General features: G+C 45.3%; 12 protein-coding genes and 2 non-coding genes across 18 annotated transcripts; 11 read left to right on the top strand and 3 right to left on the bottom strand.

Moving 5' to 3' along the window:
- Positions 1-1,530: 1,530 nt before the first annotated feature.
- LOC141473416 (apoptosis-inducing factor 3-like) lies at positions 1,531-8,202 on the bottom strand. The gene is made up of 18 exons (XM_074160889.1): positions 8,144-8,202; positions 7,851-7,960; positions 7,655-7,764; positions 7,157-7,201; positions 6,990-7,071; positions 6,758-6,870; positions 6,240-6,326; positions 5,677-5,768; positions 5,320-5,450; positions 4,641-4,756; positions 4,121-4,192; positions 3,715-3,778; positions 3,197-3,273; positions 2,998-3,115; positions 2,753-2,851; positions 2,233-2,308; positions 1,700-1,804; positions 1,531-1,573 (listed from the first exon to the last, which is right to left on the bottom strand). Exons 1-18 carry the CDS (start codon positions 8,200-8,202, stop codon positions 1,531-1,533), a joined length of 1,599 nt encoding a protein of 532 aa, XP_074016990.1.
- Positions 8,203-16,819: 8,617 nt separating this feature from the next.
- On the top strand, positions 16,820-21,546 carry TLCD2 (TLC domain containing 2). Its single transcript, XM_074160817.1, has 4 exons — positions 16,820-17,001; positions 17,492-17,574; positions 18,432-18,514; positions 20,096-21,546. The coding sequence occupies exons 1-4, from the start codon at positions 16,820-16,822 to the stop codon at positions 20,471-20,473; spliced, it is 726 nt and encodes a 241-aa protein (XP_074016918.1). The 3' UTR covers positions 20,474-21,546.
- Positions 21,547-24,006: 2,460 nt separating this feature from the next.
- PRPF8 (pre-mRNA processing factor 8) lies at positions 24,007-43,465 on the top strand. The gene is made up of 42 exons (XM_074160505.1): positions 24,007-24,106; positions 24,185-24,353; positions 24,953-25,117; positions 25,216-25,434; positions 26,014-26,226; positions 26,506-26,631; positions 26,709-26,814; positions 27,336-27,526; positions 27,699-27,818; positions 27,898-28,087; positions 28,269-28,388; positions 28,719-28,853; positions 28,964-29,093; positions 29,468-29,664; positions 29,763-29,969; positions 30,059-30,222; positions 30,586-30,712; positions 30,823-31,015; positions 31,375-31,562; positions 31,768-32,006; positions 32,492-32,638; positions 32,880-33,090; positions 33,397-33,513; positions 33,603-33,850; positions 34,033-34,212; positions 34,676-34,811; positions 35,392-35,561; positions 35,873-36,002; positions 36,185-36,331; positions 36,573-36,733; positions 37,398-37,589; positions 38,091-38,328; positions 38,577-38,705; positions 39,289-39,402; positions 39,546-39,719; positions 39,974-40,167; positions 40,504-40,743; positions 40,837-40,978; positions 41,320-41,460; positions 41,706-41,845; positions 41,965-42,167; positions 43,140-43,465. The coding sequence occupies exons 1-42, from the start codon at positions 24,007-24,009 to the stop codon at positions 43,292-43,294; spliced, it is 7,008 nt and encodes a 2,335-aa protein (XP_074016606.1). The 3' UTR covers positions 43,295-43,465.
- A 98-nt stretch (positions 43,466-43,563) lies between these two features.
- Positions 43,564-48,766, top strand: RILP (Rab interacting lysosomal protein). The gene is made up of 8 exons (XM_074160756.1): positions 43,564-43,818; positions 44,139-44,262; positions 44,697-44,818; positions 45,014-45,205; positions 45,666-45,835; positions 45,985-46,107; positions 47,398-47,481; positions 47,832-48,766. Exons 1-8 carry the CDS (start codon positions 43,564-43,566, stop codon positions 47,986-47,988), a joined length of 1,227 nt encoding a protein of 408 aa, XP_074016857.1. The 3' UTR covers positions 47,989-48,766.
- An 875-nt stretch (positions 48,767-49,641) lies between these two features.
- SCARF1 (scavenger receptor class F member 1) lies at positions 49,642-57,386 on the top strand. The gene is made up of 11 exons (XM_074160596.1): positions 49,642-49,736; positions 50,441-50,502; positions 50,819-50,920; positions 51,036-51,561; positions 51,982-52,200; positions 52,291-52,419; positions 52,495-52,598; positions 52,814-52,925; positions 53,004-53,128; positions 53,309-53,449; positions 53,801-57,386. The coding sequence occupies exons 1-11, from the start codon at positions 49,642-49,644 to the stop codon at positions 54,805-54,807; spliced, it is 2,622 nt and encodes an 873-aa protein (XP_074016697.1). The 3' UTR covers positions 54,808-57,386.
- Positions 57,387-60,709: 3,323 nt separating this feature from the next.
- Positions 60,710-92,580, top strand: SLC43A2 (solute carrier family 43 member 2). 2 transcript variants are annotated; one of them, XM_074160445.1, is made up of 13 exons: positions 60,710-60,906; positions 68,372-68,570; positions 69,603-69,658; positions 70,374-70,450; positions 76,747-76,839; positions 77,564-77,697; positions 78,139-78,341; positions 78,992-79,135; positions 82,682-82,820; positions 83,261-83,393; positions 84,333-84,406; positions 86,143-86,266; positions 87,129-92,580. In XM_074160445.1, exons 1-13 carry the CDS (start codon positions 60,747-60,749, stop codon positions 87,288-87,290), a joined length of 1,698 nt encoding a protein of 565 aa, XP_074016546.1. In that variant the 5' UTR covers positions 60,710-60,746; the 3' UTR covers positions 87,291-92,580. The 2 variants fall into 2 exon arrangements, with proteins under 2 accessions (XP_074016546.1, XP_074016547.1); XM_074160446.1 differs by having other exon boundaries at positions 60,747-60,906; positions 68,381-68,570.
- Positions 92,581-93,667: 1,087 nt separating this feature from the next.
- On the top strand, positions 93,668-119,062 carry PITPNA (phosphatidylinositol transfer protein alpha). Its single transcript, XM_074160532.1, has 12 exons — positions 93,668-93,718; positions 98,922-98,952; positions 104,222-104,367; positions 104,959-105,050; positions 108,916-108,923; positions 109,858-109,932; positions 110,314-110,397; positions 111,777-111,854; positions 112,855-112,965; positions 114,615-114,737; positions 115,482-115,551; positions 116,868-119,062. Exons 1-11 carry the CDS (start codon positions 93,699-93,701, stop codon positions 115,527-115,529), a joined length of 816 nt encoding a protein of 271 aa, XP_074016633.1. The 5' UTR covers positions 93,668-93,698; the 3' UTR covers positions 115,530-115,551; positions 116,868-119,062.
- A 1,284-nt stretch (positions 119,063-120,346) lies between these two features.
- INPP5K (inositol polyphosphate-5-phosphatase K) lies at positions 120,347-138,320 on the top strand. Its single transcript, XM_074160826.1, has 12 exons — positions 120,347-120,513; positions 123,098-123,205; positions 123,881-123,989; positions 126,684-126,800; positions 127,139-127,311; positions 128,846-128,957; positions 129,531-129,640; positions 131,976-132,168; positions 132,412-132,549; positions 133,065-133,148; positions 134,389-134,493; positions 135,583-138,320. The coding sequence occupies exons 1-12, from the start codon at positions 120,467-120,469 to the stop codon at positions 135,679-135,681; spliced, it is 1,395 nt and encodes a 464-aa protein (XP_074016927.1). The 5' UTR covers positions 120,347-120,466; the 3' UTR covers positions 135,682-138,320.
- On the top strand, positions 137,812-203,380 carry MYO1C (myosin IC). 3 transcript variants are annotated; one of them, XM_074160825.1, is made up of 33 exons: positions 137,812-137,842; positions 141,648-141,745; positions 179,310-179,465; positions 180,091-180,206; positions 184,133-184,331; positions 185,170-185,250; positions 186,018-186,197; positions 186,410-186,508; positions 186,741-186,854; positions 187,357-187,428; positions 187,734-187,853; positions 188,085-188,167; positions 188,876-188,981; positions 189,366-189,446; positions 190,233-190,324; positions 191,447-191,541; positions 191,763-191,809; positions 192,067-192,147; positions 192,328-192,433; positions 192,967-193,084; positions 193,258-193,371; positions 193,553-193,629; positions 193,798-193,866; positions 194,278-194,362; positions 194,566-194,725; positions 195,460-195,543; positions 197,178-197,271; positions 197,380-197,435; positions 197,915-198,050; positions 199,674-199,744; positions 200,150-200,247; positions 200,514-200,613; positions 201,608-203,380. In XM_074160825.1, the coding sequence occupies exons 2-33, from the start codon at positions 141,668-141,670 to the stop codon at positions 201,632-201,634; spliced, it is 3,195 nt and encodes a 1,064-aa protein (XP_074016926.1). In that variant the 5' UTR covers positions 137,812-137,842; positions 141,648-141,667; the 3' UTR covers positions 201,635-203,380. The 3 variants fall into 3 exon arrangements, with proteins under 3 accessions (XP_074016926.1, XP_074016924.1, XP_074016925.1); XM_074160823.1 differs by lacking the exons at positions 137,812-137,842; positions 141,648-141,745 and adding exons at positions 143,781-143,891; positions 178,694-178,708; XM_074160824.1 differs by lacking the exons at positions 137,812-137,842; positions 141,648-141,745 and adding an exon at positions 169,710-169,824.
- A 504-nt stretch (positions 203,381-203,884) lies between these two features.
- On the bottom strand, positions 203,885-227,702 carry YWHAE (tyrosine 3-monooxygenase/tryptophan 5-monooxygenase activation protein epsilon). Of its 2 annotated transcripts, XM_074160933.1 has the most exons (7): positions 227,505-227,694; positions 216,141-216,340; positions 210,357-210,463; positions 209,320-209,526; positions 208,350-208,486; positions 206,397-206,443; positions 203,891-204,829 (listed from the first exon to the last, which is right to left on the bottom strand). In XM_074160933.1, the coding sequence occupies exons 1-6, from the start codon at positions 227,566-227,568 to the stop codon at positions 206,436-206,438; spliced, it is 723 nt and encodes a 240-aa protein (XP_074017034.1). In that variant the 5' UTR covers positions 227,569-227,694; the 3' UTR covers positions 203,891-204,829; positions 206,397-206,435. The 2 variants fall into 2 exon arrangements, with proteins under 2 accessions (XP_074017033.1, XP_074017034.1); XM_074160932.1 differs by lacking the exon at positions 206,397-206,443 and having other exon boundaries at positions 203,885-204,829; positions 227,505-227,702.
- Positions 227,703-231,231: 3,529 nt separating this feature from the next.
- CRK (CRK proto-oncogene, adaptor protein) lies at positions 231,232-249,039 on the bottom strand. The gene is made up of 3 exons (XM_074160620.1): positions 248,750-249,039; positions 240,410-240,945; positions 231,232-234,604 (listed from the first exon to the last, which is right to left on the bottom strand). The coding sequence occupies exons 1-3, from the start codon at positions 248,991-248,993 to the stop codon at positions 234,467-234,469; spliced, it is 918 nt and encodes a 305-aa protein (XP_074016721.1). The 5' UTR covers positions 248,994-249,039; the 3' UTR covers positions 231,232-234,466.
- A 3,900-nt stretch (positions 249,040-252,939) lies between these two features.
- NCBP3 (nuclear cap binding subunit 3) lies at positions 252,940-270,401 on the top strand. Its single transcript, XM_074160581.1, has 13 exons — positions 252,940-253,132; positions 254,894-254,959; positions 256,612-256,717; positions 257,675-257,800; positions 260,110-260,238; positions 262,546-262,619; positions 263,566-263,674; positions 264,431-264,530; positions 264,856-264,962; positions 266,065-266,350; positions 267,181-267,338; positions 268,559-268,723; positions 269,242-270,401. The coding sequence occupies exons 1-13, from the start codon at positions 252,980-252,982 to the stop codon at positions 269,475-269,477; spliced, it is 1,815 nt and encodes a 604-aa protein (XP_074016682.1). The 5' UTR covers positions 252,940-252,979; the 3' UTR covers positions 269,478-270,401.
- A 3,986-nt stretch (positions 270,402-274,387) lies between these two features.
- On the top strand, positions 274,388-274,462 carry LOC141473462 (small nucleolar RNA SNORD49). The gene has a single exon (XR_012463559.1). It is a non-coding gene; the product is annotated as a small nucleolar RNA SNORD49 (small nucleolar RNA).
- A 768-nt stretch (positions 274,463-275,230) lies between these two features.
- On the top strand, positions 275,231-275,304 carry LOC141473466 (small nucleolar RNA SNORD65). The gene has a single exon (XR_012463563.1). It is a non-coding gene; the product is annotated as a small nucleolar RNA SNORD65 (small nucleolar RNA).
- Positions 275,305-279,201: the final 3,897 nt, after the last annotated feature.

Raw genomic sequence — 279,201 nt, 5'->3', positions numbered from 1 at the left:
CACCCGGAGAGAGCAGAGCTGCTGAACCGCCTTGGATTGCTCTCTGAGCAGAAAGGACCACGGATGAACACCTCCAGCTTGAGGCAGAGCCTGTCTCTTCTACCGCAGCTGCCCTGCTGCGAGTCCATACGAAATAGCTGGCGTTTGCTCAGCGCTCAGCAAGTCCTGGAGAGCACAGAGGGAGCAGAAAGTCATGGGTGTGTGTGTGTGTGTGCAGGATGCCCGAGGGCAAGGAGGAGCCCCGCTCCCCCTCCCATGCGTCGCAGCGAGGTGCTGTTGATGCTTGACATGGAGGGGAGCTGTGCGCTCTGGCCACCAGCGTCCCCGCCCTCGCACGCCTCGGCGTACGGGTAATGCTTAGATTTGCTGCTTCCTCCTGTCGTCGCAAAGGTCTGACCTGCTCTGCCAAAAACCTGCTCTTTTCCTGGTAAGATGGGGCTATTTCAAGGCAGAGAGTTGCCCCGAGCAGCAGCACCGAGCCCCTGGGGTCAGGAAATGTGAAACTCCCTATTTCGGGTCAAAGAGAAGGTGCCAGAGTGCAAGTTTGCGTGTTTACCCGCAAAAGCAGCATTGCAGCATCTCACCTGCTGAGCAAACAGGCTCGGGCTCTGGCTAGCCCGCATTTCATGTAAAAGCAGAGGGTTTCTAGGCTGACAAAGTAAGTGTCCCTGCGGGAAGTTGCCAGGCTCTCGGGGCTTACCCTTCCTCCTGCAAAGCCCCATGTGACCGGTGAGTAAGTGCAGTGTTTCCTGTAGAAAGCACGGCCTCGCTCGCTGTTGCCTTGCAAAAACCTAGTAACTCTTTTCCTCCAGCATCGAGGCTATGTTTCCTGCAGCATCTGGCCGCCTCCTCGAAGCATCCAACATGCAGGGACACAGCAGGAGAGGGGACACCGACCAGGGCTGGGATTTCTCTGCCGGAGGCTGGCTGCTGATGGGGGTGGGAAGCATTCTCTGTGGCAGCTAATGCAATATTCAAGGTGGCTGTAGTGATGCCGGCAGGTGCTGCTCACTCAGAGGTCAGGTGGCAGCCCTCTGTCCGTAGGGGTAGGGTATTTTGTGCAAGCTCGTGTACACGGACTATCTAGTTGCCAGCCGGGAGAGCAGCTTGCCTCGGTCACAGCTCCACTTGCTGGGAAAATGTGCTTTTTGCAAAGCAGAAGGTCAGCGTGACCGGTGTGTTGAATGAAAGCTCCCTGCCAACAGCCAGCAAGAGGAGCAGGAGGGGTTGGTGGATCTGTGAACATGTGGCTGCTTCTGCACGCTCAGACCCTCAGCTGAGTTTCAGGTCAAGGGCATCCTCCTCTTCTCCAGTCCAGCGGATCCCCGTCGAGAAGAGAGGGGAAAGCACTGCTTTGCTTTGGCCCAGCATGCAAGGGAGCAGCCGAGGGCTGTCTGCAAACACAAAATGCAGGCGCTGGGTTCAGCTTTGCTCATCGTGATTTTATTTCTCTTGTGCCAGGATGGGAGGATGTGGAGCTGTTAACACTTGGTTGACTCTGTGCCCCTCACAGCAGGGCACCTTCCGAGCTTAGGTTTCTGCCAGTGAGGGTATATTGTCGATGTCGCAGGCCCTGCAAGGGAGAGGTACGTTGGGGATTTGCAGTAAATCGTCTCGACTTTGTGTCTCTCAGCGGGCTCTGCTGGTGCGGGGAACACAGCGCAGAACCGCCCACCAGCTTGGTCAGGGTGTCACTTACTCTGCTTCTTCTTTAGAGATTTGTTTCCCTGAGCATAAAACTTCTGCAATTAGGGACACCATGGGGTCACAGTTCAGGCTGGCAGCTGCAGTCACCAAGCCATCCCTGAAAAGGAAAGCGGAAGAATGTGGATCTCTTCAAGTGCACATAACCCAGCGCGGCAGCATCCCTGTGGCACCCTGGCTGGGGTCCAGCTGTATTTTGGAGGGCTCAGGGCAGGGTGGCTGGTACTGCAAGAAGCTGGGCACCGAGCCTGGGAGCAGTGGGGCAGAGGGAGAGGAGATGTGTCCCAGGCTCCATGCCCAGCTGGTATCTTCATCGAAGCTCATCCTTTTCTCCTTCCCTGCCCTGCTTTGGTTTTCTCTGAAACCATCTCACTGCTGGTTCAGTGGCCAGCAGCTGCCTCTGGAGCGCAGCTAAGGGAGGTGATGTGGAGCCTCTGCGGGGGCTCTGCAGGCTGTAGGAGAGAGGACCCTGCCCTGTTCCCAGGGCACTGCTGGGTCAGGGCATGGACCATCCTCTCATTCACTCACCTGATGTAAAAGATCAGGAACTTCTGTTGCTCCAGGCTGCCCTTCACAACAGTGTCTGTGTATCCCTTACCGCAGCCTGCAAGAGAGAGAGAGAGCATCACAGCCTGTTTGGGGAGCTGCCACCCATCCTACCTCAGTGCCATCGCAGGGAGGGGCAGAGGGGACAGTGACTGGCTGGGACAGAGATGGGGAACAGGTATGGAAACCCTGGATAAGCAGAACTGATCCAGAGCTGTAGGACTACGTCATGACCCTGAGCCTCTCCTTGTCTTGGAGAGGGAAGTTCTTCCTCCTTCGTGACCTCTAAGCCACTGGAGATCAGCAAAGAATGAGAACTCTGGGTAACCTGCAGGCCCAGAGCTCAGGACCAGGGTTCAGGAACCTGCCATGGCAGCCAGTCCAAATCCTGAGCTGCTTCAGCTAAACCCTGCAACCACGGTGTGTCTACAAGCCCCAGACTTGGATGAGCAGACGGGCTGGGCAGTGGTTTGGCTGTTCTCATCTGTCTGCCCCTTCCTACCTGCGTAGCGGATGCTTTTCCCAAGCATCATGGTCCAGAAGAAGGGGACAGTGTGCAACGCCTTCTTTTTCTTCAGCATGTTTAAGGCAGCAATGTGACCTGTGATGAACCAGCAGAGGAAATATTTTTCTTGTAGCTCCTCAAAATGCCCCCTGCCTCTTGTTATCCTGCTGTCCCTTCTGCCCTGTTCCCTCGATGCCTGTCTCCGAGGGGAGCTGGAAAATGAGGTGTCTGCACTGTCTCACCGTGGGCCTCAGCCACCTGTTGGTGATGGATGCTGGACCGGTCCCCGTTGAGCAGCGCTACAGGAAAGGAGACCACATCGCCCGCAGCGAAGACGTTTGGGATGTTGGTTTGCATGTGCTAATGGGACAACAAGCAATTAGTGCAACGGTGGGAGGGACGGAACTGGGTACTGACCAGGGATACTCAGCTGGCACTTACCAGATCCACCAAGATGGCACCTTTGTCATCTCTGGTGATGGAGGTGCCCTTCAGAAACGCTGAGTTGGGGAACACACCTGCAGAGAGGAGCAAGGACAAATGCAGCAAAGCTCCGCAAAGGCAGGGAGGAAACTTGACCTCGGCCCTCCAGCAAGCACGTGCCCACGGTGCCTGTTCAGCCAGCTCACAGCAGTGACCAGTGCAGAGCTAATCCAGGGGCAATAAAACCAGGGCCCAGAACAAGTCATGCTCTGATAACGCGGCAGTGACCTACGGAGCTCAGCAAGCGCGTCAAAGTCATACCGAGAGCGTAAGTAGCTCGTTTCCTCCTGCCATTGCTCATGGGCTGCTGACTTTCTCCAGGTGTTTGGGGCCAAGCCATAGGATTGGATTACAACAGAGTGGGAAAGAGGCTGCAGGGAATGGTGTTCTAGGAATGCGCTGGGATGCTCTGGGCTTACTGGCTCTTCTCCCCGTTCCCAAAGGGCCACCTCCGTCCCCCCACTGGGGTCTCTTACCTATTCCCACCACTACCACATCTGCAGGCAGTTTCTCTCCACTAGCAAGAACAGCCTCTATGACCTAGGAAAGAAGCAAGAATCATTAACAGAGGGTTAAAAACTCTGTCCTAATTCCTGCAGCCTCCCTGCTGCCTCATTCTTTCCTGTCTTTTTCCTTCCCCAGGTTCAGATCACCTTGTCCAGCTAATGTGTGTTGCCAGAAATGCAAGAGAAAATCATGCTGTTATCCCTGAGATATGAACACACACTGGTGCCCTTTGAGCCCAGCATTGCGATCAATGAAAATAAATGTGAAGGTTTAGACGTGAGAGAGGAAAGCCTAGATATAGGCACTGGGTTATACCTCAGTCTGGGTTTTTTCCCCTAAAATTAGCAGTTCAGGGATCACAATGGCCTGACTGACCTTTCCATCCTTTCCTTTCAGCTCAGAGAGTTCTGTTTTCATGTAAAACTTCACCCCTTTATTTTGCAGCATCTGAAAAGGAAGAGGAAGCTGGTTTGAGTATTCACTAGGAAATTCCAGGCTGCGCTGCTGTAAAAACAGCCATACCCAGCCAAAACGCAGGCAGGCAGCTTAGCTGCTGCTCCAGCCTGCTGAGAGGTTTCATTTGTGTCCCTGGCTGCTGCAGGGTGCTGGGAAGACCAGCTTCGCTCTGCCGTCCTGGTCAGGACTGGTGCGTGAGGTGGGTCTAGGATGAAGCAGGGCTTGGGGATGAAGCTGAGCTGGGGAGCGAGACGTGCGTGTGAGGGAGGTTGGGACCAGCCAAGTGTGCAGAGCTCCTCCAGCGAGCTGTACGTGAGCAAGGTGGCTGGGCACGCGGGGTTATGACTCAGCGCAGGGGCTGGATCTCCTGGGCTGTTGCAGATCACAGGGCTGCTTGGACAGCATGTGTTCTCCATCCTAGAAATTAGGTTTTCCTAACCTTCATGGCGACACCTCCAACCTGAGGACCCAGCGCATTTTCGAAAGGCAAGTCCTTTTTTTCCACCACTGAGATGGTACCAGCCTTGTCTGAGAGGAAGGCAGCTATCTCCATTCCTGCAAGGGAAAGGCATGCCCAAGGTAAGCCCGCTGCAAGCATGAACCTGCACCCTCCTCCTTGGAAACCTTCTCCCCTTCCAGGTGAGGAGAACAAATCTGATGTAGTGCCAGTGCTCAACCGCTCTTCTATGCCTCTCTGGGCTGAGGTATTTAGCTCCCCTGGTTCTTTGTGTTCATGCATTACGGACCTGGATATTAGGAAATGCAAAGAGCAGCTCCTGGTTGTGCACAGAATAGTTACGTTTCCGTGCCTTACTCCCTCACTTTCCCAATGCTTCTGGGGAGTCCAGCTCGTCTGAAGGACAGTGACCTTTTCATAAGGCACATTTCCCTCTGTCCTTGTCCAGGAACTGTTTATAGCTCTCAAAGTTTCTGGGAATCAGAGGAAAGAGTGAGTGCATGCTGTGTAATGCATACCCCACCAGCTATAGGGCTCTGGGGAGGAACCCAGCCAGGCAGTGAACATCCCTTCCCCGAGGGCCTCTTGTTAATCTGCACACACAGCAGAAGTGGGTTTCAAGGCTATCACCGATGACTTGATACCCAGTCCAGCCTGGTACCTACGAATGAAGCTCCTACGATCACCAGATTCTTCCCAGTTGCCAGCTCTAAGATCTTGCTAGAGTCTTCTGGGGTTTCGAGAATGCACACATTCTGCAGGTCTGCACCTGGGACTTTGAGGGAGCTGGAACTGAAAGAGAGAGAATCCAGATATGTCTCATGATTAGAAATCAAACAGAAAGAAGGGAAGGGGTGGAGCACAAACCCATGCAATCTCTTGGCTGTGTCATCCCATCCTGTCCTGTTATCTCATCTCCTATTACCTCCTTCTCACTCGCCTCTAGAAGACCTCCAAGCTCACTTGTCTTCTTGTCCTGCCTAAAATTTTGTGTGTGGCAAATGCTTTATACACTCACTGGCTGCCTGTTGCAATGAGCAGCTGATTGTACTTCTGGGAGGACCCATCCATGAAGTGGACCTTCTGCTTCTGGAAATCCACCGACACTGCCTGCAGGAGAAAAGAAGCAAAGATTAGACATGTCCCTCTGGTCCACTGGTGTCCTGTCACATCAATTTGTTCTGCTTGCCTGTGACTGCATGCTCCATTTCTGGACATTCAGGTGAGATAAGAAATGCGAGGGTCCTCTCTCTCACTTCCTACAGGTGCTTTAGGAGCACTAAGTATGACAGCACCAAATCTAGGTTCCTCTAAGAGATGTGCAGAAGGCTAGTTTCAAGAGCCACCCTCTTTGCATGTGATGGACACATCTGTCCATGGGTAGCACAGATGAGTGTTACACCCATGGCACTCACACATCCCTAACACTGGCCTTAGAGCGCTGTCCCAGTAGATAACCTGTGTACTTAGGCAGAGCTCCAATTTCTATAAATGTAGTGCTATGCCTGCAGGTGTGGGCATCCCCTCCCCATGGCAGGAATGGGACCACCTATTGAGGACTGAGGTCAGCTGCTCTTGTACCTCTTTCTCTGTCCAGAGCTCTATGCCCTGAGCATCAAGGAATTCAGGCTTCCTCAAGTAGACATCCTCAGGTTTCAAGTTCATTTCCTGGAAAAAAACCAGAAATGTTAAAAAAAGCACTTCTTGCAGACAGCAATACTCTTGCAGTGTTTACTGGAAAGTAAGTTTGCATAAGAGGTCAATTTTGCATTAGTAAATCACAGCTCCCCACACTGCCCCATCCCCATCATCTTCTTGTTCCCCGTCAGAAAAACCCATCAACTCAAACTCCAGTGGGAAGAACTCGATGAAAGGGGATAAAATCATTAGCTTATGGTGGACTCTGATCAAAGACTTTCTGGGAGGAAGAAGTGAAATGTTAGCTGGAAATTATACCCCTTTTCTTTGTGGATGTCTCAACACTCCTTATAATTTGCCAGAGCAGCTCACTCAGTTGCTCAGTCTGGTCCTGAGTGTGGGCCATGTCCCTAATTCACACGTGGTACCCAGGCACAGTCCTGCCCTTCTCACATACAAACCTTGCTCAGTTTGGACTTGTCGTATGGAACATGTTTCTCTTTGGTGGCTATGATGATTCTGCCAGTAAAGCCCTCTTGGCGAAGTGTCTCTGCACACAGCAGGGCAGCCACACCTATGAGAGATGCTCATCTCAGCCCTCTTACACATCACTATAAAGTAGTCCTTCCCGGAGAAGAGAGTGGCAGCTCACAGCATCTGTGGGGAGGGCACAGTACAGACCACTTCACTGACCTCCCCCAAGAAGCAGCATCGTGTCCCGGTTGAGAAGGCATCGCTTGCTTGTGTCCTTCATCCTCACGCTGCTTTCAAGATCCTAGAAGAAAGTAAGTGAGAAATGCTGAAATCGTGCCTAGCCCAAGGTGTTGCTTGTGCTTAGTGACAGCAGGTAAGGTCAGTACCTTCTTTTTTGCTGTAACAAACACCTTTCCATCTTTCACCGTTACCTGCAGGAGTGAAAGAAGAGTGCATTTAAGTGCTACATTCATGAAGCTGTAGTAGGAGCTTTCCTGGGAGGGTCTGGTCCAGTGGGCCATCTGTCTCTGATACACTGAGAGTGACTTGTCTTGGATGTCAAATGATGCTGAGGAGCTCATGAGCTTTTCTCCTCACCCCAAGGGCACTCAGGAAGAGGTGCAAATCCTTTTTTCTTTCTGGAAGAGCTGTGCTGGTTGTGATGTGTACCAGGATGTACGGCATCACCTTTGATTGAAAGCAGCTTTAGGACTGGGAGGTAAATCATCCCAAGAAATCATCCTGTGTGACCTGGACCACAGAGCTGTGGCCAGGGCAGGACCCTTTCAGTTGGTGTCAGGAACACAGAGCTTATGGGAGTGAATGAATGCGAGTGGTATGGAGGACATGGCCCAAGCTGAGAGGAGGAAGAGACAAGAGGTCACCTTAAAGCAGGGAAGGCAGTCCAGAGAAGGGTATTCCTCGATGTCTCCGGTTTTGATGTTAAAGCAGGCGCCGTGCCAAGGGCAGCGCAGCCTCTCCCCTCTCAAGACCCCTGCAGTAGAAAAGCCCCCCCACAACCGAGCAGTGAGAGCTGACCTCCCTGATGTGGCTGCTCCCCCTTCCCAGCACCAGGCTTACCTTTGCTGAGCGGGGCACCATAGTGGGGACACTTGCTGCCCAGGGCGCTGAACTCCTTCTTGTTCCTCACCAGCAGCACCGGGTAGCCAGCCACCATCACTTCCTGGAGCCTGCAGGAGAGAGGGAGAGTTGGGTGCTCCAGGGAGCCGAGGCTCGGCGCCTCGCAGCCAACATGCTGCTCCCTCAACCACCAACATGGCGGCCACCAACATGGCGGCTGTTGCCATGGCAATGCTGCCTCTGCTGCCTACAGAACTCATGGCAGCAGCCTCCCCCCGGCACTAGATACTCACTGTCCGTCCCCAACATCAGCCTCCTTGCAGACCTCGGCGGTGATGATGTCGCAGTCCATGCCGGTGGCTGTGGGCGAGCAGAGGGAGGGGTTGTTTGCCACCGATGCTGTTGCCTGCTGAGGGGCGAAAGGCAGCGCCTATAGATGGTTGTCCCCACACACTCTTGTGCCGTCGCTGCAAAATCCCACCCCAAACCATGTGCTCAAGGGGTCCCGAACTCCCAGTACCGCAGGAAAAAAAAACCCACAACTAGTGGAAAACATGTATTTCCCCACTTTTTCAACTTTGTCTCCAAGCCCAAAGCCCATTCCTCTGCCCTTTTCTCCTCTGGCTTAACCTACATTTTTGCATTCAGCCCCATGTCTCGTTAAACTCAACTGCAAGGTGAGCAAACAAACATGATTTACGACAGCCATGTTGTAAATAAATACAATTATTTATGGCGAGGTGCTGCCGCCATAGCCTGCGGCTCCCCCAAACCGGGGTCTGAAGAGATGCTTCAGCCTTTCCAAAACCTCTCCAACATTTGTGCAGAGGTGTTATTTGCACTAATTCCCGTGAAAGCAGTAGTTCCTGTCCAAAATGCCTCTTGGGCTAGAAAAGAGCCAAAAGCCTCGGTGTTTGGAACTGACCCTGCCTTAGCAGTCAGCTGAGAGGCTGGTTAGAAATCTCCCTCTCTGTTTTGGAGGTAAAAAAGGCAAGAAATGGAGCAGAGGAGGGTGGTTTGAGGCAGGTTTCGGTGCAGGGTGGTGACTTGCTCCTGCAAATCCCCACCGCGTTCCCGGGTCCGTTGGCAGGTACTCACCCGGTCCTGCCGTGGGGGGCTCTGGTGCCTGTCCCCTGGATCGGAAAGCCGCCACCGCCGTCCGCAGGTTTCTCCTCCGCCTCTTACCGCAAGTGTTGTCCCCGTCGCCAGCCCACGTCTGGGTGATGCTCTCTCCGAGTTGCACAACATCCCCATCCGTCAGGAGACGCATCTCCTGGAAGCCAGCGCGTCTTATCTGATTTCTGCAACTGGTCTGCGCCTAGGTAAGTGTATTTTGCTGGGGCTTAGAATTGCAAAAGAATTAAGGGCACGTAGGAGTTATGGCGCAGGTGTGGTCTCAAGACCAGGTACGTCGTGTGCAATGTGAACAGAAACTTGAGTGGATGCAGTGACACCTCGCTGCATCTTCCCACTGCCCCTTTTCTTGATGATGCTCTACCTCAGTGCAATGTGTTTCTGCAGCACTTTGGAATGATATCACTACTTTTTTATCCAGTTCTACAACATTTAAAATTATTTAATTTTATCTTTTTGTAAGATCTCTCTCCATTGATTTTAAGGAACGTGAAGCATTCAGCACCTCTGCACATGGCTTATGTCATAGAATCATAGAATCATAGAATGGTTAGAGTTGGAAGGGACCTTAAAGATCATCGAGTTCCAACCCCCCTGCCATGGGCAGGGACACCTCCACTAGAGCAGGTTGCTCAAAGCCCCATCCAGCCTGGCCTTGAACACTTCCAGGGATGGGGCATCCACAACTTCCCTGGGCAACCTGTTCCAGTGCTTCACCACCCTCACAGTAAAGAATTTCCTCCTAACATCTAATCTAAATCTCCCCTCTTCCAATTTAAAACCATTATCCTGTCACTACATTTCCTGACAAAGAGTCCCTCTCCGGCTCCCCTGTAGGCTCCCTTCAGATATTGGAAGGCTGCTCTGAGGTCTCCCTGGAGCCTTCTCTTCTCCAGGCTGAACAACCCCAGCTCTCTCAGCCTCTCTTCATAGGAGAGGTGCTCCATCCCTCTGATCATCTTCGTGGCCCTCCGCTGGACCCATTCCAACAGGTCCATGTCCTTCCTGTGTTGAGGACTCCAAAGCTGGACACAGTATTCCAGGTGGGGTCTCACGAGCACAGAGTAGAGGGGTAGAATCATCTCCAGCGACCTGCTGGCCACACTTCTCTTGATGCAGCCCAGGATTCGGTCGGCTTTCTGGGCTGCCAATGCACATTGCACATGTCCCAGCCCTGCTTCTGGTCCAGTCCACCCATGTCCAGGCACATGGTCCCATCGTTGTTTGGTCCCTGCACAGAGCAGCGTGCTCCTTGCGGTACTATTTTTGCAACAGAGTGGGAGTTGCAAAAAAAATGGGAGTAATGCCTACGCTGTTTGTGTCTACTCCAGCTCTTATCTCTATTTCACAGTCAATATGTTTCACAACCTTAAAATGTGCCTCAGAATTTAGGGGGGGAAAAGTTACCAGCAGTGTGCTTGCATCGTGTCCCTTGCAGAATGGGAGCTTCGCGGGGACCAGCTTTCTGCCGCGCAGCACGTTCCCAAATCCAGCAGGGCGTGTGTGTGTGTGTGTGTGTGATAAAAATTCTTCCATGGGCATGGCCCGGAGATGAGGGCATGCACAGGGATGCTCGTTAACTGCAAGCCAGCTTTTTTGCGAAGCAGCTCATTCATCAGACCCACCAAGCCCTGAGCACACCTTACAGTGCCGGGGTGCTGGGGTGCTGCCATGTAAGGAGTGATCTCAGCCCACGGGCGATGCACGCCCATGATGGGCGCAGGTGCGGGGTATTTTCTCACCGTGCCAAAGAGCAGCTTTCAGGCTCTGCCTTCCTGGCCAGGTGCCTGAACGTGAAGCAATTTGGCTGCCGAAAGTCCCTGTTTAAACTCTTTGTAATTATTCCCCAGAAGCACGTTCCCACGTGGAGAAGCAGCAGCCTTCACGGAGGCATTCTCTGACTCAGCAGAAACTGCTGAAAAACGTTGTTTGCTCATGGATGAAAGCTTCAGCGCGCTGGCAAAGTGGGCAGGTACAAAGACGTGTAGCTGTGGGAGGCTTCGGGGTGAGCCAGGTGGAACCCCGTCCTGTGCGGGGCTGAGCAGCTAATTCGGCTGCTGGATGCAGATGGATGCTGCTGGATGCAGCCGAGCACCAGGGGAAAGGCTTTCATAAAACGCAAAGGGAGAAAGGTGAAGCGAAATCCCCACCTCTGATGAGGGCAAAGCTGATGGCAAAGGATAGAGTTGCAACGGGCGTTGGATGTAAGAGGGAAGGTTTGGGTTAGCTGCAGGGATGCCGAGTTACTGCGTCTCTGAGAGCCAGTATCTAGGAACACGCAATATGCCCTCAAGGGATCCAGGCAATGGGATGGTGTTGGAGGCAGATTTTTGGGAAGATCCTCTGTAAGCAACCTTTGGCCTTCTGTTAGGTCAGCCAGATACTCAGACTGGTTGGGACCTTAGCTGGTAACACACAGCAGGATTAAACTTAGGAAGGGAGCAAAAGGAAGCGGTGCCCTCAAGCGTGCACAGAACCCAGGTAGGCATTGGAAATCTCTGACCAGACCTGCCACCCACATTGGTGCTGACTCACACGGGCTGCTGAGCTGCCCTCATATTTTATTAGTTATCTTTACTTTTGCTGTGTCTCCTCGGTGTTGTCAACACTCCAGAAAATTCAAGTTTAGAGGCAAAGATGTAATGGAGGTAGCTCTCCTCCCTTCGAGTCCTTGCTACCATCAGCTCGTGTAGCACATTTTTTCATGCCATAGTGGAGCCGTGGCTGTATCCTTGTCCCACCTTTGCTTGCCCCCAGCTAGCTCAGGTCAGGGTCCTTCCCTGCCCGAGCAGACCTGCCGAATTTTAACCAAGCGTTAACCACAGAGTCGAATGTTATTGAAGATTGTTCAGGTGCAGGAAGAGGAAGCGAGGTGAAAACTGCAGCAGAGCTAAAATGATTAATGGGACACGGATCTCAGAACAGCTTGGTTTGTGATATTAATAACGAGAGAATTCAGGAGGGAACCTAACCTGTTCCAAGCTGTGGAGCTGGCAGCAGCAGGAGACGCAGTTAGGAAGCTCCTGTGCTGATATTCATAATGCAGGAGGAATCAAGTGGGCTCAGCAACGTGTGATGCTGCACGGAGTGGATGTAGGGGCTGAGACATGCTTCCACCTGGCACAGCCCATTCTGAACCTGTTTGAACTGCAAAAAAAGCATGTGGTCATAAATACATCATGATGCAACCAGAAAACACATAGATATCTGTCAAAAGATACTTAAGCTTGAGAATGGTGAACTAAATGTGGAAAAAAAACGTTTATCCCACAAGGGAAGAAGACATGGAAAAAGAAATATTTAGCGGGAATGAATTTGCTTATAAGGTAAAAATAATTATATGTGCTGGTTCACATTTTCTTCCTAAGCATTCATGTCTGGTGATGGTGAGAGATGGGACAGAGGCTGGGCAAAGACCTGGCCCCGTGTTTCACTGTTCACCACAAAGGAAGAAGGAACCTGAAACCTTAGTAATAGTAGCAGATAAACAATTCAGTAAGTGAACGGATTTGGGGCACGTCAGCTACTGAAAGCAGTGAAGAAATACAAGGAACTGCCCATGTTGCTGTGCTTGAAGGGGTTTTGCCAATCAGTGAGTCTGTCAATGGAATTTTTTTTTATCCCACAGCATACCTGTGCCACCAGAGTGAGGAGAGAGCACATCCTTTGCACAACCATATCATGGCAGCTGGTCCAGCCGAAGCCCTTGAGGGACAGCTGAGCCCACTGCATCCTTAGGGATGCTGTGCTGTTGTCACAGGTTTCTCCTACAGATCCCCTGTGCCAAATTCTGAGGAGGGGGAAAAAAAAAAAAAAAGACTTCTAGTCCAGGGAAAAAGGAAGAAAGCCAAAAGCAAGAGCATTCAGAGCAACCTGCCATGGGGTTGTTTATCTTGTGGGCTCCGCCTGGGTGACTCTGGCTCTCAGGGGAGGGGGAAATTCCTGTAGCCAGGCTGCAGAAGGCTGTGCCTGGCCAGGCAGTGGCTGGCACCAGAGCATCCTGGGCTCCCAGGAGACATGGTATTATCGGAGGAATGATCTCAGGAAGAGTGACCAACCTGGGCAGCAGAACACCTGCAGGGCTGGTCAATACACTGGAGGAGGGAAGGGAAGAATCTTCCCCTTGGGAGGCTGAGCCCGCAGGCTTGAGCAGGTGAATGGATGGGCTGCAGCGCAAATGATGAATTCCTCTGCCGGACAAGACCAACTCCTGAGGTCTGTGGTTAAGTGATGCACACTTTGGCCTTTCTTGCTTTAAATCCTGGAGCTGTGTGTGTGAAATAGAGCTAAGGGTTGGGGAAATAAGGTAGTAAAAACTCTCTGCACTGTCAGTGGTAGCGGAAACCCTTCTCCTGCTCACTGCGGTAGCAGAGACTGATGTGCCTGTCTGCTGTGGCTACCATGAGTATATCCCCAATTCCATGTGGAGAATATCCAGCTTCCACATCAGGAATGTGGTTCTGGCTGGAAGGGGTGGACACTTGAGTTTGCTTTGATTTCATCTCCCTTCACAGCTACCTCTGCAGTGTCCGGGCATGCTTTGCCACCAATGGCATGCGTTTTGCACAGTAGATCCTTTAATAAGTGTGGAGTTACAGAGTTTCTGAATGAAAATGCAGATATAGAGAGCAAAGCAGTCCTATATATCGTCTGACTTCCTATGGCCCAGCAGATAGAGTGGTGACACACTTTTGAGAGGGGTGGAGACGACGGCCAATTAAAGTTTGGAAGCCAAGCTGCTTGATTTGTTTTGAGATCTTGGACTCCTCAAATTATTTGAGGTGTGAGCCAGGTCTGGCATCAGATGAGCAGATGGGCTTTGTGCCTCCCTGGCTGGAGAGAGGCAGATCTTTCCAAAAACATGGGCATGACTTTCGCCAGAAGGACTTTGCCATGTCAGAAGCTCCCACATCTGTTGGCTGTGGCGAGCCCTGGGAGGTGTTTGGGAACAGAGTGGGCTCCTCCTTGTGTAAGGGATGGGGGAGTTGCGAAAGGACACCCAAACCCCCATCCAGGAGTGGTGGGGGGTGTCTGGGGGAGGACAGAGTTTATCTGACAGAACTCATATGGGAGATTATCAATGAACTGCCAGCTCTTTATTGTGGAAAATGGATTATGTCTCCCAGATGTGCTGCAGAGAAACTCCAGCCTGTGAGAGGGAGCCACTGTCCAGCTAGTGAAAAAACTGCTGTACCCTCCATTTACACCCCAGCTGCTGCTGTAAAGCCCCTGCTATGGGATTAGCTGTGGTCCCCACAGCGTTACGGGATGGACCTAGGCACGTTCTCTCTGACATCTGGAAGGAGTCCCCCTGCCCTGCTGGGAGCAGGCACCGGCAGCGACCCATCACCCGGCCGAGTAGCCGCCCTGCAGAAAATGAGGCCGTTTGGGGACTGTTGGAAAACTTCTCGAAATTTGGGTGAAAAAGGCAATATCTCCAAATAAGGTGTGAATGAAGAGTCCCATCGGATCGGGCTGCTCTGCCCAGCTCTCCAGCGAGCGTGCAGGGACCTCTTGTGGTAGCTGTGCCCGAGAGCTCCTGTCTCTGCTCTTCTGTACGGCTTCTCTGGGGACAAGCCTGGCCTCTGAGCCTGTGGGACGTGGCTGAATATTTGGCCTGCTCTGGTGTCAAGGGACTTGTTTGTAACTGGGCTTGGAAGCCTCCAGCTCCAAAACTGTCCTCAATTAATGCCGTCACTGCAGAGGAAAGGAAGACAAGGAGAAAAGGCTGGAAACAGGGCTTGCGAGAAAACACTGCCCAATGGCAAGTCCTGGTAAAATTAAGTAAAATCTGGGCTAAAATTATCCAAGAAGTAGTATATATGTAGCTGTTGCTAGTGCTCTAGCAGCAGGATCAAAGGCCCTGAACCAGGGGCTTAATTAATCATGGCTTAAATTCCTCCCATGTGGAAGTGGTAGGTAAAAGCTCTCCAGCATCCAGAAACATTTTAACTACTCCTGTCCTCAACCCGAGCCTGGCCAAACATTCATCTTTAGAAGAATAACACCACAAATGGATGGAGGAGTCCCTGCGATGAACACGGCCCGGCCCGCAGGCAGGTGAAGGGCAGATTGTCACCGCAGAAAGGGACAGTCGAGGCTGCCGAGGCTAAAACACTGCAAACGACTCCTCATTAGGAGTCAGCTCTCTGCGAGTTTATACTGCAATTAATTGTTAAATGATTTTTCTCCTCAGTGCCCTGAGGAGTCCGGCATGTCTCCAAGACATGTCGCCCGTTCCTAGGCACATCTTATGCTAAACAGAAACGTCTTTGCATTTGGCCTTCTCAGTAACAGATTAGCCCGTGTGATCCTTCAAGTCCTAATACACGAGATTATTTATAATCCCTTGAGCAGTCAGGTCTGCTGATTACTTCAGGCAGCGCCTCCCCACCCCTTAACCACTATGAAATTACATTGTCTAGTCCGACTTTTAAGCAAATTTCTGCAGCGTGAGCGGATGCTTTTTTACCGGTTGGGACTATCTCACCCCTCTCCTTCAGATCTGATTTAATCGCTCTCCTCCTCAGCGTCCCTTCCATCAGGGTATAACATGTCAATGTTTTAGTGTCCATCACCCCAGCCAGGGCAGCGACTCAGGCTCCACTCGCTTCTGTTTCAGCAAAGAGAAAGTAGAAAACTTCATCCAAAATTAATACCTCAAAGGAGAGGCAGAGTTTGACATTAATCAGTGTGTACACGGTGACTCATCCCGTCTGCAGAAGGTCTGTGCAGCAGCCACGCTTCTGGTGGAGACATCAAAAAGCACCAAGGGAGCGATCAAATTCCGGGGAGCTGGAAAAGCAGCATAGTTTTAGGATGGAACTAAAGAAATTTTAAGGGATCCTGAATTCCCACAAACCCGGACAGCAGAGCTGGGGTGTCCCAGGCATCGGGGTGATCCTCTTGGGATCAGGTATGGGACGGGTGGACGAAGCACAAGAGTACTGTGGGCAGAGTGGGTTTTTTTGGCAGGGCAATTGGACCTTCTTGCTTGCTTGACGTGCAATCGGGTCTGGCAGAGTGTGCGTCTGTGCGAGGGACGGCTCTCCAGCACGCTGATGCAGTTGATGGCATCAATGATGGCATCACACGTCAGGGATTCTTTGGGGCGGAGGACCACCGGCCACAGCACCTCACAGGTGAGGTGTTCACCCACCTGGTGCCACCGAGGTGCAGGAGGAACCTCAGGGGGGGGCAAGGAAGGTGTTCCCACCTCCGGCACAGTGATGGGACACCCGGGTCCCTGCTCCGTGGCACACTCACAGACGGATTTTGGGCTGGCCGTTTGGTCGTTTCTGCCATGCAATGCCCAGGGGAGGTTGACACACACCCCGGGGTGCCCATTTCCCCCCCCTTCACCCTGAGTCACATTCTCCCTGCGGAAGCGCTGCCCCTGCCTGTCTGCATCTCTGCGGGGGGGGGGGGGATGCAGGAAGTGTCAGCGCCCGGCAACGGGGCGGCCCCCGCAGCCCCCCCAGCCCTTTCCCACGGGGACGGTCCTCGGGGGTGGACGACGTTCCCCCCCCCCTCCGGGGCTGAGCATCCCGGGCCGGGGCAGGGAGGTGGCGGCGGTGGCGGGGAGGTGCCGGTGGCCGGGGCGGTGCCGGTGGCCGGGGCGGTGGCGGGGAGGTGCCAGTGCCCGGGGCGGTGCCGGTGCCTTGGGGCGGTGGCCGGGGTGGTGCCGGTGGCCGGGGCGGTGCCGGGGAGGTGCCAGTGCCCGGGGCGGTGCCGGTGCCCAGGGCGGCGGCAGGGAGGATCCCGGAGCCGGGCGAGGCGGAGCCGTCGAGCAGGGCGACCGGTGCCCATGGGAGCCCGGGGCCCGGTGGATGCCCATGGCTATCAGCCCGGGGCTGCTGTTGGTGGCCGGTTCCTTCGCAGCCTTCCGCTTGCTGAACCGGGGGCTGGAGCGGTTGGTGCCGCCGCCCCCCTCGGCCCGGCGCAACCGCTGGAAGTGGCGCAACATCTGGACGTCGCTGGCGCACAGCGTGCTCAGCGGCGGCGGGGCGCTGGCCGGGTGAGCGGCCCGGGCACCTCGGAGCTCCGGGGGGCATCGGGAGGCGGGGGGGGCGGGGGAGGACGGAACCGGACTGGCGGAGGGGATCGGAGGCACTAGCGGGGAATGTGGGCGTCGAGGGACCCCGACGGGAAGCCTATTGCCAGGGGGGCGCCGAGGGAGATTGAGCCCAGAGCGGGGAGGGGGGAGGGATGGAGGTGTTGGGGGACCCTGCAGAACATTGGGGAGAGTGTGGAACTGGAAACTGGGGGGCACTGAGAGATGGAGGAGGGATCGAGGGGTACAGGGGGACCGAGGGACAAGGAGACACCAAGGCAGCAGGGGATAGGGAGACTCTGGAGGAAACAGGAGGACGGGGGTGGCCGTGGGGGGACCAGGGGAACAGGAGGGCTCCAGGGGGGTCAGCAGCACCAGGTGGGCACCAAGGACACTGGAAGGGAATTGGGGAACCCTAGGCACTGCCCAGCACTCACGGTCCCTCTCCCTGCAGGTTCTGTCTCCACCCTGGGCTGTCCGAGGATCTGGTGGGCACGCACCCACCTGGGGCACACAGCCTGGTCGCTGTGTCTGTAGGTGAGGTGGGGGAGCGGGCTGTCCCCTGTTCTGATCCCTGGGGGGGTCCCCGGGGGCTTGTCGGTGCCTGACACCAGCCCCTCGAGCCACATCGCAGGCAGCGATGTCTCAGGATCCGGGACAATCGCCCTATTCTTGGCAAAGGACAGTGGCTCCTTTCTGTCCCACAGCACCCGCAGCCAGGAGGTACTGGGCACCAGGCTGCCGGCCACCATCCTCGCGGGGCAGCCAGGGCTTGGGGCATCCAAAAAGGGGTTGGTGCAGCTCCCCCTAAAGCCTTGATCTAAACCTGCTGGTGTGGAGGCCAGACACTTTGAATCCTCTGGCTGTGTGAAACCTTTCCTTCCCCTCCCCTTGTCACCTTCTTGCAGATGTGTCACCAGCCCTGTGGTTCATGCTAACAGGCTTCCTGGCATGGCTACAGCTCAGCAAGGAGGTTTGAGTACCTAAAATGCTGACATGGGGTTGGTTTGGTGGCAGCAAATCCTGCAGCTGTTAAGGGCTCCAGGCTGAAAGGACTTGGGGTGGGATCTGATCCCGGGATGTTAACATGGGTGAGGGTCCATGTGCTGCCTTCCCTCTCACCCTTCTCTGGGAAAAAATCCAAGTGATCAGTTAGTTAGTGCCTCTCCCTAGGGGCACAGACCCAACACACACCGATTTTCTTTCTCCTGCTGTGTGTGATCCTGCTCTGTGCGTGACTCACCACCCACCCAGGGTTTGCACTGAGCTGTGCCCATCACTTCGCTGGGGGTGCTGCCCAGCCCAGGCGGGTGCAGAGCTTCCTGAGGCGAGGGAGGGTCCCTTGGCATATCCCTTCCTGGTCCCATCTTTGCTCACAGCCTCTTTGTTCCCAGGTTATTTCCTTGAAGACTTTGTGGACATGTTGTGCAATCAGAAACTTCACCAGTCCTGGGAGCTGCTCTTCCATCACTCCGTGGTGAGTCCACTGGCCGCTCTCTGAGGGACAGACCCTGGCACTTGTGCCACCAGGGAGGCTGGGGCTGTGGGACCTGAGCAGGGTGACTGCTGTTGCTAGCGTGGGTGTTTGCTATCTGTTACAAAATCTGATTTTTCAGCATGGAGAGAGGAGCCCAGCAGCCCAGACAGCAGGGCTTGGGGCTCCTCTTGGTCCTGTGGGACTCATGTACTCTTTGAGGCTCTGCGAAAAGGTACCCAGAGGTGGGGTAGGAAAAAAACCCAAGTGTGCACAGAGTAGAGGGGCAGACAGCTGGGCTGGGAGGATGACACATAACAGTGGCGTGGACAGGCGGTGACCCAGGTGTCCCCACTGGCACAAGCGATCAGCTCAGCTCCTGCCAGCTCTCGGCCACTTGAGCTTTTGCCAGGAAGGGCTGCACATCGCCTCCTTCCACCTCCCACTCCCTGGGATGCTTTCCTCTCATTCAGATCAGAGCATTGGCCATGGGGTTGGGGTGGCTGGAGCAGCCGTGGTGCAGTAGCCCCACATCAGTGCCCTCTGCCTGTCTTGCTGCTGGCTGCTCCCAGCGTGGGTTTCTCTGGAGCGTTGTGGATGCTGCAGGACAGGGGGATGGCACAGCCCAGCCTGGAGCTGAGCAGCAGAGAGGCTGTAGGGTACGAGGGGAGGCACAGGGGTCTGCTGGGCCTGGGGGACAGGGACAGTGCTGGGACCTACCTGGGATGAAGTGGGGGAGGTGATGGTCAGTCCTGTTGTCTCGCAGAGCCCAGCGAGCCCCACAGCTCTGCCGGCCACTGCCAACGAGTCAAAAGGTCATTTTCACAATAGAGCTAATTCAGGCCAGGACAGTGACTTAACAAGCAGGGAGCAGATAATCTCATTAAAGACCCAATACAGAGAACAGCATTAATGGTATAAACTGAAGAAAAGACTGAGTGTGCTAAAGCGCGGGCAGGCAGAGCCTCTCCCCCCGCCTGGCAGGGAGGGTGTGGGGCAGGAATCACACCCGCTCTGCCCCCAGCAGCCCTGTCCTCTGCTGCAGCGTCCAGCAGCCCTGGGGTGCTTCATGCCATGCTCGGGGCATCCCATGGGACTTTGATGCACCAAAGTTTCATGCCTGTGCTGGGGAGAATCCCTGAGCCAGCAGCAACATGTCACCCTGGGCTACATGTCTCCCTTCCTGCCCCATTCAGCCATTCACTGTGTGTGGAAAAACCTGCTGGGCCACAACCAACTGCTTTCCCCAGGCCACAATAGCAGGGTTAGGTCTGGCTGCTCTGTCTCCTCTGCCAACCTGGAGTTTATAGAAATGTTTCCCTCTCCTCCCACAGGAAAAAATAAAAACCCGCTCAGGTTTCATGTGATGGTGGGGAGGCTTTATCTCATGCCTGAGGCTGCAGTGCTGGCTGGAGGCTGCCACGCTGCAGAGATATGTGTGGGGTGATGACCAGTGGTTTGGCCCTGGTGTGATAACCATTTCCATCTCTGCTCCACGCTGCGCCCAAGCGTGGAGGGCTCTGGCTTGCAGAAGCTGAGATCAACCAGCTCCTGGGCTCAGCCTCTCTTCTTTCTCCTTCCCAGGTGATTGTCTGCTTTGGTATTGCAGTGCTGCTCCATCAGTACGTCGGGTTTGCCCTCGTGGCTTTACTGGTGGAGATTAACTCCATCTTCCTCCACCTGCGGCAGATCCTGCTCATGGCCAACCTGGTGCACACCACCTGCTACCGCCTCAACAGCATCATCAACCTGGGCACCTACGTGGTGTTTCGCATCGCCACGCTGGCCTGGATGACCCGCTGGCTCTTCCTCAATCGGGAGAACGTGCCCCTGGCAACGTATGCTGTGGGCACGGTGGGCATGGCAATCATGACGCCCATGAACATCATCCTCTTCTACCGCCTGCTGCGTAGTGACTTCTTCAAGTCCAGCCGGGAAGTGCAGTGGGAAAAGGAGCAATAAGCACCCTTCCCCGCAAGGTCCAGGGGATGAGCAGCCCCGAGCCCGTGGAGGAGGGCAGCAAGGCACAGCAGAGAGTGAACGTGGCTGTTTCAGTACCTTGCATGGAGGATCCACACTAACAGAGCACCTGGGCTTTTCTTGTGGCTGCAGATCCTGGGCCCTGCACAGCAGAGAAGGTACTCACGGACCAGGCACTGGGGCTCTGCTTCCCCTGCACCTTTGGATGATGTGGTTGAACAACCAGGGGCTGCTCAGAGAAGCTTTGACAGCTCTCACAGCTCCCCGAGGCACCGCTGAGATGAGAAGGGAGCAGAAGAGCACTGTTTCCCCACTGCTCTTCCAGACATCCAAACACCACAGTGTGTTTCTAACCCCTTCGGTGCTGTAGCCCACAGCGTCCCATCAGCCAGGGGACACTGTGCTCAGCCCTGCATTCTCTGTGGCACTTCCCATGGGAGCACGACCAGGCAAGGGAGGCTCCAAGGCTTCACCCTCGAGGCCAGGGTCCATAAAAGCCAAATCCTGCACTCATGAGTCCTTCCCGAGGAGATTGTCCCAGGTGGGTGATGGAGGGAGGCTGAGACCTGGCTGGGTGGGGGTCCAGGTCAGGGGCAGAGCACTGGGCAGTGGGTGCTGCAGCGCTGTGCTGGGGGACAGTTGCCCAAGTTCTCCTGACAACTGGAGCTTTTCCCATGTTATTTTGTTCCCAGATATGTTAAGTGCCCATAAATGAGCATGGGAGAGTGTGAGTCGCTGGCCAGGATGATGCTGTGTGATGGTCACTTCCCACAGATGTGGAGTTTTCAGGCATAGGCATTTAATAGGATTTAGGCATCTATTAGGAATGAAAAGTTCTGCTGCAGAGCCCAGTGTAACGCTCTTAACCACCAGCAAGAGCTCTTACTAACACGAGCTTTTAATAAACAGCTGCAAATTAAGTGGCTTAAGGGGAAGGGGCTTAGACAAAAAAAGGGACTCAGCTTCCCAGCCTGCTGCAGGGGTGTCACTGCTTAGCACAGCACTTCTTGTCCCGTGTCTCCCCGCTGTGGAGTAAAAATACACTGTACACTGGCACAATCTACCTCTCTCAGGGTTTTTTCCCCCCCTCTCCTTTCTATGGAGGAAGATGAAGGTTTCTCCCGTTCCTGCTGATGCTCTCCTGCCCTCCTAGGCCAAGGGGAGGCTGCACTTTCCTTGCAGTTGGCAACTGGGAGGCTAAATGGCAGCAGGACAAGTGCCAGCTCCCGCTGTGGCTCTGCCCTTAGCCCTGCTGCACCGAGCCGCTTGCGACCTGCGGGGTCAGGAAAGCGCTGGCTGTGAAATAGGGCAGGCTGCAGGCAGAGCACCCAGCACGTGGCTTCGCTGCTCTCATTCCTGATGCTGGACGCCAGCTTGCAGCAAGGCTACGATCCTTGTGGTTGGCTCCGCCTGTTCCTGGAGGCCTCCTAGGACAAGGAATCGGAATTTTAAAACTTTTTTAACTCCACGTTTCCCTTTTCCCCCACCGATTCCCTCACACTGAACTGGTCCCCCGGCAGCCCAACACTGTGTATGAAACCAAGATCATCCCACTCGGGGTTAATGTGTACCGGTTTTGAGAAATCCACTGGATGTGTCGTGCTTTGTGTGGCAAACAACCTTTAACTCAAAATCTCTCCTTTGGTTTGAAAAGCTGGGGCACAGGCTGAAACTACACACTGCTCGGGGTGGGCGGTACTTGTTTCGAGGAGGAAAATCAGGGAGCAGACACATTTCTGCCTGGGCAGGGAAAGATGAGTGATACGTGTGGGCAGTGGGAGGCTAGAGACGACTTGTGGCCAAAGCCGCTTATGTTTCTATTTGTGGAGAGCGCAGGGAAGCTTGCAGGTGGTGGAGATACCTACTCCGTGTTTGGGTTTGTCACCTGAAGTGGTGTTTAGGTGCCCATGTGCCTCTCGACTGCAGAGCTGGCAGCCAGGGCTTTCTCTTCAGTTTGACCCATTTACACCCAGTTTTTGAGGAGCTGCTCCGCTGATCCCTGCCCTTGGCACAGCCTCTGTGCCCGCTCAGCGACGCTGGCTCCGTTCTCTGGCCTCTGCCCACTCCAGGGACGTTTCTCAAGGCCTGGATTGTGTTCCCGCATTCCTGCCATCACGTGGGTGTCGTGTACCCCCGGCACACGGGGCGGAGGGCCCAGGAAGCCTGTCTTGGGAGCTTCTAATCAGACGTGATTTTCCCACAGCGCTACAGTGGGATAAATGGTGACTTTGCAAGTTACTGTGGCTAAACACGGGTTTACCCTGTGCTTGTCCCTCCTGATGGAAAATGCCACAGCCTCGGCTTGGAGGGCTTTGGAAAGCGACCTGCCCCTCTGGTCACCCCATAAAGGGGTTCACAGGGCTAGAGGGAGCATCTCCCTCAGGGAGTTACTCTCCAGGGAGCTGTGCCCCAGCCTGGCACTCACCCACACCCCCTTCAGCCTCGTCCCACATCCCAAGAGCCCAGATCTCCTCCAGCACAGGCTCCTCTCCCCACGGGGATCCCCCGGGGAGCCCCCACCCTGCCGAAGCCCTAAGGCAGGCAACCCCCCGGCTGCAGGGTGGCCCGTGGTGAGGGGCTGAGCCCGTTTGGCCGACAGAGAGCTGGATGTTGTGTTCTCACAGGGTGCTGGGCGGGCACAGAGGGCCAGGGGGCATCTGTGCTCCCGGGGGGGAGGCTGAGGTCACTAAGGGGGGGTGGCTACTTGCTGAGGCATTAAGGGCCATAGTATGGCCATGAGGGAAGTGCTGAGGGGTGAAAGCTGTCGCTCCCGGGGTCTCTAGGATGCAGCGTCCTCCTGCAATGCCTGGGGCTGTGGGGTGGGCCTGGGTCCGTGGGGGGTCCAAGCCGGAAGTGGGTGGGGGGCAGGCCCTGGGGGCGCACGGGGGCGGCCGAGGCGGGCACTGTCCTCACGGAGGGGGCCCTCCAGGCCCTGCCCCAAAGGGGGATCCCCCCACACCGCCCCACCGAGGGTCCCCCCGGCCCCGCACGGGCGCCCCGCTGCGCCCCTTGCCCCACAGCGCCCCCTACAGGGAGCGTGGGGTAATCTGCGCCAGGCGTTGTCCAATCAGAGCCGGCGCCGAACTGTCACCGTTGCCTCTCTCCGCCAATCGAAAGCAGCGAAGGGCGGGACCGGGGAAGGCCGGGCATCCCGCCGGAAGTGTACTCCAGGCACAACTTCCTTTTCTCTTCCGCTTTTGGCCTCGCCTCCTGCCCCTCCTCCGCGTTCTGATAGGCTGCGCCTGCTGTCCCCGAGGCTGCCCGAAAGCTGATTGGACAGCCCTCCCGCCTGCACGCCCCGCCCACATCCGGGTCTCTGAGGCGCGGAGGCGACGGCGCTGGGCCGCCATTGTGGTGGGGAGGCGCGGGGCGTCGCGGCAGCCGGTGAGGGCGGATGGGGGGTGCTGGGGGCCCGGGGACGGGCGAGGGGGGGGCGCTGGGAATGGCGGGGAAGAGGTTGGGTTTGGCTCCGTCCCCTCCCTGAGCCCCTCTCCACTCCCCGCAGGTGCGTCGCCATGGCCGCCGTCTTCCCGTACCGCGGCGGTTGCGCCCCAGTGCCGACCCCGCTGGCGCCGCTGCCCGACTACATGTCTGAGGAGAAGCTGCAGGAGAAAGGTGAGTAGGACCAGCCCCTGCGCCCCCGTCCTCCCCAGCGGGAGCAGGCCTGACCCCGCCGTCTCTCTGTCCCTGCAGCCCGCAAGTGGCAGCAGCTGCAGGCCAAGCGCTATGCGGAGAAGAGGAAATTCGGCTTCGTGGACGCGCAGAAGGAGGACATGCCCCCCGAGCATGTCCGGAAGATCATCCGTGACCACGGTGACATGACCAATAGGAAGTTCCGTCACGACAAGCGTGTCTACCTGGGGTAAGGGACCCCCTTCTCCAAAGGGCTTTCCTTGTCAGTTGTGCATAGAAGGCAGCATAATAGCTCGAGGAGGGTGGGATAACCAGGTGGCACTAGACTACCAATACAGAAGAAGATAAGCAAAGGAAGTTGTTGCTTTGAATTTTTGAGAAAAGTATTACACTGGGTAGCACCTTATGAGAAGTTGGGGGAGAATACAAAGTAGCTAACATACATTTTTTTGCAAAATTAAGGAGCATCATGAGTGCTTCTTTGCTGTTTGGATTCAGAGAGCTGTTCTTATGCAGATCATGATCCATAGCACTAACTTACCGTTACCCATAAAAACTCCAGAAATTCACGTGGAAATTTTTGGTTTGTAATGTTCTTAATGTGTGACAATCTCTCGGAAACCAAACCAATAGAAAACTTTTCTGTAGTCTGATATATGAAGCACAAGGATAGAATAGGAAGTTCACGGATTTGTCACTGAAGACCTTTATGAACAGGTTAGATGAGCAGTTTTCGGGAGTGAAAAGTGTAGAGGTAATTGCAGCAGATTGATGGCTAATTTCTTGAGATCCCTTCCAACCCTGATTTTCCTTGATCTCTGATTATAGCGCTCTGAAGTACATGCCTCATGCTGTTCTGAAGCTCTTGGAGAACATGCCCATGCCCTGGGAGCAAATCAGAGATGTTCCAGTCTTGTACCATATCACAGGCGCCATCTCTTTTGTGAATGAGATTCCCTGGGTCATAGAGCCAGTGTACATTGCTCAGTGGGGGTAAGTGCCTTCTCCCCTTGCCCTGGTGGGAACTTGTGAGCAAACACTGGTGCGTCCTCAATAAAAGCAATGTTTAACGGTCACTGGGTTTCTGCCAGGTCCATGTGGATTATGATGAGGCGAGAGAAGAGGGATAGGCGTCACTTCAAGAGGATGAGATTCCCCCCGTTTGATGATGAAGAACCCCCTCTGGATTATGCTGATAACATCCTGGATGTGGAGCCCCTGGAAGCGATTCAGCTTGAGCTGGATCCAGAGGAGGATGCTCCCGTCCTGGATTGGTTCTACGACCACCAGCCGCTGAAAGACAACAGGAAGTACGTGCCACAATTCACTGGGGGGGGAAACAAATGCAGTACATAAATTACCTGTACATAGTAGTATACAGCCTTTGGTTGTGTTATGCTCGGCAATGTGTGATGTTGGTGGGGAGAGAAAAACCTTCCTTCAAGGATGGGAGGGAGAACCTGATTGTTGTAAGGCTATACCGCTTGTCGTCAGCATCCAGCGAGGGCAAACAAGGTGTCTCTGTCCAGGAGGGCTGCTGCCCAGTTGACTGCTAAAACTCTGGTCTTACCATACCATTAAGATGACAACCTGGATTGTCTAGTTGGAATTCCAGTTTATATTTGCTGGGAGTGCACAGATGTTGTGTATCAGTTTGGGTATGGAGGAGATGAACTGGAGCAGTCGGTATTTTCTGGGCAGATGTAGTCCATAGTGGCCTTTAGCAGTCCTGCAGCCTTTCTTTCTGTTTAGAGGGACCCATGTGTTAGCTGTCCTTAATATTTTCAGGAAATGATGGGAAGTGAGAGGTGTTCTGGTTATTTCTGGACCTTTGATAAAGGCCCAGTTGTCTTCTGGCTGTGTAGTGAGTGTGCTTTGTTCTTTTGCAGGTATGTAAATGGTTCAACGTACCAGCGTTGGCAGTTCACTCTCCCCATGATGTCCACGCTGTACCGGCTGGCCAACCAGCTGCTCACTGACCTCGTGGATGACAACTATTTCTATTTGTTTGACCTGAAAGCATTCTTTACCTCCAAGGCGCTCAACATGGCTATTCCTGGAGGTCCCAAGTTTGAGCCTCTTGTGAGAGACATCAATCTTCAGTAAGTGTTGGGTTTAGGAGGAAAGATAAGTTGTTATCTGGAAAAAGGGATGGGAAGGTTGATGTGTTATCAAATGTCTTGCCTTGGGTGAACAATTCCTGGGTGTTCGCTCCCTTTAGCATTAAATCTGTGACGCACTTGCTGCTTTGGATGCTGAATGGTTGCTCGTGTGAAGAGAAGGCTAAAGGAAAAGCACTGATACTGTCTTCAGACAAAAACGTTTGCCTTTCTGTTCCCCTGAATGTTCATATAACATTTTCTTTTTGTCTCTTTTTTGAGGGATGAAGACTGGAATGAATTTAATGATATCAACAAAATTATCATCAGGCAGCCGATTAGGACGGAGTACAAAATTGCTTTCCCTTACCTGTACAATAACCTGCCACACCATGTCCACCTGACCTGGTGAGTGCAGCAGCTTCAAGAGCAGGGAGAGGAGGGGAAAGCTGTCACGGTGCTCTAATACGTATTGTTTATTGTAGGTATCACACTCCAAATGTCGTCTTCATTAAAACAGAAGATCCTGATCTCCCGGCTTTTTACTTCGACCCACTGATCAACCCCATTTCACACAGACATTCTGTCAAGGTGAGTCTCTGTCCAAGAGAGCCTGTGATAAACCCCACCTGTGGAGGTGATGGGGCTTTAGTATCTTGTTTGTAACCTTGTTTCTAACAGTGGCACACACACATAGATATTTCATGAGAAAACAATAGCCCTTTCACACACCCCCCCCCCCCCCCCAGTTATCATTTGTAGACATTTTCTACTTCTGGAGTTGCACAGTTGGTCTCTGTAGGGTACAGCCCAATTAACTGTTATTTTAGAGTCTTCTGATAGGTTATTTATCTTTTTGGTTGCCTATTATGGAGCTGACATCTCCCTTGAGTTACCTCCATAACACCTAGCTCAGGGTTTAGTAGCCGAAGCTAGTTCTCAGGCCCACTGGCGTTGGTGTGCCTTTTGGGGTTGGTGTGCCTTTTGCTTCTCTGCTGCTCAGCACTGTCACACTTCTACCGTGAGAGCAGAGAAATGGTTTTTACTTGGTTCACTCTGAAAACTGAGCTGAAGCAACCAGAAAACTGATGTGTGGTATTTCTGCATTTCAGAGTCAGGAACCATTGCCTGATGATGATGAAGAGTTTGAGTTGCCAGAATTTGTGGAACCTTTCCTGAAGGATACCCCGCTCTACACAGATAACACAGCCAACGGCATTGCGCTCCTGTGGGCCCCACGGCCCTTCAACCTGAGGTCTGGGAGGACTCGAAGAGCTCTTGATATCCCACTGGTCAAGAACTGGTGAGTTCTTTTCTGGTGGAAGGGGTGTTCTAGTGATTGTGACATTATTATCTTGTTAGGATGAAAATAAAATAATGACATCCTGTGGTGTCTGGTTTCTAGAGATTTTAGGAGAGTTTCTGGAGTAAGGAGTGCGAGTTACTTGAAAAATTGAAGTATGGTTTATCCCTAGGTACCGTGAGCACTGCCCAGCAGGCCAGCCAGTGAAAGTACGGGTTTCCTATCAGAAGCTACTGAAATACTATGTTCTGAATGCGCTCAAGCACAGACCCCCCAAGGCCCAGAAGAAGAGGTAAGTGGGGGGTCTCTTCAGCGGGGAACTGCTGATCTTTGTAGGGGATTCAGCTGATCATATTCTCTGCTCTCTCCAGGTACCTGTTCCGATCCTTCAAGGCTACGAAGTTTTTCCAGTCAACGAAGCTGGACTGGGTGGAAGTTGGCCTGCAGGTGTGTCGCCAGGGCTACAATATGCTGAACTTGCTGATCCACAGAAAGAACCTGAACTACCTTCACTTGGATTACAATTTCAACCTGAAGCCCGTGAAGACTCTCACGACTAAGGTATTGGTCCATGCGCTATTTTACTCAAGGGTAAAGTTTAGCTGAAGATTGTTAAGCTTGTAGCATGGTAAGAGACCACAGCGCCTCAACTGTTCGGTTGTTGTTACAGACTGACCAAATTGGAGCTGTTTCACTCTTATATAATGCTGTTACATAAATCCTGGATTTTTGTCTCTTCCAGGAAAGGAAAAAATCTCGTTTCGGTAATGCTTTCCATCTGTGCCGAGAGGTTCTGCGGCTCACTAAGTTGGTGGTGGACAGCCACGTCCAATACAGACTTGGAAATGTGGATGCATTTCAGGTAGGCTCATCTTTTTTTTTTTATTTTTTTTAAAAGCAAGGAGGGGAAGTTGAGAGGAGGAGTGGAATATCTGGGCAGGCTTATATAAAATGCCCAGAATGCCTGAATGTTGCAGTGTTACACAGAAGAGAGGGAACAACGAAAATGTACAGCATTGCGTGAAATTCTGCTTTTACCCTAGTTTATAAGAATCGATCATTGTATGAATCAGTGTTAGGAGCTTTGTATGGCCTAATACACTCTGCTCCTGGCTGTGAAATAAACCTGCTTTCTTGAGGCAATGCCTTGCAGTGTTCATTGTTATCTCTGACTGTGCTGCCTGTGTTTCAGTTGGCAGATGGCTTGCAGTACATCTTTGCCCATGTGGGTCAGCTGACAGGAATGTACCGGTACAAGTACAAACTGATGAGGCAGATTCGGATGTGCAAGGACCTGAAACATCTAATCTACTACAGGTTTAACACAGTAAGTTCCACTTTTCCACATGATAGTGACCTGATGTAAACTGGGCAACAAGGGAGGAATTCTGGAGTGTCAATAAGTGACCTGCTCTTACCTCATCTCTCTTCTTCCAGGGGCCTGTGGGCAAAGGTCCTGGCTGTGGCTTCTGGGCTCCAGGCTGGAGAGTATGGCTGTTCTTCATGAGGGGCATCACGCCACTGCTGGAACGCTGGCTGGGGAATCTGCTGGCCAGGCAGTTTGAAGGTCAGCACACTGTGTAAATCTTGCACGTGGGAGGAGTGTGTGGTAAAGATTAATACTGTTTATTTGCCAGCTTGAACTCCAGTTTTCTCTTCCAAGCAGTGGTCTGTACCCATGCTCCATACCAATCCCAAGAGCTATTGACTGGTTTAGAGCTCTTAAGAGGCCAGTGCCCCCAGAGTAGGTTCCAAATGGAAGTGGGATTCCCCACTCCATAGCACTAGGGGGTCCACAGCCTCCTAATCCAAACTGATCAGAGATGTTGCGGCAGTGTAATTTCTTCAGACGTCCTGCACCTCCCTGCACTCCCGTATTGGGAAGAAGGAGGAGCGCTGCCCGATAATGTCAGACCTGCTGAAGTACTTTGCTTTTTCCAGGCCGTCACTCAAAGGGTGTAGCAAAGACTGTCACGAAGCAGCGTGTGGAGTCTCACTTTGACCTGGAGCTGAGGGCAGCAGTTATGCATGACATTCTGGACATGATGCCAGAAGGAATCAAACAGAACAAAGCCAGAACCATCCTGCAGCATCTGAGCGAGGCCTGGCGGTGCTGGAAGGCCAATATTCCCTGGAAGGTAAATCTCCCACTTGGCCTTTTGGTTCAATTTTAACATCTCCCAGGTAGAACTGCTCTTCTCGCTCCTGCTTCCCTCACATTACTGTCCCTCCCCAGGTGCCAGGGCTGCCAACTCCTATTGAGAACATGATCCTGAGGTATGTGAAGGCAAAAGCTGACTGGTGGACAAATACAGCTCACTACAACAGGGAGCGGATCCGTCGGGGTGCCACTGTGGACAAAACCGTCTGTAAGAAGAATCTGGGCCGGCTGACCAGGCTCTACTTAAAAGCTGAGCAGGAACGGCAGCATAATTACTTGAAGGTACTTCTGTCCAGCCTGAGGTTGCCCAAATTGGTGTTATTTTCATAGAGAAGCTTTCACTGACTAATGCTGGTGGTGTGGTTCTGCAGGATGGGCCTTACATCACTGCGGAAGAGGCTGTTGCTGTGTACACAACCACAGTGCACTGGCTGGAGAGCAGGAGGTTCTCACCCATTCCCTTCCCCCCGCTGTCCTACAAGCATGACACCAAGTTGCTCATATTAGCCCTGGAGAGGCTGAAGGAGGCTTACAGGTGAGCACTGGGAAGTGACTGTGTTCTGCCAATGGGCAGACATCTGCACTGGGAAGGGCTCCTGAAGCTATTTTGTTATCCATTATTCCTGGAATTTGGCGTGCTGTAAAAGTTACGCTGGTGGACTGGTAAAGGCCATAGGTTGTGATAGTGCCAAGGCCACCGGGGGTTCCTCATGGACTCTGCCACCTGGGGCAAAACCAATACCGTGCTTGTAAGGGTCATTGGGCATCTTTGGGATGTGGATTGTGAGGAGTTACTGATCTTGATCCCCTGGGTTGAACGGTGTCTTTCATCATTTTAATACAGTGGCCCTTGGTTTGTTCATACTTGGGTGCGTGAGCTGTTCTTTCTCACTTTCAGTGTGAAATCTCGCCTGAATCAGTCGCAGAGAGAGGAGCTGGGCTTGATTGAACAGGCTTATGATAATCCTCATGAAGCTCTGTCCAGAATCAAACGACACCTTTTAACTCAGAGAGCCTTCAAGGAGGTGAGCGTCCTGGTGAAAGCCAGACAGTACTAAAAATGGTGCTGCATTCAGGAGCTAAACGCTAAGACTTCGTGTTCTCTGTAAAAGAAGTTTTGCCTCTTCTTTTTTAGGTGGGAATTGAGTTCATGGATCTCTACAGCCACTTAGTTCCCGTTTACGATGTTGAGCCCTTGGAGAAAATCACAGATGCCTATCTGGATCAGTACTTGTGGTACGAGGCTGATAAGCGACGACTTTTCCCTCCGTGGATCAAACCTGCTGACACTGAACCTCCTCCGCTGTTGGTGTACAAGTGGTGCCAAGGTTCGTGAGATCTTGTATTCCGTGCAAAAAATGAGTTTTCTTATTGGGAACTTGCTTCCTACAAGTCCCCCTGGAAGCTGAGTTTTCATATTTGCAACTTGCAGTCAATAGTTGTTACAATAAGAGGCTGTATTTTGTAGGTTTATATATATATATATATGAGTATATACTGGAGGAGGAGAACTTCCATAGCATTTGTGGTTGGTTACATATTTCTGATCCCATTTCTGGGTAGCCTAGAAGGATCAGAGGCTGAAAAATCAGACATTACAGGAAATACGCCTATGCCCGGAAGGTGCTTCTGCACTCTGAGAAATGCGTTGTGGCAGGTAACACGACAAGCTTGTTTTTCTCCTCAGGCATCAATAATCTGCAAGATGTTTGGGAAACAAGTGAAGGCGAATGCAATGTGATGCTGGAATCTCGATTTGAGAAGATGTATGAGAAGATTGACCTGACGTTGCTCAACAGGCTGTTGCGTCTTATTGTTGATCACAACATCGCTGACTACATGACAGCCAAGAACAACGTGGTGATCAACTACAAGGTGATGACTGCTGTCAGGAAAGGGGCTGTGTGGACTGTAAGATGGAAAGGTTTTGGGCCCATGGGGGAGGAGGGAACACAAGACTTTCCAGAGAAAGAAGAGTAAGAAAACCTTTCTGGGTCCTGCTAAAGAGCAGCTGCTCAGGTAAAAGGCCTCTGGTCTATTGTGACAGTCAGGTTCTCACAATTTCCTTTAATTTCCTCAGGACATGAATCACACAAACTCCTATGGCATTATTCGTGGGCTGCAGTTTGCTTCCTTCATTGTCCAGTATTATGGGCTTGTGATGGACCTGCTGGTGCTGGGTCTGCACCGTGCCAGTGAAATGGCTGGGCCTCCCCAGATGCCAAATGACTTCCTCAGCTTCCAAGACATTGCCACCGAGGTGGCCCATCCCATTCGCCTCTTCTGCAGATACATCGACCGTATCCACATCTTCTTCAGGTGAGAGCTCGGCGGCCCTGCTTTCCTCAGCTGAACTTTTGTTCTGGCATCTTGCAGCAGATGCTGTGAAAGTGGGAATTAGTGCGCTCCTACTCCAGGCTTTTGTTCCCTTTGCTAAGGAAGATCAGGAATATTTGGATTGACAGACTTCCCAGAACAACTGGGTGTCCGTACGCCTCCTGTTGCTTTCTCAGGCTGCTTTTCTGCAGCTTCACTGGACCAGTAGAAAAGCAACAATATCACAAGCTAAATTGTTAAGAGATTTTCCGCTGGTAAAATAAGCCTTTTCTGGCTTCTTAGCAAGTGGACATAAAAATTTATGAAGCCTCCTTCAGTGGGAGGATACAGAAATCAGATGGTAACCTTCAAACATGCTATGGTGAACAGCAAGTTCGTATCCATAAGCAAGTCCTTATCTGTTTGGGCAGACTGATGTTCTGAGAAGTTGGTCGTGTAACTCTGGATCCTGTTCTGTGCGTTTCCAGGTTTACAGCAGATGAGGCAAGAGACTTGATCCAGCGGTACCTGACAGAGCATCCAGATCCCAACAATGAGAACATTGTAGGCTACAACAACAAGAAGTGCTGGCCCCGGGATGCTCGGATGCGCCTCATGAAACATGATGTGAACCTGTAAGTGCTACAACCTGGAAAAAACAAGTGAGGGCAAGGTGGGAAAATTAGTTGTAATAAATAACTGTTGGAGATTGATAGGCAAGTGCTCAGTAAGAAGAGAGATGAGGGATCTGTGTTGTAATGCTTGATGGTGAGTGATGGGTGTGAGAGACTGTAGTGCTAGGAAAGCACTGAGAACTTGCCCAGTTCCTGTTCCGCTTCAGTAACAGCCTGTCACTGTGCACATCTTGTTTTTCAGTGGTCGTGCTGTCTTCTGGGATATCAAGAACCGCTTGCCTCGGTCAGTCACCACAGTGCAGTGGGAGAACAGCTTCGTATCAGTTTACAGCAAGGATAACCCCAATTTGCTGTTTAACATGTGTGGCTTTGAGTGCCGCATCTTGCCCAAGTGCCGCACCAGCTACGAGGAGTTCACCCACAAGGACGGTGTCTGGAACCTGCAGAACGAGGTAGGGTGAGGGTTTGGCAGGGTGGGAGAGCAGTCCCTGCTTGGCCCGTACCTGGCATTGAAGCAGGGTTTGTACCTGCTGGGACCTCTAGCAGGTAGTTAAAATGAGCTGGGTATGAACTTTCCTTCCCAAGAGGGGTGGGAAATCCTTGGCTGAGGCTGAGCCGGGACCTGAAACTGTAGAGGGTGCTCTTCGGCCTCTTCTCTCCCCGTGTTTCATAAATGCCCAATGGCAAGAGCTCATCTTGCTCTCTTGTGTTGGAGAGAGGGCTCCCAGGAGGGAACTGATGTCCCCGTGCTCTTGTAGGTCACCAAGGAGCGCACAGCTCAGTGCTTCCTGCGTGTGGATGACGAGTCTATGCAGAGATTTCACAACAGAGTGAGGCAGATCCTCATGGCATCTGGCTCCACAACCTTCACTAAGGTAAGGTGGGAGGAGCTGTGTGACAGAGCTTTCTGTAGAAAGATGCTTGGAGAAGGGGCTGAGAACTGATCCTTTGGTTTCTTTTCTAGATTGTCAACAAATGGAATACAGCTCTGATTGGCTTGATGACATATTTCCGGGAAGCTGTTGTAAACACTCAGGAGTTGCTTGATTTGCTGGTGAAGTGTGAAAATAAAATCCAGACTCGAATCAAAATTGGTCTGAATTCCAAAATGCCCAGTCGTTTTCCACCGGTGGTGTTTTACACCCCGAAAGAGCTGGGGGGTTTGGGCATGCTCTCCATGGGCCACGTTCTCATCCCACAGTCTGACCTGAGGTGAGTTGTGCTGCTCTGTCCTAAATGCCTACATGAGTTGGGGGTTTTGTTAGATACTCTTTCCCATAAAAATATGTGAGAATGCTAAACCATGCCTTGTTATAGGGATATGTTGCCTTTATGGCAGTGTGACCTGTGAATTCCTGTCACTCCTACCTCACTCTTGTGCTTCTTTGCTACAGGTGGTCTAAGCAGACAGATGTTGGCATCACTCACTTCCGCTCAGGAATGAGTCACGAGGAGGACCAGCTCATACCAAATTTGTATCGTTACATCCAGCCCTGGGAGAGTGAATTCATTGACTCTCAGAGAGTGTGGGCAGAGTATGCCCTCAAGCGACAAGAGGCCATAGCCCAGAACAGGTGGGTTTCCATGTGCCATCAGATCTCTGTGTGTGTGTGGACGGGCAGTGAGGGGAAGTATCGCACTGTCTCAGGGTTCTGGAGACCTCTCTAGGCCACCCACAAAGCTGCTGTCTTACCTCTGGAGGAGGTACGGGCTCTGCAAGCAGCTATTACGCCTGTGGCACAGTTTGAGGGAAATGCTATGCCAGGTGGTGCCAGGAAAAGCTGACATCAGACCTGTTTGCAGTTAGTTCTGTGCACTTAGAAGGGCAAGGCTTTTCCTTTTGGCTGTTTGACATCAGCGTGATCATAGTGATGGCTATAGACACCTTGCTGAGCCTCTGAGTGCTTGGCATTTTAGAACATCTCCTGCCAGAGCCCTGAGGTCTGTATTATTTCTGTGATCTCATCACCTGAAATATTCATTAACGCATTGCTCTAAAATTGAGAGGTAACAAAGGATGGGGATTTTTTTCTTCAGGCGTCTGACTCTGGAGGATCTGGAGGACTCGTGGGACAGGGGAATTCCTCGTATTAACACCCTTTTCCAGAAGGACCGCCATACCTTAGCTTATGATAAAGGGTGGAGAGTCAGGACTGACTTCAAACAGTATCAGGTATTGATGGGGAATTTCTCTGGCTGAGCGTGGGGTTCAATGTCCTTTCACCTTGCGTTATTGCAGGTGCATTTCCTTGTCTGTCTGCTGCAGGAAGAACGTGGAGCCATGTGCTGGGACTAGTAGAGGCTGTTGAGAACCAAGTGCTTCAAAATCTGTAGCTAGCAGTTTTTGAAGCATTTCAATAGATTGCAGTGTCTTGGGGAACACCACGCTTAGTGCAACCAAGTGTAAAGAAATCGGTTCTGGAGAGGGAAAAAAAGGTCCCAAAACAAACATTCCAAAATCTTAAGTTTTAACAACAGTGGAAAGATTTATTATTTAAAGCCTCTATTAGTGGCTCTGTAGAAGGTCAGTCCCTGAAAGATAAAAACATCATCTTAAAATTTTGCAGTCTGAATTGCGTAGTAGTATTGACTGAACTCATGTTGTAGGGACTGAGGGAATGAGGCTTTTTGCTTGTTATCTGACATCATCATCATCATCATCATCATCATCATCATCTTGGTTCCTGCAATTAGTGCAGTTAGGTTAGACGATCTGAATACAAAACTGCTCACTAATGCACTGTTGTCTCCAGGTCCTGAAACAGAACCCGTTCTGGTGGACACATCAGCGCCATGATGGGAAACTCTGGAACCTGAACAACTACCGCACAGATATGATCCAGGCCCTTGGTGGGGTGGAAGGGATCCTGGAGCACACTCTCTTCAAGGGCACTTACTTCCCCACATGGGAGGGTCTCTTCTGGTAAGAGAAACCTTGGTGTCACCTTGTCTTGCAAACTGGAGCTTAGTGGTGCACCAGGAGGAGTCCTCAGCTCAAGCTGTACTGGTTCTGTTGAGCCCTTTCCATTTTTCAGTCCTCGAGTACACTGTGTAGTTCAGTTGTGAGGGCACCTGGAATTGGGCTGTAGCTGAACTTCAGCATGGAAATCCATGGAAATTTCTTTGCATGAAACAATCTTCCCTGCTCCCGGTGTGTGTGTTCCCTGTCTCTGTTATGTGTGGTACATGGCAGTCAGTGGAGATGAGGGGACGTCTTACACAATTGTCTTCTAGGGAGAAGGCCAGTGGCTTTGAGGAGTCCATGAAGTGGAAGAAGCTGACCAATGCCCAGAGATCGGGTTTGAACCAAATTCCAAACAGAAGATTCACCCTGTGGTGGTCTCCTACCATTAACAGAGCCAACGTAAGTACCTGGAGCTTTGTACCTGTAGAAACTTCCACTAATTGAGAGCAGTGAATTGATCTAACTAATTCTTTCAGAACATCTCTTACAAATGAGCTAAATCCCCTTACAAGTAGCTGCTTCGTTTCTAAACTTCACAACTTGTGCTGTTGGGTGTTCTCACAGCTCCTTTTCCTTTGCAGGTGTACGTTGGGTTTCAGGTGCAGCTGGATTTGACGGGCATCTTCATGCATGGCAAGATCCCCACCCTGAAGATTTCTCTCATTCAGATTTTCCGAGCTCACTTGTGGCAAAAGATCCATGAGAGCATCGTCATGGATTTGTGTCAGGTGAGGAGTATGTTGACTCGGTTTGTTTCTGCGCAATGCTCACGTGCTCCTTGTGTACCAGCGGCCTCCTGCAACAGAGATTGTCCTGGGGATTGTAGCAGGGCTACCCCTTCCTAAGCAATTTGACAGGGAAGAGGAGAAAATGGGATTTTCCTGGGTGCTTGTTTCAGCTCTCTGTTGGGGATAGATTCTTTAGCTGGGTTGCGTGAACACACCTCATCTTTGACTGCCTTTTTCCCAGGTGTTTGATCAAGAGCTGGATGCTCTGGAGATTGAGACAGTGCAGAAAGAGACAATCCATCCCAGGAAGTCATACAAGATGAACTCCTCGTGTGCAGATATCCTTCTCTTTGCTTCCTATAAGTGGAATGTGTCACGTCCATCATTGCTTGCAGATTCCAAGTGAGTGTTTCCTTTTTCCCTCTCCTTGATCTTGCTGCAGAGCAGAGCTGCTGAGCCAGACATCCTGAGCCAAAGCCCTATGTCTTGGGCACCTGGGGCTGGTTTTCTTTGGGGACACAGGAGGACATAATCATGCTTGGCAAAGTGCAGGGCTCGTTTGGGTAGATGGTTGCAGCACCACCTAGCACTTCCTTCTGCAAAACATGAAGACTGTCGTTGCTGCTGTTTTCTTCTCCAGTTGATCTTTCCCCTGAGCTCAGGAGCTCTGAAAGGTTCTTCAGGAAAGTCCATAAAGCTGGGCTGTCCTAGAGCCAGAGTCTGGAGTGAGTTGGACACTGTCTGCACTCGTGCTGTGTTCAGTTCGACTGAACCTTCACCAGACAGTCCCCGGGGGAGATGACCCTCGTTGACTGCACAGTAGAGGAGTAACTGCTGCTTTGTTTAAACCTGCAGCTGAACCCCGTTGGCTGAGGGTTTCTCTGAACAGCTTCTGCATTCAGCTGCTGTATGAAGAGAGCAGTAGAGTCCCTTTTCGGGCTGGTGCGCAGATAGTGGCTGGCTTCAGTGTTCATGCTTGGTGGCAGTTACTCTCTGTCATAGACACGCAGCAACTGCAGGAGGGTTTTGTGCAGGATTAAATTGTTCTGGCTTGCTTTCTCCTCAGAGATGTGATGGACAGCACCACCACTCAGAAGTACTGGATAGATATCCAGCTGCGCTGGGGAGATTACGATTCCCATGATATCGAGCGCTACGCAAGAGCCAAGTTCCTGGACTACACTACGGACAACATGAGCATCTACCCATCTCCCACTGGGGTGCTCATTGCCATCGATCTGGCCTATAACTTGCACAGGTGAGATCTGCATCTTCTGTATTTTAACTGGTAGTTTGTGGCTGTGTCTTAGTGTGTCTCCAAACTGGGTTGTGTCCTAGGCAGGAGGATGAGGGGAGAAGGCAGAAGCCGGCGGTGCGCAGGGAACGGGACAGGGCAGCTAGGCAGTGCTTTCAGGTTGCCCATGTTTGCTCATTCAATAGTAAAGGTTCTGTTCTCCCAGCTCACTAATCATTAGTTTTCTTAAGAGATTTCTGTCTGACTCTTCTTGGAGCTAAAGGACAGGCTTTGTTTAAAGGCCCCCTACAAGTGGGGACAGCTGTTCTTCACTGGAAAACTAAGGGGAAAGTCCCAGCAAGCAGGCCTCTGCTCCAGTGTACTTGTTAGAGAAAATGCAGCTTTTGTGGGAGTGCTGTGGCTTCCCACTGGGAAAAGTCATGGGAAGACTTGTGCATAGCTGTTGTCTCTTCGTCTCAGAGCTGATAGTAACAACTGGGTCTTCTGGTTTTTTTTCCTCTTCAGTGCTTATGGGAACTGGTTCCCTGGGAGCAAACCTCTGATCCAGCAGGCTATGGCCAAAATTATGAAAGCGAATCCTGCGCTGTATGTGTTGAGAGAACGAATCCGCAAGGGGTTGCAGCTGTACTCATCTGAGCCCACAGAACCGTACCTGTCCTCCCAGAACTACGGAGAGCTGTTCTCCAACCAAATCATCTGGTTTGTGGATGACACCAATGTCTACAGAGTGACCATTCACAAGGTGAGGCCAGAGGTGTATCTCGGGGAGAGGGAAAGGCCAGGGAGTGTCAGTGTCCTTTGCTCGGGGTGGTTGTGGAGACACGTGTGATGGAAAACTAGGAATCAACATGGACCCAAATTTTTGCAGTGTGCACGGAGCAGCTCTTGCGTTTCTGGTACGGTTCCTGCTCAGAGCACACAGCGAGTCGGGTGTACGTGGACAGGCTACATTCATCCCATTGTACTTTTCGCTTTTGCTTGTTTTCTCAGACTTTTGAAGGGAATTTGACCACAAAACCCATCAATGGAGCCATTTTCATCTTCAATCCCAGGACTGGACAGCTCTTCCTGAAGATCATCCACACGTCTGTGTGGGCAGGACAGAAGCGTCTGGGACAGGTAGGGCCTGGGCTCTGGGCTGTGAGCTGGGGGTGGGCTCCGACTGCTTGGGGATACTCACTTGAGCAGAAGACATCACGAGGATCTTCAGCTTCCTGCCTCTCGACGAGTTTAAAACTCCAATTTCCCATGTGTAACCTGTGCTCAGGAAGACATTAGCGTGGGATATAAAAGTAAGAGAGCGCAGGCGTTGATGTTGCAGGGCTTTTGAGGCTCTGAGGCGTAAAGAGTTTACATCTTCAAGCAGGACTTCAGAAACAGCGCTGTGCTCACTGGTACAGCAAATCACGTTGCACTTGGCCGTACATCCAGTGCAGTGAGGAGGCTCTCAGGTGGCAAAGCCAGGGAGGCGGTGTAGCCGGCTATTTTTTCTGAGCCAGTCAGGAGTAACTGAACTCCAGGAATGGGAACTGCCCTCTGTGATCGGTTAGAGGGAAATGCTGGGCCTTGTCACTGATCTGGAACAGGCCATAAATTTCAGTCGTATTTTTAGAATTTGGTTTGAGTCTCTCTAATTCCCAGAGTCATGGAGACGCTGCTGTTTGCAGGGAGATATTTCTCTAACCCTCCTGTCTTTCCGTAGCTGGCCAAGTGGAAGACTGCCGAAGAAGTGGCAGCCTTGATTCGATCACTTCCTGTGGAGGAGCAGCCCAAGCAGATCATAGTGACACGGAAGGGCATGTTGGACCCGCTTGAGGTACCGATGCAGATACTGCTCTGTGGGGACATTGTGGAATCTTTGGGAGGCTGCAGAACAGTCCTGTGTTCCTGTGAAGGACTTTATCTGGACCAATGTTCTACAGTAGTTGTGAGCTAATTCCTCTTCTCGATAACCTCCAGGTGCACTTGCTGGATTTCCCCAATATTGTGATCAAAGGCTCAGAGTTGCAGCTGCCCTTCCAGGCCTGTCTGAAAGTGGAAAAGTTCGGTGATCTCATCCTGAAGGCTACTGAACCCCAGATGGTTCTCTTCAATCTCTATGATGACTGGTTGAAAACCATCTCTTCCTACACGGTAAGCACAGCGGGCCCAGTCTGCATTTTGCTTTGCTGCTGATAAATGAGGCAGGAGCCAAGGCTTCAGAGATCCCTCACAGCTTGTTGCTGGGGAGCACTTCGCTCTGGGTCTGCCTGGATTTACCTTCAGATTGATTCCACTAGCACTTCCCATGTAATGTCGGTGTTCCCAAACAGAGGAGTGCAGTACTACGGCCATGTATATTTGGTTTCCTTCTTTCTGACTAACTGTGACTTTCTTTCTTCTCCAAGGCATTCTCTCGTCTGATCCTGATTCTCCGGGCACTGCATGTGAACAACGATCGAGCCAAAGTCATTCTGAAACCGGATAAGACAACCATAACGGAGCCTCACCACATCTGGCCAACCCTGACGGATGAGGAGTGGATCAAGGTGGAGGTGCAGCTGAAGGATCTCATCCTTGCTGACTATGGCAAGAAGAACAAGTAAGCAATAATCCCGCCAGCCTTTCCTTCCTGCTGTGTGGCCAGAGCGCACCTTGTGGAGAGTAGAACACTTTTCAAGGGCCTTTGGCAATGAACTGTCAGCTTTTTAGGGAAGCTGGTTATTATTATTAATTGCTTTGTAGTAAGGCAGATAAAAATGTCTGCTCCAGACTTTTTCTGATCTGCACATCGTGTGATTTGGTCCCTCCTCTTGTCTAAAAAGCTGGGGTTTCATTTTTCATAGCGCCCTGAGTGGATGTTCTGAGCTCGTGCTTTGATGAGAAGGGTCCAGAGTGTATTTTGAAATGCCTGACTTGGGTGGGTTTTCTCTTCCAGCGTGAATGTTGCATCCCTGACACAGTCAGAGATCCGAGACATCATCCTGGGCATGGAGATCTCTGCCCCCTCTCAGCAGAGACAGCAGATTGCAGAAATTGAGAAGCAAACCAAGGAGCAGTCGCAGCTGACGGCCACACAGACCCGCACTGTCAACAAACACGGGGACGAAATCATCACCTCTACAACCAGCAACTACGAAACCCAGACTTTCTCCTCCAAGACGGAGTGGCGAGTCAGGTAGGGAAGCAGACGGGGCTGTTGGGCAAGGAGGAGGTCAAAAGGCTCAGGAAGGGGTCTGTGCCCCCTCTAATAGTTGTCTTCTCTTCACAGAGCAATTTCTGCTGCCAACCTCCACCTGCGAACAAACCACATCTATGTTTCATCAGATGATATAAAGGAAACGGGTTATACCTACATTCTTCCCAAGAATGTGTTGAAGAAATTCATCTGCATCTCGGATCTGCGGGCCCAGGTGAGTGTACGACGAGTGTGTTACAGCTGTAGCCCACGCTGCTGGGCACACACCAGTCGGGACCCTAGTGGCCAAGGGCTGGGGCTTGTGAAGCCCTCTATGCTGGAGACAGACACTGGCAGTACAGCTCAGCACACAAGTTCTAGCCAGGTCCTGATGGCTCCTCATGGTCCAGACTTGGCAGGAAGCTCAGCATTGAACAGAACTACGATGTTCTCCTCTAGTGAGAACCTGCTGGCCAAGAGATACTCTCCTTATGAGTGCAGGGCAGGGCCCACCCACTCTCACACAGTTACAGGGAGGTCTGTTCTTGCTTCTGAGGCTGGTGTCTGTGTTCCTAGATTGCAGGTTACCTGTATGGAGTGAGCCCCCCCGATAACCCCCAAGTGAAGGAGATCCGATGCATTGTGATGGTGCCCCAGTGGGGAACACACCAGACTGTGCATCTCCCGGGGCAGCTGCCACAGCACGAATATCTCAAGGTGAGTTGAGCTTCTGCTCCCAGTGTGGGTGGAAGATCACCTTCTCCAGTCAAGGGGACTTAAGGTGGTGGGGCAGCTTCCCTTGGTCTGCTGTGGATGTGGGACTTGGGGGTCCAGCCTGGAGCCAGCCTGGTCTGGGACAGGGTGAAAGGGCAGCCTTTGGTCCCTGTGTGTTTTTTGCCGTGCTTGAAGCCGTCTTGTTTTAAACGTCTCTCCTTTCTCTGTAAAACACTTCTTTTTGTCAGGAAATGGAACCTCTGGGGTGGATTCACACCCAACCAAACGAGTCCCCTCAGCTCTCGCCGCAGGACGTCACCACCCATGCCAAGGTCATGGCTGACAACCCCTCCTGGGATGGGGAGAAGACTATCATCATCACCTGCAGGTGAGAGGCAGGGAGGCCTCTGTGTGCCCCCTCTGGCAGAAGAGGAGTGTTTGCTCGCTTCTGGTTTCCCTCCTCCGCCCCACATCGCTCTGACTGGCCCCATCTCTCCGTTCTCTCAGCTTTACGCCGGGCTCCTGCACGCTGACGGCCTACAAACTGACCCCGAGCGGCTACGAGTGGGGCAGGCAGAACACGGACAAAGGGAACAACCCCAAGGGCTACCTGCCATCCCATTACGAGAGGGTGCAGATGCTGCTGTCGGATCGTTTCCTCGGCTTCTTCATGGTCCCAGCACAAGGGTCCTGGAACTACAACTTCATGGGTGAGCTGCCCCGGGAAGGGGAGAGGAGAGGAGGCAAGGCCAACAGCTTGGGGAGGAGAAGGAAGTGGCTCCTCAGGAAGGCGTTCCTTACCCATTCCTCGGAGCTTGACCTTCCTTGGAGCGCTGGCAGGGACACCAGCGTTGTGGCCTGACCTTTCCTTGGTACCAGCACTGGGATGTTGGTTCTCAATGATTTTTCGGTGGCAAGAGAGCAAACTTGACAGAGGGGGGAAGTAGACATCTTGTCTGTCTGGACTGTGTCTGGTCTGTTGCCACCGAATAATTAATCCCTGTCAGGCAGAAGAGATAATAATGGAAAAATCAAGAGAAAAGCTGTGCCCAGTAGGGCTGAACCACAGACAGCTGCCGAGGGGAGAGGGGCAGACAACACTTGACTAGCAGAAGACCGTGGGGACATTGCGCTGTAAATCTCTAGGGGAAGGAACCCAAAGGGTGATGATTTTCATAGAATGGTTTAGGTTGGAAGGGACCTTAAGGACCATCGAGTTCTACACCTTGCCATGAGCAGGGACACCTCCCACCAGACCAGGTTGCTCAAAGCCCCATCCAGCCTGGTCTTGAACCCCTCCAGGGATGGGGCAGCCACAGCTTCTCTGGGCAACCTGGGCCCAGGGTCTCACCACCCTCACAGTGAAGAATTTCTTCCTAGTATCTAATCTAAGTCTCCCCTTTTTCAGTTTAAAACCGTTCCCCCTCGTCCTGTGGCTCCACTCCCTGATCAAGAGTCCCTCCCCAGCTTTCCTGGAGCCCCTTTAGGTGCTGGAAGGGGCTCGAAGGTCTCCCTGGAGCTTTCTCTTTTCCAAGCTGAACCCCCTCAACTCTCTCAGCCTGTCCTCATAGGAGATAACTCTCTCTTCAGGCATGGTCTGATTTCTCATGAGGGTAGAGGGCTTCATTAGGCTCCTGATCAATGGTGGAGACAGATGGGTGATGACGGACTCTCTTTTCCAGGTGTTCGCCACGACCCCAACATGAAGTACGAGCTGCAGCTCGCCAACCCCAAGGAGTTCTACCACGAGGTCCATCGTCCTTCTCACTTCCTCAACTTCGCCCTGCTGCAGGAGGGGGAGGTCTACTCCGCCGACCGGGAGGACCTTTACGCCTAGTCCTGCCCTGGCCCCCACTCTTAGTACTGTTGATATTCAACAGCCTGTGTGTGTCCCCCCAACTGCTCCCCACCCTCCCTCCCTCTCCCCCGCGTACCCCCCTGTGCCCCCGCCTTGTGTCTCGGGTTGTTGTACCCCATCCAGTCGCTCAATAAATTTTGTACCAACGGGAGCTCGTTCCCTGAGATCCCGCCTCGGCGGGGGCGGCCCCGGACGGGGCGGGACGGGGCGGAGCGTGTGCGGGGCTGCGGCGGCGGCGGCGGCGGGGGATGGCGGAGCCGCGGCGGGGAGCGGAGCCGCTCTGGCGGACGCCGCCGGGCCGCCTGGCCCCGCCGCACATCTACCGCATGGCGGAGGCGCTGGGCGCCGAGCTCCGCCGTCTCTCCGGCCGATTCGGGCCCGAGGCGGTGGCCGGGCTGGTGCCGCCCGTCGTGCGGCTCCTGGAGCTGCTGGAGGCGCTGGTGGCCCCGGCGGGCGCCGAGGGGGAGGCGGCGGCAGCGCCGGGCGGGCGGCAGGACGCGGAGGTGAGCGGGGCCGGGGGGGGGGGGGGGGGTCGCCTACGAGGTGGCACTGACCCACTCCTGTTCTCTCAGGGGTCCCCGTGGGGACAGCACTGACCCGGCTGTCCCCAGCCCCTGGGACGGCTCCCACCTAGCTGTCCCCATTCCCCTAGGACAGCACTGACCCGGCCGTCCCGGTCCCCCTGGGTGGCTCTGACCCGGCTGTCCCCGTCCCCCTCCCCGTGGTCGTTATGACCCAGCTGTCCCCAGCCCCTGGGACGGCTCCCACCTAGCTGTCCCCATTCCCCTAGGACAGGGCTGACCCGGCTGTCCCTGTCCCCCAGGACCCCGAGCAGAGGCTGTGGGAGGCCGAGCGCCGGGAGCGAGCCCTGCACGGCCGCCTGGCCCGTCTGGAGGAGCAGAACCGGCAGCTCCTGGGGCAGCTTGCCGAGAGCCAGTCCCAGGAAGGTGGGTGTCCCGGTGGGTTTGGGGTCCCCTGCTGCCATCGGGTGTTCCCATGGGGGGACGTTGGGCTGGCTACAGGGCTGAACGTGTTCTCTTTGTTGCCCAGCCCTGGAGACCCGTCCCACCAGGGTGCACAAGTGCTGTTTTGTTCTGCAAGCCATAGGGACCTCAAGCCCCCAGAGCACCCCCAAGTCCCCAGGAGGGTGGTGGGGGCAGACACAGGGTACGCGCTGCCGTTGCCAACACAAGGACGTGTCGGGCACAGCCTAAAACTCTCAGCTCCCCTCTTTCCTCGGTTCCTACTCTGCCATCTACCAGAAGCCGTGGTAGAACAAAGCCTTGCAGAAACATCAAGGAACCCCCCAGTGTTGTGGGGCTGGGGGATTCCTTGTGTCCCGGAGGCCACTCACGCCTGTCCCCCCCATGTCTGGGCTCAGACAGCACGGCGCGGAAGGAGCGGGAGGTGATGCTGCGGCTGAAGGAGGTGGTGGACAAGCAGCGGGATGAGCTTCGTGCCCAAGCCCACGAAATCGTCTGCAAGAGCCGAGACACGGAGGCGGTGAGCATGTGGGAGCTCGCGGGTGTGGTGTGTGAAGGGCCTGGGGACCTGCTTTCATGTCACCTCACCCTGGGGCTGTCGTGGTGGCTGGTGAGCCTGCCGGGGCAGATGCCTTTCCTTGTGGGACTGATGTCCCTGGGTGGGGGCCTGGAGTTGCTGCTGCGCCTCACCCTCGGCTGGCCCTGGGCCTTCCAGCTGCAGGAGCAACTGCATCGCTTCATGGCCATGAACGAGGACCTGCGTCACAAGGTGGCCATAGTGCAGGCTCAGCTCAAGAGCGCGCTGGAGAAGAAGTCAGACCTGGAGGCCGCGATGCAGCAAACCCAGAGGGAAATGAGCAGGAGGAGCAGGGCCACCCCTGAGACCCAGCAGCCAAACTCCAGTCTGGTGAGTCCGAGCCTGTGGCTCCGCTGCTGTAGGGTATGGCTAACACTGGCCCAACCTTCCCGTCCCTGCACGGGGCTCCTGTCTCGCCCAGACCTGCTGCCAGCAGGACACGGCCGCTGGAGTAAGTCCCACTGCTGGAAATTGAACAGTGCAGTGTCTGCGATGCCAGTAACACCTTGTAAATGTAAAAATTGGTAGAGGTGGAGGCAGGAGTGAGCGAGGCGAGGTGATGGGACAAAAAGCCGGGTGGGACTCGGAGGATGAGGAGGGTTTGCCACGTGTGGTGATGGGTGGCGGGTGCTGGCTGGGGAGCCACCGTGGTCCGTGGAAGGCTGCAGCGGCTCCGAACTAGCAAACTCATTCCTGAGGCTTTTCCATCTCTGCCTGCATGTGGCACCCTGCCTTGGGGTGAGGGCTTCAAGGTCTCCTCTTGCCTGCTGACTCTCTTTCTGCCCCCCAGGAGAGAGTGCCGTCACCCATGGAGGAGCCGCAGCACCAGGACGCGGACACGTGCAGGAGCCCTGCTCACTGCTGCTTCTCCAAGGAAGAGCTGCAGGAGATCCTGCAAGAGCGGAACGAGCTCAAGACCAACCTGTTCCTGGTGCAGGAGGAGCTGGCCTATTACCAGCGGTGAGCCCTGCTGTGCCGGCGTGGGGCAGAGAGCCGGGTCCTTCCTGTCCCTGCAGCCACCTGTGACCCACCAGAGGCCACTCCTGGTGCAGTCAGGGGGGGATTTCTTTGCCAGGTTCTCGGTTAACCGTCTGGCTGCTTTTTGCCAGGGAGCTGCTGAACGAAGAGCGAGTTCCCAGCTTCTTCTTGGACGCGATGAAGTCGACTATCAAAAGACAGAGAAAAAAAATCAGAGCCAAAATGCTGGGAACGGAGGAGGAGTCGGCGAGCAGGTGAGTCCTGCTCACCAGGAGGGAGGACGGGGAGCCTCCCATGCAGGGTGGATGTCAGCTGGTGGCACCGGAGTTTCCTTGTGGTTTTATGCCCTGGAAGGGAACTCCCCCAGGCCAAGAGCTGCCCTTCTCCTCCCTGCCTCCTTCCAGAGATCAAAGGTTTATTGTCAGCAGTGGATGTCTTGCTCTGGCTTAGCCCTGGGAGCGCCACAGGGGCTGGGCTCTTCTCTGCTACCGCTCGCGTGTCCCTGTCACCAGTCGCACACAGCCTGGCCAAATGCCACTCCTCCCTGTGTGGTAGTGGCAAAAAAGGGAGGTGAGGTGGTGGCACTGGGACCACTGGACGAGGCAGGCTGGTCCCTGCGCTGTGCGGTTGGAGGCTGTCCAACAGAGAGCCTTTGAAGATGGCAGTAGAGATGTTCCCTGGAGGCTCTGCAAGACGTTCGTGGGCAGCACTGGCTCCAAGAGACTTCTCACAATGGGGAGGGGAGGACCCCAGCGGTGTCTCTGCGTGTCTGCTGGCAGCGGGGGGGTGAAGCCTGCGCTAAAGCTGCTCTATGGCATGGGCAGAGCTGGATCTCACTGGCTTTTAGGGGCTTTAATAAAGGTCTGAAGGGGGGGCTGAGCTCTTCTGTGCTTCTGAAAGCTGCTGCTTGCTTGCGTCGGGGTCTCTGCTGGCAGCGGAGGGGGTCTGAGGGTGTTGGGTCCTGCGTGCTCACCTCTCTGCCTGGCGAGGATAGCCGCTGCCATGTGAATGCTGCCCTGCGGTCACCTCTTGTGTGTCCCCCTGCTCCTCGGTGAGACCTGGCTGTCACCTGCCTTAGCTCCAAGCCACAATCGGTGGTGCCAATTGTCAGGCTGTTGCCCCGTAGAGGCGTGTGCTTGCCATGGGGGTGTGTGATGCCTAAAGACTTCACTGCTGTGGCAACTGGGGATGCACTGTCTAAGTGTCCCTGCTGACCAAGTGTCAGGGGTTTGAAGCCGGTGCCTGAAGGGCCCTGTGGCTTGAGGTCACCGAGCCAGGCCTGGGCTTGCCATGAAACATGGCTCCATCTGGGACAGGAGCATCCATACAGCTGGCTGTGGCTTTGTGGCACATCACACCCCCGTGGTGCTTTGTGGGGACAGCAGCTCCGGTTCGTGTGCCCCTGGCTCTGCAGCCACCTCTGCACGTGTGGCTCTGCGGGGACACTGCTCAGCTTGGGAGGGAGTCCCAGGGTGGCTCTGGCACTCACTTGTGTCAAGCCCGTGACTTAGCGCAGGTTTTCCCCCCGCTCCTTTGTGCTGCAGCGATGAAGATGAGGGCTCCTGGCACCCAGCTACTGGCACAGACTGCGTGGATGCTCAGCCTCCCGAGTCCAAAATTAGGAGCTTGTAAGTTTGTTCCCATGCTCCGGTGCTGCTCAGCCGACGGAGAGGAGGTTTGGGGCTCTGCTGTGGAGCCATTGCCCGCTGGGCTTGGTGCCTGCCCTGCAGGGTACAACGGGGATGGAGCCGGGCTGCCTGGTGCAGGGCTGGCAGGGATGCTGATGCAGGAGGGTCACTCAGCTCAAGGGGGTCTGCTTTGCAGGCCTGGCTGACATCTCGGGGATGCTGCACGCTCCCAGGGGCTCACAGCTGGGCTGTGTCCTGCTGCTGCCACCAAACACAGAGGGAGGTTGGGATCTGGCCACTTCCCTGGGAAGGCTCTTCTCCCCCACAGCCGTTATCTGCTCTCTCTGCAGTTTCGGGCTGTGGTATCAGGGCAGCAGCAAAGACCCCCCCACATCCAGCTGCTCCGGAACATGGGAAATCATCGACTCGCTGGACACGCAGCTAGAGCCGGAGGGAGAGAGTGAGCCAGTGGCCGGCTCCCCCAACAGAGCCACGCTGCCCCTCTGACCCCACCTGATCAGGAGACGGATCTGGCCTTGCAGCAGTGTTTCCCGGCTCCTCTCCTGGCATCTTCAAGAGCGGCACAGCAGCCCTGACCATGTCCCCATGCCGTGGTGATGGTGAAGCTGCAGCGTGGGCAACCTTCCTCCAAACCCGCTGGGATGCTCGGCCGTGGGATGCCCCCTGGCATGGAACAGCTCAGCCCCTCCAGGCATCACTGCCCATCAGCCACCGTGCTTGTGCCCATGGCTTAGCTCCAGGGGTCCTGCACAGCCGTGGCTCTGCTCCCCACTTCTTCATGCTTGCAGCTCAGCGGGACAGGGGTCTGCACCCATTTGCCACTGCTGCACCCCAAAGGGGCTCTTTCTGCCAAACACTTCAACTCGCAGCCCAGGATCCCGCCACCGCGTCCTGCCCTGTGGGGGTATTTCACTTCACCCCTTTCTGTTTATACCTCCCCACATCCCTGCAATGTGAAGGTCGAGTTGGGACCAGCCGGGCACTGTCCTGGGGTCACGACACTGTGGGGAGGGGCTGATCACACAGCACTGGGTGTCCGGGTGCTCCCGTGTCTGGGAGCAGTCAGGATCAGCACCGCCAGTGCCACTCCTGCACTGGTCAGGCGTGGGGTGAATCAGTTTTGTACTGGAAGCTCTTCCTACTGGGAACCGGAAGACTGGAACAATCCTCATGTTCACGGGGCGAGTCGGTCCCCTCGGGTCAGGTACTTTCTAGCTCTAGAACTGGAGTTGGAAATAAATCAGTTTCATTTCTCCTCCAGGGTACCCACTGCAGCCTCTGCACTCTCCTGGCTGGGGAAGGGCTGGGTGATGCTGCCGGGCTTCGGTCGCAGTTTTCCAGCGTAGCCATCGCTCTTGTGTGCTGATGTAAAGAGCTGTGTCCGGCTGTGCCATGCCAGACCCCAGAGTCCTTTTCGGGGGGGTCAGCTGCCATGGGGAGCAGGGCTACAGGGGCTGCAGGGCTGGGCGCGATGGAGTTAAGTCCTGCATGACGGGGGGGGGAGCAGTGTGCTTCCAGCCCAGCCCCCCCCCCAGCCGAGCTGGCCTTGGGTAGGAAAAAGGTGTTTCCTGTGCATCTGCTGACACAAAGCTCCTGGGGAGACGGCGAGGTGGGACGGCAGCCAGCAGCCGTTCAAAGGCCAGCCTGGGGAAGGCCATGTCCCCATGGGGAATGTGGAGACCCCACCTCTCAGCCCCTGCCAGGGGTTGGCAGCGCCATGGGGCAGCTCATGAGGGTTGGGGCAGGAGGAGGCAGTGGAAACCTTATGTGAGTTGGGGGGATAGTGGCTAAAACAGCTTTGAGGGCAACGGAGGATGGCACAGGGGGAGCGGGACGACCACAGGTGAGATGTCCAGGCAGGCACCAGCCCATGCTTGGCTGTGCTGAGGCCCTGGACACCCATTTCTGCTGCTAGGGTGGTGGCAAGGGCCAAAAATAGCCCCTGTGGCAGCATTCCCTGCCTCCCCCTCCCCGCCGCACCCCTGACGTCTGGATCGGGGCGCCTCCTCCCACATTTCCTCAGGAAGAAACCCAAGGCTGGTGGGAGGAAGAGGCCGCACCACAGGAGGGACGGGACGGGACAGACACCGGTGCGGGGCTGCGGAGCTGCCGGGACTTGGGCTGTCGTGCTCCGCCGGGATGGGGAACGCCCGGCCCATCCTCTGCCTCCAGCTGTGGCTGTGGGTGCAGAGCTCTGCCCAGGAGCTCGACCCCGACGGCAGGAATGTCTGCAGGTAGGTGCCGTGGGGGTCCCCACTCGTGCCCCTCCATCTCCTGGGGCCTCTCAACAGCCCCAGGGGGTCATCTTCCATAGCTGGCGATCTGCAGCCTGGCATTGAGCGGGGGCAGAGACAGGGGTGATGCTGGGCAGAGTGGTTGGGACATGCATGGACATGTGGCACGCCCAAACCCCTTCTCCAGGGGTTATTTCTCATGTACCCCCAGTGCACAGGGCAACGGGGGGATGCGGGAGCGTTGGCAAAACTTCCACCGTGCACCAGGTGGGAAAAGTAGGCGTTGGAAACCCAAAAGGACTTTTGGAGCTGCCATCCCCTCCGCTTTGCTGCTACATTGCCTCTCCTGTTGATCTCGCCATCAATGGTGGTGTCTTTCGCTGCCTTTGCTCTCAGTTGCTGGCAAAGCTCTGAGCCGTTCCCAGACCATCGGGGACCTGGCACGGGCTCCGTATCGGCAGAGCCGGGCAGGCTTACCCCGCTGCCCAGCCCCATCACCCGCTCGGGCTGCAGCCTCTTAAATTTCCTTCTATTTTGTTGGCTTCCTTCCGGAGCAATGCCCCTGGGGCCACGCTGTTTCCCCGCCTGCCGGGCCCAGCCGCGGCAAAGTGCCCGCATTCACTTCGCTTTATCCGAAGTTGCGAAGCCGCACCAGCCCCGGCATCCCCCCGCCCCGGCTGACGGTCCCCGGGTCTCTCCCGCAGGCTCCCCGCCGGCCCGGCGTGTTGCCCCGGCTGGAAGCAGGAAGGGCAGGAGTGCACAGCTGGTGAGTGATGGATGGTGATGAAGCCCAGAGTTTGGTCAGGTGGCTCCTTGCAGTGCGGGGTGTTGGGGGAAGCCCTACAGCTCTCCTCGAGCGGTGGCAGTGGGGTGCTGCACCATGAGGACCCCCAAACGCCCACTGAGCAAGCTGCTAATGGTGCTGCGGCTCGGCCGGAGGGATGGAGCGGGAAGCGGGATGGAGGTTTCCCCGGGAAGGTTGCCTCAGTGGGAGGTGGCCGGGTGGCTAGGGGTCCGGCAGTGGGATGTGAGCTCGGGGCGGGGGCTATCGTGCGCTGACGTGCCTGTCCTGCCTCCGACAGCTCTCTGCGAGGGGGAGGATGCCTGCAGGGCAGACGAGATCTGCGTGAGACCTGGGGTTTGCCTTTGCAAACCCGGCTTCTTTGGAGCAGACTGCAGTTCTCGTGAGTATTTCCCCAGAGCTCAGCCCTCGCCATCCCCTTTGCTAGCCTGGATGCTCAAGGGGCTGTCGGGCTTCCCTGTCACCCCCCTGTCCTCACCGTCTCCTTCCCTTTGCAGGCTGCCCCGAGCAGTACTGGGGTCCCGACTGCAAGCGGAGCTGCCCGTGCCACCCCAATGGGCGCTGCGACCCTGTGAGCGGGCACTGCACCTGTGACCCCAACCACTGGGGAGGGCTCTGCCAGTTCCCCTGCCAGTGCGGCCCCCACGGCCGCTGCGACCCCCTCACCGGTGCCTGCCACTGCGAGCCGGGCTGGTGGGCACCCACCTGCAAGAAGCAATGTCAGTGCAACCCTGCCAGCTCCCACTGCGACCCCCTCACCGGCCACTGCCGCTGCCTGCCGGGCTGGTGGGGCAGGAGGTGCAGCTTCAAATGCTCCTGCAACTTCTCGCCCTGCGCCCAGGAGACGGGCAAGTGTGAATGCAAGGCTGGGTTTTGGGGGCCAGCGTGCCAGCGGCGCTGCGACTGCTTGCATGGCTCCTGCAGCACCCTCAGTGGGCACTGCAGCTGCAGCCCCGGCTACCAAGGCAGGAGCTGCCGGGACCCCTGTCCAGCAGGGAAATACGGGTCTCAGTGCGTGCACAGGTGAGCTGGGGGCAGTTGGGGGGTTCAGCGGGTACTCAGGGGTTGCAGTCAGACCTTGAGGGGGAAGTCATCATGGTCGTATCTGTCCCTTTGGCTGGACAAGGGCACTCGTCCTGGGGGGTTTGAGCATCCCTGGTTCGATGGAGCATCAGCATTGCCCTAAAAGAAACATCTTACTAATGTCAGCAGAAAGCATTGGCATCACCCCAAAATCTGGTCATCCTTGGTCTCACTCTCCAGGGTGATAAAGCAGCATCTCTCCCTGCTTGCCTCCTGCTCTCTTGCTACTACAGAGCATTACGCAGTACTGAGTATTTCCCTGTGGTCCAAACTGATGCTCAGTGCCGATGTGGGGTGAAACCTGCATTTTGGAGGGGTCGGGGTGGATGCCGAGGCCTCACTGCCCCTCTGCCTGTGCAGCTGCGGGAACTGCAAGCGCAGCCAGCCCTGCTCGCCCGTGGATGGCTTCTGCCTGGCCTGCCAGCCCGGCTGGAACGGGACCCTCTGCAAGGAGCCCTGTGCTCCTGGTTTCTACGGCGAGGACTGCCTCCAGCTGTGTCCCCACTGCCGGCAAGGGGAGGTCTGCGACCCAGAGACCGGGTCCTGCCAGCACTGTGAGCCCGGCTGGATGGGACCAAGGTATGCTCAGGATCAGGCCACCGGTCCTCACGGGGGGTTGTCCTTGCTCTGGAGCACAGCGGGGTGATGCTTTGCTCTCTGTCTTGGCAGCTGCAACAGCTCCTGCCCCACGGGCACCTTCGGCGATGGATGCCAGTTCCTCTGCCCCGAGTGCGTTGCGGGGAGCTGCGACCCCGAGTCAGGAGCTTGTATCTGCCAGGCCGGCTACTGGGGAGCCAGGTAACGCCGGGAGCAGGGCAGGGCCAGGGGCCTGTTCTCCCCATGGGCATTTCCCTCCTTTTCTCTCTCTTCCAGCTGCAACGACACCTGTCCGGAGGGGTATTTTGGAGTGAACTGTTCCTCGCCCTGCCAGTGCTCCCGGGGGACCTGCCACCCTGTGCGGGGTGACTGTGTGTTGAGTAAGAGCAACCTCAAATTTACTCCTCGGCACTGGGCAAGGGACTGGAATATCCTTGCTGGGGAAGGTGCTGGGAGGCTGCGATACAACGTGGTCCCACTTGGTGCCTCCTGGTCCCCAACATGAGTTGCCAGCTCCTGTGCTCTCTGTGAGGGGCAGCTCTACCGGCTTGGCAGGCAAAAGACATGCTGCACTCAACCCATCTTCTCTGCACAGGTTTGAAGGACCATGGGGCCCTTGCAGCTGCCATCCTTGTTCCTCTCCTGCTGCTGCTGCTCTGTGTCACCTGCTGTTGCTGTGGAGCCGGCCCAGCAGATTCTAGAGACAGGTATTTTTTTCATATTTTGCAATCCTCGATGCAAAACCCTGTCTCCCATGTCCCTTGACGTCCATCTCCGCTGTGCAGGGCGGCAGTGCCAGACAATGATGTTGTGGCCAGGATGAAGCATCATGTGCGGGGGGTGCTGGCGAACCTCAGTGCTATGATGCCTTGCTTTTCCCTGGGCGGCTACAAACTTCCCAAAGTCACAGGTAAAATAAGCAGAGCTGCCACCAGCCCTTCCAGGGTGTCACCTCCACCCCAAGCTCTCTGCATCGTCACCATTTGGGGGGGGGGGTCTGCAACCCCCCCTTGCCCCACTGCATGGCTCAGAGCAGGCGTTGCTCTCCCACCCTGGGGTGCCTGAACTCAGCTGGGTGTCTTCTCCCCAGTTTCCCACCACGACACGGAAATCCCCTTCAACCCAAGCTTCATCGAGCCGCCATCAGCTGCATGGGCTTCAGACAGCTCCTTCTCCTCCTCCTTTGACACCGACAACGAAGGACCCGAGTACTCTGTCCCTCCCAGAGAAGGTGACGTCCATGGCTGCTCCTCTTCTCCCCAGCCACCCACAGCCCTTCTGGGCTGCCCAGGGTGAATCCTGTCCCGTTACCAACCTTGGGCATCCCAGGCGTGGGTGCTGGGCACAGGCACATTTATTTTTATACCCTCGCTTTCCTGTCTGCAAGGACACACCGGAGCTATGCTTTGCCTCATGTGATGGGACATGCCTGGCATGGGAAGCCCCATTTCACAACCTCCTCATGGGGAAACAGTCCCAGGGACAATCCTATTGCATCAGCCCCTGTCCCAATGTCCCTGAGCGTGTCCCTGGGCACGGGATTAGTTCTGGCAGCCCTAAATCTCATCCTCTTCTCCCACAGGCATCCCACTGCTGGGGGGGGCTGAGCTGCAGGATGGGACATCCCCCCCTGCCGAGGCACTCCCAGACCCATCTGCCTTCGACTCTGAGGATGTCTCACAGCCCTTCGCCATCCCTCGCACCTCCAGCATCGCCAAGGCCAAGCGGCCCTCCGTGTCCTTTGCTGAGGGGACGAAATTCGGGGCAGCGGAGACCCCAAGCCCTGGGCGGAAGCCCAAGACCCCGTGGGGCCCATCCAAGCTGTCCCCAGCGCCGGGGGACACAGCAGCTGACCCCCGCACTGAACGACCAGCCAGCGATTGCTATGAGAGCCCCGAGCCCCTTGGCAAGGTGGAAGAAAGCCACCGGCCATCGCCCCGGGCCACCCCAGGGGGACGCCGGCGGGTGGTTTCTGGCACCAGGCATGTGGCCCAGAGGGTGGAGGCGCTTGAAGCGGCTGCAAAATCTGGCAGCTGGGAAGCAAAGGGGAAGGACCCTAATGTCACCACCATCTACATGATGGTGGGAACAGCTGGGCAGGACCCCAAGGCAGAAGGTGGTGGTGAGGGACCAGTCCAGGCTGTGCTCAAGCGGCTGGGCAGCTTGCAGAAGGGCAAGTGGGGTGTGAAGGAGGAGCCCAAGGTGAGGAGGAGCATTGAAGCCATCCAGAAACCACCCCGCCGGGCCCTGGCGCAGTGCAGAGACTCAGTGAATAGTTGCAAGCAGAGGGAAAGTGTCCCGGGGGCTCTCACTGAGTCATCCCCTGGCAAGAACCAGAATCTCCCTGGGAAGAGACGGTCCTTTCTTTTCGCATCTCCCTCGCCGAAAAGCACTGGGGCACAGGATGGGGCTGGCGATGCTGCATGTGCCACGGAGAGGAGCAAAAGTCCTGAGTTAGTCCTTAGCCTCGAAACAAAGGGGCAGGCTGACCCGGAGGAAGAGCCGAAATATGAGAACGTGACCAGTGGCAGTGCTGATTCGACCCCCAGCCCCGCCGATGAGCCACCGGTCACCCCTGTGGCCACCTGAGCCATCAGAGCCTTGGCTGGGGCAGCGGGAGCCCAGGAGGCCCCTCCGACCCCAGTGTCTGGGGAGCCAAGGTCCTCATCCGAGCTGTGAACTGGACACTCATTGAGCTTTCCCGTTCACCCCCTTTCTTCTGCACTGTGTTGCTGTCATGGACCCTCGCTGGCCAGCACAGCCGGCAGGACGGGTGATGCTGAGAGCCACAGCAGTGGCAGCCCCACGGGGTTGCAGTGCTTCAGGGCTGTTTTCTGCCCGCCCTGCCCTATGTGTCCCATTTCATGTCTGCCACAGTCTGGAGGGACAGCGATGCTATGGACGAAGTGGTGGCACCTTCTGGTCCCTGTTGGCTCAGGGACATACATCCTCCTCGTAAATGGAAGTAGGGCTGCTGGGGAGCTCAGTTGGGAAACACACAGGAAAAAAACCAATTTTACCCCATCGGCTTTCACCTTTCCCTGTCCCAGCTCCAGTAACACTGCTCGGAGCCTCTTGCTGTAAAGGTGCTTCTTGCTGGAGGGGATTATTTTGTGGAGCTGGGCTGGAGAGAGATAACAAGCAAGTTCAGTGAAAATTAATTTCAGCTGCTTATCTCGAAGGGCATCTGGGTCTGCAGGGGTTTATGTGTGTAGCTCTGGCTGCCTTTGTTTCTATGTACATGCACAGCACATGAAAAAGCTCGTGGCATGGCACAGGGTTTATCGATGGCCTTTTAAACTCCACACGATACCAAGCTGCAATTGTGCAAGAGCAAACGTGGCAGTTGGGCTGTGACCATCAACCTGTGCACCTGGTGCTGTTCTAGCCCTGATAAGGACGAAAGTTACACAGAAAATGGCATTTCCGTGGGTGCCTGAAGCTCCTACCATCTCCCATGCCTTGTTCCTGCTGCGGCAACACGTCGCTACGGGTGGCTGAGATGCGGTGAAGGTGCTGCAGCATCACCAGTGCAGCCAGAGGACCTCGGGCTGTCTGGGTGAGATGGGAACAAGGTCTCTGCCACCCAAGGCAGTCAAGATGCCAAAGAGGATTTGCAGCATGAACTGGCTGTAGATGTATCTAAGTGGTAGAAGTTTCTTGTATATTTTTCTCTTATTTCACACGGCATGGAAGCCTCTGAATGAAAATTAAATGTTACCAAAGCCCTTCAGGAGTTGGGTTTCCCAGCCGCCTTCCAAATCAAAGACATGGTGAGAAATATTCTCCAAAGTGTGGAAACTTGTCGGCAGCCTTAGGCTTTCAGGGTGGTTTTTCTTTTTTTTCATTTTCTAGTTCCGTTGAAGTAATTTTTGAACTCTCGCTTACAGAGCTGAGCCCAGAGCAGTGCCGGAGACTGGAGGGCAGTGGGAATGCGAGTGGGCTGTGAGTGTCCAGAGCGTCTACATTGCAGGCTGCGTCTCATGCAAAGCTCTGTGTGAATCCTTCTTCCGTTCTGGCACTGCTGAGCTGGGGTTTGGGGCATTTCAGAAAACAGAGTGGGTTTTACTTGTTCCTTTTTGGTTTTCGCGGGTGCTCCTCTGCGGTGCAAGGCACCGAATCCCCACAGTCCCATGTGGGTGAGGCTTCCAGTTTTGCAGACAGCATGCAGCACTCCTCCCTGCAGGGGTATCACCCACTGCCGTGATTATAACACCAAATATTCCGCTGTACAAATAAAAACGCTCATCCTGGCAAGACTCAAGCAGCAGCCTGGCCAGATCTCTGTTCTGCACAGGCTACTATTTGTATTGATGCTATTTTATTACAGTGGCAGGGACAGCCCCACATTTTATTTATAAGCAGCCATTTTTCCCTAATCGGTCGGTTATTTTCAGCCTGTGAGCCGAGCAGCGTTGTGCCAGAAGTGAATGTCACGTGAGCCAGTTCGCCCTGGGTACAGCATGTAAATAACTGACAACAACCCAGGATCCTTCCCTCACACTGAAACACACACCTGGCTTTGAGAAAACGCTGCCGCCGCTGCGAGAACCTTTCACGTTCACGGGCTGAGCAGCAAGGCAGGATGTTTTCCCCTGCTTGAAGGTGAAGCATCTTCACCCCGTCTGGGCGGCGCGAGGAAAACAAGCGGTGGATTTTCAGCGCGTGGCTGCCCGTGCGCACGCCTGCAGCGTGGTCGCGCTGGTGTCTTCTTCTCAGGGATGCTTCCATCCGGCTCTGCTGCAGTTTTAATTCTGGATGCGGGAGGTCTGTGAGCCAGAGCTGGCGGGTGAGGGAGGAGTTAACGTCTTCCCCTGCTGGATCTGTGACTTTCCAAATCCCGCTGCAGTGGTTTGAAGCCAGCCAGTGGGAAGCGGTTCCCCTGTGCAGGTCCTGTCTGTAGGCAAAGAGGTGTCAGTGCTCTCTGCTGGGGCAGATCTTGGCCTCCCGGAGGTAGGAACAGAGGCTCGAGCCACCCCCCATGGCCATGGGGGTCTGTCTCCCATCACCAGCAGCCTTCTCATCTTTACCAAATGGTCCAAGCTCTGCCTTTGAAGAGGACCACGTTGTTTACCCCAGTGGCTCCGTCTAAGCCTCCTGAAGACCTCCCTGCGTGGCCGGGTGGGAGCTGTCACCTCCCTTCCAGTCTAAACTCACTCCTGGCTAGTTTCTATAAATGTGACTCTGTGCCAGTGCTGTTCTTCAGCTTCACTTTATTTTTTTTCTCTCCATGATGTTTACTCAGTCCCTGGGTGTATTTATAGATGGCAGCAGATCACCTGATAGCTTCTTTTCTCCTTCTAGGATAGGAAAACTGAGCTCCCCCAGGCTCTCGCTGTTGCAAAGGGTTCCCGTGTCCCCAAACAGCCTCTGAGCCCTCCTTGTGCTCCTTCCCGTCACAGTTTGTGTTTCTTGGACACAACAACCAGTTCTGGGTGCTGAGGTCTCCCAGGGCCTCGTGCTATCTCAGCCTTCCTCTGCCTGTGCTAAAAACACCGCACTGATACAGCCTGGCTTGTTTTCTTTGGGGCTTTTTTTTGTTTGTTTGCCTTGGCCTAAATCCACTTTCCAGCTGTTGCAACGTTTGACCCTTATCCTCCAGTCGAGGAGTTTCCTCTTCCCACCCACCGTCGCCTGCCCCTTTCTCAGGGATGCAGCGGTGGGTGTACGTCCGTCCGTATGGTCCCTCAGCTTCTGCTGAGCGACTCGGAGATGTTTACCTGCCACAAACACTGTCTTCATCTCCTTTGGCTGGCAAAAAAGTCCCCTATCATGATTTCCAGGGGTTTACGGCCACCTTCTCCGGCCCAGGACCTCGCTGACGGGTGGTGGGTTTATGGCAGGACTAGAAACCTCGCAGAGGAATGCTCTGAAAAATAATTTAATATAAAAATTCTCGTGGCTCGCAGTGATTTTACTTTTATTTCATCCATCAGCAGATTGTGCTCATGGGCCGGGGTGTCCCCAGGGCTGGTTGCCCCGAGCTGTGTGCTGGGTGCCAGCCCCCAGAACGGCCTTTTAACTGGGGACAGCTTCTCTGCTCCCTCCTCGGGCAGGGGAGCGGGAGGGGTGGGCTTCACAGGACGGATCCGGTGCCCGTAACCGCAGCGGATGAGAAATAACGCGGCTCCCGTTACCGAAATGGCCCCGTGTGCCCGGCTGGGGCTGCTCTAGCAGACGCCGTTCCGTGGCGAGCGCGGCGCGGCTCTCCCGGCTGCCGCCCGGAGCCGGCGGAGACCGGCAGCCCCCGGTACCAGAACCCGCAGGGAATTCCCCGCCGCCGCTGCGGGACCGCGCCGCGCCGGGAGGTGGAGCGGGCGGGCCGGCGGGGCTTCATCCCGCTGCGCGCCCGGCATCACCGGCGGGCCCGTTTTCCTCCCTTTTCCCCTGGACGGCAGCGAGTCCCATCACCGCCCCGGGTGTCGTTATCCCCGGCAGTGCGGGCACCGTGCGGGGGGTGTGTGTGTGCGTGTACTTGTGTGTCTCACGGTCCCCGCGGAGGGTTCCCCCCCGCCGCGCCCCGGTTCTGGTCTCCAGCCGCGGAAACAACGGTTGTCGTGTCCGGGTGCGTGTGCCCGTCCCGGCCGGGAGACCCCTCCCCGGTGCGTTACCGGAGGGGGTACCGGGAGAAGGGGGGGGGGGGAGAAGGGGAGGAGTACCGGGGGGTACCGGGAGGGTGCGCGGCCCGGCACGTGCCCCGGCGGCAGCGCCGGCCGCGCTCATTGGCCCGGGCGGTGGCCAATGATCGGCGGCGCCTGTTTGCTCGGGAGGACGGATAAAAACCCCGGGTGGGATCGGCGGCGGAGCGGGGGCGCGGCGGAGGGTGAGCGGTGGGCGCGGCGGGGAGGGATGGTGGGGGCGCTCTGAGGGGGGGCCCGCGTGGGGAGGAGAGTGGGGTGAGGTTTGCGTAGGGTGGAAGAGCGGGGTGGGGTTTGTATGGGGAGGGGGGGGCAGCAGGGTGCGGGAGGGGGTGCGGTGGGGGAAAATGGGGAGGGGTGGTGTGGGGAGAGGGGGGTGTTCGTGCGTGGGAGTGGCATAGGTTGGAGGACGAGGGGGATTGATGGGGAAGAGCTGGGTGCGTGGGGAAGGGAGCAGGGTGCGGTGGGGGTGGGTCGGGGAAGGAGGGAGCGGGATGCAGTGGGGCTGTTTTGGGAGCGCTGGGTGCGTGGGGCATTGGCGAGGGGAGCCCAGCGTGCTTGGGGGAGAATGGGGTGCGGGGTGGGGGGGTGGCTGGTAAGGGGGGAGAGTGGGCTGCCCCTCTTGCCACAGAGAGGATGTCTGTGCTGGGGAGGGAGTGTGGGGGGTGCAGGGATGAGGAAGAGGGGGTGGAGGGGAGAGGGGGCACGGCTACAGGCTGGCTTCCTGGAGCTGGGGTCTCTGCACCAGTTTCTGTGGCTGGAGGGTGGCCCTGTCCTTCTTGCACACCCCCCACCCAAAGCGACTCAGGGCTGAGGCCTCTGCCCTATGGAAAGCCCTGAGAAACCATCTTGGGCTGTGGTGTGTAGCGTTTCGCCATAGTGCCTGGTAGGGGCATGCTCTGGGCTGGGAAAAGGCTCAGCTTGTCTAAAATGGCCACCTGCCTTATGACCCAGGGTTGGCCCCGGTGCTGTGCACCCTGGGGCTTCTCAGAGCAGCCCTTTGGCCAGCCAGGTCTTCTCCTGAAACTGCCGCTCACTCTTGTGGGCCCCAGGGACCCGGCCAGCGGAGCTGAAGACAGTTAATCTGGCCACAACATCTGTGGGGCAGCCCGGGGATGCCAGCATGCTGAGGTGGAGCAGCGTGTGCCACGGGCTGTCCCAGACAGAGAACCTGGCTGTCTGCACAGCTAGGACAGGGCAGGATGTGGCCACCTTGTCTCCCAGCTGGATGGTTAGCAAAAAGTGCTCCTTAATGAGCTATCTGTGGCATCAAGTGCATATATAGGACCCATGGCACATATAGGACCTGTGTTCACCTTCCAAAGCAGATCTGTGCTCCTATGTGGTGCAGAGCAGACCTGGTGGGTCACTAAAGCCACCATTAGGGCTGTGGAACTGCCTTCATGGTCCCAGCCTCTGCCTGCAAGCAGACGGGAGATTGGGGTGCTGGCTGAAGCCCCCCTGCTCTGGCATGTGTTTCCTCACTGCCTTACAAACAGGCTGCCTGCCCCATACAGGTGATGGGGCAGTGGGCTCCGGGCAGTTGATATTTGCTGCATTTTCATACCTGTTGCTCGGGAAGTGGAACGGAGTCCTTGAACGTTCCTCGGTCGCATGGTGTGTGTGCTGGAGGGGCTACTCCAAGGGCACTTGTGCTCCCCCACCCCTCCAGGTCACTTGGCAAGCTGGTACCTGCAAAAACAAGTTTTACACCTGAGTGACTTACATCCAGCAGGCAGGTTTGCTTACGTTCCAGTAGAGGGATCTCTTCTTAAACCATGATTTTTTTTGCAGTCTTTGAGCAGCATGTGCGGTGTTTGTGGACTCACCGGATGTTATTCTGGTCCCTGCAGGTTGAGAGTCTGAACGAGGCCATCTTCCCACGCAGCAATGGCGCCCACACTTGCGACCGCCCATCGCCGGCGCTGGTGGATGGCATTCACAGCCATCATCGAGAACCTGCTCTTCTCTGCTGTCCTGCTGGGCTGGGGGTCCCTCCTCATCATGCTGAAAGCAGAAGGGTTTTATTCCTACCTGTGCTATGATTTAGGTAAGGATGCTCTGGAGACTTGTGTGAATAAGTTGCTGGTGAGGTTTGCTGGTGTGGTTGCCTGTCTTAGAGTGGTGTGGAACTGGCTAGAGTAGGGCTGAGCTCCAGGTCAGTCCTGGGGTAGAAGAAAGGGATGTGCACTCCTTTCCAAAACCCGATGGCCTCCTTGTGATGGTGTAGTGTGCCTGTATTTGCTGTTGCTTTGTGCAGTGATTGGAAAAGAAGCCTTAAAGATTAGGTAAAGCTCTTCTGGACAGCCTTTTTCACTTGGCCATGAATTCTTCCTCTGCCTGGTGGCCTGGCTGATCTCTGCAAGGGAAGGCCCATTGGGTTCTGGAAGATGATGTTTTGTGGGAAGGATGGTCTGAGCTTGTAGGGGGGAAACTATGGGCACTCTTTCCTTAGTGATAAGGAAGAGAAAATCATGAGTGAAAATGAGATTGAGGGAGTCCAGTGCTGTTGCTGAAGAGAAGTTGCAGAAGTAAATGCTACTGGTGTTTTGTTCCTCTCCCTGTTCAACACCTAGGATGTGCTCAAACCAGGCTGTCTTTCTATAAGGGAAGTGGTTTTCCATGTTGCAGACACAGTCTTGCAGGGAAGAGGGCAATTTTGTGGTGTGGGAAGGATAACCCTGGGAAAAACAACGTGTAGGTGGACATATATCCCCAGCCTGGGCATGGAGAGGATTGTGGTCTGGGGAATCCCATGGTGTGGTAGGGTGGACAGTGGGGTTAAAAGGAACCTAAGGGGAAAGGTGCAGTGTGGATTTGGAAAGCTGCTTTAGTGACAGGTTTACATGTGCTCAGTGAAGGCAATGGCAGAGGGAAGAGAGGCAGAAGCTTGATGTCTGGGCTCTGTCCAGGAATGTGTGATGGTGGATGAGAAGAGAAGGTGGATCAGCCCAGTCAGGGCTGGTGAGCCTGGAGATGAAGCAGGAAGAAGTAGGGGAAGAAAGAGGTGGAAATTAGAGTGTGGACCCCAGAGCTCTCAGTGGGTAATGCCTGAGCACAGCCATTGGAAACAAAGTCTAAGTGAAAAGTGACTGAATAGTTATGATGATACTTTGTTTTTTTTCTCATTCATCAGCTGCTTCTTACGGCCTTCTCTTCTGGTTTGTGTGCCTGTGGGTGGCTGCCTCAGTCTTGCAGAGCCTGGGTTGGTGCACTTGGCAAACGTGCACATGTTTGAGTCTTCTACCGGCTGTAGTTTGGCTGCTTAATCTTCATCCTATGCTCTGTGCATAGTGTGATTCTTCCAAGCGTGTCTGTGTCACTTGGGTCCCCAGTAGCGCTCCAGATTGCATGAGGGAGGGAGAGCCCTCTGCAGTGGGAGACCTTTTAGGACTTCTGTTCGAGGCTTGCTGGTGCCAAGCCATGGTGACTTTCTCACAGGCCTGTGTAAGTGATGTCGTTAAACCTATCAGGTGGAGGCTTTCTGCCACTGAGATAAACTACATGAGAGTCGATAAGCAAATGCTGACTGTCTCCAAAAGCCGCCACCTTCCTATCTGCTTCCTGAGATGTGCCCTGCTGACAAAAGCCCTGCTTCACTTGGAGCCTGCCTTCTACTCTTTGCTTTGATTGCTTTCAATTCATCTGCCTTTGCTCCAAATCAGCGAGATTCACCTTGGATTCTCACCCATGTTTGCCAATCTGTGGTCTGTCTGGCTCTCCCCATGGGAGCGCCCATGCCACAGACCGCAGGGAAGATGCAAATGTTTGGACTGTGGTGAAATTGCTGTCCTAGAGGCAGTTTCTTCCTCCTAATGACCAACCTGTGCCTTGAGGCAGGAGAACTTAATCCCTGAAAAGAAATTTATGTAGTCAAATGTTCTCATTGTCCTCAAATATCTGGCCATCACGGCTGAACTGGTGGTGGCTTGTGATGAGCACGGAGGACCAGTTATGCTGGTTTCCTTGTTCACCCATGCTCACTCACTTTCCTTTGTCTGTTTTTTTTTTTTTTGTCCTCGTTGTAATAATCCCAGCGGTTTGGTAGGGAAGAGTTCTAGCTCAGTGTGGGGACAGCAGGCTCCCTTGCAGCGGTCACTGAATGAGCGGCACCAAGCGGAGCTTGACCTTTGCTGGGATTAAGATGGCTCGTTGGTTGCCTTTTTCAGCATAACCTATTGAATCCAGCAGCCCAAGTGGGTACTTGGCTGGAAGGTTGGTGCAAACAAATTATAACTAGTAGCCTTTGGGCACTTGTTGTTCCTAATGCTGCTGTGTGCATGTAAGTATTGCAAAAAAAAAAAAAAGTCTTTTTTCCTAATGAGCCAAAGGTTCTTGGCAGGGCTTTTCGTTTGTCAGCAAAAGCTCTTGCACTTTGTGATGCCCTCAACAAAAGAGGAAAGCTAGACCTTGTCCCTTCTGCAGGCTCTTCTCTGAAGGTAGCAGCAGCTGCCCAGAAAATGACTGCAATTCACGAAGAGCTTGTCGTCTTATTGAATCTCCCCCCCCTTTCCCTGCCTGCCCTTGGCTTCTGCTGTTGGATTTTACTCCGCCACTGGGCAAACATGTGGGGTCTGATGGACTCTTAACTCGGTTGCATAAGGTTAGAGGTGGACACCTAGAAAAAAAATCCACATCAAAATAACAAATATTTTTAAAGCAGTTGTGCAACAGGGTTTGAGTGGGGGGTTGTACCCGTTCTGGGCGGCAGGTTTGGCCACATCCTGAGAGGTATGCTTGAAATTTGCTGACAAGGAGTCTGGTACTAGCACTTTGTTCCCATTTTAATTTTACTACACTACTGCTTGGCCTTTAACCAACTGAAGCAGCATCTTTTACTTGGTGCAAGTGCTGATTCCGCAGTCTTTATCAGGATTTGGGCCTTATCAGCTGTTGGGGAACTTGATCTGTTCAGGGTCTTGCATTGCCGTGATGTCACTGGAATTGGGAAGCTCAAGGCTTGGGTCTTAGGGACACGCTTTAAAAAAAAAATAATTAAAAAATCTTGAACTTGATAATCTGCTCACAAAGAGCAGAGATAAGGAGCCAGCTGAACAGAGGGCCTTCCTCTAAGACAGGGCTGCAGAAAACCAAAGGCACGATAAGCTAATTCACTTATATCAGGTTAATGCGCCTTATCACAGGCACAGGAGGAAGGTGCTGCCTGACAGCTCTTTGCTCTTACTTATTTGGGGTCTGTGGTGGGGAACTTGCAGTCTGAGGGTCCCTTCCAAGCTGCTAACATTTGACAACAGCTTGTTGAAAGGCTGTGCACGTGACCCTGTAAACAGGAAAAGAGTAAACGTGGTAAATGTTCAGTTTCTACAGGAAACATGCTGTGTTGATTAGCAGCTGTCGGTGGTATCGGGGAGCTGCATGGGAAGGTGTCGGCCCTGGGTGAGAATTGCTGCAAAATGAAACCCCAGCTGGGGAGAGATCGGGATTTTAGCTGGAGACTGTGCCCCAGTTATATGAGGTTTTTCAGCTGGGCACTCAGAGCAGGGGTCCTGGAAGTTCAAGTGGATGGACAGGCAGTGAGGAAAACCCAAATAAATTGCATTTGCAGTGGTATAAAGCAAGAACATCTCCTCCCAGTTCCCAGAAGTATGACACCATCCTGAAAAGAGAAAACATGTTCTTATGTGGGCAGACTGCAGATCAGTTGTTTGCACATGTCTTTCACTGCAATTTTTTTTTCTTCAGTGCTCCCAGAGTCTTTGGCTATGATTTATTTTTTTTTTTTTATTCTCCCCCCCGCCTTTTTTTTTTTTTTTAAAAAAAAAAAAAAGAGGAGGAAGGTGAGGCTGTGCAGACTGTGTCCCACTGAGCTATTGCTGGGGTGGCTGGGGGTGTCTTGCCTGCTTGGCTCAGTCTGATCCATGAAAGAAGATGAAAGGAAACCTCCTCTCTGCCATCTGAGATGGCAGTCACTCTTGAAAAAGCCAGACTTGTTTCTCTGGTAACATGGTGTGTGCCTGGGATTTGAAGAGGTCAGCAAAGAGTAGTTAATGATTGACCCTCTCATGAAACCTACAGCACTTAATTTGGGAGAAAGGATGACTTTAAATGTTCCAGTAACAGCCCGAACAAATCCCAGCGATGAGCTTGACATAAATGATTACAGAGGCAGCCTTCCTCTCACCTAAGCTGTCATTCTTTAAATAGTAACTTGAACTACTAATTGGGCAGTAGAAATCCTGCTGCTTGTTGGGGGAGAGCTGTAAAAATAGGCAGTATGTTCTTGTAATTGCTGATAAAGACTTGCAGCTTCTTCTGGCTTGGCAGTGAGAGAGCAGTGAGCGTACAGGGACTGAGCCTGTGCTGCTGGCTTACCCGGGTGGCACTCTTGCATGTCGGGCCTGGCATGCTTGCATGCAGGTGGACTTGGCAGGAGAAATTAGGGAGGGCACCACTGTTGGCACAGAGTCAGCCCTCCCCCAAAGCACTGTTGCAGATGGAGCCAGGCACGTAGGAGACTTTCCCCAGCAGTGTGGGGTGTGCTGATCTGGAACAGGATCTGAGCTGTGATTGAGGGAAACGGCTGTTTGCTGTAACTAGGTGCATCAGGTAGGTGAGTAGCTAGGCAGGTTCTCTGCCCATTAATCTCCTCCTAGCTGTATGTCATATGCTGCCACATGCTCTCATATGCTGGTGACCTGCTGGCACATGAATCTCTGCTCCCCAATGAGATGGCTCCCGGCTGGACCCCATGCACATTGCACACATCTGCAGCCCCTCCAAAATGTTCTATTTATGGAGGTGGCTGGAAAAGGATCAGAGGATGTCAGGGTGCCAAGGGCTGCTTGAATCACTTCCACTACGCCTCAGTGGATCTTCTCTTGTTGCTCAGGGGCTGCTTCTATTTTCACAAACAATTTGTATTTCCACATAGCACTGTTGTCTGGCCCCTCCTTGGAGGTGGCGATGAGCAGCTGTAAACAAGGTGGTTGGTACAAGCAGGGACTGAAATTTGGTGCCCTGTTCCCAGCCTTCCTGGCTGCAGCAAGTCTTCAGAGAGGGCCGAGTTTCTTTGTCGTTTCTGAGCTGTGTCCTCTTTGCCTCCTAGTGTTGCTGCTCATCGTGCATGCCATCAGAGGGTCTACTAAACAGGCATTTGCTGTGGAAGCTCCTTGGGGTCATGTTGCAACTGTACACATCAATACATTAACAGTAATTCATCTACTCCAGCTTTAAATGCTGAATATTTCTGTTTTGAGACCACTTCGTGGGGAGAGTTGATGGACTCTTTAACACGTGCGGCCACAAGTTACAAGGTCACTGCACTGTCCATGTCCCTCCACCCTTCTTCCACTCCACAGCTGAGCTATCTCTGTAGAGTGCTGACACAGGGAAACCACTACTACTTTGTCACTCTTTTCATTCCCCTCCCCTTGTTTTCCCAACTTTAACCTCTCACCCACATCTGTTTCCTACGAATTTATCTCTGTGGAGAGCCCAGAAAGCCTTGATGTTGTGGGTGAAGCCATGTGCCTGTGCCTGCCTCATGGAGATGCTGTCAGAAGTCAGCATTTAAGACCCTGGGCCACACCAAGAGGAGACTGTGAGGGAAAGATTGATGGAAATGATTGAGATGTAGTATGAAAACTGCAGAGACCCAAGTCTGTCCAGGACTGATTTCTAAGGATGTTACTTGGGAGCCTCAGGCTGGAGTGTTGTTCTTCCTGCAGAGGGGATGCTAATGTGGCCTTTTGGGGATATCTCTGCTTACTCTGGTTATCCATGACTAGCAGGGCAAGAGAAGGGACAGATTAAGTTATCAATCTGGAGTACATGGCAAAGGGCAGGAACAAACAGTCATCACTACCCACAGGCAGTTTGAGACGCCTTAGTAAAGGTGTTGGTGAGAGCAATGTAAATGGAGAGAAATGCCATGCACCTTCCCTGGAGTGCTGGGAGGGGCAGAGGAAGGTTTGCAGGCAGCTCATAAGCTTCAGATATCGGCATCTGAATTCCTGCTAATACCTGATTTCTGGAAGGTGGAGTGTGATTTGTTTGCAGTGGACACAAAGCTGGGAGGGTTGTTTTGGCCAGCTCAGAGAACCAGGGTGAAACCAGTAACTGTAATGGTGCTGAGGCTTGGGTAGAAGGGAAGGAGTTGCAAGACGCGGCTGTGTGTTCTCCAGAGACACACTGAGGGCGAGAGCAGCCAAGAGGATCTCCTTCACAAGCTGCACCAAGCAGTGAATGTGAAATCACTTGTACGTGAGGGATTCCTGCTAATTAACTAACTAACCAGGGCTTGCTGGGGATCTCTAGTCTTGCTTCATGTGGATGGTTATGTAGGTGACTTCCCTCTCTCTTTCTCTTTTTAATATTGAACTCTGTCAGATCAATTATTAAATATGGAGGAGAGAATTTTATGTCACTGGCTTGCGGCAACAGTAAGAAAGCAAGTGCTTTGTCATACCAGCAAAGGTTACTTGTAAGTCAGATAAGCGTTGGGAGAATGAGAGGTGGAGTGCACTATACCCCTGGGTTAATGAAAGTCTAGAGGCACACGTGCTCATTTGAGGAGTTGTAAACCACCTTGGGATAGGCTTGTAACAGGAGCAGAGTTGACATGAGGCACTGAAACTGCTACTGCAAAGAAAAGTGAACTTCTTGTTTCCTTTCCTTTTTTTTTTTTAAACTGTCCTGTTTCTGTCTCTGTTACACAACGTGGGCTCTGTTCAGTGTGGGAGTTTGCATGAGGAGTTCCTCATGTAAGGACAAGAACAGAAAGCTGGAGATATAATTGATCTGTATGGCCTAAACCCGTTTGGAAAGAATAGAAATGCTAATTATGGGACAGAAGTTTAAGATGTGTCAATCCTTTAACAAACAGAGAAGGCAGGTGAGCTGCCAGCCCTCCTGGGAGCAGGGTAGTTAAATCCAGGAAGGATTTTTCAGAGCCAAGGCAGTCGGGAAGCAGAGTGACTACTGCAAATCCATTCCTCATCCTGATGCCCGCAGTGAGGATAGGAAGCTTTTCGTTTCAGCAGGCTGTTGCTCTGTGCCAGGCCTTGTCAGCCCAGTGTCTGGACCCGAAATAACTGATCTGGCTGTAGTTGTGACTCCCAGTTTAGTTAGAGAAAAGACCTGTGAGAACATGCCAGTTGTAGATAGGAGGACCTTATTTCTATATTAGTCCCGTCAGGTTCTGCTGGGTTTAGTCCCTTGTAATTGCCAGGTCCTTGCTGTATATAGCTGTTTTCATAAATTAATGAATCTGTCCTTAGGTTGGTACCCTGCTGCTGCTTGGAATACTTGTTCCCTGGGTGTCTGTGCATCCTTTTCCTGCTCCCAGCTGAGCTCATCAGGTTCCCCTTGTCCTTCTGCTTCTGCTTTTTTCCTTCTCCGTTTCTCACTGATTATCATAAAAAATGGAGTGTGGAGGGTGTATGCCCAGTGTGTTGTGGCACCCTGCGTGCAGGGCTTTTCTCTTCCCTCCTTCCTGCAATGCTGCAAGCCTCATCCTAACACAATGCAATGATGGTTCTCTATCACCATTGTAGATGGTGTAGAAAACATCACCAGCAGCCCTGAACACAAGAACAGCACAGATTCAGAGCACAAATGGCCTTCCTGCAACGCCCAGGATGAAATGCTGAACTTGGCCTTCACCATTGGGTCCTTCCTGCTCAGTGCGATCACGCTGCCCCTGGGGATTGTCATGGACAAGTACGGCCCTCGCAAGCTGCGGCTGCTTGGCAGGTTGGTGTCCTGGGCTCCCTGGGTGGGCTGAGGGGCAAATTCACCCATCATTTGGGGCATATGGGTGTTGTTTGGGTGCTGTGCCTGTTAAGGGGTCCCTGCAGCCTCAGGAACTGTATGAGGGATGGGGCTGGGATCTACTGGGAGCTGCTGGCCATGCACAAGGCACCAGAGCAGCTCTGGGATGGTTTCGGTCAGCACAGTGAATTGCTCCATAAGGGAAGGGCCTGGGACTCCGTGTCCACACTTCAGTTCTCCAGTGTTGCTCTGTGTACCCTGGCCAGATGGAGCCTGGAGGAAGAGCAGTGTCATTCATGAGTCATGGAGGGTAGCTTTTTCCTTGAGCTGGGAGCTATGTCCTGAGAGGCACAAAACCAAGATGTTACATCATCGTTTGCAGGCTGGGGAGTTAACTTGTGGATAAACACATCCTCCCTGCCTTTTCTAGGTCTCTTCTCTGCCATGTGGTGTGTGTTGCTTTCTGCTTCAACTAGCAAGTTCGTTAACTGCTTCCGTCATGGCATGTAGGGATTAGTGACTTGTTGGGCACAGTGGTCCCTCAGCACTGCTGAGTTTTAATACACTGAACTGTACCAGAAACCAAACTGGCCTGTAGGCAGAGTGGGGAAAACAGGGCAAGTGTCTGACTTGGACCCTACCAAAGAGGAGCAGGTAAAGGCTGTGAGTGCTGTGACCACCGCTGGGGTTCAGGACAAAGGCTGCTGCTGTCTTTGGTCACCTTGAGGTGAGGGCTGGTGAAGCTCTGTGCTGGAAAACAAGTAGGGAATTTAGGTCCAGCAAGAGCTGCGTCAGTACTGGGAGGAAAGGTTGCTGCCTCAGCTCTTGTGCAAGGCTTGTCTGCAATATTTGGGTATTTCCCTGGGTTCTTCTTTCCAAATCGCCAGCTTCCCTCCTTCTTACAGAGAAATTATACTATGCTTGCTTAATGAGGTGCTGAGGAGGTAGAAGCATATGTAATTTACTGCATGTAAGGCTGTTTGTAAGAAACTCATGGTTTTCATTCCCTTTCAGTGCCTGCTTTGCTGTGTCCTGTGTGCTGATCGCATATGGTGCCAGTAACCCAGACTGTAAGTAGGTGTCTCTCTGAGCTGGGAGGGCTTTGGGGCTGTGGCTTGGGTTGTTCTGGGGAAGCAGATAAGCGTGTGGCACTGCATGCTTTGACTGTCACACCTCCAGTGCTGTACTGGGGTCTTGCTGAGGACACAAACCAAGTATCTGCTGGCCTGTGGGAACTGAGTGGCTGTGGGGAGGGCTGGTGTTTCACAACCCTAAGCGGGGAGCATAGCAAGGGCCAAATGTCTGAGGTAGCCTAGTTTCTCAGCTCTGTGTTTGGGCAGGGCCAGGTCCTGTAAAGGAGCAATTCCAAACAAGTTCATGGCTTTTTCAGGTTGGGAAATAGGTAATAGCACATGATGTGTAATTGGTGTTCTCACCAGGGATAGGTGGAGTTTGCTCTTCAAGACCAGATACTGAGATGACACTTTGAATCCAGTTCTTTCAAGTAAATCTTCCTTTTTAAGACCTATTCAGACAAGCTGCACCAGCAAGTCTGCTTATTAGTGAAAAGAAACCCTTCCATCCTGGAGACAGATGATCCCATCATGAACTCTGTCTTGGGGACCCCTGGCCGTCCCGCTCTGTGTGGCTGGGGAGATGGGTGCTGGGTCAAGAACAGCATAGCATATCCTGAGGGTGTTGATCCACTGGGGTTTTTATGCTCTCTCTGTCTCTTTTCCATCTCCACCCCAGTAAAAGCTAAAGGTGTCTCTTTTATTGTTGCAGCCCTGTCTGTGCTGATATTCATTGCGCTGGCTCTGAATGGTTTTGGTGGGATGTGCATGACCTTCACATCACTTACGGTAAGTGAAGAGTTATCATCTGACTCTATTTAATTCCTTACTATGGCTGTGAGCTGGGCTAGCAGGGAAAAAAGAACAAAGTGGATCTTTTGCCTGTGGCTTGAATAGCACATGTTTTTGTTTAGTACAAAGGGTCAGTCACTCTCTTACCTGAAAGGCTGAGTACTAGGTGGTTATTCAAAGGCTTGTTTTTCCCATTCCTTTTTTTTTTTTTACCTGCCCCTTGCATCTCAGGTGAAGGTGGTTGTGGGGAAGGAGGTGTTTTTGTCAAGGACTCAAATTGTCATATGCCTGTACATGCAGTGCTCAGCTACCTGGCACTGGCTGGACATGTGTTTGCACTGAATTTAGCATTGACGTACTTCAGGAAGAATCAGCAGGGCACAAACCCTTGCAGCTGGGTACAACCAGCTTTTTGCAAGCGCAGTTTGCATCTCAGCCCAGGAAAATGGTTGTTCTTGAGCACAAAAGCTCTCAGGAGGATGAGAGTCCCTTCCAGGTTTCCTTAGAAATGCTGTGTTGCTGAATGCGCTCAGCTCCATCTCTGCAGCACACTTAGATCTGTTTAGTCCATGGGTTGTACTGCAAGTGTTGGTCAACAACTGTCAGCTGGATCTCTACAATTTGGAGTTCTTTTTGCCTGGAGACAGAAGCAGTATCATCCTCCACATAGTTGCTTTATTTTCTACCCCATTACCCTGATCCTTGTCAGTGTGGCTGAATCAGGGCTGGGTGGAAAGTCGCCCAAAAAACAGTCTGGGAAGCACTGATGTTTCTTGAGCTGTGGTTGAAAACTTTTCAGATTTGGACTGCATGACCTTGAACTTGCTGTTGATGTAAAACTTTCTGTTAAGGATGCCTCTAATTTAACAAGGCTTAGACACTGGCTGAACAAGGCTTAGACACTGGCTGAACTCCTGAGACCTAAATTTGGCAGAGGCTGGGTTTACAGATCACTGTGTGTACTGTGATGTTGCTGCTGCTGTTGCTTTCGTATATTCAGAGCTTTCAAAACTCTGTGCAGATGTCAGTCTTTCCTTCGTATGTAATGTTCTTCACTGGAAGCCTTGGCTGTTGTCCCAAAGAACCATGGGGCAAATGTTATCCTGCCACGCTTCAAATAAAAGCAAGGAAGAGAGGAGCACATCAGTACTGCTGTGGGAGAGGAGAGGATTCCCACCCTGCTGCTGCCAGCATTGGTTGTTGTCTCTCTGGGTGGTTATTAAGGGGTCACAGATTATTTTAGAGCCACTGGTGATGATAGGAGGAAGGGCAAGGATAGGGCAGAAGTATATTGGCTGTGCTGTACCGTGGCTTTTAGCACCAGAAGTAAGCAAAGCCACTTATTAGTGCCCTCATTAATGAGCCAGTTCCACAGCACTAAGGAAATACAGTGGCAGGAAAAAGGTCAGATCTTCCAAGAAGAGATCCAAGCCTCGAGGAGGTCTGAAGCAAGTAAGGATGCTGTGAGCTCAAACAGGGAGACCTCAGGTGGAGCCCATCCCCTCCAGACAGCAGGGTGTTTTGTAAAGAGCTGAGGTGGCTTCAGGCCTGACTTCTCAAATCCAGATTCAGATGTAGTTGCTTGTGCCTCCCTGCAGAGCTGCACAGTGGCATTTTGGTACCTGAGGCTTGTGAATGCAATTAAAAATAGTCTGAAGTGGGAGGGAAGCATTTCTTCACCTGCATCACAGCATAGCTGTCCTGGTGACTGTTAAAAGTAGGTGTATTTTGCTCATTGGCAGCTTACTACTTTTTTCTCTGTGTGGTACTGCCTGCAAGCTGGGGTGCTCACAGTTGGTGGGGTCAAGAGCTGTCTTCTGCAGTGACCTCTTGTGGGTCCCTTTCATCTGAGGCCCATGGAGACAGGGGAGGAACATGGGGATGACAGGTCCATAGCTTGCAGGCTCTGGGTGATGTGGCTTGCACACACTGTGCTCTGCCTTGTGCCCAGGAGAGGCTGAAGTGTGTGCTGAAAGGGGAGACTTGGAAGACCTCTTTAAGGAGGTTCATTACACAGAGGCAGTGAGCGCTAATCAACTTCTGGTGCCAAGTAAGTTTGTTCTGGCTGACACAGGCACCGACTGCTGAGTGCACACGTGCACTCACAAGTCAAAGCTAGGTGACTTCTCCTGCCAGCTGCAAGTGACCTGATGTGCTCCAGGAAATGGGTCAAACCCACTGGTGCATGAGCTGGTCCTCTGCCACCCCAGGCAGGTTACGGTTTCTCCTTCACAGCAGGGTGGCCATGAAGGGAGCCTCTGCAGCCTGTAGGGTTGGGGTGTTCCCCAGGTGCTGTGACTTGGGGTGCTTCATGGGGTGTTGAAACCTCCTGGGACACCTGCATGTGTGGGCGTGTTGTGATCTGATGGGAGGGTGGGAGATGGGGATCCTCAGTGCCTGTGCAAGGGATAAACGGGATCTCTGAGGATTACAGGCTGGGACAATATACCATGAAGCTTTGCCTCTTGGGTTTAAAGCCTTTTTCAGTAATAAGTCCCCAGGGTATCATGAAAGCAAGCTGCTGTTGTTCCTGGGTGCCTTGCCTTGTAGCTTGGGGAGGAGGGGGAGCGAGCGAGTGGTGCTGTTCCCAGTTCTGGGAACAAGGTCAGACTGTGCCTGTTGTTAAAATGCAGAGGGGAGATTTCTGCCTCGTGACTTGGTCTTAGCCAATATAAGTGAAGATTGGAAATGGAAACAGATCTGTGTTGGTGGCTCTGACAGCAACACAGGAATCTGGCGCTGCTTCTGCTCTGAAGCTATTTCATGCGAAGAAATAAACATGTGTGATAAATTACCACAAAGAGCCTTTTATAGATTGTTTTCTGTCCTGTTTTCCTTTCAAAGAACTACAGCTGCTTTGCTCTTATTTTCTGCTACAAACAGCGCCCTTTAATCGGAGCAGGGGGGCATCTCTGTGTAGGGAATCTTCTCTGCTCAGAAATATTAGGAAAACTTAGGGCTCTGTGATCTTTTGTTTGTTGGAGAATGGGAACAGGAATTTCCATACGCTTTGGACAAAGCGGGCAGTTTGAGGCTTTCCTGGAGAACATGTTTTTTAGAGTCTGTATATCTTCCAAATATACCCCTGACAGGGAAAACAAAGTTTAACTTGAACAAAAATACCATTCTCCGGTAGTCTAGTTCTCAGTCCCTTGACTTTTTCCACAGTTCTTTCAAACAGTCCTAGGGGAAACCGGGTTTGGTAATGCTACTGTGATATCTTTTGTGTATGGATTGTCTCCAGGAAAAAGCTGAAAAAAAACCTATAAATGATCAAAGGTCTTAAACTCACTATAGGGCAGATGAGAAAATAATCTGCAAGAGGAAATGGTTTTATCTGTTTAGGACTGCATACCTGTAATAAAGGAGTCCAGGAAAAAAACAGTTAGGTACAGCAAAATTAAGTTAGTGTCAGGTGAAGCATAAAGTTAATAATATGTTGAGTATTACTGACCTTTAAACAGAAGGTGTAAGTTTCTGTCATTGTAGATCTTGTGGACTTGTGGCTGTCATACCGGAATGGGCAGGAGTCAGTGGAGGAGTCCCTTCTGGCCTGCAGGGATAAAATGAAGAATGAGGATCAGATCTTTTTGGTGGCAGAAAAACAAAGAGCCCACTTGCTCTGTGGCTTGTTTTTTTCCCCCTCTATGGTTCATTTTTTCCAATGCTTGCTGCTAGAAAGACAGCATGAAAAATGGCTCAGTAAATATTGTGTGTTATTTTAGTAGCTGGTCTTTAGATGAGACCTGCACAGGCATTGCCAGTGCTGGCACTCGCAGTCTGAGAGGCTTTCTGTCTGGCTCTGGACTACTTTTCCCTTTGCCTCCCCTCAGCCCCTCCAGATTTTCTCAAATTTATTTTCCTCCCCAAGTGCTCAGTGTTTGCAATTTCTGCTTTGATTAGGTTGGATAAGACCTTAAATCTCCTATGTCCAATACTTTTTAATCTGGCTGCTTGTTTGGTGCCAAATAGGATTTTAGGAACTCTCTAGTCTTTCTAGGACTTCTGTCCCCATCGAGGCAGAAGCAGACCTGGGTTTTCCTGGACAGGACTACTTGCTTTCAGGCCTGCTCTGTGTCTCCAGTAGCCCTCAGAGCAGGAGGATCCACCTGGGAGTTGCTTGTCTGGTGTATGAAAAAGGCTTTTTGTGATCTCTGGGGCTCTGGGGAAAACCAGTTTGAGCCAAGAAGCAGCTGTGTTTGTGGAGCTCTTGCCCTGCTCTAAGCTCCCCAGCAGGAGCAGCTGTTTGTTGTAATTTCTGGAGATTATTTTCGGTTTGGGGTATTTGAGATTAAATGAATGCCCTCCCTGGTGACAGCGACTAGCCTTTTTGCAACCTGCAGATACTGTATTCTGCAGATGCTGTTTTCTGGGGTGTGTATTTAGGCCACTGCTTCCAAGGAGAGAGATTTTTGTGCCTGGTAACAGACCTTTGGATCCTTTGCCGTTTCCTGTCTGCAGCTCCTGAAAGCAGCCTGTTGGCAGCTCTCCCGCATGCAGGGATCTGGGGATGGGTGTGGGGATCCTCGCTGCAGAGGAGTGCAGCGTTTTCTGCCTCTGCTCTGTGTGTCTGCTCAGGGTTCACCAGCAGCATCAGGCTCGGCACATCATTGCTGCTGTTCCCTGGCTGGGGTTATCCGAGGACCTGGAGACTGCACTGCATAGGAAGCTCTGCAGTGAGACAGAGGGATGATAAACAGCCAGATGGATCCTGGAGTGTTCCTGCACAGGAATACTTGTGTTGTAAACACGCTGGTCCTGCCGTGACACAAGCCAGATTTGCTTGCCTTATATGCTACTCCTGGGAAAGATGAATTTGTTTTTCAGCAGTGGAAAGGGAATGTGATGACAGCATTTGCTTGCTCAGGCTAGGTCTAATGTTCTCTGAATCACTTTGTTCAGCAGCATCTTTAAACAGATAAAATGCTGGCTGTGCCCTCAGTCCTAGAAGGCACCCGGTGTCCTGTTTTGAGGCCCTCTGAAGCTGATGTGGTAGTGATGCCTGAGTGAATTTGGGGAGTAAGTGACCCAAAAAAGGAGGTGGGGAGGTGGGAGGGAAATCTGTCTGCCTGCAGCAGAATCTCTGCCTGTTGACTAGCTTCAGGAGGTATCAGCTGAGCCCTCTGTAGCCTACAACTTCAAAGCTTCTCCCTGTAATTTCCAGTTTGCAGGCCACTGTTAGTCAGTGATGGAAACTTGTTCACTTCTGGTTGTTTAGAAAAACAGGGAGTTCCTCCTTTCCCAGGAGAGTGGGAAGGTCTCGCAGCTCTTTCTGCCTGCTCCACTCTGCTTTTGGGTCCTGGGTGGAAGCAGGGGTTGGAGAGCCAGCCTGGGAGTGCTTTTTGCTGTTGAGGTGGCAGAAGTGGCTGCCGTGAACTGCTTCTAACTACGCTGGCTGAGAGCTTTGCTTTCCCCACAGGTTCTTGCAGAACCAGCCTGGTCTGCTCTCAGCAACGCCATCACACCTGATAGGAGCTCAGGCAGCAGAGTGGGGTGGGTGGCAGGAATGGAAATGCAAAGTGCTATTGCCCACGTCTTGCTGTGGAGTTCAGCAGCTTTGTGGCTGCACTGTGCAATAGAGCCTTGGAAATCTGGTGGTTGTGATTTACTTTCCTGCACCTAGCTATGAAAGCCCCTCTGCTTTCACAGAAGTAGCTAAGGACCTAGCTAGAAGTGGAAATGTGAACAGCAACACAGTTTGTGTTTGTCTCTGTTCCTTCCTGTTATAACAGGAATTTTCTGGTCCACTGCAAAGATTTGGGTGCTGACCCAAGGTGCGTAAACAAACCTGGCAGTTCAAGGTGTTGCAGGGTGTGTTAAAGCCTGTGCAGCTATCACAGCCTGTGTCTAACAACTCTTGACTAAGAAGAGGGTGATATGTAGAGAACTTGGGCATTTATTTCTTGGAGAGGAGAAGAGGTGGTGGCTACAGGCTAGGGGTAAGGAGCTCTTAAAGAAAGCACAAGGGCTGGAGCAAACACTCCTGTGTAACCAATGCAAAGTATGCTGTCGGTCTGGAAAGAAGCAGTGTCATTAAGCAAATAAATCTTGGATTATAGATGTTCCCTGTTGCTAGAGACACCAATGCAACCTGTGGAGCAATATCCTGAAGGGCTAAGTCAGTAAGTCATTTTTGAGTGAAACTGTCATCTTCAGATTGGTATTCAGATGTCTTAATCCTAAATGCCAGATTTATGTCTGCCATTAGCTATATGTCTTCTCAAGAAAGACTAGTTCCCTCTTCTGCCTTTCTCTTGGCAGCAGCCTGTTTCAACTAATTTTTCTTTCCCCAGCTGCCCAACATGTTTGGTGACCTTCGTTCCACGTTCATTGCTCTGATGATTGGCTCCTATGCTTCCTCTGCTGTGACTTTTCCAGGAATCAAGGTGAGGTCCTGGGATTGTGACTCATGACTGGTGGTGTTGTGCTGGAGTTTTGCACCATTTAGCAATAATGTGGCAAGAAAGAGGGACTATTTGTTAAAGCACTTGTTTAGAGATCTGCATCTGCAAGATTCAGTTCCTGTCTGTTAAAAGATTTCCCAAGTGGCTGCCTCAATATTTAAAGACTGCTTTTTTTTTTTAAGCTCTAAGGAGTGTGTATATATATGTATTTTTAGTACACATGTCTATATTTAATCTGTGTGATTGTCACTGATGGTTGGCAAACAGCATGGAAGGGACAGAAGAGATGGTCACTTGGGCTGCTTCGGTAAATCACTGGTGGTTCTGAACAAGAGATGTTTCATTGCAGAGTTAGCGTAAGGGGAATATAGTAAAGGCAAAGCAGTCTCAAGTATGCAGGGAAGTTTCTTCTGGCTTTCCAAGGAGAAGGTCCTAGATGAAAATGTTTGATGGCAGTCATCTGCAATACTGCTGCACGCTGTTCCAGCTGGAGGTCCTGTTGTTGCTATAGCTGCTGCTGATGTTAATATACATCTCTTTCCAAGCCTGCATGTCACAGAACTGTTCTTTGTTACCATTTGAGTTAAACCCATTTTAAATGCAGCATGTTTTTCTTTTCCACAGCTTCCTTTCAGACCTCATTCAAAGAATATTGAAGTATCTTTCTGCTCTTATAGCCAAAAACATATTCCCTTGTGATTTCCAGGTTATATATGACTTTGGGGTCTCCTTCATCCTTATTCTGCTTGTCTGGGCAAGCTGTGCAGGACTAGTTTTCCTCAATTGTTTCTTCAATTGGCCACTGGAGCCTTTCCCAGGACCAGAAGACATGGACTATTCGTAAGTGTCCTCTAAACTGGCCTTGAGGGCTAATCCCATTCTTAATCCTCTAGAAAGTGCTGCCACAGCTAATTTAGAGGAGTGGACAGGGAACTCCCTTGCATGTTGTTTATAGCTGCCATTCCTTCTTAGGTTGAGGATTTATGTCTGCCATTTGTGTTATGACTTGACTGGAGAATATCTGTGGAAAGTTGAACTTTCCAAAACGTAGGAATTATGAAGGAAAATGATCTGTCAGTAGTCATAAGTATTTCTATATTGACCTGTGCCAAATTGGCCCAGGGGAAGTATCTCTCTGTGCTCTGGATCCAGCCCATTTGTGGGTTTGTAGATGGAAACCAGTGCCTTAAATCCACACATAGTCTTTCTGACTCCTGCAACTTTGCTGCCTGTGATTCCCCACCCTATGTTGCAGCTCTCATGCTCTTTACTGCCCAACAGGGTGAAAATAAAGTTCAGCTGGCTGGGATTTGACCACAAAATCACTGGGAAGCAGTTTTACAAGCAAGTAACGACTGTGGGGCGCCGTCTGAGTGTGGGGAGCTCCATGAAGGGCCCCAAGGAGCCGGCAGCCTTGCAAGAGAACAACAAGCTCTGTCTATCTACAGTGGACCTAGAAGTGAAGTGCCAGCCTGACAACACAGGTGTGGTTCCATGAGTGCCCCAGGGATGCTTGTGCTGGCACAAGGCTGTCAGCCTCTCTGCTCTGCTCCAGACCTGTTTATGAGATAGCGATATGTGATCCATGTGTTGCCAGGGCCACATGCCAGCCACCATTATTTAAATACAAGTTCAGTTATATAAGGAATCCTGCCCTTGTATACTTGCCTAAATACACCATATGTTGTTGCCAGTGGTGAGGACAACAGCATAGGTCACTGCTATGGCTGCAGAAGGACAGTGCAGTTGGTCACTGCTGTCTCTTAGGTAGACTGTTGCCACCATGACCAAGCCTTCCTTTACTCAGGGGTATGGCAAAAGCAAATGGTTTGAAGCTTCCTTTTGCTCTAATCCAGAATTAGGTGAGTCTTCCTGCTGCCTTGCTCCAGTTACTGGTAGCCAAACTCCAAGTATCTATAGCTGTTCACTATGGAAGTTTGTAAGGCACCAGGCAGTTGCTAACTGTGAACTCCTTGGAGCTGCCACTGGCACACAGTGTTGGAATGCCTGGCTAGGAGAAGACCTGCTAACCCAGAGGTCAAAGAGCCCAAAGCATCTTTTGAAATTGTACATGTTTACATGTAACAACAATTGTACGTTGCTTTCTTCAGAGACTCTATTATTCCTTCTGCAGCTTCTCCCTCCTTCATGAAGAGTGTCTTCAGTCCTATCTTGTTGCTCAGCCTTATCACCATGTGTGTCACTCAGCTGAGGCTCATCTTCTACATGGGGGCCATGAATACCATCCTTGAGTTTCTATCTGGAGATGAAGATCAAGGTAGGGTAACCTAAAGACTTTTATCTGCTTCCTTGAAACTGGGATCTGACCCTGACCTGGACTTGGTCCTTGCAAGAGGCCAGTGAGCCTGATTACTCAGCAGATATACTGTGTATGGCAATTAGTGGTGTCAAAGTGTGGCTGACAGCTGCTGGTAGGGTCTAGCGGAGGGCTGGAACTAGCCCAGGACAGAGGGGCAGTGAGGTAGACACTTGAATGTCAAGCTAATTTTAGCCCAGTGTCTGTTAAATACTATTCCATGTTATTTCCCCAGATGGGTTGTTGAAAGTAGCCTCTCAGAATGGACTGTGATAATATTTTTTTTTTTTAATTGGAAAACCTATTTCATCAGGTATTTGCTTTGCTTATCCTAAGCAAGCACAAAGTACAGAGCAGCTGACTTCTCATGACTAGTGGTTAGACTAGGTGTCTCAGCCCAGCAGCCGGGGGTGGGAGAAGTGAAGTCATAGCTGTTTTGTGCAGCTTGGTGTGTGCCGGGGGAGGCTCAGGGGTGCTCACTGCACTGGACTCTGTATTTATATCTCTGATTCAGTACATGGAGCAAGCAGGAAAGAGTACATTAGTTTACTGTTGTTGAAAATACCCAGGATTGCAAAACAAGATTTAGCCTTTTTTTTTTTTTTGTCCTTTGTAGTAAGATCCAGTTTGAACTTGTTAAATCTGGATTGCATGAAGCTGATAAATCAAGAGGCACTCCTCTGAAAACAGGAGGGCTCTGGGGGAGGGAAGGAAACTCCAAGTGCCCTGGCATTCCCTGAATTGCTTTGTTTCTTGAGTCTTTGACAGCCTGCAGCATTCAGCTCTTTATCTCCTGGTTCAAGAGCCAATTTAGACATTAAACAGTAAACAGGACAAACTTCACACTGCCTACCTTTCCCAACACAGCTTAGTTTTCTGCTTACCTTGTAAGCCTCACAATGATTATTTTTCTTTCTTTCTTTTTTTACCTTAGCTTGCTCTAGATATTCCTCTTTCATTTTTTTTCTCCCCTCCCCTCCTTGGTATTTTAGAATTAATATTAACTATATATGCTGCCAATTCTGCTTAGATCACGCTCCATGATAAAAAAGGGATTGTGCCCCTTGGGTGTACTTGCATCTTTTTCTGTGCCACCTTTGAGATTTCTTCCCGTTTTCCCCCTCCTCCCCCTGAATGTAGCCTGGGTTCACAGTGCAATCCGCTGTCTTGGTGTTTCCATGGCATCAGCAAAACAGTGGTATTGTCTAGTCACAGCAGTGTCAGGCTGCAATAGCAGTTCCAAGACGCGTGCAGCTCTCTAGAAATGTAATCTGTGTGGATCAGGAGAGGATGGGATGCTGCTCCCTTGGATTCCTTGTTCTTCATGCAGTTATTTACTTGAATGTGATTTGTTTAGAAAGCTCCCTCCACCTGCAACTGCTCTCAGGAGCACTCAACACGGGAAGAAGAGAGTTGAAGTTAATCCTGCAAGTGTTATGGTCAAAGAAATATTGCTGGGAATAGAACAGGAGAAAAGGATGTGGGGAAAATAATTCAGATAAGGAGTAAAGTCTTCAAGTTGCAGTGAGTCACTGTGTCCTTGAAAGTCCTGCTTCCTGTACAGATTATGGCGACTCAGACCTGTCACGAAACCTACAGGTGGAAAAAGCAGACAGCCTGTGGCTACTTATTTTCTGACCCCATCTCAAAGATGGGAGAGAAGCTAAGGGGTTCAGTAGCTCTGTAAATGACTATAATTGTGTTATAGGAAGGCAGGAGAGAGTAGACGTGTGTCTAGAACTTGACATTTGGTTGCATCTTTCATACATTATCACCTTGCTTTCAAATCTGGTAGTACTCAGATACCTCGGGTTGAATCAGGGTGGGCTGGAAAACTTAGTAGTAGGAGGTATATGCTCAGGATAGTTTTGAGGGAAAGACGTGTAGAACGGTGGATGTAAAGGGTTGCGCCCGTATGTTCACCCTTTGTCTGTTTGCTCTATCCAAGCTTCTACTTCAGCCATATCTACTTCTGATGGTACTTTCTAGGTATTGTTCTCTCTTTTTCTCCTCAGGAAAGAATGGGTTTTTTTTAAGATGGTAGATAAATTGAGGAGGCCCTGTTCTGTAGCAGCTTCTGTCTCTCCTTCTCTTCCCTTGCCGATCCCGTAAATTTCATTCCCTGCTTCAAGTTGGCTTCTGCTCTTGCTGTTTAGAGCCCAAGATTAAGTGTTCAGAATAGCATGAAGAGGCAAAACATGACAGCGTGGCTTGCTTCTTACCCTCTATTAAAAAATAACCAGACAACAGCAAATCAGCTCCAGGAGTCTTTGTACAGGGTGATGCCACCTGTCTCTCTTGGATACAGCAGTTGCTATAATGAGATGGGATGTGGGGCCTCTTCAGGGCTTGCCTTTGCAGAGGTAATGGGGGCATGAATGTGAGGTTGGAGTTGGAAGTTCCTCTTGGTTCCCTTGCCAGCAACTGGAGCCAGGAAAAGTATCATCAGATGCCATGCCTGGGCACAGTAAGGCAGCCCTGCTGGGGTTTGCTACAGCTGTATAGGAGAAAAAGGCTTGTTGGAGATTTCTTTCCATTTCAAGTTGACTTTGGTGTAAGTCCTGGCTGTACTGCTTTGGCTAGATCTAGAAATGTATTGGGAGGGAAAAACTAAAATTCTTTTTAGTTTTGCTTACAGCGCTGTAACTTGTGAGCACTCTGTGCTGAGATGGGCAGTTTCAGAATTACATCCTTATTTCAGAGCTGTGGTACACCATGATTCACCAGCCCTTCTGGGTGATGCCTACAGATCCATCACGCGGGCTGCAGAGAGGAAGTGGAAAAAGCACTGCAGGATGGGGGAACTGTTCAGTAACAGGGGACAGTTTCTTCTAAGTCTGCTGGCATCAGCTTTCCCTCAGCAAGCCATGCAGACCCTTCTCCCATCTTTAACATATGGCGAATTTTCATCAGTTTGAGTTTTTAATGATTGCTCTCAGATGCTGTGTGTTTTGCTGCTAATTTCCCCTCCCCCTGCCTTCAGGCTTGTCTGTTCTGCACAAAATGGTTAGTCTTCACCTTCCCAGCCTGGCTTGTCCTTGCTGGAGCTTCCCAATTGGAGACGATGTAGCTGCAGCTCCCAGCAGGGCAGGGGAGGAGATGACTAAGGCAGGGTTGGCTGTGCAGGATTTATTGCTTGTAAAAACTTTCCTATTGGTCCTAGCCAGAAGAAACCTCACTGGCAATAAGCAGTTGCTGGGTGCCATTCCTGGAGCCCTAGTTGGTGTTTGGCTGATGTTGCTCAGAGAATACTGGTGCAGGATCAGAATGGTTGAGGCAAATGTGTGCAGTATGTCCACTCTAATGTCCTGCCTCTGGGAGGCTAAATGATGAAGTGGGGCTTTGGTGTCCCAGCTGCTTTAGCCCTGCCTGTGAGTACGTGGAGTCTGGGCTCTTAATGAGAAAGGTGTTTAATGGGAAGGAACAGTTTCTTTTCTGTCATCTCTTTCTGTTGCTGCTACAGTATCACTTGATCTGACAATTTCTTAATTATTTTTTTCCCTGCAGTGGCTCTCTACACTTCCATTTTTGGGGTATTGCAGCTGCTGTGCTTGCTGACAGCGCCTGTGATTGGGTACATCATGGACTGGCGAATGAAAGAATGCGATGATACCTCAGAAGAGAATGAGGAGAGCAACGCTGAGCAGTGCGTAGTGTGTGCCACACGGGACATGCAGCCACGTAGCAGGCCCCCTCTGCTCTGCCTTATATGTTTTATGATGAAAGACTGAAAAGAATACTGGTTCTTCAGTATAGAAAAGAAAGCCTGAAGGAAGACTTGATAATTGCAGAGGAAAGGACCAAACTATCTTCCATGTCCACTAAGATCAGACAAGAAGAGCAAATTTTAAATTGTAGAGGGGGAGGCTCAGACTTCCCTTCTAGCCTAACAGTAAGAGTAACGGCACTGAAATAATTGCCCAGATGTTCCTCAGCTTCCAGTGATGGAGATCCCACCACCTCCTTAGGCAGACCTCTAGCCAAACTGGTTTAGATAGAGTTGATGTGATATGTGGAGAATCTTGCTGTGAGTTCCAGTAGCTGCTGAACGTGCTTTTTGTAACATAGGTTTTGCTATCCTTCCAGAAGTGACAAGAAAAAGCCAAAACGTGATCGTCAGATCCAGAAAATCACCAATGCCACCAATGCCTTTGTATTCACAAATGTCCTGCTGGTTGGATTTGGAATCACCTGTCTTATTCCTAATCTACCACTGCAGGTGAATAGGTCAAACGGATGGGTGTGCTGGAGGGGCTGGCAGTGTGGGTCCTGGCAAAATGACAGGCAGGACAGTGCGGGAGGTCCTGTAAGTCAGCAGAACCAGTTTGTAGCCGGAGGGCTTTCTGGCACTGCTGGGAGACTTCTAGACTGCTTTGGGAACCCCAGTCTTAAGGCTGAAATGAGTAATACCATGCAGTTTGCATCTCTCGAGAGAACCTAAGGAAGCAGCTATAGTTAAAATGCCAGAGTTGATCCAAAATTTAGTCAAGCTTAAAAGTTTCTGCAGCTGAGTTCCGTAACAACAAATACTTCCATACTGAGATCCTCTCAGCAGTGCCTGCGCATTTAGCCTGGCCTTGATTTAAGCTGCTTACGGTCAGAAAATTTGCTGTAAGAAGCGTGACAGTGACATATACGGCAGGGTATTTCTGCATCAAATGCTATGCCCAATGGTACCTGTGGGATTATAAACCTTGTGGCACCACCTGGCTTTGGCAGAAGAGTTCAGTGATTTTTATGCTATATTTAAACATGCCTTGACGACGTGGGCAGAGTTTGCTCATACTTGCATATTGTCCACAATAACTTGTGGAAAATTAACTAACCTCAGTAAAAAAAAAAAAAAGCATTGTGACCCTGGCCATAGTTTGCTGGGGATGTGTCCTTGCAGCAGTGCCTTCTACAAATGAGATAGGTCTTGTGTGTGGTTAACCTCAGGGGGCACTGCATGTTAGCCTTTACAAAGTAAGGAAAAGCTGTGCTTTTAGACATGAGTACAAATTTCTTCCCTTGTGCTGATCTTTCAGATTTTGGTTCTGGTTTCCTCAAGGCCATCTTTGTATTAGAAAGGAGAACAGCTTTTGGGAATTGTTTTGTGTGGGGTCTGGCACACCTGGGTGGTATCTAGGATGTGACATTTTTCTGCTTCTCTTTCCAGATTCTTTCCTTCATTTTGCACACAATCGTGAGAGGATTCATCCATTCAGCTGTGGGAGGCCTCTATGCAGCTGTGTAAGTCTGCGCTTACCTATAATATGTGGCTGGCCAGATAAACTGGTTTGGGATGATAAGCTGAACAGATAAGAGGGAGATCAGGAAGTGAAGTCTTCATGGTCAGAAGGGAGAAATGATGCAACTTGTTTCCTCAGCCACCAGTGGATGTGACAGTAGCTGGACTGAAGTCCTAGCTGATGCTTTCCTTGTTTGGAAACAGCTAACCTCTTTGGTGTAGCTACTGCAGTGAGACAGGCACAGCTATATATGGGCCTCAGGTGAGACTAGGCTATTGACACTAGGGTTATATAGTTAAAACTCAAGGCTTTTTTTTTGTCTTATAATGAGTAGCCAGGTGCATGTGTCCAGGTAGAACATTAACATAATTGAATACATTTGCTACTGGTCTGCTCTGCAATTACATAGGTTAAGCATTGCTCAAAATACCATTAGTGATGCCTACTCCCTTTTCCAGGACAGATCATCCATCCTGTTTCCAACTTATCAGAATTATCGATAGCTGAATCTAAATACTCTCTTCCTTATTAAGCAATGTTTTTGGTTTTGAAAACAGATCTGCCCCTCTGTCCTGAGCTGTTGGACAGAGGAACAGAAAGAAGCTGTTATCTTTCAGAGAATTGCAGAATCATTGAGGTGGGAAGGGACCTCTTGAGACCATCTAGTCTAACCCTCATGCTCAAGCAGGGTCAGCTAGAGCAGGTTGCCCAGGACTGCATCCAGTTGGGTTTTGAACATCTCCATGGATGGAGACCACAACTCCACAGACTGCTTCTGTCAAAGATTTTGGTCCCAGCATCTGGAGAATCCAGACTAGAAAATCCATCTAAGACTGCTTCAAAAATGCATAAACTTTTGGCTCCTTGGCAGCCAGAAGCAAATGATTTTTGTCTTAGGCAAGGTAAATGCCTGTTGCTGTACATATCAGCTTGTTTGTAAACTAATCCTGTTTGACCATTGCAACTCTGGAACTTCTGGAGTGAGGTTTTTTTTTTTTTTTGCTTTGAATGTGATTTCTTTGAGTATTTGAAGGTTTTGATCCACTTTCTTTCCAAGCTTAGTTTAACCTGACCCTTTTTAAACACTGCTCAGTCGTGGAAAGAGAAAGATGTTAGACTGTTTCTGAAATTTGTTTTTCCATTAGTAGTATCAGATATTCAGCACTCTGCAATCAACAGTATTGTTTAGTTTGCCATGGGATCAGACTTGTCCTCTAAAAAGGAAAACACATACCAACCTGTTGTGCAGGTTTCACTCACTTCTAAAGGGAGCAAATTGTTTTGACCAGATGAAAATGATTGCTCAGCCGCATGTGCTGTCATCTGGATAAAGAGACCCTGCTTTTAACTTGGAAATATCAACACTCCTCTCCCTTTGCAATAGGAACAGTAGTTGTATAAGCACTTCCACCTGCCTACAGTACCGCTGCAAAACAAGTGCTGGATCTGATACTAAAGTTTAAGAGCTCAGGATGAGAATAGTCTGGAGGGAAAGGCTCCAGCCTTGTCACCAGCTGCATTCTGCTCTAGAGAGCACTGTGCACACCATTGGGTGTAACCACATACTCTATAAAAAGAGGTAGTTATACATAAGCCCTGGAGAGAGGAGTTCTTCATATTATGCCTGTCTTGGGACTGTGTTCTGTTGTGTTAGTCAACTAGGAATGTAATCTGATCTGGGGTGATGTGAACAGTCAAGGTGACATATAATAATGCTGTTGCTTTCTCTGTTGACAGATACCCCTCTACCCAGTTTGGCAGCTTGACAGGGTTGCAGTCGTTGGTCAGTGCCCTTTTTGCCCTTCTGCAGCAGCCTCTTTTTATGGCATTGACGGGACCTTTGGAAGGAGACCCTCTCTGGGCAAGTTCTTCTCAAATTTAATGTGAAGACTTGGTGGTTAAGATGATTTTTGGCCTTCTTTTTTGAAAACAAAGACTCCTGTACATGTACTAAGGTTAAAAACAGCTGGGATTTTACAAGACCCTCAGCCTGCTATTACCTTGGTGCTGTCCAGGAGACCCTTCCCAGTGGGAATAATGATCCCCTGGGAGGGAAAGCCATTAACCTTACACCAGTGTATGTAAAAGGGAGGAAGGGATAAGGGTGCATGAGCGCTTTCTGCTAATAGTTTGTGTGGCGAGTCAAAATCTGTCAGATAAGTGAGTAAATCTGTGTGGACATCAAAATGTGGTAGAAATACTCTGTTCCCTTGAAAGCTATTGGCTCTGATTACCAGTAAATTTTGGGTTGCTGATGCTAATGTCTGGAAAGCTAGGTGGCTATTGAAGGTAGGGCTAATGTGGTGTCTTGATGAGAGTCTGTCTGGGCAGCTCATTAAAATCATGAGATGGGTGGTCTTGGGGAGAGTTCCTGGTCTCTAAGCTACAGGTGCCCACCCCAGCAGCTTGTTGCTCTTCAGTCAGCAAACTTGGTGTAAAAGAACTGCAGCTTAAGCAGCCCTGCCTGTTCTGTGGAACAAAATTCATGCAGCTGTGGTCTAGAGCAAAAAAAATTCTTCCAGCATTTAGATTATACACTTGGTGCTCTGGGCACAGGAGTGTAAATATAAATACGGTGGAGGTTGTTGCCAATACACTGAGCAGGGCGTTCCTGGGTTTGCCTGCAGCTGAGTGACGTGGGCTGGGTTCTGACACTTGGGCATGCGTGACTGGGTTGTCGTCTTCCTCACCTGCCTAACTTTGTTTTGTCTTTCTTACCGCAGGTGAACGTTGGCTTGCTTGGCATGAGCCTCCTGGGTTTCTGCCTTCCAATCTACCTGGTCTGCTACAGACGCAGGCTAGAGAGAGAAAGAAAACAGAAGATGGAGGATGCCAAACTTTTCTACAAAATCAATGGCACTTCCAATGAGGAAGCCTTTGTTTAAACTGGTGCTTCAAATACAACCTCCCCCGTACAGGTTCCTACCACATCCGTGGGTTCTACCTGTGGTGTAAGCCAGGCTTTTTCTCTCCTGGCTCTGCCAGTCTTAGCTCATCACTGGAGTGAGGGCTGGACATCATGACTGAGATTTCCTCAGATATATGGCAGGAGGAGACTTCCCACTCCTTACTCCAGAACACGGGACACTTTTTTTCCTTTTTTTAAAGGCCACGCAGATATTGTGTCTTAAATTATCCCCTGATCACACTCTCCAGTGGCAGAATCTCTGCATAGGAAATTGGGGAGAGAAGGAGTAGAGGGATGGGGGAAGAGGGAAGAAAGACCATAATTTGAGTTTGCAAATGTAACACTGAAGTCTGTTTTCTTCCCCTCTTCCCCCAACCTCTGCTGATGTCACCTCAGATGCAACTGCACTCTCCTCCTGCCCTGAGGCTCCATAATGGTCTTTCTGCTTGATATGGAGCTGGACTCAGTGGTTTTACTGTCTATCCAGACATACCCCAGACTGCTTCTGAGGCAGGGAAGGGGGTTTTATTCCTATGTGTATGAGCACAGCTTCAGTGTATTGCTAAATGTTGGCTGCTAGCACTGACAGCTCCCAAAACTTTTAGTACTGCAAATGACACAGACTGTGAGCAATGGATCTGCCTTCCACGCTGAAATGAAGAGCCTAGTGGACTGCTTGGTCCTAGACCAAGCCTTCAGAGGCCTGGAATTCCTCTTCTTCCTGGCCGACAAACCACCTGTATGTGTTTTAAACTCTCTGCAGTCCTGGAACCTTTGAGATAGGAATTGGATCTTGTTTACCGATGAAGTGCTTTGAGACTTGTTGCCTTTTGCCTCCTCTTCCCTCCAACATGATCCAGGGAGGGGAGCAGCAGCATGTATTGAGTGAAGTGGAGAAGCTTCTTGAAGATGAGTTCTGGGGCTCCAAATACCTTGGTGTTCACGTGTCATGAGCTGACTTGCTGTTGAAAAGAATCAAGAGTGCAGAACACTCCTTTGTGTCTAGTAACTGGATCTTGTGGACATACGGCAGGGTGATGCGGTGATGTAATTCTTCCTCTAGCCATAGCTTATTTACATTGTTCTGATGAAAGTCCCCAAGCTGCTGAACGCCAGGTTACTGTAACTGACCAAAAAGCTACTGGTTTGGCTGTATTAAGAGCCTTCTATGATGTCGATGCTCTGTCTGGACAGAGTACATGCTGAATGATTTGTATGGTGAAGCTGACTGACAGAGCAATACACATGGGTAAAGGTGCCCCAGGCCTGTTCACCATAGAGGGAATACAAAGGGAATTCTTAACTTGCTTATTTTTATAGAGGTTTTGCTAAGTCTTGTCTAAAGTCAACTTTTCTGCCCTTAGCATTTTTGTTGAGATCAGTAGCTCAGCCTCTGTAGCCTTGTGAGTAGTGTTACCAACTGCACCGTTTGGACCTGCTGGGAGCAGGCCTGTGCAGTGTTGAGGATGGACGTCACCAGCGGGTGAGCAGCAGCGTATGTGCTGGGCTGAGCTACTGGCTGCAGGAAGGTTGGGGGCAGAAATAAAACAGTTACGAAGATGGAGGTTGTCCTTTCTGAACTGCCAACTCCTGCCTTACCGCAAAGCCTGGTAAGGGGGTAAGTCATTCAACTTCTTTGTCTGGTTAGAGGAGTAATCACTGCCCCACTCTAAGCTGTGGATTAGAAACAACAGTGCACTCAGACCTTCCTTTGAGAACTACCTGGAAACTGGGTGTTAACTCCTTTACTGATGCTTTGAAGCGTGCAGACGATTACCCCAGCCAGGTCTTCACCTTCCCATAACAGCAAGTTTGGTGACCTCTTGCACAGAGCATGGGCAGGACCGCGGGAAGCCCTGTGGAGTCCCTGGCTGGTGGCCTTGCCCGTGCAGGATGACAAGGCAGCGTTGTGGGACAGCAGCGCCATCTCGAGTCACTGCCCCAGCCAGCCTCCTGCGGGCAGTTCAGATGCTACTCCACTCCACGGTACCTTCCAGTCTCCAGTCACTCTTCGAAATGACTTGCCACTCGAGTATTTTACACATTCGTGGAATTTTTTTAATGTGTTGCCTTTATTAAATGTGTTTGTTCCAAGACAGCCTTACTGCCTGCTGTTGACACTTTACTTTTCTAGAACTTCTCGTCTTTTTTTGGCCTCTTGCTTTGGTGATGATTTCGTGACCTTCCCAGCTTTTTCTTTTGTGTCAAGCAATAATTAAGAGGCAAAGTTTTGATTTGTTTTCCTAATCACCTGGCATTGTCTCAAGTACATGTTGAGAGAGCCACCAGCAGTAGTACAGCTTGCCTAGATTTCCAGAGGGCTTTCTGCAGACTTCTGCATTTCATATTACCACTAAATATTTTGAGAAGACTCCTACTCTTGCTCTGAGATATTTGTGACATGACAATGACAGATGAAGTATTTATTTATTTTATTTTTTTTTTAGTAAGAGCTCAGACAGGTGAGTGCCTGAGCCACAGTCCTGACTCGATGTCTTAGAAGAGCTGTTGGAGGGTGTCAGTGTGCTAAGTTGGCATTACTTCCATCTCAGCTGCCTCCCTACTGCAGTTCCCACTTCCTGCCCTTTATTAGGAAACTCCTCTCATCCAGTTTCATCTGATAAAATGATGGATATATGTGCTTATTATCTCTGCTAATGTGCCATGGTGTTTAGAAGCTGCTGGTCGGCTGTAAGGAATAAAGCTCATGCCTTTGAGTCACAGTTTCAGGCTCTGTTTGCAGCTTGGGAGGAAAGCATGCCTTTGGCTTGCAGTCACAAGAACTAGTGGGTACACAATGAAGTTTTAGTTGTGGAGGGCTGAGCAGACAACTGGGAGAGCTTTCTCATGCAGTGCAAAGTCAAACTGTGGTATTCATTGCTGCGGAACGTAGTTGGGAACAGGAGTATAACTGTTTTGGTTTTTGTTTTTAAAAAGGGGCTGGCTAAACAATAGTCTGATGCATCCACTAACTCAGGGAGATTTTAAGTTGCTGTAAATAAGAAAGTTATGCCAAGGAAAGATTACTTTTCTACAAGCTTTGTTTCTTAAGAATTGGTCAAAGACGGAGAAAATATATGCTGGGCTAGGTGAAACACTGGTCTGATCTTGTGGGGTTTCATTTACTCTGACAGTTGTGAACGAAACTACTTTTAAAAGCGGTCTCAAATTTATCTATCAAAAAAAACCCCCTGTGTCTGCATGTAAGATGTGCCAATACTCTACTAATTGTGGCATAACTGCTTAAATGCTGCACCTCCTACAGGGGTGAGCCCCTCAGAGGGCAGAGTGTTCTGGCTTCAGCCAGAAATGATGTGTTGCACGGTGCAGAAAAAAACGCTGTTGGCATGGTCCTGTTATACGTGATTGTTCATGGGCAGTTTGCCCCCATCTTTGATGCTTATGGGAATGTAATTGTGGATTACTTAACATTTGGAATAGGAAAACAGCTCTGCTGCTTTCTAGCCAAGTGATGCAGGACCAAGAAAATTCCTGATGCACTCTTCTATGTGCGTGAGCCACCTTGTGGAAAAAAATTAATGGGCTACCAAAGACTAGAGAGTCACACTAATTTAAATCAATAATGCATTTACCTGAATAGCTTAAATATAGGTCAATGTGTTTAACTACCTTCATTATTCCTACATGTTAGAATTTGTAGGGTTGGGGTTTTTTATGCCCTTGTACCCCCTTACCCTCATCCACGTGAGAAGTACGAGGAGGTTGGTCATGGGAAAGATCTCATGTCTTCCACTGAAGCATCCCCAGCTGAATGTAATGAAGCAGAAGCCTGATCTGTGAGTACTTGCTGTTTGTTGGAGCCCTCAGAGTCATGGGTGTTGCTGTGTAAAGGTGATTGCACCTTCTGGAAACACTGCTCCTGGCCTCTACGCTCTTACATGCATTTAATATGCATCTGTATTTTTAAAAAAAAATAAAAATTAAAAAATTAACAGTGGTGAAGGGAGGGTGACAGCTTTTCTCTTCCACTAATCTGTCAGTCCCTAAGCCCTATAGACAGTTTTGATAGCATCATTTAATTAGTGCTATAAAGAGTAGCAGAGAAAATCTGTGCTGTGTTACTTAATAGGACACTTATAACTTTGTTCAGTTACTGTCATAGAGTAGCTGGACCCTTGAGATGAAACCGGACACAGATATCTGCAGGAAAAAAAAAAAAAGCAAATCTTGCTGAGGCTCCAACTTAACTGCAATGCTGCTACAGCCATTGAAATGTTTAACTCCCACAACAAAGCCTGGCCTCTTCATGCTCTGTCTGCAAAGGAAAATTGTAGGATAATGAGATTTTAACGAAGTCAGTAAATCACTAGAATGTTTTAAAGTAGATTTCCCTCTTGACAGGCTGATGAATTTAGAAAATATGCCACAAAATATAAAGCAGATACTGTAGGGTAAAAAAAATGAAATCTTTCAAACTACATGTTTCATTACTTTTTTTTTTTTCCCCCTTTGAGTCCTTTCTGCATCTGCAGAACTTTTGGAATTCCCTAATTCCCAGTTTAGGAGTGCAAAATAATAATGAAAACTAGTGTGACAGTAGGATTCCTGATGGGATTGGAACTGTTGTGTTGGTTTTTTTTTTAAATTAAAAAAAACCCCACCACTTCTGATTTATATTTCACAATGTTATCTTCTCTGGAATAGCTGAAACGATGTGTTATGTAGATGCATTCTTACATGTTACATTATAAAACCTACAGGTCCTTGTTTTGCTGCCTGTGCTGCTCAGCCTGTCTCCGCGCAATCTGTTTTTATCAAGTGTCCTGTGCCCTGTGCTGTCATCTACTGCTGCTTGTCACTTCCTTGTGCCTGACCCTCTGTCACTCGCATTTTATTCCTGGGACAACCCTTTCTTTCAGAAAGCCCCCTCTTTTTAGCCTGCCAGCATCAGCCTCCCCCGACTCCTTCTGTTCACCAAATTTTTTGTGGTGTTTGTCAAAGTTGAATTGTAAGCTCCTTGGGGCAGGCCTGTGTCATCTCTTCTGTGTTTGTAAGGTGATGTGCGCTCTTGCAGTACTATCTAGAAATAAATGTGGTAATAAGTTAATCATTAGCTTTCCTTTAAGGCTGAACATAATAAAGGTATTGCTCCCTTCCTACTGAGACTATGTAAGCATGAATGCTTTACACGGTGTCATCTGCCAAAGTGCTTGGCTGCATGTTGAATGTTTGTCTTTTCCTTCTCTAGGTTAGGAGCTAACAGCCAGATGTCAATTAATCACAGTTGGTGGGGGGAGCAAGTATCTTAACCCAAATAAAAAAAAAAAGCCCCCAAAAAAACAGAGACAGCATGTTGAGAGAGAGATGAAGCTCACTTACACAGGCTAAACTGGTATCAAATAGTGAAAGATGAGCAACTGGGCCTTGAATGGAAACGCTACAGCAGAGGGGCAGAGTGTCAATACAAAAGCCGCACATTTTGGTTATCCATGCTTGAGCTTGGTGATGCTAAATGTATGGCATATTATTTTTCCAATCAAATAAAGACAATCCTTGCTCTGATTCCAGTGATGAAGTGGTAAAATGAGTGCTCTTTAGCCCTGTTTTATTCAGTACAGGACCCATAAATGGGTTTATTTTGCAATTGCCTTCTAATAAATATTTGGGGTTATTTTTAATGCCATGTGCAGCTTGCGTGGCTGCTGAAGTATCACTGAAAATGAAACAGGACTTGGGAATGCTGTTAATCATGACCTGGTGACAAGGTGTAGTTCTATTCTGAGAAGACACATTTACCCTCCATGAATCATAGAATTGTTTAGGTTGGAAAAGACCCTCAAGACCCTCAAGTCCAACCATTACCGCTGCTGATTCCACCACCCAACCATGTTCCTAGGTACCTCATCTATGTGTTTTTCAAATCCCTCCTTTTGAGCTTAGAGCCCTCAGTGGGAAGAAACGTCCATTAACTTTAGCCTAAGGGTTTTCCCGTATAAGACAGCCCTCGCTATTTGCGTTAATACCCTGCCCTTCCTTCCCCGCTCCCCGAAAAGAGGGGATTCTAGTCACGGACCGAGCGCGCCCCTCCCTCAGGGCGGCCTGAGGGAAGGACAGGGCGGCGCGAGGGCGCTGAGGGAACGGCTCGCGGCCGCCGACGCCAAGGGCGGGAAGGCCTCGCGCCAGCCCCCGCAGCGCGACGTCCTCCCGCGCCGCGCTGCTGAGGTCAGGACGCCTGCGTGGCGCCGTGACGCAGCCGTTGCCGCAGAAACGCCCCGCCCCTCCTCCCGCCGCCCCGGCTCCCCCCCCCTTTCCCCCCCCCCCCCCCTTCCCCGTCCCGGTGCGGCGCGGTCCAGCGGAGCGGCCGGGAGGCGCCTGTCACCTTCAGCGGGGCCGGCCCGGGCAGGAGGCGCGCGGCGGCGCCGCCATGGTGCTCATCAAGGAATAGTGAGTGCGGGGAGCTCTCCTCCACCCTCCCTCTCCGGTCCCCTTCACCCCTCCGGTCACCCCGGGCCTGGCGCGGTGACCGGCCGCGGCCGGGCCCTGCACTGCGGATGAGGGAGGGGGGAGCGCTGTGTGAGGGCCGCGGCGCCGGTGGGGGCGGGAGTGAAGGTCACGGCGGGGTGGGGGGCGCCCCGGGAGGCGGCGGTACAGCCGGCGGGCACCGGCCTCCCCCTCTCCCCCTGCGGCTCTCCGGTGCCCGGCCGGGCGGCTTGGCGAGCCCTGCGACCGGCGGCCCGGTTTGTGCCCTTTGCTATGGCCTCCCCGGGCCCCTTGTCCTCGCCGCCGGCTCCGTACTGGGAGAGGGCGGGGGGTTCTTCCCGGTGACCCGAGGGGACACTGATGTCGCCGAGGGCCTCGCCGGTGCCGGGAGCCGGGCTCGCACCCCGGCTGGGAGCCGCCGGCTCCAAGGCAGAGCGGTTTCTGTGGGAGGCAGTGACATCTTGTCCCCCCCTTTCTCCTTGTAACTGGGCTAAGTGGCGAGCCTGGTTTTGACCCCCCTCCTCTCCTTTAGCTGTGTGGTTTCTAGAGGCTCCAACAAGAGCGACTGTGGCAGAAATAAGATAGCTCCAAAATAATTTGGTGTTGGTGTGGAAACCTCGCCTTAGAGTTCTTGGTTGTCCCTGAGGCTGCTGCGGTTGCTGTGCCCCGTGATGGGGAAGAAGGGGTGGAAATCGGGCTGGGCGATCTGTCATGAGTGTGTGTAACTATTAGTCGCATCGCTTTTCCTTCAGCTCCTTTATGCTCGCGATCGCGGTGTGCTCCTTTGGACCAGTGCACTTTGGCTGGGTGTCTTCGAGCTCTGCATACTACTGCACATGGTTTTTTCCTAAATTCTTAACGTTAACTTAAGTGCATTCTTAAGTTAAGAGCGTTCTATCCTTTTAAACTTCTTCTGACTGATGGATGAGGTGCTTTTTGTTTTTTTCCTTCTCCTCATAGAAGACAGCTGTGATCTCAGTGATAAAGTGGGTTTTCAGGTCTTCTGTTAGACACGTTTACCTACATGACGGTGTCCTCTTTATAGGAATTGCTTTGCCAGATCACGGACCACGGTGTGGATTTAAATATTAAAACTATGTTGAGGGTTGTACTGATCCTTGTAGTTGTCTTAAACTTGACTAACTTTTTTTTTTTTTCTTTTTTTTTTCCCACCGATCCTCAAACCCTTGCTATTTTTGTCCAACAATAGGGGTGTAGAATTTAAGAGCAGCAGCCGAGCTGGTCTTTGTAACATAGAGCCACCGTTACCTTCTGCAGCGTTAAACTGGATAGCAGACAGAAACCTGGGCTAAGTGCTTAGTTTCAGGTGCCTGGAAAGATAATTAACAACTTCTGTAACATCTGTTTTGTTGATATTTTCTTCTGAATTTAGTTGGTTAATGTACTTTTCCTTTTATAGCACCTGTCTGGTTTATTTCTATTCACATTCATGTATCTTTCTCATGCTTCTGTTTACAATCTCTTGCCCGGTACTGCAGTAAAGCTCACTTGCCAGTGAGCTATGCTACCTACAAGGCGTCTCGGAAAGATAGGAACATACGTAGTTTGAATCTTCAGATTTCTGAGAGCATGAAAAGTTCATTTTGATGAGCATCCCTTCCAAAAGTCATTTTACTTGATATTATCCTTTACCTCACCAAATCGACATATCTACCTGTCTTCCACGCTGCCTGTTTCAGAAACGAAATGTGAAGTGTAAATGTTAAGACTAAAGGTTAAAAGACCAGAATGACTAAATTTGTTTCTTTTTACAGGCTTCCATTTCTATTTTCAGAAGGGTCACCAAACCTTTTAAGTCTTGTCATTAGCTATATTGTCCTGTTTCTTTTCTTCCCCTGTTTGTGTTAAGACATATGTGGCTCTAAGGACAGTCAAGGTTGCTTCTGTACTTTAGAAATGAGCGTTTATTTTTTAATTCTTGGAATTCCCAACTATCTCTAACAGTTACACATTTGGAGTTATGTCACTGTATTGGTTCTTGTATAAATCTTCCTTGATGATATATGTGAAAGTTGCCCATTTTACATGCTCTTTGAGATGGTTTTTGAGTAAATCTCATGTTCCAGGAAGCAGTTTTTTAAGGCATAGAGAAACCGCTTCTTTTGGTGTCACCTGGATATTTGGAGTACTTTGCTATTATTGTTTGATTAGTTCTGGTTGCCCCAACAGGTAAATTCCTGCCCAGCTAGTGTAGGTGTTAAAATTTTAAGTGAGCTGTAACTGCATGTCATCTGAGCAGATTAATTTTCTATCTGAGTGACCCCTTGTCACATCCTCTCTACTAAATCAAATGGGTATTATTATGTGCTCCGTAGGTATTTTAGGAGATGTTACAGAAATAGAGCAATATAACAAAACCCTGATGTCACATCTTTTATTGTCAGACAATCTGTATCATCTTTTCTGTACAGCTTCTTGTACTGATGGTTATGCAGTGATAGCTTTAACATTTTCATTTGATGTCCTATCAGTCTTTCAGTCTTACCTTTCATTTCCATTTCTACCTATCCAGGTTTGATCGTATTTTTTTGGTTTCAGGGTTTGTAAATCCTGGTTGAGGTCTTGCTGGCTTTCCTTATTTTGCTTTAAACTGCATCGGAAGACCTTGAGGAGAAATCAGAGTGTAGAGACTCACTTCCCTTTCCTGTGAAGTGATGATAATGACACTGACCTTCTCTGCAGCTGTACTTCCCTTTGCTGTCATTTGAGGCAGATTTTAATCTAGGAGGGATCTTAAGTGTTCTTTGTAATTTTTAGGCCTTTGATATGGCGGGAACCATATCGTGTAATTTCTCGTACGTTGATTAAGTTCTGTCCCAAAGTTAGGAGTCTTTGTTCCCATTGCTGCTCCTGCAAAGCTTTTCCTCTGGATCATCTTGAGCAGTCTTCCCTCCTCCTTCTTTATCACTTGACTACCTGTAAGTGTTAGTCATTCCCCACATTCTTTGTTTGTTACGCTAAACAAATTGTAAACTATTTGACTTCTTTGTGTTTCTGTTTCTCTGTTCATGAACATTGAACTCTAAGATAATACTCAGATCTAGTGTCTTCCGGTTTCCTGAATGGAATTTCTTTAGCTTACATCAATCTTTTTGCGCCAGGTTTCTAAAGAAAAATATTTGAACTCCATTCCAAAGCCATTGTTTCTTCCCTGTTTCTTGGTCTTTCACCTTACTACCCTGTCCCTCTTTTCATTCTTACTGCAGTTTTATCCCGTTAACTAACCTCATGCTTGATGGCATGGTCTACCTGTGGAAATCCATTTTCTTTTTTTTTTGTTCTCCCTTATGTAAGGAATGCCATACTGAATTGGACCAAAGGTCCTTTTCCAGCAGCCTTCTAGCAGATATTTGTGGGAAACAATATATAAATAGTGAGTAGAATGATTGTTGTTCCGTATATCCTACCAGTAAATGGCAAGCAGACTTCCACAAATTGATCGAATCCCATTTTAAAATTGCTTATGCTTCTTGTGTTTGGCAAGGAATCCCATAACTTAAGTATGCACAATATAAAGAAGTGCACTTGATTGGTCTTAAATATGCTGCCTAATAATTTTTATTCTGTCCCGAGTTACTCTGTTGTAAGACGTAGTCATTTTTCCTTCTCCATTCAGTTTTTCACACCATTCATGACTCTAATGGTCTACCACATCTTAACCCCTTAGCTGTTTTTCCTTCCAAGTTGAAAAGCCTAATGTAACTACTTTGTTCTCACACAGAAGCTTTTTCCCGTCTCCTTCGCTTGTTCTGTATCCTCTTTGAGATGAGGTGACCAGAACTACATGCAATATTCAAGATGTTGATGCGTGAGAGATTATAGTGGCCTAAGTGCCTTTTTGTGTGTGTGTGTATGTATGGCGTTCCAGTTTCTGATGATGTGTTTACTTTTGAACTGCTGCTGACCTGATGTTTCCAGATGCTTTTCCATAAGGGCAACAAAATATTTGCTGGCGATAGCTAATTTGGGGCTCATTAACCCCATGTGTTTGGGGAAAATGAGTGCCTATAGTGCATTATTCTGCTTTTATTGACGCTGAACTTCATTTGCAGTTCTCAGTAGCTCTTCCTGCAGAACTTTGCAGCCAGCATAAAGCATTGCTCTCATAAGTAATCTTGCATAATCTGTAAACTTTCACCCCTCTTACAGTTTGTTCTAGTAGTATCTTGCTGGTAACATTCCTCTAGTGTAGAAAAAAATTTCAATTTTCACCAGTATTGTGTTTTTCAAAATCAGTTTATTAAGAAAGAGAACTTTTTCCTGATCCCATTATATCCTAATTTCTTTGAGACTAATTCGCAAAGAACCAAGAATTCTTCCACCCGTGGCAGCGTACCCATTTCGTATCTGTATCTTGCTTCGGTTCCTTGTTTCAACATCATCCTTACTGAAAACAGGGGTCAGATACAAATCCAGTTTTGGAGACAGATATAATATTTTTTTAAAGGCCTTAACATGCATGCATTTTTATCAGCTTTAAATGTATTTTTTATTCTTGTCTTTTTCAAAAAATCTCGGTGTGACTTCTGGCAGTTTTTGCTCTGTAGTCCAGTCAGTCGATTCTAAGAGGCATTCAGGAAACCACAATGTGAAAAAAAAAATAAAAGTGACTCATGTATAGAAATGACACCACCTTCCTTTGCAGTCAGCTCTGAGAGAGCCTTCTGTATAGTTCCCTATTTAGTGTTGTTTCCTACTGGATAGGACATATAAACAAATCATGCAGTGGCTTGTGACTATCACAGATACCTGCAAAATTGTTGATGCACATAGCAACGCTCTACAACAACTGGATGAGAAATAAGGTGTGACTGTTGAAAAGGATGTAGTGAGAAGGAATGTGCAACTGTTTTGATGTTGTATAGATTTGTAGCCCGGTCAGGTATTACTAGAAAGGGTCTATGATAATTATACAGTTTTAGTAAAGGATTGCAATTATGCTATATCATGTATCGATTCTCTTTGAGGCTATTATATAAATAGTCTTGGGACTAAAGAGTAAGTGCTAGGGGTGCTAGCACCAGGTGGATGCTGGAATACTGGGGGGAGAGGAGAGCTGTGCAGCCAGTGCTGTGAGGGATGCGTCATGTAAATTTTGCAGCTGCAGGGATATTTGTTAACTTTCTGTTTCTGTATTCCTTTTCAGCCGCGTTATCCTGCCTGTGTCTGTGGAGGAGGTAAGTCCTTTACTTCTTGCTTCCTTTCTTTAGGACTGTAAATAAACTTGTGATCAAAGCAGTTTGTATGAACAAAAACTGGAAAATGTAAGAGAAGGATGTAGCTGTCTTGAGGACCCCTGTGAGCTGTTACTCATTCATCATCATTCTGACCAAATAATTTAATTTTTTTAAGCTTGAGGGTACTGATTGTCTCTCCTATACAGTACTTTCAGATGTGCTGATTACAAATCTTGACTTGTCAGACTGTTCTAAAGTGCAGTTTCCTTTTGCTTAATACTATTGTTCTTTTTTATAATTTTTTTTTAACATGAAGAGGAAGCTTTAGTACAAATTTAAATTACCCTTTAAACTTCATTTTGCCGGAACTCTTCTGTTTTAAACTCTTAGACAAAGACAAACAGTTTATTCTGATTTGTGAGGTTGGTATAGCAAAAGAAAGATTGTGTGTATCTTTCCTAGGACTCTTTAAGACCTGTCTTCTTTAGCTCTTACAGAAAGAAATCTTTCTTTTTGTTTAGGTGAAGCTCTAATTGAGAGAAGAAAGGTAGTTTGTAATGGACATGGTGATTGTGATCACCAAACTGGCCATGGAATAGCTGTGCAGTGTCTGTGGCTGATTCCCTGCTGTTTTCTCTGAGAGTTGCATCTTGCCTTTCCTTCCTCCCTTCTGCACTGAACACCACTCTTGCAGAGAATCTGACCATATAACTGTTTTCAATTTTTTCATGTTCATACTAGCAAAGTAGATGAAAAAATTGAAATGACTGAGTCTATAGCACTTCTGTAGTAGATTCCTTCTTCTGGATGTGGTTTTTTTTCTTTCTTGTGATCCTAGGCTATAATCCTTAGGTTTGTAAGCTCTGATCCAGGGCTTGTTCTAACTCTTAGGGAGAGCTGTGATAACAGCACAGATTCATGCAATTTTAACAGAAGTCTGACTAAAGTATTAGAGTAGGTATGTTTGGATCTTTTATTGTGCCCGAGCGCTACTTGTGAGGGGAAGTCCTTGACAAAGAGAGAACTAACATGATAAGCTTTATCAAGTAAGTAAAGGATGCATACTTGCAAGTTAGAGAAAGCCAGGGGTAAACAGTAAGGTACTCCAGAGCTTAATAAAGAGAAGACCTTAGCCTGAATAACAGGAGCCCTGCCTCATATGTCTCCTAAGTATCAAGTAGTGTAAAGAGAAAGTCAAAGCATCACTATACAGATTGTTTCTTTGAGGGGGTTAGACTGGATGGAACCCAGCACAGGGTTTTTCCGAGTTCTCTGATACTAGGATTAACCTTCATCCAGTTAAAGCGAGCCCCTTGCTGTACTCTTTTCCCTCCCTGACTGGCTGTTTGGTGCCAGGCGTGTTTGAACCTTGTGTGTAGGCTGCCTGTGCGGAAAACCGAGGTTTCGGGCAATATGTAAATCTGTCAGTCTCTAGCTACCTCCTTATCTGAGGATACCCTAGGGTCATCTGTTTCAGAAGGTGTATTCCTCTCCTCTGGATCAAAGAAGTTCCAGAGAGTTGAGTAACCTACTGAAAAGTCTATAAAGTGAAGAGCAAATAAACATCATTAGAAGAGAAGGAATGAAAATACTAGAGAGAACACCGTAATGTGCTTGGATTATGGATAGACAGCCAACCTGAACAAACTAATTTCTCCCCAAACTTGCTTATTGTCACCATGTTCCCTGAGTGATGCCCCTTTTCAAAGTCTGGTGGTTCTCTTGTGATTTTTCAGGTTTCTTAGGAAATGTGAGATTTCAGGAACAAGTTCCCTAAGCTGAAAGAGTTCTAAAGTTTGCTTAGCTTTGCATATGTACTTAAGTGATATGGTAGTTTTAAAGGTATGCTTAAGAAGAAAGGTTATTTCCAATATTGACTCAAAGGATGACTACTGCTCGGGGTTTATGTATTGCTTCATCCCCCTTTCCTGTGTGGAAAGATGCTGACACATCTGTGCATCACTGGGTTGCTGCTCTGCTGTCTGTACTACAGAACAGCTGTTAACTGCATTGCTTTCAAGGATTTCCTTGTGCACAAAGCTCTTAAATAGGGCTCTGGAGACTTCTTGTGGCTCTTGACCATGTAGCCGCTCATTAAGCATCTCTGGCTAGCAAGAGGACTTCTGATTTCACTTTAATATAGGCAATTTTTGCTTGAAAGACTTAAGAGTTCACACCTTCTGCATGCAAATTGTTGCCAAAAGTCTGATGCCAATGCATAAGATAGGGAATGAAATTAAGTATGACTGAGGCATTGTAACAGGGCTGAGGGAGGCTTCTGTGTCCTTCTGTGATGCTGGGGATTCTGTGTTGAGTCCCCCCACCCCTAGCAAATGGAGCTTAGCTAATAGTAAGGAATTAAAGAGAAAAGCAGTTGTCAGGAAGACACTGGGAAGATATGACTTAATGAATAAAGAGATCAATGCTGAATAGTTAGCCAAGTAACTGCTAAGATGGGAACAAAACGGTGGAAGAGAAGCCCTGGTGATGACTAAAACTTAAAGGCTGGGCTGTAGGAGTTAGACTGTAGCAGAGTGTCTTCTACGGGGAAACTCTGCCAAAATGTGGTCCTGCTCAAGTGCAGGCTTGCCACACTCCTGTGTTGTTTCATACATTGTCGCACTGCAGGCAGCAAAAGGAAAAAAAAAAAAACCACAACACCTTATTGTATCTTAGGTGCTAACCTTTACTCTTGTGCTCTGACCAACATCACATTGCACGGTGCCAACTTTGAGAGCGTGGACTTGAGCGGCTGCGTGGGTGTCTTGCCAGCTGCCACTTTGCAAGGCTGGTATGGATTAGAGCTGTGTGTACACATTCTGTGCTGCCTCTTTGTTCCTCTCACATGGGAAGGAGCTTGCCAAACAGAAAGGACTCTTATTTATTAACTGTGCTCAGAGCTGCTTTCAGGAAAAAAAACCTGTTATTGGAGATGGCTACATTGAGATCAGGCCTTCTGAAAGAAATTTGGTGTAATGAAGACATGCTGTCAGCTGTGTAAGAGGTGTTGTGACACAGATCAAGAGGGATAACTTGCTGCAGAAGAGAAGGTTTTTGGGAGCTCTCAGGTCTGCAAGGATAGGTCTGTCTGACACTTTGGACCTCATGGAGCCAGAATCTGTTTTTCTGTTAACTTTTGCAGGCAGATGCTGTGGGATTTGTTCATTGGGACGATTTTATTTGGGACTTTTTCCTCTTTTATCAATGCGATTAAAGGATCACAAATAACAGGGAAGATTAAATGGTGAAGATGCCAAACCGAAGGGTTTATCCTCTTAGTGTCTGAGCTTTGACCCACGTATTTAAAAGGGAGAAGGAATGAATGAGAGACTGTTACTAAGAGGAATTAGTTTGTGCCCCTGGAGACCTGTCCTGGGACTTGCTGCAAAGCAAAGCCATTCAGTCCTCCCCTCTAATGCTGTAGTTGCCAAACTAATGATAAGTTCTCTTCCCTCTGAGTGTACATGTGGCTTAGTCTCCTAAATCAACTTGCTTCTAAGATTTTGCAACTCTCATGTTTTGCTCTTCTGGAGGGAGGTGAGTATTCTGTTTTGTATGGGTCATCTGTAGGGAGTCAGAAGGAAAGCAATGTAGTGTATGAAATGTCAGACGGCAGAGAGTTGTGTTGCAGCCCAAAATCCAGACTGAAACCCAATCTGCTGGTGATGGTGCAAGAACTGTCCAGCCAAGTTGAGGGGTCCTTGTATAACCTGGGCCAGTACCCTCTGGAGAGAACCAGCAGAGCTGTTGCTCTTAGCTCGAAAGTGATCTGTGGATTGCTTTTCTTATGGATTACTTTTGCTGCATGGCTGTTTGTTTTGTTTTGTTTTCAGGGATAGTCTAGCAGGTAGTCAGGCTTACTTAGTATGCCCATGTGTTGAACTTGAGACTGTATAGGGCACTTGTTTAAATCCCTCTGGTATGCTTTTTGCCCTGCACCAGATTAACTGAGGCCAGGACATCTAGCCTTATTACTTTAGCTTAACATCTACTACTCTTCCAATAGGAATAAATGTTTTCTTGGTCTTTGTTAACACCAGATGGTACAAAACACCATAGAGCTTGGGTACTATTTTATTTTGGATGCTCTGACACCACAATTTAACCACTGTGGAAATCTCCCTGCATTGCTAAAGATGTACCAGCCCAGTGAAGTATTTCTGGGTTGTCAGCTTGGAGCAGTATTCTGCTTTTCCAGCCTGGGTTTCAGCATAGGGAGTGGTAAGTGCTATTCCTGATTCTGATGCACAGCCTCACACTGGGGAAAAGGAAGAAGGCCTAAACAGTGTTCCATTGCTTTGTAGTTATGTTTTGGAGGTTTGGGGTTTTTGGCGTGTTATTTTTTTAATCATTGCACTTCTGATGCCTAACACTTTGTGGATTACCCTTTCAGACTGCCTCTCTGTACTGCCTTTGGCAACAGTTGCTGTTTTGCTCGCTTTCAGTTCTGAAGACTTAACTCTGTTAAGTTTGAACACTTCCTTTTGACTTGGTGTTTTAGGTTCTTCATCCTCAAACCTTGTCTGCTCATCTAACTTCGCCTCAGAGAGGCCTGTGTGAATTTTCTTCATTTGATCATATTTCTTTTGAGCTCTGCCGCCCCTTTTTTAGCTACCAGAGGCAAGAGTGTATTAGTCTTTACATCTTCTGCAGAGAAGAATGTTCTGTTTTGCTCATATTTTCCTCTGCTCTTCCCTGTGAAACATTTGGGCATGCTTTTTATGAAAGAGGTTGTATAGTATGAAGTAGTTTGACTGATTCCTGGGAAATAATGCTGCCATTTTGTCAAAAAAACCCTCGTGAAGTTCTTTACAATTCTTCTGGATAAAGTAGTGTATGCTTATTAGTTTAGGAGTGGCAACGCATTGTTCTCCATTTGACCTGAGCAACCGGGACACCTGTATGCCAAAAAGATTGAAAACCAATGGATTTTACTACTGTATGCCTGTGGTCTCCTGCGTTTTCTTTAAATGTGGTCCTGACATGCCTTTAATCCGTTTTACTTTCTTCTGAATATGTGTCGGTTTGGAGCTTGAGATTTAAGGGTTAAAGGTAACTATCCTATTGGCAGTGCTTTCCTCTTAACTACCACTCAAGCTTTCTGTATCAAAATGAAAGTAAATGAGCTGCTTATCTGGACACACAAGTGGATGTCCTTTTCTCTGCCTTCTTCCCAGATAATAAATTTATCCTTGGCTGCTTCTGGTAAAGTTATTATAAATTCTGCTAAATTATAACTCTCACGATAATGTGTCTTTAACTTTTTTAGTATCAAGTGGGACAGCTGTATTCTGTGGCAGAAGCCAGTAAAAATGAAACTGGTGGAGGTGAAGGAGTGGAGGTCCTGGTGAACGAACCCTATGAAAGAGATGGAGAGCGTGGGCAGTACACACACAAGATCTACCACTTACAGAGGTATGTGAAACATTTTATTCCCAGGGTCAGGGAAGGCTCCTCGGGCAAGAGGAACCGGAGGAAGGTGCAATAATTGCAGTGAGTGTGTAAGTCACAGATTATGTAAAGGCTGAAAGGCATGGAGGTAAGACAGGAGTATAACAGTAGCTGGCACATGGCACAGCTGGAAGTGGGCATTACTTGGTACACCTATATGCCCCTGCAAGTGTGGCTGTTGTCCCAGAATATTTGGCTCTGAGCTCTTCAAATCAAATATGATTCTGTTACCCACTATTTGAATACTTGAATTTGGCTAAAGAGCCAAACGCCTCCTAGATTCCAACCTGCTTTCAGCCTCCTTTTTTTTTCTCCTTTTTTCTTTCTTTTTGTTTTGTTAAGAAGGTGTACATTAGCCTGTTCAATTCAGCAGTCTCTGGAAATCATCGTACTGGGGGTGGGGAGAACCCCACCAATTCCACCAATGTGCAGATTTGCAAGACTCCAGTGTCTGCATTTCAAGTGGCATTCTGCCTGTCTCAGAGTGTCTGGGCCATGGCTCTCCTTACATGTCGTTCTTACCAATGCCTTCCTTCCTATTTCCAAATTCTGCAGCAAAGTGCCAACATTTGTGAGAATGTTGGCCCCTGAAGGAGCTCTGAATATACATGAAAAAGCATGGAATGCCTATCCCTACTGCAGAACTGGTGAGTGCGTGGGGAAGAACTGTGGATTGATGGCTTTTTGGTTTCTTGGGGGCGGGGGGAAGGGTATGAGTGGATAATGAAGGAGGCAACCAGTAGGGAAGCTATTTCAGCTCTTACTTTAGATTTCTGTCCTCTAAGCCCTTTCTGTGGTCAGGAAAAGCAAAATATAGTGGTACGGAGTTAAAAGAAGTGCCCTTGTCTGATGTGCTGGTAATGAATGACAATGGAAGAGAACGGATCAAGAAATGGATGTTAGTCCTACTAAAGGAACAGACGTCTAACACCAGTGAAACGAACATATGAGGGATGATTTTATGTACTCAAGCGCAGCATAGCATGGTGGGGAAAAAGAATGAAAGGTGCAAGAGGGGGACAGGGAAAATCTTGGTGGCCTCTTGCGTAGTGCAGTTTGATGGGGGCAAGTGTTATGCGACTGATGTTTGCTCAACTGCAGGATCCGAGGTTAGTGAAGGCTGAACAGGTTAATGCTACAGTTGCTTCTGGTTTGGGGGCTTGACACAGATATCCATGTCTCATCCAACAAGCATAAAGTGAATCTATCTGTAAGGTCTGGGGTTAAGCTCTGGGAGCTGTGTAAAGTAGTGAAATGGTGTCAAACTCATGTTCTACAGGAGTGTTTCATATCGTATTTACTCACTGAAGTTATCAGCCACAATGTTTAACCACTACTGTTTTTCTGGTCTTTGTTGCTGTAGGAACTGCAAATTTGACTCTGCCTCCAAACTTACATAGTATTTTTGGCTGCATTTTATGCTGTTTGTATCTTTGAAGGATACATTTTCTGCTATTTGATAGTGGTACAGTTGCTATGGAAACTGTAAACTTAAAAATTCCAACTGTTTGTGAAACTCAATACAGAAAAACTTATTTTTCAACAATTTACTTAAGAGAATTTTAAAGGAAGTGTTTTAAAGAAGGAAAAAAGATCTGCAGTGGGGGAGGATAACGTTACTTCAGTATGTGAGAGTAGATGCAACAGTCTAGTGGAATGGATATTTCAAATACAAAATTCAGATATTGTCCCATCATCAACTGCAGAATAAGTTTTTAATGTGTCACGTAATTCAAGATGCTGAAACAAAGTTATTTACAACCTGTCTGTCTCATTTTCATGCGGTTTTCTTGCTGCATATTAGTTAAATTAGCTAGTAAATGTCTAGTTTATTTCCATGTTAATTATGCTGAACTGGTTTAAGCATGAACAGTTCTTTCATTAATTCTTTAAATTGTGGAAACAGAACTAAGTTGACTCCAGTAGGTTTTGTTAGATATAATGCCTAGCTATATCCTCTTCCTCTTTTTTTTTTTCCCTACCAATTTCTGAAACAAAGGTATGGAGTTAGTTTGTTTTGTCACTCTTAGCTGTTCGTCCTTCAATTGCACACTGCTAAAATTCTACTTAAGTGGGGAAAAAATGTGGTACTAAAATCAAATACGAGACTTTGCAACACAGAAAGAAATAAATTTCAGGTTTTGGTATGCTAGAAATGATAACATAACAAAAAAAAATCCTCAACTGTAATAAACACCAATATAATATGAGATAGAAAGTGCTTTGTTGTGGGGGTTGGAGCAGAAGGCAGTTTTTATGCGGAGGCTGACAAATCTGTTTAAGGAATCTGCCAGCCTGACATTGAGTCAAGAAAAGCCCAGAAAAGTTGCTGAAACCTTCACTTGCTGGTACTGGGCAGGAGGGAAGAACCCGTGTATGTGCTGCAGGCTGCCTTGTGCGTTATCCTTTTACTTTGGGACACGCTCAGATATTTTGGTTGTACATGAAAAGATTTGGATGGTCTCATGTGAATCTTTGTGCAACACAAAATGCCGTGCTGTCTTTCAGTCACAGAATCACAGAACGATATGGGGTTGGGAGGGACCTCTGGAGATCATCTAGTCCTCTCACTAGAGCTTGAAACTGAAGAGCTAGGGACACAGTAAGAACTAAACCTGGTTTGACTGTGCAGGAGTTGGTGGTACTTCTGCCTGTGCCCTCCTGTACCGAGGTGATACGAGTGTGCTGCTCTGTGGACCACTGCTTACTTGCGTATCAGCTGTCACATACAGCCTTTTAAGTTTGAATAAAGCAGTACTTTTAGTTAATTGTTCATCATGGTTGTTTTTTTTAATTATACGAGATTATCCTTCTTACATTTCCCTATATCTCCTCTGAGAAGCTCGATTATTACTTTAATATGCATATTATATACCATTATCAAAGAAGCACTGCAGGTCGAGGGAATTTTAATGCCTAGCTTATAACTTCCTGCAATTCTGCACACTTGTTCATGCTGTAATATGTTGTTTTTATGTACTTTGAATGGAAACCTTGCTTTGCTCCTTTGAGAGTAAGACCTCTAAATGAGATTGTTGTTGTATGCGTTTACAACTTCTACAGTGAAAATGAAGTGAGGATTGCCTAATAGTTACAACTGTGGGCTGGTGCCAAGGAGAATGGTGTTCTTGGTTCTTTTCTGCAGTCTGACTTAAGCATTAATATTGCTTAAATGTTTTCAGAAAAGCAATTTGATGTGTGTTCCACTCTTCTGGGTGTCAGCATGAGATGCCTGTGGCCAAGTATCAAGAAATTGAGAAGTTATAACTGCAGCTGAAATGTGTAGGAGTTGCTGTAACACCTCAAGTGCAGGCCGTAATTTGTAGCAAGCTGGGCGTCTACGTTTTAATGGACATTTCTAAAGAGATTAATTTGTTTGCTTTACAAATGAGGAGTCTTCCCCACAGAGAAGAAATCAGGAAGGTGAAGAAACCTGTTTTAAGGCAGCTGCATAGTCATGGTGTATACTCACGGAAAAGCAGTTTGTCACGGCGAGGTGGGAAGGCTCTGGTTTATAATTACTGCTGGTTTATTCAGCATTTTGTGTGGACTAGCAGGAAAAAACTCCTTGCAGAAATAATAAAATGTTCTTTGAGATGAAAGTCAGCCTTTTAAAAAATTAGCCTCAGCTCTGCTTGCTTGTTCTCTCCCTCCTCCACCCCAACGTGTCAGTCTAAATAATTAGCCTTCTGTAAATTGCTGTAAAAAGCAATTTTCAAATTGTTAGGGGTTTAGAGCAGCCCAAGGCCCAGCAATTAAGGTAGCTGGATGTGCATGTTAGATGATACAGGATGGCACTGTCTACAGGGTGTTGGGTTGGAAACTCAAAAATTGTAATAGTACCTTTAAAACAAAACTGCTTCTTAGTAAAGGCCTCATCTTAAACTTCAGAACAAACCAGCAAAGTTCAACTCAAGCTTCAGACGTCCTTATTCTTAGAGTAGAATTGTTAAGGTACTCTCATGGCTCAGGTAGAACACATGCTGACTGTTACAGGATCTTTAATTGCTTTTCTGTGTTGAATAATTGAGCCTTACTACCCAGGGAGTTTAGTTACCATGAGCAGTAGAGATGCAGAGGGTCTGGTTACTGCATGCAGGAGCGATGAGGTCTGCAGTGGCCTGAAATCCAGCTTGTGTTTGCTTCAGAACTGCAGAGAGGTTTCTTATCTGCAAGCTGAGAAAGGATTGGTAAAATGCCGTCAGCTGAACATGCTCATTCCATCTTCTCATCCAGCTGGCCGGAGTCCAGAGAGCAGAAGTGGCAGTACATAATTAATTGCTGCTCCTCTGGGTTTCTCCAAGTCTGAGAATTTCCAGAGGAGAAGGGGGTGAAGTTAGCTGGCTTTTATTGACTTCTAGGGTTTTTTCCTCAGTAGTATCAGCAGCCCCCTGGGAAGCTGAAGTTGTCCCTGTTTTGCTGATAGTGGGAGGAGGGCGATGATTGCTGTACATTCTTTTTTCACTAAAGTACTGTATCTCTTTCTTTTCATGTGTTGATTTCTTGGACCAGTTATTACAGTAAGTATTGTTTTTACTGATGATCTATGGAAGCATGTGTGTTGTCTGAAATGAGTGTTCTGGGTATAAGAAGCTCTTTAGCCTGAGCTAAAGGCACTTTAGCTTTTGTCATTGTAAGATTGTGTAGATTAAACCCCTTGCCAACTGTGGCATATCCACGAACACTTTGGAACTAGGGGCAGAGATTCCTTCTTTACTGCAGCAATGCTCAGCTTTACAAATGGGAATGTACCGTTGCCTAGATAAACTGATTAAAATAAAGTTAGCTCGTACCATTATGTCCCTTTGAGTAATCTGTCTTCTGAATTTGATATTTCCTTTTTACATGCTCAGTGTTTCACTGGCATGTGCTTTTGTTTCTACTCCCTTGAGGGAGGATAGGGTTACCTTTGGAAGTCCTTTTCTACTCATAGTAATAATGAGAAGTGGAAAGTCTTTTGCTTACTTGGCAGAACTGTGCTTCTTGTCCCTTCCCTTTCCAGTGTCCAGAGCCCCCAACACATCAGTTGAATATTGTCGTTTGTTTGAAGAGCTGCATCCAAATATGTACTCTCTGCTAGACCAATAATCTCTTTGAAAAGACAATTTCTGCCTAGTTAACTTATGTTACCGCCTTTAAACTCTAGAGAGTGGCAGATATTGTCCTTAAAAGTAAAAGCTATTTAGAAACCCCAAATGTCTCTCTAAAACAATGGAAATTATGGTGGTTTTTTTCAGTGAACAACTTGTGGTTTATTTGATCTTGCGTATTTAGTGATCAAACAATTTTGCTAAAAGCCATGATGTGTTTACAGATAATTCTGAAGTCAAATTCTAAGTCAAACCCCAATCATTTGTAATTCTTTGAGTTGACTTTCCTAATGCTTATCTAGCTAATAAGAGGACGACAAGTTATATATCCAAAGAATAACAAGAAGCTTTATTTTGATGACAGAATGAGTATATGAAGGATGACTTCCTGATCAAAATTGAAACCTGGCATAAATCAGATCTTGGAACACAAGAGAACGTAAGTACTTGTGTCGTGTATTTTATTCATCTCTTTAATGTCACAATGCTGCTTTGCATGCTGGATTAGAGGATTGCTGTGTGGAACTGTCTATTCGCTGTGTTCCTGGATTTGAAATGCTTATCGCACTGGCAAGGCAGAGACTCCCTCCTGTTGGCTTTTCATATATGCTGAATAAAATTGTCCCCCAAACGCTTATTCTGTGTGAGCACCTTTGTTTCTTTAGAAGATCTCATATTGTGTGTTTACCACGGTGTCCTCTCTGTTCGTGGAAGGGGAACATTGGGTGTCTGTGTCTTCATCTGTTTTTTTTTTTATGATCTTAGAATGGGAGTGTTCTGTAGTCGAATCGGTTACATTGGTCTTCTACTTTGACTGCAGGTTCATAAACTGGAGCCAGATGTATGGAAGAATGTAGAAGCTATTTATATAGACATTGCTGATCGGAGTCAAGTACTTCCCAAGGTATGGTAGGTGGGTAAGAGCTCCCTAGTGTGGGAGGCCTTGTGCTAAAAGAGGGATAATGTACAAAGTGTGTTCCCAGGGATGGTCACAGGTAACAGGACAAATGAGAGGATGGGAAGAGGAGGAAAGGCATTCCTTACAAGTGTTTAAGCAAGCTAGAGAAGAGCTTTTTTAGAAGCTGTGTCAGTACTGTCTGCAAAATGCCTTGCTTAGCCTTAAAGTGCATGTTAGAGTGCATATATGTAATGCTACAACACTGCAGCTGATTATAATGCTTGAATAGCAAGAAATGGCACTGCCCTTTCCATACAGGATCTTCTTTAAATTGCCTCCTTTTTGACACTCACCCATGGCTTCACAAATATATCTTGAAATCATGTAGCTAATCCTTTTTTTGAAGAATCACTACAGTTACTGTGAGAAACTAAGGGATGTTTCTGTATTGTACTGGAAAAAAACCCAACTATATAAAAATGGGATGTTGTTTTGAGTTTCCCCACTTCGTATTTCTGATGCCATCCAAATATGGCTAATTTACCTGTTCTCTAACTTGGTGTTGAGTACTAGTTCTGGTTTAATACCCATTTTAGCTTTTCTTTCCAATAAAGATGAATTGGTGGATGTGTAGCATCTGATTCTGATAGGTTAGACAGGTACTAAGCTGTATCTGCAAATACAAACTACTCTGAATTAAATGCTGTCAGAGAGCAAGAAGAATTCACTTGGAGCAGAAGACTCATGAAGAAGATGCTACCAGTTGATCACTTTTGGCACTAAACTGATGATAATTTGACTTTGTTTTCATTTTATTTGAACTGGGGATGTAAGTAGAGTATACACCCTAGTCTTAATCCAAGATGCAGGAGGGGAATGCTGCAAATTATTTCCTGTGCAATAGGGGGTATAATTAATGCCTCTTTCTTTTTGGTGGTACTGTGGGTTTGACTGTACTTGTCTTCGAGTGTGGAATATGTGAGCATCATACTGAGACAGTGCTGGGAAAAAACACTGGATACTACAGCTCCAGAGCATAGCTATTTTCTACAGCAGCAGTGTTTACCTTCCAAAGAATGAGTGGATACAGGAAACCTATCCTGAGGGTTTACAGATCTTCTGATAGTCTTACCCCAAAGGAGTTCTTACAAAGGTCATATCAGTTTGTTACCACTTCTTCACATAGGTCTAGGACACAGCACAGGGGGGAGAAATATGTTTCCTTGAAGAGCGCCTGACCTAATGTTGAAGTCTGAAAACGGTAGCTCTTATGAAGGCAGTTAGAGGTTAGTCTTTGCCCACCAGAAAAATAAATCCTTTGTGACAGACAGCATCTGGGTAACAGTAGGATAATTTGTGTTTAATCTTCTGTGTCTGTCCAATAGGATTACAAGGCAGAAGAAGATCCAGCAAAATTTAAATCCGTCAAGACTGGACGTGGACCTCTGGGTCCCAACTGGAAGGTATGTATCGCATGAGTTCAGGAACTCTAACAGGTTACATGACTGAAGTCTAGATAATGGGGCTTGAAGCCAAAGATACGGATGTAAAACGTTGGATTCACTTCTGTAGAAGGAAGTGCAGAACTGAGCTGGTCATCTGTTCTGAAGTTAAAGGAAAGGGAAGGGAAGAGTTTGGTACAAATAGATAGAATGAGTTCCAAGAAATGGCCAGCGCTGTCTGGTGTTCAGCCCAAGGGTTCACCCAAGAGAATTCAGGGATGAAATAACTGAGTTATAAGCAGCAGTGTTTAACCTTTCACTTAAATCCTTGGAATCTGAAGACTCTAGAAGTGCAAATATGATACCAGTCTTTAAAAGGGACCCTGAATGGGATCTGGGGAGCTATGGGTATGCAAGTCTGATCTTTAGCATGCAAACTTAATAGAAACTGAGACTGATATGATTCATTTGGACTAGATGATCTCTAGAGGTCCCTTCCAACTCTGACAAATTCTGTGATTTGGGAAGAGTGGCTATGGCTCTTGTAAAAGGAAGTAGGAAAGTCCACCTTGCAAACCTTGTGGAGTTTTCTTTAAGGCTGGATAATTATGTGGATGACTCAGATGATATAATCTATTTCTAAAAATGTTTTAGATAGGGACTGTGTCAAAAGACTTTTAAGGAAACTAAGTAGCCATGGCATAACAGTGAAGATACTGAAAGACACAAATTTAATGGAATTAAAAATGGAGAACAGAGGAGAAGAAGGAACGGTCCATTCTCAAAATGGAGGGAAGGCCACCTGTGGAGGAAACTAGGGTCTGTTTTCATCATGCTCTTAAATACCCTGGAAAAGGGGTGAGGAAAGATGTGACAGGACTTGATAAAAGATAGGCAAGGTGTAAGGATGCACGGTGATTGTGAGGAGTTGCAGAAAGACTTTGGAGTTACGACTGAAGGAGCTGCTTTCCTGGAGACATTTGACCTGAGTCCTGATGTGAATATCTTTGTGTCTTTGCAGAAGGAGCTGGGGAAACAGACAGATTGCCCATACATGTGTGCTTACAAACTGGTAACAGTCAAGTTCAAGTGGTGGGGTCTGCAAAATAAAGTTGAGAACTTTATACAGAAGGTAAGAGATCTCTTTGATGGGGACAGATGTGGAAATGAGGTGTATTTCATCTCCCATAGGCTTTAGCACCTCAGCTTCTTCGAATAGTGTATCCTGCCTGGAGATACTAACTTGAAACCCAGTCATGTCACCCCAGGCAATACAGTCAAGACTTCTGCCTGATACATGGCAATCAGTTAAAGCTGGATTCAGTTTGCTTCTAATCTAAGGGCAGGGCTGGCTGATTGTTCTGTGAATTGGCTATTGAACCGTTTTCACTTTAATGCCTGAAGGTAAACTGGCTGATTTGCGTTTTTTAGTAGATCAGCCTGAGAATTGCAGTCATTTAATAGTTGATTTGTGAATGATGAGATGATGCGTGTGTACTAGGGTTATTTATGTCAGGGGCAAAACATGTTTTTGTGGCGAGATAGCTAAACTTCAGTTATATGATCCTAATCAGCTGAGAATCTTTCTGGCAAGTCCTAGAGCTCTAGTCATGTTTTCCTCTCTTAGTCTGCTGCATGAAAAACCTGTGTTAAAAAATAAGCAGATGGTGGGGAAACTTCATTAACTTAAAATATGAGTAATTGGTATCCTGCAAAAAGCTTTTTCTGTGGCAGAGTTCATAACCCATGAACTGCAGCAGGATGCTAGACCTGGGAATGAATCAGTATGTGCAATTTTCCAGGCAATGCCATGTTCATAAAATGCCTGTGACTTCAGATCATGGAGACGTCTCAGTGGTTAATATTGATAAACTGCAGTGCTGCTTCTGCAAAAGCAATTATCTGGTGATATAATCTAAAGAGGACTATAAGGTGGAATGACCGTGCTGCTGGAGGATTTCAAATACCTGTAACAAAAGCCCTGAACGAAGAAGTGTCTTGAATCCCTTTCTCTTTATGAGTGTCTCTTCAGCTACACGTTTGCATCAAAGTAGTTGTGCTGCTTTTGATGAGAGCAAGTTATCAGATGTGAAACCATAATTGGTAAAGCTGAAGTGTCCTTCCTTAATAAGAACTTTCCAAGGGGCATTGTATACCCCTGTCTAATGTAATGATTTTTGTCTAGCTTATCTGTTATAAAATGGAAATAAATTGCTCCTAACTTGAAGTAGCTTGTGCACATTAGTTACCTCTGATGAAAGGTTTTCAGCTGTAGAAAACAAGTTTAGCCTTTTTTTAGGTCACTGCAAAAAAAAAAAAAAGCAAGATGGGTGCATGTCGACCCTTTACACTTGCTAACCTCCAGTTTTTAGCAACTGAAGGATTATTTTAAAAATAATTTTATTATGTTTCTCCTCTTTTCTGCACCTTCAGGCCAACTATCATGTTCTAAATAAACCCGACCCAGACCTCTTTATTCAGTCAGAACAATACTGTCAAATCAAAGGAAATTACTAAGTGTTTCAGTGCACTGTGCAGGCTGCCGTCTAGGCTTGAAAAAAAAAAAAAAATTTCTCCAGGGATTCAAGGCTCTAGATATTCTGTTAAAAGAATAAAAATTAGCTAGCTCCAGTTTCCAATTGTGGCAGGTATAGAAAGGTGGGTGAGGGAGCTGATTCTTCAGTGTACACAGCTCTGCAAATTGTTATGATCCGGTTAGATCCATATTAATTGCCCTATGAGTAAGCTTGCTTGTATGTTTTATTCCTCCTCCTTTTGCAGCAAGAAAAGCGTCTCTTCACAAACTTCCATCGGCAGCTCTTTTGCTGGCTTGATAAGTGGGTTGATCTGACTATGGAGGACATTCGTAGGATGGAGGAGGAGACCAAGAGGCAGCTGGATGAGGTCAGTGGAAAAGCAGGGCAGGTGTGGGTTGTGTGAGAAACTGTTTTTACCCGGTACAGTAGAGAGAGCAAAGGCTGCTGCGTTGTCGTAGTGCAGTGTGTATTGTCCACCTGCTATTTAGGTCATGCTGCTTGTGGTTTGAATGATTGGCTATGACTCCGTGGTGCTGGCATCTCCTTCTAATCATTATGGACTTCCCCTTCTGTTTGTCGTTGAGCCAATAAATGTATTGAACCACAGGTAATGAGGGTATGAGTGACAATGATTCATTTTCCGCTTTAATATCTTCTATTAGCTTCTACCCAAAGCTGAATGGTCACTTTTGTCTTTATTAGTTTCCAAAAATCAGTTTAGTAAAAGGATTTTTAGCTCTAAGTATTATAAGCAGGTAGTGGGGATATGTAACAGGATTCTTACTATGAGAAACGCGAATTTGGTAATAATGAGTACATTGTTCCATGATTTGTGTCCTGCACTGCACCCTTGTCTTCCTTCATGCCTCAGGATATTTCATTCTAGTTTCATGTACATTCTGCCCTTTGGATAATGGTTCCAGAACCCTGGCAGACTTGCAGTTTAATCAAAAGTGGTGCCTGCACGTGCATATTCACCAAAACCTGATTTGGGGTGCTCGGATATAATCAGTCTCTTACATAAAGGAGGTAGCCTAACATGTTCCATACCTATAAATTTTGAGATAACATCGTGTGAGAATTAGTACTTCAATAGTGTTTTTTCTTTCAGATGAGAGAAAAAGATCCAGTGAAAGGAATGACGGCTGCAGATGACTAACGTGACTTCTTCCTTGTGCACTGTAGGTATCAAGAAAGTTTGACAAAACTCTGTATTGCTCTTTTCAGGAGAAAAAATACATTTGGGTAAGAAAGGATCCTGCTCATAGCTTCTGGAAGGCAAATCTGTGGTACTAATTGTTTTTATAATGAACTTGTTTCACTGACAGGTTAAGTGAGTTCACTGTCTTGTCTCAGAACTATTCTAGAGAAATGTCTGAGTGAAAAGTGTAAGAAAAATGTGTTAGAACATTTTGTAGACTTTACTGCTATTCTTATTTCTGTAATGTGTGTGTTATTTTCCTGGACTCAAGGAGAAACTTTTATCAGCCCTAAAAGAATAAGTTGGACCTGCAAATACTTAGAATACATTCGGAAATTGAAAATTCCTTGCAAATATGCTTGGAATGTATTTCTCACATTGTTTGTTAACGGTATTTACTAATGGGCCAGGGCCTGGAGCAACACTTGCGCATTGCAGGAGAAGCAGCAATGGCAATTTTAAAGCTTTTGACTTGTTTTCATCTTATTTCACTATGAGTATGGTAACTTGGCAGGGGAGGGGCTGTCACGCTGGAGGGTATATAAGGATTTGCCTTCGGCCAAATCTCTAAGGCTGTATTCTAGGCAGCGTGCTGGAGGATAACGTGTAAGCAGTGCTGAGAATGTTGAACCTTACGCTGTTAAATCATGCAATCAATTTGGGGTTTGTTTTTTGTGGATTTTTCTTAGACAGTGTAGAAAAATGCGGTATAGTATCAGGGAAGTTAGAAGGAGAGGAGAAAGAAGAGACTCTCCATTTACATAGAGAAGTCCAAGTTATTCGCCACAATTTTTCTAGGGCACTAGAATGCCATCCTCACTGACATTGGAAAGAATGGGGTGGGGCAGAACCATAACCTTTTCAAGGACTGTTTACCTCTGCTTGTCCTCCGTTACCTGCTGGTTGGTTGATGGCAAGTGGGGAACACAAGGTGAGGGAGTGTGTGAACGGGGTGTCTTCTGATAGATATATTTTAATTTTTAATGCAACTTAAACCTTTTTAGCTTCCTCTTCATTCTCATTTACTCTTGGTCTTGGAGAAATGAGTTGGTGGTCTTCTCAATTGTGTTGTAGTCTCTGGACTTGGAGATTGTTTAGATTGCATTTTAGTCTATGTAGGAAATTCTGCTCTGGATTAGTGCTGAAGTGTAATAGGGCGGTGATGTATTGACATTGTCTGCACTGGTGACAGTGTATCTCTCGTTTGCTGTCTGAAGGTTCAGTCTGACACTTCTTTTGGCACACTGCTGTTCCAAAGTGATTCTAAAGCGTTTTCCTCTTGCTTCTTTATTTCAGTTTGCAAGACAGTCATCAGGAAGGCCCGGGGAATCCACACTCTCGACTGACGGACTATCTCTGGATCAAGCCTTTCTATATCCAATCGGCAGGCGATTTTAAATCTCCCATAGCTAATTCTAGATGCCCCTTAATATTGTGAGCAAATAAACCGTCTGGTACTAAGCACTCCAATGTTAGCACGTATATGAAGGAGGTAGCTCCTTGGAGACGTGTGACTTAGAGATCGCTGTATTTACGACTCCTCCCTCCTTTTTTTTCATTGTGTTCAGACCAATTTCCATGTGGCTCTGTTTGATTTCCAAGTGACATTTTTAGCTAAAATAGTCTTGTGATGTGGTGACTTAGATTTTTTCTTTTTTTTTTTTTTTTTTTTTTTCCAAGTGGGATAAACTGCCACCTTTGTTCCTGCCCAGCCTTTCACCATTCTTTGAATGTCTATTTGGAGAGGGAAACTGTCAGTATTTTAGAGTGCAAAACTATTCCACAAAATGCTATGCTCTGATCCTTGCTCCCAGGGTAAGAAATTTAACGGCATGTAATCTGAATACATAATCAGGAGTAGCCAGATATAGTTCTTGGCCTGCGATGAATTGTGATATGTGGCTTCTGCACGGTGTTACTTTTTTCTGTCTTAGCACACATGAATTAAAGAGTGCGCAGAAGCTGCATTGGGTGTCCCCATGCCTAGGGCCTTCAGCACATAACTGTTGAGTTTCAATTTAGTGGTACATGGTCCCTTTGGCCCATGTAGCCGTGTTGTCCTTCAGCATGTGTTGTCCTTCAGTCTTACAAAATCATTATGAAAAGTTGCTTGACCTATGTTGCAACTTCCTGGTTATTTACTAAGATTTCCCATAACTTACAGAGCCAAAATTATTTCGACTAATAATAATGTGGTTCTCCCTGGACAAATTGGAACGTAGCAAAAGCTGGTGTACAAGTAAAGTCGTGGTATCTGATTACATCCAGGTGCCTGGGTCAGTGGTTCTGCTCAGCAATAATATTCTTCCGATTGCAAGACTGACTAAAATATCTCCTTTCATGCTATAAAGAATCCACTTAGAAAGACCTGCAGTTGTTTTCTAGGGTGTCAGTTGTTATAAATTACAAAGGATACTGTTAAACAATGTAAAGAGCTCTGGTTATTTAATGAACTCAAATATTTACTGTAACTATCCTTATGTTGATATCAGCTTTAGACAATCAAATAAGCAGAACAGAAGCAAAGAAATGTTGCTTTATTAAATACATATGAGAAAAAACCCACTTTTTTTTTGCTTATGCCTAAGGCCCAATGTTGATTTTTCCTTTTTTTTTTTTTTTTTTCCTAGTAGTAATCGCTTCATTTTCCACTTCTGTATTTTTGGGCACTAACACGAAATACTGAATGCCAAACACAGTCGTGGGCGTATCACCACTTTTGAGGAGTCGTCTTGGCATTCCGGTAGTACATCCGACTCCTTCAGCCCTTCACATTCCTGCAAGCAGGAGATCCTGAGCCGATCCCGTGCTGTGCTGGACAAGTACGTGCTGGGATCTGAGCTGTGTTCAGTGCGAGGGAAGATGAGGCACGCTCTGGAGGGAGAGAGGATGGCGTTTGGTTTCTGGGGAGGGGGCAGTTTATCCCTTTGTTTTTAGTTTGTTATTTTGCCTTACTCATGTCTAAGTGCAATAAGCTCTGAATTGTACCAGTAACTCTGGCAGGCTCTTCTCAGTGACCTCAGACGGTTTTGCGGGGTGGGGTGGGGTTTGAGGGATTTTTTAGCAATCTCACCAGGCAGAAGTAAAACAAATTCATTGTACAATAGGTGAAGAAACTAAATTTTAATCTGTGAGGCTATTTGGGACCAGGATGTTTTGTGGCATCTTCTGTAGCTGTTCAAGAAGTATTATAGGAGTGTAGGGCCCCACTTATAGTTTGTTCAGTTTAAAGTATTTTTAACTGAGAATTTATGCACTGACTTCCGTTCGTGTTTGACGGTTACGTTTTGAGGGATTCTTACACTCGAGGACAACCTGAGAATTACACATAGCACACTTGTTCTTTCAATTTGTGTTATCCAAGAGGCTTTCTGTCCGATGACACTAATCGCTGTGGAAGCAGATTGTAACATTCCACCGTGCAAACCTTTCTATTTGATCCTCTGATTTTTAGAGTAAGAGCTTTTACACAAAGCTTTCCTGATTAGTGGAAAAACTGGGGGAGAAAAAAAAATAAATAATGCGGGAACTCCAGCCTGAATACTTCCCCCCTCCCTGCCCCCTTGCTTTTTTTTTCCTTCCAGTTTAATCCACAGTGAAAGCATCCCTCAGCCTTGGGGTAGATAAATCCTACAATGACTGATCGGTCTCGATGCTTGGTTCCTGCTAGTGAGCGTAGCGAAGATCAGGCGCCGTTACTTGGCTGTACTTTGGCTTGGGCAAGAGCCCCTCAGCCTGCTGGCTCCTGGCGGGGCGATGGCTGGTCTGTGGCTGTTGGGGGGCTGTGGTTGTGCCCCGACCCTCTCCCACCAGCGCTGGGTGAGTTTGCGAGGTTGTGGCTGTGCTCCAGCCCTCTCCCTGCCAGCACTGGGTGGGTTTGGGGGGCCCTGCCCATGCCCCAGCTCTCTCTCCTCCAGCACTAGGTGAGTGGGGGGGTGATGGCCATGCCCTGGCCCTCTCCCCACCAGCGCTGCTGGGTTTGGGGGTGATGGCCATGCCCTGGCCCTCTCCCCACCAGCGCTGGGTGGGTTGGGCGCCCATGGCTGCACCCCTGGCCCTCTCCCCACCAGCGCTGCTGGGTTTGGGGGTGATGGCCGTGCCCTGTCCCTCTCCCCACCAGCACTGGGTGGGTTTGGGGGTAATGGCCATGCCCTGACCCTCTCCCCACCAGCGCTGCTGGGTTTGGCGGTGATGGCCATGCCCTGGCCGTCTCCCCACCAGCACTGGGTGGGTTTAGCGGTGATGGCTGTGCCCTGTCCCTCTCCCCACCAGCGCTGGGTGGGTTTGGGGGGCTATGCCCATGCCCCTGTCCCTCTCCCCCACCTACCCTGGGTGGGTTTGGGGGTCCAAGGCTGGCACCTCGCCTCAGGCCGGTTTGCTGGGGGGTTTACTCCCCTCCCCACACCGCACCTCTCTGGGTTCATCCCCACTGGGCCTCCCCGCCACGTTCTGGGTTCATCGTGCTCTTTCCTTTGGCGACACACACTTTGTAGAATGGGTTAGATTATCTCGTTGTTTCTTTAAATGTGAGTTTGTGCCTTTTTTGTCTCCTAATCTTCCAATACCGGCATATTGGAAACGAAATCTAATAAAATACTAGACAGAGCTTCACGCCTCCGTCTCCTTTGTTGTGGGGATGGGGATGGGGGGTGCGATGGCCGCCTGCGCGCGCCGCCGCGGTCCTCCCGCCCGCCAGGTGGCGCCCTCGTCCTTCCACCGCCCGTGGTCACGCCCTCCCCCGTCACGCGGGCCAATGGGCGCGGGGCGCTGCCGGCAGCGGGCGCGTCGCCGCTGAGGGGACAGAGGAGGCCGCGGGCCGGGCCGTTCCCTCCGTCCCCTTCCCTCTCCCCTCCGTCGTCTCTTCCGCCGTCCCTGACTGGAACCCCGGTGGGGAAATGGAGCCCGCGGGCCCGGCGGAGCGCGGCGCCGTGAGGGAGCTGAGGTGAGCGGTCGGGGGCGGTTCGGGGTGAGGCGCAGGTCTAGGGGGGCAGGTCTGAGGGGCGGTTTTGCCCACTACGGGAGAAAAGTAGCTAAGTCGTTGCGTAATGAGGTGGGAATTAGCGAAACTTGTGTTTCTGCTTATTAACGGGGTGTTAGACTAATTGGCGATGTTACGTAGTCACAGGGAATAGAGAAGAAAAGCTGATTTTGTGATTTGGAAGCGCCGGTACTGGAGGCGTTTCAGGGAGACTTACTGGGTATTGTTTGCCTCCATGGGACTTCCCGGAGACCTACTTATGTTTAATGAGGGCAAGACCTACTGCGGTTGCTATTAATGTGTTTAGTGCCTCAAATTCCCCGCTTGTCGTGAGGAGGAAAGAGCTTGAATAAACCTCTGGCTTCTGCTTTTACGGTGTTTTTACGCTGTGTCTTCCTGTTGCATCTTCTGTGGCGATAAGTTGCAGCGTCTCTCACTGTGGGCTTGGTTGACAAGAGAAATATACTTAAAAGGGGAGTTGAGTAGCTTCCTGTAACAGGGAGATTAAAAAAAACCCCAAACTACTAATATTTGATCAACAATCATAAAAAGTCATCTTAACGCAGTGTTATAAACACTATGACCTTAAAAAATTCTCTGCTGTTGAATCATTTCAGGAATCAGTGACACTAAATAACGTCTTCAGTAGTTTGCTCGTACTTAGGAATGTGGTTGCAGAAAGCTCGGGACTGTGCTGTGGTGGTACTGGAAGCTTCCAGGATGGCTTGAGTGGTATCCTCCGGCCTTTGGTGAAGGCTGTCTTTGTGGCATCAGGGGAAAATTGGTATCACCCTGGTCTCCCCTCCTTACTGTGGGCAGCACTCGTACGGCCTTGTGAAGTAGTCGGGAGCATCAGTAGACCTTTGGGACTGTATAATGCTGTAGGTTATTAGCTTTGCACGTGCATATACGTTCCTTGCTATGAAGTTTTTCCTGCAGGCATAGTCATAACCTGCAGTGAAACTGAATTATTAAGGATGCTCTTGAAATTTTTACAAATATTTTTTCTTTTGGTGTAAATTCTAGCACTCTTTCCTGTGTTCTTATCAGTAGTGTGACGCTGGGCTCTTTGAGGAATTTAATTTCTGTCAGTAATGACTGATGACTTCAATATTAATTCAGTTTTATTTAATCAGGTAATTGTCTTATGAAATTAGTAACTGGAGAGAGTTCCCAAGTGATACATCTCTGATGGCAGAATTAGATCTGTGGCATACATACTTTTTTTTTTTTTTTTCCCCCTAGAAATTTGTTGTAGAATAGCTTTTGACTGACTTCAGAGTAGTCTTACAAAGATAAACTATTGGTGAGAGAAATTATGGGTGATTGAATTAGTCTGGTATGCAAGGTCACTTCCCATCTTTTCCACATACGTTGTGTGTCACCTTGAGCAGGCAGTTGATCGGGGGATAAAAAATGGCCCTAATAATGGATGTATTGGTGGGATTCACTTTTTAACTATCAGTTTTTATAGGGTCCTTACAGAAGCCCAAGATGGATGGAAAATTAACAGCTTATTATTTTTTAATAATCTGCCATGTAATTTTTAATTGCCTGATGTGTAACAAGACTAACAGTAAAGAGAATCCCATTTTAGAAGCTGTTTATAGACAAATCCTGTGGCATGCAAATGTTTCTGACGGTGCTTGAGAGCAGCAATAGATTTGCTCGGTTTTGATCAGAGCTCTGTATTTGTATGTTTGAAAGCTGGAGATTATATTTCTAGTAGCCTACAGATGGAGGCACATGATTGATTCAAATCAACAATAAATTCTTTTAAATCTTGAGCTTATAGAATTAACCACATTAAATCTATTCTGAAGAAACAATTCACTGTGTGAGGTAGGACGTGATTGCAGCTTTTGTAACAACCCTTTCAGTGTGGTGGTAATGCTACAGTTTTTTTCAGCGTTGCTGCATCTGCGTTTGTCCTTTTGCATTAGAAGCAATGCTGAATTTCACATGAGTGAAAACTTGATGTGGAAGACCCTTAGCCACCTGTTTCTTTTATACTTAAGATTTTAATGGGCTAGTCCTTCAGAGTTATTCTTTTCTTTTGAGCAAATGGCATCCTTCAGTAGCGAAGATGCATTTCAAGATTCGGCAGCCCTCTCCCTAAACGATTTAGAAAACCTGCACAGCATCCGCAGCCGTTCGGCAAGTTTCAGCAGCACAGGGTCCAGTGGCCGCTTGCAGCTCCGTCAACGAGTAGCCCAGCTTATGGCTTGTGTAGAGGACATCAGCTCGGATGATGAAATTCATGAAGAAGTGTCTCGCACTCTAGATGAAGCTTTCCTTATCTGGGGAAAAAAGCTGAAGGATAAGTGGCAAGAATTCAGGTTTTGTTCCCTCCAGTTGCTTGGTTTTATGTTGTTGGGTTTGGGGTTTTTATAATGCTAGCTAATAAATAAATTTCTGATTCATGAAGAGACAGAAAATCTTTGTTTTCTGTAGATAGAAATTCTGTGGGGAAATTAGATGCTCTTAGGGTTGGTTACCTGTTCACGTTTCAATTTTATCATTGTTTTTGTGTGATTTTTGTTTGTAGACTACACTTAGTTACCTGGAACGTGGGCACAGCTTCTCCACCTCCTGATGTCACTAGTTTACTTCAGCTCAATTCACTGGGCCCAACTATGGATATGTATGTTATAGGGTAAGTATGTTAGAGAACTTGCTTTGTAAGTTTATTGCAAAACTGCTAGGTCTCAACAGCTTACTGTGTTACAGGAGGGCTGTGCTGTGTGAATCACTGCCTAGGAGGGGATTTAACATTATTGTTAACAGAAGATGAAAACTAGACTTAGTGATACAGAACAGAGATAAAGTATAGCAATAGAATCTTCTTTCTGCTGTTGTTTTGTGACAAAATACAGAGTATCTTTTTTCTAAACACACAGTAAGATTTGGCTGCTGTTTTCTTTGTTGGCACATAGAGGTATATTCATTTTGATATGAAAGTTATCCAAAATCAGTGTGTTTTAAAGAAATCAGTGCGAGCTTATTAGGCACAAGCTGCCATCGTGTTTTCCAAACTGTCTTGAAATTTTAAAAACCTGACAGGTTATTTGTCATAACATAGCTTGAGTCTAGCATTGTCTTAAACTCTGTCTTCAGGTATGTAAACTCCTTTAACTTTGCTTTTCTCAGTGTTACATGTGTTAGACCTGTGGATGGGTTAAACTGCTTGTAAATGGGAAACTGAACAGCAAGAAATTTCTGACTTGCACTGAGAGAGGTCTGTTAGGATGTTGCAGTCTGTGTTCTGAAAAGGTTATATGAATTCAGTCAAAACCAGGTGATACAGTGTGAGTAATCTTGATGTATTCAGCTTACAGGAGGTGAACTCAAGAATCACTAATTTTCTGTCTGACTTGGCATTTGATGATCCATGGAGCATTTTTTTCATGACTGTATTGTCTCCATTGGGATATATCAAGGTAATTGTTTACATCTCTTAAGTGTCACAGCAGTAAAGGGAAATGTCTTGCCCAACTCTGTTGAGATTTTTTTTTCCCCTTCAGCCTCTCCATAAAAGATAAGTCGATGGTATTTTTTACAGTTGTCAGTCACTGCCATAAGTACATGTATGTTAGAAGTGATTCTTCATCATACTTGCGTTTTCCTGGTTTGTTGATAAAGGCAATTTTAATTTTTCTATATTAATAATAACTTCCTTAATTTTAGCAGTAAAAATTGGACATAGAATTTTTCATTTCTTGTTTGAAATAGTTGGGCAGTTTTGATGCTTTTGCAGCTTAGATGGCAAACAGCAAGAAGTTGTTTGGATATACTGGCAATGGCCTAAGTGCTGCAGAACCATGTGATGAATAGAAGAACACTCCTGTCGTATTACTGTCATAATAAAAATATGTTCTCAAGGAACAGAGTAACGAAGGTTATTTAAAATGGATTGTGATGTAAACTTACACTCAACAGCTTATTTCTTGTGGCCACAATATCTCTATCTCTCTCTTGTTTGTAGAAAATTTTTTTGCTCTGTGCAATATTGGGGAACTGTATTGTGATGCTTCTAATGTAGTCTGCTTAAGTACCTGCTTTCACTATAAATATCTCGAGCAATGGCAGTGATTGTCGTTCAGATTGGTAAGGTTTCTTTTTTTTTTTTTTAAACTTGTTTGGAGGTGAAAATAAATTGCATATATGTAAACCAGAATTTTACTGGGTATATATATTTTTCTGAGGACTTTGGTTTTGATTGAAGACCTAGAACATTGTATGGTTTTTGAAACTACAAGATTTTCGGTAATACCTGGGGCATAAGATCAGCTAAAGTACTAGCTATTTTAATAATGCAAACAGTAAACCTAGGAGGATATCCTGAATTTCTCTAATAGAGAGATATTAAAATCCTTTTCTGAACAAAGCATTATTTCAGGGTGATTTTTCTGAGATTATTGTGTTATCTGTATGCTAATCAGACTTAGTAGTTGTGCCATTCTTTTAACTGTAATTAAACAAAACAAAGGACTCATTGGGAATTATAAAAAGGAAAAAAACATTGTTCATTCTAGTGTAAGTCTTTGCTGATAAACATTCAAAATCTGGCTGTGGGCTGACGTTCAGGTCCTGTATACAGACAGTTAAAAAGAATTCCTAATCACATGCATGGTTGATTTTGAATTCTAATTTATAAATGTGGCACTTCGGACACAGTAATGAATGGATGCTGCCACCTAATGGATTTCAGCAGGACTTGATTAGCTCTAATAATAAGAGGGCACTGTCAGGCCAGGTCAAAATCAAAACAAGCAGTGAAGAGAGCTTATGCTAGGATTTGGCTGGGGAGGAGAGGAACAGTTACCCCTTCCTTGCTGACCTGTGACAAGGTTGGGTGTAGAGGGGTAGTTGTCATCCTTGGGGCATTCTGTCCCTTCAATAACAGGGTCCATTTTCAGAGTGTTACATTAGTTGGAGTCAGTCAATTCTTTCACCATAAACGGAATCACGTCCCCTCTATGAAAGGTCTTTGCTTGAGTTAGCACTACATATTGGTGGGACTAGTGCTAGTTCCAGCGGAGGAGGGATCCATTGTGTTTTGATGTTCAAGACCTACAGAGAGAAGAGGTTTCACGTGGATCTCGAGAAATGTCTGGGGACTGGCCCACAGCAGAGTGAAACGTAGCAAATAGTAAAGGGACTGAAAGATCTTGGTATCTCATGAATAATATAATTATGGAAAGGAGAATACTGGTTACACCAAATGTCTGATCAGAAAACAAATATTTATGCATCAACTAATAATTGAGATCCATCATCTCAGTACATTGCTTAGTACCGTGTTGGGCTCAAGAATAATGAAACCTTTAACATATATTCTGAAATCATTGTGTAGATGTGGAGGTAAAGAAAGAAGGAATTCTGTTTTAAATTTTGGGCTGAGTTCATAAATTTTTAATGAAGAACGTCTTTCTTTCCACACGCACAAAAAAACCCCAACCCAAACCACAAAAAAAACCCCAGCATCTTAAAGCTTAAACAGTGTTTTACGTGCTCCCTAGGTGTTTTTGCTTTGGAAGGGTTTGGTAAATCAGTTTTTACAGATATTGCAGGCAAGAGTTACTACTGTTTGCAGATCATTGTTTTTGCTAATGCCTAGGGGTAACTGCTGTGCTTTTTAGGCATTTTAATGACATTTAGAATCATTAGTTACATGCTGAAGGATGTTACAGTTTGAAAAACTTGCTCCTGTTGGAGGACTTGTAGGTGTTTGCTATTAAGATTATAGGTGAGAAATCAAGGATTTGGTTCTTCATGAACAGGATGCTTAAAGGTAGAAGCAAGAGGCTGGTGAGGCAGAGGAAAGGTCTTTAAAGGTGTTTGGGCAAATACACGTGTTTTGAGGTCAACTTCATATTGGTAAGGTGGTACGACTCAATGAGTTGAGAGGTTCATCAAAATTGTTTATAAGCAAGTCTACTGTAAGAATATATTCTTTACAACACTGAAATATGTTTGCATTTACTGTACCACAATATTGAAGCCAGGCTTGGTGAGGGAATTGCATGACTTCTGCTATGATATTCTTCACCTAAAAGCTCCTATGAAGTAGACCCAAGGAATTCCTAATACCTCCCTGGAAATGACCATGCCCTCTTTTGTATCTCTTCCAGCTTTCCTCCGTTCGCATGCAGGGGTTACTACTTCTGGTCTTTGTGAAGCATGTCCACCTTCCCTTCATACGGGACGTTCATACCCACTACATACGCACAGGCCTGTATGGATACTGGGTAAGGAAGTATCCGAGACGTGGTCGCCTTGGTTACTTCTGCTTATGGTGGCATATGCCTCTGAATGGTTTCGTGGTGGGAGAGAGGATATATGGTTTACTTAAAAATTAATAAACTAAGAAGCAGTGAGACTCACTTGTTTGAACCTGCTGTGCAAGTGCGCAGCACAGACCATAATTTTACCAGTTTATTAGGTGATATACAACAACTTATGTAGGAAAAAATTGTATTCATTTAAATCTAAATGGCAAGATTTAAAAATTTATAGGTGGTGTTAATAGTTACGTTTGCAGGTGTTGACTGTAGTTTCAGAGAATGTTGTTCATCTTCCATACCAGGGGAACAAAGGAGGAGTCACCGTTCGCATGTCTCTCTATGGTCACACAATTTGTTTCATGAACTGCCACTTGCCAGCTCACATGGAGAATACAGAGCAGCGATTGGACGACTTTGAGAAAATTCTGGAAATGCAGTTTGAAGGAGAGGGTATTCCAAGTACCTTGGATCATGAGTGAGTTGTTCAGACCCTATTCTGTCTGTATTGTTTTTATCTGTTATATGGTAAACCCGTGCAACGAGGAGTGTGGAATTTGGAGTTTTCATCCATCGTTTTTATTTTAAATGTCTTTTTTTTCAGTCTTGACCCTGAATCCTGGGAGGAAAAGATAACCTGAAGGCTGGAGGTGTATTTTGCAAGACTGTTCTCTTCCAGCCTCAAATTACATTAAATTTGTTAGTGTATGTACTACGTATGTTCTGTACTGGAGAGTCCATTTGTACCAAAAATCCTTTAGATAGTATTAAATGTTTATCTTCCTCGCTTTTTTTGAGGATGTTTGTGTTACGTTTCGGGCTGGTTTTATTCCTGTTGAAATTTTAGAATCTGGCTGAAGGCTTCTCAGCCTTTAAAACCTTGACTGATGATTTCTGTAGATTTGTATGAATTACACTCCGCTCAGGTGTCTCACCAAAAAAACCCAAGCCAAAACAAACCTGATTTGAGCCACTAATTGAGCTTTTGTTCCTTAATTCTGCAGAAATTATTTGTATCTTCTGTTGTTTTCATGTGCTGGAGTCTAAAGATGGTAGTAGAACCATTTAAAACAGGGTTCAGAGAAACATTTTTGTTTGGTTGGGTTTTTTTATACCCATAAAACTGCCAGGACAGATAAATCTGGAATGGATATGTAATATCACTTTACTTATTAATGAGTTAATTAAAATTAGGTAAAAATATATGACACATGAGTTTCAAAATCGTTACTTTTCCTACCTTAGTATAAGTGTTTGATACTCAAATTGAATGTGTTCTCATTTTCTTGACTGTGTGCATGGGTGTCTACCAAATCCTCTACTGTCATCTTCTAAAAAGAAATTACAAATGGGATTAAAATAAAAGTTTTGTTTCCGTAAGATCAAGTTTGGTATATCCACCCCTGAACAAAACGTTGAAAGTAGGGATTTTCAAAGGGAAGTTAATTTACTTGAAAAAAACAGTTTTCCTGGTGTTTATAACATTGCTAATAACACAGTGCAGTGCTTCGGAAGAATAACTCTCTTTCCTAATAACTGTAGAACACCCAGGGTGTATCCCTGCTTTCCCAAGGCACTAAACCAGAGCTCTGAGTTAGTGGATTTAATATAATCAGCTGGTGTATAGGTCATGATTTTGTGAATTATTTTACCTACTGTTAAAATTTAATTCTAAATCTGTCTCTAATAGAGATGTAAGTCATTAGGAGACTCGAGAGAAGCTAATACCCAGGCAGTAATGAGCAAATGGCAAGAATGTGAGGAACTTAATTTACTATTTCAATTTCTTTAATTTTTTTGTTTAGCAGCAGGTTATCCCTGTGTAAGCTTATCTATAACTACTTAATGTTAGTGTTTAAGATGCTTAGATTAGGTGCTCTAATCACTTATATTACTTAATTACCGTAATGGCTTATATTCTATTGAATTCTTCCCTCGTGTTAATGGAGTTGTATAAATCTTCTTTGGTTTTTTTTCTTTTTCTTTTCCTTTTTTTTTTTTTTCCCTCTAAGTGTTCTCTTCTGGTTTGGAGATCTAAACTTCCGGATAGCAGATTATGGTATACATTTTGTCCGAGAATCAATAAATAACAAGCGTTACAACCTGCTGTGGGAAAAGGACCAGGTATGTTGTCTTAATCTGTTTGGGAGGTTTCTTTGTTTGTTTTATTTTGTTTTTAATGCATTCAAACACAACACGGTAGTTAACATTAGAAACATAGTTTCTAATTTCTATTAAAGAACACAAATTCAGAGTAGTCATGAGGTGGAACAGCTCTAGCTGTTTGCTGTGTCGCTTCTCAGTCAGAAGCCCCAGTGAATTGCAAAAATTTTCTGCTTTTATTTAGTTTCTTACTCTTTTGCAATGCTCGTGTTTGACCAAAGCTTTCTTTGAACTTCATGGCTTGTGAATTGCTCTGCATCTTCATTTTTCCTCCATATTTCTTCTCCCAAGAATTACTTTTAAGAGAAGCTTATTCTGGAATTTGTTTTGAGTAGAACTCCTACAAAACTTTCAAACAGATCATGTCAAGAGTCCTGGTAGTAACAAAGAGGCAGTTCTGAACTTACCTTTCCAAATATATTGTATGACTGAGATGTTGAATTCTTCTTGGAAGATGCTTTCTCAGCTCCTTTCCCAACTGCCCTTTAAGCTCTGATTTTTAAACATAATCTTTAAAACTTTTTATTTCTGCAGTTAAATATGGCAAAAAAGAAGGAAGCATTTCTTCAGGATTTCATAGAGGGTCCTCTGCAGTTTAAACCCACCTACAAGTTTGACCTTTATTCGGATGTATATGATACAAGGTAAAAGCATAATAAGATGAGTTTAGGCATGTGGAATATGAGACTGAATGTGGTGCTTGACTAAATGTTACTTTAGTAAGCAAACCTGAATTTCCTGAATGTACTAGTTAACTGGGGCTATTGAGCTATTTATTCTGTTAAGCTCGTTCAGGGATCAAATCTGAATAAATGAATATCTCTGGCTGAAGAAGCCTGAGCCTGCTGATTGCATGAGAGAAGTAGTGAAACAGCCCGGCTTTCTTTTTGGAAAGGCTAGATTAACAGAACAAACCAGGGCTTGTTTAAGCCCCTTCTTTTTTCTTCTTTAATGCTAAACGTGCCCATTGGTTGTCAGCAATGAGCAAAAGGAAAAGAGTAGTTGTCTGCAATTTTTGTTTTCCTTCTCTATTTAAGCATTTCATTTGATACTGCTGGTATTTGAAAATAAATGTTAATGTGTCTTAATTTGAAAATGGAGTAGTTTCCAAACTTTTGTTCTGACGCTAAAGTTTGTTGTTAAGTATTAGTCTTATGTTTCAACAGAAGAATAAGTTCCTGTCCGAACAGGGGTTTTGTACTGATCTTTTTCTTTACTTCCAGAGAGCGGAAGTCCCTGTTTTGGTTTAAGTAAGAAGAGAACTTTCTGGATTTCATAGATTTGTAAATATTTCAGAATCAAAACAATGCTCCTTCCCGAGCTTTTGATTTGATTTCTGTGAAATATTTGAAAATCAGATGACAGCTGATTTTCTTCAGGGATTTTCTGAACCTGTCTGAAAGCTGTAGTGTTATCTACTCTGCTGCTGCTGCACTTAATATTGGAAGTTTATTCATTTGGATCCAAAGAAATTGTGCTCCCTAATGGAGTGTGAAGAGATACAAGGGGACCAGCAGTAAATCCAGTTAACAAAAAATACTTACAGTAATCCAAACCTAGACATTTTAAGAATGATTCATAGCCTGATAGTCTGTATTGACTCATTTAAAGAACAAAAAGTATGCTTATGCATACTGTGTGCATTCTGCTGCTGTTAAAGCTAGCAGACATATTGTGGTCGGATGGGTGATCAGAAGACCTCAAGGCAAGCACCCTTGAAAAGCATGCTTTATATGAAGCACACAGTATTTTGTTACCCTTGATACTTTTTCAGTGTGGATTTTGAGGTTTTCTTTTCCATCTAAAATGCTGTTTTCTGCAAAATAGTGTATTAACTTAAGCTGTTCTTTTGGTATTTTCTTGCACAGCAGAGCAGACATATGGCAGCTCATAAAGGTTTCTGTCGGTTTATATAATTAGTAGAGTAAGTGGGATATGGCCCCTTAGTCATTTAAAGTCTTTCCACCTTATTAAAGGTGAGTCAGACTTGTATATGGGAAGGGGTAAAATAAAAGTATGTTGAATATTGAATTAAATGGCATTTCCAGATTATGATGATTTTGATATTCAGAGTTATTAAACTGACAGTTTTCCTTACGCATCCTGCTCATTAACTTTTATAATTCAATCCAGTCCATTCTAATTCCTCTTCCATAGGGTATGATCTTTTCTCCATTTCAATTTGAAGTGATACATCCATACAGAGAGTTGCTGTTAAGTCTTCTTCCCACTACAGAGAGAACCACGAAAGGCTCATGTCTTCTGTTGTTATTGATATGGTATAAAAGGAAACTCTGAATTTGATTACAGTTTAATGTATAGCACAGTTGCAGGTTGCAGGCACAAATTTCTTGATTACAGAATTTTTAAAGTCTTTTTTATATGAGACAGCAATAGCTTGCAAACTTGAAATGCAGGCTAGTACGAGTGAGAGCAACTTTAAATATAGCATTGTTTTGTTGCCTGTGATTAGTGTAAGCTACCTAGGTTTGTCTGGTTTTTGTTGTTAAACTTGTTCTCAAATGTTTTGAGTAATTTCAAACATCGTTCAGACTCTTCCTACATCTCCCTTAAGTTTATGCCCCTTTTCCCAGAATAACAATACATTTGAAGCTTGGGGCAGTTTTTATATTATCTCAATGTTCTTGCATGTTTTTATGGAGTGTTTTAGGAGAAAGTATCATTTCCTGTATGAAGCCAACTAACCCATTGAAATGCCCTTCTCCCCTTCATTTTACTCCTCTTTCAGAAACCTATGAAACTTATCTGTGGTAAATGGAGTTGATTTCAAATTAAGGAAACCTTGGTTGTAAAGCATATTGAACAGAGCTGTAAAATGAAGCTTGGATGTGATTGCCTTCTTTTATTAATACGTATCTGACAGTCTTCCAGCTTTGAGTAGATTCTGCGCAGTATTGCACGGTATTCTTAGCTTTTGGCAACTGTTCTTCATTTCACTTTTATCTTACACTTTTGCAGTGAGAAGAAAAGAAAGCCAGCATGGACCGATAGAATTCTTTGGAGGGTGAAAAATCTCTGCCAGCACGCATCAAAAGAAAGCGAATTCTCTGAAGAAGAACAGACAATTTCTGTTACTTTGAATAACTACATCAGTCACATGAGCTATGGCATCAGCGATCACAAACCTGTTACGGGAACTTTTGGGCTTGAGGTGCTGTCCCAGTTATGTTGTTGAGAAAAAGTTTGTTTTACTAAGTCTTGCCTTACAGAAGCTGGTTTTCTAAACTTTGTAAGTCATAATCTCCGTTTCATTCTGATTATAGTGAAGGCAGCAAATTGCTTCCAGGTTATTTCCATTCAGTTAAGAGTACCACAGCTGGTGTGGCAGAGAATAACTTGAATATCTGAAAGAATGACAAATTTGACTCACGTAAAATTCTATTCTTTTGTCTAGTTGAAGCCTCTTCTATTGGATCCTTTGGTCACGCTGAGTCCTGAGGGTGAGTGGAGCGCGGAACATGATGTTCTAATCCGCTATTCTGCAGTACCTGAATTCCCAAGCAGTGCTTGGGACTGGATTGGGCTCTTCAAGGTAATGTTACCGCATCGTGGCTCTTTAATGAAGATGGTGAATATGACTGGAGGAGGTAGTTGATAGTCTTCTGTCACAGGACATTGTGATTCTTGCTAGTGCAAAAGTCTCTGAAATAGTCGTGTGTCCCTGATTGCTGTTAGTCTCTGTATGCTGACATTTTAGTTGCATAGCATGTGAGCTTTTCTGCACCCTTTAAATTATCTGCTAAGTAAAATGGTTCAGAAGCTGTCCAAAGGAATTGTCCTCCCCTAATGCCTGCAGTTCAAAAGCTTTATACAGCAAAGAAAGAGCAAAAATAAAAGAAAATCAGTGGAAGGGGGAGAGAACAGAGCAGTCGCACTCTCTCAGAAACAAAAGACTTGTGCATCCCCCCAAAATATTTTGATCCTAAAAATGAAGTATTTTAATTGCTTCAGTGAAATAGTAAAAATCTCTCTCATGACTTTGGGTTTTCCATGTGGTATGTTTTTTGTTTCCTTCAGAAGGCTGATGGTTTTCATCTTCCTTTGCAGGTGTCTTTCAGGCATGTGAATGACTATGTTACTTATGCTTGGGTAGAAGATGATGAAATTTCTTCTAACAAAGACAGTAAACAAGTAAGCCAGTTGTATTGCTTTGTAATGTAGTATCCCATAGCTGAGCGTTCAAGGTCTGTTTGTTCCATATCCCCTTCCTCTTCCAGGTTCTGTATCCTCTTTTCCCCCTCCTCCTAATTCTTATTATTTTTCAGGTAGTCTAGCATACCTTCTCAGGTGTAATCATAATGCTTAAGAGAACTGATGAAAAGGCAGTTTATTTCTGTAGTGACTTTTCATTGTGTTAAAAACTACTTTCATTTTGTATTTTGGTCCATTTCTGCCACTGAAATAAGTAACCGACCACTTTTCCAGCTGATTGTCAAATTGCTCAATGTATCCTAAATATTTATTATGTGATTTTCGTTACAGTTGTCAATACCTAATGTTACTAACACAGTTAGTTTCAGGTGTCTAATACAGCTACAGATTAGGGTTTCTTAGACTTTTCTTCATTTTGGCTATTGAGTGATTTGGTCCCTCTTTAAAAAACTGCTGTCTGTTACAGAGCTGTCTAGTAGTGATTACCTAAGGTGATTTCAAACAAATAAACAAAGCTTATTTTGAATACAAATTACCTGTTCGCAAAGGTATTTATGTGAACAAATGGAAATTCAGATTTAATTTTGGAGACTCAGTGAGCGCAAAGATAGATGAGATTTCCCAGACAGCAATGGAACGCAGTTATTTCTTGTTAGAGGTTTTGTAATTTAGCATCAGGTTTACAACAAGAGCCCAAATTGTATTGTTATCAACATTCTGAATCTCAAAATTTCTCTGATATCATGGTTTCCTATCACTAAGCTTAGAAATTTAAACACTATGATCGCTGTTTTAGCAGGATACTGTGGGCTGCAGTTCAGAAACCAAGGGTCTTCAGGGAATAGTACAAAACCGAGGTGGTGGGTTGGTTCTGCTGTGCCATGTTGCAGCTTATTGCCACCAGGAGGCAGGTCATCTCCCTCCTTGCTGCTTGTGTGGCCTTACCCCTTCCCTTACAGCAACTCTGGGTTTCTTCTCACTTCTTGCTGAACCGAGTCAGCTTGATAACATGGTGAAGGATATTCGCTTTTCCTCCCTGACTTAGTTTTCGGATGGTTTCATGAGTTGTGTCTGTCCTTATCCTTTTTAGCTTACGTTTAAAAACTTATAAATAATAAATACTGATTTTTATGTTGTCCTGAGTGGCAGGGACTTCTTTTTTTGTCAGCTGCTCTCTCTGTGGAAAATGTCCATTGCTTGTTCTTATACTTGTTGACAGGTTTACATGAGTGCTGCAGAAATACCTGATATGGGAGGAGAATTTTTGCTTGGTTATTACAGCAATAATTTGCAGTCAATAGTTGGTATCAGCCAGCCTTTTCAGGTAATATATTTGAAAGCTTTGATTAACATTGATGTGATTTTTATTTCTTTTGCTTTCATGTGTGTCTGAACATAGGTGTGTACAGCTGTGTTAATCCTGGGGGAGGTGGCAGCAGAAATAATTGCAAAAAAGATAGGTACTGGATAACATCCTGTAAAAGAATTTGCTGATGTGCTAAAAGTCTCTGAGTAGCTATTCTGGCAACATGTTGTTGTAAAGACATAAGACAGGTTTCTTTCTCTCAGCTTTCGTTTTTGGAATTTCGGGCTCTGTCAGTTAGGTCTCTAGTTTCTGTAAAGATGAGAAGTCAAATCAACTTAAATGCTGCCAAGTTTCTGATAGGTTGTAAGTTAACTCTTTGTGTTCCATTCTGTGGTAGATTTGCACAGAAATGCTGCCTGTAATTTAGTCACTTGAATTTGGGAAAGACAGGGCAGCTGCAACTCAAGTTATTTGTTTAACCAGCTGCTTCATTTAATTTCTGAAAGGATGACAACCTGCACAGACTAGATGAAGTGACTGAGCATTGCTTCTTCTACAAAAGCATTTTTTGTCAGAATAATTTTGTTTGTTCCTAATTTTCCATGCTGTCATGGCTGTGCTAATGTGTTGTAGAATGGTTAAAATGGAAGTTCTGCATTGTTGCTGGATGAAGGGTTCTACAAGGCTGTGAGACTCCATTACCTTAGGGGATACAGTAATGAAAGTCACTGGGCTGGCTGGTGTATCTCAGTGATACTGCTCATATTTTTCTTTCTATATTGGTGAGAAACATTGCAGAGCCCAGTATTTCAGTTGTCTCTGAGCAAGATCTACCACAAACTCTGCAGGATGATTGTCAGCTGTATGTGGATACAACACACCATATACCTTTTTTTTGCATGACAATGTGTTGGTATCAGTTTAGTGGTTTTTTACTAGATTTTTTTTTTTTTTTAAATCTTATAATTGCTGCATAGATGTGTCACTTCTAATTTTCTCAGTTTCTAGCAAGTATGTAAGACAACTTTATATAATGGTATATTGATAGTATAGAGCAACACGGTGTTTCTGAATGTGTTAATTTGTTAACTACTGTCTGTCTTCTAGATTCAACCTAACAGAACGTTAATGGACAAGGATCTGACACAGGAAGAGAACAGTTGGATGCAGAAACCTGACAATCTGGAATCGCATGATGAATTCTGAAGGCAGAAAGGGCATTTAGTGGTCCTGATTCAGGAGTCAGATGAGTCTTTATGTCTTAGTGATTATAAGCTTTTTACTCTTAGAAGATGGAGTAAGACAGTGCAAGTAAGACAGGTAGGATTGTTCAGAAACTTTGTAAGCTCATAGAAGATGATAATTTATTGTGGAAACAGATATTTTTATTGTTACGCTCTTGCACTGGATGAGAACTGTAAAAATAGCACCTAATGAATGCTGTATGTTTTAAGATGACAAACATTTCTAATACAATGATTTAACCTAAGTAAGCTACGATCTGTAATAGATTTTTAGGCTTGCTCCTTTTTGTAGAGGATATTTTATTTATGATACAATATTTGCTATACTGTAACCACTTAATCATTGATTTCCAAATTTTTAGTTCAAATGAAGTTATTTAAAAAATTATTTATTAGGTACAGCTAGTTAGCTTGTTTTAAAATTTTGTTTGAGTTTCAAATGTAAGCTGATTACCTTTTGGGAAACACATGTGGCAACAAGTCACATGAAAACAAAATCTTTGGAGTGTGTAAATTCTCCTTTGGTGGTAGATCCCTTTTCTTCATGCCTTACTGATAACTCTTTGTAGGATTTTTCCATTCTAATTTCTCCAATTTTTTTGAGATACATTTATCAAAACACACTTTTCCTGATCTGATTTTTTTTTTTTAATTCTTCTTTTATAAAAGAATTTAGTAATTTGCCTATTGCATTTCTCCCTCTGATTTAAGAAAGTAAAATGAAGCCACTTTTATACTAGTCCCTGGCTCAGAGTTAACCGGGATCCCGCAATTTCTGAAAGAAATTGTTTAAGTTGAGAAATGCTTTAGGGTAGGCGAGCAGACCATAGTTCAGAAAGCACTTCTTGGCAAAGAGCTAATGCTCATGGTACTAACCCCAATTGTTTCCTGTTGTCATATGGAGTTTAGAAAGCTAAAGCCATATTTAAATACTTCCCTGGTACCATCCTGCCATATAATTGCTACACTTACTGTAGAGACGATGGGAATTATAAATGGGGAATTTCAGTGGAACAAGTTCTTTCCTATGGCATAATCTGTGCTACCAAAATTGTTAATCTCTACAATTAATAGCAATCGGTCTGCAAAATTTCTGTTTTTCTAGAGGTGCTTAGACCTTAGTGTGTCCTGTGCACTTGAGGGTGGAGATGGAATAAGAAAGGTCATGTACCTTAAAAAACCTGAAAGGTAGTTAGCTTCAGAAATTATTTTTGTTTCTTGATGAGGAAATGGAGATGTTTGGAAAGGATTGGAAGAGGCACCAATATTCCACAGAATCTTAGACTGCAGTGCTGGAAAAGAGCACTTGTGAGTCTCCCATGTTCTAGATACACAGCTTCGAGCTACCAGGGTGGATGGTAAGTAAAATTAGTTACTCATCACTGTCATGTTGGTAACGGATGGAAAAGAGAAAATTCGGTTCAAGTGGAAGAGCAAAGTAAAGGATGTTGGTGTGTTTATGTTAGAATATTGCTTCAGAACTGAATGGATTCCTTTTTGCTTTTTTTCTCAAAGCCTTATTTTTTTCAGGATTCTTTTGAGATAGAAGGTCAACACTTTAATATGACATTTGTTTTGCAATTACTTGCTTATACCATTCACTATATAAAATCTTCTGCATTCTGGGTGTCTTTGTATACTGTGGAAACTATAAAATAGGTTAACTGGTTAGACAGTTGCAGTGTGGGGTTTGAGAACACTTAGCCTCTCTAAATTTTAGTTGTATCTCAGCTTAATGTTTGGTGTTGGAACTATTTCCAGTTGTAAGTAGTGAGGGCAGGTTCAGAGGATGCTGTGTTCATTGCATGGATTAAAACTGCCTTGAGGTTTAAAGTTTGTACATTCCTATTACATTTTGGAACAATATTAGAAACAGTTTTCACATTTGTGCCGGTCTTACAAGAATTTGTTTTGCACTAAATCTTTCAGATATGTGACTTCTCATGGCAACTAGGGCATCAGACAAATCCCTATCGAATTGCAAAGAACTTTTGCAGTTCCCGAGTTGTACTCTTTCTGATTTTACTTGTGTAACTGTATCACCGTACTCTGTGCAAGGAGATTCTGTGGAGAACTCAAAGAACAGTGGTCTTTGAATTCCAGACCACAGCTGGCAATTTTTTGTGGACCAAGATCCAGTTTCTTCTAATCAGGGTGCATCTGCTGTTCATGAGCAGCTCAGAGGGGGAGCCACACAGCCGCTTTCCATGGGCAAGAAACTCAAGATCCTTAATGTTGTATGAGAGCTGATAACCCTCTCAATCACTGGACATAGAAGCTGCATTTTGTAAACTTATCCTTTGAACCACAGGACTTCACTGAAAATGCCCACGGCAGCTGTGATTGAATCTGCTTGTGTGTTAGTAGGATGCTGCACAGAACTGTATACTTCTTTCTTAAGTATTATGCACACAGTAGCACTTTTGTTTACTACTGTTACCTATGGTAGCTTTTCAAACTATTCCATGACCTGTAATGATACAATTTCTGATGAAATTTATCTTTCTTAAAACACCTTTAATTGGATGTTATAATCACTGGAAATGTTTTTATACTCATGTGTTTTCTTTTCATGTACCACTAAAATAAATCCTGGCAGTGAAGTGTTTTATGTGGCCTCTATTGATTTTAGAACGAACACATCGGTTCAGGTGGCGAGGATTAATTCGTGCACGGTAACCTTTCTCCAAGAAACTTTGGTCATGTTTAATACGAAGATACCAACAGTATTTTAGACTGGAAATATATCAGTAATAACATGCAGTAGGACTTCGGACTGCAAAAGAAGGGCAAGGACAAATAACTATTTTTCTTTCAGACAAAGTAGATTCATCTAATATTTTGTTTTTCACTTAAATAAGTCCAGTCTTAAATGGACTTCTGTTTTGGATTTTCTGTCTTCACTCCCCCATTGAGGAGGTTTTGATATTTTCCTTGTAAAAATGCTGTGGCCACTTAAATTGCTTTCTTAATTTTTAAGAACGAGTTCTTCAAAATTCACTTTTTCACAGTGAATTTTTCACAGTATGATTTGTCCTTTTTGTCTTTGTGAAAAATCTGCTGCATTGTACATTGTATTTCAAATTTTCTATGTTTTAATATAAATTTGCTATCAAATAATTTCAACCTAAGGGTAACTTTTCATAATTCCCTGCTGTTAGAGAATTTATTTTAAAATAGGAAATAGGTCTACCAAGGAATGTTGTTCAGTATAGCCTTATTTAACTTCCATATATTTCTGATTCCTCGCTAACCTCAGGATGTGCAGTGTATCATTGCACACAGATAGTACAGCTCTGTGTAAACAGGAAATATTTCTAAGATGTCTTGCGTGTTTGTTAGACCCTAAAAATACGTTCTGATAAAAACTATTGTTTCTACTACCACCACTTCCTTCTCTGCTCTTGGGCACTAAGTGACACTCAGATGAACTTGTCTTAATTAATATACTGCAGTGGAAAGGTCAGTCAAACAAAGCTTGAATTAGGTTTTCCTTGAGAGAGGAAATGATACTTTTTTTGAGAACTCTGCATTACTAGCAGGAATATTTCTGATGGCCATATCTGTCCTTGGATATAGGGATTGGCTGTTTGAAAGTGATTGAAATGAAGGAATTTCTTTTGTGATAACAAGATACAGAGATCACAGAAAGTTCCTGGTACTCATCACAGCATGAATACCGATGTTATTTGACCTGATAACTCATGCATTAAGCAGATAATACCCTGATTTCCTTATATCTGTTTTTTCTTTATACCAATCTTGAAAGAGAAAGGAGAAAAAGATATTGTGTAAAGATGGAAGCGTTTGAGGCCAGTTGTCTATATGGCCAGCTTGCTTTCTTTTATCTTTAACTCTCTTTCTTCAGGTGCAAGCGCAAACATTCGTGTTGTGTAGTTCACAGTAGTGCAGTGTAAACTATTCTGTGTGGCTGCTTTGTTCAGCCAAGGCAATGGCACTCACCACCTGATGAATCTCTGCAGGACACATTGAGTTCCTCTGGAAACTGAGCTACTCAGGAGCTACTGAACTTTCTGTCCAATTGCTTCAACTTAAGAAAAGTCACTTATCTGCGTGTGTACATCCCACTTCCCAGTGTTACAGCGGAACTGTCATCTTCCCCTTACAAGGTCTCTGCAATTAAAAGTAAGAACATCTCATGTGCAATCTAGCAAGAGAACCTGCGTGGGAGCTTTTGAAGCACAGGCTGGAAGAATCACTGGAGGAAAACACTGAAGTCAGAGGAAGCGTGACATCTGGGAATGCAAACTGGCAAGAGGAAATGCAGAGGTGTGGGCAAAATTCAGAAAATAAGAATTTACTAGCACCACAAAAAAGAAGAAAAACACAATAGCAGACACTTTAAGCTGTTAACGGTACTGTGTTTGAAACTGGCAGTTATCAAATACAGACATCAGCCCTAGCAGGGAATGTTTCAGCATTGTTTAGCAAATACGAGCTTTATTGTAACTGTGGTTTTAAAGTGTACGCTTGGTCTCAGCAGAGATCACACGCTGTTCCTCTCTTCTATTTTATCTTTTTTTTTTTCCCTTCAGCCTCTTTCTACTTTCTTTATTCTTTTCTTTTTTTCTTCTTGTTCTCACTTATCTGTAGCCCATTTTCAGGAGGTTTTTTTGTACTTAATTCTGGTTTCTGAATTACAGAAATCATTCCAGTTGAACAGCCCTCGTGTTCTAGGCTACTAATCTTTGTAATTTCTCTGTGTAGGAAGGGTAGATAAGATAGGCTGGGTATTGCTCCATATTCCTGAGTAGGGTGGGTTTGTTTGGGGAACTGACGGCGATAGGTTTTTTTTAAAATGTGATAAAATCTCTTTTTCAGTAGAACCCTATATTGGGAAGCAAGTGGTCAAGGAAACAATTGTTGAACTGGAATATTCTTGTCTATAACAGCGAAGGGAAGTATAGGAATAATTCCAGATACAAACTACAGAACAATGACAGGCCATTTCTTTTTCAGTTCCTGAACAGAATGGTGGTCTCTTTATCTGCTCTTGAATGGCCAGATGCTTGTTAATCTCAACATCTAGGTAGTTTTTTTGACAAGAAGTATCATCTGGAATTGGTCTGTAGTGAAGTTGAAAGTTGAAATTTGGCTATTCCAAGAAGATTGAAGGAATTGTCCCCCAACAGCAAGTCTTAAAATATGTGAGATTTAGACTGATCTCTTTTCTACCCAGTCACAGGCAGGATGTCTGCATCTGTTGGGGAGTTTATGGGGGGGGTCATAGGCCTAGTACTGCAGTAATGGATGACATGGCTGTAGTAAAGTGCTATAATTGCACTTAAACCAGTGTTCGCCAGATTATTTTTCTCATATTCATAGTAGGAATTTTTGTGAAGTAATGTGCAAGTTAATTTCCTTTGCATGATTAGTTAACCTACTCAAGGATTCAATTAATAATGATTTCGTTCTGCAGCAATTTGAAGAACTTCCTGTAGTTACCATGGGAGCAATCAGTGTTTTCTATTCCCTTATCTCTAAACCAAGTATTTTGAAGGCAAAGATGAAGAATCTTTTCTACATAAAATCTCTTGGTAGATTTGCAAAGTCTACCGTACGGTTGTTCCGTGCTAATACCTATGAAACGGCATCCGCAGCGACTTGACTTTTCTAAGTCCGCTGGGACTAAAATGGAACATCAACAAAGTTTGCGGCCATAAACACGACCATAAATTCAGGCTTCTTGGAACTGTCTTGACCCATTGTAACTAGTGGAAACTAGTCTTGAACTTAATTGTTGTTTCAGTTCACACCTACACTTAGTATAAATACGGAGGTTCATCTCTTCCTCTCACAACAGGGCTCTGAACCAAAGATTGCAGTTAGTCAAGGTCTTCTCCCAGACCACTCGGGGGGTTCTGCTGCTGCGCTTTGAAATCGGAACTATCCGTAAAGAATAGAGAGATTTACTAACTTACCTCGGAATGATGGAACTGCAGATTGAACTTATTCCTACGGGAGAAATCATCCGCGTGGTTAGTCGCAATGGAGAACGCAAGACTGTAAGCCTGGTTTTTATTGTTCTCTTTTCCCTTCTTGCAGTGTTAGTTACACGATAACCAGTTTAGAAACCGGTGTTCTGAACGGAGAAATGGCTCGTGCAAAAATATGAGGCTTCAGCAAGACTGGTTGGTCATCGGGGTGACTGTAGCCACGTTGCGAACAGTTTTCTCTCACTAGGAGGAGATTGGTAGCAATTAATGTTAAGTGATTGGAAGTTTAGAACATGATTAAAGTGTATTTCCTGGAGAAATGCTTCAGCGTACTAAAGTTAGCGTGACTTGCTGTTGGTGTATCGGCCCAGCCGTATTTATTCTGTCAGAATTCTGGGAGCACTTTTCAACCTACAAAGGAAGGGAAACAGCTTTGAAAAGAGTATTTTGGTCCTCTTCAATATCGATTGTCCACGTTGTCGCTGGATTCATGTCCTGAATGTTACGGGAAGGTTCACACGTCAAAAATCCAGTGGTAGAGGAACATATTAATGGACCATTATTAATATCCTGAGGAACAGCGTATTCTGTTAACTTGTGATTTATTTTTTTTTGACGTGGGGTCAGGATTTGTTTGTAAGCAAATGGAAAATCCATGAGCTGATTATTCCAAGATTCTGTGATTTCTGTTTTGACATGGTAGATAAAAGTAGTTAAGAAAGACACGGTACTTCTGTAAGAATAATTTCAGTTTTCAGTACTTGGAAGGAGTGGCCGCTCTGTGTATTTTGCTTCAGAATATTTCCTAACTAGATTTATAGACTTGCTAATTTAAAAGAGTCTAAAGACAAGGAACTTTTGAAAATCCTCCTTATGTTTAAGTGTACCTAAATGGAGCTGTGAACTGTTTAATAGCTGGTGAGTTCCGGGAGCAGATTGCTCTGGGCAGGGCCGTCTTGTGCTGCAGACACATCTGTGCATGTCGCTGCAGTTTCCTCGCATTGTCTTTCTAGTAAGTAATCTGAAACTCCATCTGAAAATTAGCTGAGACGTTTACTGGGGGGGGGGGGGGATTGCACAATTGTTAGGTAGAGTCATTTTACTTCAGCAAAACCTGAGAGCTCTGCCTTGTGGGAAGAGGAGATAGTGGCAATTCTGGTATTCTTTGGTTTCCAGTAACTGGTCCAGGAACATTAGTGACTTATTTGTAGTGACAGCAGAGGACACTGGCTGGGCTGAATTGTCTTTCCCAGAGGGAACTGTTCCTTTAAACCTTATCCCGAATAGCATGTGCCAGGATCCTGGGGGGAGACATCAGAGAGAGAAAAGCTATTAGTTCAGCTTTCTAAAAAGTTTTAAATACTCATTAACAGTCCATAAAACTGTAATTTGCTACTTTGAGGGCAGCAGCCTGTGTTTGTCAAGTACTGGTGGTGCTGCAGGAGCGGCCGGAGAAAAGGAGTTTCTGATGTCCTGCGCTTAATACAAACAGAAGTTTGTAGTTAAAGACACTTTAAACTGCTGCAGGAATGGAAAGTGCAGAGCTTTACTGTTTCAGCTCCGTGTGTGTTTCAGGCTGGTAGAATTAAATCGTAAGTGGAATTTCCTGTGGATTCTGGCTGGAGTGGCTCTGGCCTGTCACACGTATGTGAGATGAACCAAGCTGTACCTGCCTTCACCCCGGCTTTGGGGAATCGCTCCAGAGCGGCCTTCGAAAGATACGCTTTTGGTGATTCCCACAAAGGGGGGTCGGTGGGGAAGGGGGATGGGGAAATTCTCCCCAGTTTTTGAGGTTTATCGGTTGTGCGCCGGGGGAGACAGGTGCGTCTGTGATTGTGGGCAACGGGAACGCGAACCGGTGTGCCCCGGCGGCTTATCAGCAGGATGCCGCCGTCCCGGACAGTGCAAGCAGTGCCAGCGGGTTCCTGCCTCCGCCACGGGGAGAGAAAGGGGGGGGGGGGGTGTGTGTCCGGTTGCTGCGGGACCCAGCGTCCCCCGCTCCCGGGAGGTGCGGGGGGAACCGGCGGTCGCCGCGTCCCGCCCCGCCGAGCTGACGGCAGGTGAGGGCGGAGGCAGGGCCGCGGCCTCCCCGCCCGCACTCCGCATGCCCGGCGCTCGGACATGCTCACTAGCGGCGCGGCGCGGGCTCCCGTGGGCAGTCGGTGCCGAGGGGCTGCCGGAGCCGCCGCAGGGCCCCGAGCCGCGCGTCCCGGGGGCGCCGAGCGCAGGTGAGCGGAGGCGGCGAGCAAAGGGGGACGGAGGGGCGACCGGCGGGGACGGGCCTCCCCGCAGCCCGAAGAAGCCGGGGGAGGGGGGTGACCGCGGCCGCGATCCCCCGCCCCGTGCTCGCCCAAAAGCGCTGGGGCTCGGCCACATGGCCGCGGGCTGCCGGGAGCACGCTGCCGGCTCCGGGAGGTGCAGGGGGGCTAGCCGGGGGTGGCACCGGCCGGCCGCGGCTTTGGCCGTTCACCCGAAGTCATCGCCCTTCCCGGAAACTCTGAGATTTCCACGGTAGAAACAAATGACCCTTTCAGAGCAGCCGGCATCCCGGAGGAGTCCCTCCACTCCCCTTCCGTAGCGTTCCTAAATACACTCCGGTAGCGCTTCCCTGATTCTGTCCCAAATACAGCGAGCTCTTGCCCGGGACGGGGTGAATCCTGCCGGGACTGGAGTGGGAAAGGTGTGCTTGGGCGTGGGGGCAGGAGAAAGGCTGCTCCTGAGCTGGAACGTGGCCCTGTCACGGCTGAGGTGTCTGGGAGCTCCTGCTTATTCTTCTGCAGAATGGTTTCCTGTACATATCATGCTTTTCTATGTTCTCTAGCTGTTGTGTGCTCCCGGGTGACATGTCCTGGACATCTACTCTGGAATAAATCTTCCTTGTTTGCCAGAGCTTGCACAGGTGCCTAAAAGCACTTAATGAAGAAAACTTTATATTTTCAATCCTCTCTTACACGTGGAGACTTTGTCAAACACTAACTTCCTCTAGCTTAGACCGCAGGTCTGTGTCCCTGCTAAGACTCAAGGGTCCCCATCTGTTGTGCTGCTTTCTGTGCCTGTCTTCCCCTTTTCTGATACGTGATTTATGGAAGGAATCTGACTCTGTGCTGAATGAGTGTCTCATTCTAGTAACTTGAACTTTCTAAGTAAGCTGGCTTGATCTGCATCCTGGTGTTTGGGGGGGATTACAGAATAAAAATGAGTTACAATGCAGAGATTATTCTGTTTTTTATTCTTTCTATGATAGTTGCTTGAGGTGAAAGGTTTCTCCGGAACTGCTTGTAGGTGACAGCTGCCTAGTGTTAGAAAGTGACAAATGAGAAAACTCACTTGTTTGGCGGGACAAGCCATGAACGCAGAACCACATCTTAGAGTAATTGGGAAGAAAGGCGTTCTTCTTTCGTCTCCTTTTTGGAGCAACAGACAATTACCAGCTGTCAGCACCTTTTCAAAACTCTTTCAGAAACTGCCTAAGGCTTACAGAACTGATGAGTTCTTAATTTTTACAATAGGCCCTGGTATGGCAACCGCTGTCGTAACACTTAAAGGTTTTCAGTTTTGATACTGGATATAATCCTGTGTTATAGAGAGAGCCAGAGTAAATATAAATCTTGTCTTCTATTCTGCCTGGCAGCAACCAGTGGTGTGCCAGACTGTACGCATGCTATCCTAATTTATCGTGACATAAAGGATAGATTATTTTTTTTTAAAGGGAAAAAAAAAAGTCCGAATCATAATACACTAAGGGAGTGAGAGATCCCATGTGACTCAGGATCCCAAGTGTGCAATTTCTGGTGTCTTTTGCATAACTAATAGCAAAGAAACTTGTGATTTACGACGCGCCATCAGAATTTATAGTATCTGTAAGACAAAGTATATAAATCCTGACACAATTGTTCAAGCCAGGTAGGAGATGTTTGATTGTTAGTTTGTTTTTAAATTTGATCTAAGCCCACTGGAGGAAGGACTGTAAAAAAAACTGAGGGCCAAGGAAGCTTAATGACAGATCAAATGTGGTGTTTCTTTCTATAAATGAGCTCAAACTCTGTGGAGGCCTTTATGCAAAGGTAAGATAGTCTTAGTCTTGTTCTAGTAGGATTCAGACACTTTGGATTTTTCTATTGTTTGTGGTGTCATGTTGCTTACAGGACCCAGCCTCATTGTGTTGGGAACTGTGTGCTTTCTAGGAACTGTACAAATTCCGCTGCCGCTGTCAAAAGTGGACAGTCTGCACCAAACGCAGGAGACACAAACTGCAGCAGCTGGGCACAGTCACGGAGAAACGTATAAGCTATAGCTCCCGTGCGTCTCAGTCCATCGACCCTGCTTCAGCCGAGCGCTCTCACCTGGCAGATGTGAATCGTTCCAGCATGCAAAATGTTGAGGATTGCTGGGCTGGAGCGCTTTGCCTCCCAGTAACGGGCGAGGACTGTTCACGGGCTGCTTTCAAATAATTAGTGCCTTCTGTAGGACAAATTTATATTTGGGAAAATGCAATGTGTTACTGGCACAAGAAAAGGAGGTGGAGAGAACTGAAAGTACGGCAGATTTTTCTTAAGGACGGTGTGTCCTGCTGCCCTTCGTAAGTGATTCAAATGTAGCTAAATCACTTGTCCTTTCATACAAGCTAAAAAACCATTTATAAAGCTGTATTTGTATGTTTCTAAAATGTTGCTGTGGGAAAAACCATTCGTCTTGTGCTTTGGCTTAACTGTATTGATGACAATCAAATGTGGTTAACTTTTCAGAACTTACCCAAACTAAAACTGAGTAGGCAAAACAAATCGGTCATTTGTTGGGAGCAGTTCCCCAGCTCAGCTTGTTGTGTGAGCACATGAAGGTCTCCACCTGCGCAAAGAATACGATGGCACAGGAGGAAATGCCTGGCATCAGGTAGGGGATTGCTCTGTTGTAGCAGCCGTGCTTTGTACTGGCGTAAAACTATAGCAATTACAGCGTGTTTGTCTTCCGTCAGGGGTTTTGCTGTGTTATATACTGCTTTATAACCAACTCGTGAGTGATGTGGTTGGCTTTGATGAGGATTACTCCTCCTGACTTCGATAGAAGCCATACGTCTAACCGTCTATCAGCTTTTCTAGGGGATGAGGTTTGAATGGCTTGTCTTTCTGTGAGATTGTAATACGGTTATTTTTCTGCCTGGAGGGAGCCACTTCTGCTGTGCCTCTCTTTGGATTGAATGATCTCTCTGCTGGAAAATACCCTGCTCTGTGTTTTGTGCCCTCCCCTGCGTACTTTATTCCTTTTCAATGCATTAGTGGGGTTGGTGGCCAGCTCTTCCCAGAAAGCATTAATAAAGACGTAAGCAAGCAGTGTAAGTAAATGTGAATGGCTAACAAAGTTTCTTATGACAGAAGGTTCTGAGTGGACAATCTCAAGTAATTTGTTGCAACTGAGTCATGTTCTGTGGGGGTGGAAGGTCGTCTATTCCTTAAAGCCCTGCCCTGCATCATTAAATACTCTTCAATACGCTAAGGAGCAGCAGGGCTGGTACCTTTTCTGTTTAATATATATCTTCAGTGTAGACCATGCTATATTAAATTCCTGTACTGGAAGGCGATAAAGGTTAGTATTTAGAACTCCTGTGACATTCATGCATGCATGGATAGCTGTCCCTGGCAGCTTTTTTCCTTTGGGAAAGCACTTGGTCACGTGTGAATGACCAGCTCGCTGTTCTTCGGGGGGACACTTGCAGCCCTTTAACCGGTATGTTGACCGTGGTCCAGCTTGGCCACCGCCCTTCCTGTAATTCAGTTCAGCAGCTGATAATAAATGGCAATAGATTTTTAGCATTTGGCAGTACCTTTGGAGTGCTACAGTGTTTGCCTTCTAGGCAGCAAGGTCCTGGAGCTGGACAATGCAGCTGCCTGCAGTTATTGCGAAGTTCTGTAACCAAACAGGCAATCTAATTGTTGGTGGCAAAGAATGTTATGTCCAAATGTGTTCTGATTTTTGCCAGGAAATGGATAGTCTATGAATGGGACAGCATGGATAGAGGACTTTTTTTTTGTCAAATGGGTTTGATTTTTTTTTATTTATTTTTTTTTTCTGTCTCATAAAAGAGCTTTCTAAAATTGTTGCTAGGTGAAAAGATGCATGCAGACAAAAAGACAGTTACAATGGCCTTCAGCCTGCTGTTTGGATGCAGACTGGTCCTCATAAGCTATAGCTGCTTTAAAAGACTGTGCCTTTAAAGTATGATTTCAGTAATTTCTTTTGGAGGCACATTTCTGCTAAGTAAAAGTTTAACGTGGATGTTTGACTCTCTTTCCTTGTAGCATTCTTGTATCTGACTGGAGATTTCACCCTTACAGTAGGTAATGTAGAGATGTGGTCCTTAATCTTTGAGACAGCGTGTACTCCTAGCTGGAGAACAGCCTTTGTAGTGGTTTTAAGACTTCAGGGAAACCTTTGGGCCTTAGCAGCTGAGGCTGCATTTCATTAGTTAGAGTGATCTGTGGTGCCTTCTGCCAGCTGACAATCACCAGGTGTATTTGTCCATTTTACTAATGAAGAGGAGGATTATTGAAGGAGCTGTAATTCAACTAGAGACCAGTGTTTGTCAGAGGATTGTGGTGAGCTTACAGTTGTATTTTTTTTTTCTTCAGTACCATACACTCGATATTTTACTCAATCGTCTTTACGTCTGTTTTTACCACCTGCTGCCTGGTCTAGATGGCATATCCCTGTCCAAGAAAGAATCATCTGTACTTCAGAGTTATAATGACAAACTGAGAACAGCAAAGAGGGTAAACTCAACGCTCTCACCGTGCTTATTGTTTATGGCTGAAGAGTCCAGTTAAGTCAATGTCCAGCCTTCTCATTATATAATGAGGAGATAGGGATCTGTTTAGCTTTTTAGAAAATTACATTCCACTGAAACAGTATAACTGGAACCGTAGAAGTAGGAGGAAAACTATTTTCCATTCTGAAATATGTCTTTGTGTAGTGCTGCGAGTTGGGTTTTTTAAACTTGCTAACAGTAACTAATAACTTCTACATTATACAGTCCACACTGAGTCATTGTTTACTCAGGGAAATGACTTTCGACAGCCAGACCTGTTCGCTAACTTTAATAACTAAAATATGCAGTTCCACGCGTTATAAGGCAGCACACTATAATCAACATTTTTTAAAAACAAAAACTGACACATATTTGCAACACCACAGAGTGTTGCTAAGTAGTATTTCTGCAGTTCAGGTTTTCATCTACAGCAAAGGCTGATGTGTCCAATGGTGCAGTTTTGAGAAGAGGGAAGATTATTGCACAAAATTATTGTTGGTTTTTTTTTTTTTTTAGAGTTTTATTGAACCTTCCAAATTAGAGACCAGAGAGCCTTGTTCTGTGTCCACACATCTTGTTGTTTTAAATAACAGGTTGTCTTATACTCTTAAAATTTTGGAGTCTGTTCAGAATTGTCTCTTCTGCATCTTGGGAGGGAAAGCCACACCTTTGCACCAGGAAGCCAGGAATTCGATCTCTGACAGAACTGGAACTTAGGCAGCAAAACAGATGTTTCTTTTGCCTTCTCTTAAGCGAGCACTGACGTTCAGTTGCGAGTAGTTTTCTTGCCTTTTCTTGGCTGTTTATCTGTTATTTTGTATTAGCACCTTATCTTCTCACGGATATTACAGGTAGCTTTCCTACCCATCCATTACAACTATTAAGATTATAATAACAACCAGGGTTTGTATATCGGATTGTTTTTTGCTACGGAACAAACAACGCCAAGTGCACACGATGCAATATAATAGAGTTTCTCCATCGGTTTGTTCATGTGGGAATGAAGTGGGGGCAGCTGAGCGTGCCTGACTCGCGTGTGATGGGACAGTGTGGGAAGAATGTTTGGATTGTTAAAATGTAACTTTTGAAGATATTTCAGATCCTTCTTTTGAATTTATGCGTTTCTGAATTTTGTGGTCCGTTCTCTTTCCTTTTCCTTCAGAGCTACTAAGTGCCACGTAATTAGAAAAATATTGCAGCTTGGAAGAGAAGATTCAGAGCAATATGATTACTGGAAAAGCCTAGTAATGTATAATGAAGAACTGCTTTTATATCTGTTGCACCTTCCCAAAAACAACAACCAAAAAAAAAGTACCTATCATGTTTCTAAAGTTAACCAAATGCTGCATTTTGAAGAGTGTATTCAAAAGGTATATTTTTGATTTCTCCTAAAGTCACAAGTTTTTTTGGCCATAATTTTGTTTGAAAATAGAAAGGAAAACTTAAGGTCTCATTTGAAAATGAGGGCAAATATCAAATATGTGACTCCCAAAACTCCCATTTTATTTGTGCATGGATTTGTTGCTCTTAAAGTTGGAGGAGGGAATCAAAAGCAAGTTGTGCAGAGAAGTACAGTGTGTTTCTGTGTGCCTGACTGTAGCACTCTGTGGGAACGCAGACGATTTCTAACTTTAATCTTGCTGATCTTCTGTCCGGAAAGCTCGTGGATAGGAACTGGGAACCATGGAGCCATTAGCAAAGCCACTTAATGGAGCCATTAGCAAAGCAAGAACACCTATTATTTGATTAAACAAGCATGGTGGGGGTTTGCATCATCCCTAAACCTTAGGAAAGCATTGCTCTGAAACTCTGATTTTTTTTTTTTACCATCTCAGATTTTTTTCATGTTTTACTTTTGTAACTCCATTAACACAATTAACTGCACAGTGCTGTGAGAGTCCTGGCAGGATTTGGAGTTACTGAGAGAGCCAGCGTGTTTCCTTGGGCATAAAATCATGGTGTTATGAGCGTAGGATGTCTGGATGGATGCTGACTTGGTTCTGGTCAGCTGGGGTGTAGAAGGAGAAGTCAAAGTGTGGATGCGGGTATCAAGATGAGACACTGTTGGCAGGATAGGGAACTTACACATTCATAACCTTAAGGGGATTTGAATATTTTGTGCTGGCTGAAGGGGTGGGAATCCGAAAGAAATTAGAGGCTGAAAACATGTGGGAGGCCAGAAAGAAAAGTGGAGGCTGGAAAGGCGTAGGACTCTGGAAAGGGGTGGGAAGCCAGAAAGAAAAGTAGAGAATGAAAAGGAGTGGGAGACCAATAAGAAAAGGGGACACCAAAAAGGAGTATGAGGCCAAAATAGTGTGGGAGGTCAGGAAGTAGAGGCCAGGAAGAAGGGTCGGCTGGAAAAGTTTGAAGAGGATGAAAAAGGGTGGGAGGCAGAAAAGTTTGGGAGGCCAAAACAAGCCTGTGTCCCAGATCAGACTTACTTTGCGCTCCTTTTTATCTCTGCATCCTCCTGAAGTAGTGTATCCACAGGCTATTTAGCAGAGCTGAAGAAAATTAAAGCTCAGCTTTATGCAATAACTTAGAGACAAATGCCTGTATCTTGGCTCTTTTATTATTTCAGTTGGTGCTTAGTTTCAGCACTTATAATTTTGGGTTCCATCAGGAAGCATTTCTTTAAATTGTTTGAAATCTTGGCTGTTACAGTAGTACAGCTGAGCAGTAGCACTGTCTGTCAGTTGTGTGTTGGCTGCCTTAAAGTACTATCCTTTAAGATCACCAAGATGTCTCCTCAATCCCTAGAAGCAGCAGTGCTCTCATGACTGTTTATGCAGAGATTGGAGAAAGCTAGAAGCAATTTGGGATAATAGAAGGGATAATTTATGCAATTTTATGAGCTATTTCTAAATCAGGTATGTTAAAGTCCCTAAAACATTTAAGAAAAACTTGTGATGACATAAAGATACGAGCACAATATCTTTTCTTTTTGTCTGATATAATTAAAGAATACATGGGTTGATGGTTATGGGCCATTTCTATATTTGGGTAAAGCTTTCAGACATTATTTGTCTCCAGCATAAACTAATCTGATTTAACTGTGTCCTGATACAAGGAAGAAATATAAAGGAAAGGAGAGCAGTGACCACCTTGAAACCTTCCTCTGCTGCGTTGGAGAGAGCAGGGGGTGCCTGGTGCTGGGAGCCTGCCAGGTGGTGAGTACTGGGAGTGAGGACTTCTGTGTTGCTCTGGCAGTTTGGTCATGAGGGCACCATGTGAAGAGGAAATGTCGCAAGAGATGCGAAGTTCTGTATGCAAAAAACTTGCAGAGCGAAAGGGGGTGTTTGATCTCTCTCTCTTTAAACAAACCTGACCGGTTGCCAAGTATCTGTTTCTGCTCTGATGATTCCGTGTCTAGGTGGGGACAGAGGGGAGCTCCTTCCAGCCTTAAGCCTTGAATATATTTACCTGGCGACTGCTGTTATCCAGACCACTTTCTTAGCTCAGCTTGCAATGGGAGGAAAATTCCTCAAAGTAGCTCTGTGTGGGATGAGAATGTGAACTATGTCCAGGCTGAAGTCCATGGAACTCAAAAGCTGCACTCATGTAACCGTTTAGTTTTTTCCTAGGGGCTACAGGTAAGTTGACTATTTGTCATTGAATCCATTTTTGCCTGAACTACTAATTGTCTGCCATCAGAAATAGGTAGCCTCTGTGAAAGGATCACATTGCCATCTGAGTGGAAGAAAATCAGTGTTGCCGCAGGTTGAGTGCACCTGTCTGGAAAGAAATATTTTCTAAGCATTGTACAAGCAAGCTATTACTTTCTGAGGAAATTTTTGTTGTGACAAATCTTGATTTTTTTTATTTTGGATGGGCTGGGAAGGTAAATTCTGGTATAAAACTCTAAAAGTAGCTGTCAGCTTGGTACCTGGCCTGTTTTGAGCAGTGAATATCTCTCGTTAATCTCTCCAGCACTGTGCTGAACTTTTGCTAGTGCTTTTCAGGTCATACTTTCACTGGCCCCAAACCAAATTATCTTAATTGCAAACCACTTATCTGAACTGATGGTTAGTCAACACAAATGTGACACAGCGTTCATTAGAGTAGGAAATCAATCAGCGTTTAATGTGGGCTGGATTGAGATTTGTGGATTGATGGGGAACTAGAGGGTTCATTTGGGTCAGTAACTGGGGCTGTGATGAGTGTGTGAAGTCACCTTCCCCTCTCCTGTGTGTTTGCAAGTGGAGTCCAGCATCATCAGCCCTTGTTTCTAATGCACCTGCCAAAAAGTGTCAGTTGTTCACAATCCTGGTGAGTAGCAGAGCAGTGTATTAGCCAGGCACGTTTCTGCTGGCAAATCTGGTATGACATATAAACATGCGTCAGGTTAGGTCATTTATGTTGCTGATTTCCTGATCGTGGAACACTACAGCTGACAGGCTGTAGTCTCTTGTGTCGTTCCTGGCCTTCTCCTGGAGGCTGCTGATGGTGATAATATACATGCATCGCTTCTCAAGGCTTTAAACGTTTGGAGGCATGTATATGTGTAAAGGGTAGGGGACAAAGCAAGCAGCCAGAGAATCTTGGAGCTTCCTCCATGTCACTCTCAATGAAATGCCCTTTCTTTACTTGTCTGCCAGGAGGATGTATTCCCCCAGTAACTAACATGAGGTTCTATTTAAATTGCTTTTGCTGTAGTTCTCCACAGTTCTGCCCACAGTTCTCTCTACAGTTCTGCCTTGTACCTGCACCAGCAGCCGTTTGACCCTTTGGTGAATCAATTGAAACAAAATTTGGAGAAGAATGATGAAGAAAAAAAAAAAAGCTTTCTCTTTGTTTAGTTCCCTGAACTGTCTCATCACAGAGCTGAAGAGTTCTCAGTCCCTGTATAGAGGAAGGAGAGGGCCAGGACAAGCACAGCTGGGGACAGAGGATGTCCCCAGCTTACAGCAGCCTGGGACTGCTCTCTGGCACCTCAGAGGACACCTTCTATGATCTTTTCACCTTGGAGAAGTGTCTGTAATGTAATGCTGCGGGAGTGATGGCTTGCATAGCTGTTCTCTTCTTACGCTACTGTTTTTTGATCCTTGAAGTCAGTGGTAGTGAGAAGTTTGAGTTTACTAGAAGGTTCTGCAGTCATACTGGGGGACTTTTGTGCCTTGATGTGTGGGCTGAATGGCACTAAAACCTCCCAGCTTGTGGATGTGGAGCTAGGCCAGCTGTTTGGAACATAAATGGTAATTAGTTGTCTTCTAAGTGTTGGCTGTATTAAGATTTACAAATAGAATGCACTATCTCCACTCCACTTCTTGTAATGGGGATTCCCAGGCTAGAATACTTATTATAGCTCCTCAGCAGTACAGTAACCATCTGCCTGTGGAGTGCCTGCGTTGCTGTTGCCCATTAACGTGGTATCAGGTCAGGGATAGAGGAGCACTGATAAATCCTGGTGCAGACAGCCAGGGAAACCATGCTTAAACACCGAGCCAAGGGAGGCTGGTGTCTGTTCTGCCTCTTGCCTAAGCAGCACACAGAGTGGCTGGGGTTCAAAGCGGGGAGTGTACCCCAAATCAGAGGGGTTGGGCGACGATGTCTGGTGTGTTTTGCTCTCTCTGGAGCAGATAGACCTCTGCCTCTTCCCAGAGCATTGCCCCTTGTGGATGGAGGTTGGGAGAGCCAGTGCAACGGGGGCCTGGAGGGAGGACCCCCCAGTCCAGCTGGAGATCCAGGGATGCCCACTTTTGCACTGCTTTTCAACAGGTCTAAAGGTTCAAAGGACCTTTGGGCCCTGTGGGACTCTTTAGCAAGGTATATGTGGGGGGCAGTAGGACAAGGTTACTGTGTTGTGGTATCTGAGCATGATGTTGTAATCGACACAGGCAGAAAGGGTAAGGGAGAAGGAATCCATTTGGCTGCCAAAACCTTTCGTGCGAGAGGTTGGATCTGGACGGGTGCCCTTTCTGGGCATACGTGCAGGTTCCTGCAATTTGTAGCTGCTATTGCTGTCACCACCAGTAGTGGCACCCAAGCAAACAAAATTTAGGAACGCCATCCTGCAATAGAAACTTCATGAGGCTATTTCTAGCTGGAGTTGAAGCTGCATGTGATTTAGTGGACTGTAGCCTCATTGTGAGGGTAGGAGGCAACCAAAAGTGGTTTGAACTGGAATTCTTTAGAGTATTGTTGCTAATGTTGTAGTGGGCAGCTGGATTAAACTATTTTGGAGCTTTACTTCTTTTTGATACCATACTAGCACTCTTGTTAAAGAGACTTCATAACAAGCTAAAAAAGTTTGGCAGTTGCTAGTGCAACCCCATATTTTTAGATGCTCTATTGATTTTTTTTTTTTTTTTCTCCCCCCAGAAAAAGAGATGTTCTGGCAAAAGACAGTTAAAGAAACAACTTTAAAATGCATATACTAAACATAAAGATTATCGCCCAGCAGTTAAACTGGAGTAGCGGAGGCAGTAATGGGTTAGCACTTGGATTAGTGAATTTTGGAATAGTGGGGTTCAGCTTCACAGGGAAGGGTAGTACCTGCGTGTAGCTACTCCTGTGACCCATCAGCTGTTCCAGTAACTCTCCAGAATGTGGAATTTGTCAGATCACCACACAAGTGTGTGTTGCCTTTCTGCTGCCTGTCACAGACACCAGGAATCCTGAGAATGCGAAGGACTCTCACATTCCAGTTCTGTGTGCTTGCCCTTCCCCTCCTCCTCTAGGGGCTAGTGGAAGCAGGAAAGGGGGTCGGGCTTAAAATACAAAGGCAAAGAAGAGGAATTAGTGAATATATAGCAGATAACGCCCATCACTCACTGTACTTTGCCACTCCCACTCCCCCGTCCATTGTGGAAAGTCTGATTAAAGTCAGCCGCTCCGCCCTGACTGTCTGAACCATACATCCATGCACAAATGCCAGATTCTCTTCATTCCAGGCTGCTGACTTCAAGAAGGACTTGCTCTGACAAGCTGGAAATGAGGGCTGGCAGCTTTGTCTGCAACTCAAAGGCTTTATCTCTCTTAGGACGCTCTTCCTAACATTTCCCACAAATACTGCTCTGCTGGTAGGAGCTGTTTGTACACACGGGACGCCATCAGGCACTTAAGAATAAAGCTTTACGTTGTGTAACTCTCCTTAGAACAGGCGCGGAAGACTTCCTAGAGCAGTTGGCATCAGGCCCACAGCAGAGCTTGTTCTCCTTGTGCTTCAGCCTCATTATTTGGGGAGTGGTAGGGAGAGTCGGCTCAGTCTTTTGATTCTTTTGTCCCCCTACCAAGAGCTGGTGTTCTTTCCTTCACAAAAGTTCTGCTGACCAGCCTTCAGCTCCCACTTTGAATATGTCCCATCAGCTGATGGGCATTCACCTCCAGCTTCCACAGCGTGTTCCTGCAGTTCATCACCTTGGCCTCTCTGAACTGAACTCCCACCTGGGTATCCCTTTGCTTCTTCCCCACTTCACCATGGCAAGCACAGGTTCCTTGACTTCTAGGATCATTCTGGCTCCACCAGCAACTTGTTTCCCTCATCTTGCCTCCTGGCGTTATTGCTTCACTGCTGCTTCTGCTCCGTGAAGGATGCCAACTGTGTCCACCTGCTAGGGTTTTTTTGCATGTGCTTTTAAGCTGTCTGGTTATGCTGCATATGCAGTCTTTCACTTAGAATATTTATACTCCCTGACCTGTCTCAATCAATTGATGAACTCAACCTTCAATAAATGCTTTCCCGGAGTGAAACCTATTTGAGAGATGTTATAATGGTTCTAGAGAGTGTCTGTGCCAGTAATTGCAAGATGGCCAAGCTCTTTGGATGTTGTTTTTCTTTCAAAATGGGTATTAGAGCAAGTAGATTTTTACATTCATATAATATTTATGTGAAATTGAGATAACTTTCAGCTTGATGCAGTAAGGCATGCACCCAGCTATAAAAATTCATCATAAATCAAATTTGAGTAGTCATTATGGTTGTGACATGATTTCTGCTTAAAAGGGTGTCTTTAATGTCATCATCATATTGCTTCAGAAGCAGCTCGCCAGTGTTATTTTAGGTTGTGGAGGGTGTGCACATTTATGTATTTTCTAAAAGCCATAAGACCTGCCAGTATCAAATGCCTGACCAATACTTCACATATTTCACAACTGGCTGGTAGTATACAAAACTTTTTCTTTTTGTCTGATTTTTTGAGGGAGGGCTGTTCTCACAGAGGCTCTGGCCTTGACTTATGGCTGTATAACTGATCATGTTGTGCAGAAAAGGGATCCCACTAGTCTCAGCTCCGAATCCACTCTCCTGACCATGGGACTGTACTTTCCGGACACTGTGTGAAAAAGATCGGTGAAACAAAAGTGCTCATTTCCCCTTATCTGGCTTAATGTGTAAAGAGCAGGCAGCTCCAAAGCAGCGATAGGAGAGAACTGGAATCAGTATTGTAGTGAAGATTTTGAACAGGAAGCCGGCATGAAGTACCCATAGCATTTAACCTCTGTGTTTTATTCATCCTGGAGCAAGTGTAATTTAAAGTGACACCTCTATAATTGATGAAGGATCTTTTTACCATTTGTTTAATTACCAGTTTCAATGTCTAGAAAGCAGTGGATCAATAATTTACAGTGATGAACTTGCCTGTGTCCCTCTGTTTGTCTAGATCAGCCATACAAACAATAGCTCCTGAGAAAAAAACTCAAGTTTTGATGCTTTTCTTTTTCTTTAGGTGATTTAAAAGGGCTTACTATTTTTTTTCCTGCCACAGATGTACTCCAACACAACTGCAGCTGATGGCAGAGCTCCCCCTGACCTCAGCGAAGCAGGGTTAATCCAGGGCTTGCCATGACACTGTATCAGCTCACATCTTTTTGCAGTCTCCTCTCATTATTGTACAGTGGTGAAGGCTGGGTTCATTGTTGCTACAACAGCAAATGATGCTGCCCTGGCAATATCTGAGAGCTGTTAGAAAATTTAAGCAAAGGAACCAAAGCTGCTGCCTCTGTTTTATACTTATGTCTTACTTTATAGGCTTTGATAACATGTATTGATTTTTCTGTGGGAGATACCTATTCTTGAGACTCTTGGATCCTTCTGGGGGTAAACATGCCCCTTGGGCATGTTTAGTTTGGAGAAGAGGAGGCTGAGGGGGGACCTCATTGCCCTCTACAGCTACCTAAAAGGAGGTTGTAGAGAGGTGGGTGTTGGACTCTTCTCCCAAGGGAATAATGACAGGACCAGAGGAAATGGTCTGAAGTTGGGGCAGGGGAGGGTTAGATTAGGTATTAGGAAGAATTACTTTACTGAGAGAGTGGTCAGGCTCTGGAACAGCCTGCCCAGGGAGGTGGTGGAGTCGCCATCCCTGGAGGTATTTAAGAAACGTGTAGACATGGCACTTCAGGGCGTGCTCTAGTGCCTGAGATTGTTGGTTTGTGTCTGTTTGTGGGTGGGGTGTGGTTGTGGGTGTTTGTTTTGGTTTGGTTTTGGTGTTTGGTGTTCTGGGATTTTTTGGTTGGTTTTTTTTGTTGTTGTTGTTTTTGGTGGTGTTTTTTTTGTTTGTTTGTTTGTTTTATTGGTTGGACTCGATGAACTCAAAGGCCTCATCCAACCAAAAATATTCTGTGATTCTGTGATTCTTTCAGGTTAGAGCCCAGATTCTCCCATGGCCCTGCATGAGAATCTGTGAATTCTAGAGAATCAGAATTCTAGAGAATCTGTGCCTGTCAAATCAGAGGAAAGAAAGAGTTTCCTTCCCAGTGGGATGAGATTTCTCACAGTTCTGTCATCATCCCAGCTGCCATGGACAGTAGGGTTTGCTCAGGCAGCATCACAACAAAAGATCAAAAGATCCTCAACCTCCACGAGATCTCCAAATCCACACGCTTCTAGCAGGATGTGGCCTTTCCCACCTACGCACTGGTGGCCTCAAGGCAGAAGGATACCTTTCACTTAATGAGGATGTCCTCATTATCTGCATCAGCACAAGTGGATGCTTCCCCTTTCCTGTCTCTTAGGGGTGCTTGTCCTCATCTTCTAATGGGTCCTCATCTTCAGAATGCTGTGGGACACTTGGTACTTCTGTTAATGTCTCGACTGTCACAACCAGCTGATTATACCCAAGTAACAGGAGCTGTGAATTCCTTCAGAGTCTCTTGTTTGAGTTGGAGGTCACAGCCCAGAAGTTTTCTTTGATATGGTAGAAATAAAGGGTCGATAGGAAGATTGCTGGGCCTGCCTTTGACTACCTATTTTATCTTTTTTTCAGCCACCCATTTTAGGGCTATAAGTAAATCAGAGAGAAAGAAAGGATTTGGATGTAGCCACAGCTGGGGAATGAATGTTTCCATTCACTACATAGGCCCATGTTTATCCAGATGTGGAACACGCATTCCTGAGAACCACAAAGGAATGGGCTCCTTGATTATTCTTTAGTGTGTATTTTGTCTGTGTTTTTGATTAAAACTATGTCCCTGTTAATGCAGAAAATCTTGAAAATGCTTTGAGCAGGACAGTGTAGTAGTTCTGAGTGAGCAGGGAGGTGAAACCGTGCCTTGGAGATGAGATATTCTTACACTTCAAAGGATGCTTACTAAGTTGCAAGCCAATGACTTTTTTTTCAATTTTTTTTTTTTTAACGTCAGTGGGATTACTTCTTCTTTACTTAAAAAAAAATCACGATTTAATGTAGTTTTGAATCAATAGGAATGTTGGAAAACAGTATTCTGGATCATTTGATGAGCGCAAGCTGATGTTGGTGGACGAGGGATGTCCTTCTGAAATGATATCTGTATTTTCCAGGCATCCTGGAATACTTCTGCCAACATGATGGCGACTCATCGTTGCCTTTTTACTGTTAACTGGGGATATATCTATTTTAGGATAAAAATATTTGCAATTCACAAAAACATTAAAGACTTTGTTCAATGTGGGATCTGTGGGGTACTGTCAGCCTGGTCAGAAGGAGATTACCTCAGACAATACCCTTCATCTGGTGGCTTTTACCCTCTTTTTCAGCAGCAGCAGAACAGACAGGGTAAAGGGAAGCAGTTCAGACATAAGCCAGCTGCAATATCATCTGCCCACGTGCTCCTGTCGGTTGCCAGGCCTCAAGGCTGACACGCTGCCAGAGAGCCCGTCTACGCTGCCTGTCGACTTTTCTTTAGGCTGCTTTTGGAAACTGCTTAGGCCGTTTCTTTTAGCATAATCTAGAATTTCTGCAGATCATTGGATAATTCTTTTTTTTGGGTTCATGATCTAGTTTTACTCCAGACTGTTGTTGAAACTCTTTCTTTAAACTTTTCATAGGGGACTTATGCCATCACAATAAATGTCAAATGCTCTTTGTTCCCTTACAAAGAAGGGTTTGAGAGAAGTTCAGTACCATATGTGTTCCTACTAGTCTTATTAGAACTTATTTATAAGTTTTCACTGTCCCAAAATAACTGCCTGCCTTAGGCCAAGAAAGTCAGTTTGGGACAGAGGAAAAAAAGTGGTGGAAGTACAAATTGTGCCTGTAAAATCCACACTTATAAATCATCAAATTAAAAAACTACTCGACTTGTTTGAATGTCTAAAGCATTGAATGTGCCCTTTTTCTGGGCTTGCAGAACTGGGCTCCACTTGGTAGTTTGTTGTTTGCTTACAGCATTGCTAAGTTTGCATTAAAAGAGAGTCACACCCAGAAGGAAAACAAGAACTTGTTTCTCCCAGGTATCGCCTGCTTCTGGTGTCAGAATGAAATGTCAAAAGAATTCCTGCAGATTGGTATGTTGGGTTGTTTTTTTATTTTCCTTAAGGAACCTATAGGCGTGACATGGAACAGACCTGGCACATGCCGAATATATAACAATACGAAATATTGCTTATAGCAACACTTGCCTAAAACTGATACATACATCTTTATGCTACTATAAACTTTCCATAGTAGGGGTTTAGTTATTACACTACCAGGAGCGGTGAGTAGGAGTAGTTGTTGGGGCATCACTCATGTACAAACTATTTTATAAAAAGAAAACCCAGAATTTCAGGAAATACATTCCTCATGTGATCCTCTCTCCTGTGCTTTTCAGGAAAGTTTTAGCCATTTGACCTTTATTTTTCTGACACTGGAAGCTTGAATATACGAATATAATCTAGAATATTACCTGTGCTCCAGTCTCCACATAACAGAAAAGTTCATGATTTTGACAGCAAACTAGGAGTTCAACAACACCTTTATTCAGACTTTATGAAAAGCTTCACATTAAGTAAAAGAAACAATTTCATTTGGTTATTTTGGAGGGAGGTTATTTCCTTTTTAAACTACTTTTCAAGTACCAAATGGTCAGGGTCTGGGTGTGGTTTGTTTTAATGCAAAACTGCATTGATGAAAGTTGTCAATTAAAAGAAAAAAAGGACGATGTAGGACAAGTCAGTCAAGTTTAGTTGTTTCTTATAAAGCAGTCTGATATAGTGGATAAATCTGTTATTTGGATTTCTGTGAAGTGATATGTGTTGACACAGTTAAGCATAATGTCATTCAGATGGGCTTCCCTAGGTTTCAGATTTAACCCACTAAAAAAAATAAAGCAGCTTAAACTTACTCTTTTGCTGTCAGCAGTTCTAAACAGACAGTTCCTATATTTAGAGGAGAATCTCACGATTATCATCAGTGGCATATTCCCATTGAAAGCTGGGAAAAACCTGGGATCCTGTCAATATAACGTTAGTAGGGATGGTTGATCTCTGCTTCCAGGTTCCTAGTCTCATACCTGTGATTATTCTCACTTTTTAGAGCCAAGACAAATACGTTATTTCTGCTGGAGCAGACTTTTTGAAACTTAACAAACAACTTACTGACTGCATCCTTTGACTTGGTAAGAAAAGTAAGTAGAAAAGACAACAATGTTTGGGTCCGGGCATGAAGTTGAGACTTTGTACTGACTTAGATGCAAAGGGAGTTAGTTCCCAAAACGTTGTTTTATCCAAAATGAATTAACTTCCTGATACCACTGGCCACAAGCAATACCAGCAGAGGCCATCTTTCTGAATTGCTTTAGAATTGTTATACAGCAGTTATTACATTAGAAAAGAGGCTTAAGGGTATTTAATCTAAAATGCTTTCTTGTAGTTGGTTTTCTCTAAGAGTCATAACCATTTATGTTTGCCAGTTCTTAAAAAAACCTGCCTGTTGCCTTCACTTGTTTTCCCTCTCACCGTGCAGGCAAGAATGTGAAATACCTAATTGGACAAAAATTAAAGGTCAATTTAAAAATCTTTAGAAATCAAGATGTCCCTAAAGATAAGTTAAATATGAAACATCCCTCCTGTGACAGAGTTGCTCTATGCCCTGGAAAGCTTAACACACCCTTTCCTGGCCGGGTAGTATGGGGACAAGGTATGAGCAACTGGTGAGGAACGTACCTGAGAGCCTGGTTACACTGGAGCAATCCTCTGGAACAGTACAGGGAATGGTAAATCTCAGCCATGGTCTCACCGGGACTGTGAAGCTCCTGATGCTGTGATGTAGAGGAGTGCTTCTGCTGTCAAAACTCTGTCTTAACCATCTCATCAATGAGCCTTTCATAAGCCTTGCTTTTTCTTTTTTTTAAGGCTCTCAGCCTAACTTTGTCGTGGCCAACTGACCGTTTCAGCTCAAGGAGGTCTCACCAGCTAGCACGTTGAAAATCTTGGCTGGGATTTGCCCTCTAGTTCCTCTGGAAGCTGTGTAACTCTGCAGGGGCTGCATTTGTAGACAAAAGAGAGGCAGGAGGTGGCAGGGCTACAGATACAAAATTATTTGTACGTTTTGTCGCAAATATCTGTTGCTGTCAGGAAAAAATAAAAGTCTGGGTGATAAACCTGTCTAGGAATTTACATTGTACTCATTTCCATGGCAGCTACGGGGCTGTGTCAGGCTGTGTTTGCTCAGCAAGCTTCTCTGTACTGGGAGACGGGAGATGGAAAGATACCCCTCACTGGGGATCACACGGAAACGCTCCAGATAAATCACTTTATCCAAACGAAGTCTTTGTGAGCTTTGTGGTAGGAACTCCCTGTCATTTGTGTAAGAAGGAGGAAAATATGTCTTTAGCTGGGTTTGCAGGTTCTGCGTCTGTTGAAGTGACAGTAGAAGGTGTGCATTGGAGCTACGATGAGGGCTCCAGACAGGAGTCGCTCTGACAGTTCTCCTGAGACACACACAGCTTGTTGTAGTTACAGCTGCTGCTGAAACTGTTGGCCTGCGAGACATCAATACATTCAATTACGTGGGAACGCTTTGAAAATTAGGTTAAATGGCTCCTTCCGCAGGTGCCCAACATCTTTATAGTGTAAACCAAAATGAGCGAGAGCTGTCCAGGTCACCAAACGCAGCAGCAGTTGTGGATCTACTGCCTGGGAAGGGCAGGTGGGGGCTGTCAGCCTTCCTTCTGCATTAGCCCTGGCCTCGCCGTGCTTTAGGACGGGGCTGTGTCTTTCCCTGCCTTTTCCCTATCAGAGATGATTTGCAAGTGCTATTTTGTAGCTTTAAAAGTCTTGTTCTGTCCTTTGCCTCCTGTGAAAAAAGCAATGACATGATAGAAAAAGGAACAAAGCAACTCTAATTTGTACATTTAATTTTCTATCTGGGGCTGTGGGAGAGGCTGCTCTGCCCAGAAGAGGAGACCCAGGTTAAGCGCTGCCCATCTCTCCGGAGGGAACCCCGCGTTCCCGCACGCTGCCTGCCTGGAGGGGACCGAAGCGTGAAGAGCCCTGCTCTGCCTGTTGTGTCCCTCCTTGGTACTCTTGTATGTTCTTCTTTTCCAGACTGCAAACAGTTTAGTGCTGATCTGGCCTTATATAGTAATTTCCTATTATTAGAAACATTTCCTTGGGATCTTTGCTCAGGGAGTAGCAGAGGGAAATCCTGTTTCCTTCATCTAACATGCAGGCAAAGCACCAGTGTTCACTCTTTCCTTATCTAGTGCTGATAGAACAAGAAGTTTTTGTTATGATGTGCTTTCCAGTCTTAATCCCTTTCTAACACTAAGCCTCTTTTCAGAAATGTGGAAAAAGAAATTTGAAGGAGTAGGAACTGTCAGCCACCAATGAGAGCTGTACAGCGTTGTCTGCAGCTTGTAAGTTCTGCCTGTTCTTTCTCAGCCATGGTTTTCTCTCTCAGATTTAGTCATCCGGATGCTTTGGAAAACAAATTTTCTTTTTCATGTTGTGAAAAATAGTGTGTTAAAATATTTCACCTGGGTCTGCTGGGGTATTGGTTGAAAACTAATGGCTGTGTTAAAAAAGAGGAATAATTATATATTAAGGAGGGAGAAGTTTTTGTTTTGCGTGAACAAGAATGTGTCTGTAAAGGAGAGATTGGTCACTGAAAGCACAGAGATATGCACAGGCTTTGAACACTTAATTTTTCCTGTGAAAACATTTTTTCCCCTTAAAAGGAAGATGTAGGTCCTGCCACTGGGAGTGACTGTTTAGAAAGTCAGTCGGGAGGAATGCACATCAGCTGGACTGAGTCAGGCTGTTTGTATTCACAGCTCCCTCCGAACAGCTCTCCTTGTCCTCACCACAGCCCCGGCAGGGGAGCTGCTTAAAAACGATTCTATCAAAGTAAGGGCAAAGCAATCAAACCGAATTAACTGTTGTTTTTAAACACTTTGCTGTTGAAGTTGGCTCAGCAGTTACTGTTGGAGTCAGAATGGGTGGGGTGTGTTTGTAACATCAGCCGAAGGGGCGACTGTCCCGCGGTCCTGCAGAATGACCAGCAGAGCCAGAGCGGCCACAGGCGTGAGACAAACTGCCATCATATTAAGGCCATCTGGTAATTATAAAGTGGGACTTTGTTCCGACGGTCACTGTCAAAGCCAGTCATCCATTTCTGTCTCGCTGGTTCAGCAGAGAGCAACAACAAGGCAAATTTATCTTAATTTGTTAGATAACCCAGTTTTGGTTTTCACTCACGTCACAGACCCAGAATTATTGTGTGTGTGCGGGAGCCATAACTAAATACGAGTGCTGCGTATGTGCTTTTTAATCCGCTGTTTCTCAAATACATCTATCATCAGAGGTATCAAAGTAGTGAATAGCACCTACAGGGAAAGTGGAGTACAAGGAGAGGTGTGCGTCTCCATCTTCATTTTTTGGTAACATTCCATTTTTTTTGTAATACCCTTGTTTATTTGTGAAAGGCTGAGCTTGGGAAGAAGAGATGTTTAGTGTTCTCACTGTTGAAGCTTTCTTGAAACAAACAAAACCAGTATTGACAGTTTTAGGCATTACAAAGCATAAATTAGAATCCAAAATAATAATTTAAATATTCTTTGTCTTCTGGTTTTTGAACCCTCTTGGCCACACCTATCATGTTTTAAAGCTTTTGTCTATAATCGTGCAAACCCATTCACACAGAATCGGAGAATTTGGAGAACTCGTGGTGATGTCATGAAGTTTGCGGTAACATTAAGGAACTTTACTGTCTTGACACCTTTTGAGTGAGTATAATGGGCTTTTGATTTAACCTTGGTAGTTCTGCAGTTTCATAATTGACCAGGAAGGTTGTGTCTCCAGGGACCAATGTCCTGTGTCCTGGCTTCTGTTCCTCACTACTTGTTTAGGGGACAGCTGGATACTCTGCGTGGGGAACAAGGAGATGCATTAACACAAACAAAAAGAGGGTAGAAACCAGACAATTCTTAGCGGAGCTAATGGTATGGGGAAGAGGTTCTGCCTTGTTATCAAGCCTGTTACAATATTTAATGTTGCTGCTTTGGCAGGGCATTGATTTATCCAGTTATCATGCAGTCAGATGTTCATCCTCTGCTGGGATGGGTTTTTTTTCCTAAGCAATGGGCCAAATGTCTGTCGGAACCTCCAGTTTCTGCTATAGGGTGTCTTAGGAATGTGAGGCATTTTAATTAGTTTTAGGTCAGCATAGTCTGGACAGCAGGACACATGTGATAGGTTAAAGAAATTTCTATTTTTTAAGACGTTCCTCTGACCTGCGAGAGGAAGGGCTCTCAAATTCCTGGCCTGTTAGGGTGGTTTGTTTCCCATGGTGTCTTTGCCAAGTGCCTTCTAATTATGGAATGTGTGCTATTCTGTAGTTCTTTTGCGAGGCAGAAATAATGACTATTATAAAAATCCAGGAAAAGAAAAATATATGCATTGATAGGTGAACTTGACGCCTTTTGCTTTTGGAGTCATGTAGATGTGATCCATGTTGATTTTTGAATAGCATAAACCCAAGCCAGCATCTCTTACCTCCAGATTTACATGGCGCAGGGGAATCTGCCCAGCGGAGGGGCAGACTGGTTTGATGATGGGGCCAAACTCTCTTTTTCAGCCGAGCCACTGCTCGGGGCTGTAGCTCTGCAGGTCCCGCGCTGCACCGGGAGCCCGTTGGAGCAGGGCTGACAGGAAAGGCTTCCCGTCCCCTCGCTTTGAATGTGAAATTGTATGCAGGGAATCAGCTGCTTATCAGCACCGAGCAGAGCAATCCCGGTGCTCTAATCCAGGCTTTCTATGAGTCACTTCTAACTGGTGAGGCTTGGAAAACTTGATTCATACCCCTGCCTGTAGTTGCCTGTACTGGTGATACAGACCCAGCCAGCCACCCTCAGCAGAAATCACAGACAAGGGCTGGGCTCTGTTGCTGGAAAGGAAGAACCCGGTTTTATCACCCTAACAGTCATGGATCAAGATCTTTTAAATCAAAATTATGTTGGTTGTCTCTGCTTTTCAATTATTTTCTTTTTCCCCGTCCCAGTTAAGGCTAAGCCACACACAGCAGTGTTTGCCTCGCCAACAAGAGCAGAGCAGCAGTTCCACTACAGAGAAGCAGACGTTTTGAGTAAAAGTCTCCCCAGTGAATAAATAAATAAATAAAAGGGTTCTCCTGCATGAAAAAGCCAAGGGAAATCTGCAAAACAAAAATAAACAACCCAAAAAAACCAAACCAACCCACAAACAAACCAATCCCAAATAACAAACAAAAGTACTTCTGAATAATGGGCTTTTATATATTCTCCTCTTACGTGGCATTTTCAGTGATGAGATGTGTTCCGGGAAGTGTTAGGAGGTGTAAACTAGGGGAAAGGTGAAGTTGTTAATGTGAAGATAACTTGGTGCAAATACATACCTTAAAATTATATCATGAGTTATATTGACTGTTGTTTGGCTACAACTAGGCTGATCTGAGACATTATGATGGAGAACTGACATTCCCCTCCTGAAGAATTAGAGCCGCCAGGCTACAGCTCTGATTATACTTGGAAAACTCCTGGCTCAGGGCTTGCTGTTGGGATTCAGTGATGGTTAATGTGGCTCAATTTGGGAAATGCAGCTTAGATTTACCTTTGATCTTACCTGTGTTCCTGCACTGAGCCCAGCTTTGCAGTAGTGTCTTGTTTCTTTCAGTGCTCTGAAATACACTGGTGCTAAACCCACCTCTGAAATGTGTCCTGAGGCTGCTTCCATTATTACTTCACCAAACTCCTCCATTGGCTGATGATAAGAAGTCAATAAAAATCATGCCAAATAGTTGTGCAAGAATTGAGAGGTACCACGAATAATTTTTCAAAATGGAATATAACGAGGGCAGAGTTGCTGGTGGCACCACGATGCTCTTCAGAAGCATTACCCAAGCTTCGTCACAAATCCTTGTAACCGCTGGCACCTTCTTCCTGTGACGAATGACATCCACCGCAGCGCAGGATCTCTGGGATCAATGCCCTGGGTCAGAGCTAATTAGAGGGGAGTGCTGCATCCAACCACGGACAACATCTGCTACATTGCTTGGGTTTTAAATAGCCTCCTGTTTGAGCAGTGGCCGTGCAGAGTCTTGTTTTGCTTTTAAAAAGCTTTAAAGTAAAGCAGGTAGCTTTTTGATTTAAATATTTTTACTTCAAAGCTTGACTTTCCCCTTTCTGTAATATAATTTGAAAATTATGTGTTTTGATAAGAAAAAAAAGAAAAAGCAGTGCTCTTTAAGCAGAGCTGACTCCAGATAGTGTCAGTCATGAAATATCAGCAGTCGAGCTTGGGAATGATTTCATGGCTCTGCGTCTTCAATGGTTGGGGAACCTGCCTTTTGGTGCTGCAGAACTTGGGTGATGACTGCCACAAGGGACCGCTGGAAATGGATTCCAACAACTGAGATGCTGTCAATGTTGGTTCTGGGCAGGTATGTAAAGTAGGGTTTACTCTAGTAAACCTAGTAGTAAATGCCTGCTGCGTGCAGTCCTGCAGTCGTATCTATCTAATACGCCTAAAAAGTCTCTTTGGCCCTTAGAGAAAGAGAATTGGTTTATTTACACTTCCTTCTGTTATCCTGTGATCGTGAAAAAAGCCTTCCTCACTTAAGAAAAGAAAAAGAATATCCTCTGAAACAGTTTTGTGATGACAAAAGGGCATTATTCAGCTTGCTGCCTCTGTTCACCCGCCTGTGGTAGTGAACTGGTCGTGATAGCTGGCATTCAGTGTGATACCAAAATTTCAGAAGTATTCGAACAGATGCAAGAGGGTTTCTGCAGTAGTCTCATCTCTTTTCAGATGATGATGCACAGCAGGAAAGATTATGTTCCTATTAATTTTGATAAGGTTCTTGTGGAAAATTAGGTGTTGTTTGGATCAGGCTGATGTTTGCTGAGTGCGGATGTGGCCGCGTGCATTTAGAGCAAATGACCTCTGGAAATTACACCAATGAGTTTGTAGTCTTAGACTAAGTTTGACACCTCCAAACTGCAGGTGCAAGTTAGGTGTTTTGCCTTGGGGGGGGTGTGTGTGGTGCCTTGTACGGTGTGGATAAACCTGCATCTCGTTTGTAGCCATGTGCCATGCTCTTGGCTAATTGCAGAGCCCCATATTACAGCTCGCTTGGAGAGGGGTCTGTTAGGAGGGGGATACAGAGGAAAATGGGTGGCAATATGCTTTATGCAGATGGTGATTATCTGTGTGGGGAGACTTGCAGCCAGGAAACCATCATCTTCGTTAGCTGCTACGAGTCGGATCAAACAGCGGCTAATTTTTTAGTCACCAGTGCTTGGAAATGGGAGGTCCTCTGGCTCAGGGCAGAACTCATCTCCTTCAGGGCCTGCCTGCTCGTAATGTCAACTACTTGTGACCTGGAATACTTGAAGAGCGGTATGCTTTGGCTGGGCCCTGTGCCAGGGCAATGTGCTGTCTGTAACAGATCCATAGCTTTATTTGCTATACCTGTAATTTGTTTTAGGATGGGTGCGTAGCCCAGACCTTTGAGGAGCAAAATAATTGACAGCATCATAGAATAATTTTAGGTTGGAAGGGACCTGTGGAGATCTCTGGTTCAACCCCACTTCCAAGCAGGGCCAATTTAGATCAGATTGCTCAGGCATTGTCTGGTTCAGTCTTAAATATCTCTCAGGATGGAGTTTCACAACTTCTTGGGGCCCCTGTTCCAGTATTTGAGAGCGCTCATTGTGAAAAAATTTCCCAATACCTAACTGGAATTTTCCTTCTTCCAGCTTGTGTCCATTGCCTCTTGTCCTTTCACTTTCCACCTAGTGCTAGCAAAGCCTATACATTTTGGTGTTTGTCAAATGCCTGTATCTCTGGGGGGTGAGGATGGTTTTTCCACACTTGTGATGTAGCTATGGCCATTAATTTTTTTGTGAGAGACCAAACCCTGATGGCCTCGGAGACAGCTAAACGTGGTACTTTGGTTTGCAAGGATTGGAGACTAAGGGCAACAGTGGCTTGACTGTGTCCTGACTTAAGGGTCTTAACTTGGTGCAGGTTATCTTGTGATGAGGACCTCGGGGACCTGGGTGTTAGCCATTATGCTGCGTCCTTGCAAGGGCAGACAATCCAAACCTTTACCCCTGAACTCTTGGTGGTCCTTCAATTTGCTGCAAGAAGTGACTACAAGTGTAATTGTAACACCCGGAGGGGGGGGATTTTGCTGGGGTTGGAGTGAGCTGGGAATGGTTTCAGGGAGCCCCCTTGATCGTGCTGCTGCTGTTTCAGAGCAAAAACATGCCGTAACGGAGCACATCGCTTCCTGTCCCGTTTGCTGTGGTTTTGCATGTTGGGCTCTGCACCAGTTTTCCAGCGCCTGTGATTACTTTTCTTTCCGTTTTTCCCTGTCATTGGGCAGCGGGGACTCTGCAGGCAGGGGACAGCTGACTTCTCTTGAGCTCTGCGCCTCCGTCTCTCCTCTCCGGGAGGGGAGGAGAATTCCTTTCCCTCTTCCTCGTAAAACGCCCTCCCCAGGATGCTCCAGTAGGAGCTGGTGGGAGGGAGGGAATTCTGACTGCAGCGAGAAATGTCATGAAAAAAAAAAAAAAGGCAACTGACAGAAGAGAGAACTTGTCCTCAGATTCCTGCTTTTTGCAGCAGCGTAAACTAAGTCTCTGCAAGTGCTGTGGGAGCTGACGGGAGGCAGAAATGAAGTTCAGAAGCGCGGTAAGATTTATTCAGCTGTTTTGGTGGTTTTTCGGCGTTCAGCTGCGTATCTAGGCTGAGGAGAAGGGAGATAAATTTTCAAGGTTTCAGCAGGAAAGTGAAAGGCTTCAGGCTGCTTTGCGGAAGGACCCCTTCATTGGCAAGTTATGCGAAAGGGGTTGAAATGGGATTAAAATAAACAGGAGGTACGTGTTTTGAGGAGGAAGCCAAGGTGGGAGTTGAGAAAGTGGGAAGAGAAGGGGGGAAAGCTCTGCGCTGCGTTAGGGGAGAAGAAAGGGTGGAGCTTTGGTTTGGGTGGCAGGGGCATGGAGATGTGAATGTACCCGACTGCTGTCCTTCCCAGGGACATGGGCTCCTTTCTCTGTGACCACCACCCTAGGGAACAGCAGGAAATACCTGCCTAAGGACTCATTGCCACTCAGTTCCTCCAGGCTGTATTTACTTTAGCAAAACTTTGTCGAGGGTTTAGCAGCAACCAGAAAGCTTGGGTCTGGAGCTTAGATAAATGAGTATGTGGCAAAAGATTGAGAAGACTAGGATTGTTACCTGGAAAAAAGAGATGAGTAAGAGAGGAGAAAAGGGAAAAAAACCCAAAACAATAGTGCCACAGAGAAGGCAGATGATGAGCTGTGTTGTAACATAGGAAGGGGGACGTTCAGTTAAGTTAAAGGTTGCCAAAGAGATGCAAAGGTTATTTTCCTACAATGCGTAACTGAGCCACGGAATTCACTGACACTGGAAGATGCTGAGGTCAAGAATGAGGGAACGTTATAAAAAAGAGTGTACGTGGACTTTCCTGGATGAGAATGTGCAAGGCTTTAATTGGTAAACTTACCCAATTTAGGAAGAGAAGGATTGAAAACCTCATGTCTGTAGATTTAAGCATTCTGACTGTTGAAGAAGAGTTGGGACGGGAGTATCACATACCTGCTTAGTCTGGAGATCCTTGTGTGTTTTCCCAAATAGTCTAGTGTTGACCACTGTCTGAGAAATGGTCTCAGTGATGCAGGGGAGCACGCAGCTTCTGGAGGACCTGCCTAGTTCCTCCCTGTGGCAGCGTATTTGAAGGTGTAGATGATGGTGCTCGAGAGGCTTGTGCTTGGATTGCTGTTGGCACAGAGGACTGTAGGAGCCAGCAAATCCCTGCACAGCGGTGGGTATAGAGAAAGGGTTTTAGATGTGTTACACAAGAGTGTGATAAGCAGCAATGTTCTAGGGTGGTGCTTGATGTTCTCCGAGAGAACATGTGGGTGTGGAAGTGCCCTTCGCATGCCCTGGGAATGCACTGGAGCACTTGTTCTGTTCGGAAAGTTTTACTGTCTTTGAAAGACATAGTGGTCTGAAATGGTTGTGTGGGGTGTGTGGAAATCCGATGGAGAAGGTGGGAAGGTCTGGTGTGGGGAAGGCCAGAGTGCTGCAAGAGTAAGGATGTGCGACCCACAGGGCGAGGGGAGAAAGGATGTGTGCGTTCAGAGGGAAACAGAGCAGCAGATGTCAAAGAGCAGTGAATAAGGGCGCAGGGTCAGCACCCCACTGCTGCACGGGGGGAGACGGGGAGCAAGTGCCTGCCAGGATTCCTGTCTGCAGGCCAGTGTTTGAGTTCCTGCTCCCCTCTCACCTGCTCGGTCTGGTCTGGAAGTCAATGGCAAAACTTCCTCGGGAGGGCAGTGATCTGAGTTTTTGCTTTTTATACCACGTGTCTGTCTGCTGAAGACATCCCCTGTACTGTGGGATGCACAGGCTTGTGACCTGTGGTCACAGGTAGTCCTGCTATGTATACTGTGATTAGCAACATCTTCTAACGAGCAACAGCTTGTGACATCTGGTCAGGAGCAAAAATGTCAGCCCCCTAAATATAGAAATTCAGTGTATTTACTTTTCCAGCCTCGGTGATCTTTCTGGTTTGCTTAGTTCATTTTTCTTACTGCTATTTTATACTTAGCTTGTTGATTGAAATATCAGCATCCCCTCTTAGGGCTAGACATTTTTCTTCTCCTTCAAATCTATTTTTATAACTCCTTTTTTTCTTTTCACTATTAATTCCTTCTCTTTTTTCCTAATTTACTTTGTACCCACCCCTCCCAAAAAAGTAAAGTCTATAAAATGTAATTATGTCATAAACATTGAACAAATGATATCACCTGCTTGCCAGGCAAACCTCTGTTGCTTTCTTTAGTTCCTGGTCCATCATAATTTGCATTTCTGATTTACATTTGAGCTCCTTTGAGATGGATTCTTACTATTCTAAATGTTGCAAGTGTCAAAGATTATTGATTAATATATTAAGAGTCATAATCAATTGCAGCAGTAGCCACACCCTACGTTATTGTCTTTCAAAAGATTAAATTTTTGCTTTCACAGTTCTAACTCCCCACGACCTACATGCATTAAATAGATACTTAAAATAATGCACACAGTGTGATACATTGCTCACATTTCCCATTCTGCTTTGCATGTTAGGGTGGGAGATTTATGGCTCTGTAGCTTGGAAAGTGAGGGAGGCAGAACTTTAACTTCTAGGCGGTTTGCTAGTGGGGACATAACAAATCTTTGTGAGAGCAGAATAAGCTTGCTTACCTTGTATTTCCAACTATTTTCTGTTTCAATGTATTCCAGTTTGTGCCTACTTAAAATATGGAAGAAAATTGTTTGCAGATATTAGGCGAGAAAGTGGCAGTTCTCTCTCCTTAATATCATTTTCTGAATAGTGTATTCTATAGTTAAATCCATTAAGCATGTGTTTTAGGAGTGGGAGGGACGTATCAGAGAGGGATAAGCAGGTTTTGAGCATGGGCAAGTGCTCCCTGACTCCAGACATTCCTTTGCTGGCGACGTATTGCTCTAAAAGAAGCACAAATAAAAACTGATTCTGCTATAAATGGTCTTTGAGTGGCAGCTGCTGACATGGTAACTTTTTTTTGCAAGTTGAAGTTGTTCCCTTTAACTCTACTAGTCTGTGTCATCGGAGTTGCTATCTGGTTTTCATGCTGTTTGATCTGACAGTTGTGATTTTTCTCAAGTTGTCTGCTCAGAACAGCTTACCACCTTCTGGCAATTACTGCGCTCTTCATTGGACTTACATAATTAAAAGCATAATAAAGCATTTCATGCTGTTATGACATTTTTTCATTAAACAAGTCCAATACATGAGATGTGGGTTGTATAGATTATTGTCTGAGATGCTTCAGATGGCTTCAGAAAGCTCAGATAAATCCATGTGGTTGGTTGCAGAGGATTTTTACGTGAGATAGGGAGCTGCCTCTCAGGGAACCCTCTTCCCAACCCAGCTGTTGACTAACGGAGTTTTCTGTGTCCAAAATGTGCAGTTAACTTTCACTGTGGCGAAAGGGAGGAGAATCCTAAGAGGCTGCCCTTTAATCTGTCAGGGATTTGCTGGCAGGCGGCAAGTGCTTGACTTAAGATCCCTTGGTCCAGGTCCGCCTCAGTTGTTTTCATTATTGCTTTCTCCATGAAAAAGGGAAGAAGAGCTATCCCGTTCTGCACCTCAGGAATTGAGGCCCTGGATGAAATAGTTGATTTTTGTCTGCTCTTCTGTCTAGCCCACACCGTGTCCAAACCCTTCCCCAGGCTGTAGAGTGGAGTAGAAATTGGAGGATTATTTTTTTTTTTCCTTCTTACAGCTTTGGCATGGCAGTGAAGAATGTCTTGCTGTCCAGGAGACAAATGTGTTTTAGCTGCCACCTCCCCACAAGAAGTTCGTTCTTGGTTCAGACTTCTTATTGTCTTCCAGAATCTAATCTGAATTTCCCTTCCCTCTCACATTTGGTTCTTGCCTGTTCTTCCGTTCCCGGCTTTGTAACTATTTCTGGAACCCGCAGATCAATCATCTTTCACTTGATACCAAGATAAAGGTGCCTGCCTCTTTCCATACGGCTCCCGCTTCCTGCCGTCGTTTTAGTGTGAGTCTCCTGGTCTACGGAATGGATACTGGCTGATTTGTACAAATGCATTGTCAGAGGAAAAGATTAAAACACACCTTTTGAGATGTTGAAGGAGAAATTTTGTTTACGTCATGTGACTTTTTCTTTCTAAATGAGATGATTATAAAGTTTCCCTGCTCCATTATAAGACCATTCACTTTGGGACCTCCAGATGTTTTCACAAGCATCGCTCATGGATGCTCCAGGAAGGAATGAGTGGCCTGAACTGCCAAGTGCTGCCCGTTCTCACAGTCATCAGCAGTGCTTGTGCTTCTGGAACTGCAGTGCCAACACTGACCACACCAGAACCCCTCCAGGAAAATCAAGGCTGGGAAATTTCGGTGTAAAAGACTCCTTCCTACACACACCTTGGGCTACGGGGTATTGCATGGCCAATAGACCAGCTGGTGGACAAAGCAGTGGTGGGAGTCAGGAGTGTCAAGAGGATGGGGCCAGTCTTTTTTCAGTGATGCCCAGTGACAGAACAAGAGGAAATGGGCACAAACTTGGAACATAGGAAGTTCCATCTAAACATGAGGAGGAGCTTCTTAACTTTGACGGTGGCAGAGCCCTGGAAGAGGCTGCCCAGAGGGGTGATGGAGTCTTTGTCTCTGGAGACATTCAAAACCCGCCTGGACACGTTCCTGTGCAACCTGCACAGGTGACCCTGCTTTGGCAGGGGCGTTGGACCAGATGATCTCCAGAGGTCCCTTCCAACCCCAAATCATTCTGTGATTCTGTGAGTTTCTTGCCCAGTTTGCATCAGCCCTGAGCTCCTGGCAGAATTGCCCTCCATCTTCCATCACAAAAGAAAACCTCTCCAATGTGCCCAGACTGACTCAAGCACTTTGGATTTTTTTTGTGCAGAGCAAAAGGTCGTGGTTTTCACTTTTGAGGTGTTTTAGATCTCCCAAGTCCTTAGCAGAGGAAAGTCTTTGGCATTTAGCATCGTTTAAAAGAAAAATGTTTGTTTACACCTGCACAATAGCATGTCAGAGGCTCACTAGTTCAGTTTGGGAAACTCTCTGGTGTAGTCTTGAGCGCTTTTGTACTCCTGGGAGCTCTTTGTGAAGGGTGTTCTCTGGTCTTGTTGACTCTGTTGTATGTGAATACAAAGAAAAGCTGGAACCTCAGCCAACGTAAACCTGGCTCTTGCGGGCTGCATTCAGCGGCACCAGTTTACACCAGCCGAAAGGCTTTCCCAAAATTTAATCACCAGGAAGAAAAAGGCATGTGGAAGTGGTACCGCTGTGGTAATTGCACTGGCTTGGTCCCCACCATTCAGGAGTGACGGCTTTTCCTTTCCTGGCGGTGAGCCACTGTTGTGCTGACGGCTCTGGAGAAGAGATTAAAAGCAAAGAGTGGGTTAAAATAGTGTGGGAATGAGTCCCCTGGGACTGCACCTCAGGGTGGGCTTGAGAAACGCGGTGGCAAAAGTCACCTTGTGCTCTCCTCAAGCAGGAGTGACCATTAGGACAGAGATTTTAGCATGGGATGAGAGGCCATGGTGAGAGAAGGCACAGGCACTCCCAAGCCCACAGGCACCGAGATCAGATGGAGATTGCTCAGATTTTTGTAATTCCCAGTTTGCAGCCAGTGCTGGGTGGGGCATTAGTGCGGTGTATCCTGCAAAGGTTGGGATCCTGAGCCTGGTCCTCCTTTTGATTCCTGTAAGCAGGGTGAGCTAACCTATCTACCTGTTTCACTCAGGAGGACAGCTTTCCTCCTTGCCCTGCGTCCAACACCCACCTTGATCCCATGGTAAGGTGATTCAGCTCCTTACGTTGACAGAAAAATACCAGCTTCTTTTTTTTTTTTTCCCTACTTATTGTTTTTCTGGCTTAGTTGAGTTGCATCAGTTCGGCTCAGAGACGGGTAATTGCTTGTGTTAACTCGTGCCAGGGAGGCACAGTCCAGAGGAGGGATGTCTTCTGCTTTGGTGGTGGTGAGCTCTCAGACTTCGCCCAACCTGCCTCTTAGGTGGTTGCTGCACAAGCACTTAAAAACGTCAGGAACAGACCCTGCTGCTGAAATACCTCTCCCTGCCCATCTCCGCTGTGTTAGAACCACTGGATCTGTCACCATTGCGAGTGAAACAGTGTGGGAAAGTGACCTGGATTGAAATAATTAAGAAAAAAGAAAAAAAAAATCTGAGTTAGTTTTAATCCATGTCAGATTTCCAGTCTGTTTTATTGCACAAGAACTAGAGCCAAAGGGCGCAGCGGCGTAGAGGGCGGGCGGGACGGCCCTGTCGCCCATGTTCTTGCTGTCGGAACAGCTCGTCCTACCCCTCTGCTCTTTCAGCAGCTTCAAGGAAAACTGATTTTCACAAGGATGGGTCCAATCGGAGCCTCAGAGCCTGTATTCTCCTCATTATCTGGAATACACACTCCCCGCACAGGGCTTTCGGAGTTGTCCGAGCTGATCTCTAGCCTGGCACAGAGCAGGGGCTGCTGTAAATGAACTCGGCAGCTGGAGGCGATTTTGGCAGAGATGAATCTGTCCACTGCAAAGATGCTCACGGAGACAGTCCTGTCCATAGGCAGTGCCTTAATGGTTAATTAGTTCACTGGAACATATTTAACACGCCACCTCCCCGAGACTGTGTTTTCTAGCACTAATTTACAGCCACCAGATTTGATGTCTGCCTGCTAATATAAAATAACTAACATTTTAGTTATTTTAATTTATTCAGTGCCTTCGTGTCACACTCATCGTTCAGTAGGGACACATGGTCATTGTTGTGATGATTTTTTTTTTTTTTCTAAATACTGTCATCTTTTCCCACTTTCTTCCTTCTGCATTACTGTTCTATTTCCATTTTGCAAAGAGGATTTATTTTCACCTCTTTTTACATTGCATCCGTTGAAGGTATTGGCAGTCAAATAGTTAATGTTGACATTTGAAGTTGGTGGTGGACTTGGACATAACCGATAAAGCAAATGAGCAAACGCTGGCACAGAGAAGCGCGTATTTTCAGCTGCGGTTTATGACTGACGTTTATATTTGCATTGAACTTAGGCTTGGGAGGGTACAACACTGTGATTAAAGTTTATATTCTGGAGAATCTGACTGCATCAGGCCGACTAGGTAACCTGGTCGCATTTAATTATTGCTGAAAAGTTACATTTAGGTGTTGTTTTAAAACTGACTGAAAATTTCGGGTAGTTATTTTGTTCTCACGGGGAGAGGTTGCAGCTGAATGAGAAGGAAAAAAAAAAAAAGTGTGGAGGAAACTGAAAGCTCCGTAGCCTTAAATGCCGGTCCCTGAGGAGGTGGCCGAAGTGCAGTTTTCTGGGTTGTACGTAGGATAAATCGCTTCTTCCTTCGGCTGGATGTGTGCAGCTGGGATCAGTTTGTCCTGGGCTGGAGGGAGTGGCTGATGAAAGAGCTGCTGAAAATTGCTAAGTGACGTTTTCTGTGAAAGTCTTTAGGATTATATAAACTTGGATTAACTGTGCAAGGGTGGAAGTTTCTCCTCAGTCACTTTTGAGGCAGCTGTGTTTTAAAACTGTATTCGTAAACTTACCCGCTTGAAAACTAGGTGTTTTCTTTTGATTTTTGCCTTTGTTCCCGTTACCTTGTCTAAAACCTGCTCCAGGGTTGCACTACCCTGATAGAAGGGTTCTAATTTCTAGGCAGAGTTTATTTGTATGTGATTTATCTCTCTTTCCTTTGCCAGTATTGTCCTTTAGCTCACCACCTTCCCTCTCCAGGGCTTACCCCTTTCCTCTTCACCTTAGCAAAGAGGGTAGAAGAAGCCAAGAAAGCATTTTGCTGAAGGTGTGGAGGGGATTGGCTTGGAAAGATTTGGATATTTTAAAAAGATTACTTATGAAAGTATCTGCGGAATTCCTCCCAAACTGGATCTTTCAAAACTTAGAAATCAGGCCTTCCAGACCATGAGACTAGTTTGAAAAAAGATAAAAGTAAAAAGGGAACTTTAAACGATGTTTCTTTGTGGCGTATGAGCCATTAAGAGGGGGTCTGGATTTGAGATTTCCTGGGAGTAAGTTGTAGGAATTAATTTTTCTTTCTGAAAGGTGCTAGTTTCATGAAATGACTTATGCCCAGGCACTGGGCTGTCGGGAAGGAAGCCAATTATAACTTGCAAAATAGGCAAAACTATACTTGTAAATTATTGGTAAGTCTAAAGAACTGCAGCCTGAGGGAATTTGCACCTGTTTGGGCCCAAATTTATACTTCGGTGGATCTTGCCTTTATTACTACTTAACAAAACTTAAGCTAAATTTTCTTCTGACCAAGGTTGTTTCTATTTTATTTATTTATTTTTTTTCCCTGCACGCCATCAGCCCCAGTGCTCTGACCACTATTATATCTGGAGAAGGAGCAGAAAGGAACTACCTGACAACGTGAGTCAGCAAAAATCCTCTCCGTCCTCGTGCAGGGATTTGGGGCTGGAGGAGAGTGTCCAACAAGGGTCTGGCATTCCCGGACTGTCACACGGCTATAGGAGAGGGTGCCTGGGCTTTGCTGTTAGTGCCTGGGAACTAAGCTGGGAACAAGCTCCAGCGGTGACTGTGCCAGTGATGGCAGCACCCCGGAACATAACAACAGATCCTCTGAAATGCTTTAGTGCTTTAGGGAGGTGATTTAGGAGACGGGTGCTTGCTGTGAGGAGTTTGCAAAGCTATTTAAGATACGATAAGGAAATGCAGACAGATGTGAGGCAATTTGTTTAATACGTTCTATCTCCCATCTCTGATTTCTGTAGCGTTTCTCGTCTTCTACATCATCTGTCCCACTGGGTAGGAATTTTCCCTGCAAGTAGCGACCGAGTTACTTGGTGCACATTTCCTCCCCCGATTTTAGTACGTGAGGCAGAAGTAAGGAGTCAGCAGACCTGCGTTTTCCAGAGATGGTTGTGTCCGAACCGCATCACGTTGAAAATGTAACCTTTAAGAGAGGGTCAGGGAACAGAAGTTTCTAGATGCATGGGACAGATGTGAGTGTCACAGTCTAAATTCGTAACGGTGGCATGGGATGTGGAAATGCCCATTTCGCATTAGTTCTGAAGTTTCTCAGGATTTTCCCATTGGATATCTTGCTAAAGCTTTTAAATTGGTCAGCAATGTGAAGCTGTTTGCTCATGAGATGAATCATCATTAGTCATAAAAGATTCCTTACCTCGAAACGACTTCCCGTTATGAAATGGGAGAGAAAAGTAGAGGGGAGGACACATTTCAATCTCACTCCTGCTAAAGGATGCCTGGGAAAGGAAATCCAACTTTTATTCTTTTTATTAAATGCTTGTTTCGTTGATTGATTCCTCTAAAGTGATTGGAAACTTAGCAGTAACTTCTCCCTAATGCTGGCTTGTCTTCCATTAAAGCAATTAGGATAAACCAACTCATAAAGAGTTAGTACACATTGATCAGTGTTTTCAACAGTACTGGGGTTATCCTCATATCCTTTCCTGTTTGTAGGTTGTCCACGGGTAATTGTGGCTAACCGTTCTTCTGGATGCAGTGAGGTGTGTACAAATCCCCAGATATCCCAACCTTCCTCTCCTTTTGGTTGCAGGGAGCGGGGACTAACGGTATTCGGCTGACCATGGAGAGTGCTCTGACGGCCCGCGACCGTGTCGGGGTGCAGGACTTTGTCCTGCTGGAGAACTTCACCAGCGAAGCAGCGTTTATCGAAAATCTGCGAAAGCGCTTCAAGGAGAACCTGATCTATGTGAGTAGCAGAGCTGACAGATGTCAAAGTGTTCCTCGGTGACCTGAATTTGGGTGTTTGCTACGGAAGACGTACCGTAGCTTTGCTCTGCAGTTGGAGGGGTTTGAAGATGGTGGTATCAGCTTTAACAGACCGCGGTTGCTTGTGTAAGAACTAGTCTGGGGTACTGTCACGTTAACAGAGGTAGGGACTAGTTGCAGTGCTCCAGTTGAGGTCTGCTGGCATTTACGGGTCTTGTCAACGCTGAAAATCCCACTCTCACCACGTTCTTCCATTTCATGAATTCATTCTGGTGGGCTTTCAGCAGCCACAGGCTTGAACTTGATCCTAAATGGTGTATCAGAAAATCAGAAATAACCCAGTATCCTTGCTTGCTAGAAGCACTAAAACCGTTTGCAAGGATAACGTGTCTAGCATAACTCCCGCGATGTCATTCTCGCTGCGCTGAGAGGTCACTTCTTCATCACCCTTGGCCTCTTTGGGAGCCCTCGGCAGCATCCCCGGGGCACCGGGGCAGGCGACCCTGTCCTTGTCAACAACATAGCACCTTCAGAGCAGTCTGGCCTCTCTGAGAATCCGCTGCCAGACCTTCTGTAACCTTTCTCCTTTGTGTTCTCTTTTCCAGACATACATTGGCTCAGTTCTGGTGTCTGTTAATCCGTACAAGGAGCTGGAAATCTACACTAAACAGAACATGGAGCGATACCGTGGTGTCAGCTTCTATGAAGTTTCTCCTCACCTGTGAGTGGCCTGTGGGTAAACAGTGCAGTTTGTGCCCTTCCCACCCAGGCGTGTGCAATAATGACATGTGAAAACAAGCAAATAGGGCTTCTCCTTGTCCCAGATGCAGCACTAAAAGTCGTAGGGATATAAAGGATCCTTTGGAGGGTGTGGTGTCCAGCTCTTTCTATTCCTGTTCCTCTCTCCAAAGAGGACGAGTTGCCTTTGCGAGAGCAGTATTTGGAAAGGGAGTTGGTTCCTTCCTGGCTGGAGGAACGGAGCTGCTCACCCAGCCCTGGCAGGACGGGAGTTCATTGTTCCAGGGTTACTTGGGGTCTGCGAGTTTCCCTTGCTGCTGCGTGGCTCATCCAGCCCAGGGCTAACGCGGGGAAAGAGTGTGTCTATACGTGTGGGGGGGGTTCTTTCCTACCTCTGCTCTTACCACCTGACCAATATTTATCTGGTATTTCCCTTGTTGCTAAGATACCGTCAGCCTGTTGGAACACGGAATGTATTTATTTACATGGTCTGGCCTGGTGAGCATTCCCAATTTCCCATAAAAAAAAAAAAAAAAAAAAAAAAGAAAAGATTGAGGTTTAAAGTTATTTTTGAAACCATTTGAATTTTTTTTGCCAGACTGAAAGAGAAAGATGACTAAGAGGACATTTGGCTCCAAAATGTTTTCTTTTAGGATCAAGGGCCAAATTCTGAGCACCTCTTGGAGGGTTTTTTTTGTGTTTTTTTGTCTTTTTTCTTTTTTTCTTTTTTCTTTTTTTTTTTTTTTTTAAAGAGGTCTTGGAAGAGTAAATGATATTATTTTTGAGCAAACTATTTGGATTGTTTCTTATTACTGGCACGTAGCCTGGGAGAGTAAGCAAAGCAGAATGCGCTGCGAGCACAGAGAGGGAGAGAAACACCAGTACTTGGGAAAGTCTGAGCACTTGAAGTTGTATTTTTTATGATAAAATTGCGATTCCAGAGAAGAGCAACAAGGCTGGTGAGGGGTCTGGAGCACAAGTCTTATGAGGAGAGGCTGAGGGAACTAGGGTTATTCAGCGTGGAGAAAAGGAGGCTGAGGGGAGACCTTATTGCTCTCTACAACTACCTGAAAGGAGGGTGTAGAGAGGTGGGGGTCGGTCTCTTCTCCCAAGTCACGGGCGACAGGACTAGAGGAAACGGCCTCAAGTTGCGCCAGGGGAGGTTCAGGCTGGATATTAGGAAAAATTTTTTCATTGCAAGGGTTATCAGACATTGGAATGGGCTGCCCAGGGAAGTGGTTGAGGCACCATCCCTGGAAGTGTTCAAAAGACAGGTTGACGTGGTGCTGGGAGACACGGTTTAGTGATGGTGTTGCATCTTGTTGTTTTGTGGGTGTTTATTTTTGTCCGTTAGGTTGATGGTTGGACAAGATGATCTTGAAGGTCCCTTCCAACCTAGAAGATTCTGTGATTATTATAGCGTTTCAGACTTTTTGTGTGGACGTATATGGGGGGCGATCGAACTTGAAAAAAACCTGCATTCACACCTGCTGAGTTCTCCCCTTGATGTAGATGTGTCAGTGCGTCGTGTCGATGTGCAGGTGCCCCAAGTAAAGACATCTGCCCCCAGAAAGTACCTGGCAGTGCCTTAAATCACATCGGCCAGTTCTGGTGAAGCAGCAGAGGGTGCAGAGGCAGCAGCAGCTCATAATTCCACCATCAGCTCTCACTGGCAAAGTGTCGTTGCTCTGTAGGTTCCCTTCAGTCCTGCCTTCCAGGCAGAGACCTGGCCTGGATGCAGCCACTTTTGCCCGTGATCAGGGCGCTCTCAAGGGCTGCTTTGTCCTTCGGTGAGAATTTTGTGACCCTGGAAAATCGTTGGGGCTGTGCCTGCCTTTTTATTTGTGTGCAGTAGGTACGGGACTGAGTACGGTGGCCATGCTCGCGTCTAATGCAGAGTGCTGTCATCTCTGCTTTAATTCCTGTCTGTGCTACGCAAAGTGACTTAAATGACGAAGTAGCTGATTATTTCTTAGGCTGTTCTCTTGTTTTAACTAATCTCATAAGAAATTGTAAAACCTGCAGCTCATCAGTAAACCCTTGAGAACTGCAGTACCAAATACCAGTGCTGCTTCAACTGGGAAAAGAGTGGGTTTTGTTAACTGTTTTTATTGTTCCATTTAAAAACATTACATTATTTGATTATTTACATTACGTTATTTGTTTACGTGTGTATTTAAAAATATTTTGAGGAGCACTGAATTGCTCTGTATTGTAGCACTCTGTCCTTCTCCTTTTACAGTATTTCAGGTGGTTTTTTTTCCTCTTTTTCTTTTTCTAAACTGATTCTAGAAAGCCAAAATACTTCGAGATTGCCGTTCCAGTGTCAAAACAGTTTAAGGCTAGGCCCGAGCGCCGGGTTCTCTGGGAAGTGCGTCACACGTAGTCATTTAAAGGAGTGAAGTTATCCCTATGGGCTTGAAACACAGCATACTTCCCAGAGTGATCTGTCACATCCTGTCCTATTTATAGCCTGCCGGGGGGTTCAGAGATGGTGACTACAAATGGGACCTATAAACATCTTTAAGTAAAGTGATTCTGTATGTGGTGTGCATGACTCTTAGCTTCCTGCAGTACTATAAACCCCCCCCCCAATAAAGGCATGCTGTCTAGAGGCAGTTCTTTAAATTAAATTTACGTTTATTCAACTGTGTTCAAAACACTCCAGAGACAGAATTTAGATGGGGAGAGAAGGACTTGATGACTGTAGTAGGGTAAGCGTGCAGTTGTGTTGCTAGGTAGCTCATTGGTGTTGCCTTAGCACCAAGTATTAATAGACTTGAGAAGGCCACGGCTGTTATTTTGGCGTGATTATTTGTAATTAATTTCACAGCATGAGCATTTGGAGAAAAAAAAGAAAGGGGGGAAAAAGAAAAGCAAAGCTACTAAAAGGTTGTCAAGTGTATGAAGACAGGGTATCTGCTTGATCACCACACGTAAGACAGCTGAAAATATGGTTATGGAGGTTGTCTTATACGAGTGCATTGTGAAGGGCTAATGCTGCACTTTTCTCTTACCCTCTTCCATTGCGCCTGTGTGTTCCTTTTCCTCTCAATGAGAGGTACCAATGGTACCACCATTGTCAGGCTCATCCTCCCGCTCTCTGGTGCTGTAAAAGCGTGTGTGATCCTTGGTATCGGACCCTGTCTGGTCTATCACAGGGAGGAAAAGAGAAGAGAAGGAAAAAGCAGCAAAGGAAGTAGTAGGGCTCCAGGGCAGCAGGAGCAAACCCTGGCTGTAGACAGGCAGGAGGAACCCTCTGATGTTTGGGGTAGCGTTTGACCTAAGTTGGATGGAAGCTTATGGAGCCTGTGGGATGCTTACTAGTCTGTGCTGGCTTATCCAATTCTTCCTGCCGTCCAAGAGAAGCTGTGAGAGGTTGGGCTTTTCTGGAGCCACCCAGAGAGCAAAGTGCAGTTGTGACCACTTGAGTGTATCGTCACGTCATAGATAAGCTGAATAAAGATTAATGGAAAAAAAGATGTTTCCTGAATGTAAAGGTTTTCTTTGTCCTGTGGGACCAATGTTGAGAGATTATGTATATTTAGAAAAATAAGTTTATCTGCACCATTTAGTCATCTTCTACGGAAACTCTTCTCATTGGAGAGACTCAGAAGAACAGTTTTTAAAGGAATTGTATAGATTTTTGCTATCATGCTGCAGAAACTTGGCTCAGAGGGTAAGATGTGTATGTAGTGTATGTGTGGTGGTTGAGAGACATCAGAAAGTGTTCACAGCGATCTCCTGTCTCGTCACCGGTATTCAGTGATGCGCTCATACCTGCCCCATGGACACTTACTTCTGTTTGAGGTGTCTCTGCTGGGAGTTCATACTGTGGGATAGTGTTTGAGGAGTCTCAGCCCTTCACTTGTGGAAACAAACTAACGCCTGGTTGTCATTGTCCCTTAGCTACGCCATTGCAGACAACTCGTACCGCTCCCTGCGCACGGAGAGGAAGGATCAGTGTATTCTCATCTCTGGGGAGAGCGGGGCTGGCAAAACGGAGGCCACCAAGAAGATCCTGCAGTACTACGCCGTGACCTGTCCCGCCAGTCAGCAGGTCGAGACCGTGAAGGACCGTCTGTTACAATCCAATCCCGTCCTGGAGGTAACTCTGGAGCAGGGGAACTTGACGTTGAGTCACACCAGCAGCACTCACATTTTCCAGCTGAGGGGGTGGGGGCAGCTGGAACCCACAGGGCTCTCGGTGCAGAGCCGTGGAGCGAATCCTGGGAACGCTGCTTGGCGGCATGCGGGCGGATCAGTTCACTGTACACAGGGGAATCCCGGTCCCCTTCCAAGCCAAAGAAGTGGCCGTCGGCTGCTGAGCTGGCTGGCCCTTTCCAGCCCAGCAGGAGCAGTTCTGGAGCGGGAAGGCGGTGGGCAGAGAGGGGTGTTTGGCGTGGGAAGAGTCCTGGCGCGCTGAAGAAGTCTGCAAAGCCAGGATGGGACACATGCGCCGTGGGCACAGCATTGCCCTCTAATAAATGCATTTGTGGGTGCATTTTCTAGTGCTGTGGTGTCCTCTAGTGTCCAGTCCCGGGCTGCCTTTGTAGTCCCCTTTGATATTTCAGCTCCCTGTGCTGCCTGTGTGGGAAAGGTGTGCTCCCGGGGAGGGAGAGCACGGGTGACCATCAGCAAACAGCCATGATGAAAGAGGGAGCTTTGAAAGGACTGTCAGACGTGACATATGTTGTCAGCAGCGAACTGGCATTAAAATCAGCTTGCTGGAGGTGGGGGGGGTGGAATTGTTTTCAGAGGCGTGCTCCATCTGCAGTGCTTGTACTGGGTATAAAGATCAGCATTAGAATTTGGGTAGCAATCTGTTGCCTTCTTGGGGCAAACCTAGGCTTTAATGGCTGTAAATAAGCAACTGGCAGCTTCAGCAAAGTGTTTATAAATAGCCTTATTTGATACTTATTTTTCTCTAATCGTTTTCATTTCAGGCCTTTGGAAATGCAAAAACCCTTCGGAATGACAACTCCAGCCGATTTGGGAAATATATGGATGTGCAGTTTGACTACAGGGTAATTTTAAAATTTATTTTGTACTTCAGAACTGGGTCCCGGTCTGGGATCAGGTCTCTGTTGCCTGTGCTTTCTCGTACTGATGTGTGCATGGAGGGATGGTTTTGCATTCCTTTGACGACAGTGAAAGTGGAGTCTGTGGTAGCAAAGTTTAGTTCCAGAGGATTTTATAGAACACGCTTCCCTCATTTCTCTATGTAAGGAAGCAGTTGAGATTAAATCCTCTTACTTCTAGGGTATGTGTGCACCACACTCCCAAACGAAATCCACGGAAGCCAGCTGTGATCTGAAAATAATCTCTGTCCTGTGTAACTTTGCATGGTGTTTGTTTCAATTCTGAATTCAATTCCAAATTGCCCCACACTATGAAGATGGACATAGTGCAAGAACTGAGTAGCTCGGCCCACTGGAGTCTTTTAAACATCTCAATATGCAATCCCTTCACACTAATAGTTTTGTTGCTTTTCCTTTGAGTTCCTTCTGAGAAGGAATTTTGCCCAAGTGAAGATCCCATTCAGTATGTGCTGTAGCCACAATCTGTGTAATGGCATGTTATTGTCACTTGATAGTTCATTTTGCATACGCTTCAAAACTCAAATTGCCACTGTTTCAGCTGAAACAGAGATTGTGATACAAAAGGACAGATAATTTTCTGTCTTTTCGTAGGCTATCATTTTGTATCCTGTTTGTCTTTGAATAGACTGCCAAGATCAGAAATATTTTCCTCTGCATTGCTGAACTATTTCAATGTATCTGGTTTGATTTAGGGGGCTCCTGTCGGGGGCCACATCTTGAACTACCTCCTGGAGAAATCCCGAGTTGTGCACCAGAACCATGGAGAAAGGAACTTCCACATTTTCTACCAGCTGCTAGAAGGAGGGGAAGAGGACTTACTGCGAAGGCTGGGCCTCGAAAAGAGCCCGCAACAGTATCACTATTTAGTAAAGGTGGGCATTATTGCATTAACTAGTTATTCTTATAATATTGTTATATTATAGGGCTGATATTTTCTCGTTGACTTTGTAGTTTCCTTCCCTCACTTCAAAAATAATACTGCGATGACTGCTATAAAAATGAACACATGGCAGAAACGCGTTAAGCATGAGTACTATATCTTTGACAATTATTTACTTATTTACATCAAGCTGTGTCTTTTTAGGGTCACTGTGCAAGAGTCAGCTCCATAAATGATAAAAACGATTGGAAGATTGTGCGAAGAGCCCTGTCCATTATAAGCTTCAATGACAACGAGGTGGAGGTAAGGCATGTTTGACAGCACAGCTGATTTTCCTGCCCTTAAGGAATTTTTCTGCTTTGGTTTGTTATTTCTGACCAAACAAGGCCTTCAGAATGAATATATTCTCCTCAAAAATTCTGGAAAAAATACAAAATGTTCTTGTCAACTGTTAATTAATACAGAAATCTCACTGCCTTTTCTCACTGTGTGTTCATTTCATCGTCCTGTTTTCTGCCTGTTTCTTCCATCCAAGGATTTGCTGAGCATTGTGGCGAGCGTCCTACATCTGGGGAACGTGCAGTTTGCTGCTGATGAGCAAGGAAATGCTCAGGTCACTACAGAGAATCAGATTAAATACCTGGGTAGGGTGAGTATCACCAGTTAGAGATATGTTACATTAAATATGAATTAGAGAGGATCCCGTATTTTGAACTTGGTACCATCGTATCATTTTAGAATATGATTTGGAAGTTTCATAAATTCAGTTTTATTTTATTAATATCAAAACCCTTAATTGACAATTTCTCTGTTTACTGCTTGATCGACCACTGATTTGAGGCAGTGGGATAGGAATAGGAATCGTAATAGACCTACCCTGGAGAAGAGTTTTAAAGCAAGAACCACCCTTGTGGCCTTGCTTAGTCAGTTCTTTGTGTCAGAATAATCAATCCAATTTGTTTGTTAGGTCACATCACTGCCAGAAAGGGAAGGACTGACGTTGCAAGAAGTCTTGCAGTGAGAATGGGAAATGAAGGGCTGTTCCACTGGACTGTCCTTTTGAGGACTAGCTTTTCTGGTCTCTTAAAACTAGTACTGATAAATTGAACATACCACTTCATAAATTAATTCAATATCCTACTGCTTTGCAGCTTCTAGCAGTTGAGGGCTCTGTTCTTCGAGATGCATTGATCCACAAGAAGATCATAGCCAAAGGGGAAGAGGTAAGGACATGAACTGGGGATCTGGGAGGCACACGGAATTAAATCAAGTTTGTGATATGCCGTCAGCCCTCTTACCAGAGCTAAACAGTTCCCTTCTAACTTGTTAAACGAGGTTGTCAGTGCAAGTCCCACAACCTGATGGTGACTTGCAGCCTGTGCGGCTGGGAGACAGGCTGAGCTGTCTCACATGAGCTGAGCCCAGACAGGATGTTGTCGAGTGGTGGTTTATTAACAATGAACAAGGGAAACTGAATCCCTCAGTGGAATGGCTGTTGAGTGGCTTTTTTTTTCTCCTCCTCCTGCAGCTGATCAGTCCTCTGAACCTGGAGCAGGCTGCCTACGCAAGGGATGCGCTCGCTAAGGCGATATATGGACGCACCTTCTCCTGGCTGGTCAACAAAGTTAACAAGTCTCTTGCTTACAAGGTAAACGAACCTTTTGTTTGTTGATCTCCAACCAAGCCTGAAAGGAAGTTTCAAATCTTTTAGTTGCAAAGCAGAGAAATGGTAAGCTCCACACTGTATGGTGATCTGTAAATTTACTTGTTTTCCATTAAGAAGAGTGTAAGGAGTTAAAGCTGTCACTGGATGGGTAAGATCCCATGATGGATTGTAGCTGTGAGTACATATCAACATTTATTTTTTTCTATGTTTCAGGAAGGAGAGTTTCCGGGCTGGAGAAGTACAACAGTTCTAGGATTGCTTGATATCTATGGATTTGAGGTTTTCCAGCACAACAGGTTTGTTTCAATCAGTTTCTTTGAGTTTTGAGTAAGCTCTGCACGACTTCCTTCATTATAGTGTTTTCTCTCTGTTCTGAAATAAAACATTATTCCATCTCTGGCTCTCTTAGTAAGAGAGAAAGAGATGACGTTTCAGCTTCAGGAAATCGGTTGAATAACTAATAATCACAGAGCTTCTAATGCTTGGGGCATCCAGCTAATATTTAGCATTTGCAGCTGTTAACGTTCCTGATATTTTAAAGAGACTTTTGTCTTTTGGGGGCATATTCATGTGATAGCTTGAACTCTGCCTTTGTCCAGCTCTGACACAGCGGTGGCTGTTGTTGTGGTGTCTTTCCATGGTGGTGTGAGTGGGGAAAAAACAGCTACAAAACTCGGACTATGTCGGAGTCTGGAACCTGACTCTGGCAGAAAGCAATGAACTGAGACTCTCAAATTTGCAGTATTGGGCACTTCTTAAAAGTTCTTGTGTTCCTGTGTTCCACCCTGCGTGTCCATTTTTCCCTCCTTCTGGAACTCTCTCGTGAGATCCACTAAATAATAAACTACTAAATTTATACATTCAGTAAATAAACACTTCACAAAGTCTCTTCTGTTTCTCTTCATTTACAGAGAGATGTATTCGTGCTGCTGCCCACTAATTATAGCTTCTTTTATTTGTGGTACAGTGTTAGTGATTATTTTTCTGATTTTTTTTGTTTGCAGCTTTGAGCAATTTTGTATTAATTATTGTAATGAAAAATTGCAGCAGCTCTTCATAGAGCTCACATTAAAGTCTGAACAAGAGGAATACGAGTCGGAAGGCATTGCGGTAAGAGCCAATATCATCACTTCCACTGTCTCCTTTGCAGCACCTCCTGCAGGCCAGAGCACAGATTAGAAAAGGAGCTGCTAATAACGGTCTGCAAAGTAAATGAGTTAGAGCTTTCCTTTTTTCTTTCTTTTCGAAACACTTTGGTAAGTGTGTGATACAGCTGGAAGCGAGTAGTGCCTTTCCAGTCTTTTACTTTGATAGAAAAAAATGCTTTTTAAAGGGAATGTTAGGCAGACAAATTTGATGAGTGAAGAAGCTTTGTTTCAAATTTGACAGATTATTTAAGCAAGGTGCTGTCTGAAATGTTCTGAAATGCTCATTTATTTTTTTTTTTCCGGTCTAGAATTGTTTTCACCCAAGTGTGATTTCTTGTCTTTGTAGTGGGAACCAGTTCAGTATTTCAATAACAAAATAATTTGTGATTTGGTGGAAGAGAAATTCAAAGGCATCATTTCTATTCTGGTGAGTTGACAACACCTTTTTAAATGAAAAATTTCACTGAATCATAGAATCCTTTGGGTTGGAAGGGACCTTTAAAAGGGACCTTTTAGATGGTTGGGCCATCTAGTCCAACCCCCCTGCCGTGAGCAGGGACATCTTCAACTAGACCCAGTTGCTCAGAACCCCGTCCAACCTGACCTTGAATGTCTCCAGGGATGGGACATCTCCCACCTCTCTGGGCAACCTGGGCCAGGGTTTCACCACCCTCAGTGTAAAAAATTTCTTCCTTATATTTAGTCTGAATCTTCCCTCTTTTAGTTTAAAGCCATTACCCCCTGTCCTATCGCTACAGGCCCTGCTAAAAAGTTTGTCCCCATCTTTCCTGTAGCCCCTTTAGGGACTGAAAGGGTCTGTAAGGTCTCCCCGGAGCCTTCTCTCCTCCAGGATGAACAACCCCAAGTCTCTCAGCCTGGGGCTGTGGAGTGGAAAACAAGGGGAGGAACACAGGAAGAAGTAAAAGATCTAGGCTCATATTAGGATTATTTGGGCAGGTGGAAAGAGCTATGATAGACTGAACAGTGACACCATGAAAAGTCATATTGTATCACCTCCATCTGCTCTCGGGAAAGAAGCTTCCAATCCAGGCAGTCTGGAAGGAGGAAAGTGTTTTCCTTTTCAGCTCAACAATTCTTTTGTTGAACTAAGAGCTGGGCAACCTGTTAAAAGGCCAAAGGGCCAAACTGGGGCAGTGTTTCAGTGAGAGAGAATTAGAGCTGACGAGCACAGTAAGAAATCGTGTTTTTGTAGGATGAAGAGTGTCTGAGACCTGGGGATGCCACAGATACAACGTTCTTGGAGAAACTGGAGGAAACTGTTAAGAACCACCCTCATTTTCTCACGTGAGTGTTCCCATAGCTGAGGGCAGTTATGCTGGTAGGATCCAAGTGTGTGACAGAGCCTAGAGCTTTAATTATTCTTAGATAACATTATAACTCATTACGGCAGTGTGGCAGTAGAGTCCTGGGTATACTGGGTCCCACATAAAAGATGATTGTGTTTTCTTTTATAAAGAGATTAGATTGTGAGTTAATAAAAATAGTCATCACAAACTGCTTTGCTCTTCTCCAGACTGTGCTTCAGAATAAAATAGAGAAACAAACCCCCCTTGTTACTGACTTGCCTCTTCACCAATCTCCTTCTGGCATCCTACTGCTGATGTGTCCAAGGAATTTGCAGTTTTGCAGCTTCTTGGCTCCTCCAAGATCTGGCCCAATACTTGAGCTGTGACAAAGGCTCTGGTTTGCGGTATTGGGTCGGGTCATTCCCCTGCATTGATGACTGGGAGTCAGGCTTAGGAATAACTAGAACATGGAGCAGAATTCTACTGATAAAAATAGTGTTCAGAGGTGTATATGCGTTAGAATGATTGAAGCAGTGTTAGTGCTTGTGAAATTGAGAGGTTTCTATTGCACTAACTCCCCTTTGCGCCCATCTGCTTCCCGGAGGATATCGATACCCTCCTTTGACTTGGGTAACCTCTCCGTGTTGCCGCCGCTCCAGTTCGATGGGTGTGAGTTCCATGTTTCACCTTTCAGACTGTCCACTTCAGTTTTGGAGCTCCAAATGTCTCTTTATTCTTCCTGAATGTTCTGCGTGTGCTCAGATTGGGCTCCGTTTGGCACCCGGGGGTGTGCCAGCCTGCGGCCAGCAACATCGCTGCCCTCTCCCCTGCTGCCTCCACTCTGATTTCATGTGCGCGCAGAACCACTCCGCAGCCGTGCCAGGAAGCTGAAAGTTCATCCATTTGAAATAAACATAAATACGTTTAATGACATTTTTATGATTTGCTGATTGATAACTCTATTTACTTTTGGTCTTGAAAATCAGCAAGTCAGATTTCTTCTCCCACCCCTCTTCTGTGTCCCACTCTGGGATCCAATGCCATAAGTGCTTTTTGAAGTGAATCCCCCCCAATAAAACAGACGTTTGTTTCTCATTAATCTTCTTCACTTTCTCACCAGGCACAAGCTCGCTGACCAAAAGACTCGCAAGTCGCTGGGGCGGGAGGAGTTTCGGCTCTCGCACTACGCTGGAGATGTCACCTACAGCGTTGCAGGTAAGTGTGCGCACCATCTCCGCTGTCTCTCACTCTCCTCCTCCCATCCTCTGCCCTTCGAATTAAAACAGCTTCACTATATAGTAAAGAAAAATCTGGGCATAGAACACATCCATGCACTATTTAATTAACCAGATTAATTTCCCATCTCAAATTCCTGCCTTGTTGTGAAGTTCCTGTGGAACAGCAGTGGCAGCCTGAGTGGTTTCTTTTTCTTCCAGGTTTTCTAGATAAAAACAATGACCTTCTCTTTCGGAACCTGAAGGAGGTGAGTGTGGATAGAGGATGTTTCCGGTACTCAGCAGAACGGGTTTAAAATGGGGTGGTACCTGAGGGAAAAGATTCTTCTAGACTCCACCTGGAGAATGCATGTCCATAGGACTGTGCTATGAAAAGACAAATTGAATTGAGGTGCCCAAAGTTCATTTTATTATTAAAAATCAAAACAAAACCCCAAACAGTTTTGTCCTGTGTTTCTCTGAAGAATACTCTGTACTTTATCTCTGAAAATGCCTCTCTCTGCAGACCATGTGCAACTCGGAGAATCCCATCATAAATCAGTGTTTTGACAGGACGGAGCTGACAGACAAGAAGAGACCTGAAACAGTAAGAACACGAGCTGGTTGGAAGTGGGACTGTTTCCTCTTCCTAAAAGACACGTCCTGTCTAACAGGACAACCTGAACACAAACCTCTTCCATTTAAAGCTGGGAGACAGAGGTTTGTTCTGCAGTCACGAGTACTCGCTTTAGGTCGTCGCTTCATAGTTTTCTTTCTTTTCTCCTAGGCAGCAACTCAGTTTAAAAACAGCCTCTCCAAACTTATGGAAATTCTGATGTCCAAAGAACCCTCCTACATTCGTTGCATGAAGCCGAACGATGCCAAACAGGCTGGTATGACCCTGGTGACTCTTCCGCTTTTGTTTTTTTCTGTGACAGCTATATATAGACCACGAGATCGCAGTCACTGAGGCGCAGAAAGGAGCTCAAATGAAGAAGTCCTGCAAGACTTTTTCATTTTGGGTCTCTGCCAGAGCTTCTCGTAGGGCGGTGGTGGCACTACCGGCAGCCAGGAATCAGAAGGGGAGCACTGGTCTTGGGTGGAGTAGGGTCATGTTTAAGGTGAAGAATTATTAACCTACGTAACTTCCTTCTCACGACCCTTATTCTCCCTCATTTCTCCCTCCTGTATGCATAGAACATCCTAGAGGAGAACTTCTTTTTGGAACTACATATAAATGTGTATTAAAGGGAAGGGGGGGAAGACAGGAGACACAAAGTTAGTTGTGTGGGACTTGCACCCTGAGCATGGGTTGGAGGTTAAGGATAACTGTGTAAGATATAACCAAGAACTGAGCATTCCTCTTCTCCAGAAGCAGAGACAGCCATGCATTAGTCATCTTTCTCTATTTTCGTGCTCTCTCAAGATCGATTTGATGAAGTTCTGATCCGACATCAAGTGAAATACCTGGGGTTGATGGAGAACCTCAGAGTGCGCAGAGCTGGGTTCGCGTATCGAAGAAAATACGAAGTTTTCCTGCAGAGGTAGGATGACCTTGGACTTCTCGCTCCCCCTGGTGTTGGTCCCACAGATGTTTGAGGCCAGGGAGCTGTTCTGAACAGCAGAAAGACAGCCCTTACATGGCCTCTCCCCCCTTCCGTTGCCCTGTATGGACTGGACTTCTCTCCCTAAGGTTTCTTCTGCTGTCACTTTACAGGTACAAATCCCTTTGTCCAGAAACGTGGCCTACGTGGGACGGCCGGCCCCATGACGGGGTGGCCGTGCTGGTGAAGCATCTGGGCTACAAACAGGAAGAATACAAAATGGGACGGTGAGTTCTTCTGTTTTCTTAATTTGAGATTATGAATCATTGGACATCCACGTCCCTGCTTTTAAATAAAGCTTCTCTATCTAATGGGTGGGGAAAAGATTAGACATCCCGAAGGGGATGCTAAGGGCAGGAAGCAAACTTCTCCGGCATGTTAAACAGAATTCTGCATTTCTATTTCTAGAACAAAGATTTTTATCCGCTTTCCCAAGACCTTGTTTGCAACGGAAGATGCTCTGGAAGTGAGGAAGCAGAGTCTGGGTGAGTCACCCACACTGCAGTCGCTTCGTGGACAGTTAGCTGTCTTGTTTTCTGATATATTTTTTTATGTTTATTTGGGGAAGGATTTTTGCTTAAAAAGTTGACCCTTTTTCTACCAAAATCTGCTTGCTCACAATTTCCGATTTGCTGTTTTTCTTGCAATTTCAGCAACAAAAATGCAGGCCACGTGGAGAGGTTTCTACCGTAGAAAGAAATTCCTGCACATGAAGCACTCAGGTATGGGAGAGAGAGGAAGGGAACTGCGGGGCTGGGTCATTGCGTGGCGTGAAGGGCTGTTGTTAGAGATGACTTGAGTTTGATGCACAAGAGGGAACATTCCCGAAGCCTTGCTGGAAGTAGAGTGGAAGATGTCGGTGTGGGACTTAAATCTGCTTTTCAAGCTCAGAGTCCCACAGGCTAAACTCATGTTCACACAGCACTTCCCACCTGCCGGTGCTTTTTATTGACATTTATCCATTGTATCTTATTATTAAGAACTTAAATTATATTCTTTCCCATACGCCACGTTGAAGGCTGTTTATTTCCAGAGCGGGCTTTCTGGAGCGCTCTTTGTTGTCAGTTTTGTGTCCAGTCAATATTGGTGTATGAAGGAGCTCACTTAGTGCCAAATCTTCGTGTTATTTTTAGCAATAGCAATCCAGTCCTGGTGGCGGGGAACCCTGGGACGCCGAAAAGCTGCCAAGAAGAAGTGGGCTGTAGACACTATCAGAAGGTGCGTGAAGAATAACCCAAGCCATCAAATACCTATTTCTCAACAGTAGGATGATGAGAATAAACTCTCGTCACTACAGCACAAGGAGTTTTTTTAATAAATTACAACTACTGATTAAATCCCAGGAAATGTTTTGGTTGGAAGAAACCTCTAAATACCACTAAATTTTATCACTTTTCTAATAATTATTTTTTTTCCCTCAGGTTCATTAAAGGTTTTATTTACCGGAACCACCCTCGCTGCCCAGAGAATGAGTATTTCCTTGATTACATCCGCTTCTCCTTCCTGATGAACCTCAAGCGTAATTTACCAAAAAATGTTTTGGACAAATCGTGGCCAACTCCTCCTCCCTCGCTGTGTGAGGTAGGTACAACCGCACCGGCTCACGGGAATCACACGTGGGATGGAGGAGACTAATGCCAGTGTTGAAGACCAGGGGCCACCAAAGGCCTGAGGGGACACTCCTGCTATCAGTTCCACGTTGCATTAGCATCTCTGCTAGTAGAATTAATCCAAACATCATCAGGCATCTCTAAAATTATTAGAGCTATAGTATTGAAAGTTCTTGGGAGCGTGGTGCTGTTGCAACACCGTTTTCTACTGGTTATCTCAGCCATTTCTGAGATTTTGTTCCCTTTTTCTCTGAACAAACTAAGTTCCCTCTGGACAGTTAAATTGGCTGCAGTGACGATGCGGTTGCCTGTGAAGAATATATTAAACTTCCTCTATTGCCTTTATTATTCTGCATCTGGCAGAACTGGGGTTTTAGCTGATCAAACCAAAATACTGCAGAAAGTCCCAGTTCTCCAAAGGTCCTGGTTTGGAGTGCAGGTACAGCTGGAAGCACGGAAGGGCACAGCACATGGGTTGCTCCTGGTATTCATTCCCCATTCTAAAGGAGAATGTTGCAGGGCAAACTCTCTTAGAAAGGTGGAAAATCAACTTCCTATTATTCCGTTTTAAAAGTGACTCAGTCATGAAACTATTTTAATTCAGCAATGGGTTTTCTGCAGTTGCTTCTTATCCGTCGTTACTGTTTGAATGGGTTTGTCAGTAATTTTGAGCTGTTTTCGTTCACTGTGGGATTTCTTCTTCAGGCGTCCCAGCTCCTGCGCCAGCTGTGTATGCAGAACATGGTCTGGACCTACTGCAAGAGAATCAGCCCGGAGTGGAAGCAGCAGGTACGAGACATCACCACAATATTTCACAAACTACAGGGTGGTTCTCAGGGTTATTTATTGTAAGACATCTGATCAATGCTTATGAATACTTACAGGGAGGGTGTCAAGAGGATGGGACCAGTCTTTTTTCAGTGGTGCCCAGTGACAGGACAAGAAGAAATGGGCACAAACTTGAATATAAGAAGTTCCACCTAAACATGAGGAGGAACTTCTTTACTTTAAGGGTGGCAGAGCACTGGAACAGGCTGCCCAGAGAGGTGGTGGAGTCTCCTTCTCTGGAGACATTCAAAACCCGCCTGGACACGTTCCTGTGCAACCTGCTCTGGGTGGCCCTGCTTTGGCAGGGGTGTTGGACTAGATGATCTCCAGAGGTCTCTTCCAACCCCATATCATTCTGTGAGATGAAGGAGGGGAGCAGCTGGATGGGAGGAACAAAAGGGCAGTTGGTTAACAATCCAAGAACACTGAGACAAAAACCAAAAAGACTAGAATGTACATTAAATGAAAGAAAAACCATTATATACATATTTCAATACATACTATTTAAACAGTGTTGCTGCACACCCATGCCCCTATATCATTTCTATACTGAAAGGCCCTGTTGTTCTTCCCATGGAAGATAAAAATGTAAGAAGCTGCATTATTCTGATTGTATCATATAAAGTAGAGAGTAAGAATTGTGCAGACACAAAAACTAGTCATTTTCCAAACAGAGAAGTTACGTGAACAGTTACAGCTGCTGTTCTAGCTAAAAAGAGTAAAAATGATACTGAGATTTGATTGGTCTTAGTCGTGGAAAGGTAAAGGGAGGGAATTTTTTTTGTATTCAAAAAAGGCTCAATGAAAGGACATAATAGGAAATGTATAAATTAAATAATTTAGATATAGCTGTTGGAGATGATAGTAATAGTTGCCATTAAGCTTTTTTTATTGCACAGTATATCATAGTGCTCGTGAAGGCCTGTGAAGCATTACGCACATGTAATGAAATGCTGTAGATTAGTTAGTGGCTGAGCCTGTGATTAAGGACACAGGATTAATCCCAGCCATTGCTGAGCTGGAGGTGGAAACTCAGCAGAACACATTCTTTCCCCCAGCAAACCAGAGCCAGAGTATCTCTTATCCACATTTTTTACCTGTAAGTCATCTCGGGTAATTCATACTGTGTAACAGCACCCGTAACGTGCGTTTGCCCTAAATCAAGCAAAGGGGCTTTCCTTTTTCCTCTGTCACTGGTTTTGTTCTCGGTCTGAAGGAGCTCAAGCTGGGAGCCAAGAGCACGGGTTCATATTCGCAGTGCGGGGTGACTGTGGCCTGGAGTGACGCCACCGTGACAGGGACCAAAGGGTCACGGTGACTGATGGCCAGGCAGTCCCAGGGCAGTCCAGCAGCGACGTGCATTGTACTGTTTGTCAGAGGAAAAAAAAAAAGCATTTATTTTCTACCCTGTTGAAAATGTAAGGGAGGTGTGGAATATTTGGGGTAATTTTGTGCCTAGTATGATTCAGGAGGTCAGAACTAGACGATGACAGCTAAAAAACACAAAAAGGGAGCATCTCTTTTAAGACAAACTTAATTAGTGTAAAATTTCTCAAATTTCTCCTTAAACAAGAATCCATCTTTTATCTTTGCAGTTGGAACAAAAAGTAATTGCCAGTGAGATTTTTAAGGGCAAAAAAGACAATTACCCCCAGAGTGTTCCTAGACTCTTCATCAACACTCGACTTGGTGAGTAGGTGTTGTGGAGTTTAATGGGAAGAAGGAAGGGGGGGATTAATCTGCTCTGCTCTTGCTAGAAATTTCTTTCTGACCCCCACATCTTTGGTTTTAATACAGGTAACGAAGAGATAAATGCTAAAGTCCTTCAGGCTTTAGAAAATGAAGCAATTAAGGTGAGATGTGTCCCCTAATACTTTTGTCAAGCTTCTAGAATTATTCTGCTGAATATCGGAAGATTAGATTTCTGAAGAAAATACAGCAAGAATTTTCCATTCTATTAAGCTTGTAATACCTCAGCAGAGAGTCTGTGGGGAGGGCCGGTGGCTCAGGAGTATGATGTGGAGATTTGGGCAAGTTTAATTATGTCAGTTAAGAATTGAAAGGGTTGCAGGTGGCCTGGCTGGAAAGGAGAAACCAAAGCCAGACCTGGATTTTACAAGCCCAGGCAGGTGTAGTCATTGAATTATTGCTCAGAACCCCTCTGGGTCAACAAGGACATTGTGGCAGAACTGAGAACAGGACTCAGAAGAACTGTCTCCATTCCCAGTTTAGCAGCTCCTGGTCAGTGCCTCCCGGGAGCTCTCCTGGCTAAAGGGAAGGCGGCTGGCAATTAAACACGTTGCCTTTTTAGCACTGTTAACACTAATTTCAGTATGCAGTTCCTGTCATCAAGTACGACCGGAAAGGATACAAAGCGAGAGCCCGGCAGCTGCTGCTCACCCAGAACGCGGTCGTCATCGTCGAGGAATCCAAAATCAAACAGCGGATCGACTACGCCAATCTGACAGGTAAGAGCCCGCGCGCGAAGGGGGCTTGGCCCCCTTGACTGAAGTCAGACCTCACCTTGGTTACAGTTAAATAATAAAAATAACCAGTTTGTCTTTGTCCTGGACAAGAATGGAACCATCTGATACCGACAAGCATTTAAAAATCTGTAATATCTTGAAAATGATTTCTTCTAGAATTAAACTCCTTAAAATGTCACAAAAATTACTCAATTTGTCTCCCTGGAGCCCCCTCCTAAGCCGTTTCCCAATTGCACATCCCCACCACAGGGGAGTTGCGCCATGATTCCACAGCAGCTGCCTGGGACACCGCAGCTTTCAGCCCTCGCAGTGAGCGATGGGGACTTGATGCTTTTCGAGGGGAACTTGGTCAGGCAGAGAAAAGTGCTGAGTCTGGGGCACCTGTAGTCGTCGTTTGGCTTTGTCAGAAACCTCTCACGTCACAGCTTCAGCTCCGCTACAGTTCCTCTTTACAGCCAGGTTCGGTGCTCATCAGTTCAACGTCAGCCTGATGCAATGATACCGCATTTGTAGCTGTCGCCCTTTGAAGCGGTTTCCAAGGGCAGCTCTGATTTGGGGCTCTGTGACTCCCGTAAGACGCTGTTATGGCAGAGATGGATGTTTCTCTCCGCAAGGGTTGGGCTAGTTCAGTTCAAATAGCTAATCCAGTTTGTATCTTGTGTCAAGATATTGAAAGTCCAAAAGTAAACTAGGAAGGAACAGACGCTGCTGAAACACAGCGCAGCGCTCCTGAATTCATCCCTGCTCCAGGGAGAGGACTTTTTTCCTGTAGCAAACCTGGGAACTGAGGGCAGAGGCTGAGCCTGTCCCTTGCTGCATGGTGGGAAGGCACCGCTGGCCGGAGCAGCGGAAACCCTGGATTCAGAGCTCCAGTGGGTCTCGGTGCAGCATAATGAGAAGCTACAGCTGGACCAATACTCCAGTGAGCAGGTGTGGGTTCAGCCCGTCCCCCAGGCCCCTCACAGCAACAGTCACTTTCTGGAGCCAAGCTCCTACAGCAGCTCGGGCCTTTCTTACCACATAGAATCATTCAGGTTGGAAAAGACCCTTGGGATCATCAAGTCCAACCATCAACCCCACTCTACAAAGTTCTCCCCTACACCATATCCCCCAACACCACATCTAAATGACTCTTAAACACATGTGACAGGGAAGACAACAGGGACCGCATTGTTCCAATTGTTCCTCTCCTTCTCAGCACCCCAGTAATTGCACCACTCACCCACCTACAGAGTAGAATGAAGAACCTGTCCAGTGCGTGCTGAAAAGTAAAATTTTGGTCATAGGTCCCTTAACTGGGCAAAGCAGCTCCTTTTCAAGTCCACGGGCGATGACAGTTTGTAAACAGGCATTCTTCTTCCTTCTGATGGCCAGAGGTATCTGACAGGTCCTTTTCCATCTTGAAGAGCACAGTGATAAGCTGATTGTCTGTCACCTTGCAGCCTCTTCAGCCTCTGCTGTCACCTCAGCCCAGAGCTTCTGTGCAGCTTCTCAGGTGTTGGGTTTCTGGGTATGAGAGCAGCAGCTGGGAGAGGTTCTGAGACACCAGCGAGAGTCCTGGTGGAGCTGGGCTGGGTGTCAAAGGCCCCTTGTTCTCTATTGCAGGCATCTCCGTCAGCAGCCTGAGCGATAACTTGTTCGTGCTGCACGTCCACTGCGAGGATAACAAACAGAAGGTAACGGGACCCATCCATCACTTCTCCAACCACCTCTAGAAAAGGTTTTAAAGGCAGAAAGAGGAGAAGATCCGGCTGGGGCGGGGGGGCACACATGGTGACATATATAACAATTTTGTGCCACTCTAAGTAGCATTTCACTTCTGTTTACTCATGTGCACAGATGGGCTTCACCAGTGAGGCTCCATGCTGTCCCTTGCCCCCATTACTGACACCTTGTTAATAAACAAAACCTTCATCAGGTGCAGTGTGACACACAAGAGGCCCCAGAGATCTCCACCAAGCCTGGTCCGCTTGGAGAAGTTTTCTTCCATGCTGACCTATGGAGATAGTTCTGTCCCTCTTAATTACAGCATAATCACTGTAAAGCCATGAGCATAAACCACTGTCTCTCTTCCCTCCCAGGGAGATGTTGTCCTTCAGAGTGACCATGTCATTGAGACACTAACAAAGACAGCCATCCAGGCAGACAAAGTCAACAATGTCAACATCAACCAGGGCAGGTGAGTGAAGCCAGGCCCCTCTTGGGAGCTGTGTTGTTTCTAATGCTGAAGCAGAGCTCTCCTCAAAGAGCTACAGAAACGTACCTATACAACATCAAAATGTACCTGAAACATCTTAACTACAGCTCCATTTCCCTGAACAAGCAGATCTATCTTAGTTCAGGATCAACGCAGAGCGGCCACTTACGCAGCGAAAGGGTAGAACTGAGCTAGTGGAGAGGTCACAAACACTCATCAAATCTGTCCTGACCTCTCTCTCTTCACAGCATCAAATTTACAGTTGGGCAAGGCAAAGAAGGCATAATTGACTTTATATCGGGATCAGAACTGCTTATAGCCAAAGCCAAGAACGGCCATCTAACAGTGGTGAGTACGGGCTGAGGGTGGTGAGAAATGGTGGTTCATCACTTCCAGTGGATCCAAACCCAAATTTTTGGCACTAAACCCTATTTGCAGCAGACGGACACACGCCACATGGCCTCTGTTGAAGGCACTGCCCTGCTCTGCCAGCCTTCTCCCCAGCTGGAGTTCTCTTCCCGCAGCCTTGAGAGACCCCTGGGCTTACTCAAACTCAGCAATGATCGTCCCATCAATCACTTTTCTTTTTCCCCTCCCCACAGTTCAGGCTTTAATGCTACACGCTGTTGCAAATCAAATTTTAGAAAGAGGATTTAAAAACATAGGATGCAAAAATCCTGCTCGTCAACTATAGCAGTGCAATTAATTTATGCATTGTCAGATTAAAGGCTGTTCAGAAATAAATCCACAACTGCTTTCCCTGCCCTGTCCTGCCCGGCCTCAGAGCAGCCCTCAGAGTCTCCACTTTGCTCTTCACTCAAACAGCCCATCCGGTAAGAGCTGCAAACGTAGCACTGCCCGGAGGAAAAGCAGTTAGATGTGCGTAAGGGGTTGCTTTATTTGCCATCGGTAACAGCAAACCAGGAAACTTCCTTGACTATGAAGAAACACATCCCGTAATTTTTCCCCCAGCCTTTGCAAACCATCCTTAGGAACATTTTTTTTTTTTTTTTTTTTGAAGTATCATCGTTTTGCCCCTCTCTCCTTCCTAAGCCATGCAAAGTTGTCTTCTGCTGCTAGCCTAGGGAGAAGTTGTTAACACACCCCGGTTCCTGAGGTTGTAAGAGCACCACGGACTCCTCTCACTCAGAGCCAATGTCTGCTCGTTTCCTGCCGAGACTGGGCAGCTTCGGTACTTTGGAGCAGAGCAAACGTTACGTACTGGAGGGTGACAGTCAATTCCGCAAGCCAGGCTTTGGTGCCCTTTCAAGATGTTTAGGAGCTAAAACTGTTGCAGCATCTTTGTTATCAACACACCTTCTATGTCCGTCTTCTCCTCCAGGTTGCTCCTCGTTTGAATTCTCGATGATTGATAGAAGTGCCACCGCGCCAGGACCTTTTCCTCCATCAGCCTGACCGTACCCGATAGATCCCGCTGGACATTTTTCCCAGCAAAATCCCCCCTCCTCCCTCGCTTTGCTCATTCTGTTTATTGTTACCAAAGACCTGCACTTTCAGAAAAAAAAAAAACCCCACACAAAAAATACATCTTGCTTTTTTTTGTCTTAATATAAAAAAGTTCCAAAAGAAAGGCCTTCTCTTCCTTACCTTAGTGGCAAACGCACGGGTCCAACGCCATGTCCGGGAAACCGTGGCTCATGAAACATTCAGCTGGGCTTTGAGGGAGAGGTAGCTCTGGCTCTGAAACTCAAGAGTTTAAGCCCTGATGGAAACGACCAAAAAATTTGTGCTTTTCTCCATCAAAAAAAAAGCACGAAGGGAAAACAAATAACTCTGCTGCTTTGTCAGCCAAATCAATGAAATGCCAAACTTTATATTCAGAAAGAATGTTTTATGAAGAATTTTGCTCCGAGACGTTTTGATGCTTTGCATTACGAGATATTAAAGCCATATTGTGTAAATGAGTCAAACCCTGTAAATACTTTATAGCCGAGTATGAGAGATGCACTACAAGAGAGGGAGTTGATGTGGAAACTTTTTATGTTTTGGATTTGGAATTTTGTTGTTGTTTTTAGTTTATGATTATAAGGTATTAACCTGAGAAACCCACCATGTAACTTCTTCACTCATCTGGATCGAGAGACTCTTTAACTTTTCTTTGAAGTCACCTGTCCCATTTCTTGATCTATAGTAATATTTTTATACCGTAGTTAACTTTTTCATATCCACACAGATGATTGATAGCCAAACAGAAGTGTTAAGTAACACACACTGCAGAGGTCACCACTTCTCCACGCTGCTCTAGGCTGGAAATGAAACCTGTTGTCCTCGACTACAGGACGTGCACATGAGCTTTCCCTCCCACCTTCTACCTGTCTGGGAGCCACCACTGCCCCTCTCCTCCCTCCACAGCTCATCGGGCTCAGAGCAGCACCTTCAGAAAAAGTTGCTTTTCCTCTTGTTTTTAGCGATAACTGGAAGTTTGAGTTCCCACAATAAAGCTCCACAAGGTTTCTATAAACGCCTCTCAGTACTGCCTTAACGAGGAAGAGATGGCTGGTTCAGCGCTGCTGGCCTTAATGTCCAACCACCCACCGCGCCTTCGCATGGAAGCATCTTCCCCAGCGAGCTGTCACCCCAGTTCTAACCCAGCACTGGAAGGGACGCACGTTTGAACGCTAACTGGTCTCAGACTGCATCGTAAAATACTACTAAGCACTTTTATTTAACAAAGAACCCAAATGGCTACGGGGTGGACAGCTACGTGTCAAATACCTGCTGACTGCAAACCACAGCTCCAGCTTCCATTCCCAAGTTCTACACCTCAAACAGTGCATTTTGCACCCGACTTGCCTTAGAAATCCTTCGCCTCCCACCTCTATCCTGAAGCAGTAGCAACACCAGTCACAGCAAGCCCCGAGTAAAACATAACCCAACCTGCTGCCACTCACCTACGATCGGCTCCGTCTTCTACTTGGTTTCTGACATGATGCCGTTACCACACACTGCCCAGGCCTGGAATGCTGTGTGCACTGTGGTACATACACCCCGTACCGCTGTATGTGCCGGAGTGTATATACTATACAATGCTGTATGCGCTATGATATAACCTCTTCAAGACTACGCTAAATAAATTTTTACAAAAAAGAAGCCCACACTTTGTTGTATAAACTGGTTTAACACATTCCTTAATTTTTTTTGCAAGGGAGGGTACCCGAATCTCAGATCTTGGGCCCATTTATTACAAGGAGGAGGTTATTCCTAGAGATTTCTAGGACATCAGCTAAGCAGGGTGGACGTTAAGGTGACGTGTTTCCCTTCTCTCTATCCACATAACTGACTGGGCTGGCTGAAAGGGCAAGTGAGAGGAACACACCAACCAGACCACAGCTTTCTTGTGCGTTCAGGTGGGGAAAGAGGGATAAATGGTGCGGAAGAGCTTCCGACTCCTCCTGCTGCTCCCGGCCTGTCTCCGGGAGGCCAGGCTCACAGCGGGACTACTTACGGCTAAGACTGGGATCTTACTTTAGCTCGTGTCTGAAGAACAATGCTGTTCCTTCTCTCTCTCTCTCTCCCCCCCTCCAAGCGTTGCTATTATAAGCAACAAAGCCAAGTTAACTCTTGCCGAAATAACTAAAATATAAAAGAAAGTCATAGTAATATTTGGCATTTTTAATTTAGGTTTGTTTTATTTAAGTTTAATGTTAATTCCATGCTGTGTTTCAGTAAGAACAATACAGATTCTGTATCTGTGGCTCCAGTCAGATATCCAGTAGTACAAATTAGCTTCAAGTTACACATACTGAACAAAAGAGGTTGAGCGAGCGAAGGGAGATGGGGAAAGGGGAGGGAGAAAGAAAAAAATATTGAACACGCATGCAGGCTTATCAATGCCACCTTCAATGCTAACCTGCTTTGAGGAAAAGTAAAGAATAGGCAAGAATGAGCAGCCACGGATTGTTGAACTGTTACCAGCACCATGATTTTCAGCAACATTTCAGCAGTTTGGAAACTTTTTTTTGTTTTTTATACAGTAAAACCACTACGATATATGTCCCAATGCAACCTGCAACTTCAAGCTAAACACCCAATTAAGTTTTAAACATTGGTATAAAATTCGGTTTAAACAGTTATAAAAAAAAAAAAAAAGAAAAATGCCACCACATGCGCACTACCTCGCCATAACACATCTCTCCCCTACGAGTCTAACGGCCTTCGGGTGTAACATCCACCTCTGATGGCAACCGCCACATCTGGCAGGAGACAATACAGTAATGCTGAAAGAGCCTTTACGCAGTCCTGTTAGTGTCTTAAAGAACCTAAAAGCTGGCACCAGTAAAATCCACAGAAATTCACTCTTGCCTTTTAAGAACTTTTAAACTGTGTAAAAAAAAAAAAAAATAAAAATAAAGAAACCCAACAGGGCAGGAACCTAAATTCTGAGACCCAATGTAAAAGTCAGATTTGGTGGTTCTCAGAGTGACACTGAGGGTTTTTGTGGGGAAGGGGAAGGGTGGTCAGAGATGGGTTCTCTTGTTGGCCTTTGTGTCTCACTGGTTTTCATCTTCCACATCCTGCAGCGCTTCTTTATTCTGTTCTTCACCTATGGAAGTGTTTAAAAGTAAAGGAAGATGTTAACTTTGAAAAGTGAGACCTGCAGAATGGTTTAACAAGCGTCTAGAGATTAATAGTTTCATGCAAGTACACACGCTCGCTCACGCACTTGCAGGAAAGACACACACACTCATAACGTAGCCAGTTCCGGAGTGAAGCGTTTCCATGGAAATTAAGCCTCATAATCACCTCCTCACATTTCATAGAGAGCTGCAGCACAGGCCCTTAGGAGACATACTCTGTCATAAGGACAAACAAAAACCACCATTTCTGAAAACGGAGCCTGCGCACGATCAGTCCCATTGATCAAGGGATGAACAGCCAAGACAAGAGTCATCAGAAGGGCTGTAGATCAACGTCTTTAAGTCAGAAAATTCCTTCCCAAGAACCTCTAGAGAGCGCGCTAAGGACAGCTATTCACTAGCTACAGAAATGAGACCAGAACAGGTTTTAGAAATTAAACCTCCTCCCCCCCCCCCCCCCCCAAGTCCACTCGAGTCTCAGCAACAGCAAAGTACTGCCGTCAGTTTTATGAACTAACACTGATGTCATGTACTAATAAAGGTACCAAAAGAAATTTGAAAGAACATCCCTACTTCAAGTCCAACATGACAGGAAACCCTAGGCTTGAGGTCATTAAAGGAAAACAGTTTAGAGTAATTAATTTCTCTTGAAAAATGGCCAGTTTGGACCTAGTCAACCAGGCTGCAACATGCACTGAAATGGAAATCTACCCGTAAAGACTCTTTGGTTCCACTTGAGCCGCCCCTGGGGGAGGTACATGCAACAGCCTCTGCACGGCTCTGCCCCACTTCTGCTGCACCAGGAAAAACGTCGAATGTACTTGAGCTGGTGCCAGGACACATGCACGATTAAGTTAATTGAGAAGAGAAACTGAAAAATGGTTTTCTTTACAATTATCCTTAACCACGGGAGATGATACTCTCTTAAGGGCAATAAATAAAAAACTACCCATTCAAAATAATTAATCTGCAATAAAATCCAATCAAATGAGACTAATGACTTTCAGCATCTAATCAGAATGCCTGCTCAGAGCGTGTCCAGATTCAGAATTATCACCAGGTACAACACAAGGTAGATTTTGGAAGAGGTGGCCTGGAATACAAGACATCTGACATTCAGCAACAATAAAATTTACAGTGAAAGTTACAGAACAGATCACTTAAGAGAGGAAAGCAGAGGCCCTAACCCAGGAAGACAATTAAAAGACGATCTGAGCATGCTCTAGCCAACACACTTAAGCAAATACTCCTGTAACAGGCAATCGTGAAAGTATTTTTCATGCCCAAATATAATATCCATCCAGGAATGCAGCTCAACTCCCAAACACGTAAGTTACTTTGGATCTTAGTCAAGCGTATTGGACCTGGGCAGGGGGAACAGGTCCCAGATTGGTAGAACATTGCTTTAGCCCTGGAAGGGAGTCAAAGACACAAGCAATTCTTCAGCAGCAAAAGAGTGACAGAGGCAAGCATGATTAGTGATCGGAGGAAAACTGGCGCTGACAAGTTCATTAAGCCATGACGAAGACTTACAAAGTAGAGTTTTTAGGAAATGAACAGTTGGACTTTCCTTTAGGAATCTATACAGCAGGAAAGAAGGGGAAAACAGGAATCATATGAAGATGACATTACAAGCGTGAAAATAAACTAAACAGCTCGTCTATGACATGGTTAAAAGACACAGTAAATGAGATGGAAAAGTGCAGCAGCTGAGTAACACCTGATTTTACAAAGTCATTCCCTACAACCTACACACCTGAAATCAGAACAGGCAAAAGCTTAATGCGAGAGAACAAGCCTTTCTCAAGTCTCCCCCGCCCCCCAGGAAACTGGCAGTTGTGATGATCTCTCTCAGGGCCACTATTAACAATCTTCAAAGGCCCTAACCCATTTCAGAAATACCAAGTTTTCTGAAAACAGTGTGTAAGCCTGGTATGAAGAAATGAGAAAACTTAACTTTGCACCTATGTATAACATTATGCCTAAACACCATATTTTTTTGTGGACATGAGGAACTGCACCATGATTTTAAGTAGTTCTGCAGTGGTTTAAATTCTGTCATCATTATCTTTCTGGCATGCATCATAAACAGTAAATAGGATAATCTGAAATACTTAGGAAGAAGAAAAACACCTATTTTCTATGCTATGGAGCCAATTATAAAACAAGAAATTTGAATCTAGATTATGCAAAAAATAGCGAGCCTCTGTAAATCATCCTGGTGAAGTTCTATGATATACAAGATAAACGAGATACGTGTTCATCAGCTCACATGCAAATATCGATAGGTTCTGGAAGATGCTCTAATGCTACTATCTCACAATAGCGACCCAGCCTTGTTACTTCACCAAAATGGTTTCCTCAGTGTTCCCACAGAGCACCAGGATATTTGTCTCCATTTAAAAAGCATAAAATAAAAGGTCATATTTTAATTGTGGGAACTGGGAACAGATTTACTTTCTCAAAGCCCAACCACGGCAAGGAAGGTACCTACCAATACCTGCAATATTCTGAGCAGAGTCTGTACAGACCCATCCAGGACACACGTGTCCTTCTGCACCGTTAAGATAATCTTACATCTTTGAAAGCCAGGTGTGACCTCTGGCAAAGGACTTAAGCAAGAGATTCAGGCTGTAGGGTGACCTGGGAGCCAAGACCCCCCCATAGCGACAGTTTTCCCACTTCTGTCTAATTGAATTGAGAATGCCAAAAAAACCCCAATTGAAAAATTTAAGTAACTCTCCGATGTTAGTAAACAGAAGCAATCAATGTCCCACCCTCTGCTACTGCCACAGGACACACTGAGTATCTGCTCTGGCAATAACCCACTTCAGGAGTCACAACCTAGCATTTTGGGGGAGTATTAAAGAAAGTACTTTGAATATCTCAACTAGGAAATTGGACTTCTCCAAGCTTCCCCCAACCCGGTAAAGTATTCTACAAAATTCCTTTTTCTCTTCTTTTCATACTCAATTCTTCATAAGAAGAGTAGAAGATACAGAAAGCGCTGTAAGGTGAAGTGATTAGTATGATGGCAGTTAAGTCTTCCACTAAAATGCCAACAGAAATATTGAGTAACCTGAAAAAAGAAGGGGGAACGAGATCATTTGCAGGACTTCCTCCTGCACTGGAAATTCACATCTGGATGGAAGGACAACCATAGATGGACAGGACAAGCCATAAGAAAGAAAAGCTTAATTACATGAAGTCACTGCTTTTAAAATAATCAGAGATGACTAAACAGCCAGGTGGGGAGGAAAAAAAATAAATTAATGTTACTAATTCTACACCACCTTCCTTCAAGTGAGCGCTTAAAAGCTTCTCAAAAGAAGCTAGTGTCACCCCATCAACTTATCCAGTGTTAAGGAAAAAGACACAAGGTTCAGGAAGGTCAATTATTAGGAAAGACAGAAGACACCAATCCACGTTTCCGCAGTTTTCTGGGCAGCGAACAGGGACAGCAGCATTTCAGAGCAGTTCACTTACCATCACCCTGCATGTCTGAAGTCCATAGTGTCAGATTATCACGTAACAACTGCATGATAAGTGTAGAGTCCTTATAGCTTTCTTCACTCAGTGTATCCAGTTCTGCAATAGCATCATCGAAAGCTGCTTTTGCCAACCTGTAAGCACAGAATAAAGTCAGAGTTAACAAATGTTGCTAAACAGAATCCAGAAGCACCCAAGTTGAACCTCTGCCTCTGAACACCCATCTTCTAGTTTGGCTACATGACACCCACAGCTTCTGCAACACATTTTTGTATTATTTAACAGTGTTTACATGTTCAAACAAATCCCTCCTATCTTCAAAACCAGTCACTTTGTATGCATAAGAACAGCATCTTTTTACTCAAGAATAACTGGTTTTATTAAAATATTTCTACAACTTGCAGTACAACTGATCACAGTCTGCCAAAAGCTTAAAAGAAAGTATATTACACAACCTGCAATGACAGGAATACAAGACAAACGATACTTGCTTCAGTCCTCACTTTTATCCTCATGAGCTGAACCCCTACTGATAGATGAGCTATTGTCATTCTATACATGCCCAGAGTTCACAGAAATTAGTAATATGACCTCTCTTACCTTGTATAACAGCCAACAGAAAGAGAGGAATCTTAAGTCACCTCACACTTTTTGAAACCTAAGGGCATGCCCAGAGTTAGCATGGCAAGCTCTTAAATTGCCATTAGTTGATCAAGCCAAGGTTACCACTACCCTGCTTCTTATACATGATATACTCCCAGATAAACAAACAGGTTTGGACTCAAAGAAAAACGACAAAGCTGAAAACCTTTCTAACGAATTGACCTCAGAGCAAGTCATCAACTACTGGCAGGAAGAAAGCCAGCCCATTGTCCCTGTTGAGGAAAAGCAGTTACCCAAGAAGCAACCACTTCTGGCTTGTTTGGTACTCACATAAACATTTCCCATCTTCCCAGTCACCACCTACCTGCAGGCACGATCAGGAGAATTAAGAATTTCATAGTAGAATACAGAGAAGTTGAGCGCAAGTCCTAAGCGGATAGGATGTGTTGGCGGGAGTTCTGTCATTGCAATATCACTAGCAGCTTTATAAGCCACCAAGCTATTCTCTGCAGCCTCCTTCCTGTCATTTCCTGTGGCAAACTCAGCCAGATACCTATGGTAGTCCCCCTTCCTGCAAACAGAAACAGTAAGTCAGTAGCCTTTATTTCCCCACTGGCAACTAAATTCAAAGCTTAGTTCTGAAACTGAAGTTTATATATTCAAGCACAAAGGACACTGCTGCTGAATTACTGTCTAGACAACAGTGCACTAGTACTCCAGTGAATTTTAAACCATCAGGCAGGAAAAAACAGTTTGGGTTCACTTCTTGCATTAATACACAAAATCATACTATTACCTTCTGTATTACCAAACTGTGTCTGCACAACCGCATCTCATCTAAACCAGACAAGTTTTTGATCTGAAGGGTAGAAATAATTCAACTAGAGGGGAAAACACTCTTGATCACTTCAAGATTTAAATTATGCTTCAGGAAATACAAAATATGCAAACTAGTGACACAACAACATACTCCGAGGCCAAGTTTCATTTGGTAATGCAATTTTTAAGTTGACACTACATGACAGTTACCTGTCTACCTAATTTTCTTCTCTTCATGAGTGTACAGCTCATGCAAGAAACACTGAAACAGCAACGTGATCTCTATTTTATCAAGTCATTTAAAGAAAACAGTTGTTTCTTACATTGAAGAGTTGGACACTAGCTTATCTTAAGTTCCCATGACCTTATTCCAAACAACATCATCTATCCAAAACCACACAATTAGGACACTTAACACCTCAAAGCAGTCAAAAAGGGAGATTGGTCAGACATGACTGAACTGCCCTCTTTCTAGGAGAGGTTACTGCGGTTGAGTGGGCAGAACACACACGTGCAACTACTTTATTTCTGTATCTAGTTCACATGCAGTAAGAGGTCCTTGCCTCACAAGAAGATACTTACATTTTGTAATAGAAAACCTTGGACTCGCCAGTGTTAGCTGCTGGAATGAGGTGTTTGTCCAGTACATCCAGAATGTCACAACAGATTAACTTCAGTTCAGTCTCAACCTATAAAAACAAAAACAAAAAGGGGGCAAGGTTAGCACGTAAGACTAAGAGCTATTTCAAAAACATCAAAGCATTGAACAGGCAACATCCTAAAAATCCAAAGGGGAGTACAGCAGAAAAGCAACAACAACAAATTCAGCTGTTCCACAGGTGCATTAAGCAAGAGTTCTGCACAATTAGCTGGCACACAAAAAAAGGTAAGGACCGATGGACATATGATGAAATGCACAACTGAATAACAGAATTATGAATTCCCTGGAAGACACCCTGCTAGACAGTTGCATTAAGTCTGTCTCAGGATACAATTCCTTACTGCAAGGCTTGCAAAACTCCTAATTCCTTAAGTTTTTGATCCTGGAAGGATGCCCTAAAAGTAGCAATGGTGAAGGGGACAATTTGAAAGTAATTACTAAACTCCATTCCATCCCAGAGTTAAACAGCACCTTCAGAACAAGTTTCTAGTGACTACTTGGGAGGCAAAGCTCTACCAGAAGAGCCTTAAGACAAAAATCATGGAGTATCAGAACGAAGATGTGCCACACAAAGATCAGATACAAGAGGAAAACAAACTCCAGAGGGTACAAACTTCAGAAACAGGCAAAAAAAGCAAAGCATAACAACTCTGAGAAAAAGCAGAAGTCATCAACACCAACAGAGAGATTTGTGGTTGAAGAAAACCAATGTATCAAGCCTTATTTAAAAACAGACTTAGATTTTTTTTAATAGCCAAAGTTGAAAGCGCAGTCACATCACCTTTCTTTTTTCAAATATACAATATAAAGCAAGGTCTATGAGGTTAGATTTTACCACAGAAAGTTTCACACTTGAAAGCAAAGAAACTAAGCATACCCAAAAAAGCTAAAAACTGCCTTTTGACATCAACATTGCCAAAACCAGACTTGCTCTCAGCATCCCGCATCATTCTCAGTACGAGTGGTTGGTTAAGTGCAGATAGTAACCTACTGCTGCTCTTTCATTTCACAGTAACTTTCATAGCTACAGCCAAAGACAACTCTGGCTCAAGCTACTTTTATTACTATAAAGTAGATATTTTCAAATAAAGGCATCAACATCAGTTACAAGAAACTACCAATAACTGCATGTCTTGGATCACAAGAGCAGCCCCACTGAGTCCACTATCCCTTCCTATCCTCCCACCCATGCAATTTTATTTCCTATTTTCTTTAAGCATTTTTCTTGCCATAATATTTTTATCACCAGATAGCTCCCCAACTATTGGGGTTTGTAACCACAACATCCTCAAAAGCTGTTAAAAGTTCTAGATCCAAAATAAATGTTAGACTGGCACATACATACACATACCAATTTGTACAAAATTACTTTCAGGATTTGCAGAAGTTCCTTTAGAGAAATTAATCTACAGCAAATTTCATATATAATGTCAGAATGCCCTAACATTCAGAGGAAAGGTTAGATGCTATAAAGTTACGTGACAAACGCTTAAGGAAGTTGCTGAAATATTGGTCACTTGAGAAGAATCTACTTCATATATTCTTGGGCTACAAAAGCTATAAAACCTTTGGCCAGGAGTCAGTTCCTGCAAACTTCTTTCCTCTTGATCCTCTTTTTCAATGACTTCTTTTGCAGAGAGATCTTCAGCAAAACTGCAAAGAATTAAATCAGTTTCTAATCCTCTTTTGTTAAATAACCACACATGTACAAACTTCTATTTCATCTCAGACAGACCTTTTTCAGCTTTGCTTAAAGGATCAGTCACACAAGTTATCAGAGATCAGCTGCTGTCCAGGCAATGTAAATGTCCTGACTAAGCTTAGTTTAAAAAGATTTAATACAAATCGAGTTGATTAAGAACAATACAAAAACCCCACAACAAAGCCCTAAAAGCTCTTTTACCAAAAGGTCTGTTCTAGACAGAGTGGCTCAATGAGCTCAGCAAAGCAGCAAATCAGCACAAGAGCCCACACTAAGCCTTTTCAGAGCATTCAGAAAAAGTAGATTTAGGGTCTATTACCATTCCAGCTCCAAATATGACACATGGTACTACCTACAGGCTCTGATGGTCAAGGAAATACTGTTCACCCCAATGGGTGTGTAGAAGCCTCCACAAGCCACCCATCCTCTCTATTTTAGCAGTAGTGCTGGCTTAATCAGATTCCAGACTGTGTTCTTAGCTCTGCAGATACAAAAGCTTGTAAACCACCCGGTGATCTAAATAAGGAAACTTATTAGAAGCAACCAGGAGAAGGGTAGCCTGTGCTAGTTCTTTGACCTGTTTTAATACGTAGCCCCCAAAATAGCTGCACCTCTCAACTGAGACGCAACACGAAACTAGAGCAGCAAGAAACAGTTGCTGAAGCCTGTAACCTCCCTCCCTACCAGGCCAAAACAGACAGACCGACCGACCATCCACATTTATGCCAATTCATAGCCCAAGCTTTTTAAGAAGAGGGGAAGGAGAAGAGAGCCCTGCAGCTGCTCCAAATCACAGCCCAGGTTCTAAGTCAGAGCACTAGAAACAAACATTCTCATATGCCACAAATACAGACCAGTAAGAGGAAGGTGAATACTTGTCCTATGCTATTAGGGAAGGGATTTGGTTTTACTGCACTCTGTGCAGACATTCACCACTTCATCCTCTCAAGGACAAAGAGCACAAGCTTTAGTGTGTTCTCATCTACAGAGATGCAGTCAGATGAGAAAGCCAGGGGCTTTACTTTTGTGTATCCAAATGGACCAACAGGACCCAGAAAAGCAGCCTCTCTACAAAGGAGGCGAGTAAGTGGCATTTTCCCCCATGGCTATGTATGTGTTTTGCTAGATTTGTCTTAAGTGACTTGGGTAAAGGAATAGCCTGGCATCTTCCAGCATCCCTCAGAGTTGCCCAGTGTAACACCTCAGACAAAACCAGCCTGGCCCTATTCTAACACCACCATCATCCCTTGAGTTCTGCCCTAAGTCACCTAGCTAGTAGCCCAAACAAACTCCAAACATTTTTAAGAGCATGTGCCAAATTATAATAAATACAGATGTAGACCAAAACTGCCAATTACTTTCACACAAGGTACATCTTTCATTTCAACTCAAGCAGCACTCTCTAGCTGAGCAAGGTCACACCTGGTTCTGCTGCCAGATGAGAGAGGTGTTTTTGTAGAGATGCTGGTTCTCTCCAACTCCCCAGTGCTCTAAACTTGGCCTGCCAGTTCCCAGGCAAGCGTTCTGTTGTGGTTCCTTTCTGTCTTCAGAGCCTTTTAAGAAGTGTCACCCAACAACACTGAACTTACTCTGAAAAATGCTGCAATAGTGGGCATCTGTTGACAATGTAGCATGACCAGAACTCTGCTGAGCCTGCTCTGGACCTTATCTCCAGAGAAGCACCGAGCATGTCAACAGGGCAGCTGTGCTACTGTTCCAGCAGCATCAGTGAGAAACATCACCCAAACCTTTGCAATATGTTCTTCAGGCCCTTACTGCTCCCGTGACATCTTGCCAAAAACTTTAACGCTCGCCTTACAGCAGATCTGAAAGGTCCCTTCCAACCTAGACAATTCTATGATTCTAACTCACGGTAAGACTCCCAAGCAGGTACCAAAAGGATCTGGTCCTCACCTACAGACGATACACAGAAGCCTCTAGGAAAATGCAGACTGGAGTTGAGCAGACCCAGCTGGTCTTTCTCCAGTACAGAACTACATTACAGTTCTCCATAGCCCCCTTCCACCTAAAGCGACTGGGAGAGCTATTACCTTAATGATTTAAGAGCTGAAGATACTGTTGGCATGGCACTGTGCTGCAAGTGGCATCTCTCTAGGTACTTCAAGGACTACATACATGTAGTTTTTGCACACCACTCTGGTCTGCAGCATACCTGCTCTTTTTACAAAGAGAGATACAGAAAAATGCCTTTTTCACAGTCCTTTCAAAAACAAGAAAAAAGTCTTTTCACTATTAAAGGATCTTTGCGGAAGATAGTAACGACCCACAAAATGTTGTGCAAAAAACCTGGAAGCACACAGTGTAAGACAAATTTAAACAATTATCAGATCGCTATTGTCTTATTTTATATGTTCTCTTAGAAAGATTTTATACACCCATCAAGAAATGGTATTTGGGACTGTATGTAACTGGCAGAGCCTCATCCCATCAGCATGCCAACACAAAATTAGAAACTCACAACTTTAACAATTTCATGGAGCAACAGAAACCCTGTGAGTCAACAGAAAGTAGTCCAGAGCCATTCCTGAGAAAAGATTTCCAAGCCAACATCATTTCCATTGGTAGCATATGAATCAGTGCCAGGTGATATAATAGACTCCACTGTTTCTCTGGAAGTGAAGATCTGAACCATGTGGAGGCACTTGTCCTCAAATAATGGAGATTAAGTCTCTGCAGAAATGTGTGGGATTTAAATAGCATGGGAGCCTGCCTGCTCCGTGCTAAACCATCATTTAAGGAAGGGGGGGAGAGGAGGGAACAGCAACTCACTGTTCTAATAGCTGAAGGTTTCATTAGCCCTTACTGATGAAAGTCAAAGCTTGCTCCAAGTTCTCCATTTTAGGTAAAGCTGCACAGACTGACTAGACTCAGCATGAAGTTATGTGCATCAATTTTTCCTCCTCTCAAGAGAGAGAAAATAGCAAGGCCCTAGAGGTTATTACACACGCAAGTTTCACAGTTGAGATGACCATGACAACTTAACATCCTCCATCCCCAGAACATTGGAGTGCTTTATTTTAAATTGACTGCTTTAACTGCTCTCAGTGTGACTGACCAGCTTAGAGACCAGGGGGAAAAAAAAAAAAAGAAAAATCTGTATTTTAAAAACTAGACACTGTCAGAGAAGCCATACTATCTCAGCTTTCATTTCATACAGGCGTAGCTGCCCAAGCTAATAATAGATCTGCCAGTTCAACTGTACAAGACTAACCAGGCAACTATTCCTCACTGTCACCCAACTGCCATGCACCGAGTTGACAGCAACTCCCACCAAGTTTTCATCTGGGGAAAAAAGTAACAAAACAAGGCCAACATACATGAAATGCAACTATCACAGTGATAAAAGACAAGGTAAAGGAGTCAGAGTGGCCATTTGGCTTACACTGCCTGTGTCTATGCTAGCAACAACACTGAAGATCCCTCCCCAACGTTGGCATTTCAATCAACAATGTTAATATTTTGAAATCCGCAGGACAGAGTACTGCAATAGCACAAGTGTCACAGTCTGTATGAGCCAAAGCAGCTTATCAGAACTAAAAACTGAACAGTCAAACACCTCCTTTGGCATAGTTAATTTTCCAAAATAAGTGGGGAATATGCTGGGGTTAAGTCAGGCTGGAGGGGAAAGAAAAAGGCCTCCTGAGCACACACAGCCTCACAATTGAGTAAGCAGGGAAAAAAGAAAGTGCCATCACAGTTCAAATACTGAGTACATACGTAGATGCACTGAAGGAAAATCCCTCCCTTTCTCCTTCGAGTTTACTGCCCTTTTGAGTATTTACACAAACACACCCAACCTCTCCCCTTCACCAAGTCTATTTATTCTCCAGATAAGGAACAAACTTCATCCTTTCACGACTGTCACCTTGCTACAGCTCACCACACTGCAGGCAGTCTAGAGTACCAGCACAGTTTATGGCAAAGGTAGCAAAACTGGACCTTAACTAAATGGCATTACGCTGTAACACCAACTACATCTTACCATTTGCCGATATTCCCGAATCATTTTTAATTTATCTTCTCCACCTTTGTTTTCTTCTTTCTGTTCAATGCTGCTGATTATTCTCCAGGAAGCTCTTCTGGCTCCAATCACGTTTTTATATGCAACAGAAAGCAGGTTTCTTTCTTCCACTGTCAACTCCACATCCATTCCAGCCACTTTCTTCATTGATTCAACCATTTCTAGGAGGAAAAGGTCAGACAATTATTCTCATAGCTAAAGCATCTTTCAAACCATTCAACAAAAGTTGTATGTTAATGATAGCTTACAAAAATAGGCTCCCTCCTCCTTTCGTACACAGTTATTCCTCACTTTTATACTGGAATGTTCTGAACAAATCAATGAGCATATACACAAAGGAAGTATCTGATGTTCTCTTAAATGCGTTTGACAAGGGCCCCAACAAAATTCTTTAGGCACAGTTGTTTTGAATTTTTTTTTTTTTCAAGAGACAGACAAAAAGGATTCAGCATTAGCACATTAGCAACACACGCAGTTTTCACAGTGGATAATAGTTATCAATACAATCCTACAGGAACGTGTGTTCTTCAAAGCGCTTCAGAAAAGGCAGTGAATAGTGAGAAAAGCATGAGCAAGTATGAGGCAGCTTTCAGCACAGTAAGAATAAACTGAAGGATATGGAATGCTCCACTGACTTGTTAACTGGAATATAGTGTAGCATGGTAATTACCCAAAAAATAAAATCCAGATTTCAACAGATGTAGAGAAGTATGAGTACTGTTATTAGGGGAAGTAAGTCAAAGTTCCAAGATGAAACCACCAAAGAAAAAATAGGTGCTTGGAGAAGTAACAAAAAAGTCATCCTGAGGATAACCAGAGCAACCATATCCACCCATGCCAAGCAGCTATTTACACTAGAAAGTAACACACAATTTATAATCTAAACCTTTTGAAAAGGGCTTCCAAAAACTTGAGGTTAAAAAAATTACTAAATACGTATTTCCTATACTCAAGTGGAAGCAAAAGCTTGAATTACTTCAGGTTGGTTATAATCCTTTCATTACCTAACCACATTAGGATTGCTTGTGACGTACTAGAGAAATAGAAGTTGAAAACATTAAATATATACTAATTGAGAGCCTAGTATGAGATATCCAGGAATCATAGGCTTTGTCCTGCCACACAGTGCTTCAGTTCATTCACCATTTACCTTCCAGCTTCTAGAACTGGTGGGAATCCCACGGACAGAAAACAAGACCATTAATGAATGAGACTAAGCCCCAACTATCCCATCTACTCAACAGAACAACTGTTTCATCACTTAGGCTGGAAAAGACCCTTATTGAGTCCAAAATATTTAGCTTCTGCCAACATCACGATGACGTTATCAGTCTACGCCACCCATAATATGATGCTTTACTATTCTGTGACCTACTTCCTTGCCCACTCATCATCCCTCCCCCATCATTTACCTCCTTATGTTCTGCTGTGTCATGGCAGCACAAGCAATGGGAAACTAATGAAGCTTACCTGTCAACTTTTTCCTCGGGTGCCAAAACTCACAATTGTAACAGGCATAAGCTATTTCAGCAATGGAAACTGTAGGCTCAATCTTTTTCCCTGGCAGGAACAATGTTATCAGTCTCCAACAGGTCTCCACATGTGCAGGACAAAATTTTATATTGGCTGTATTCTTACCAGAAGCAGAAAAAAAAGCCCTACCTCTACCAGTAAATTTTGCTGCTCCAAACCACAGAAAGTAACAAAAAAAAAAATCCACCAAGGATTTGGTAAAAACCTTTACAAAACACTATCCTACTATTGTAAAATGATGAACTGTTTTTGCTGAAGACTGCGAGAGCTGCCCTAAAACACTCCATATACATAGAGTTAATATTAACAAAAGCAGTCTTGTAATTTAAACTAGCTAAAAGTTAAAGGCGATGATAAAGTTACAATATGCAACTTAAATTAACGCAAGCACTATGACTTATTTCCTGAAATATGACCCTACCATCTATACAAAGAATTTACGTCAAAGCTGTAAATTTTTTAAATGATGGGAGTCATCTCATATTTTGAAGTTTCTTAGAACAGCAGAGCTACACCCAAGATAACGAGCCTGACAGTGTTAATTTTTATGAACAAAGATGACCAATGGGAATTAAGACTTGCAGTCTCTGGTACTTGGGTACCTTTGTCAAGCTCCGGCAAGAAATGCAGGGGTTGTCTTTAAGCTTAATGTTTAACTGCCCTCAGATAAGAGTAGTAATTGAAACTGCACTACAGCCGCAGTTTAAGAAATCAACCTGTATTTGTGAATGTACATACACAAGACTTGCTGTTCCCTGTGAATATGTATCTGATTCTAAACATATCATTACAAATGTAATCAATTGCTTAGCTTCGGCAGGATTGCTAGCCTGAACACCTACAAGCCCTTGAAAGAGAGGTCCAACATCACTGCACATGAGAGGACACATCACATTTAAGGTGAGCAATAGCTTTTACAGAGGCCAGACCTAAGATCCAGTCCTACAAGAAGCACAGCCGCTGTCAGCAGACATTAGTCCTGCTGCATCTCTTCAGTCTTCTGCAAAGAACATAATTAACTACCATCTTGTAGAACCACCATGACCACAGAAACAACAGTGCCAAAAGAAAACAGTCAACTGCTCAGAACAACTACCAGAAAACAGGCCTTGTCACCCCAAGATTTTTACAGCCATGAGTTGTTAATAAACCAGATATTTTTGACTGCTATCACTTGGCAAAAAGTCTAAGATGCTGGGGGGCAGAGGGGAGCACCCGAGGTTTTCTACATTTGCACTGAAGCACAAAATCCTCAAGCTTTAACAGGTCTTCACACTAGATACATATTCTCTTTTAATACACTGATCAAGGGAACTGAAAGGTCTTCTCTTCAAAATCTTAATCCTGTTACTAGTTAAATACAAAACCACAGATTACATTCTCACCCATAAACAAGTGTCTTACCCAAAGAGAAATCATCTATCAGCCTACCTACAAAACTCTTGGAGAAAAAGGCTTCTACTTTACTAAAGAGCCCAATTTTACTTACAATACAAAAATCTCAGCTGGTATTTCAACAAGACAAAATAATTTTATGCATATACCTTGGTCTTCCACAGTAAAGCCATAATCCAGCCCTGAAAGTTTAAACCCAATGAATAATCTTAAGAACTCAGGCAATACAAAAGTAAGAGGACAGCATATCTGTATATTCTCCAATAGAAAACTAATTCCATACAGAAATAAAGCCATATAAGCCTGCCAACAGAACAAATATTTTATATTCTAAGTGCAGCTTTACCTATCTGGAAGATTTCACAAGGAGGTGAAAAGCTCAAAGACCATTCAAGACAAAATACAAGTCTGAGATTACTGCAGTAATCCTTCTTACTGAAATGTAATGACAACTCATTGCATGCACAACCCGGAGATACTTACGCAGCGTTATGGAAAAAGCAGCGCTATGCAGATTCAAAAAAGACAGAGATTGTCATTTAAGTGGTTAAGTTCCAGCCTTTCAGTTGATTGTGGCTGTCACCTTATTATGCTACTGTCAGATCATGCCACCACTGGAGCAGGAAATCCCAAAAGTGTAAAGTGTGGAAAGACAGGGGAATATTCTGGAGAATGACACGCTTGCCCTAGATTTATATCCTTCCCCAGACATTTGCTGTTGCTTGTTATAAGAAATACCACAATAAATAGGCATTTGGTCTGATCAGGTTTGGATATTCTTACAGAAAAAAGGCATTTAATTGAGACTCAAAACAACTGCCTAAGATACTACAAAACTGTAATAACACCCATGCCATTTTTTTTTAAGTTCCCACATTCTACTACTACTACAATTAAGATGCTCAACTCCTCATTGCATACATTGCTGACTCACCTCCAGCCACAGCAGAGTAACCGTGGGGACACACGCACATAGCTTATAAAACAGAAAGGATTTGGACAGTGGTTACCACTACACTAAGTGCTACCTGCAAAAGATTTTTAAAACAAGCTGGTACGTGGCTTGGGATCAGGTTTGGTTTTTGTTTTGGTTTTTTTTTTGTTTTGTTTTTATATGAAAGATATAGATTATGCCTTACTCTAAAAATTAATGCCCACAGAATTTGTACAAAAGGCACAGTTGACAACGAAATGTAGTAGGTCACAAAATAAAAGAATGCTTCTTTACCAGATAAAGATGAGAAACATTAAGCATCTGTTGCTTCTCAAACTCTAGAAATACAAGCAACTAAGGGGAACTGGAATGTCCCTGTGTAAGGAAATACAGAAACAGATATGTACAGCAAATTTAGTAGAAAGACTAAAAACCTTCCCAATACAGGATACAAACTAAGAAACAGTAGGCTGTACCAAAGGCATAGCCAGTATCTGACAGTTCTAAAAGTTTGTGCTTGTAACAGAAACCATTTGGCCTAAACAAGGGCTTACACACTAAGGAAGAGAACCTGTTGGGGCAGAACTACAGTTATTTGCAACCTCTAATTCACGTGCATATAGTGCTTAAGTCTCTCACTAACCATGATGCTACAGTGTCTGATTTTTTTCATTTGTTTTATGAAGCATCTAGTTATACAGCTTATGATGGGGCACACCTTATCTTCAACAATACAGATAATCGACTTCAACCTTACTGCTGAAGTAACTATCCCTTGCCCCTGCACACAGGGCTTCAACATTACCACAGGAAAACAAGAGTTTGAATAGCTATTAGTGGTGCTTAACTATCAAAAGAGGAACTATGTAAGTGAGAAAGCTTGCTAAAAGAAGAAGAGAAAAAGAGCTTGTTGAGTAAAGGTGGTGTGGAGATGACTTGATAGTCAACATACTGAAGGCTCAAATCAAAATGAACCTCAGGAAAACTCGGGTGGCGGTATTCTTAAATACTATGAAGTTGATAGTAGCAGAAGCACAGCATTTCAGAAAACTCAAGTTGTGTTTTAAATTTAATCCTTTCTATTCACCTTATCTAAAGGAATAAAGCAGACCAGTATCTTCAAGCTTCTAAGCTGCTGCTCAGGATCTATTTCAGCATTCCAGGAGCTAAAAGCTACAAATAAGCATCCAGTGTAATGAAAAGATGTGAAGACTACAGCAGAAAAAATCCCACATGTTCACCGTAGAAGATGGTGCACCATAGCCAGTATTCAGAGAAGGCTCAGTACAAGTACTGGTCTTGTACTTGTTCATTCTTGGAATGAGCAAGAGATGATCAGTAGCCAGTCACAAGAACTAAAAAAAAAAAAGTATCCAATTCTAAACTGCTGCTTACAGCCTCTCAGTTAAGACTTGAGTAGCAGCAGCAAACACAAAGTGGCTAACACTAATTTTCAAGAAGGGTTCCAGCAGACACTCAAGAGGAACCACAGAACCATTAACCTAACACTCACAAAGGGTCAAGTTAACAGGAATTAAATAAAAATCCCTAAATGATTTGGTATATGTGTAAACAGTATGTTGTAGAGCATGGCCTTCTATAAACATAAGTAATACCTCACAAATATACTGCGATGCTTTGAATGAGTCAAGCGTATGGACAAGGAAGACATGATTGATATAGTCTACCTGGATTTCCCAAAGGCATTTGACAAGGTCCCTCACCCAGGGTTCTTTAAGGAACTCAACTGCCATGGGTCACACATGGATAAACACTTGGCTGAAAGACAGGAAACAGGGTATGAATACAAGACTCAAGTGCTCAGAATGGAGAAAGATCACCTGTGGAATCACACAGCGATCTGCGCTGGGAAGCATGCTAACATCTGCAAGTGATGCAGAAAAACAGAAGCAAACAGTAGTACTAACTTAGTAGTAGCAGCAAACTGCTAAGAACAAAGACACAAAAAAAAAAAAGAGCTGAAGAAATAGGGGCAAGCATATTTTCTCATTAAGTGATGAGTCTAACTGTGAAGATTAATGCCCATAGATCACATTTTCCCTAAAACTGCACGCTTCCACCTGGCATCAGTAGGCATCACCCTATTCACTACAACGATTAGCTCCAAATTCAAGCAAAGACAAGGTAGGTCTCATCTTTGCATCCGTTAGGAACTCCTCTTCTGAACATGCTATTACATTGCCCGCATTAGGTTTTTCTTTTTTCTCAAGAAACCCTGCATTTGGGAAGTAAGACTTAAGGGTCGGCTAAACCAGTCCAGCAGCTAGCGGGGAGGTGGGCAGGTGGCTTTCCCCTCTATCCATATCAATGTCATCATGCCAGCTCAACACTTCTTTGACCTCTTAACTGGACAATTCAGGTCACCAGATCAGAAAACAACTACTCAAAAAAAAAAAAAAAATCTTGCTTGTAATTTAGAGAATTGAACTGGCTTTAAGGGTCAGATTAGAACCCAAGTAAACGTGAGAAATAGCCAGGGAAGCAGATACCCCTCTTTCAATGTCAGATCAGCTCACCCCACTTTGCAGCTCTGCACCTTTAGTTTGTAAAAGAATAAACAAACACAACCTTTATGCTTACACACTACATAAATTTTTTCAATTTTTCTTCAAAGATCTTCATGTGCTCAGAGCACCCTGATAATTACAGGCAATCAAAAGCAGGGTGCAACTACTGAGGTACTAAAAATTGATAATCCTAACTTAAGATCCCTATCTAGAGCATGCGACGCTTATCACAATGTGCGAGTTTTATATAAATAAGCATAGAAGAACCTAACAACTATATTTCTAGAAGTTGAGACAGCCAACAGGCAGAGAGGTGAGAAAAATACCAAAGAATATCCATCCTGCACAGTGGCTCAGACTAGGAAAAAAAGCACAGCAGGTTATACTGCTATTCCTTGTATGAGGTTTCTAACAGCTGGTACAGCCAAGACACTTCAACATTTGCCTGCATGACTCTGCAATATACAGCTCTACAAAGCAGACTTGTATTTTTACAAATTGGAGAAATAGATCGGTTAAGGCCAAATTATCCAAGCAACAGTTATATTTTCTGCATAATCAATCCTATAGACTATCACAAGTCTTTCTTGCAACAAGAATATGATTTCTAAGTCATCACTATCATCTCTTCACGCTGTGAACATAAGCCTTTTTGAATAAAAGAGGGTTTCTCCAGTTTTTGTAACAATAACTTTAGTTTGAAAGCAAACATAGGCAAATCTAAAGACTGAGCCTTATCATACATTTCTCTTCTTGATGGAGATCTGCCATAAAGTAATCTTCTAGTACAGTAACTCAAGAGTACTCCAGTGTAATGGACACCAACTCAGCTTCTGGACTCCTTGCAGAGAACCAAATCATCTACTTTTAAAGGTTTGTCTCCTTCGGTTGCTCCTGGTACCTCAGGAGAGTCAAGAAGGCCATTATAGAAGAGGGCCCTCTCTCACACAACTCTTCAGGATCAGAAGTCAATTTCTATGGCCCGGTATGTAAACAATTATCACTTTAAAAAAAATAAGAATCTAATTCCTCCAACATTGTCTTGACCATATTCTACCTCTTAAGATTCCTACACTTCTTAGGCATATGCTGAGATTTTTCTGCCTTTTAGTACTTTCACATTTACCCAATTCACAGACAAAGAGGAGTCATACTCCATGTCACTACAACAGTAAGACCTTTGACAGGCAGGTATAAGTACTAACCATTAATGTGGGGAAAAGGAAAAAATAAAACCCACAAAAAAATCCCACTTAAGCGTACTTGACATTTGCTTGAAAGAGACAGGTCCTCTGCAAATGGAAATTAATATGCAATTTAAATTTTAATTTGTGATATAGTTTATTGATTGGTTCTTCATTAAACTGTAATTGCAAGACCTGTTACTACAAGGGCAATTTTTTCAAAAATGGGTTCAAATCTTGAATTAAGTCCATTAATGCACACCTTACTGCCTTCATAATAAAGACACATTTCCCTGATAGACAATTTATAAAAACAGAGGAATCAGCTGTCAGCTTACTCTACTGGGAACCAGGAGACCTGTCAAGTAGGTTGTTTTTTTTTCTTCTCACCTGTACCTTGACCTATTATCTAAGGTTTTTTTTTTTGGGGGGGAAGCCCCACCTATTTCTCCTCACCTAAGTTATACCACATGTAAATTTGAAGCCATGTGCTTCAAGACCTATAGTACAAAACTGCTGTTCAGAGTTTAAGTATCTACTTACAGGTCTACCTCGTGTCATAGCATGTTTCTCACCTGATTAAAAGCAAGCTGTTACCTTGCTGCCACAGTGAGCAACGGGGACACAACAGTTTCAGCACTCAGCAGCAATCTACAGGAACGCAGATACACTCATTCCCTTGATACAGAGAACTCAAATGTTAGTAAGGGAATTTCACAAACCGGGACAATGTTACCTACTCCAATCATCCGTCCGTCCCCCGTCCCCCCCCAAAAAAGACAATTTATAGTTATATATTATTCTATTAATAATAGTCTTTAGAGAAACAGCAGTGAGATTTCTCACAAAGCTTCCTGTATTTTAAGTAAGCTTCCTGGCATTTTGTGATTTGTCATGACATGCCTAAGCAGATCTGAAAAGATAGTCAGACACCCAAATCTCTTAAGCCCTGATCTCTAGAGATATTAAGTGCTACTTACACCCAGAAGTACCTAGAAAGTTGTCCCCTTAATCTGGGCCAACAGACTAAGGACAGTACGGATACAGGCCTACATTTCCAACGATTCACAAGTAGAGCTTCCAAGACACCGTAAACTCCTTAAGTGGGTCAGGTAAGTAACAACAAAGAACAGAGTCAGATGCCCACCATAAGTGCCGCTATAAGTGCCATGAACTGTACATAAAATACAACCTACCACACACCACTCTCTTAAAGTTGCGAGGAGAAAGAAGATGGGACAGAACTTAACGCTATCGTAACATTAAACACAAGAAATTGTCATTCCACACTTAAAGTTCCACAAGAGATTTGTATTTCAACGTATTTGTAGGCAGTACTTACCATCACACCATTTTATATGTGCCAATTAATAACTGTAACCTTATGATCATGTATCTTGGAGATCAAACCAAAGAGCAAAATTAAGAATAGCTTAACACTTTCCCCATACTGCTTCCCACACAATTTTGTTCACAGAATTATTTAACAGTCTCAGCTACGATCTTGGCAGAACTGCCGTATTTCATATAAACAAGAACAAATTATGCCAATAGTTTTTAATTGTTTCAGCTGAACAAGAATCAGATGCTCAAACAGTATCTACAGTACATATTCTTCCAGTCCATAAACATGGGAGACATGAAGATGCATTTCTAACAGGTAGCAGAATTAGAGGACGCACCTTAAATCTGTCTACCCAACTTCATTCCAACAAATTTTGGAAGTCTAAAGACCACAGTGTTGATTTAAACATGACAACTTTAAGTTTAGTGTTCCCTCCTAAATGGCAACAGTCTCATTACCATTCAGAGGTGATATAGTGTAAGAAGCCTTTTACATTTTGATCTAGCCAGCTTGTTTCACAAACATCCGTGCTACTGGTAGAACTGACAGCCCATCAAGGGAAATGCTGCACCAAGGCAATCCCTACTAATCAATTTTTATTAGTTGACAGGAAATCTGACTCTTTTGCACTGCAGATCTCTACAATGGGGTAGAGTCTGAAGAGTCTGATTACTTTCTAAAGAACTGATTTACTGCTGACTTAAGAAAGCACCAGAAAGACAGTCATGCCTTGAAACCTCCCAAAGACGGTGAATCCTCCAGAATGTTGGCCAAGAATCCAACTTGGGCTTCTACTCAAACCAAAGCCAACACTTGATCCATACCAGGTGGAGAATCCTTTCTTCCCTACTCACCAAACTAGCTCCAGGAATGCTGCTAGAATTGGGAGTGGGATCAGGGGGAAGGAAATGCATCTTCCCATCTCACAGCCTTTACGGTAGGCAATAAGATACTGAAAAAACCAAAACCCCCAGCAGAAGGTGCACACTTACTGCGGGAAATGGAATTGCAGGCACCCCTCCGCCCAAGTCAATTAATTTGCACCCCAATATCTGGGAGCTTGGGGGCCATTTTTTTCTATAAGTCCTTACAGTTATTGTGGAGAATGTGTGGCTCATCTCATTTAGTGGAACTCTTAGTCCTCCCTTATTTCCCTACTGGAACTATCACAGAACTGAGTCTTATTTAGGCCTTTTTTTGTTATAGTTTCTATTTTCCTCCCCAAAACATGCATTTTTCAGATGTTTTGCAATCATGCTCTCAGCAGCTTTCTAAGCACAACCCAGTAAAAATGTCATTTGGCGAGAACTTGATCATGTTGTCTGTGAAAATTACGAACAGAAAGTATTTGGAGTGTCTTCCTACCTCTAAATTAAGTGTAACTTCACACTTTTTACATACAAAGGTATTTATTTCACTTTAGATGAATAAACATAAGGTCTTAGGGCAAAAGTAACAGTCCCAGAAGTGTAGTATCATCGAGAAAATTAAAGGCCCTTTCTACTATATGCAAGGGAAACATTTTTAAGGAAACAGTTGCAAGACAGACATTTCTGGGGCAACAGACACCACCCAGGGTTGCCAGTTCCTCCCCTCTACTGCTTTTCCCCCAGATATGAAGTGACCAGGCATAGTGCACAAACTCACGGAGGGGAAAGGATGAGAAGATGATGCTGGAAAAGTAAAATGAGCTGTAATAATTTCTACCACATAATGAAAGCATGTACGTTTTCTTTAGGCAATTAAGTACCGTGTACTCGATCCCTCCAGGGTGAGAGCTCGCTCTCTCTGGGTTTGCCAGGGGCAGCAGTATCTCCAACCACAGGCAAAGGAAGAGAAAGAAAAGCGCAAGCCCCCTCCCCCGGGACCTACAGTGCGAGCAAGCCTCTCCCCAGCATCGCCCCCCGAGGGGTCGAGAGAGCCGGGCACCCACCTTCCGGAGAGCACGGCACTGGGCGTTGTCTGCGGCGAGCCGACCTCAGCCCCACACCGCCGAGCTCGGCGGGGCCCGGGCCGAAGGTAAGCAAGACCCGGGCCGAAAAGAACCACCTCAGGCCACGCCGGTCTGCGGCACGAAGAGGGGTAGTGGGGTCTCTTTGTCGGGCCCCCCGAGGCGGGGGCGGCTCCCCTGCCCCCCCCGGGACTCGCCCTTCGCGGCCGCCATTTTATTCCCGGCTTCTGCCGCCACCGCCCCCCAAACCGGGCCCCGCCCAAGCCCAAGCCACCCACTCGTTCAGGCCCCCCATCCCCAGCTCCACCAGCCCCTTGGGGCGCTCCCAGTCGCCATTTTGTCTGTGCCCCCCTCCTCCGCTCCTACCCCCCCTCCCCCGCCCAGCCGCCATTTTGTGGCCGCTCCCTCCCTCCCTCTCCCCTTGGCCTTGCACGGCCTTCCTAGCCAGCGCTCACCATCGTAGCGCTCAGCCTGCTCAGCCAACTTGGCCTGATAGACGAGGTCCTCCCGATCGTCCATGTCCTGCAGGCGGGGCGGCGTCGGGGACTGCACGGGGCGGATGGAAGCCGATGGGTCTGGGGGGCTCAGCAGCTACCAGCTCGCTGCTCTCCGGGCAAATATGGCGGCAGCACCTCCTCCCGCTGCATCCGGGCACTTCCGCGAGTGCGCGCATGCGCCCTGCGGCCTCCCATAGCAACGGCGGCTCCTTAGCAACGGGAGGGAGGCGGGGGCCGAAGCCGCCGCGGCGGGAGGCGGCAGCCGGGGGTGGGGGGGGGCGGCGGGGCGGGAGCCGGAGCCGCCCGTTCCGCGGCCAGGTTGTGGCGGGGCCGGAGCCGAGAGGGCGCCGTTGTTCTACAGAGGCGGAGGGGCGAAGTACGGGGCCGCCGGTGGCGGGGTGGGGCCGGGCGGCGGGTCCCCGCCGGGCTGCTGGCGTGAGGGCGGGCCGGGGGTGCTCGGGGAGAATGGCATTTCCCTCGATGCATGTGGTGTCTTTCTCTCAGGGAACGTGTTTCTGCCGCCCTCAAACGCTGACGATACTATTTGAATACCCCTGCGTGGGGTTTAGTACAAATCGCCGGGTGTGCTCCCTGCATACACATAATGGTGAAGCTAGACACGACTGAAGGTCCGATTTAGCAGGTTTCTGCAATCTCTGCAGGGTGTTTATTCAAGCAAAGTATCACCTCCAATGCAATGTCTGACGTAGAGCATGATTAATTTCAGAGTTTTAAGTGGCTAGAAGAACTGGAACTTAAAATCGAATGTTTCACAAGTTCCTCACAGAGTACTTCTGAAAAAAATGGAGCCTACACTTAAATAATTGAGGTAACGCCTCAGATTCCAGAATCAGAATGGTTTGAGAAAACGAAAACGGATTATGCTTGGTTGGCATAAATTTAATCTTCAAAGATTTGCTCCAGGTAGCTGTGAATGAAGCCTCAAACCTCTCTTTTTTCCAGGGTTTCCAAGGGCAAGCAGGCTAAAGACTCCCAGTCTCCCTGAGGTGTAGGAGCACACAAAGGCCTCGGCAGTTTTGGATACAAGGCCCTGGCACCTCTTGGACACAATATCAGGTATCCCTCTAATTACTCCATTCTATTATGCCCACTGAAACAGGCTCTTGATGCGTGACACACGTAAAGCACCATTTAAAGCATGTTTTTTTGAATAGTTTATTGTTTCCTGATTCGTTTTAACACATTATTTCAGTGGGTGAACAAGAGCTTTACGGTTATGTAAAACTAACATAACCTTACGGTTTTCTTACAAATAAAATGCAATAGAGTGATTTTTATAGCCCTGTTTGCCTACCCAGAGAATCAATGGTCTGTTTCCATGGGACATTTTGGGCCCCAACTGTTTTTCAAATCTCAAGATTATCTAATCAGAATTCCATAAAAGAAAAGACAAAGACATTCGCGTGTTGGGACTAGGGTGAAAATTAGGTGTTCAGAAAAAAATTGCTGGCTTCAATTTAGTCAAAGTATGATCAGAAAATGCTGATTTTGTTGAAATTTGGAATCATTATATACCTTTACATCTGAATTGTTTGTAAATACACGGTACCATTACTAAGGCAGTTCTGGTAGGCACCCAAAAGATCCCAGCAGCATACAGAACACGTCTGTGTAAAAATCACTATGTATTTGTGTAAATTCACTAAAACTCGTGAGACTTGCAAATCACTTTTGCATTTCATACATCTTGACCACGAAAGTCTGTTTTTCAGCAACTGAGGCTTAGTTTTGTATGGGAGCTGTGCACAACAAATTAGATTTGCATCAATTTAGGAACTTTTCTGCAATCCCCATGTTCAGGAGGTAGTCAAGTTGCAAAGAGCTCAACAATATAAATAAACCAGGCCACTTTAGGTGTACATTTGCCAGAAATGAGATGCATGCTTGATACGCTTGTTGAATTACAGTGTATTGTCTAAATACTTCAAATATTTTTGAATGCACTTGTTACAGGTGGCATGCAAATATTTAGAAATTGGTCAGGGATTTGGGAAGCACAACGAGTAAACAGTCTAATGCAAGGAAATACCCAAAGCATAATTTGCTGATGCAATCCTTGCTTGCCCCTTGCACCCTCAACTTACATGAGTTGATTCAACCACTGCTGCAGCTGAAAACCATTGTTTTGGGAAAAGGAAAGGAGGGGCAATAGTTTTCTGTGTGAGCCCCGTGTTACATCAGCTCACAGAGAAGTTCTGCAAACCCTGGTCCGAGGTTAAGGCACACGAGGCCATGGCTGTCAGGGCACTGTGGAAAGGCATGCAGAACCTCTTCCTTTTGGCTGCAGTGAGCTCTTAAATTATCTCAGGTAATCTCATTAAAATGCACTCTTGGATTGCAGCTCTGCTGCAGCCAAGTTGTATGAACACTGGAGCAAAGCTGTGGGCAGTACTTTTACCTATGAAAATTTAATTTTTTCCATCTGAAGCTGATAGAATAATCTTTATTGTGGGAAGACATTAACAGGAAAACTTGGCTGGCAACTCAGTACGCTTAAATGCAGAGTCACTCATTTAGCAAATAATGTCCCACTTGAAAGACTCCATCAAACAGCAGTGACTGGGAAAGTTATCTGTAGTAGCCAGCCAACTGAGCATGAATCAACTAAAATATGAGTCATCACTGTAATGTAGTGACTAAGAAAACAAATGCTGTCCTTACCCTTACCAGCAAGGAAAAAGATTACGGTAGAACTAACAAGACTGGTCCTTGTATACTTTTACAAACAATGGACAGTGAAGCAGTGTTTTAATTGGGAACATACATTGCCTTTTCCATGCAGCAAGAGCCTGTGGAACTAGGGAGCACCTCCCAAAGGCCAAATGCTTTGACGGATTTTGAATGCCTCAAGGTTTTGGTCCATGATTAGCTATGGCACATCCCGCTAAGGAACTTACTGGTACAGAGCTAGAATTGTTCTTTGGTATACACCCCAAATTAAACTCTCTACCTTTAGATATAGTATTGCCATCAAGAGTCTTGTCCTTGGAGGCCTAGAGGCCACTCCCCCTCACAGCTTTTACGGATAACAATGGCCAAAGTAGGTCTAATGCAGATTCGTGTTACAAGTGTTCTCCCACATGGGATATAGGCATTCTGGTTCTCATTTTTTGTGCTTCATCCTTTGACAGTCCTCTGCACGTTAAATTTTTATTGAAAGAGTGCTCTCCCACTACCACACTTAGAACTAGTGGTCCATCTGAACCACTAGTAGACTCTTGTACAAGATTCTTCCTGGTTATTAATTTGTATACTTAAATGTACATTTTTACTGACAATTCTAAGAATGAATAAACAGCTTTGTTCATCTTTCCAAACAGACCCACATAATCCAAGACAACTCCCCAAACTCTTTCCTGATACACCTGTGTAGGCAGAAGTGGGAGTAATAGCTACAAAATCTCTTCTGCAGCGAGAATATACTTTTCCTCCCATCCCCTTCACTCAAGAAACTCATTTGATTACAGGAAGTCACCTTATTTCAAAAAGGCCATGTTATTTCACTGGTTGATAAGTTATTTTAGTTACCTTGGTTTGTCTTACTTCTGCAAGTATTAATTGTTTTCATGAGTATGGCCAACTAAAAATGGCCATACCCGCAATTCTATTTTTAGATTATTAAATGCAAGTATTCAATGACAGCTGATTGAGAGTGACACCGAGTCAAAGTTTTGGCTATACTTTTATTTACTTCACGTACTATGAACATATACATTACATGCTACAAAAAAATAAAAAAGACTTTAACTGTCAAGAAAGTGGATAGTGTTATAATACAATGGCACATGTTCATATTTTTCTTCAAACTGGTTTGGTTAGAATCCTTCCCCAAAACCATTAACAAAAATGAAGTGTTTTAAGATGATTAGAAATATTTGCATTATTAACAAATACAATTCAAACAGATTAACAAGATTTAAACCAGGTCAAATATTAGTAAAAAGGCTGGGGTTTACCAAAATGAAATATATATTAAAAAACCATAGCAGCCAGTTGTACTTTTTAGTGTGATATAATGTATAAATGCACCAGAAGAACACAGTGTAATTGAGCATTCTGCTTTCACGGTGTATTTCTAGAAATGATTATTCTAGTTCTAACACCTGCCTATGCACAAGAGACCAAAACCACAGCCAAGTAAAGACAAAAGATTGTGACCAACATTCTTCGCAATGATTTTTTTTGCACGCATTGGGGAAAAGGGAAGAAACAAACAGAAGAGGATAAACAAAGGCCACAAAAGGATTTAATCTACATGTTCATGAACATACGTTCTACCTATTTTCCTTTAAGAGCTTGATAAGTTGAAATGTCTTATTTCGTCCAAATGCAAATGTATTCATTTCTATCACCTATGAAACAAAATCACATTTTGGCTTAGAACTGAATGGTGGAAAACAGTTGCATGAATGTATCAGTTGGCTAAGAAAAACTGCTCGACAAGAATGTAGGATTCTAGTGCAACAGCAGCTATTAAGACTCCTCTAGTTTCGTTTTTTCCCCCTGCTCTTTCAAAGTGTACAAATATTCGCAATTTTTACAGTCTTAACAAAAACACATCTACAGAGTTTGCAGGGTATTTGCTAGTTGATTCAATGTATGTCTTTCATATTAAAAAGGCAAGATTTGCATAATAAAGTCCTTTCAGAAAACAGTTCTTTTGGTATCTTAAAATAATTGCTGATTGGAAAGGTACAAACATATGGGCTTTCATTAATTGCAACTGGAAAAAATACTTCAGAAAAAACTGTGTTACTCTAAGAATACACAGTTTATTATGTTTCTTTTGCAATACCTGAAGAAAAATATAAGCATATATGGGCAACTGATAAACTCACGATTAAGTCTGTTATTTAGAGTGCAGCCATTGAAAAAAAATATCAGTTATAGTAAATATCAAGGTCAGAGGAAATTAGCCTTACAAATTAGCCTTAAAGAAACCAATGTGTTACAGAACCTACAGTTAGTTTCTCAATTTTTTTTTTCTCAAAGTACGTTTTGTACTAAGCTAGAAGAGATCCCAGTCACTGGCAGATGACCCTAACCAGAACAGCAACCCAAGCTAGAAGAGGACTGCAATTCCTGTTACCATTCCGCTTACACCACTGTCACACCCCGTCAGTTTTCTAATAACCTTCAGCAGTGCTTATGAGATTGGTGATGGAAAAGTAGGATTAATGTACATTGCCGTTAGTCTACACAATTAATGAGTGCCCATTACCTGAAAATTAGCCAAGACTTGCTGATGTATTAGTTTTGAAGTAAAACAACTAGCACTTAAATATAACAGAAATATTATCGTTTCCAGCATGTTACACAGTTCTGAGGTAAAGTGTTACCAGTATTTATTCTGTTGAACGGGTCGGTGCCTTGCAGCAATAGCCTTTGCAGTGGGACTAGCCCCCGCAGCATTTACAACCAACGAGCCATTCTAGTCACATGGTTTGTATCAACCTAAATAACATTTTCAGTTTGATACTGTTTAGAAAAACTGTTCTGTACGGATTACACTGTAGTTACAAATTTTGCTTAAGTTTGGTCACTAGAGTGCTGTGTTTGGAAAACAATCCAGGGTACAGGCAAGGGATAGTTACTTCAGTGTTTAATTTCAGTTTACAAAACTTACTGAATCCATTCTGATTTATGTTAGAGAAAACCAGATAATTAGAAGAACAGACTAAAAAAACAAAAATAAAAATCAAGCAGTGCATAATACCACCTATTCAATGCACTGATTTGCATTAGGAGCTAGGAAGCCATATTTACTCTATTATGCCTTTTGAGAATCAATCCAGAAGCACGACAAGTATTTTCCATTAGTTTATTAAAAATAAAATCCTCATGAATTCACTATCAAATATTTTACAGATGGGAATTAAACCAGAAGAGTCCCCAGAGTAACTTTAAAATAAAAGTACTATTTGGTTTGTCAGTTCACCATGTTTGACACCAATTTGTACTGTAAGAGTATTGTACAGTAGGAGTATTGAAGAATTCTAGAAAAATGAAACTGGCCCTATATAATTTAATTGTACTGGAAAGCAGTGTCAATATTTTAGTATATTTAGTGAATCAAACACTGCTTTAAAGCTATGCATTAAAGTGCTACACACATTTTTCAGCACTGATATGGATGTTTACACTTCCATAAGCCTTATATTTGTGGATAAAAAAAGATACTGGTGTGTTAATAGAAATTTTAATTTAAAATCAGCTGCTACGTTTGAAGCATCAACAGTACTGAAGAAATCAATCTAGTGTCCACAAACTTCTAGAATTCCGAGGTTGATCTGATCTGTCATTTACCATCAAAATGGTAAGCATCTGTAAATCATAAGGCTGTCCCCAATGGGCTCTACATCAATCTGTACTGTGCACAGTTAGCTGACCATGCAAAGTACTTTATAGCCTTTCTAGGACAGAGAATTCAGGATGGAAAAAAAAAAATATGGAGAAAGCTCCAGGATATATCTGTGAAATTTCTACCTATATATTGAATTGTCTAAGGTTGATGTTCATTGCCTGAGGAAGAAGCAACATAAGCAATAGGACCGGAGAGAGCTCTAAATGTTACCGTAACATCTACGTTACTGCTTTCTCCAACTGCTGCTGCTGGCAAGGTCCAGTCTGCTGTGCACACGGACATAAGCAGGCATTACAACCTATAATCATGTACTATTTCTGCCACTTGACACACAAGTTATCTACTGTCGTACCCTGAATTACATGACCCTTGATTAAGGAATGGTGGTGTTCAGTCCCAGGGGTTTGCAGGTTTATCAGAATGCTTATACAAGCAATACCGCTTTCAACATCTGTCGGAACATAGTCTTGATGGCATCTGCAATAAAAACAAGTTGAGATTGTTCCCATCTGTAAGCGCAACTGTTGAGCCACACTCAGCTGAAGTCCTCGTCAGGATTCTGTTGATCCAGCAGGCGGACATGCGTGAATGGAAAGTGACCACGTCTGCCATTACATTCTCCTTCCCACTGACCACTCACGTTAATCTTTGTGACCTTTACCAGCTCACCGACCTGAAGGGTAAGAAATAAAAAAGTGTTACAATTCATAAAAAACACACAGGATGAACCGCTACCCCCCCGCTTTGGTGTCAATCACCCAAGTGTACCAAGATACGCTTCTATAAACAGTAGTTTTAGTCTTGACCATTTTTGATACACCAGCCTATCACCCAATGGCATTCACTCCTGAAGAAAGAATAGAGAAAAAGAAGGGTACCTAGATTAGGTGAGAGCTACCCTAAACTGAAGAGCCTGCAATCCAGCACCCATCTGCCAGAGCACTCTTGGGACTTGACATCAGCTGCCATCACAATGAATGCATCTCACTGGATCAAGAGAGGCTTGTGCTGCATCAACAACCTCATTAAGGGAGGGAAGGCTTCCAGGTGTACAAAGTGAGCACCAATCCACAAGCTAGATGGTCCCTTAATTTTGAAATTCCACTAATTGCTTTTCAGGTAGTACTGAAAAAGTTCTGGATAAGTGGAGGCTATATACATAAATATATATATACAGCCACAGATTATAAGATATTGGGAGAATATGTAAGGGCATAAGAAGCAGCCCCGGAAGTCCTTACTCTGAGCACCCACAACCAGCCACTACCAGAGGCAAGGCCAGATGATCTTTCAGTCTTGTCCACCATGGATTTCTCATATAAATAAATTCCATGGGTTTAGTAAAGACAATTGATGCCTCTGATACCTGAATTGTTTGGCTAGAAAAATAAAATAATGGTTACTATGGACCAATGAAACAATATGCTCCAGTTTAAAAGTATCCAGTTCTAATGTACTACACTAAATAAAAGCACAGTAATAAATCTCATATTCTGATCTCCAACCTAATATTCACATAACCAATTCTATAGGTATTGTCTCCCTTTGACAAAGGTGGAAGACTGCCCTGCAGTCTCTTTCCCAAGGCTGTGCAGTCACATAGGTCGAGTTGGGACCACAAGTCTAGGTCTAATCAGTCTCCAACTCTACTGAATCGTGAAGGGTACTTTCATTAAGTCGCACTTATACAACCTAAGAAAGCATAATTTACATTTTAAAGACAGTCACTGAAGAGTTAATAAATGCAACGTTGAAAAGCTGCCTACCCATTTCTAGCCCCCTGTGTAGAATTTTACCAGTAATCTTATTTACAAGTAACATACCATGGTTTTCAGAATTCTTCCTGGGTCACAGTGAGAATGCTTTTGGGACAGACTACTCTTTTTTTTTTTTTTTTTCACTAATATTGTAAATAAACTCCCAAGGCACAACCATAAACCTTAGTGCATTTCATCCAGAAATTCACTGAATATACAGTTACTAGTTTACACAGATGCTAATCACCATGTTCCAAATTCATCCAAAATGGAATCTCATTATTCTCACTTTCCAGGCAGTAAATGAAGAACAAGGAAAACAATTTAAGATGTTACCAATCTCCATTAACTTTACAGCTTTTAATCACTTGCAATCTTTTGCCAGAATAGCTTTTAACAGTTCATAAATTCAAACCACTACATGGACATTTAATTAAGCTTCCCATACCTCTGATGATTACTTATCTGGTAACAAGAGGCACGCTTGGGACTCCTGCTGTAGAGCTTTATTTTTTCCTTTTGTAGTCATTAGTACAGACATTTTAATGAATCATATTTTGAAGAAAATCCTCTTATGTATTTACTACAGGCAAAAAGGAACCCTTCCTCGACCACTGAATGTTAGGTTCAGCTCTTTAGGAATTTAATCATGCAGTATGTGTAATTTTGCTACTGCTAATAATCACTTGGGGGGTGCGTACAAATAAAGATACTCTGTTGACCAAAACAATACATCAGCTATAATTTAACACGGATAAGATTAAATGCGACAATACTAGAAGCAGAAAATCTTATTTCCTAATCACAACCATTACAGGAACACTATCCTAGATAACTTCAAATTGCTTCAGATCTGGATACGTCAGCCTTCAACAGGAAAGCATAAAACCTCCAACCCAGGAGGAAAGAAAAAGCTCAAGTTGTGCTTAAGTTTGCTATCTGTAAGATATTTTTCTTGGACTGCTGTGGCCTCTGTGCTCTCAATGAACATCACACACTACTTTATGTTCATAGAGTTTAATCTTGGATACTTTACGACAAACTCACCTGCAAAAGGTGGTTTCACCAGTGCAGTGACAGTGAGTTAGAATGAAGGACGCCTGTGACACTCCCCCATTCCCAGAACCATCCTGCAGCCCTTTGTTGGTTTTCAGGGGTGTGTCAGGGTCATTCCAGCAAACGGACACCCATTTATAAATTTTCCTTTCACCCAAAAGGAGCTACGCCCAAAATTTGCATTTCATTGTTAGAAGAGGAAAGACCTCTGAGTTTAAATATTCCCTTTTTACCATTATCGTAATTTCATTTAGCAACCACTCTCTCTTTCTGATAGAATATCTCATTCACGATTCATTTATATATATCTTTACAGCTATCAAAGCAGGATTGACTTTAAGTAAGCATGGGTCATTTCACAAATGCGAGCTTAATAAATGGCTCAATTAGTTCCTTAATAGCTTATAGATCTTTCTAGATCTGCTTTGAAACTCTGCATATTTATCTACAGTTCAAACACTCTGCTGAAGACAATACAGAGAACCTTCAAAAAAAAAAAAATCAATTACTCATGTACAAGTGGTGGAAATTTAAAGCACTCAGAATAGAAGCAGACTGTCCGAATTCTTTTAATGTTGATTTATGGTATCATTAGTCTTATTGTGCATCATCCCACCAAGCACAGCACTTCAAGAACAACACTGTACCCTGCTATAAAGCCAGATTTGTCTCAGTCTTCATCAGAAGTTTTAAAACTAAGTATATCCCATATGCTTCAAAGAAAAACTGAAGATTGATGTGAAGACTTCTGTATGCTGTGGTTTTATTCCAAGTACTCCTCTTTGGTGAGGTCAAAATGGCAGAGTTCTGCTACTGTTACAAAGAAAAAAAATAAATTGATCGATCTCAGAGTCATTCACCACATAGATCTCCCCTTTTTCTCCTCTCTTTTCTCTTACTATAGACTGACAACTCCTCAAATAGGTCCAGTTACAAGCAAAGTAAAAGTTATCTTCTCCTGCTGAATCTTTTTTCCCCATAATAAAACACAGCCTTTATTAGAACATCATTTGCTCTGATCTTCCTTCCTCGAGTTCTCCAAAACCACGTCAGTTTTAAAATAACAGAACTGTACAGACATTCTGTTGGCAGTTTGGGCCAAAAATATTTGATGTTAAGAATCTATTTTCCTAAGAGAGACAGTGGGATCCACCCCCACCCATGAATACTGCCAGATTTAAGGGTAAGAGTTTTCATTTGGAAAGAATCCCACTTTCTATATTTATAGTTATTAAGAGGTCTGGGCAAAAATGGACTGATAAGATTTACATAATAATTTCTACTAAGTTATCTAAGAAAGAGATCTCTAAATAAACAGAGAAGGAACACCATGAAGTGAAAGTGAAAAAAGCAGACAACAAGAAACAGTACTTTGATAGACAGGATGAAGAAAAACTTGGAGAAAGTGAAGTGCATATTGCTATTTTTCTCCTGTACAGACATTGAAAGCAACTCAGTGACATTGTGATTTGAAAAGATAAAAGTTGCAAAGACATGAGGAAAGCCTACTAGAAGCAGTGATAAATGGCTTATATTTTAAAACTAAACTTTCCCGATATTATGTACAGAATAAAGAACTACCACTATTATTTCATTTCTTAAATGTAGAGCTGTAGCAAGACAGGTATACACCATCCTAACCAAGAGGGTCAACATGTCAACTAGTAAGTATTTAAATACGTTTACAAGGCCTACAAATGTCATTGTTCTAATATAATCGTAGAAAGACACCATAATATCCTTACACAGATGGGCAGAGCCTACAAAATTCCCAGTCCCACCTCCCAAACACCTCAGCTATGCAGCCTATTATCATGCGTTAGTATAAGACACTAGTAGTGCAACTTAGCCCAGAACAGAGAGATGTTCTCCGTGAAACTACACTTTCTAAAGCACAGCACATTGACAGAACTAACAGATCAGCCATGGCGCTCACAAGCTCTTCTTTAGCACATAAAGGATTTTGCTTTCACTCAAAAGTTGCTCGTGACAGCCTAGATTATCAATATTTTCTCACACTCTCTTTCACTCCATGCTACCAAAGTGTGCATTGGGCAACGTTGTGGGCTTCTGCTTTAAGTGAAATAAAATGTAAAGTTAAGCTTAAGAGAACACTGGTGGCACACTAATAAATAAAACAAAATCCTGAAGGAAACCCAAAAGGTTTTGATAAATACGCCACATAATCTCCAATAACAATTTCCAGTGGCTCAGAGGAAATCTAACATCTGGGAACTGCAACAGTCCAACATTCAGGAATATTCCCAAACTCCAGGAGGTGGCTGGGTGGAGAGAGTGAGAAAAAGAGGCAAAGAGACAGCATTTTAGGCTGTATGAATGTCTGAAGGTTAAAATCTTCACGTTTCCCCAAAATCTGGTGAGTTGGCATAAATTTCTATATATGCTTCTCAACCCAAAAATTTATGTTCTGTATCCTGGCTCTCTTTTGATTCAGAAATATAACAATGTATAGTCACTCAGAGTATATTTACATTGCTTCTCTAGACAAATGTTTACCTACAACAGGGAAAATTTTCACATCTCCCACATTGTACATCAATTATCAGATCTGTAGAATGTGCTGCATTTGCCAGTTTTTTTATGAAAACCACATACCTATAGTTGCCACATCACTGAAATACCTTTTGTGCTATGCACGATTAAACAAAGTATTTGAGAGGGAAGAGGAGATGCTCTGACTCAGCACAGAAACTGTTTTTTCCCAAGTACTTAAAATGTTATATAAACAGGAAGTCAATTAGGTATCAGGAAATTCCAGAGCCTTTAGCTCAAAGAAAGCCTAGATTAAAGGATACAATTTACATATCATCCTAAGGCAAAGGTTTGCCACTGAGAATACCTTCATCTCAATTTCCTCAAATGTAACTTGGGGGATAACTATCTGATCTGTGGAGATAGAGCACTCTATTCTCCTTTTAAGAGGAAAAAAAAATAAATCAAAAAGGACATGTACAAGTACTTGATTGTATCAGGAAGTGAATCAAACTTAGGGAAACTCACTGCTTTATTACAAATCATAGTCCATCAATCACTGCTTTACACGAGACCTCCCTAATGAATTGTAATGTATGTTCCTGCTTCACAAACTAAAAACCAAAGTAATCTGCTCCAGGTCAAGACGTTACAGTAAAACCCTATGTGTGATCATCACCTCAGTCTGTGTAATTTTTAAAGTGACTATCAATGTTCCCACTGATTGCTTTTAAACTGCTGACAGATTGAAAACAAAAACAACAAACGACCCAGCACACCTTTTAAAGATGGGATGAGGCAAGCAACAGTGAACACAGGTTCAGACACACAACTTATGAACTGCTCCCTCTCCCTCCCCCCTAAAATAAAAGACTTCAAAAGTGAAAACATGGATGGGGAAACATTTATGTTAATGACATTTGACAAAAGACATGATATTGGTTCAGTAACCTAAACATGCTATAATTACCAAACTCTAGTCTACAAGTGACTCTAGTCACTTATTTATTTAAAAAAAAAAAAAGAAAAGCCTTTATCCGTAACTTATTAATCATGATGTAAAACCAGTATTACAATGCTTTTCCCTTTCTTATTCCTACAAAACTATAATGTGATTGAAAGGGAAATCACTTGAACAGATCTCTTCCTTCTAAGTTTTGCCCATTATGTACCTCCAAAGCCAAGGCTGTCTTGTCGTAGGCATTAGGGACTCGCTTCTGGATAACCCGGGCATAAATAGGGCCATTCTGAAGGTTAGGGAGCGGAGTGTTGATGCTGGGCTGGGCATAGGGCCCTGGCTCCGGCCCACCCAGTGGTTGTGGGTGGGAACTATCCTGGTTACCTCCAATCAGAGTAGATACTGAAGCAGAGGAAGGTCTATACTTCTCGACGTAAGGAACAGGTATCATTCCCCTCTTTCCTTCGCTGTCTTCTGCGTTCCACCATTGCTCTTCAGGTTTATCCCGGATTCTCAGTATGTCTCCTTTCTTAAATGGAAGATCTTCTTCATCGTTTCCATTAAAGTCAAAGAGAGCTCGCACATACTCAGCTTCCTCCTGCCTGAGGATAACGCCACTATTCTGCCTGGATCGGGAAACTGGTTCTATCAAGGTTGTAGTGTCCAAATAGTGTATTTTGTAGAATTCCAGTAAAGATGGCAAAGAATCAAACTCTTGGTCACCTATTCGAAATCTGGTGGGATTCAACCCTGAAAGAAGAAGGCAATACGTCAAAGAGAGCATACAACAGTTAAAACTGTAAACTGAACATTTGAAAAGACAAATATATTTACAGATAAGTAATTTGATACTGAATTTGATCATCTTTAGATTAACATTCATCATATTCAGCTCTTTTGTGTAATTCTAATCAAAGACAGCACTACCACAATCCTTAGGGTAGGGTTTTATTTTTAAAGATTTTGTCAAAGAAGGAAAAAAGAAATTGTTTGGCACTGCCAAACGTCCTGGACTAGGATAAAAAGAACTTGTTTCCTTAAATGTTGTATGAACCCAACAAATAAAAACATTCAGTACATCTGAGTTTCTCAGGAGCCTATAACATTTTCAGTAACAGACCACTCCCTTTTTTCCATTTTATATTCTAAATCTAGAAAGCAAATTAAATTTTGGTACAATTTAAGGCAGTGATAATTTTTTTTTTGTAGTTCAAAGTTATTTCAAAAGGACAACACTGCAATAATGGTTATTTACCTGTTGTATCTTGGGTAAAAGGCATGGACAGTAAGGAAAACTGCTTCGCACAGCAGCAAACAATTTATGTGAATGGGCAAATGAAGCTATTTTCCATTTTGATAAAAGGTACCGTTATAGAAATTATGTATTTTTTATGCAATGCAAAGCAACAACATATGTTTTCATAGTGGGTATAATTTAGTCTTTTAATCTCAAGTCTTGTAGTTTCTTTACCATATTTGTCAGATGGAGCCTATGCTATAAATCTGAAACTCAAATACATTAAAATACAGATGATGTTCATATTCAAGCCATTAGAAGCATCAAAGTGCAGATATCCATTTCAGTTTTCAATCCATGTGCAGCACTTTTTTTTTCCATTTTATGTTCTTCGAGCTCAGCTGGGGAAAAACATACACATGATGTTCTATTTCCACCATCTACCATACCCTGTGTAATCAGTTATGGGAAGAATTGTGGAAGGCTGGGGGAGGGCAGTGGAGAGGAAAAGATTTATGCTTTAATGAGTAACTCTTTTAGCAAGAAAGAGATGCTTACTTTGCAAGTCTGTTTCTCTGCAGGGAATATCTAACAGTTCCGAGACTTAGCTCCTGAGTACAAAGCTAGCAGAATTCTTCAAGCTGTCAGTGATCCAAAACCCCCTTCAAAGTAGCACTGTCAGCATGGAAAGCTAACGTTACAACGAGTTCTTTCAAGAGAGCAAAAGGGGGTTCTAATAGAGAAAAGGGCAGATTCAATAAGATCAACATAGACAAACACCCGATAAATAAGTTTTGAAGTATCCTGGAGGAACATAAACATCAGTGAAGCTGGTTACAGGAAATCCAAAGAAGCAGAACTAAGTCATTGGAAAATGCACATTTGCATGCATTAATGGCCCTGGAAGACTTTCAAAAGAAATCAGCACCGAGCCACAAAACAAAAGCAAAACCCTCAAAAAATTACAAAAAAAAAAAACCCAAAACACAAACTGGCATCACCAAGAGATAAGGAAGCTAATGTAAATACCACTAAGAAATATGAAATATAGAAAGAGAAGATTCCGCCTTATTCTCCCAAAGAAAATGCTAAAAAAAATGCAAAAACCCCCTCAACTTTTGTTGACAAGATGTAACTTACAGCTCTAGACTTAGCAAGAACTCTGGAATTTCATCTCAGCAGCAGTTCTTGGCCCTGTGGTCTCACAGGAGATGAATTCTAGCTGGCCAGGCAGCATCCCTACAGGACTTCCAAACAGCTGAAGTCCACTACCTCAGCGTATAATATAATCTGGGAATGCTGCACTTCCGCTGGCATTGGAAGTGGGAAACCAGGCTTTGTGACAAGTGATACAGACATCAAGTTTCAGACAAACCTGGTGACAGAAATATGAGCATGTATCTGCTACTATTTTAGATGCAAACCTTTAAGGAACAAGGCTTAAAGGTTCCTAAATAGACACTTATGTCAAAAGAAAAACTCCTAAAACTTTAAGAGGACCAGGGCAGGAAAGATCTTTGAAGTCATATGGAGAAGACTGAACCTCAGGTAAGTTCACTGACATGGAACTTCTTTCGAGTACCAGAAATCTAGAGCCTGAAACACTAATTTACGTTTGTTAAAACCTGCTACAAACTGACTCGGTCAGGAGGCTGAGACCTCTGTTCTCCAGGAAAGTAAGCGTCCACAGAAAAATCATAAACTCATAGGAAACGAGGAGTTCAACAGTAACATCCATCAGCTTTGTCAGCATCAAAAACATCACTAGGATGAATAAGGGGTTTTGTGGCGTCTTTTTTTCCTCTTGAACAGGTTCACCCTCTCACATTAATGCATAACAGCCTGAAATAGCTGCCAAATGTACCTGAATAAAACCAAAGTTGGACTCTAAGAGGAAAGTCCACTGGAACCTCGTGTATGGGGAAGGAGTGATTGAAATCAGTGTAACGTATCCTGGAAAATCGTATTTTTAAAGATGTTCTTCCACAACTGAAGAAGAGTGAGGGAACACAGACCTTCCAAATACATTCTAGGATCAGAAAGATCAATGCAATCCTTGAAGGAACAGATAAGCAGAAAGGAGAGACATTATCTCCACAAAGAGAACACTCCCAGAATATCACATGCACTTCCGAAGCTTTTGTTTAAAAAAATTCCCACAACACAGCTACAAAAATCTAAGGCCTGGAAAACCTCTTTGCAACAAGAAACTTACAAGCTTAATCCAAATTAATTCCCGATGAAAATAAAGGCAGCAACCCGGTAACTGGAGAATTTACACAGAAAACTTCTAAATTCAGCTAAAATAGGCACAAAAAGGACAAAATATTTGAAAGTTGCAGGTTGGAAATAAAATACAACTACACCTTACCAACACGGGGGAAACTTTGCATTAGTTCAAGTCTTTTGTGTAAACTCCTGTTCAGCTACAAGGTATTGAGCTGAACGATGCCCATTTACATAGCAGGGAAATAATTCTATTCACTGTGAGCTCCGAAGTCTTGTCATTCCCTGGTATATTGAAATTCAAAGGGTAATAGATTTCAGGCTCAGAGGAATTCTTCAGCTTCTTGTTTGAACTGCAACACTTCTCAAACCTGTAGGCCAATGCAAAAATTAAGGCAAGATCTACCACAAGAAAAAGTTACAGCAACACGGTAAGTGGTTTTTGGAGAAGCAGAGATGTTTTCCTTCATGATTCTGGGACAGTTTTCTTGAAGGCACAAGTTTAAGCAGCACGATGACCGCATCTGCTGAGGGCTCTCAGGAAGAGGAGAAGGCGCGTAAAGGTAAATCCAGCTACTGGAGGAACTTTAGTCACTTCCTATTAAAGTTGGACAGCCAGAGTACCAGAAATTCTCTTCCCTTCTCCCCAGCTTGGCATAGCCAAAGGAAGAAGAGCCACTCAGCTCCGTAAGATGATTCCTTTGAAGAGAAGCACGAAGGGCTGAGTATCATCTTTCTTACTTATTCCATCCCAGCTCCATCTGCGCTTGGACTTAACCCGATTCCGTCCGTTTCAGTATGTCAGGACAGCTTGGGAAACCTCCACTCGCAGGAAGGCGAGGAAAAAGTTAAAATTCAAAGCATCCCAGAATTAAAGAAAGTTTCAGATCTGGACCCTGTCAGTTCTCTGTTTATGATGCACGTTCCCTCCTGACAAAACACTTTTACATTGTGTTGGCTTCATGTCAGTTTGGAAAAGATTGCTTATATATGTTTTAAATATTCTACAGCTACCGGGGAAGCAGAGGTATAAACCACCTAATATTCTACTTATTGAGAGTGTGGACAGGTGGTGTAACCACAAAGCAACTTCTCATGTTCTTAGACATCTCAGGGGTTTTACATTTCTCTCTTCACTCCAGTTGTGTTAGTGCCACGAGGCAGTTTTCCCTTTATTCCTAAGCATTGGTAAACTTTTCTTTTCAGGGCAGGGAAGACCTCACAGAAATAGAGGTTTTCATTTTTGTTTCTAGATCTACCGTGTAACGGTGCCCCCCTTCTCCTCCCCAACTTATAAAGCATGTTCTGGGCAAGAAAAGCTGTTCTTATTACACGGGGCACTGAGACACAAGGCTCTCATTTCAAAAGTAAGACATCCCAGTGATGTAAGCCAGTTTCCTCCTGGAGCATATGGGAACTCTGCTATGAAGCCATCACATTCCAGGCTGTGCGTCTCCCCCACAGGGACACCTTTTCTCCTTGTTCTTAAGTACCCCCCTACTCAGGCCTGAGCAAAACAAATAAATACCCATGAAGGCTCTATAAAAACAGTAAAACCCCATTAATGGCTCCTGAGAAGAGCTCTAGGCACAGCCAGGAGAATATTCTTACATTAATTACATATTGTCAGTTCTGCAAATAATCAGAGGATGAGAGAAAAGTAGATGTGTGATGTATACGCGTTCCAAGCTTCCAAGAGTTTGCATTTTAAGACCTTAACATTAAAAAAAAAAAAAGCCACAAAAAAACCCTGAAGTGTCAGAGTTAAATCATACTGTTCACACCTACCTAAAGCCATTTCATACAGAGCTGAGTATGGATATCGTTATGTAAAGATTATACGATTCCAGGAAGTACAGTCTGAATTTTTTAAAATCACAAAGGAAGTGATTTAGAAGCGTAAGTTAAGCAGCATGGTCTTAAAGTGCACACTTAGTGAAAACACCACCTTCTGCACTGTATCTGTCATACTTTCCTACTTTAGAGAGACAAATTTTACAACACTATCATTACATTGTACTTTCAATGGAAAGCATATCTTTCTTTAGATATTTTAGGCATTTTAGTTTAGTACATATCATACATTTTTACCCTGGATTCATATGTCAAATTGCAAACATATTATGTATTTAAATATTTCCTCTATTGTCCGTTACCATGCTAATGCCTAGAGCTAATGCATAGAGCGCTTGGTCTTGTTTGGGATTTCTTTAGCCCGTGACTGTGATATTTCGTCACAAACAATACCCTAATTCCGATTCAGATGTTAATCCCCATCTCCACTGGAAACATAGTGTTTTTCTCTCCCGTAATTCAGTGATTTATCCTATTTTCTTTCAACGGCCTTAAAACATTTCAGGAAGACGTAGCTATTTTGAGAAGTTCTGTTATGTTCTTTTTTCCTTATGCTGAAAAATCACTTGCAAGAATTTAGGAACTGCAGCATATCAGGCAAAAGGTGAATTTAACAAAAAGTGATCAAGTTTATTTTATACTTTAGAAATGGAAGAAAGAATCATTGTTTTGCGACATTATGGCTTTTTATATTAGGGAAGCCAAAGCTCCTCATCGCATTCGTTCTGTATCAAAGCCAGTATCCCCTGCACAAAGTGTTAAAGCAATCACGAATTCCACACACAATTACCGAGACTAACAAAAATCAACCTAAGAACCTGATCTGGCATATTCGGATTTCCCAGTCAGAAGTGTGCATTTGCCAAACAATCAGTTGCTTAAAAAAAAAAAAGCAAGCTATACCATACAATTAACATAGTAAAGTTGCTCTTCCTAATGTTTTAGCTCGACCACAATAAATAAGCATGGCAATTTGCATTTACCTCATTGCTTTAGCTTCCCTATCCAAATGTGAAACCATCTTCAATCTTCTACCAATGATTCCATCTCCCTCCCATTGCAGAGCATCCCCCCACTTAGTTTTTTACTGAAAGAAAAACTTAATTACACTTTAAGTGTAATTTAATATACACACACCCCCGCACCTTCTTTGCTTTGAGTGTGAAAAAAGAGCAGTATCAGCACAGAGGCATGATTTATTTAAAACTACTAAAATCCCAGCATAGTAGTATCTGTGGTGCAGGAATGAGGCATCACCTATCCTCATAGCATGCAGGAGGGGAAAAAAAAAAAAAAGAAGACACCAATCAAAACATAACTATACTTTTTAACATATATTAAGCCTACTGTGACAACAGCCTACACAGCTACAATAGCAGCTACTCTTCTAAAACACATAAACATTTAAAACAGAAGCGAATTACCTAAGGGGCATTTACTGATTTTTTTTTTTTTTTAAAAAGAACACCAAAACTCCTGAATCTTTTAACACCCACAACATCAGCCAGCCCATAAACGCCACAAAACATTACTGAGCTTAAGAATGTAAGACAAGAAAAAGTTAGGCTGGGTATGTACTAAAGCGATTGCCACAATAACGTGAAAAACACTGTTTTTCCACAGACGAGTTGCTCTCCAGAAAACAACAGCCCAGAAGTGACAGGCACACATACTCCACTGGTTTTCATCACTACTGTCTTCAAAATCTCATTAGGCTGGATTCCACAGCAAACCATCCTGGTAACTCATCCTGCTAAACGTAACACCAGTCACGCACCTCAACAATCCCCGCATCAAGCCTCCGCAAACCTATGGCAATAAACCTCTGTCTTCACAAACACGAAACAACACGGAATCTACCACATCTTGCGGCAAAGCATTTTACTACCCACGGCAGTAACAACTTCCACTTTACTTCCAGCTGAATTCAGCCACCTTTAACTTCTACTTTGTGGAGCTTTTTGTGACTGGAGTGCACTCTGCAGCTGCAGTAGATTCCTGGTATAAACACGATGACTTCAGGCTTGCCCAAATTTGCCAGTTTGAAATGTTCCCCTGAGCAGAGGAAATTACTATATAATGGTGCAAACCTACTGGCAATAGTTTCGTGTTTTCTTAGATTATCTCCTTCTTAGCCAACTACAGTCTGTGCAGAGACTGAAAAAACCTTTCCATAACAAGCACTGTTGCATCTTCCCAATATAGGTCTCTTATTCCAATGATAGATCAACATCAGAAAGTGACTGTGTCTGTAGCAACTCATACACTGTTTATTTTCTGCCAAATAATTTCACCAAATCTCTTATTGTATAGGTTTACTACACTTCAAAACTACATAGTGGTTCCTTTCTGAGATGCTACCACTACATCCACGTCATTTTGCAAGCATTAATATCCAAACTTAAGCAGTTCCACTACCAACTTCGGCGATGTCCCCAGCAGGGATACTGCCGCCTTTGTATTTCACATTCTTACACATCTAAAGGACACCACATTGCTGGGGGCTCTTGCTTATTTAATTACAGTTGTACTTGCAGAAATGCTGCTTCTCAGGGTACAGTTTTCCCTCTGACACAATCAGTACCTTCTGCTCTGTAAGCGTTACACTTAATACATTGTTTTCATATTAGCTGTTAGGTTAGTGAGGAATATCAAACCTCCCTTTTAACACACGGGGAAAAAAAACAATTAAACTTCACATCTGATTTAACGGAACAATTGCCTTTACAGTCCTGAAGAACATCCACTACTTAAAACTACCCACATAATAACTTTGGCTTGTGACTTGAAATTCAGCTTCACTGTCTGTCTTCTAACACACAACTATCTTGTCAGAATTTAGACTTTCAGATGACACTTCCACAGAACCGTCTCCCGGCTGAGATGACATACAAAATTATTAACTCTAGTTAACTGGTTTATGAAAACAAAAGAACGGGCGAGCGCTCCGGCTGCAGGACCTGCCGGGAGGGCTGCGGTAAGCGCTCAGCTCCAGTGTATGTTAAAGCATGAGAGCAGGTCGCTGGAAGGCAGGTGCAGACAGACGGCTCAGCTCACTCCGCAGCCCCAGCTCCAAAACGCCACTTAATTCCGCTACAAAGAGCTTGACGACTTAAAACGCCGCCCGGGAGGCGAGCGGAGCCGCCCGTGGGGAGGCGCAGACCGGGGCTGGGCTCCAGCTACCCGCCCCGGGGCGGCAGGGGCTGGGGGGCACCGCCAGCCCTGGGGGTCACTCACCCGGGGCCCCAGGGCCCTCGCCGCCGGCCCGCCGGCCTCCCGCCGGCCCCAGGCTGTTGACGATGTAGTGCGAGACGCGGGAGCTCTCGGACACCGAGAGCACGAAGTCGCCGGGGATGGTGCCCGAGTCGCGCACCAGGAAGGTCCCGTGGCGCTGCCCCTGCAGCAGCGACACCGCCTCGGCCCGGCTCAGCCGCCCCCAGTACCAGCTCGCCCGGTCCTCGGAGTCGAACTGCCCGGCCATGGGGGCCGCCCGCCCGCAGGCCGCACTCGCTCCCCCCCCACCGCCGGGCCCCGCTCCGCGCCCAGCCCTGCCACCCAAAATGGCGGCCCCTGCCCTGACCTCACCTACCGGATGTGACCGCATGCGGGAGACGCGGGGGAGGCGTGGCGTCATCTCCCCGCGCGGCCCGTAGAGGAGGGGCTGGGTGGAGCCTTGTTTGGCGCCCTGCGCATTCGCAGTGAGGGGGCGCGCGCAGGGCGGCAAGGCGGCGCTGAGGGAGCGGTGGAGCTGAGGGGCTTTCTTGTTCGCTGAGAGGTACCGGCGAGGGCTGTTCACCATTGGGATGGCCGCTCTCGGTGCCTGGGAGCGTCACCGACTGTCTCTGGGGCCGGTCTCCCCTCCCGCCTCGCCGGTGCTCTCACATCGGCTTCCCTGTCACGGGTCGGCGGGAGGAGGGTCTAGGGGCGCCGGTGTAGCCCGGCCCTTGCCCCAGGAGGGCGGCCAGGACTTGTCACTGCTGTTTAGGTACATCCCTTTGGAGGGCTGCAGGGTAACCCCCTGAGTGTCCCAATTCCCATGGCAGGCGGGTTGGAACTAGATGATCTTTAAGGTCCTTTCCAACCCAAACCATCCTAATTCTATGACTCTGCAGCTCGCTGTGGTAGCTTGTGTAAATCCAGGCTTGTCTGCACTTTAAGGGTGCAGCTCACTGTGTTTTTTCCTCCGGAGCTGTACCAGCCCTCCTCTTCCCTGCCAGCTGCACATTCCCAACCCCCCCCCCAGGTTGCGCCAGCACAGCTGTTTTCATGGGGCTACACAGTGAGTTGGGCCAATGAGCTGTGCTGGCGTTAAAAATAGCCCTGCAAAAGAAAAAGTTTATTTTTACCACGGGGGCCTGCAAAAAAGGGAAAAACTTGAGTTCCACCGGTGCCACAGGAATGTGTGTGTGCGTGCAAATGCACAAATTAAGGATGATGTCTGTAAGAATGGAGCAATATTTACCACTTTGGCATTGTTCTCCAAGATCTCTTAAATTCTAGAGTAATATCTATAAATGTTATTGAATTCTGTTCCACTTCTGCTGAATTCTGTGAGCTTTTTTTTCCAGAAAGGAATGTGCTCCTTCAACTGTGTGGTCTCCATGTGGCAGCACGTGCACAAACATGATGTTAAAGCACAGCTGTCCTTAACTGTGAGGGTGCTGTGTCCCTGCCTGGCTGACGGCATCTCTACTTTCTTCTAGGGCACTTTGGAGCCCTATAACTGTCTCAGGGATGGGACTTTGGTATTGTGGCAGTTGACTAGGGTTGTATTAACCTTCACAATATCCCAGTGAGAAAATATTTGGTCATGCAGGTGGGAGCCTGTGGTTCACTGAATATCTAAAAAAACACCAGGTGCTTGATTTCAGCTTATCCGATGGTTTAACAAATGAACATCCTTCCTCTGCTGATCCTGTTCTCTCTCCAGATGGACTGTAGGTAGGAGCCAGTCATAGTCTATTTGGAAGCTAGAGTCCCAGTTTCCCTGGTGACATGTGGTGTTCGCTAGCCGGTTGCAGAAATAGAAATCAGGTTTTTCACAGGTTTGAAAAGCTGCAGGTCCTTGTTGAGAGCCCAGGACACTGGGAGAGTTAAATCACAGCAGCAAGAAAAGATGTCGATTCTGTTCAGTTGTTCACAGACTTCAAGCAAACAAACTGGGACTTTCTTACAATGGCAAAAATCACCATTTTTCTGGCTACTGCCAGACTGCTGTAAAAAAGTCTCCTTTTGACTGAGGGCCCACAGGCTGCTTTTTTCCCCCCTCCCTTCCCAGTCCTCACCCTTGTATCCCGTCTCTCTCCCTGTTTTCAGCTGAACCGCAAAACTGCGGGAGGTTTTCACCAGGTTTGGGTTTCTCTGCTGAAAGCGGCTGGGAATCTTATTGCAAGAGTTCCCTCTGGTGGTCAGGGATGGGGAAAGGAGTAACGCTTCCCTGCTGTGAGACGCTCCGTTTTTACACTGGAATGATTTCTTCTTCAGTCACTTGCAGGCTCTTCATTATTTGTAACACCCTTTCCTTACTTAAGGCTTCTCCAGATAATGACAACCTTTTCCAAACTCCCTTTTCCTTCAGGAGTTCACTACCCTTCACCCATCCGTTCTGCACAAGGGCTACGATAAAGGTGGAGCTCTTCTGCCCAGGGCTGGGGGACTGCAGCCTGAGGTGAACGTGAAAGAAAGTCTCAGAAGAATAAACCTAAATCAGCTCCTCATTCTGAAGAATTCCCTGTTCATAACGAGATTCTGAAAGAAGTTAAATATCAAGAGAATGTTCCATTCCCTGACCTGGGCCTGTTTTTCCTCTCCTGATTTGATTGTCCCGTTCAGCCTAGAGATGATTTTTTTTCCTAAGGAGCTCTAAACCGTTGGCAACCGATCTGAAGCTGAGGTTGATCGGTAGAAAGTTTCTTGCTGAGTTCAGTGAGGGAAGCCTTGAAACTCTGCCAGGCGGCGGGCGCTGCGGTGCTCTCTCCTAGGTGACATTTCGAGGATGTTAAAACAAAATAAGGAAACATCTGGTTTAACCGAAGGAGGCGTCGTTTGCTAATGACAGCAGCCTGGTGTCACACCGTCCTGTCCCAGCCAGGGCTTGAAGGTTTTGGCTTGGGAAACCTGGTCTAGATCACGTAGGGCAACACCGTGTCCTCCTTGCGAAATTAAAACCAAAAGAGGAAAAGGTGCGTCTTTTGGGTTCTTTTCCCCATGAACCTCAAGAAATAGCATTTTCTGCCGTATAAACGTGTTTCCTCTTGCAATTATTTTGGAACCTGCGGCTCGCAGGAGGTGTCTTGTGTCCTGTTTGCTCCCGGTGTTCCCGTTTGGGTGGGCGGCCTCTGCTGTAACCAGTCACGCTGGCCTCAGCGGTGTCACCCGCTTCGGAGGGTCCTGCCAGCTGCGTGATGTCACCTCCAAACATAGCACTTTTGGGTGAACGCAGGTGACATGGGCTATTGTGCAAAGACCTGTGCACAGAGACTGTTAAAAATAAATAAGGTCGGGGTGTGTGACAGGTAGAGAGAAGATAATTAGTCCCCCTGGGTTATTTGTAGGGGAGGAGCCTTTATGTCACCAGCTGCAGATTTTCTTCATGATGAGGTCAAAATTTGGAAGTGGATTTTGCTGGGAAGTCCCGTCAATTTGGAAGGGAAAGGGACCTATCACGGGGGATGGGCTTGGAGGGTTTCGGGTTTGAAAATGTCCAGAACAGGAACGGAGGTTCCACAGCCGGGAAAATATCAGGAATTGGCTGGTGTGACGGAAGTGGGGTGACAATGTGGCCATGGAGCCCCTCAGCTGCGGTGTCACAAGCTGGAGATGACGATGCCAAGGCAGGAGCGAGCCCTCGGCCAGAGCAGGGTTCTGCTCTCCTGTGAGCAAGGGGGATAGAGCTAATTAGTGTTAATTAGGGGAAGGAAGAGCTTGTCGTGTGGGCCGACGGGTGGTATCCCTCTGGCTGCTCTCTCCAAACTACCCGAACAGCTGGGGTGGGAAAACAGCTCTTGACAAAGAGAATAACCGAGCCCCCAAACAATACGATACGGGCGCTGCGGAGAGCTGTAAGCTGAGAATCAACTGTGTTTTACCAGAAGTGTAAAATTCCGCCGGGATCTTCCTCCAGTATGGAGGGGGAAATGAATATTTTAAGAATCCAGGCCGCTGTTTAAACAAATCGTTGCGGGAAGCAGAGCCTCCTATATGGAGGTCCGTTTCCACACGCACCGCGGTCCGCTCCCCGCGGGGAAAATGGCGGCGCGGACTCCCCCCAGCTCCCCGTGGCGCTGGAGGACTGGCGGCGCCGCGCTCTCCACTCGTCTCTATGGTCGGAGACCGCCTCCAACCGCTTCTCGCCTCGGGTGGCGCTCTACCCGCCCGGACGCTCTCGGTGGTGGTTCCGGGCGGCGGCGCTCTGGGCGGCGGGGGTGCCGTCTCGCTGGCCGGGCGGAGGGCGGGCCTGGCGGAGCCATGGCGGCCGTGCGGGGCCTGCGGATCTCGGTGAAGGCGGAGGCGACGGCGACAACGACGGAGCCTCGCGGCCCGGAGCCTGAGCCTATGGAAGTGGAAGAGGGCGAGCTGGAGACCATCCCTGTGAGGCGCTCGCTCCGGGAGCTCATTCCGGTGAGGGGCGTACAGTGGGGTCACGGGCAGGGGGGGACAAGGGGACCAGCTCCTCGGGGGGGGGGGGCGAGTACGTGCGGGGGTGTGAGGGTCTGCGGGGGGCCTGTAAGGACATTTGGGGGTATGTTCGTGGGAAAAGGGGCGACGTGGGGTTCGTGGGGGGAAGCGATGGGGTGAGGGTGGCGGGAATGGGGGTATGAGGGGGCTTAGGTGTATCTGAAGGGAGTGTGGGGGCAAGTTATAATAGGAAGCGGCCGGGATGTGGTTGGGAATGAAGGAGGTGGTGGAAAAGAGGATTTGGGCTGTAGTGGTGGACGGTTGAAGGCGGCTGTGGGTGGGAGAGTGTAAAAGCAGTGCTTCATGCAAGGAACATAGGGAATACTAGGTAGTAGGGAGCAGGGGGGTGACTGGGAGAACTGAGTTGGAGGGACTGGGACTGTGAGCCCTGACAGGTGGGTTTTGAGGGTTTCCTGTCTGTTTTTTTTCTCCCCCTTTTTAATTTTTGTTTATTGTTGCTGTGCAAGTTTTAGTAGGATTATGTTTAATACCTAAAAATGGGTCAGAGTGCTTCTAAACTCTTAAGTAGCCTTTTGCTCTCAAAAGTTCTGTGAAAATTACTTTAGAAACTAATCTCTAATTAGCTGATCTACCAATGTGCTCGAGCTTCTACCAAATACGTGGCCTAGGAGACAGCACCCTCCTTGTGCTCCATGAGTCAACCTTCGACAGTGTTGGGGTTTTTTTCAACTTTAAACATAATGTTTATTTTGCTTTTCTTTTTAATAACGGCCGGTTTTGGTAAATTCAGCCAAACCCACGACAATAACTCTAAACATCTGGCAGCTTTAGACAAACTTTGACGCTGTTACTAAGAAAAGCGGTTAGATGGTGTGTACTTTGGTATTTCTAAACTGAGAGTGGCCTACTTTCTAGAAAAAGTCCTTTAGCCAAAATAATTATTGCAGCACAAGTGTAAACAGCACATTTATCCCTAGAGAAATCAAGATGTGTTCTTCCAGCCCCAAGCTGGTGATGGTCCTGAGGGTGCCAGAGTGAAGATGTGCCATTTTTATGTATGCAAACCACGGAAGGGACAGAATTGGGTCACTGATCCAGGGTCTATGTGGTTTAGTGCAATCTTGTGAATTTGGCAGTCCTGAGCAATGGAAGCGAAACTTGTAATTTCTCCCCCCTCCCCCCCCCCCATTACTCTCCATTTTTATTCTTTATCGGTAGGGTTGTATCAAAACTGTAATGTTTCATCCTGCTGGTATCTGGGAGTTGGGTTTGAAATAATGATAGGAATAGGGGTAAAAGTTACTTGTTTAATTGTGGTTTGGTGGTCTGCCTTCTGAGACTAAAAGCTGCGAATTGACACTTCAGGTGACAGGTATCACTTTTAAATCTGTTCATGTTTTACAAGGAAATTATACCTGAAACCAAAATGGTGAAAGTTTTAGTTAGGAAAAGCGTTTGATGACTTCACCTGTATTGCTGAGAGAGAGTAAGTAAAAACCTTAGGAGCAGCAGAAACTAAATTTTGCCGAAGGAAAGAATGCTTATAGTAAAGGAAGTTTGGTTCAGTTCACGTGTTTTTATCTTCACTGGCGTCAGTGAGAGTTATTGCTTGTGCCTGTCTAGGGGTGCAGCTTGGAGAAGAGAATGGATTTCTTGTAGAAATGGCCAGATTTTTTTTCAGCATAGCAAGTGTGTTGCTTTCAGTGTCCATTGAGATTTCATCATGATTTTGCTTTGTTTCAGGACACTAGCAGGAGATATGAAAATAAAGCTGGAAGTTTCATTACTGGAATAGATGTAACATCCAAGGTAATTTTTGTGGTATCGTTCTTCAACATATTCTAATTATTGCTACTGGAAAGGAGAAAGCATTTCATTTATTTCTTCCCCAACATGCAGAGAAGCTTGGCCTCACGTTCAGATAGCTGACATTTTTCAACAACTAGGGAATTCTTTTTTTGGTCGTGGCCTGCATCAGGACTTGATATCTCTTGTAAACTGTGAGAATTGGTGTTTTTAAGTTACAAAAATTTGTGTTCCAAAGCCTGAAAATGTTTCTATTGAGATTGCCTTGGTGCCACTCAATAATGCAACACAAAGCCCTTTGAGACAAGTCAGCTGTTGGTTTTTCTCTTATATGAGTGACAGAAGGAAGAGCAAGTGCTTGGCAGGAAAATCTAGTTTCATTGCCTTGTGTCTTTCAAGGGTATCTTCTTGTTTAATTATTTAAGAGGTAGTGTGAAGAATGTGAACAGCTGTTGCATTTAAATAACTTAAAGTTACATAATTTTGTGGAACTTAATCCTACAGCTCATCTTTGTACATTTAATACCGAATTGGCTGTTCTTTCATATTGTACAATTGACCACTATATCTAGCATTTGGTAGTGGAGAAAAAACATTTAGTCATATACTTTATAGGACTGATACAATTTTACATACGCTAACAAATATGAATCCCCACCACAACAGTGTGTTGACGAATGACATGAGTTCCCATTTTGCATTACTGGAGCTCAGAAGATTGTGCTTATCAAAGAATAAAAAAGGATTGCAGATGAAGGCCGAAAATCAGCTTTTTTGGCTTCAATGTCTAGCTTGTGTGCATTATAATTCGGTAAAGAATTTAAAGATCCCCTAGGCAGGGAAAAGTCATCTTTTGTTATCTTCTTTAATGATGTAACTGAAAAACTTTAAGAAATGTAGTCAAAGATGCTTTGGCAATCTTTAAAAAACAGTAAAAAGACCGTGTTTATTTGGATGTCATTGGCAGCAGTTTTTGCTTAATCACAGTTTGTGTTCCAAATTTAACTTTTGTTAGTAAGGTCCAAAAATCTATAATGCTTCCTAGTAAATTCTGTAGAATAAGGAGTTTCTCAGTCAGTTTCAAAAATTACGCAAGATCCACGTAAGCTGTTGCTCATGAGCTACTTAAAAGCAGCTTGAATTGCCAGTCTAAATAAGGTCTCTGTAGTCAGCACTCCAGCTAGTATTGTTAAATACATGCTCAGAGAGGCAAGTTTCCATTTTTGTATATATTTAAAAAACAAACAGGGAATAATATATGCAATCTTAAAGATGACTTTTCCATGTGGTAGAAATGCTTGTTTTAAGAGAGCTTTTTTTTGAGCACAACCTCTGTATGTTTGTTGGGAAGGAAAAAATAATGTGACTGTTCCGTTGTAGAGTCTGAGCATTGTCCAAGATACCTTTTTTTTTCCATACGTCTTACTTCCCGTTATGTCGCTGGAGTTATATTAAAACTGTTATGTGGCACAGAAATGTGTTAGTGAATGGTTTCTACATTCTGAAACTTACAGGTCTCTTCAGAATTAATAGAATTATTAATATAGATTATTGCTGTCTGGTAGATTTTATTTTAAATATCTGGTCCTTTGGTGGAACTTGTTGGGAATGCTGCTGTGATTCCTGTTTTGACTGCATTGTTTGGCATTTCGCAGGAAGCAATTGAGAAAAAAGAACAAAGAGCAAAACGCTTTCATTTTCGAGCTGAAGTGAATCTCGCCCAAAGGAATGTGGCGTTGGATCGGGACATGATGAAGAAAGGTATGAGTTTATCCAACAGACAAGAGGAAAAGATTCCTTTGTTTACTTCCTCACAGTTCCTTTACTTGATTTATCCTATAATATTTCCTGCATCCCCAGAGGTTTTCCCAGTTCATTGCCAAAAGAAATAATTTTGGGTTATTTTTTTCACATTTTTGTTTTAATAGCATTACTTTTTAAGCTACGTGACAGTTACTTCACTCCTTGTTTTACCAACCCCAGAAAGAAGAACACATTTTTTGTGTACCTTCTTTACCGTTTGGCAATGGTACCTAGTGCTACATGTCAAGATTCATCATCTGGATCAGTGCTGCTTTAAGAATCTGTAAATTCTTTGAAAAGACTCTGGTCACTGTGTGTGTGCGAGTGGAGGACTCTGTGTCCCGTGCACAGTGAGATCAGATTCTGTGCTGTACGCACAGTGAAGCTGCACTGATTGCGCCTGTGCTCTTAGATGGCAAGCTGGGTTTGTTGGAATATAAGCAGATCAGCCGGGAGAAGTGTGCGCGACAGATTGGTGCTTTTGGCATTCAGTTAGTTCTCCAGGCTTTTTTTTGTCCAACTGGCAGCCTGGACCTGCTAAGCCGTGGCCTGTAACAGCTCTCCATCAGATGTGGAAGTGCTTTGTACACATGCCCAGATCACAGGCCTCGTTAGTATTCTGGCTCTTCAGTACTTAATGGTATACTTTGGCAACATTAAAAAAATATATGTTATTAAGGCAGTTTGATTGCTCTGCGGTACCTGCATTTACCAATGTTTGTAGTGTTACCTCTTTTTAATTCTCAATTTATTAAAGTTTTGCATTGTGGAATAATAATTCAAGTCACGGTGCTTTAGAACGGTGTACATCCTACTTTGCTTTAATTAGCTTTGCTTTATAAACCCATGTGTTACTAATATAAAAGCTTGCTCTATTGAAGTGAGTACTAGTTTTGTATCTCTTCCTCTTCATAGCAATTCCTAAAGTGAGACTGGACACAATTTACATTTGTGGGGTGGATGAGATGAGTACACAGGACATCTTCGCCTATTTCAAAGAGTATCCTCCTGCTCACATCGAGTGGTTAGATGATACATCATGTAAGTAAATGCAGTCTTTTGTCTGTTATTCTTACTCTTTTTTTAATATCAGTTATAGCCGTACTTTGGATGTCTTAGTGGCTTTCAAAGTCACTGATCTTTGTCTCAATTTCCCTGTCATTAACCTTAGTCAAAAGAGATTTAGAAGAAAAGAGTTAATAGCACATGGTGAAAATCAAACCCACTATCCAGTTGACTACTTATTATTGGAAAGAAATGGTATAGAATAACTTGCAGGTCTCTTAAGTGGGGGAAAAAAAGAAGTGTAGAATTTTGTGGTGCTTACATCTTGACGTAAATGGTATACCTGCTTGTGAGCGTCACAAAATACAACATTCTTAGAGAAGATTATGGAGCTGTGTGCAGTTAGGCAGGTTGGTATGGTTTTGTGCTGCAAAGGAGCAGACTTGCTGCTGTATTTGTTTAGTGCATTCTCAAGGAGAAATTAGTGGGTGGAAGAAGGTAGCAGTTGAATGTGATTTACATAGATTGGAAAAGGAATGTAAATTCACACTACAAGGGGTGTTTCGGGACATAAGCGTGCAGCGTGATTGCCAGGAAGATAGAAGGTTGTTGACAGTGATACTAATGAGTGTACAAGAGCTGTTTGCTACAGTTTTGCGCTGGATCATGGAACTGGAAGGCTCTGAGATTGTCATGTGGCTAGAAACCCCGTAACTGAAATCACAGAGAAAGAAGTAGGAGCCAGTGCAGGTTTTCCAATTGGATTGGAATTGCTGGAAACTGGTTTACTGACAAGCATGGTTGAGATCTGAGAATTAGTAGCATGGATCCCTGGAATGACCCTGAAGGAATTACGTTTAAGTGCCAGACAAAATACATGTTATACTACAAAATACTGGTAACCTTGAAGTCACTGTGTGTGATGGCTTGATATGCTGTCACAAGGTGACAGTGAATTTGAAGTGCAATGAGCCCTGGGTGGATAATTGCAGTAAAGAGCTGGTAGAGGAACCTGTGGGGATGCGTAAGACAGCGAGTGCACAGCTTAACTCTATCTGATACTACATTTTTAAGATTGTCTGATTATCCTTTTTCTTAAATGTTACATGTGTCAATTTAGCATTGAACCAGAGGGAACTTGCAGTGCAAAAATGCAGGCTTCAGAGTCGTAACGGTACTTTACCCAGTTAGGGTTAAAACATACCTTTTTTAGTGATTATTTTTCATGCTCTGAGTTAGCACTGAGTTTCACACTTGGTGAAAATTCCAAGAAGCAGCATTGTCTTTTCAGCATAAATTTGCATCACAGCATGGTAAAAAATTTTAACATTCCCAACTGAATTACATCTCAAGGTGTCTTGGGGCAAAGGTGAATTTAGACAGTGTTCTGTGTTTCAAACTGATGAACGTAAAATGATAAAGATTTTGAAAACTTGGAGATGTGAAGGTAGGCATACATAAATGAAAATGTATTAGCCAATCATATCTGGGTGTTCTTCACCATGTAAATCTTGTCTGTTCAAGTAATTTAAGAGAGAATATTTTATTTTGGGATACTGTATAGTTTTCTTCATAGCTGAATACACTCTGCTTAACAGCAGAGCAGTAAATTACATTTGTTGCTGTATTTGCACTGAGTGCATCCATGCAGAAAGCTTTTGTTCAAAATCTGCTTCTAAGCAGTTTTAGCTCCTTCAATTTTGGCATCTATAAAATGCTTTTAATTGCCCTAATAAGTTATACTTTGGTACCATCTGCTGATACTTAAGGCATGTATGAGGCACCTACTGAATCGTATTGTTAACCTGTGTACATTGTAATCTGTGTTTGAGCAGTCTCTCCTGTTTTCCTGCTTTTCGGAAAAGATTAACAGAATTCTGCAATGAGGTTCAAGGTTCTGTTAAATTGCCAAAGAGAAAAAAGTCAAGGCTTCTTTCTTATTTTTTTCTCTTTTTCTTTTCTTTATTTTTCCCCCTTTTAATCACATTTGTGTGCTAACGCATTCATGAAATACACTGAGCCTGACTGAATATCCTGATTTGCTGTGCTCAGAAAGCAGTCTCTAATATATATGGTTGTGCATTTCAGAGATTTTGGTTTTGATCAGTTGTTGTATGTGTTTGCTGTCGTGTGATGAAAGCTGTGTGTCCTCCTGTTTTATCAAGTGTGTTAAAGAACATGACTTGCTCTGCAAGAGCTGTATCTGATGACTTCTTTGTCCTGTCACTATATAAGAGCATTCCCGAACTTCTGTTGGTACTTTCCCTCCAGTAGGGCAGCATATGCGACTGCTTGATTATAAAAAAACTGCATTTTGGTTTTGTGTGTGTTTATATATGTCATAGGTAACGTGGTCTGGCTTGATGAAGTAACAGCAACACGGGCTCTAATAAATATGAGTTCCTTGCCTGATCAGGAGAAAACAAAAAGCAGAGAAAACAATGAAGAGAAGACAGCTGAAAAACCCAAGAAAGGTAGATTGAGATATGCATATCTAGACATCATCTAGTTAAATCAATGAAACTTGAAACTTGTGCTTGGGTACTGCATAATCTAAATTACTGAAGGAGCTTCTGTCGTACAGTTTCAGGTAAATGTATTCTGCCACTTTAAAAAAAGGCTTTCATCTTGGAAACCTTTTGAAGAAGCTGCTTCTTAAAAGGTGGGTTGGAGCTAGACCAAAAGCAGTAGTAATTCAGTCGATACCGAACATGTTAGATGCAGGGTCATATTCAGATACGATATTTATAGTGGTGCAGGTTGCACAGAAATAAATCTGTGTGAGATGGGTACAAAGACAGTAAAAGGATGGATTCTAAGTGTGGAAAAGGCAGGTGTAAGAAAATGTCCTATTTTTGAAATACCACAGTTAATTCCTTTCTTGGTACACCACCATCCTTTAAGTTCACACTGATGTGACTGTAGCACTTCACCACTGTATATATCATCTCTAAATTTGGCTGTCATACTTTCAAGAAAAGAAGCACACTGAAAGGTCAGTTATAGAAGAGCAAAGCAGCGAAATGACATCTTAATGTTGTGATAAATCTGGTACCTCAGTTGTAAATTTATTTTACTTTTATGGGTGTAAGTTAAAAATCAGGCTTTTGCTGCCTTAGGAGTGTTTTGCTGTTAGGCTGATGTGATAAATCGCTGTGGTTCAAAGTACTGTACCACACAGTACAAAGCGAATAGAGATGTTGTATTTATTAACTCTTCCATGATTTTTCTTAAACGTGCTATACGAACAGAATGCAAGTAGCCAGTCTCTCCGTTAGATATTTGCAGTGCTACCAAAAGCCTTTCTAGAAAGTTTGGGGTGTAGGGCTTTGTTAAACTTGTGGATACTTCTAACTCATCGCCTTTTCTTCTTGTTGCTTTTCTCCACAATGCAGTGGCTCCTCAGGCATCCACGTGACTTTAATTTTTGGGCAAATGTTGATAATGCTTCAAGTAAGACTTGTTATGAAGTTTTTGGAGATTAGTGACTGTCTTGTTTAAATGAAGCATAAATATATGTATTTAATCTTGTTGGCTATAGATTACATATTACATCATCTTTACACCACATCTCAAAATAAAAACTAAATCTAAATTACTAAATCTAAATGTCATCTAAATTACTCCTGCATAAGCTTCTTCACCTGTTCATCTGGAAAAGTGGGATATTACGTACAGTACAAACTGTTCAATTACATCTCAAGGTGTGAGATGTTACAGATATACTGGAGTAATCCGGTTTAGTTGCATTCCTTTTTCAGACAGAAACTTGAGGGCTTTTTAGACATTTAGGGAAGCAAGAGACTAGTCTTTACTGTGAGAAGTGTGAGAAGCTCATCACTTGAGGGGGGGGAAAGAAGTGCTTGAATGCTGTTCCTGCTGGAAATAAATTACTATTTGGGCTTGAATTTGGCTAATTTGTTCACCTAAATTCTCTCTTTAGTTTCAGTTTAGTTAATTGCGCTTTACTCTTTTCTTTGAACTTGGGTATATTTTCAGGATCTTTTGAACATCTGCTCCTCTCTAGGATAAGTTTTCAAGTCTTGTTGTTGGATGAGATTAAGATAAGGACTCTGAAATATAAAAGTTTTTTTATTTTTCATTTTGTTTTTTTTAAGTCTTATGTCTATGAAGTACTTCAAGAGCTTTGCAAATGATACTGGTATATGTTGGTAGTTGTCCATATTCACTACTTTTTTTTTCTCTGAGGACTGAAGAAAAATATTCCAATATAAATCTATGCAAACATCTCACAATTGTAGTAGTTCTGGAAATGTACACTCTTCTGTTAGTTAGTTCACTTTGAAATTAAGTCACCAAAGTTGGGTTTTTTTCCTCCTGCTCTCTCAGAAACTTCTAAGCTTTTGAATAGTAACTGTTTTACATTGTTAGTATTGGATACTTGTAGGTACTTGCAGCATTTTAAAGGGAGGCTGAAGTAAGGCTTTTAAATGCCTTCTACAGTCTTGGCCTTCCTGATCTCTGCCATACCCTGAAATGCAGTGCAATTTCATTTGCTTTCAAAGAATTAAATTAACAATCCATGTGTGCTGCTGCAGGCAGTTATCTGCACAGGGGCTGTCTAGTTAATATTATTCTGTGCTCACGCCTGCTTCAAATTTCTGTGGACGCTTACTGTTTTAATTATTCTCTAGGCTGCACAGAAGAAAGGATAACACCTTCAGTTTGATTCCAGAGAATATAAGTAATAATAATGAAATGTGACCGATGCACTAAAATGGAGGTTTTGGGTTTTTTTCCCCAATTGTTTTTCTTCTTAGAAAAACAGGACGAAAGTTCTGATGATGAGACAGAAGAAGGCGAGGTTGAGGATGACAATCAAAGTGATGTTGAGGTGAGTACAAAAGGAAAGTGAAAACACTATTATGAAAGTTTTGCTGTGACTGGTGTAAAGTCTTCATAATGTTATAGTTTTGTGTAAAGTCTTCATAATGTTATAGTTTCAACCATATATATCTGCAATTCACAACTTAATTATCAAAGTAAATGAGAGGGGGGAAATGACAGAAGTGCAGGTATGCTGCTGGTGAGAATAGCTACGTAAGAGTGTTCTGTGAAAGGGGGTTTTGAAGAGAGCAGTAGGGCATCCAGTGTGTAAGAGCTGGGCTGGCTGCTCTGTTCTGCTGAGAGGGGGCAAAAAAAGAACAATAATGGATGGCAGAGGCCTTTCAGCAGTGAAGGCAGTGCTTAAAGAGAAAAACGGGATTTAGGGTGTCCATAGATATGTGTGGGAATCAGCATACACATTGATGTTTTGTAAGTAATTTAATCTTCACTGGCTGAATGTATAATTGGTGTGATTAGTATTTTCTTTAGCAATGGCTCAGTGAACACTCCATACATCATGGAAGTCTGAATTTTAGTTTCTATAAAGCAGATATAAATGGAAAAGAAAGCCTTTTAGTCAGTGTGTAAAGGCATGAGAACCTGTTAGTAAAACCATTTAGATAGGAAACAAGCAAAAAAACCCAAATAGTTGTTTTTCAGTGTCCAAGTTGTGCTATTTATTTTCTGCGTTTCAGTCAGTAGTATAGTGTCATTTGAAAATTATTGGATTTAATAATCTGAGATAGTGTTATAAAGCAAGAGAAGGAAACATTTTAAATCTTCAGGTCAAATTACTTTAAAAATTGACATTACTTTGTCAAGAAAAAAAAAGCAGAGTTCATTTGAAAAGTGACTTTCCTAATAATCAGTTGATTGCTTCTCTGCAAGGAATCCATTTTTGTTCAACAGTAATTTTATTTTTGAGTCCAAAATACCTTTTTTGCCCCCCAAAGTTGGATGCCCTCTCCCAGGTAGAAGAGGATTCTCTCCTGCGTAATGATCTTCGCCCTGCCAATAAACTGGCTAAAGGAAACAAGCTATTCATGAGATTTGCTACTAAAGGTAAATGAACAGCTTAACAAGCATAATGAATTAATTGCTTGTTGTAGTTTTTATTTGTTGACTAATTAATGACTCAAAGTACCTAATTTTTATTTGCAAAATTCTTGGGTTTTTTGCTGATCATTAGATATTTAGATTTTGCAATAAATCCACATTTAATGTGTGAATTAAATCCAGTTCAAGTTGTATGAAAATTATTGTACATAAAAAATTTTATCTTGGGCTCAGGGCATTCTTCCCAATACCACAGAATAGGTTTTATGATGCCCTTCTCCACAGAGGTAAATCTCACATTTTATAAATATGAAAATCATTTGAGATGCTGATGAGGTATTAGTGGAAACTGCTGCTAAATACAGTTGAGATATTAAGTGGTATTTATGATAAAAATGAAAATCCATATAATTTCTGGGCCGTGTGGGAAGCGACACATCCATAAAGAAAAGAAAGGTCATGACTAAGGTAAGTGTAGCCTCCAGCAGTTACAGTGGGATGTAACGCTCTGTTAAGCTGATCTGTAGAAACTCAGTCTCCCTAGAATTCAGTTTCTAGACACAAATAAAACTGTGGTGGTAGGAGAAATTTCAGAAGTGTCAGCAGAATCGTATCCTTCATGAAGGAGATTGAAATAACGCTGACCTGTGAGATATATTCAGTCTTTCACTCTCTGTGAGTTTGACTGGCTGGTTATTTATTTTTATGCTAGTGTTGTGAGATATTTTCTAAGAGGGAAATAATGCTTTTGTGTTTTTTCAGATGACAAAAAAGAGCTGGGGGCTGCAAGGCGAAGCCAGTATTACATGAAATACGGCAATCCGAATTATGGAGGCATGAAGGGGATTCTTAGCAATTCTTGGTGAGTATTGGGTAGAGGAATTGGAAGGTTGCAGGTAATTGGACAAGATGGTCTAAAACTGTTTTAATTTGTGGATTTTCTTTCTCTTCAGTTTAAGTAGATGCTTCTTATGTGTAAATAATGGTTTTGCAATGTGCCTATGAATTTGCAAGGGGAGTATTTTAAAGAATGTTTATATTCAAAACATTCAAACAGATCTCTGACATAAATGCATGTCTGCTATTAAAGTGAGTGATAATTGCATATGCTTAATCCAGGACTGAATATGGCTCATTCATTATGCCCTTTCTGTGACAGCAATGTCATTCTTTTCATGTTTTTTAAGGAAACGAAGATACCATTCACGTAGAATCCATCGGGATGTGATAAAGAAAAGGACACTTATTGGGGATGACGTTGGCTTGACGGCTCCTTATAAACATCGTCATTCAGGTAATTGATGCCAGTGTCCACCCTGTAAGAGCAAAACTGGGGAATGAGGGGCTGGAAAGGACCTTAAACAATGCCTCGTCTAATCCCCTGCGGTGCATGAAAGTGAAGTGTACTGCAAAAAAAAAATATCTAACTGAATCACGTTTTAAGAGTTTGCAGGAAATGACTGAGGCAGAAGCTTCACGCCGCTCATTGGCTTACCAAAAGAGCTGCTACTTTTTATGCAGTATTTTTCTTTTACAAATTTAGGCCATGGGGGCCATGGCATCAAGGGCATAAAGAAGGCATAGCTTCTTTAAACTTCTTGACAATCTGTCCCACTTGCTATTGTCAATTCTTCTGTTCTATGAAAAAGCAAGGTCTACATGTAGAACAGTAAAGATTAGAAAATTCTACTAATTAGGCTTGAATATCTTCATCGACTCCCTAAGGTAGGGGGTGTGCATTAGAAAAATAATTGGTGTAAAAATCTTTGACATGAGATATACAGTGTTAAAGTTTCAGATGAGTGGCCTGTTAAAAATACAGCCATGGATGTAGCAAATCTCGTGGAATATTTTGCGCGTTGATTACGTCCTGCTTTCTGAAAAGGTGCTTGCACACTGCTGAGGACTAAACTTAAATTGTTGATTTATATTTAAATCAGTGTATGTGATAAATTCATACTAATGACACTTCCTTTTTGGCATTAGTGCTTACAGGACTTGAAAAGATTATCGTGGAGCAGCCAGCAGTTGTCACATTAAGCCCTGTGAGATCATAGGAATTGTTGTGCTTAGTTCAGGAAGAATGACCTGCACATACTACATCTTGAGTCCAGCTTTATGCTTGAGCAGGTTTCTGAGATAGTGAACATCGTGGACTTTTACTGTCTCGTGCTGATTTTCTTCCACTTAGAGTATTCTGTAACACAGATTCCACTTAGAATATTTTGCAAAATATTCTCTCTCTTTAGCCTTAGAGAACTACAAAGACTCATTTGTAGTGGATCGTTAATTACAGTGATTTCTTTTTTCTTTTTTTTTTTTTTTTGCATTGGTTTTAAGGTACCTTATATGAACGATGAACTTCAGTTTATCAGAATCGGTTTGTTTCGCTACAGGCTTAATCAATGTTCCTGAAGAGCCTATTGAGGAGGAAGAAGAGGAGGAGGAAGATCAGGATATGGATGAAGATGACAGAGTTGTTGTAGAGTACCGTGATGAACTGCAAGCTTTCAAACAGGCCCGAGACCGCAGTGCAGCAAGACGATCGAGCGCCAGTGCGTCTGATTCCGATGAAATGGACTATGATCTTGAACTGAAAATGATATCAACACCCTCTCCCAAAAAGAGCATGAAAATGACAATGTATGCAGATGAGGTGGAATCACAACTGAAAAATATTAGGTAAAAGTTTCTTATTCTTTAAAAGTATCGGTGAAAAGGCATTCTAAACTTTAATTAGTGACAGAGCTGTTCAAAGCTTAAAGACAAACTGCTGAAGCTGCTTTTTCAATTCTTAGCACAATTTTGTAGTAGATATTTTAAAAAGAAATACAAAATACAGAAAACACTGATACGGGCTTTTAATTACAATTAACATTTGTAAAATATAGCTTCCTTTGTAGATTTCTGTAACCCTGCTTATTGATAATAGTGAAGCTCAAAGTGGAATCAATAGAAATATATGCAAGCAAGCACCATTAACTTCTTGCACTTCATAGCTAGGCCAGGGAGAAATAACTCCTCTTTCTCTTTTCCCTTTACCCCTTCCTTTTTTCTCAGAAGGAAGAATAACCCTTAGATATTGATGCCGAAAAGGAATTTATATTCATTATGGGCATATTAACCAAAATTGCATATATTGTAGATTATTAAAATAACTTTAACATGTGTCCCTTCAGTAGTATGATTACACTACGTTATAATGTTAAGTCTTTCAACAGTTTTGAGGTTGCTTATCTGCTCTGAATTTTGACTCGGAGACACAGCCTTAAGGAGGCAAACCCGATACCTGCCTTGAAACGGGTACTGAGGTGTTCGTGTGGTTACTGCTAAGCTTGGGATTCTGACTGCAACACGGGCTCTTCTAAGTAATGTTTTTACCTCCGTTTCTCAGTAGAGAAATCCTGATATTACTGTTCTCTATGATGTAACTTTACATATAAGAAGACTTAAGAACTATAGTAGATTAATTTCATTTAAGGGACATTAAATCTATTGTTTGTGTTTTTTAGAAATTCCATGCGAGCAGATAGCATAGCAACCAGTAACATCAAAAATCGGATTGGCAGTAAAGGATTATCAGAGAAAGTTGCAGATGTAAGGCTACTGTTAGAAGAAAAACGTCAGAATAATACTGGGCCACGTCAGCCAAACAGCGCTGTAAAATCAGGTAATTTTAAACTCTTATATTGTGCAGAATTGCAGCTGGCTCATTAAAATGGATATATTCACTTCACAACTGTGCTTCACTGCAGCTAACAAACCTGGGGGAATTCTGTTCAGCAGCAGTTTTCTGCATCCATACAGTTAATTTTTCCTCACTAAGAGACTGAGTTGGGGATTGCTTTGGGGAAAAATTAAGTACATTTGAGTGAAAGAATGACATTTATTTTTATCCAATTTACTTGCCCATTTTTATTTCCCCCCACTTTGTCTTTTTGGATTTCCTCAATCCTTGAGGCAGAGATTCTGTACGACTGAGGAACACAGCATGAGGGGGAGCTCATGTACAAGATGAAACATGAAACACTAGCGACTTACATGAAAGAACATGTATTATATGAATATGGATGTATTTTTCAATTGGCAGGGTTTATTTCTGGGCTTAATTGATTGACTCAGGTGTGTGTAATTTCAGCTACTTTTGACATTACATAGGATTATGGAATACATAGGATACAGAGGATTATCTGACTAATAAGTGAAAGATACTCTCTTGTATCAATGTAATGTGGAAGTTATGTTAATGTATTTTACCCCTTCTGCACATTTTGGGGCTCTGACAAGTTGGCACATAAATCCTTTAACTTTGCCTTTATGTTTTTGTTTGAAACCTCTTCAAGACTGGGAATATTTAACTAAATCAGACAAACTTCCAAATGTAGGACTCACGTCATGGGTTAAGCATCAATATATTTAGGATTCTTATATTCTGTTTTTCATTTCATTCTGCAAAATATCAATCAGTATTAGAATTCTAAAGCAGGGTATCTTATCCAAAAAGAATCGTTGAAGGGATACCAGTTTTTGTATAATTGTACCTCACACTGGATACATACACACTGTGCTGCTAAAGGAGAAATGCAGCAAGCCATGGTATAGCTTCACTTTTTTGATCTTCTGGACATTGCACAACCTGAAAACATTAAATGTCAAATTTATTGAAAAAAAAAAAAAAAAAAGAAATCTGGCTAAGTTTTATTGCAGACATTATCAGGACTGAAATCATGAGTATGAAAGACTTAATGAAAAGATTACAGAAAAGATAAAAACAGAGAATCTGTCTAGTTTCATGTTCTTCAGATTGTGCAACGAGGATAAAATTAGCTGGCAGAGCTAAAGTAAATGCATCGTGACTTTTGTAATTTTAATCACTGGAAATATCCCTAGATGTGCGGCAAAGACTGGGAAAAAGACCACATTCTCCAGAAGTTAAACCTCCAAGTAGTACCTCTGCTCCTCGTCGAGAACCAATATCAGACGTACACAGCCGGTTAGGGATCCCCAAACAAGATGTAAAAGGCCTCTACTCTGATACCAGAGAGAAGAAATCAGGTTAGTTTTGTGGAGAAAATGTAATGCTGCAGTGCATTTGATTTTAGAGTATAAGAGAAATTTCAGCAGAAGATCATGAAGTTGAGTGAAATTAAAGATGAATTTGCAAATGTTTGTTCAGAGCTTTGAAACCTGAATACATGTGGGTAGGTTGAGCTGAGCATGAGCAGTATTTTTATAAAGCTATGCTTGAAAATAGAGGACTACTTCAAAAATTGTGGTCAAAACAGGGCCCTAAAACAAATGTAACGGATGCAATGGCACTTGGGACCTGTGTGTAGCGTTCTCTGCAAGAGGGAAACAGTGAACGGGACTGCACTGAGCCTCCCATATTTTAATTTCAGCTACTGCTTCAAAGCATAGTAAGTTCTGTGCCAAACATTACAGTGGGAGGAGTATGAGGAGCTTAAAGAGATGCAGTGAATTTTAGATTGAGTTGCTCAGACTTCCTCCACGATTCCTCTTAGTCCTGTCTGTTTTTAAAAAAAAAAAAAAATGTTTGTTTTTCATCTGATTAGGTAATTTATGGACCCGATTAGGGTCTGCTCCGAAGACACAAGAAAAGACTTCAGATAAACCTGAAAACTCTGTGGCATCTCCAGAGGAAGAGGATTCAGAGCTCCAGCGGGTTTGGGGTGCTCTCATTAAGGAAAAAGAACAGTCTCGGCAAAAAAAGAGCCGATTGGATAATTTACCATCTCTACAAATAGAAATCAGCCGAGAAAGCAGTTCTGGGTCAGACACTGAATCCTGATTGTTTTTACATTCTCATCCTCAAGATTGTGACTCTGCAGTGTGGCGAGATTTCCTTTGCCCAAAACTGGACGCTGGCAAAGACTCTGCAGTGAAGGTTCCAGAAGTGTCTCTGTTCCTTTTATACAAAAATAGAGATGCGTTTACCACTTGAAACCTAAAGCAGTCGTGTTTGTCCGGAGTCCGTGGTTGGCCCTGTGTTACGTAGGGCATTGTCATATATGTTTATTACGGCAAACCTGTAGTTAATTCTAGCAAAACACTTTTCCCCAAGCTTGGAACTTAAAAGAAGAGGCAGAAATGTGCTGTATTTTTAAGACGACCTTTTTTGTTCTTAATATTTTTAACATGGAGCCTTTTAACAAAATATTTTACACAGTTCATCCAAAGAACAGGGCATTTCATAATCAACATCATTGCCTTGCCCTTCTGGCTCTTACCAGCACCTTTCCTTTCCTCTTGAAGTAATAACAATAATGCTTCCTGGGTAGGCAGCCGGCAAGGATAAAGCATGAAGGGACTATGACGTTCCCTTCCTCCAAAATACTGAATGTAAATCTAAGTTGAACGTTTTAATACAGTGAAATTTCACATAGTATCCATTACTTCTCTCCAGGAATTCAGCTCATTTTCTTTTGGTGATGCTCTATTCTGCTGTAGTAGGGATTGAGATGTTCAAGACTGCAAAGTTGGATGGTTGAGAATTGTATAAATTCCCAAAGGGTTTGTGGTTTTTTGTTTTGTTTTTTTTTTGTTACATGATGAGAAATTATATTTCTTTCATTTTATCTGTATTATGTTTTGAAGAAATCTAACAATTTAAAAACACACACTTTTATATTTGTGAGAATTTTCCTGTTGGCCACGGTGAAAGCTATAGTGGTGTTTTCCTATGTGCTGTTTAACTATATATATATATATAACTAAAAGAGAAAAGGAAAACTATAGGATCACTGTCTCATGTCAATATTTTTGAATGTTCTTACTGTGTAGTACGTGTGGATGTGCACATGGTTGATGTGTTACACTTGGCTTTTTTGACCTGCGTACCCTCTCTAGGTAGGAAAAAGGTTTGATGGGTGTACACCTGCCATTTCTTCTTGTTGCCTATGGCATTTATTTCAGTTACCAAGAATTAAATAAGGAATGATGCTACCACATCACACCCTGGCAAAACCGAACAAGTAGCAAAACCACTGTCTGCCACATTTTGATAGTCTGAATATTTGTTTTCCTAGGTTCTGTCAGTCCAAAATGTCTGTGAATATCTCTTCCCCTTTCTGCTCTTTAACAAACAAATGCTTTATCTCTTTTTTCCCCATTTTTGTACTAAGTTGAAGTAGGTTTGAGGCTTCACAAAAGCAAGGAATCTGCAGTTAACTTTTCTTACTGCTTTATTATGTGTAAGAACAACAGCATGTAAAATTTAAAAGTAAAATGAAAGGTAGAGTGACTGGAAGAGTAGTCTGGGGACTGACCGGGCTTCAAGCCTTATTTCCTTGTTTTGTGACACTCATCCTTGATTTTATATTTAATTATCGAATATATAAATATGTCTTATAAAAGTACTGTTGAGAGTAAAGGACTGCAATGTCTCATCACTGTAATAATTCACTTTAACATGTGCTTTCATCAATACAACCCTTCCAAATGCTTTCAAATAGAATCATACCCATACCGTACCCACTTCTTAACATCCTGATAAGATTTATTTAACCGGTGTCTTTTTGCCAGTAAACCTTTGTGCTGTACCGCTGCTTCAGATCTGTTAGGACCTTTCCTTTTCCTGAAAGGAGATGGTAGATATGACCCATCCACCTGCTCTATGAGGATGGGCTCCTGCGTGGTCATGAACCCTGGTGTGTTTTTAAGCTCCGTAGCTGGATGTGCTCTGCTCTTAACGTTGCTGAAAACCACCCCGTTTCCATGTAAATACTCATAACTTGAGCCTGGTGAAGGACAGACCAACTGGTTTGAAGGGCAGAATGGGAACAGAGAATCTCTTCAGCTGATATAAAAGATCTGAACCGATGGGTGTGTGAAATCAAGAAAAGCGACGTCGGCAAAGGCTCGTGTTCGAGGAAGAGGAGCCATTAACACCAATTCTGTCTTCCAGGTAGTCGTAATTACGCCTTGCAAATGCCTCTGTGTCAGTTGGGTCCGTTGTGTTATTGTTTGAGGGGAGGGTTATATGTGTTCATGACGCCATGGTAGCTTAGCTGCAAGAAAAACAGAGGTTTACTCTTGAAGGGCCCTACAGAGTGGTTGGTTTTTTTGTTTATAATTGAGTGTTTGCCTGTTTTTGCGTTTCGATGATGTACAGAGAAGCCTTGAGAAGGGTTTCCTGGAATTCTAGTTTTGGTCTTCCCAGTTACCTGAACTGCTGAGTTTTGATAATTAAAAATGAGCACCGAATCTTCAGTGAATGGTTTTCCTCAGCGTGGTTAACTTAAATTTCTTTGACCTAGAGAGAGATTGCATTGAGAATTTTTTTCTGAGTCCCTTTCTCTTTGTGGTCGGCTGTTTGACTCGTAGCTGGTGTGTTCTTGATCTTACACTGAACTCCCAGATATTCGGGTATTCCAGGTTAGACAAATTGCAATTTCAATGTAAGGAGGAAAATTAAGTAATTTGAATTCTTTGTGTAATAAAAAGAATGCAAGACCTATAAGTAGGTCACCTTCAAGGAATTTGATGCAGAAATTAACGCTCTGAGATTGTTCTAATGTTCCGAGAAGTGCAACCTGTATATTTTACTAAAATGAACTGAAATTGCAAGAAGTTGTTTGTCTTTGGCTTTTGCTGGGGGATCTGTGCCTCAGAGGAAAAAAAATGGTTCTGAATTTTAGGTGACTTGTTACAGGGCCACTCTAGTCCTCCGATCAAGTTTTTTCAGTTTTTAAAAAGCTATTTTTGGGGTAAACTGTTACATTGTGCAAAAGGAATAGTGGCGTGGGGACTGCAGGCTCTGGGCCTGCAGCTCTCCTCAGGCAGACTGCCTTTAACAGGGACAAGGAAAGCAAACCACCCCGATTCTCATTTCAAGCTGACGTTATAATGTGAAAATAATGAAACTTTTATTTAACCAGCTGTTCTATTCCAAATAAAAGTGGTCGGAAACCACTCCGACCGACGGCCTTTTGCTGGCGCACAGACAACAAATGCCAGCGCTGCTCCCCTTGGTGAAGGGCCCGTGGCTGCCCCGAGCGGGGCGAGATGCGGGTCCCCGCTCCGAGCTGCAGCCTGGACGAACCCACTTTCCTGCTTTCCTCCTGCCTAAAATCGGGGTCCCACCTGCCCGGCGAGGCTGAGAGAACCCCCACGCCCGCCTCCCTCCCGGGCCGCGCTGCAGGAAATGGACGCCTAGGCACGCCCCCGCCTCGTGGGAGCAGTGGCACGGCCCGTCACCTCCCCCCCCCCCCCCCCGCCGCGGGGTGGTACGTCCCAAGCCTTTATAAGCGGCCGCCGCGGTCCTTCCCGCCCTTTTCTCTTGTGTGCCTGGGCGATGGTGAGAGGGGGACTGCGGCCCAACGGGACCGGTTGGGCCTTGTGGAAGGCGGGTAGGGGGGGAGGCAGACTGAGTTTAGCAGACTGAGGTGCGGGCTTCCCCCCGCCGCCGGCAGTGGTGGAGTCCGCCGTGCCTTCCCCCCCCGTCCCCAAGGGCGGCTCGGGCCGGGCCCGACCATCCGGGGCAGCCATGGGGGTGGGTGAGGGAGAACGTGCGGCCGTTGGTGACGTGCGGGGAGGGGTGTGGCCTCGGAGCACGCGGCGCCTGACTCCCCTTGTCCCTCCACAGGCCGGCCATGAGGGCAGACACCGGCACCGGAGGCTTCCGGGACCCCGCCAGCGGGGCCGGGACTGCTGGAACGGCTCCCCGGTATGTTACGAGGCGGTGGGCTGGGGCGGGAGGTCTGGGACTGAGCTCTGTGAGTGTGTGTCTGTGTGTGAGGTAAAATCCCGCGGGCGGGATGGTGCTGCCCTTGCCCGGCTCCGGGAGAGGCCTGGGAGAGTGAGGCCTGTTCGTATTGGGTTCCTTCCTCCTCGTAAACCTCATAGGCTTCTCCCTGGCTGCTCACAGCATCGCACGCTGCTGGGACAGGGTCCTGCTGGGCTTGAGAGTTCCCCACGGCCTGTGGAGGGAACGCTTTTGTGGTTAGCGACGGGCATTAGTCTGCTTTTTATGGATTTTTTTTTTTTAAAAATTCTATTTTTATGGCGATATTTGTAGCCAACAGGTCACTCTTTCGGTTGTCAGATGTGCCCCACACTCTTTCTGTGCAATGCAAGTCACATCCTTGAAATTGGTGGAATTTCAATTTTAAAATTGCCCTTTTGGTAAATGCAGCCTGGCAGGCTGAGTAAGCGAGATTTCTAAGTTCCCGACTAAAAACAGTTTAGAGAGGATTGTTGACTACTAAAAGGTGTCTGATGTAAATATTTTGGTGATTCATGATATCAGTGCAAATATGAGTGGAATTGCAAGCAGATTCTTGCTGGTGAGGTTCTGGTTTTTTGGGTTTTTGTTTGGGTCTTTTTTCTGGATAAACCACTTCATAATTTTCTGAAATTACTGCTCAAGAGTATTCAAGTAATGCTTCTTTTGCTTTTATTCCCACAGCAGAATGACGTCCTGAAGTAGACAGTAAGTTAAAGTTTATTTTGTATTAAGCTGTGCAAAACTGTTGGGAAAGTTCCAGGCCTTTACTTATATACTAGTGGTGTAAAGCAGTTCAATGGAACTGTTAATTGAAAATAACCTGTAATAATTACATTTTGAAGCAAATTGAATAAAAATGAATTAACACTAGGTTTACTTAAGCCTTTTGTGAATGAAGTGGTAAATCTGTAGCTGTTGGTTCGAAATAATACAATTAATGTGTTTTAAGTAATCAAGTACAGAAGTTGCTGGCTGTTGATGATGATAACCCTGAATAGGAAGTGCCGTCAGATGCGAGAACTGACGATAACCTTCTTATTTGTCTGAAATACAGCTACGTGCACGCAGAGTTTGAGTTGTCTGGAAATTTGTCTTCTAGAACTAATCAGGCAACTTCTCTTTATACTTGCTTTCTGTGAAAAGTGCTCTTGAAATATTAAACGTAGCTTCATGTTCATCTGTTTCACTTCGTCTGCAGAGCCTGGTCTTTCCAGATAAATGTGACACAATTAGGACTGGGAGCAGGTTGTTCTTTGGACGTGGCCTCAGAGTGAAGGTAAGTGACTAATTTCTCTGTACCGTGTAGAGCTTTATACCAGGTGGAATCTAAGTTGGGAATAAATGAGGCTTATAGGCTGCTAAAAACTTCAGAGGCTTATTTTATAGCTTGAATAAATCTGCTTTCCCTCCTCTTCCTCAAAATGTAAAGCCTGGTACTTATTTCCTGCTATCTTTGTATTTAGGTATAGCTTGCAGGTCTCAGCTGCCATGAGATGATTGTTACTAATATCTGCCAATTAATGTTACAGCTCTTCACAAGTCCTGTGGAAAGCAGTGAGAGAGGAAGAGCAGGAAATCCTTCTGGGTGAGTTTAATATTTGGTGTGCTCTTAGTTCATCATGATGGGTTTTGGCTACAGTCTCAGAAATGTTACCTAGTGGAGAGCATTCTCATGGGCTGTGTTTCTCGTTCTGCCTGTTCTTAGCTCTAAAAGTGTAATTAATGAAGTTCTAGGTAAATACTTCAACTAAAATATGGACAATAAATGTGTAAGAACAGCTGTCTTCTGCACGGTTATCAGTTTACCTAAAGATATCATATGATGAAACTAACCAAAAATTGCTGGAATTACCGGCAGATTGACTGGTGGTGAGCAAAGGTTTTTCTGATGATATCTCTTAAAACGTTAACAAATGGGTTAATATTTAGTGTCGAATGGTTCACTCATCCATGCTGTTCTGTTCCAGGTGTTTATGCTGAAAATGGCTGAGGAAGAAGAAATCCAATAAAACACGTTGGTGAGGTTGGAGACTAGTGTTTGTAAACACTACACATTTTTCTGCACTAAGATGTTAAATGGTTAAGTTACAGTTTTGATTACACATCTATTAAAATTCTCTCCAAAAAAAACCCAGCTGGGCCTGTTCTTTTGTCTCTTCGCTGCATTAAGGAATGACTTTACATTATACAATACATTTTTAATAAACATGCTGAGCGCTCCTATAATTTGCTATATAATATGATAAAGTAGATGTATAGACTCTGCAGATAGTGTAATTGGGTTTTAGTCATGTAAGCATTTTATCTGGTGTTTGGTAATTTACTTGTTTTAAACAGTTCAAAGAAGTGATACTAATACTGCTGCTGTAATTACTGGAGAGATCAGGCCTTAAATACCCCTAAAAGCAAGAAGAGCAAATGCAGCTATTTCTGTAGCTTGTTCCGGGCTTGCTATTTCTTCATTATTTTGGCCTCAACTTTTATTTTCAAGCCTTCTACAGAGAGAGCGGAATCTGTTCCTGCAGTAGTAGCACTCTACCCTGTGTTCTGCGTATTTTCTAAATAATGATCGAAATGTGCAAATCTAAAATTAATTGCCAGATGTGGAGAAAGGGCAAAGAGACTCGTACTCTGACTTGTCAGAATTCTTCAGTGTCGCTAGTAAGAGTAAAAAAAGGATGATTTTTCTGATGACTCATTCTAAGGTTGGTTTACAATGGAGGTTGATAAAGGGTTTTGGGGGGAGTCTTGAGGACTTAAAATAGAGATACTTAAAAAAACCCCAGCATCTGAGGCTGAAACTCCCAATTGTATTAATTATGTCAGTATAACTAGCAAGCTATAATGTTTCAGTGGTCTTTATAGGAGGTGTGGAATGTAAGATTCTTACCAAACCTAGAGCATGTCCACTGAGACAGACTTTATGCAGATGTTGCTGATCATTTTGCCCACTTGGTGTCACCAGGTGAAAGATTTTAGCGGAGTCTTCCATAGTGTGTGCACTTTGAAAAAGCTAAACATCATTAATAATGTTAACTGTACATACCCAAGTAGAAGATATTTTGGTATTGCTTCTGAAAGTGATGAAACTTCTCATTCAACGGGAAGTTTTCCAGAGGGGATGTGGCTAGGGAACAGCCATTCAGGACAGCCAACAAAATGGTCAAAAATGGTAGTTTGTGATTAGTAATATTTTTACTGTAGTAATGTAGGGGAACAGTTCTTGGCTGCCATAAAACAAAAGGCAGGATACAGCTTTACCTTTGGTTTGTAGTTCCATAAAACCACTATCACAGTACGAGCTTGCTTATTTTCATGATGGGACTAAGGAAAAAAAGTGGTGACAGCGGAACATAAACTGTATTAAGTCCTGGGTCACAGGCAAGACTTCAGGGTCTGCCCCTGCTGTGACTGTGCTTCTCTGTGCAGTGAGGTAAAGACCCAAATGTTATTTCTTGGCTTTCACCTTCTGACTCGATTACCTGAAAAAAAGATGCTAGGGGTTGTTGCTGCCCCTCTGGCCCTACAGGGCAGTGTCCCTGTCCCTCTGATGGCACCGGTGGGCGCTGGAGGCTGTAGAATTCGTGGAACTAGTACATACACCTGCGGTTGGGGCATAAATTGTGTGAAATGTGGCATTTCACAGTTTTCTCATTAAAAAGTCAGGTACTTTGATCATGGAAGAACAGGTTTAATGTTTTTCAGAGAAATGCCCCAAACCATTAGAGTACCTAATACTATAATGTGCAGGTAAATTAGTCTGGATTTTTCCTACAGATGTTAAGGTGGTACATGCAGGGCTTAATATAAACATTCAACCTGGGTAATGGAGTGTGCAAAACTTGTTTGCAACTAATTCGTTTCTTTTTATTTGTGTATATGAAGAAGGGGTTGCTCCAATGTTTATTTTAATTAACATTTTAAAGTAGATTTACACTCTGTCCTACGTGTTTAAAGAAACAAAACTATTTTTGTCTGATTTTTTTAAGATCTTGTGTATTAGAATGTGTTGACAGAAGACATTTCTTAGCTGATAACGATAGGTATTGGAAATAAAAATGGCTTTAAATGTTTCAGAGCACAAGAAAACTGCCTTTTTTTAAAATGAGACTGTAAGCCCTTAATGATAATGAAGGTAAGTGTAGCCACACACCCTCAGTAAACACAAACAACTGACAAATTTTTGCTTGGCTGTTTAATGTGCTGTTTAATTTGCTCAAGATAGGTTTGCTGCAGCTTGGTTTTGTAATTGTGCTTGCTTTCTAGTACGTATCAGAATTACCTCATTAAAATAGAGAAGAATTGATTTGGGAATACTTATGTAAACAGGAAACAGTTTATCTGGGTTTATTGAGGTTGCAAGTTGGTGGTATCTATTCTAGCTAACTATTCATGAGTTTCATTTTAGTATTACTTGTTTATTGTTTTCATCTAAGCCAAAGTTTCTCAGCAGGAATCCTCTAACAGGCTGGGTTTTGCTAAGAGGGATAATGTTATTCTTATTAGAATATGATGCCTTTAGGTGTCCTAAATATATTACTATGATCTGACATGGGAGCATATAGAACCTTACTATTTATCTTACAGTGCTTGGGTGGAGGGGAAATAAAATCATTGTGTTTTGATTACATTTGGAGCAAATTAACTTTCTAATGTTGGGGAATAAGCAACATGAAAAAAAAATCTGATCTAAAAATACAATTAGTTTGGATTTTGTAAAGGTTTAAGAGAGCAGTTGGCAAGAGTTCCTGGCACTTAACAGCAGCCAAAAAGCACCGGTAAATCTAAAATAGATGAAAGGATTAAAGCAGAAAGAAAAAAAGAAAATAAGAACGTCTGAGTACCAGTTTTTAGCATGTGATAATTCATTTGTGAGAGAAAACACAGTGATTGTGTATTATCCACAAAATAGGTGCTGTGACCACTGATGGAGAGCAGCTGTTCTGGATAATGGCCTTCCAGTTTGTGTCTTCCCTTCTCTACTGGGATGGTGTGGAGGATGCCGGCTGCAAAAATCACCTCTGTGATGTGAATGCGCATTTAGTAGTAACCAGGCTCAAATCCAGGCTCCTTTTTATACGGGGGGCTGGAGAGGATGGGATGGGACTGACCTGGAATCTCTGTTCCAGGAATTTGTCGTGTGACTCTGGCAGGAGGCACAAACTGGGGGCAGTTTGAGGCAGAATGGATTAAACTGGGTGTTGTGCAAGGGATTTCCTCGCACGTGCCAGGGAAGGAGCGTGGTTTCACCCCTTGGTCTTTCCAATGATGTGTGAAAACGGTGAAGGGCAGGGAAGGGAGTGAGGTGTGACCCTGCCTTGCGAGTGCTCCTGTTTCCTTCCCGCAAATCACATGCTTCGCGTTTCATATAAATGCTGGTTATCCTCATTATGTCTTGATTAGTATTATAAAGCAATCATATCTACATCAGCATTAAAATAATCACTCATGCAAAAACGTAAATTACTATAATTAATATATCGCAGCTATTAACTAAAATCTAAAGATGTGTTCTCTCTTGGCTTGGTCACCGCTGTTTCAGCGGGATCAGTTTTAGCTGAATATATCCACTTAATGAGTAGGGAGGAGGGAATATACTGCATATTTTACCTTTCCAGAATGAAATACATCCTGATTTGTGAAACTTCACTCCTTTTCTCTCGAAGGCAGCTGGAAGAGCAGTCAATTTTTCAATGTTTCTCTCCCTCATGTCACATCAGTGAAGGAGAACGAAGGCTCTGTCAAAGGAGCTGCTTTTTTCTAGCAAGGAACAACCAAGGTAGTAGTG

The sequence above is a fragment of the Numenius arquata genome, chromosome 18 (assembly GCF_964106895.1).
Source record: "Numenius arquata chromosome 18, bNumArq3.hap1.1, whole genome shotgun sequence".
Taxonomy (NCBI): domain Eukaryota; kingdom Metazoa; phylum Chordata; class Aves; order Charadriiformes; family Scolopacidae; genus Numenius; species Numenius arquata.
This window is presented reverse-complemented; position numbering and strand designations above follow the sequence as displayed.

Excerpts from the sequence above, each read along its gene's own strand:
- TLCD2 (XM_074160817.1), top strand. The coding sequence starts at position 16,820 with ATGGCTATCAGCCCGGGGCTGCTGTTGGTGGCCGGTTCCTTCGCAGCC. Across the intron at positions 17,002-17,491 it reads GGCGGCGGGGCGCTGGCCGG|GTTCTGTCTCCACCCTGGGC; the intron begins GTGAGCGGCCCG and ends CTCTCCCTGCAG. Across the intron at positions 17,575-18,431 it reads CCTGGTCGCTGTGTCTGTAG|GTTATTTCCTTGAAGACTTT; the intron begins GTGAGGTGGGGG and ends CTTTGTTCCCAG.
- NCBP3 (XM_074160581.1), top strand. The coding sequence starts at position 252,980 with ATGGCGGCCGTGCGGGGCCTGCGGATCTCGGTGAAGGCGGAGGCGACG. Across the intron at positions 266,351-267,180 it reads TCACAACTGAAAAATATTAG|AAATTCCATGCGAGCAGATA; the intron begins GTAAAAGTTTCT and ends TGTGTTTTTTAG. Across the intron at positions 267,339-268,558 it reads AAACAGCGCTGTAAAATCAG|ATGTGCGGCAAAGACTGGGA; the intron begins GTAATTTTAAAC and ends AAATATCCCTAG.
- SCARF1 (XM_074160596.1), top strand. The coding sequence starts at position 49,642 with ATGGGGAACGCCCGGCCCATCCTCTGCCTCCAGCTGTGGCTGTGGGTG. Across the intron at positions 50,921-51,035 it reads TGGAGCAGACTGCAGTTCTC|GCTGCCCCGAGCAGTACTGG; the intron begins GTGAGTATTTCC and ends TTCCCTTTGCAG. Across the intron at positions 53,129-53,308 it reads CAAACTTCCCAAAGTCACAG|TTTCCCACCACGACACGGAA; the intron begins GTAAAATAAGCA and ends TCTTCTCCCCAG.
- INPP5K (XM_074160826.1), top strand. The coding sequence starts at position 120,467 with ATGGAGCCCGCGGGCCCGGCGGAGCGCGGCGCCGTGAGGGAGCTGAG. Across the intron at positions 123,206-123,880 it reads ATGGATATGTATGTTATAGG|CTTACAGGAGGTGAACTCAA; the intron begins GTAAGTATGTTA and ends TGATGTATTCAG. Across the intron at positions 134,494-135,582 it reads GTATCAGCCAGCCTTTTCAG|ATTCAACCTAACAGAACGTT; the intron begins GTAATATATTTG and ends TCTGTCTTCTAG.
- RILP (XM_074160756.1), top strand. The coding sequence starts at position 43,564 with ATGGCGGAGCCGCGGCGGGGAGCGGAGCCGCTCTGGCGGACGCCGCCG. Across the intron at positions 44,263-44,696 it reads CGAGAGCCAGTCCCAGGAAG|ACAGCACGGCGCGGAAGGAG; the intron begins GTGGGTGTCCCG and ends GTCTGGGCTCAG. Across the intron at positions 46,108-47,397 it reads GAGGAGGAGTCGGCGAGCAG|CGATGAAGATGAGGGCTCCT; the intron begins GTGAGTCCTGCT and ends TTTGTGCTGCAG.
- SLC43A2 (XM_074160445.1), top strand. The coding sequence starts at position 60,747 with ATGGCGCCCACACTTGCGACCGCCCATCGCCGGCGCTGGTGGATGGCA. Across the intron at positions 76,840-77,563 it reads TGACTTTTCCAGGAATCAAG|GTTATATATGACTTTGGGGT; the intron begins GTGAGGTCCTGG and ends TGTGATTTCCAG. Across the intron at positions 83,394-84,332 it reads TTCCTAATCTACCACTGCAG|ATTCTTTCCTTCATTTTGCA; the intron begins GTGAATAGGTCA and ends TTCTCTTTCCAG.
- CRK (XM_074160620.1), bottom strand. The coding sequence starts at position 248,993 with ATGGCCGGGCAGTTCGACTCCGAGGACCGGGCGAGCTGGTACTGGGGG. Across the intron at positions 240,946-248,749 it reads CGAGGGCCCTGGGGCCCCGG|GGTTGAATCCCACCAGATTT; the intron begins GTGAGTGACCCC and ends TTCTTCTTTCAG. Across the intron at positions 234,605-240,409 it reads AGACAGCCTTGGCTTTGGAG|GTCGGTGAGCTGGTAAAGGT; the intron begins GTACATAATGGG and ends CTTACCCTTCAG.
- YWHAE (XM_074160932.1), bottom strand. The coding sequence starts at position 227,568 with ATGGACGATCGGGAGGACCTCGTCTATCAGGCCAAGTTGGCTGAGCAG. Across the intron at positions 210,464-216,140 it reads TTCGGGAATATCGGCAAATG|GTTGAGACTGAACTGAAGTT; the intron begins GTAAGATGTAGT and ends TTGTTTTTATAG. Across the intron at positions 208,487-209,319 it reads TCTCCTGATCGTGCCTGCAG|GTTGGCAAAAGCAGCTTTCG; the intron begins GTAGGTGGTGAC and ends CTGTGCTTACAG.
- PITPNA (XM_074160532.1), top strand. The coding sequence starts at position 93,699 with ATGGTGCTCATCAAGGAATA. Across the intron at positions 93,719-98,921 it reads ATGGTGCTCATCAAGGAATA|CCGCGTTATCCTGCCTGTGT; the intron begins GTGAGTGCGGGG and ends ATTCCTTTTCAG. Across the intron at positions 98,953-104,221 it reads TGCCTGTGTCTGTGGAGGAG|TATCAAGTGGGACAGCTGTA; the intron begins GTAAGTCCTTTA and ends TAACTTTTTTAG.
- PRPF8 (XM_074160505.1), top strand. The coding sequence starts at position 24,007 with ATGGCCGCCGTCTTCCCGTACCGCGGCGGTTGCGCCCCAGTGCCGACC. Across the intron at positions 35,562-35,872 it reads ACATGGGAGGGTCTCTTCTG|GGAGAAGGCCAGTGGCTTTG; the intron begins GTAAGAGAAACC and ends ATTGTCTTCTAG. Across the intron at positions 38,329-38,576 it reads ACAGAGTGACCATTCACAAG|ACTTTTGAAGGGAATTTGAC; the intron begins GTGAGGCCAGAG and ends TTGTTTTCTCAG.
- LOC141473416 (XM_074160889.1), bottom strand. The coding sequence starts at position 8,202 with ATGGACTGCGACATCATCACCGCCGAGGTCTGCAAGGAGGCTGATGTT. Across the intron at positions 7,765-7,850 it reads TGGTGCCCCGCTCAGCAAAG|GGGTCTTGAGAGGGGAGAGG; the intron begins GTAAGCCTGGTG and ends TTTCTACTGCAG. Across the intron at positions 4,757-5,319 it reads CGTAGGAGCTTCATTCGTAG|GAATGGAGATAGCTGCCTTC; the intron begins GTACCAGGCTGG and ends TTTCCCTTGCAG.
- MYO1C (XM_074160823.1), top strand. The coding sequence starts at position 143,781 with ATGCCCGGCGCTCGGACATGCTCACTAGCGGCGCGGCGCGGGCTCCCG. Across the intron at positions 199,745-200,149 it reads GCGAGGATAACAAACAGAAG|GGAGATGTTGTCCTTCAGAG; the intron begins GTAACGGGACCC and ends CTTCCCTCCCAG. Across the intron at positions 200,248-200,513 it reads GTCAACATCAACCAGGGCAG|CATCAAATTTACAGTTGGGC; the intron begins GTGAGTGAAGCC and ends CTCTCTTCACAG.